The 284,073-nt window shown below is 45.0% G+C and overlaps 8 protein-coding genes, 3 long non-coding RNA genes and 1 other non-coding gene across 20 annotated transcripts; 7 read left to right on the plus strand and 5 right to left on the minus strand.

Annotated features, from left to right (window-relative positions):
• Nucleotides 1–7,865: 7,865 nt before the first annotated feature.
• On the minus strand, nucleotides 7,866–15,182 carry CUNH17orf67 (chromosome unknown C17orf67 homolog). The gene is made up of 4 exons (XM_071451259.1): nucleotides 13,458–15,182; nucleotides 12,657–12,757; nucleotides 9,340–9,479; nucleotides 7,866–8,332 (listed from the first exon to the last, which is right to left on the minus strand). The coding sequence occupies exons 1-3, from the start codon at nucleotides 13,510–13,512 to the stop codon at nucleotides 9,363–9,365; spliced, it is 273 nt and encodes a 90-aa protein (XP_071307360.1). The 5' UTR covers nucleotides 13,513–15,182; the 3' UTR covers nucleotides 7,866–8,332; nucleotides 9,340–9,362.
• Nucleotides 15,183–15,275: 93 nt separating this feature from the next.
• DGKE (diacylglycerol kinase epsilon) lies at nucleotides 15,276–30,906 on the plus strand. Of its 2 annotated transcripts, XR_011683041.1 has the most exons (12): nucleotides 15,276–16,141; nucleotides 17,713–17,872; nucleotides 18,359–18,478; nucleotides 19,440–19,583; nucleotides 21,326–21,483; nucleotides 21,774–21,825; nucleotides 21,974–22,087; nucleotides 22,593–22,664; nucleotides 23,173–23,300; nucleotides 24,190–24,301; nucleotides 24,460–24,546; nucleotides 24,826–24,937. XR_011683041.1 is itself a non-coding variant. In XM_071451256.1 (11 exons), the coding sequence occupies exons 1-11, from the start codon at nucleotides 15,696–15,698 to the stop codon at nucleotides 24,982–24,984; spliced, it is 1,665 nt and encodes a 554-aa protein (XP_071307357.1). In that variant the 5' UTR covers nucleotides 15,278–15,695; the 3' UTR covers nucleotides 24,985–30,906. The 2 variants fall into 2 exon arrangements, 1 of the variants encoding a protein (XP_071307357.1); XM_071451256.1 differs by lacking the exon at nucleotides 24,460–24,546 and having other exon boundaries at nucleotides 15,278–16,141; nucleotides 24,826–30,906.
• Nucleotides 30,907–32,962: 2,056 nt separating this feature from the next.
• Nucleotides 32,963–39,774, plus strand: LOC139601887 (meteorin-like protein). The gene is made up of 4 exons (XM_071451258.1): nucleotides 32,963–33,104; nucleotides 33,944–34,353; nucleotides 34,658–34,717; nucleotides 37,164–39,774. Exons 1-4 carry the CDS (start codon nucleotides 32,995–32,997, stop codon nucleotides 37,478–37,480), a joined length of 897 nt encoding a protein of 298 aa, XP_071307359.1. The 5' UTR covers nucleotides 32,963–32,994; the 3' UTR covers nucleotides 37,481–39,774.
• A 316-nt stretch (nucleotides 39,775–40,090) lies between these two features.
• Nucleotides 40,091–49,623, minus strand: TRIM25 (tripartite motif containing 25). Of its 2 annotated transcripts, XM_071451246.1 has the most exons (9): nucleotides 48,831–49,587; nucleotides 47,672–47,767; nucleotides 47,005–47,238; nucleotides 46,364–46,532; nucleotides 45,809–45,886; nucleotides 45,358–45,426; nucleotides 44,687–44,713; nucleotides 44,271–44,360; nucleotides 40,091–43,611 (listed from the first exon to the last, which is right to left on the minus strand). In XM_071451246.1, exons 1-9 carry the CDS (start codon nucleotides 49,461–49,463, stop codon nucleotides 43,079–43,081), a joined length of 1,929 nt encoding a protein of 642 aa, XP_071307347.1. In that variant the 5' UTR covers nucleotides 49,464–49,587; the 3' UTR covers nucleotides 40,091–43,078. The 2 variants fall into 2 exon arrangements, with proteins under 2 accessions (XP_071307347.1, XP_071307348.1); XM_071451247.1 differs by lacking the exon at nucleotides 45,358–45,426 and having other exon boundaries at nucleotides 48,831–49,623.
• LOC139601889 (uncharacterized) lies at nucleotides 48,518–58,059 on the plus strand. The gene is made up of 4 exons (XR_011683042.1): nucleotides 48,518–48,650; nucleotides 51,680–51,790; nucleotides 53,976–56,708; nucleotides 56,859–58,059. It is a non-coding gene; the product is annotated as an uncharacterized lncRNA (long non-coding RNA).
• Nucleotides 53,531–59,358, minus strand: COIL (coilin). The gene is made up of 7 exons (XM_071451255.1): nucleotides 59,077–59,358; nucleotides 56,919–58,089; nucleotides 56,520–56,606; nucleotides 55,923–55,970; nucleotides 55,220–55,295; nucleotides 54,395–54,483; nucleotides 53,531–53,892 (listed from the first exon to the last, which is right to left on the minus strand). The coding sequence occupies exons 1-7, from the start codon at nucleotides 59,328–59,330 to the stop codon at nucleotides 53,797–53,799; spliced, it is 1,821 nt and encodes a 606-aa protein (XP_071307356.1). The 5' UTR covers nucleotides 59,331–59,358; the 3' UTR covers nucleotides 53,531–53,796.
• SCPEP1 (serine carboxypeptidase 1) lies at nucleotides 59,329–69,621 on the plus strand. The gene is made up of 13 exons (XM_071451257.1): nucleotides 59,329–59,482; nucleotides 60,411–60,556; nucleotides 61,403–61,492; nucleotides 62,188–62,343; nucleotides 62,805–62,879; nucleotides 63,083–63,155; nucleotides 64,078–64,115; nucleotides 64,319–64,447; nucleotides 65,883–65,967; nucleotides 66,734–66,847; nucleotides 67,474–67,611; nucleotides 68,916–69,079; nucleotides 69,191–69,621. Exons 1-13 carry the CDS (start codon nucleotides 59,329–59,331, stop codon nucleotides 69,254–69,256), a joined length of 1,428 nt encoding a protein of 475 aa, XP_071307358.1. The 3' UTR covers nucleotides 69,257–69,621.
• Nucleotides 69,622–70,513: 892 nt separating this feature from the next.
• Nucleotides 70,514–79,578, minus strand: LOC139601891 (uncharacterized). The gene is made up of 3 exons (XR_011683043.1): nucleotides 79,447–79,578; nucleotides 78,065–78,320; nucleotides 70,514–75,459 (listed from the first exon to the last, which is right to left on the minus strand). It is a non-coding gene; the product is annotated as an uncharacterized lncRNA (long non-coding RNA).
• Nucleotides 79,509–200,742, plus strand: RAB11FIP4 (RAB11 family interacting protein 4). Of its 6 annotated transcripts, XM_071451248.1 has the most exons (15): nucleotides 79,509–79,652; nucleotides 117,243–117,330; nucleotides 126,791–126,879; nucleotides 180,123–180,346; nucleotides 183,572–183,763; nucleotides 185,282–185,416; nucleotides 186,836–186,871; nucleotides 187,766–187,865; nucleotides 188,272–188,375; nucleotides 188,905–189,045; nucleotides 189,583–189,664; nucleotides 189,925–190,062; nucleotides 190,513–190,671; nucleotides 191,002–191,145; nucleotides 192,957–200,742. In XM_071451248.1, the coding sequence occupies exons 1-15, from the start codon at nucleotides 79,509–79,511 to the stop codon at nucleotides 193,071–193,073; spliced, it is 1,893 nt and encodes a 630-aa protein (XP_071307349.1). In that variant the 3' UTR covers nucleotides 193,074–200,742. The 6 variants fall into 6 exon arrangements, with proteins under 6 accessions (XP_071307349.1, XP_071307350.1, XP_071307351.1 ...); XM_071451249.1 differs by lacking the exon at nucleotides 183,572–183,763; XM_071451250.1 differs by lacking the exons at nucleotides 183,572–183,763; nucleotides 185,282–185,416.
• LOC139602020 (keratin-associated protein 4-4-like) lies at nucleotides 145,296–174,715 on the minus strand. The gene is made up of 3 exons (XM_071451481.1): nucleotides 174,711–174,715; nucleotides 168,525–168,822; nucleotides 145,296–145,715 (listed from the first exon to the last, which is right to left on the minus strand). Exons 1-3 carry the CDS (start codon nucleotides 174,713–174,715, stop codon nucleotides 145,296–145,298), a joined length of 723 nt encoding a protein of 240 aa, XP_071307582.1.
• Nucleotides 200,743–205,803: 5,061 nt separating the features above from the next.
• On the plus strand, nucleotides 205,804–205,875 carry TRNAT-CGU (transfer RNA threonine (anticodon CGU)). The gene has a single exon. It is a non-coding gene; the product is annotated as a tRNA-Thr (tRNA).
• An 11,267-nt stretch (nucleotides 205,876–217,142) lies between these two features.
• On the plus strand, nucleotides 217,143–234,823 carry LOC139601972 (uncharacterized). 2 transcript variants are annotated; one of them, XR_011683078.1, is made up of 2 exons: nucleotides 217,143–217,410; nucleotides 232,892–234,823. It is a non-coding gene; the product is annotated as an uncharacterized lncRNA (long non-coding RNA). The 2 variants fall into 2 exon arrangements; XR_011683077.1 differs by lacking the exon at nucleotides 217,143–217,410 and adding an exon at nucleotides 219,998–221,100.
• Nucleotides 234,824–284,073: the final 49,250 nt, after the last annotated feature.

Below are 284,073 nucleotides of genomic sequence, written 5' to 3' on the forward strand. Positions count from 1 at the left end.
ATGCACAGTTTCTTAAGATAATCTTGTATTTTTGCAACCATTAAATCTTCAGGTTTAGAGTGAGCTTCTATTGAAAGTGTGGCTCTTAGTAAATAATAACACACAGTTACAGAGTTAAATGCAAACTCTTAAGCAGAATTAAGCTACTTTATTTAAAGATTTCCTCAGAGCATGCAGTCCATTATTCCACCCCAAAAATTGTAGGACAGTCAAGGTGATGAATTTATTGCTCTTAAGTGCCCCACCCTAATACCAATCAATTTGGGCAAAGGCTGCATTGTCCATGTGATAGAGACCAGGAGGTGAAGTTTGCAGGCAATAAACTCTGCTCATGAGGCAAATGAAGTGAACAATGTCTGAGTGATAACATTATGCTAAATGCTGATCTCCCTGATTTTCTGTAACCACCACAGCTCCTTTCAACATCCATCAGCTCTGTCACCACAGGGTGGACACAACCATTGCAGCCCAACTTTAGTGAGTTTGTCTGCATAAGATCCACAACACTGTATGGGGAGGTGTTTGCACTCTGTGTGCCATGGGAGTTGAGTTTTGACAGGGAACACTAGGTACTTCTGTAACTGGATTCCAAAAATAAAAGGAAGCTACCAAAAAGTGCATAGGCTAATAAAAACTTGGCATCTTTTGTAGTCCTTCTTGACTGTATCCATCTCCTGCAGGATAGAGATAGCAGATGAGCACAGCTGAAAACAAATGAGACTCATGTGTGGGAATAAATTGGGGCAACAGTTAAGGAAAAAGTGACCTTGCTGTCTTTTCATATATTTTCTTGTCTTGTTTAATTTAAGGAGTTATGTTCTAAAGAAGCACGTTTTGGTGTTTCTGTGATCCCTGAGCTTCTCTCTGTGTGCTGGTGATTTACTGTGTGCAGCCCAGAGCTGGAATCCACTTTTCCCTCTGTTCAGGCAAATCCTTCTGGGCACACATGTGTCCATAAACCTGCTTGTGTGGGAGTGTGGCTTGTGATTCAGCAGCAAAGATGTTGATCCACATGGAGCAGAATTTAAAGTTTGGGAATAAATTAGCTAGGTGGCTTGAACATTTGTCATCCCTGGTAATCAGGAAATAGATGGGCAAGTGAATTGATGGAAGTAGCATCCTCCTAGCCCTTGGCAGCCATGGATTTCAGACTGTGCAGGATGATTCCTTTCCTAAGCAGGGCTGAAGATGTTTCAGCAGTCTCAGGGTGTAAATCACGCTGCAGACCTCAGTTAGCCCAGTCAGTTCATCATCCATGCCCTGGGGATGGATCCCAGCCAGAGTTACAGCAATGCCCTCTGTTCAGGGCACTCTGAAATCCACTGTCAGAGCAGTTGGTTTGAGGGAAATTCCTCTTTGTTCCTGGGTGGATGAGCTGCCCTGAGCTCCTCTGGGGTGAGTCAGCCCTAGATGCTGCTGGAATGATGAATTCAGAGGCTGGTCAGGGGCAGAGCTAAATGAGACAACCACAATATTCACCCTCAGACACAGCAGTAGCAGTGGGTAAGAAAGCTTTAACCTCCCTGGGCAGTTTGGGCACAGCTGCTGAGGAGGATGTGCAGCTGACAAAAGCAGCCTGAACTGCACAGAATTATCCTCAGTTCACCAAAGCTGGTGAGGTGACCTGAGCAGGTTCAACTCCCACTGAAAGCCTGGGGTGAGAAAAGGAAGACTTGTGACTGCAGAGGTCATGGTCTCATCCATGAGCAATTCTTCCCTGAGTCTGGGCTGGAAAGCTGTAGCTGGTGCAATCACACAGATGAGTTCTGTAAGCACACACCAATAAATAAATAAATGGGCTTCTTATCAGCTGGAGGGATTTTGGTCTTTGACTCTATTTTTGTGATTGTTCACTTGGCTGAAACTCATTGCATCAAAGTGTCTCTTAAGAAAAGCTTTTAGCCCCAAAGTCATATTAATATTTAAACTGTTGTTCTCGAGCAGTGCAACAGCTGTGTGATGTGAAATATAGACATTTTTCTGTCTTTCCCTGAGCAGCTCTAAAGTATCAAATGGTAAATGAAGAAGGGGAAATTTTTTTTCTGCTATGACCCTTATATAAAATACCAAATACTAACAACTCACCCCCAACCCTCCTCTGGTGCTACAGATTTGATATTAGCAAAACTTTGTGTATCACTGAAATGCACTCAAATATTGAGGACTTAAAAATAAATTACTCTGGGCAGAAAATGTTCCTGAAAACCCTAATTTCTGCAGTTGGAATGATGAAATGCAGTTCAGATCCATCCACTGTTGAAACCTAAGCTACATTTCTATAATTTAGAGCACATTAAAATATTCATAAATATATATGCATGTAAAAATAAATATAGACACAGATCCACTTCATTTATTTGTTTTGCTTTTGCATATAAATGAGCCTAAAATCATGGTTTTCACAACTGGGAAATGAATAAATGTATTTGCATAGTTGGCAGGGCTGAGTGAAGGCACAGCTATGGCTCTACCATGAGGCTCCTGCTCAGACTTGAACCTGGCCCACCTGAGAATGGCCAGTAAATGTCAGAATTGGGAAGAACAAGATGTCACATGCCTTGGAACTGCTCCTCCCTAAAGACATAGAATCTGCTGTACACAATTTGTATTTCAAGTTTTTCTTCATACCCAGCAGAGTAGAACCACATTTTCTAAGTGAAAAATGAAATTCTGGTTCCTTCATGGGACTCTAGGAGATGACCAGTAGTAGTTCAGCCTTGATCCATCCCTGCTTCCAGGAAGAATTTGCTCTGTGAACATAACATTTGAAAAAGATGTATTTTATCTCTTTTAAGTCATTGTAGTTGCATTTTTAGCAAGGTGAGGAATCAACATACCCTACTCTGAGTAGGGCTCTGACAGGCTGGGATGGTCCATGAATGGTGACTACATCTGCAGCCTCAGAGAAGATGTTCAGCAGCAGGGAACTAAGAAATTAAGGAGTAAATTTTATATAGGTTGGCCTCAGATGCATTGTCATTTCCCAGTAAATTAAAGAGTCTTCCACTGGACCTTTAAATTTATTGTCCCAGCATTATTCTATGATTGCAGAAACAGCCTGACCCTGTTTTGCTGGAGTGTTCCAGTCCCTACAGGGGAGAGCCCAGTGCTGCTCCTGTGTGGACCATGGCACCAATAAATTGAGCACAAACCCCTTTTTGTGGCTTTTCCTGGGGCTGCCACTTAGTGTTGCTCTTTCTTTTTCACTGTTTTTTTCCCCAGAACCTTAATCAAAGTATTTGCCAGGGACAAAAAAAAAAAAAAAAAAAGTGTTCTGCTAATTACTTGTGTGCTTATAAACCACATTTTGGTAATAGAAGCACAGGAGTTTATTACTGATGCTGGGAGTAATCCCATAGAGGGCATGGGAAGCAGATAGAAGTATATCCTGCACTGATATTGAGCTCTGTTGTATCTGACAGGAGAAGTGCTGGGAATCTGACATTCCAGTTCATTTTGAGGACTGGTCTCAGTTTTATGGACACTACAGGAACATTTTCAGAGTCACACCAAAGGTTCTTAGCAAATCTCTAAGCCAGGTACATTCTGAACATCTGAAGCACTTTGCTGAATTCATTTCTTGAAATCATTCAGTAGTTGCTGTTTATTCTGACAAATACAAAATACAAAATGAAGCAATGTTCTGCCTCACTTTGGTCTCAGATCTCCTGTGTTTAAGGCTGGCTCACTCAATTTAATAAATGTATGTGCATGATGCTTGTGTTATATAGAAAGATGCCCAAATGGATCTTTAGATCCAAATTTCCCCAAATGTGGAAAAAACAAATGCACTTCAACTGATCATCTCTTACTGAAAAAAAACAAATTATGAAGATGACCTTGATATTTGGAATAACATTAATGCTCCAAACTTTTGGTTTCATGCTGAGCTGAAACTGGCCCTGCTGCTTTGATAGAATAAGGAGAATTTTATTAACTCAGAGTTCACTGAACATTTTCTGCTTTTTACTGTTTTTTATTTTAGTGCACATCTCTACCCCCAGACCTGAAAAAGGATTAAAATGCCAGATAGGAGACAGATCACTCAGCATTTCTAATCACACATCAGAAATCTCAAGACACATAGTTCTCACAAGATTTTCTACTCTTTGTAGACCATAAAAGGCTCAGATAACCTTCTAAAATCCACTCTGATCTCTTTAGTCATTAAAAAATAGGTTCTCACTGAGAATCTAAAGTAGGCTCCTACTGCAGTGATCACATTCAATCAATCCAATTTCACTCCACTGCTTCAGAAATTATTTATGCATTCATTCACTGGGAGCAATAGAAGTCTTCATTCAAAACAATATTCTGACAATTGAAACAGAAAAAAAAAAAAAGAAAAAAAAAGCCCTGGAGTACTGCAGGGAAACATTTCCAACATTTCCATACACATTATATCATCATTTCAGATGGTTCTAGGCATTTTCTTTATAACTCTTTTTCATATTCATGTTTCAGTAATGTTCCAGAGCAGCTGTCCTGTCATTGTGAGTGGGAGAATGTGCTCACCTGCTCAGCCTCCCTGAGAAGCAGACAAAGACTGAATCATCTAAACTGCAAATTGTTAGATTTAGTTTTGCATTTTTCATTACCTTCATCACTGTGAAAGTGAATTTCAAATAAAGCAAGGGACTGACTTGCTTTCAGGGAGCTTTCTGGAAATTCCTGTCTTGGTAAATAAGAACTTCTGGTGCATGTTTTCCTGCAAGGTAAGTCTGGTAGAAAGAGCCAATTAGTTGAACTGCCAAAGTGCTTAGTGGCATTAGTGTAACTACTTCATGTCCTATTTATCTGTCTGTGATAAAATCTTTTGGCCTTGCTGAAAAAGTTGATGCTTTCAAAAATCCCAGCCTTTGCCTTTTTTCAATGAATTCTTGTGTATTTAAAATTAGAGCAGATGTTATGTATCTGCTTTTTATAGAGAGACACTACATTTCTGGCCCTGGGCACAGTCTGCCTTTTCAGTACACTTTGTACAGCACCTAACAGATAGCTCCCTATGCTGCTAAAGATAATAAATGTAGGAAGATAATGTCATGCCTTGAAGAGTGATGCTTTTACCAATTGATCAGTCTGCAGCTTAATTTGGGGAAAGTGAACATGGATGAAATTATCTACTCTGAGAGGGAACAGCTTCTGCAAATACACAAAATCTGTTAGCAAAAATTTTCTCTGTGTGGATGGCAGGCAGTAAAAACCCACAAACCACTACAATGTGCTTGTAGGAACTTTCAACCATTTCTTTCTGGCATAATGAAGCAGAACCACACCTACACCCACACTCAGAGCAGCCTGCAACCCAGAGGGGAAAATCAGCCATTTGCTGAAGGTCTTTATTTTATGGGATAGAGGTGACTTTTGATTTTGATCCATTGAGCTGGGCGTTTTAAGAAAAGGAGTGAAAAACAAGCAGCAGGATGAGGGGATGTGGTGCTCTCAGTGGGCTGGATCCTGGTTGAGTGCAGAAACAGTGGCATCTAGTGGGCAGCTGCTCAGCTCGGGAAAGGCACTGGGTGTAAAACAGGTCCATGACTGGAGCTTATGATCGTGTTTATCATGGATGGAAGATTTTCCCAGGTCTGTTTTAATCCCTCTCTTTAAAAGCATTTGGAAAACAACTATTTGTCCAGCTTTCCCACCTTGAGTATTCACCTTTCAGAATGCTTGTTCTTCTGCTTTGCAGGCATGTAGGAAAGTCCAGCATTTTCCCCCAAGATTTTAGACATGGAGAAAAACAAACCTGCAACTAATCCTTGAACACACTTGGTCTACTTCAGCTATAGAGAGGAATTCAAGCACAGCAGAGCTTTGAAGGAAAGATCTGTGTAGAGGAAGAGAAAAAAAAACCCTGAAGGACTCTGAAAAAAAGCTTAATTACATAATTCTGTAGCTATAACTAAGTATAATTATGCAGTGTTTTCTTTTTATGCTAATCATCTATAAGTTTTTTCACTGCTGAGTCACAATAAATGCTTGAGCTAATTTATTTATACCTGATCCTAAGATCCTGTTCTCTTGTTAGTTCACTGGATTCTGTGTAAAACACTGTGTATATTTTATAGACATACAGAAACACACAATAAGCAGGATGAGGGGTTGCTGCACCATGGCAATAGTTAAAAGCAGTCATATGCCTTCACTCTCTCTTCAGCTTTCAGTGTTTGCCAGTGATGAGCAAACTTATGAAAGTCTGCTGTGCTGTGCTGGCCTCCTCTTCTCTGGCTGCCTCTCCCATAGGCTGGAGGGTGTTTCTGTGTTTACTTGCAAAATTAATTTGTATGAAGGGATGACTTGGCTTCTTAAATCTGGCAGAAGAGATGAATGTCTTAAAAAGCAGTAACTTGGCTATGTTCTTCGTGATCACAGGATTCCAGGGGCACTCTTAGGCTTTAGTCTAGGTTTCTTTTATTGTTTTTAACTTCAACATTTTTAGTTCATTCTCCTTTCCTTCATACTTTTTTTCTCCCTTTATTCCCTATGTTTCAAACTTTCCTATATGGTGTCTGCTGCTTTTCTTGCCTTGAGGCACCAGGAGGTTCTTCAGTGGTCAGTTCCAGCCCAGGACAGAGGTGTAGATTGTAGAGAGATGGGTTTGGTTTGAACATGAGTGCAAATATGAGTTGGCTCCTTTTGCTATCAGCCTGACACCAGCATGGGCTAAAGGCTCTCAGCACGACACCATCATTCCTTCCCTTGTGAAGTGGGAGAGAATGTGGATCAGTGATCAGGAAGTACTTCACTTCTCTATGTTTCTAGTTTTCTCCTTGTTAATTAGATTTAATAATACTTTACTTTTGGTTGGAGGTCCCTACATGAGACCCTTTGGCCCTCATGTGGAAAAGCAAACTGCAAAGCAATGAACAATATTCCACATTTGCCTTAGGATTAGCTCAGTGTTACTGAGAAGAACTGAGCAGAACCTTCTGCTCAACCTTCCTGGTCACCTTCAAAATGACTGAGTACAACTAGGTGGGAGTTCTTTCATTTCAAAGAAGTACTTGAAAAACTACTTTCACAGGGTGACAGTTGACATAATTGTCATTAAATGAATTTTTCACTGTGCAAATAAAATAGAGCCAGGATTTCACCTAGTGACTTTAACTCAAAGAGATATGCAAATTTAGATCTCTGTATTGAGAGAGTTATGAATGAAGCACACAATAGCAGCCTGATTATACTTTTTCACACTCCCAGATTTAATCTATGATTTATCTTGGCACTAGGGGAAGGCAAGCCTTTGATGCTTTGAGATTTAAATTATTTCCTTGGAGTCATCTAGGAGAGCTGTTTTACTGGAAGAAAAGTGTACCAGAAAAACTGTTGATCTAGTCCAGCCTGTCAAGAGCTCTGTAGCACTAATTACCTTATAGCTATTCATTAAATTGTGTTTTATTTTGCTCCCAGTCCTCAGGCTTCAAGTGTGACTGCAGTGAGGAGCTCTGAAAGTTACTTTGCTCCATTTGTAACTAATTCTGTTGCCATTACAGATCACAGCAGTCATTTAAGAGCCATCAAGCAATTTTTTATGTTGTTTTGCAGGTATCATATGTTTCCCATCTGACTGTACAAGATATTCTTTTCCAAGAAAAAAGACTTCTATATAACTTATAAGTTATAAAGGCACACAGGCAGGAAAGGGCTGGCTGGATTGATTTGCCCCTCCTGGCAGAATTACAAGGGAAAAGGATAATTGTGCAAAGAAACTACACAATTGTTAGTCTGCACCATTGGGCTTCCCAGCTGCTGGTCCTACAAAGTCCTCTGATGTTGCCTTAGTACTTCACAAAACTGAGCCTCACTTCCAGTGAGTTTTGTGAGAATATAGTATGGGAGACTAAGGGAACAAAATCATCTGCAAATGAAATTTGAGTAAAGCTTTTATTATGAGACAATACATGAAATACTCATCAGGCAGTAGGAAATAGTGTTACATAAATGTTGTGTCTTCATGAAATATTGTTATTTAACCTAGAAAACTGTAATTAAAGATTTCCTCCAAAGCCCAGAAAGCTGGCCTTCTCTTCATGTTGCTATTCTGCAATTTTCTCTTGACCTCTCCCTCCAAGTTCCTTTTGCTTCAGACAGTCTAAACCTGTGCCCTTGCTAATAAGTTGCTCATACCTCAGAAACTGTGGAAACCCTCAATTCAGTTATTCATGCATGCAATCATTGCTGGTAGAAAATACATGGTGGTCCAGGCCACTCAGAGCTGGAAGTTCTGCTGTACCACGAGGATTGCAGAGAGGTTCTGCTCTACAGGGAGCACATGGAGCCAATGCAGGAATAAACTTGTCCTCTTTAATTGTGTATAAATCCATGTGGAGATCTGCAGAAAAAAGAACCCAGAATATCAAAATCCATGCTGACATGGGCCATACCAATGACATCTTAAGGACCTCAAATAATATAAACACTTTTCTAACATTAATTCTGCACAGTGGCCTGGGAGCAGCTGTTGGGAAGAATTCCTGTAGCTAAAGTGAGCCAGCTTTCAACTGTGTCTCAGCTGGAAGATTTTTTTTAAAACTGCCAACTTACCTCCTAAGGCTGAAGTTTGGGAATGTTATGTTTTCATTTTAAATGAGTTTCAGATCTTTGTCTCATTGTGGATTAACAGAGCCCCACTGAAGTCTACCACAATGTCCCAATTTTTAAAGGTATTCAGAGATGTACAAATAGATAAAAGAATTTTAAGCAGATGAACTTTCTATCTTTTGAAACAGATCAGCTGTGGCAGATACCATCTCTGTATTCTACTGCTTAAAACTTTTGAAATATGAAGCTAAATCTGCACCTCTTACATTAAAAAGTTAACTGGGAGCGATATAGCTCCACTTTTATACTGATGATTCAAACTTATCTCAGTTGACAAATTTCATGTCTGTTTAAGAAACCTCCTTGCAAGTCAGACTGCATCCTGAATATCTCCAGGACGACAAGTGAGTTTAATCCTGCCCCAGTCCCACTGAGAGCTAAGTGAACAAGTACGAGACTTAAACACAACAGTTGGAAAAAGAACACAGGCAGACAGGAGGGAAACAGGAGCAATCTGAAGCCACATTAATGAGAATGTTCTGCAGTCACCAGCTTACACCCACATAGCAGAGAAATGCATAACCAGAGTTTTATTAACAGAACAGAGTGACAGATTTGATGCCTGGGACACTTCTGTTCCCTGCCCCTGCTCAGCTGCCCAACACCTTTCAGCACAAGGTGCTTCCCCCAGCCTTTGGTTATTCCCCTCTCTCCCAATGTTTGGCTCTGCCTTTCATTATGGAGAAAAAAAGATGCACTGTAGAAGATATATATATATAAATATATATGTATATATACCAGTTGCAGGGTAGGCAATCCCATTAGATTGGGTGCACCAGATCCCTGTTGCAGTGTGGGAGGCAATGAGGATTCAGCCAATGTTCAAGAAATTGCTCTTCTGATCTCTGCTCCAAGCGCTGGAGGTGAAGCATATACTCCTATTTAAATAAAAGCAAAAGTAATTTAATTGTGTCATCACCCAATTCTAATGTCAGGCCAGGGACCCAGGATAATTTCACAGCTGATGGAAGAGCCATTAATTTATCCCTTAAAATAATCAAATATAGTGAAATGTGTTGCTGGTCAGCTTGCCCCAGCCTAGCAATATTTAGTGAATGACTTCATCTGCAGAACAGCAAAGGTGTTGAGCAAGAATTATACAACAATATTCATAAATTAGGAATTCTGTATACACATTTCTTATTTGCATATCAACACAGGAGCCTTTGTTGGGCCTGAGGGTACAAAGGATTCTCACAAACAGATTTGTTATAGCCCCTTTTGAAAACTGGTTCCTGCTGCTTAAAGAACATTAACCCCTTGCAGGATCATGTGGCAGGACTGAAGGGTTCTAGTAGGTAGCACACACTACCTACACATTTCCCAAGCCACAAGTTATTCTAGTGCTGCAGCTGGTTTATTTCCATTACTCTAAACATTTACAAATCTAAAAATAGTTGCAGCAATCAAATTTAAGCTCTTATCTATGCCAAATCTATATCTTATAAAGTTACAATGGCTTTATCAAACCCCATTTGTAATTCCTACAACAAAATCATTCTGGCTTTATTTTAAGCACAGGTTGTTCAATACCTTTTGTGCTCATAATATCAAAACAAGTTAAAATGTTTATATTTATTTTATTTATCACCAGTGCTGACTGGTGATAAATAAAATAATGTGAATTTTCTACACTAATTTATAGAGAGAGGCTTTGGTCTTAGCAGAAAATGTATTGAAATAAAGCAGGCTGTGTACCAAAAGCTTGACCTCCATCAGGGACAAAATTTACTTTTAAAAAGTCCCAGTCCCAGTGGCTCATAAGCTCTGTGAACACCAGATGCATTCATTGAAAATGATCCCCCATTGCTTTGCAGAGTGGGCACTGTTGGAATGGAAGCTGTAGCCTAAAGCCTTTGCACTGGCCAAGTGTTCCAGCATCAGGATCCTGCCTTTCACTGGGCTTCCTCTGCTCACAGCACCAGAGCCTTGGCACAGATCTCAGGGCAGAGATGCCTTAGGAACCGGCAGGGAACACAGCTGTGTGACTGACAGGATGCCACACTGTCAGAAGCAGCATCTCTGTCAAATTAAGTCTAAAACGTGCTGATAGCATAAATTACATTTTCTTTTAATAATCAAACAGGGCTGATCTTTCTGTCTGTAGCTGAACAGGTTCCTGACTCAAGTAGCACTGTGGAAGTCAAAGAGTGTCACAAAGAATTGCAAATTACATTCCCCAGCTCAGCATGATCTGGCCCAGTACAAACAGCTTTTGCTTACAACAGATGAACAGAGGTGGGTTCATCCCAGCATTCATTTCATTCTGCTACAAAGCATCCATACAAAATCAGTTTTTCTCCTTGAGTCCATGTGCACAAGCTGTGCCCAGGGATGCAGCAGCCATGCACCTTCATTCACATGGAAAATCTCCACATTCCACAGGGCAATGAGGGCTGGTTTTTTATCAGGAGTTTTTTCCTTTTCTACTGAAAACCTTGACATTTAGAAAGCAAAACAAATACTCTTATGTTTGGATTTTCTTACAGAGGGTCAGCTTTGCTTTCTAGACGAAAAACAAAAGAAAATAAATAAAAGAAGGTTGGAAATTCTCAGAAAGTGTCTGCTCCTAATCGTGGTAGGACAGAAAATGTCAAGGACAGAGCAGCAGAGTCAGAAATCCAACATTTCTTTAGCCCTGAATCCCTCCTCTCCCTACACAGAGTCATAGAATTCATAAGGATCACCACATCCAACTCCCTGCTCCTCACAGGACCAGCTAAAACTAAACCACAGATTAAAAGTTGCATGCATGCATGTAGCTTCTTGCCATACAGGAATTACCTCAATCCAACTGTTCTGCTGCTTCATTTATTCTGTATTCAACATTGTTATATTTACCACATAACCTTAATCATGGTGGTATATTAAGCATAAGCCCAGATGGGAGCTGTATTCCTGCTCATTTGCAAAAACTACAAGGCTTATTTAACAACTTAGAAACCAACCCAGTCCTGAGTGTTGTGGGCAGCAGTGCAGCCTTCTGGTTTTTGGCTGTGTTGTGCAATTTTCAGTGTACAGGGTTGTCAACAAGCATGAAGCAATATCTGGGACAGCTTTGGTTTGTTGTGTGTTCACCCAGTGTTGGGCAGGTGGATTCTTTTTGGCTGGTGTACATTACCCACTGGAAAGGGAAAAAACCAGAAGCTGTTTCTACAATCCTGCAAGGCACATAGTGCTCCTCATGTCCTGTGGAGTCCAGAAGTGTTCAGCACCTTGCTAAACTGAGCCCCCCGTGCTCCTCACGTGCACAATCCCCTGTGTGCTCCTGGCTTCTGTGGCTTTGCCTCTCCAGAACCATGTGATTTTAGCTCAGTTTATTTACTTTGGAAAGAAATAGGCAGTAGTTTTAAAATACCTTAAGTACCCTTGATGAGTGCAGGATTATGTGTTAGGTCTTGTCAAAGCAAGGAAAACAGAAGGCTCTTTAATTCTGTTACTTTTTCTTTTGTTGTAATAGGGTTTAGAAAGAAAGAAATGTAGATATTGCATGCAAGCCCAAAACAGTTGCATTAAGCCAGCAATGAAAAACTCTTCCAATATAATAAAAAACATCCTATCTGTAGCATCCATAAATAAGTCAATGAAAGAAAGTGATTTTTAAAGCTGGTTGAGAACTACCTCAGCCTCCACACTGACCACTGACACCTCCATCTCCTCTCTGCCTGCAGTGCAGAATGTACTGTAAGCAGAAGACCTTTCCTCTTACTTACTTCAGGCACAAGCTGATGAAATCCACATCTCTATAAATTAAAAGCCTTTTTCTTCTCAAAAATTTGATTGGTATTTTTGAACCATGATAAATAATCTCCTCATTTTGCAAGTGAACATTTCCTGAGCCATACTCAGCACTTACAGAATGTTTTTAACTGTAATTGAAAGAATTTAAAGGTTTTTTTAATATTTCATGGAAGAACTCAGCTGCTTTGAAGGGTGATATACATAACATAATGCCTGGAAGCAACAGAAATTTAATACTAAGCTCAAACGGTTTGGGGGTTTTGGTGTTGGGTTTTTTCAGTTAATGCAATTTAAGAGTAAATAACATAAATCACCCTCATTGGTTCATCAGGGAAACCAGCTTTTCTTGGTCTCTCTTCACGACGAGTCCTCAGCATCTGTTTGGCATCTTTTTCAGACAAAATTGGTGAAGTGTCTAAAGGCACACAGAACAGCAGAAATTAATTCTGAAATTATCAAAAAGTTAGTATTTTATCTATCAGTTGTGAAATAAAATGTCCCCAAACCTGATTTTTTTTCTATAAACAAAGTGTTCTTTCATTACAGCCCCTTCCCAGGGGATATTTCATTCCAAGAGATAGGAGTGGAATTTTAAACCATTTTTATACTTGTGTTTTCTCTTGTCCTACTAGTATGACGCAAAGGCCACATATTCACATGGTACTATAAAATGAGCAAATACAACAGCACCATCAAACCACTGGCATTAGTTGCTCTTACAACTCTTGGTTCTTTTCTGTGTTGCTTTATAGGATTTTTTTCAAAGTAATGAGTTAGATACATTGCAAAGAAGAGATTGCATTGAACATTTCACTTGCAGGACCTTTGTAAAATAATATTAAAATAGTAAGCAAGTAAAACTAAAACTTTGGGGTTTATAACAAATGACTACAGTGTGGTAATGCAGAGAGTTAAATATCAAATACAAAATCATGATTGTTAAAAATCAAATCATGGAAACCTGCAATATAAAAATATAAAAATGGTTGAGTGTTAAAATTAAATATATTAAAATATATGAAAAATTAATACTAAAATAGAAGGTTGACAAACTAATACTACTTATATGCTCTGCAGCTCTACACATATACAGGTTTGTTGATATAAACTCCTACCTGTAACAGTGGTCAGCAGGACCAAAAAGGAGACCAACACAAGAAACTTCTTCATTTTGATTCTGCTTTCTCTCAGTCTCTTCCAAAATGAGCAACCCTGACCGAGGCATCCTCCTATTTGAAGGAGCTACGTCAGACCCAAATGTTTGTTTGTGTTTTAATTTCAGTGATAGTACGATTCTGAGGACATCTGGTCTGAAGGTTTGAATTAGTCTATTATCTGCTCACACATTCTCTGCATAACTCTTTTTCCTGAGGGAAAGAAAATAGAAGGCCTTTTTTTCCACCTCAGGCTTCAGAGCTACACTGGATATTTTAAATAAACTTGTGAAAATAAAGTCTATCCCCTTATATTTAGCATGGCAAGCAAAGGTTTTTGGTGCCCAAGGTAAACTATTGTTTTTTAAAAGAAACAACTGCCCAGTACTGTTAATCTCAGAGGCAGCTGCAAAGGGGCCCCTTTCTCAAAGATTGTCTCTAACTTTGCTCCAGCAGAGAAGTACTTACTAATGGGGTTTAACTCTAGCAAAGCCAAATTATGACTGCTGAGAAAGACAGCAGAGTTTTCTATCAAATTAAGAGAACCAATAGAAATGAAAACCCACATAATTCTCCTCCTTTCAGGACAAGTTAGCAGAAAACAGGATTATAAAGCATATTAAGCATAGTGTTAAGTAAGGATGTAGGTTAGCAAATGTCACTGCAAACAGGTAGTTTTGGCTTTGAGAAATGTCTAGAGCTATTCTGGGCAGTGCCATGCTGAACACGTGGTACCAGCATCACCAATTTGTAGGGCATGAAATGCATCCCTTCAACTATAACATATAAAATAGATACTTTGAGTTCATCATTGGTCTTACATGAGGGAAGTGAGGAATTTCCCTGAAAATCTGAGTGTTGCCCAACTGTGCAGTATGTGCATTTTTCGGTGTTTTTTTAAAGATACCAAGACCCTAGAATCCAATCAATTTTGTATATGCTGTATGAATTTACATCATTGCTCACGATACTGTTTTGAAAGTGCAAAAACCTGTAGGTTCTAATGGCAGCCACTATTTTTAGAATTGCTCCAGGGAAACAAACATGTAATGACAGAATGAAATTATGAGGGGAAGGCATTTATGGTCGGGCAATAAAGCACAACCGTGGGACGGACAAATACAGCACGAAGGCACAACTTTGGGGGACCTCACTGCTGAACCTGAAATGTTGTAGTGAGGTGGGGATTGGGCTTTTCTGCTGGGCCGACTGAGGACCAGGGGAAATGGCCTCAATCTGAGACGGGGGAGATTCAGATTGAAGATTATCATCGTTTGGATTATCATCATCATCGTGGTCAGGCTTTGGGAAGGGCTGCCCAGGGAGGTGGCAGAGTCCCCATCGCTGGAGCTGCTCAGGAGGATCTGGACCTGGCGTGGGTGCTGTGGTTTAGTGTTACAGTGGCAGTGCCGGTCGGACCGGGTGACAGTAAAGGCCTCTTCCAACTCTGATGACTCCACCATTCTAGGGCAGAACGAAATTATGAGGGAAAACATTTATGGTTGGGCAATACAGGCACAAACACGGCGGTCACTCCGCCCCAAACCAGCGCGGCCTTCGCCTCGGGTCTGGGCCCGGCGAACTGGAGCTAGAGCCGGAGCCGGAGCCGGAGCCGAAACCGGAGCCGGAGCCGGAGCCGGAGCGGAGCCGCTCGGCCAGGCACTGTCGCGGCCGCTGAGCGCCGCTGGCGACATCCCTGCTGTCGCGACAGACGGAGGGCGGGCGGCGCCCGTGTCCTGGCAACGGCCCCGGGCCGTTTCCGCTTCCGCCGCCCCGCGCATCCCGCGGCGCCGCTCCGAGCCCGCCGAGCGCCCCGGCCCCGGCTCCGCCGGCAGCTCCCGGGCGGGCCGAGGGCCGGAGCTCGCTGTCCGCTCCGCCCCCTGTGTCCCGCGGAGGAGTCCGGGGCAGCGGCGAGGGGCGGCCGGGGCCGTGCGTTCGCGCCCTGCCGGCGCCGGGGACAGCGGCAGGAGGAGCCCGGGGACGGCCGGCGCTGCGCAAGGCCCGGGCGGGCGGCGGAGGAGCCCCGGCCGGAACGCTGCCGTCGGCCCGATGCGGCGCAGGTCGGTGCCGAGCCCTGAGGAGGGATTGGAACATGGTGCGTGAAGCTGCGCCCTGGCTCCCTGAGCGAAGGGGCCGTTCCGGGGCTCGCCCCGCCGCCTGCCCGGGAGGTGCGAGGGGTTAGGCCGGGGAGGCGCAGGGATGGAGGGCTCGGGCGATGCCTCCCCCGCCGGGGCCGACTGGCGCCTGGTCCTGTGGACCCTGTGCTCCGTGCTGCTGCCCGTGCTCATCACGGCGTGGTGCAGCTTCCAGCGGTCGCGGCGGCAGCTGCTGATCCGGGACATCTTCCGCAAGAGCAAGCACGACTGGCACTACACGGACCTGTTCGGGTCGCCCTCGTACTGCTGCGTGTGCGCCCAGCACATCCTGCGCGGTGCCTTCTGCAGCTGCTGCGGGCTGCGCGTCTGCGAGCCCTGCCTGAAGAAGGCGGACCGGCGCTTCCTCTGCAAGGAGATCATGATGAGGGGCACCGCCGGAGCCCCCAGCTCCATGCCGCACCACTGGATCAGGGGCAATGTCCCTCTCTGCAGCTGCTGCATGGTCTGCAAACAACAGTGCGGCACACAGCCCAAGCTCTGCGACTACAGGTACTGCAAGGCGGTCTGACAGTGTAGGAGCACTGCAGTGCCATGTCAGTGTTGTGTTTTCTACAGGGTTGTTGGGAGACCACACCCCAAAAGAGATCCTGCAGTAGTCAGATAAGATACTGTTAAAAAAAAAACAGCGTCAAATAACCTAAAATTAAAATAGATGCTTGTGAGTCATAGATTAAGAGTGTGGTGTTGTATCTCATATCCACTCGTTCTCTTAATTGCATTACTCCAGCTTGATGTGCAGGCTGCTGTATAATTACATACAAGAGCCTCTCAGTGTCCAAGGGAGTTTGTATTTATGGGGATGATATTAGGAAGTTTCTAATAAATTTGTTGGTTGTACAGTGGACAGCCTGAGAAGTTTGACTGGCACAGCTCACAGTTCAAAGAACCAAAGTGTGCATCTCAAAATTGGCATCTGCTCAGTGTAAGTAGAGCAAACAATGTTCTGTAGAGGTTTCAGGTTCATTTTTAAGGATGCTCAAAAAAGCTAAAGAGAAGTATTATAAGCTACTGCAATATATTGATAAAGATTGTGTTAAGAGTATTTTAAAAATACAATGAACCATTAAATGGACTTGCATTGTCATTAGTAAGGTTGCTTGCAAAGTTGTCAGTGCCAAAATGCAATGAAAGGTGCCCTGGTGTGTTACTTCAGCCTACTCAGAGGATCTTTTCAGCCTAGATTCTGCCAGCTTTTGCTTTGCTTCTATGTGATACTGTCAAACTGCTTGGGAAGTAAGCAGAATTACAGAGAAAAAGAGGAGATTATCAGAAACAAAACCTTGAGAGTGTGTGTAGGAGAGGGAAGGGCAGGAATTTGGAGGCAAATGGGAAAGGAAGGAAGAAGAGGAAAAGAGAGTCAGAGCATAGGCCAAGTGTCATTGATACTCTAGTTGTGTGTTGGATTAGTCAGGAGGACTCCAAAAATAGCTTTCCCAGCTGCTTAAATCAAGGCTTTGGATGTAGTAAATGAGGATTAACATTCTGCAGAGGCTGGAAGTGGATATTGCAGTATTTCCTCTTGTTCTAGTCTTGTTTTCCAGGACAGCTTTTAGAATAGGTCATAAATCAAAGCAGTTTTGCATAACTAAATCCCATCAGCCTTGTACAGTTCTGTGTAACCTTTTAGGTTTCAGGTTTGAAGGGGTATTATCAATCTCAAGGAATGCATTCATTCATTACTTGTCTCACTGTATTGAATTGAGCTCCAGTATTTTATCTGTGCTCTCTAAGATGCTGAGGGGTTCAGGTTCTTTTACAGGCTTTCAGTGTAACTGTTAATAGCACAAACAGGAGCATATTTATGGCACCTATTTTTTTAATTAAAAACAACTGAATTAATTTAAAACTGTTGGATTTTTTTCCCAGCAGAATTCAAATGCTTTCCTAGACCTGCAAGCACATGTAATTTTCTATAGCCAATACATAAGCTTCCAGGGAATGAAAATATTACTTATAATGGTGCACGTGAGCATAAATATTTTGATAAAAGTCTAAAATAAATGAGCAAAATCAATGTGCCTGTTTGAAGATTGTTTTCATGTGTTTTGGTCTCTTTTCAGGTGTTTGTGGTGTCAGTACACTGTGCATGATGAATGCATGGTGGATTGTTTGAGGACTGAGAATTGTACATTTGGAGAATTCAAAGACTTAATTATTCCACCCTACTATTTGTCTGCAATCAACCAGATGCGTAAAGAGAAAAGAACCAACTATGAAAAGGTAATGGCCTGCTGCTTCTTGGGTTTAGAATATACCAAAAAAACAACCAAATTAACCCACACACAGACCTTGAAATTTGAACTCAATACATTGTGACAGTAGCAACTGTCATGTAAATGTTTCAATATCTGTTAAGTACTTGCTGTGTTAATTCAGAGGTGTTTGTTATTTTACTAACGTGGTTGTTGAAATACAAGCAGATGTGGATTTGTCTACCTTACTTCCTTGAACTTTTGTGAGTTTTTTACTGCTTTGTTCATAGCATTCATTTGTGAGCATTTTACTGCTTTGTTCATAGCATTCATTGTCCTGAGCACTGCAGAATCTTCAGCCTTGATGTATCAGAAGTATTTGTGTTTTGTCTACTTCAGACTAACTGGTGACTTTCTCATTTCAGCCCTTGCAGGGGATGGGGCTCGGAGCAAGGCTGTAAACATTTTCAAATGTGCAGTATTTGTGTGACTGACTGGTTTTTACCTTTTGCAGGTGGTCCCTTACTGCAGTAAACACTGGATGCCAGTAATGGTGCTGGCCAATACTCGCAGTGGAAACAACATGGGTGAAATATTTCTAGGAGAATTTAAAATGCTGCTGAACCCCGTTCAGGTATTTACAGTGCAAAGCCACCATAACAAAACCAAGGTTTAGATCAGAATAGGTATCATCTTGTTTATACAATGGCAATAGGGTCATGTGGAAGATCAGTAAAGGAAACAAATTCATGCAGTTTGTTCTTTTAGCAAGGAAGAGCTTCACAGAGAGCAACAAAATGTGCAGAGGCTTCTCCCAGCCCCAAGTTTGTTAGGATTCTAATACCAGTCCATTTTTTTTGCTTATGGTAATGCATGCAGTAATTCAGTCAGAATTACTGCATGTATTACCATATTACCAATTCAGTGGTACCAAAAGTGTACCACTTTTGAAACAGTGTACACTTTTTAGAAAATGAACCATTTAAATCTTCTTTATATAGAAAACCTGTATTTGAATCTTCACTTTATGTGTGGAAATGTCAGTCTTGACAGTTTTGCTTTGTGTAGTTGCTTTCCCCTTAAAATCCCCTGGGATGGCTCAGGATGTTGCATAAGGCAGGCAGTTGTTCTTGGATTTCCTGGCTGCACCTTAATACTCTTCCTTTGAAGTTCAAAACCCAGCTGTAAAATACAGCCCAAGAGAAATCACTGTGTTTTTGTTTCCAATGCATCCCAATAAGGCTTTAAAGAATAAACCTCTTTGTGTGCTGAGTATTTTAAAATTACTTTTATCTGAAGTCTTTCATCTTTACAGAATTCATCTTCATGCTTCAAGATGCAGACTTTTCCAAGGGTTCTGTCAGCTCAGTTTATCAATGCCATTTAATCCTAGGGAGGCAGCTGGTGCTCTGTTGTGAATTTGGGAAACAAATCCTGCTCATGAACGTCAAGACAACTCATTTGCTAATGTAATATTGCAAATGGAGAATATTTGTTTTGCATTAGAGTTAACTTCTTGAAGTCATTTATCTGTGAGGCAAATCCTGAGTCCTGTTCTGTGAACCTACAGAATTCCTTATTTTCCTTTTTTCTAGGTTTTTGATCTCAGCAAAATTGCACCTGCTAAAGCTCTCCAGCTCTGCACTTGGCTGCCTTGCAATGCTGTCAGGGTTCTGGTCTGTGGTGGGGATGGCACAGTGGGCTGGGTCCTGGATGCAATTGATGAAATGAAGATAAAGGTATTGTGTTTTAAATTAAAAGGTGAAATGAGTTTTGATATTGCTAAAGTTCTACCTCTCATCTCTTACCTGCATTTATTGCTTTCATCTTCCTGCATAGGCTTACAGAGGAGTATTTGCATAATTGCTTATTCATATTGGGAAAGGGTGTGGGAAATGCATCTTGTTATTCCTTGTAGTTCAGGGAAATATGAACACTTTAGATTTTAAATTATATTGATAGTAGTTCTTTTCTGCAAAACATGGAGAGAACAAGCTGCTGGATATTTTCTGCATTGTTATTTCCTCTTTGTCTGAACAGATTTATATTGTCATAAATGGTATTGCTGATATTGGCTGGTGTGCTCTGACTGCTCCCTTCTCCCAGCACACTCAATCTTTTATAATAACCTCATCATTTTGCCAGCTATTCTGGTTATGTTGCCAGTGCATGAGTGAGTGCAGTCATTTGCTTCTGCTCCTTGTCATATGTTCTGAAGAGTCTGTCTGTCTGCAGCTTTGCCTATTAGCTGCAAGTAGAGGAGAAAAAAACAAACTCTGTTTACTGTGGATTTGAAATGGAAGATACTCTTGTTTATGGGATGCTCCTAAGAACTCCTGAGAAAATTAAGAATGTAAAATAATTTTAATAAGCTTTAGTGCTTTACCTAATAAACTTTTTCTCTAGTGCTGAAAGAGAAAAAGTTTTTATATCAAAGTTTTTTACTGCAGCTTTCTTGTTAATACATAAAATGTTGTAGCTGAAGGCCATTATTACAACTTCATGCATAGTCCAACAACCTCTTTGAGAATTATTGTGTGCTGATAAAGTAGAAATAAAGTAACTCTTAAGGTTAATGAATATGAGTATATGGTTGTGTGGTCCTGGGCACTTGATATATTGTCCCTCAGTGCTGATATAGTTGATGAAATCTGTGTTTTTCTTTGTCCTGTTCAAATTGAGTCATTGGTATTAGGTAAACTGTAGAGGTTTATCAGCAAAACCTTTTTCTTATCAGCAGTAGGTTATTTGCTCCCTTCATTTATCTTGACTCTCAAATACAGGTTGATACCTGGCTGATAACCTTTCTGGATAAAACAGTAACCAAAGTGCCAGTTTACTACAAGTGCTTTTCACAGCTGAATTGCAAAGGCCATAGTACAGCTGAAATAATTGTTCACCCTTCTGTGGTCAGGAGAGCCAAGGCCTTTGCTAAGGTGGCTGTTCTGAACAGCTCCTGTCACTGTGCTCTGCAGAGCTGATCTTCACCTGCTCCATCTGTGGGTGACAGCCTGGAACTGAGACACTGACTGTGCTCCTTTGAGTGTCTGTGTTTCTCTGTGTGGTTGAACACTGGTACTCTGTGCATCTGTTGTTTAGACCTAACCTCACTCAGTCTTGTAGGAGCATTTTGGTGTCTTGTTGCAGTTCACAGCCACGTATGTTACATCTCTCAGTGTTCATGTCACTTCCTAGATCCAAAGCATCATTCCTGGGAAGGAATACTCTGCTCAGTATTCATAATGTGTTGTTCCCATATTGTGTTTGTATCTCTTTCCTTCTCACAATGGTTTAACATTTCCTTCCTTTACCTTATGTCTGGGTAAGTAGCTCAATGTGCCACCTGCTCTGCCAGCCCCAGAGCTCTGCTCTGTGGAACAGGCTGCTGGGAAGGTGAATTGATCTAATCTGAGCATTGGGGATGGAAGGGAGACAATGAGTGCTGAAGCAGGAGCTAATCTGCAGTGGTTTTGTGTCCTAGGGGCAAGAACGATATATTCCACAAGTGGCAGTTTTACCTCTGGGAACAGGGAATGACCTGTCTAATACACTGGGCTGGGGTGCAGGTTATGCTGGAGAAGTCCCTGTAGAGCAGATCTTACGAAATGTCATGGAGGCAGATGGAGTCAAACTAGACAGGTAAGGAACAGTGAAAAGATAAAATGTACAGAACCAAACACTGCTGTAGCTCTACTGATGCTCCATTGCAGCAGTTTCTTTACATAAACACAAGTATTGCCAGAAGGAGCTACAACCTAACTGAGGTCTGAATTTAGTCTTTCAGTTGTTCTACAGGGTTTAACTCTTTATTAATTTAACTAAATGCGAGTGTTTTCCCTTAATCCCAGTATAGATAAGAGATTCCTAACTACAGCTTTGATACTGAGGACTGTCTGTCTCAAGTCTAAGTACCAACTGTTGTTTTTCAGATGGAAAGTTCAAGTAACAAACAAAGGATACTACAACTTAAGGAAACCAAAGGTATTGTTTGCAAGTATAATATGATTTCTGTTAAATACTGTATGTTGTCATTTTTTTGTTGTTTTTATCAACTTCCCATTAAGCACTCTGAATTTTAAACCCTAATAATGATTTTTAACAAGGCATAATTGGAAGTTCTGTCTTACAGGTATTCACAATGAACAACTACTTCTCTGTAGGACCTGATGCTCTTATGGCTTTGAATTTCCATGCCCATCGTGAGAAAACTCCCTCTCTGTTTTCCAGCAGAATCATCAATAAGGTGTGTTTGCTAAAGGGACATTTCCTCCTTGGAGTTGTTGGTTTGACTTCAGGCTATTTTTAGGTTCACATTCCTTTACCACTACATCTTTCTTGCCATTTTAAGAGTTTGAATTAACTTTTCTTAGGGAAAGGGATTCCATGGGTAAAACATGTTGGCAAGCCCACTCATGAGTGTTCTGCCTTGCCTCTGCTTGCTTACAAAATTTGCTGTTTGCTCAGTTTTTGCTCAGAATTTCTCATTTGCTTTGAAACCTCATAAATTAAGTGTTTATTCCCTTTTCATGTGGAAATCTAGTTTCTTATGCAAGTTGTAGCTCATCTCATGAGGAAGGTCTAGTTCAAGGATGTGCAAATATATTATGTGTATGTTTTAAATAAGGTTTGCACAGCCATAACTATACATAAATATTTCAAATAGTCTTCCTATGTATTATCTTTTTCTAACGATATTTTCTTTTCTCCCTGTTTTGTTTGGTTTTTTGGTTTTGTTTTGTTTTTTGTAGGCTGTTTATTTTTTTTATGGAACCAAAGACTGCTTAGTACAAGAATGTAAAGATCTTAACAAAAAGGTTGAGGTAAGTTTTTTAACTTGCTTATTCTCTGGACAGTCAGTGAAGTGTGAAAACTTATCTTGTGAAAAAAAAGGAGAGAAGCTTTGCTCTTACCATATTTGCACTTAATGATATTTGTGTGAGGGTGGCTATGGCCTTGGAGTATTTTTGTGTTCCTTTGCTATCTGCAGCTTACTTCATGGAATTCATGTCTTTGGGCTTACTGCAAATTCCTGACTTTTTTCCTGGCCTTGACTCAGTTCTTTGAGTGCAAGCACTGATATTCAGCTGTAATTTGCCATAGCACTAGAGGCTTACATAAGCAAGAGTTCCTTTTTTTCTTTTCTCTACTAATAGAAATTTACTATCTGATTTCTTAATTATTTTTTTTAAATATGGAAAGAAAACACATTTTCTTGGTGCAGGGCCAATTTTTCTTTAACTGGAAACCTATTAAATGCATAAAGTGAGTAAGTTCTATTGAAGTACTGAATTTGATCCACAGTAATTAACTTCTGCTTGTCTTTTAAAGCTAGAGTTGGATGGTGAGAGGATTGAGTTGCCCAATTTGGAAGGCATCATTGTGCTGAATATTGGATACTGGGGAGGTGGCTGCAGGCTCTGGGAAGGAATGGGGGATGAACCTTATCCTTTGGCAAGGTACAGAGGGCATTTTTTGCTTTGTTTTTTCCTTTAACAGTTCTTGCAGTATAAGAAATTCCCTCAGCAGACTGTGCTTTAGTAGCCAGGCTTGTCTGCAGGCTGCAAGGGTTCCTTGGGACAGGCTATCTCACATTTGTTTATTTTCCTTGAATTGGAGACTTAGGGGGTTTTAAGACTATCTCAAAATGTCTGGCATGACAGACAGCAGAAGCATTGGAGAGAGAGGCTATTAACAATAAAGTGAGCCTTCAAAAAGTAGAAGATAGATCCATTTCAGAATCTAAGATACCACATCTCATTAGAGGTTAAAATGGAAAGTAAAAACAAAACATGTCCAAAATTTTGACTCCCGTGTTGGGAGCAATACCAAAGAGAAAAAAAATTCAAACATTAATTATTCCCTGTTGTGACTTCATTCTTCAGAAGGCATTTATATAAATATACCCATAGTTTTGTTACAAGGCTTACAATCCTGAATTTTTAAAAAATACTTGGGCAAGGTCCTTTACCCAGATCTAGAAATTTAAGCCATTAAAAGATTTTTCTTTTAATGGATATCTGAGTGAAAAGACAGAAAATTGTACAAGTTTATGGAAGACAAATCCACTGTGAGCCTTAAATGTGCACAATAAGCTGTGGAAAGTCAAACATCCATGATTTCCAGAGGCCAGCTCGGGTGTGCTGACTGGTGAATTAGCTCCATAGCTGTTTGATGGCTTTCTTTGCTGCTCAGTGGGATTTGTGCTCCAGCACAAAATCATAAATGTATTGGTAGCACAACATTTGTCTTCTCTCTGGGAATAGCAGTAAGAGGACGTAATATTTGGGCATATGTGCTGGAGCTCATCAGCATCACTGAAAGAAGTCTCATTTTTTTATTTCATAGACATGATGATGGACTTCTGGAAGTTGTTGGTGTTCATGGTTCTTTCCACTGTGCCCAGATCCAGGTGAAACTGGCAAATCCTGTTCGCCTAGGGCAGGCACACACAGTGAGGGTAAGTGCTGCTTAGGCACCTCTTCTCCTAAATTTTTTTTAATACACAATACAGAATCTCAAGCACTCAACTGCTTGAATCAGATCTGAAGTTGCAGTTTGCAGTTGAGATGGATATTTCTCTTGCTTAGTAAAAATTTATTATGTCATAATACAAAGACCTTTGTCGCTGTGGTTGGTGGCCTGTGAGTGCCACCTACAGTTTCTCACTGGCCAGGCTGTGAATGTGTATTGCAGTTGTAAAAGGTGATTTCAGCCCCTTTGAACTGCTGTGGTTGTGTTGCTGTGTTTGGTGGCAGCTGTGGTTGTGTTGCTGTGTTTGGTGGCAGTTGTTCTGATTGCTGTGGTTGTGTTGCTGTGTTTGGTGGCAGCTGTGGTTGTGTTGCTGTGTTTGATGGCAGTTGTTCTGATTGCTGTGGATGTGTTGCTGTGTTTGATGGCAGTTGTTCTGATTGCTGTGGATGTGTTGCTGTGTTTGGTGGCAGCTGTTTTGATTGCTGTGGTTGTGTTGTTGTTTGGTACCAGCTGATCCTGAAGAGCTCCAAGATGCCGATGCAGGTGGATGGGGAGCCCTGGGCACAGGGGCCCTGCACTGTCACCATCACTCACAAGACCCATGCTCTGATGTTGTACCACTCTGGGGAGCAGACAGATGATGATGATGCCTCCAGCCTGTCAGAGTGACACCAGGGCAGGGAGCAGCTGGATCGAGACCTGGAGATTTTGTGGAATTGGGATTTGACGTGCGGCAGCGAGGAACTTCAGCTCATTAAAACACCGATGTCTGATCTGGACTGAGGTTTATCAACTAAGGTTCATACCTGTGAATGAACTAGAGCTGAGGAAAAAGCCATGCTTCTGCACTCATGGAAACTTTCACAGCTGAATTATCACAACTGGTTTGCTTTTAGCTTGGTGGGGATGCCCTCCAGCCTTTCCAGCTGTGGCATGCTCCTCTCATGGCTGGAAAGGGATGGATGCTGCAGCCCTTCCTTGCTGTGCAGTCAGGTCTCTGCACATACACAGCACGGTGTTTCAGAGAGATGTTTCATACCCTTGGAAAGGGGAACAGCTGGGGGTTTGACCTGCTTCCACCTGCCCCAGAGCAGAAAACCAGACCAAGCAGAATATGGGTTGATGTTCTGACAGCAGCCTGCTCCTGGCTGCCATCTCTGCTTGGGAGCAAGAGCAGTAACTCTGTGCACCTGCTCATGCAGTGCATTTCTGATAAGCTTCACTGGGAGAGCAGAGGATCTGGGAGCTCTGGGGAAGGTACTCAGCAAGAAAATTGCTTTTGGACCAAAGGTTTCTGGAAATGTTACTTAGGAAATGTCTTTTTTCAGTGGCTTTGTAAGCCAAAGAGTACCCTGAGGTCTTGAGTCCCCAACATACAATTCAAAATACTTGTACCATGAATTGCACTGAATGATCCTGTGACTTGACTTTGCTTCAGTTCAGTGAGAGACTAATTCTAGTTTTTGCAAATAGCAACATCATAGTTTTTGGGCAGGCTTTTTGGAGGAAAACTTGGACAAAGGAGCATCTTTTTTAGCTGTTTAGAGAGAAGGGTTTTAAAGAAATTACGATGATTGTCAAATGTGGGGTATTTTTTAAAAACTGGTTGAAGAAGGTGGCTCATAATTACCTGAGAATGACCAGTAGTAAGTCAGTCTGTTAACTTCCAATTGTAAGTGTGGAGGTTGAGAGCTAAGTTTGCAGAGGTGACTTTCATGTGTAGGATTTGATTGTGGAAAAAAGCATGGAAGCATTTGTTTTCTGACTGGCTCTTAGGTGGTAAGAGATGCCTTGTTGGTTACCCTCATTTCCCTTCTGGATATAAAGTGGGGGAAAAGATGAGTGGTTGATCCTGGTAGTGGAGGCTCAGAACACCTACAAGAGTACACAGGGACTGTCAGGCATGTCTGAAGCTTCTCAGGTTAAAAGCTTCTCAGGTGAAAACATCTTCATGGTTAACAAAAGTAAAAGATCTTATTCCTGTTCTTTTTGTTGTAAGAATTTTAAGCCTGCAGCAAGTAAGAACTGAGTTGAGGTTTAAAATATCTCACTGAGTAAATTCAGTTTAGTTACTGAAGATGCTCTTCCAAGCAGGAAGAGAATTTATCCTGTGTAAGCCAAGATTATAAGAAGGTGAAGGCTTTGGTCTGAACTTTGAATGTTGCTGCTTTTGTCATGATCCCCCAGTTTTTAATTTTTTTTCTTTATGCTGACTGAAAATGAGACCATTGGGTAGAGTAGGCTGTGTTTCTAGGTTTTTTAAAATGAAACCATTTTTCAAAAACCTGTAAAATGATGTTTGCATTAACAGTGAATGATCTATTTATATTTTAAAATAATTTATTGAAACTTGGCAAAGTCAGTATTTTTAAAACCTTCAACTGTAATCCTCTTTGGAAAGCATTTTTAACTTGATGGTATTCCTTGTAGAAAGTGTATGTACTAGAACTTCAATACTACTGATTCTCAGTGAATTTATAGCAGTCTGAAAATGTGATTAGAGTGTAATGAACTGTAAAGCAGAAGCCATTTGTAAATTCCATATTCATTAGCCTTACATGCATAACTTTAATTATTTTATTGTATGTAAATATAGATGAAAAATAATAGTAAAATATATGTAAAAAGTGTTTAAAATATCCTAAGTATGCTATGCTAGATGAATCCATTACCTTGGGTTTTTTTAGTTTTGAGCTTTAATTTGTATTAGCTTCAAAAATCTTACCAGTTAAGTTATTATTTTTTTAATTACTTGTAACCATCAGCACCCTAAAAGTATTTAAGTTCTATGCTGTAGTTCTTATGTAACTGTTGTTTACAAACAAATGAGGAATCTGTGGAAAAGCAGGGTATGTGCTCTAAAAAGCAGTATTTGAAATATCACCACTGGCTACTTTAAACTGTACATAATGCAGTTTAGATTTCCCTGAAGTTGATCAGATGATTATTCAAATTGGTTTGAATAATCAATTTGAATAATATTGGTTTGTAGCCCAAGAACCTTGAACTGTTGAAAAACTTCACTCTTTTGACTCCTGACATCTAGAAAAGAAATAATTGATGCCAAGGTTGGAAGTCTCCCTGTGTTCCCACAGGTGAATGGGCTTCTCCACCTGTGCCCCAGTGGGGCTGTTTGTGTCCCTCCCACTGCAGCTTGCCATGAGTCCAGCCCAACATGTGTGAAACCCTCTGGGAGAGGTAAATCCATCATTCCTGCTGGAGAAACAAAGTGAAAGCAGCATCTAACTGGGTGCTTGTTTGGGACAACCCCTGCTAAATGGTCTTGGTTTTGGAGGTGAAGAAGTTTATGTCTCACCAATGGACTGTAAGTGATGATGGCAGCAAATGTGGCCCTGGGGAAGCCTCCTGTGAAATTGTACTTATGTTTAGAGAACATTATGTAAGGCTGAAGTGTCCATTGTGACTCTGTAGCTGTCATTTATGTGGCAAAAAAAGGTCTTGTAAAACCTTTATATAGTTAGCCCTGGAGTCTGTGGGAAGCCTTGCTGTTTCCAGCTGTTTTTTGGTTTCAATGTTTCCTCCTTTCTGGTGTGTTGCAAATTGGGTTAAAGCCTGTTTGGAATGACTTTGATGGAGCTGTTTCCAGTTTTAGCCCCAGTTTGGCCTCAGCAATGGGCTCCCAGATTGTCTGGCAGCAGGAATGGACTTGGCTGATTTGTACCAGAGCTGGAGCTGCCCAGTGTGCATTGTCAATGTAAAGTGCTCCATGCTTTTTAAATGTTGTAGGTGCATAGAGCACCATTTCAAGCAGCTCCTCCATCCAAGGAGTTACTCCTTGTAGGTTGGAGCCCTGGAAATCCCCACACTATTCTCTCTCTGGGAGAGGGGACTCTGCAGCTGGAGCTCCTGTCCTGCACTGAAGAGTTTCCCCTTACCCTGTTAATCATAAACATTGGGAAAATAGAGAAAACAATATTTCAAAAAGCCAAATAACAAACTGTTTCTTCTGCCAGTCTGTATATTATTGCTTTGTGTAAAATGTACAGGGTAAACAGTAACACTGATTGTCAAGCACTTCAAAGTGAGTTCACGAAGTTTATTTTTAAATTGTATTGCTGCATCCAGTAGGAAGTTTGGTCAGTTTCTGATAATTTTCTTTAATATAGGTTCTCTGTCCTGTGACAGGCAATAGAAAAAGCATAAATCTGCATGGAGAGCCTTTCTGTAGGTCAGCTCCTTGCCTGGCTCACAGTTCACAGTTCACTCATGTTGAGAGGATGTGCTGGGTATTTTTATGTGCACAGAACCTCCTGTCAAAGGCTTTGTCAGACAGGAAAATTGGAATGGCTTCACACAGCTGTTCTTGGCCCAGTGACCCACCTGGCTGGCTTTTCCAGTCACCATCACCACCAGGACTCCAAAGGTTCCCCAATACCCCTGGCCTGTATTGAAAGTACAATCTTTGTTCTCATTGCTGCTGGGGAGGAACATCCCTTTTCTCCACAGGTTCTGAGAACTGATCCTTAAAGGGTTTGGTTTCAGTCTGGCCAATTCCTTCTGGTTCTGTGCTACATTGCACTGAAGCTTTTACAGTGTGTGCTACTGTATCTCACTGGTTAAATAAAAAGCTCTGCACCTTTAGCTGTGATCAGCACAATAGCATCAGTGTTAGAGTAGTTACTGGTTTTTACCTGGCAACAAATGCTTTTGGTAGAGCAGCACTGTAACCCAGTTAGTGTCTGGGGAAGAGCAGGACACTTAAAAATCTGCATATGTTCGAACTGTACTGACTACTAGCAGTTTTATTCCTTTTGGAAAATAAAAAAAAAAAAAAAAGTCTTCAGTTGGAATTAAATTAGACTGTCTTCAAAAATACGAGGATGTAACTGATTCTTTTGAATGTCAACCACTTAATTTAAAATGCTGGTTTCTTCTGAGAAATGAGAGGTACTTCTTGAACACAGGGTGAGACAGCAGAGACCACTTCTTCCTGTGGTAATTAAGTGAATGGAGAGAATTTACACATTCTTTATTTCAGCAGTGTTGAAGCCAAGTTCTAAAGCACGATTTTATCATCTAAAAGCGCTGAATACCCAATTCAGGCTTTGGGCATCTCAGGGAGATACTTCAAGCTGGAATAAAGCCACATGCCTTGACTAAACCTAGTTATGTTGTGCAGACTGACCTTGGCTAAGGATCTGGCCCTTAACTGTTCAAAAGTATGAATGTGCTCAAAACTGTACTCTAATACTGCCCTGTGTCCTGTGCTGTGTGCCCCTGATGCTGTATGTAATTAATTCTTTGCATTGTTTAATTTGCAACTTGTTTGTAGGTTTCAGCATAAAAATTGTATGTGAGTTTATTGCATTCTGTACCTTCAAGGTTTACATCCTTCAAAAGCCATTTTGTCTGCTACAAACTGCTGTAATCCTTTGAATACCTCCAGCCATCTCCTCTTTCTAGGATTTTTGTAGTTAAACAGAATGGATTTTTATTTTTGTAGCTTGTAACTTCAGTATGTATAGTAGTTGTTTAGTAAGTAGTGATCAGAATACTGTAAAATGTTGCTTTTAAGAGCTGTATCTTTTAATTAGTAATTACTCCTCACAAGAAAATGTCAGCATGTTAACAGTTTAAAAAATATATATACTTTAGCTACACATGCTGTGATGCTGCCACATGGGATTTATATTGAATGTTTGTCTATATGTTCTAAAGTGGCACTAAACAAGGAAAATATGAGCCTCAAGTGCAAGAAATAGCTCACAAAATAGAATTCATAACATTTTAGGCAGTTTTCAAGTGAGAAAGGTGTCAGTTGGGATTCAGTATTTTTTATTTCCCACAGAGCAGTAAGGAGTGATCAGTGGACTCTTGGCAGATCAGTTGTTTCCCTGTGGTGTAGTTTGAGATGTGTATTTAGTGCCCAAACGTGAGCAGACACTGACTCCACCATTCCTGCCCCTCAGAGAGCAAAACCCCAGAGCAACCCCACAGCTCGCAGCTGTACAGGATGTAAGGTCTTGCTTGCCATGAAAAAAACTGTTAGCATGATCTTGGACCTCCAGAATAAAAGTTTAAATCAAAATTTGCAAATTTTTCCTTGCCATCAAGCCATGTTTTCAAACCTCAGACTGGTTTTCCTTTGGTTTTGAAGAGAGGCAGGCTGAAATGGAAGGGTAAGGAGGTAATCCTGTAAAAGTCGTTGTTAGAAAAGCAGAGATGTCTAGTTTTATTTGCTGCAGAAGCACAGTGAGTGTGCTTTTGTCTCATACAAATTTGTCATGGTTGGTGCAGTGGTTACATGGGCACAATGTGTGATTTGGGCCAGGTTCTGCCTGAGATGCTGCAGCTTCAGTGGAGCCCCAGAACTGCCCCTCTGTGGTTACTGCACATTAACACGGGGAAACTGAGAGCTTCAGTTGGTTGTACCATGGCCTCTCTCTGTGACTTACACTCCATAAAATTCTCTATACAGAAACATCTGCTCCATATTCTTCATAATTTGTAAATACAGATTTTTCCCAGCACTGGCTCTGTTACTGAATTTCCTAATGCATCTGTTTGTCTCGTTATTTGTACTGTATTTCTCTGTAGATTTAAGGGCGTGGATTAAAGTATTTAAACTCAGCTTTTCCTTTTCCTCGCTATGCATAAAAATAAATGTGAGTCTTCAACTGTGCAACAGCCCTGGGATGAGGATTACTGCCTGACTCTGGGAGGGCTGCAGCTGGATGAGCTTAGGTATTTTGAGAACTAAGTTGTATTTTGTTGAACTCTGTGGCCGTGCTACTGCCCGAAATTCCTGCTGCAAAATTTGAGTCTCTCAAACCTCAATATATGGGAAAAATTCTAGACAGCATGGTAATGTCATCTGGAGGTAAAACTAACACTGGTAACCTGCAAGAATCTCTCAGCAGCTGTTTGTCTGCTCCTGGTTCATTCTTCTCCACCTTGGGGAGGAGCTGAAGTTGTGTGGATTTTCAATAGGTGTGAAAAATGGTTTGAATTCCCAGGCTTCAACAGTAATGTGAAGTGTCCATATTCTGCCTTCTCACCTCTGGTGCCACTGATTTGGGGATCTTAAAACAGCTTCTAATGCTGCACAGTATTTACTCGAAGAGGGGAAGGAGCCCTCCAAATGCCTTAGCTGTGATGAGCAGTTTCAAGAACGAGGAGATGTTTTGGTATCAGTAGAAACTGGAGATGGGGCAGGAGGTGCTGCTGAGAGCAAATCAGCAAAACTCCCACGGGGCTTTCCCCAGCGAGGGGAAACGCTGCTGCCGGGGACGTTCAGGGATCAAGTGGCTCAATGCTTTCCCCTGATGGCAGCAGATGGGTTCGTTTGGGCCTTTGGAAGTGAATAAATCCTCCTGTGGGGCCACTTTATCATAGTGTCAGTTCCCTCCCCAAGTCCTCTCCTCTGTTCCCTGGTCTCATTTGCACAAAAGAGAGAAGGGCTCTGGCCTCTCAGCTCTTGTATTATGCCACAATCAAACCTTTTAAAGACTATTTGTGTGTTGTTTCCCATTCAGGATGGGGTCAGAGCATAGATATTCAGCAGGTTTTTTCTTAGATGAGTAAGACAATAGTTTCACAGAGCTTTCAGGATCACTGGCACTAATGCTAATAACCATCAAGGTTTGATGCATCTTTAAATGTTTTTAGAATTGCTAGAGCTATGCAGAGCACCCACTTGAGCCAAATTTTAGCCAAAAATTGTGCAAGGAGTCATAGCACAGGTATGTGTGGGGAAGAACACGGGACATTAGCAAAGTGCAAGTCAAGACTGAGATTGTTTCTTTTTTTGATAATAACAGTAAAAATTCAAAGTTTTTGTGAATGAACAGTAAAGTGGGTCGAAGTAGGATTCAAGGAGTCTGGTATCAGCCACTTGAGGACTAAAGCTCTGGTTTCAGGGTATCTCCTCTAACAAATTTATTTCCCTCTTCGGGAAAATCCCTCCTTGCAGAAGGGCTGCAGGCAGCCCCTGCCTGTGCATCTGTGGGCAATGTGAGAACGCGCTGGTAACCGCAAGGGAACAGATGGCCGGAGGGTCCCGGTGACCGCGGGCGCTGCGTGCGAACAATGCCCTGCGGATCCCGGGATGTGCCCCCCAGCCGTGCCGAGCGCCATTGTCCCCGCCCGGCCGCGAAATCCCGATTCCACGCTTAGGAGCTGCAGAAAAGAGCCTCGCTCTCCCAGACCTGCAAAAGAGCATCTCCCCATGTCGTTCATTGAAAATATGGAAAGGGCAATGCATATAGAAATCTAATTATTGGCAGGCACAGCCCGGCTTTTAGCATGATAATCGTGGGCCCCGGAGCTTTCTTGTGCACGGACCCCTGAAAGATAATCATGAAAGCAGAAGTTAAAACTATTGAATTTTCATCATTCATTCAAAATTCGCTTTGATTATGTTGACACGATTTTTGTTTGTTCCTACACCGCGATGAGTAACTGTTATTAATCACTTCTAAATATTTCAGAGACAAAGGGGGGCTGCCCGGCCGGGGCGATGGGGACAGCGGTGGGCAGAGGGAAGGGTGACGGCGGGGTGTCCCTGCTGTCCGCAGCGCTGGGGGGCTCTCCCCGCGGGGAGGGGGAAGGGGGAAGGGGTCGGTGCCAGGCGCGGCCGCCGCCCCCCGACCCCCAGCCCACCCCTTTCCCTCCCGCCGCCCTTAAAGCCCGGCCCGCGCCCGGCCGAGCCGCCGGCCCATGGCCACGGAGCGGGGCTCGCCCGGGCTGCCGGCCCTGCTGCTGCCGCTGCTGCTGCTGGCAGGGGGATCCCGGCCGGGCAGCGCCGACCGCTGCAGCTGGAGGGGCAGGTGGGTGAGCACGGCCGGGCCCGGGGGCTGCGGGAACCGGGATCGCGAGGAGGGAGCGGCCGCGTCCCACGGCGCTGGCTGCGGTGCCGCCGTGCTGCTGGGTTTACTTCAGTCACCGGCAGGGAAATAGGCCACAAATGTTCTCGATATTCTCAAATATTACATCCTTTCCCACTGTCTTTTGTTGCCTTTTTACTTTTCTTTTAACTAATTATGCTGGTAGGGATTTGACTTTCATAAGTGACCTCAGCAAAAGTAACTGTTCTGAAGGCAGTGGAGTTGCACAGGCTTGAGCGAGAGCTCGGGAACAGGGCCAATGTTTATCAAAAACATTGTCTTGATGAGTTTATATTGGAAATATTAAAAGTAATTCTAGAAAGTAGATCTTTAAACCAAATTTTTCAGGCATAACATTGCTGTGCAGCTCCTGCTGCAAGTCAGTGGCTCTCACCCCCATCCATGCACTTGCAGGTGGGTTTTTCTGGACAGCTGAGCAGTGGCCAGTCATACCACAAGGAAAAGTTTTGAGCTATTTAGCAGTGAGAAATTGCCCTCTGACATTTCTCTGGGTACTGCAGACATTCAAGCATGGATTTGGTGAAAGGGAGTGAGGCTCCTTCCCATGCACCCAGCTGTGAGCATTCCCTGTCCTCTATGGCTCCTGTGTGGTGCTGCAGTTCAGATCCGAGGGGTGGGAGAGAAGGTACCCAGTCCAGCCGGAGGAAACCAATTTAAGGATCATTAGGAGAGTTAGGAATAAGACCTGGATGTCCAGATGGTGCGTGGTGCAGTGGCTTCTCCCCTCCCCTCCCCGTTACTGACAGTGCTGTTTCCTGCAGTGGTTTGGGCCGGGAGCCCCGTTCCCGTGCTGTGGAGCAGGTTCACCTGCGCTGCACCGAGGGCTCCCTGGAGTGGATGTACCCGGCCCGAGCCCTGCGTGTGCTGCTGGAGCCCAACGTGGCCGGTGCCCAGCACACCACGCTCTGCATCAAACCCTCCAGCGACTTCCAGGGCGCCAGCATCTACGTGGAACGTGCTGGGCAGCTGCACCTGGTGGTGGGCGAGGCAGAGGGGCCTCGGCCCCGCCACGTGTCCTGCTTCAGTGCCCAGAGCCCGCAGCGAGTGGCCCTGTTCCTGCAGGCCAGCCCGCACAGGGACATCAGCCGCCGCACCGCCAGCTTCCAGTACGAGCTGCTGGGCAAGCAGAGCATGGCCGGCCCCGACTTCAAAAAGATGGCCCTGGCTGAAGGTAAAAGAACAGGGGCTCCACTGCCGGGCAGATCTAAGGTGGCAGCTGGTGCCCACTGAGCTGGTGCATGCCTGGATGCCTGGTGACAGAGGCTGCTCTGGCATTGCCGAGGAGGCCCTTCTGCCCCGCAGTGCCCTCGCTGAGAACATCCTCTGCGCCTATTGCTTTGCTGTAGTGTATTTGTTTGCATCTGATCAGAGTGCTCTTCAAGGTGGTTGTTCTGCCCCATTTCCCCTCTGAATTCACCAGTCCTTTTGCAATTGGATGTACTAGAGTGTTACAGTAACTGCTCTGTGTTTTCCAGCTATGTGCCGTCCTTGTGACAACATGGAACTCCTTATGGCCATCTGCAGCAGTGATTTTGGTAAGCTGACTAAAGGGGAGTCATTCTGCCTTTAATTGATATTGATTATTTGGATTTATTTGCTGTTTTTCTTAAAATAACATGGCTGTGCTCTCTGATCTGGGAAAGAAACTGTGGAAAAGAATATGAATGGGGGGACACCAAGTGAAACCCAGAAGGGAGAAGCTTTGCTGCCAAGGTCCTAATTTCCTGCAGGCAGAAAGGTTATGAACTAAAACTGAACTGTGAGTATTGCTCACAGGTGTAGCTGAGTCACGTGTGTAGATGTACACTCAGGTTGAACATGTTTGGTGTGGTCATTTTTATTCCCTCTGTCTGTATTTTTTTTTTATCCCAGTTATGAATCTGCCTTCTCTCTCCCCTCAGTTTGACACTCCCCAGTTTTTCATTGTAGAGGCAGTAAGTTGTTTGCAACTTAGCTAAAGATTTCATGTGATTTAAACTTTCTTCCAGTGACATCCTGGTTAGGTTTCATCCCTTATGAGAGAACAGCACAGTTATTAGTTCATAAGAAAAGAAATAATAAGATACAGTCATCTGATAATACATTAAAAAATTTCCATTTTTCTCACTAATGCAATAGATTTTTTTTTTCAATTGTAATTTGTTCATTTTATTGCCACATTTTTCCACATGCAGATTTGTACCTCTTTGATTAGCTCAAATAGCTAAAGCTGTAGAGTTACCTCTCCACATAGCCACAATTCCATTGCTGTAAATGTACCTGAATAAAGACATAAAACTACAAACTCTGTATTCAACATTTAAAAACCTCACCAAATCACTGCTTTCCCACCAGGGCTCACCATACTTTAAAGCTTTTAAAATCAGGCACCAGCATCACAGTGCAAATACAAAACCAGTGCAGAGCATGCTTCCTTAAGAGTGTTCCACATCTGGTAATTTTTATTCTTCTGAACTAACTGGTGCTATCCAGCCCCTTTTCTGTCCTGGAGGAAGGAAGGACTGGTAATTTTTATTCTTCTTCTGAACTAAGCGGTGCCATCCAGCCCTGTTGGGGTTGTTGTCTGTCCTGGAGGAAGGCGCGGTTCCCAAGCCAGCGCTGTCCCCAGTGCAGACTGACAGATGTGGGGGCCCGGGCACACAAAGGGGACACTCACACTCACAGCAGCCACAGCCCAGAAGGAACAGCCCTTTGAACTGACTCTGTTTATGGCCTGACTTCCTTGCCCTGCCGCTCACAAATCGCTCTCATCAGCTGTTTTGATTAGAGAAAATAGCTGCTAATGAAAGTGTAAACGACACTGCAGTGAATGGGGCTTTATGGTTGTCCTGAGCACGGGGGTCTGCAGCCACTGCCCCCCGAGTGCAGGAGCAGCCTGGAGCACCAGGAACAAGGGCATTATAGCTTGTCAATAGACTTGACTGCATCTGATTAAAAATGGTCACACAAAGAGGAAGACAGAGAGCAGAGACATCTGTTACACAAAATTCTGGATTCCCTTGGAAATCTAAATGAATGAGGAAGTTCTTGAAAATTTCTGAGATAAGGTTTTTCTGCATCTTGGATTGTTGAGTTTTCTGTAGAAGAGTGAAAGAGTTTAGTGGCAGGAGGGTGGTTTTGTAACCTCTCAAATGGTGAATGTTTCTGAGCCTTCATGGATGTGGGATTGAAATTAATTAGTAGAAGAAGAATTGATGGTTGTGGAAAATGGGGGCAGTGACAATGATAAAGGTGGCTTCAGGACAACAAACACCTGTGAGATGGGATGCTTCATTCTCCATATGATGGATGCAAAGAATGCTTTCAAACAGAGGCAATGGCTTCTTATGCTTTCATTCCAGCTAGAATCCTTCTGGGAGAAGAAGGTACATGTATGCAAAGTGATTTTTAAATAAGGCTTCAAATAAGGTCACTTTAAGAGTTTTAGTGTTGTTCATCATCTCCCAAAGTGTCTTTTGGTGGATGGATGACATTGTCTTTTGAGAGGGAAAAATCCCACTAAATGTTTAAATTAAAAACATTTAACAAGCTCTCATTTTTTTCTGGCCAAATAATATTTTGATTCTTCTTGGATCAGCCTCTGTTAGTGCTGTGAAAGGAAAAGCTCCAGAGTCCCCTGGAGTCAGGCAGGAGGCATCTGTGGTAGTCATAGTTTTGGAACACAGACTGAAAAAAATTAATCCCTGAGCTGACCTCTTGTCATGTGCTTTTTTATCCTCCACTACTTTGCATTATCAAGCTTTTTTCCCTGGTGTAGCTGGTTTGAGCAGTCATAAAGCACAATTCCAAGGATGTAGCAGAGCTGCACAGGGATCCCCTGGGCAAAGGATGCAATGTAAGCTCAGAAATGTGTCCATGTGCAGGTGGTGGTGTCAAAACTGCCCAGCAAAGCTGCTCTCAGTTCTTTCATTCCATGAGTTCATAGCACCTGCACTGTTCTCCTGCTGCTCCATAACCACCTCCTGTCTCCTTCACATCCAGTGGTAAAAGGATCCATCCGAGGTGTCTCCCACGACTCAGAGAACCACATGTCCCAGGTGGATGTCAGAGCCCAGAAGGTCTACAGGCAGAAAAACCAGATTTTCCAGCAGGAGGAGGGGAGTGGGGAGTGGCGAGGCCCCATCCGAACCCTCCTGCAGTGCCAGGTGAAGAAGGGAGGGGGCGATTTCCTCTTCACTGGCAATGAACACTTTGGGGAAGCCTGGCTGGGCTGTGCCCCTCGGCTCAAGGATTTCGTGCTGGTTTACCAGGCTGCCAGAGAAAGGGGAGCCAACCCCTGTGAGTTTGAGCTCAACTGACATGAGAGACACTGAGAGCTGAAAAACATCAGCCAAATCTTTGGGTACTGAATCTGGAGCAGAGTTAAAACCAAGGACTAAAGTTAACAATTCCATCCAAACTGGGACCTGGAGGATTTCCTGAAGATAATGGCTCTGTGAGCCCTGTGAACTGACTTTTTAAATTCACATTCATTTCTCTTTCATCATTTCATTACATTCATCATTACATTTTCTTTGCCTCACAAAATAACTCTGGATTTTGGAAAGAGTCTGTTGGGGAAGGTTAGAAAGCAGCCTGTGCTCAGTACTAGAAAAGTCTCTCTAACATCTCTTGCTCTATGTAAATGTTATGTGCTTTTTCTCTAGGTATTTTTCTCCCCTCCCCATTCTCTGCTTGATTTCTCTTCCTTTAAAGGCAAATGTGAAAACCCTCTCTAACCTGGGAGGAAAAAACTACCTCTAAAGCAAAAAAAGCCCTTTCTTCACCAAGAATTACTTGATTTTTAAAATGGAATGTAGGTGCTGTAAAAAGTGCATGTTCTTTTCTGACATTGAAAAAATTAGGGAGTTTAATACCAGCACAAACAAAATGCAACTAAGTTGCCTCCTTAAAGTTCTGTTGAACTAATTTAGGATCAAGAATTGCTCATGATGATATTTTCACCTAAATTATCTGCCTCTTTTCAATTAGCTTTTATTATTTGATTGGTGACTCCTCCCACCCTCCCTTAGTGCTTTAGCCAGACTCACACAATTGCCTGTATTTTATGTAAATGGAATTGCTACACCGTAAAATGATATACAAATGTGTCTACCACACAGAAGCCAATAAATGGTGTGAATAAACCCATTATTCCCATGTAATGGCAGCTGATTGCAGCCTGGGCAACACGGGGCTGACAGATGTGAGGGCCTGGAGAAAACTGAATGAGGAGAACTCTGACAGGCCACAATTAATTGACTTTTAGAATGACTCCTCTTTTCCACAGTTCTACTTGGCTGAGCAAGATTCACAAATTGCTGTCTTGAACTTTTTTATGGGACAAAATAGCTGCCAATGAAAGTCTAAATGACATGAGCTTTGAATGGAAGTCATACAATGACCACACTGTGACACGTTTTTAACTGACTGATTATTTGAGAAGTAGCAGCCACTTAATTGGGAGGGAATTAGGAAAGGGGGGAAGAGATGGGAAGGAGTCAGAGGCCTGGGTACAGAAATATAAATTGTTAAACACTTACCAAGACAATTTTACTAAAATGGGGAATGTCTTGATAAACATTTTTACATATATTCACAGAGAGTTTGATTTTGAGTCTAAGTTGGTTGTTCTTTTTTGCTGTGAAAAAGTATTCACAAAGCTAAATCAGGAGCAAATGCCATTAGCAAGGAAGAAAACAGACCTTGTGTGAATATGATCATGCTGACTTCCCTGGGGCCTCAGTACTGCTCAGGCCTCTGGCTGTAGTCATAGTCAAGCTTACACAGGCTTAAAATATCTCTTTATCTGTCTTTGGAAACTGAGGCAAAGTTCTGGCAGACTTAATTGACCTCCTGGTCCCAGGGACAGCACGGGACAAGTAGTGAAGATGAGGATTTTCCCCCCCTTGGTTTCTGTAGTACCTATCACACTGCTCAACACTGTGAGTCTGCAAACTCTTCAGAGATTTCCTTCCCCAAAACCTTCCTCAGCCCAACTCCCTTGGAGAACTTGAGGTGGAAATGTTCAACTTGCTCCATGGATGCTTTGTTTGGGCTGATTTTTAAATCTGTTGAGGCACCAGAGCAGCTCCCTGATGAATTGTTTTGCACTGACCATGTGGGGAGGCAGCAGCTTGCAATTTCACTGGGTGAAATCATCAGGAATCATCACTTCTTGCTGCTTCCAGGTGTAAGTTAGGCTGGCAGATGCTGGATCTCCCCCAAGGCTTTTTAGAGCAATTCCACACTGTGTCTTTAATTGCCCAACTTCCTCCAGCTGATGACCATGGTTGTGCATGGCTGCCTCCTGACACAGACATATTTTATGAAAAATCCTTTTGCCAGGATCTTTTCTCCTGAGAAGCTGGGAAGCTTCAGCTTCTCCATGTTTTGCTGCCTTGGAATGTGATTTGGAGAATTGTTTACCCAGCATGTGAAATTGTTCATACTTGATGAACAATGACAGCCACCTGTGTCGAGGCTGGGAGTAGTCACAAGATTTTATTATCATTCCATTCCTTTCCTTTCTAGCCTTCTGAAGAAATACTTTCTTCTATTCTTTAGTATAGTTTTAATATATCGTTTTCTTTTAATATATCATAAAATAATAAATCAGCCTTCTGAAACATGGAGTCAAGATTCTCATCTCTTCCCTTGTCCTGGGCCCCCTGTGAACACCACCACAGTCTCCAGTTTTGTTTCCTGGGAAGGATGATCTCCTCATTCCCAGTGAGGAGGCAGTGTCACTGATCCTGGGTGTGGGAAGGAGGCAGTTCAGGACCAGTCCAGAGGACACCACAGCTCTGCCTGCCCCTTCCCCAACTCCCCACAGCCCAGTGAGTGATGCCCTAGAAGAGCCTTTGTTGTGTCTTCACTTCTGCCTCCCTCCCTGCTTCCACCCTGAGCAGAGAACAAAACATCCAGAGTTAGGGTTTACTGTGAGTTTTTATTGAATTCAAGCCATCACCAAACCACCATCCAGCCCCTGGAGTGGGCACAGGGACCAGGTGGCACAAAGCCCATGGTGGTGGCCCTGCCTGTGTGTGGCTGGCACAGCTACAAACAATAACACATCTTATACAGACTGAAGTACAGGGCTGATATATCAGTATAATCAACAGGTTTATAACTGCTTATCTTTTTCTAAGTACACTGCTTTACTGATGCCTTTAATTGAAGAAAAGATTAAACATTCATTTATTTTCATTCAGCAACTGTTTTTCTGATTTACTCTAATTTGTATATTAAAATGCAAATCAATGCACATTCTCATGATGTTAACACCACAATTAGTTCTTTTTCTAGACTAAGTTGCTTTCATTTTAATACTAAAAATAGAATTACAATTAAAATATGTGCTCCTATAAATGCCTTATTTAAAACCAGTGCAGCTCTTACAGGTAGTGCCCAAGTAAAACCACTTCAGTTGTGTTGAAAAGGCTTTAAAATGATCATTTATCATGCAGTAACTAGTATTTCTCCTAAACACACTAATATTTATTATTAGTTATTAAAGTTATATCACACTAATGTTCCAAAATATGCAAGAGACCTGAAGCTAACCAAAAGATTTCTCAGATGCCCAGAGATTGGTCCCAGTAATGCCAAGGTCCCCATTTCCATCCCCATATGGATCATTCACTCAAGAGCTGGACTCAGGGATCCTTGTGAATCCCTTCCAACTCAGAACATTCTGTGATTCTGTGAATTCCAAATTAACAGAACTTCACTCTATGACTTCTAGTCATTCATAGCACAAAAGAAAGAGAACAGAGGATCAGGGGCCCAGCAGAAGGCTTGTTTCACTGCCTGGCAATGCAGGACACCTCATGTGTTCCACATGCTTGGTCCTGCACCAGTGTCCCATGCCAAGGATCCCACTCTGTCCAACAAGGCAGAATAGAAGCTGCTCTTGACTTTGTCTGGGTGTCCCTCCAGACCATGGCCACAGACTCAGAGGCCAGCACTGACACCTCTTTGAAGTCAAGAAGCAGGGAACAGAGGATGGGGACTTTCTCCACTGCACAGACTGCTGGAGCACGTTTTTGCCCACAACCAAGGGACAGAGAACTCCTTCAGCACCCTGCTGAGTGCATCTGCAGCCCTGGGCACAGCCAAGGAGCAAAAGGATTTCTCAGAGGCAACTGCTCTTATCTTTCACTGCTGAAAAACTGGAAGGGCAGAAAACCCAGTTTGTCACCCATTCCTGGCTCCCAGCAGGACACAGCCTCCTTCCTTCTGCACCTTTTGCAGCATTCTGCTCAGGCTGGGAGTTTTAGTGCTGACTGTGCTTTGGAAAGGGGGAGACCCTTCAGAGAGCAGAACTGCTCCATAGACAGCCATGGCACTTTCACATCCACCATCCAATCCATATCCTATTCTGACCAAAAAATTGGAAGAAATGAGACTTGTGCTATCCTTGACAAAGTACTAAGAGTTTACAAACCAAGTAAAAATAGACACCAAGCCTGAACTCCTGAAAGCCTCTCTCCAAAGCACTTTGGCTAATGTGGAGTGTAGTCACAGAGGTTCTTTTAAGCCTTCTAACAATTCCCTGCCAAACTGCCAGCAGTGGCTTTGTGTTCTATTTCACCAAGTCCTGTAAGGGCAGTTTTAGAAATCCAAGTCCAGGAAGGCTCTCGTGTGAGCTTCCCATGGGCCACAAGAAATAAAAGCTGGCACAAAAGTCCAGAGGCAGCAACAAGGTACAGGCCCTATGAGATCCAAACACCTTGATTGCCTACAGACTGTTTTAAAGTTGTAAGAAAGAAGTACAGATTTCTCTGTACCTGGTGAGAACTTCTGAAGACATACCACACCCCAAAGAACACCAGGAGAATTAAAAATCCATCCTAGGTAGAATGGATGTATACTCTCCTTTGTTCTAATTGCCTGTATGTCAGAAGACTCACCCTGTCTGCCCATAGGCTTCATGCAGAGAGGAACCAGCAGAGAGGAACCATTTTCCAAGTACTTGCACTCTGTCTTGAGACTCCTCAAACTGGAGTCCCAAAAACATGCAAGAAATCCAGTTTCTACCACCTGAACAACAAAAGATACACCAGCAGAGAATATCCCACCTCATAAAGAGGAAAACCATTAGAACAGGAGAACCTGAGAGCAGGAATGCACCCTCTGAACTCCTCAGCACACACAAAAACCCAGCACTGAAGAGCCTTCAGCGTAAAGATGTGAGGCATGTTTTGCGTCAGAAGGTGACACAGAATGCTTCATCCCACAATCTTCACCACAGGATGCACACCACTGCTCTGCAGGATGTCTTCCTGACAACTCTCTGCTGTATCCCCAGTGTCTGGGCTGATGCCATTTGTTTCCTGGTGATTCTAATACCATTTATTCCCATCAATTCTAGAAGTCTCTGCAGTTCCATTCTGATGAGATTTGTCATAGTGGCTTTTATATCTTACAGCCTGAACTTAGGGATTTCAACAGCTCTTTCTGTAGCATCTGGTGGAGTCCTACACTGAGAACACCTGTATGGACAACAGTCTGTGCACAGGCCAAAAGGCAACAGTGAGACCTCCCTCAAAGCTTGAATTTGTCAAGGAATTCTTCCTGTTTCTTTCTCAAAGGGGTCATTGTTACCCATGAACACATTAATGCTGTTGCTCCTTTACAGGAAACCACAGAAGCCACAGGCGCCACTGAAGACATTTAACAAGGATTTGCATCATAACTTTGATTTCAGGGCAATCAAGACCTTTGCAAACCCTTGTAGTTTGTACCATCACCAACATTTTGCTAAATCACTATCTAAAGGCTTTAGCAATTCAGACCAAAGAATTGGCAGATTTTCTAAACTGCTTAAAAGAGATGATAATTTTGCTGTCAAATAATCAATCTTTGAGACAGATTATCTCTGCTGTAAATTAACTAAACTGAGATACCAGACCTTATTCTTTCATGTGACACAGAGAGAGAACAGCATCACTGGAGAACAGCCAGAAGGCTGGGTACAAGGCTTCAGTGAACTGGGCTTTGAATTTATAGATCAGGTTATTCTTCTCCCCCACTGCCATGAAAATCAGAAAGCCCCCATCGCAGTGGAGCAGCACCCCGATCTTGGTAGCCTTTGTGTTGGGCAGGATCTTTTCCACGTCGTTGTGCCAGGAGGACAATCTGGAGTTGAGCCACTCGATGCACCAGGACTTGCTGTTCCTGCCCAGGCGGCTCTGGGGGCCCTGGCGCTCCATGCTGCCGTAGCAGACGCCGAGGCCGCAGAAGCTGCTCTGCTGCAGCTCCACCTCCCAGTAGTGGATGCCCCTCTTGAAGCACTGGAAGCCCAGCACCTGGCGGTAATCGGTGAAGCGCTGAGGGTGGTGCCTGTGGCCTGGGAAGGTGTCTGAGATGGACATCCTGGTGTAGTTCTCAGCCAGAACCATGGTGGTGTGGGCCGTGTTGTAATCCAGGGTGATGTTGGCAGCATCTGCAATGACAAGAGTCACTCGGAGGTGCTGAAGAACAAAGCACTTCTGTTTATCCTGTCCCACCTCAGCACTTGCTGCCATGTGTATCTGCCAGCTCTGCTCTCCTCCTCAGCACAGCCAGCTCTTAGGGCCACAGTGCAAACTGCTGGGTTCAACTGCAGCTCGATGTCACACAACAGGCAAATGGAGGGAGAGTTTTCTTCCTTCCTGCAGCCTCACAGGATCCCTTTATCACCCAAGCACCCCAAAAAAGGCAATGGCTGATCTGGCAGCAAAAGGTATGCCATGTTGTATAGCATCTTAACAAGCCATCATGGGCTCACATGAAAGCCTGCATTTTATTTTAAAACAATCCAGTGCATTACAATGTGTTTCCAGGCTACCCTAACGCTGTCTTTTTGGGGGAAACCAAGATCCTTACTTAAAAAACTTCATTTATCTTCATAAAGATTCACAGGTGCTGAAGATTAATTTGATTCATCCAGCAAAAGAACCTCCTGCCCCTCTTTTTCTCCAGAAATTTCCTTCATTTGTAACAATCTATTAAGCTAACAAAACCCCTCAGATGTAATTTTGTCAGGACAATAGAGAGGACACATAGCACCAGTACGACAAGAGCAAGGTTCATCTTTAAGAAGTGCAATGTTGGGTGTCTTACACTGCAAGAGCTCCTCTCTGGGTTTCTTCAGGAAGCTGTCAATCAGCACTTTAGCAGCAGCAGCTGGGGCAGTTGGTGTGGTGGGTGGTGCTGTGTCAACAGAAGAACAGAGAGTTTGGCCAGCTGGGAAGAGCCCTCACATGTTTAACACCCCATCAGACACTCAGGCTGGAGCTGATCTGGTTTAGCCTCCTGCTCCATGCATGGTTAACTTCAATATTAGCCCATGCTGTTCACTGTCATGTCAAGTTTTAAAAATCCCACTCTCTGGACAGCTTCTCTCAGTGTTTGATTGCTCCCACATTGGCCCAGCAAGAGCTGAACTTTTGTTCAATACACAAACACTAAAGACCATCTTATCATTTTAAGAGCAGTCAATGAAAATTATAATACACATGATGAAAGTTTGGACTCACCAACTTTAGCAGCTTTCTTTTTCTCTTCTGAAGGGGGAAAAAGAAAAAAGTAAACTGTGAGTACTACTGGGAGGCAAAAGCCACTGGTAAGACTGTGTCAGCTGTAATACCATCACCATGGCTCTCCTGAAACTGCAGCAGTACAGAGAGTCCAGCAGGCTGAAGCCATGTACAAATACCCTCACACTGGAAAGCTGCACATCAAGCACAACCTTCCATTTGCTTCCTATTTCACAGGGTCATAAGCCTGGAAGGAGCTTGATCTCCCCTCCAGGAGCAGTGTGTCCAGGCACGTGGAATGCTCCTGTTCCCGTGAGGAACACTGACTATTCCTTTCCTCTTTACCACAGAGCTTTCAGTGCAGCAACAGGAGCTGCAGCTCCATTGCAGTCCTGCTTCCCCAGCACACCCCCTGACTGCCCCACACCCAGCACTTGGACCATGTGACAAGAGCTCCCTGGAAGTAACAGAAGCTGCTTCTTAACACTTACATTTATGTCAAAAAGAAAACATGGAAGATCATCCAAACAGGCTACAGTGCCCATTAATTCTGGTATCTGGACAAAACAGAACTTAAAGGCCCCAGTATAACCTGCCACAAAGACCAACACCCCAGCCCTAGACTGGAGGCAGCAAAATGTTTGAGTAAGGCTCCTTTAATCCCCACTTACTGGTGGTATCTGTCTCCCCCTGTGAAGTGTTTTGAGCTGGGGGAACAGTTTTCTCTTTGAGGGTCTGGACTGTGAGGAAGGAAGAAAAAAACCAGAACATGAACAGATCCTAAGCAGAACTCAATACATACAAATCTATCAAACAAACCAAAAGGTGTTTGGCACAAATTAAAAAAAAAACTGCACCAACAAGAGGGTGGAGAGGCTCTGCTTTGCTTTACAGCCCACACTGACACCACTACAGCTGATGCAGCCATGTACCTGTGCAGTTCACCTGTCCAGCTCACAAGGCATGCATCCCCAAATATCCCAAAGCACCCTCCCTTCCCTGTGCCAAGGTGCAGCTCATCACTGCATCACCACCACAGCAAACAGCTCTTGGGTAACTGCCTCAACTCCTATTTAACAGTGAGGCCATAGCTGGGACAGGATGGTGTTCTATAGCACTTACCTGGTCCGCGAGGCTTTTTTCCAACAGCGGCTTTGCTTGGATGAGCTGCTGAAGGGATCTGAATTTTCGCAGGTTTTGCTGCAATGGTGATAATTTACATTATGGTTTGTATGGTCAGGAACACTCATGCATTAGTGAGGACATTTTTCCATCTTATCCATCTTTCCTGCCTTATGGCAGGTGGAGTCCTGCCACTCTAAAGCCTTTCCAAGCTGCCTCAAATCCACATCCTAACCACATCCAACCCTGCTACATAGTTACACCATAAATTACTCCAAGGAAGAAAGGCTGAGCTGTACCAGAAGGGTGTAATATCATGATACTCATCAGCTTATCCAAGTACAGATAATAGTGAAGAAACACTGGCACGTTTTGTCTTCCAATTTAGCCCAGACTGTGATGTTTTTGTGTGGAAATGGAGCACTGCAGAGATTGGAAGACACAATTTATATTAAGCAACTGTATTTGTTGCACTCTTTTAAAAAATTGTATTTGGATTGGAGAGGAAAGATCCCTCATTTCAGCTCAAAGCAAAAGTAGAAAATGCCAATTTACCCAGTGACATGGTATCTTCTTTTTTCTCCCGACTCTGAATTATTGAAACTTTCACTATGTCTTTGAGGGTAATGGCAGACTGGTAAGTGGAATGCATCACATTTTGGTCCATTTCAACTACAGGAACAAAAGCCTCTTTTGTTGATGTTCGTTGCAGTGCTGTTGCTCTCTGAAACGGCAAATGAGAGACCACCTTGTGTAGCACACAGAGAAAAATACAACCAACTTACTTTAAATGGGATGCAGTTTGTGCATTCATCTCAAATTCAAGGGAACAAAGGCCACAGTCAGACACAGCTCATGGCAAAATTCCAGCAGCAGCTCAGACACCTTAATTCCCACTGGTAACCAATGACCAGGTCCCAGGACAGAGCTGCCACACCTCACAGAAGTGACTCCTGCACAGTGACCCCTCTGCCTGTGGCAGAGGCTGTGGCTGAACTGGGACAGTTACCAGACACCCCTTCAGCATTCTTTCACTGATATTTGTGTACTTTTCAGGACATCCTTTGATAGCAGGTTCTTGCACACCACTGCATTTCCATTTGACTGGAAGTCTCTGGAGAGCAAGGCCACAGCAGGTTTTTGTCATTCTGCATACTAGAATGAAGAATTGGATTCACACTTAAATGACACATTACCTTCAAAAAGAGAATATCATCACTTTCAGTCAGTGCCATCTCAATCTGATCTTTCAGAGACTGAATTTCGTTCTTCTTATTTCCCAGAACACTGTAAATATAATCAAACTTATTCCAAACTCTCTTTTCTTCCTCTGTAATTGCTTTCATGATCTCATTTTCTCTTTCTTCAATTACAGCTTTAACTTCTGAAAACTCATTTCTGATCAATTCCTTCTTTCTTGAAGCTGTCTCCTGGGGCAGACAAGAGCAGATAGGCACTGATTTCAAAAGAACAGTTTATAAACAAAATACTCTTAAGTGCTACCAAATGAAAGCCTCTGAGAAACGTGGGCTTCTTTTCCTTGAAACAAGCAGGAGAAGAGCTGTCGATTTCTATGTGGTTTAGAAAGCAAATTCCTTCACTCAGAAGGAATGGAGCCCATTCTCAGCGTCACCCTCACGCGAGGGTGTAAAACCTTGAGCAGTGCCAGGTTCACTCCCATCTCCCACAGAGCTGCCTGGCCCTGCCAAAACTCCTCTTTTCTGTTTCTTCCTAGTAACACCTTCTCCTGCCAATGCAGCCTCAGCACCACAGCCCTTGTCACAAGGGTACAATGACCAACACCATGCAGTGGCCAGCGGGTGCCAGGCAACCTGAGAGCACTCTGAGCAGTTCCCCACTTACAGCAGATTGGCTCTGTTTTGTTTTCACCGTGCTCATTGCCCGGGCAGTTCTTTCACTCTGGTTATGCAGCTCCGCAAGTTTTTTCTTCAGCAGTGACTGCAACAGGAGAGACCAGAAAGCATTTCAGAGAAGCAGTTGTCATGTCTGCTCTCAGATTTAAATACTCTTGTAAGCATTTATTACTCTCAGCTTAAAACCTACCTTCCCTTGAACCTTAGGGGGTGTAAAAGTATCATCCTGCACATGTGTGGCTTGTGGCACCCACACCCTCCCCACCTCTCCCAAGAGCAGGATACCATTGCAGACACTCCCTTCGTAAAGGACCCGCTGCTTTCATCAGCACAGCAGTTCCCATGCTAAGAATAAATGTTACATTAGCTCTCAGGTTGGACTTCCAGCACTAAATTGATGCTACTGCTCACCCCACTCCTTTTGAGAACGTTCTCCCTCAGATGTGATTTACCTGTTCCTTTAGTTGAAGATTCTGCTAAGCTCAGTCAGGGCTAAGTTCTGCAGCTAAGCTGTGTACACACCCACTGAACAGATGGGAGTTTGACCACCTAAACCTTTTCAGCATACTTTACTCATGCACACTGATTTTCAGCTGTGCTGGAAAATTTGAAGGCCAGGCTCCCTTCCCTTCTACTCTGTGAACCTCCTTCTGTCTTTCATCTACACACTTGAGGTCTAGGATAGCTTTATAATTCTTCTTAAGTACATCTGCAGCGGCCTGTCGGCCCCTCAGGCAGTGCCAAGCCCTGGCAGGGAGCAGGGCAGCAGAGGAGGCTCAGAGTTCTGGGTGACGCCACAGAATATGGGAGGCCTCACTGCTGAGCCCAGCCCAGCCCAGCCCAGCCCAGTCAATGCAGCTCCCTGACAGCGCCTTCCCAGACCCCTGCTCTTGAGCAACATCTTGGAGAGACGAGGAAAACGCGAGGAATGGCTCTGGGGACGTGCCTGAGCACGTGTTGGAGGGCAGGTAACTGTTCACCAATGCCAGACACGAGATTTACAATCGACGGCTTGTTCCGGCCTCCTCCCCGCACTCCAGAGCGGCTCCCCCGGCACCGAGGGAGCCAAGGGGCGCCCCGGGGTGCCCTTGGGAGGGGGTTCCAGCGCCGGGGGCCATCGGCCACCCCCGCCCAGCCCGGCTGCTCACCTGGGCAGAGGCTTTTGCCTGCTCCAAGGGGCTGGTGGGGCACAGCTTGTGCCCGAGCAGGCAGAGGGAGCAGATGCAGACGCCGTGCTTGCCGCAGAAGAACTCGAAGAGCCTGTTGTGCTGGGGGCACTTGCGCAGCTGCAGGTCGCGCACGGTCGGGCAGAGCTGGTGGTCGCGGAAGGCGGGGCTGTCGCGGTGCGGCCGCAGGTGCTCGGCGCAGAAGGACGCGGTGCAGGTCAGGCAGGTCTGCACGGCCGGCGCCTCCCGGCAGCTGTCGCAGAACACGGGGGGCTCCTCCGCCCAGCACCCCCCCGCCTCCCCATCCCCATCCCCATCCCCATCCTCATTCTCCTCCTCTTCCTCGCCCTTGGCCCCGGAGCGGCCCTGGAGCTGCTCCACCACCCGGCACAGCACCGTGTTCTTCTGCAGCTGCGGGCGGCCCGCGAAGGTGGCCCGGCACTGCGGGCAGCTGAAGCCCCCCGTGAGGCCGGCCCAGGTGAGCTCCAGGCAGGAGGCGCAGAAGTTGTGCCCGCAGGGCACCGTCACGGGGCTGCTGAAGAGGCAGAGGCAGATGGAGCAGGTGAGCTCCTCCTCCAGCCCCGACAGGCCCGGCTCCGACTCCAGCGCCGCCATCGCCCCGTCCGCAGCTGCCCCAAGGACCGAAAGAAACCAGGGTTCGGAGAAACGAAACTATGGCTGGGGCTTTCCGGAAAATTACGTGTCCGATCCCCGCCCCGACGGGAGGGGCGGCAGCCGGGGGACGAACCCTGAGGCGCCCGCCCATGTGGGAGCCGGGCAGCCCCGGGATGCGGGGGCTCTGCCCTGCGGAACGGGACCCGCGGGGCTGCGGCCGGGCCGGGGGCTCCGAGCCGGGGTCGGGGCTGCGTCACCCGGCGGTGCCCGGAGGCCTCGGGGTCGGTTCCGGGGGCGTTTGGGTGCGGTGGCACCCGCGCTGCCCGCCCCGCTCCCCGCCGGGGCGGCCCAAGAGAACTCGGGACAGCCCAGCGCTGTCCGCCCGGGGCTCAGGCAGGGTGTGAACCCCAAATCCCCCCGAGCACCGCCCCAGCTGCTCCGAGCTGAGGGTAACCTGGATGCTGGAGATTCTACGGACTCATTGGGTTTGAAAGGACTTTAAAAATAATCTGTTTGCAAAAGCTGATGCCAGTGCAATGTTTTTAAAGCACACAGATTACTGCTTTGTGATTGTGGAAACCGTCTTAACAGAAGATGCTTCCTCAAATTTCTTTTTCTCAGTCTAACTGTTCAATAATCACTGTTTCTAACGGGAACATTGATGCTGAATAGCAACATGGCAAGTACTCCTGTCTCAACTAACTTGACTGCAAATTGTTCCACTGATCTCTTCCTCTTCTGCCCTGTCTGCGGGTGTCCCAGGGACTTTCTTGGCGCCCTCTGTATTTCTCCACCCATGCTGGCAGCAGGGATAAAAGGAGCAGCCTGGCACAAAGTCTGTGGCCCTGCAATAATTTGAACAGAACCTGATGGGCTGCAGCAGAAGCAGCCGTGTGCTCTCAACTCTTGTCCACTGGGCAAAGAACACTTTGTGGGGAGAACTGCTGAGGTTCCCTTTAATGTCATTTAAAAGTATTAGCAGGCAATCTTGTTGGTGTTAGTCCTTGGGGACTTCCAAGAATGTTCAGGAGTTACACAGAATCACAGAATTAACTTGGTTGAAAAAGACCTTTAAGATCATCCAGTCCAAGCTATGACCTAAACTAACATCTCCTCATCAACTAAACCATGGCACTGACTGTCACATCCAGTTTGGTTTTTAAACTACAGGGATGGTGATTCCACCACCTCCCTGGGCAGACGATTCGAGTGCCCAACCACTCTTTCAGTGAAGAATTTCTTTCTAACATCTAACCAAAACTTGCCTTGGCACAGCTTAGGATTGTGTCCTCTCATTCTGTCAGTGCTGCCTGGGAGCCCAGCCCCACGTGGCCACAGCCACCTTTTAGGGGGTTGTAGAGAGTGATAAGGTCTCCCCTGAGTCTCCTTTTCTCCAGGCTGAGCACCCTCAGCTCCCTCAGTGGTTCCTCACAGGGTTTGTGTTCCCTCTCCAGCCTCATTGCCCCCTTTGGACATGTTCAAGCATCTCAGCGTCCTCCCCAAACTGAGGGCCCAGAACTGGACACAGCACTCGAGGTGTGCCCTCACCAGTGCTGACTACAGGGGAAGAACGACTTCCCTGGTCCTGCTGGCCACTGTTCCTGCTCCAGGCCAGGGGCTGTTGGCCTTTTTGGCCATCTGGGCATACTGCTAGCTCATGTTCATGCTCACTGTATAAAGCACTCAAAAGAATCAATGTTGGGTGGTCTGTTACAAGGGAAATCTGCTCCTAGCCAGTTCTTTTGGACTATTAAATTAAATCTGGAGAATCACTGTAAAGTTATGTTGCACAGAAAACATGAACTTGTACCTACATCAGTTATCCCTCCAGCCTTTTAACACTCCTTCAGGATAAGCTGCAGAGGGGTTGTGTGTCACAGGGCTCTGAGTCACTGCTCAGTAACAGGTGCAGGTGCAGAAAGGACAATGGAGGCATTTGGGGCTGCAGGGCTGTGACAGGAGCAAAAGTTCAGGGATCAGCTCTGTCATGTGCTGGAGGGTGGAGGAGTTTCTAGGAGATGGGCATGGTGCCACAGGTTTACAGCGTGGTTGGGATGTGCTGAGCAGGACTTTGTAACTGCTGTCAGAGGAAATGCAAACACCTGACAGGGGGTGGCTGACAGTGACTGCAAAGGAATGCTCTTGGAGAGCTGTGCTGTGCATGAGATGGGACAAAAGAGCAGCTCTTAATGTCTGCATTTTTTATTTTTCCATAGGTGAACGAACACCCTGGGCTTATCCAGACTAAGTAAGTCATCTTTCAAAGACTCAGCACCTTCACTGTATTTTCTGTGGCACTCAAGTGGTATCAACTGATATAGACAAAGGTATGCAAATAAAAAGGGTAAATATAAACTCTCGCAATTGCAGCTTCTGCTTCCAGAGCATAGCACAGTTTAGAGCTCAGATGAGCAATTTAAGTTCTACATTGTCATAGAGGGCTTGAAATTCTGGTTTGGAGGAAGCCCAACCCCTCCTGTTGTCTATCAGACAATAAAGTTTTAACATAAAAAAATTACTGCTACCATTTAAATAGCTACTTAAGTTATTACTCACTTTTGCTTGCAAATACTTGAGAACTTCCTGTGGTTCTGAACTAAATGTAACCCTTTGCCCAGACACTGCATATTCAAAGTGCCCCACAGAGCCCAAGCAGGGCTTTGGAAGCACAGTGGGATAAATTGTACCTCCCATTCCTGCCCCCAGCAAAGGGGCTGGTGAGAGATGGGAGAGCCTCAGGGAGCAGGAAGGCAGCAGTGAGGGTTTGTTCAGCATTTCACCACCTCCTTGTGGGATTTATGTGCACATTGTCCCATTCTGGATTCCTCAGAGCAGGACCTGGATGGGACAGGGAGGGCTCTTGGCAGTTCCCTTGGGCTGCCTGCCCTTGGTCTGATTTGAATTGAGCAGTGAAGCAGTAGCTTCATGCAAACTTAGTAACAATGGGTAAATAAAACTCAAGATTTTACCTTCAAAATACCCTTTCTCAGGGGTGTATTTGTTTTCAAGCATCACCTGTTTGGCACAGCCAGAGTGACTCTCCATCCATTTAATTCATGCCAAAAATGCACAGTAGGCAATGGAACAAGAGGTACTGTGAAACACTTGCATTTAGCTTTTGCAACTTCCTAAGAATCAACAAGTAACAATTTCCCTTAGGAAAACAATCCTTCCATTAATCCCCAGTGTCTGAGCATGACTGTGCTCATGTCTGGCATCTTTTCATCCAGACTGCAAGAACAGCCACACAAATCTAACTGAACTTTTCTCTAAAGAAAAAAATCCTAGCATGAATTAATGGTATCTGAAGTGAACCACAAAACACAAACTCCTTTTACTTGTATAAAAACGATTCCTTCACAAACAAGATATTTTAGTAGGGCTGATGCAAAAATCAGTACTTTAATGGATTCATGCACTAGGTCAGAGTACATGACAGCTAAACCTTAATGGACAAATTTTCAGGTGTTTGTTTGTATCTAGGGTTTGTTTTCTCCCATGTCTTCTCTGTAGGAGTTAACTACCTAGCACAGGGATTATCTGAAAGTGTAAGACTTGCCAAGGCTCCAGAGGTACAAGGTGCCCCCTCAATGCTAATAATTACTAGAGCTGTCAGTGCAGTGCCTTGCCAGCACCTGTTGACCCATTCTGCTGCTGGAAAGGGAAGAAGAAAGGCAGCACAGAAACTTCAGCACTTTAGGGCAAGAGGGTTTGCTCTAAAACCAACAACAAAGGCTTTCAGAGCCTACATGGATTAACACAGTGGGACACAATTGTCCCAGGGGTTCATGTTATATTTCACTGGTTCTAGGAAAAGTTGACAGTTACCAGTGCTATTTATCTGCCTCAAAACTACAGAAGCTTGAAATCCACATGCTTTTCTGGATATGTTTAGGTGAACTCTTTAAATAACTGCAAAGTCACAGCATTTGTATCCTGTGGCAGCAGCAGAGGGACAGTTCTGCACAGCAACAATATTTATAATAATTTTTTAAATGAAAGTGACCTCTGGCAGTTATACAGCTTAGCCAAACCCAGACATTTAAACAGTTACTCACAGTACAGGGTTGTGTTTTATCTTTTAATCAAACCATTCCAGTTCTGCAGCTTGCTACAGTAGGATATAAATATTCAAACCCAACAGAACAATATTAGACTTCCTGTAATAAACAAAGTTTTCATGTATTACATAAAAACATAGCCTAAGGGAAAAAACTGTTTTTCTTTTGGCCTACTTCTTTTTAAGACAGTAACATCCACCAGTGCACCTACCACCCTCAGAACCAGAAGGCAGCATTTCACAGAACAGATCTGTACAATTGTTCACATCTTTTCACATCCTAGATGTTCCATTTTCAAGGCTGGATCCATTAACTGGAGGCTCCACAATCAGTCTTGGCTCTATCAGTGCATCCCAGCTTTCAGTTATCTGAAAACAAACCACAGGCAGCACTTGGCAGGTGCCAGCAGCACCAGCAGGCACAATTTCTGTGCTGTTATGCTTTTGCCTAGACCTGAACAACAGAACCACTGAACTGAGGTCACAGCCCCTCCTGTGAGTCACTGATCCCACTGGTGAACCTCAACCTGCCTGATGTCCTGGGTACGGAAAGGTGCAGGTAAGAACAACAGTGATGAAAGGAAAAGCTGGTGAGAAAGGATCTTTATGAGACATGATGTTGTTTATTAGCCAAAACAAGAACTTAGATGAGTGGCTGTGACCCCAGTTAACTGAGTACCACACAAGAACTGATAATTATGATGTAAACACGCATGTTCTTGCTAGAAAGAAACAATGGGTTTTGCTTCCATTGATTCAAATCAGATGCATGATTACAAAGGGAATGTCCCTGAGGTGAGGAAAGGCAGGAAGCAGGGCAGGTGCCAGCCCTGCAGAGCTGGTGGCAGGACTCAGAGCAGGCCCCACGTACCTTGGTGTCCTGAGGCACGGCGTACTCGATCAGCTCCACTCCATCTGCAGACTGGTACACCAGGTCGAACTTCCCTGGCTCCTTAGCAACTGGAAAACCAAACAAACAGCTCAACCAGCTACAAACCAAAGGAACTTTAAATGTCTACCACAAAAGCCGATGAAAACCAGTTTGGTTTTGGGATTTGTTTTGGGGTGTTTTTGTGCTCAGTGTCCAGGTTCATAATTGTAACCAAAAATCTCGAGGAAAAATTGAGTACTACACACCAAAATTAAGGTAATTATCTGACTACTCACATGAGAAAGTCAACAAATATATGTTGCTGAAATTTGACAAAAATGCTCATATGACAATTCATTAATTCTGGCTTACATGGCAACTGCAGGATACACAGTTTGACAAACATTAATCATTTCAGGTCTCAGGAACTGCACCTTGTCATTACAGGGACTCACTTCCACACCCACTGAAGATACACCATTATCACCTCACACTTTCTCTCTAAAATAATAATATATTTTCTTCCTTTCTGAAATAATTTCTTTCAGAAAATGAAACCACAGTAGAGGTGAGTTACTGACCACTCAAACTGACTGAAAAAATTATTTTGTAAATACCCATGAGCATCTTTCAGCTCAACTAGCAAGGGTTAGAGCTTCTCAATGTAAATAGACATTTTGGGGAAGGAATGAGGAGGGGAGGGGTGTGTTGAGAATGATCCCAATGAAATTTGGAATACTCCTGAAAGATTAAATGTTCCTTAGACTTCTGGTTTTCCAGGTGACAGCACATGACAACAAGCCCTTGGTGTCCCTAGGTACGTACATTGTCCTGCTGATGTTGAAAGGATCTCCAGTTCAATCTGCTTTTTTTCATCATTCCAACTGATTATTTTTGCCTCCTTCACAAAGCAACAAGAAAGGAATCAGGTAAGACACACTTCAGCACTGGATAACAATTCCATATTTACAACCAGTGCACTACTTGATTGCTGCCAGAGGAAATAAGTGTATTTGACCATCACATTTTCTAGTCTCCATGTATAAAATCTGCAAAGAATTAACGTTCAGCAATCTGTAACTACTGGCATCAATAAACCAAAGTTACTCATTGTCACTAACTTTGCAGTTTAAATCAGTACTTACCCAGAGACCAAGTTATTTGAAGTAGCAACAAAATTTTACTTGCAAGAGTTTTAAGAGTAACTTAACTTCAAATAGCACTAGACTCAAATACAGCTACATTTTTCTACTTGAGGGCCTGCATTTTTTGTCATCTCTAAAATATTAATGGTTATTAATAATCCTTGTAGTTGGTGGTTGTTTGGTTTTGTTTTTTTTAATAACAGCTACACTTCTAAAATTTTGAATTAGTTTTGGCTTCTAGAGTTTTGATTTTTACTGCTGCACCAGGAATAGCCTATGGAGTGAACTGGATGCAAGGAAAAACACTGCACAGCATCAAAATATTTAAGCCATACCTCACCTATCATAGTTCTGTGAATGAAGGGAGGAAAGAAAACCAGTACCTTATAGTCTGAAATTTCAGGACTGTAATTTTCATTTAGTTCCAGGCGCTGTTGAAAGAAATACAAGTAACAAATTGTAACTTTTTCCAATCTTTGATGATTCCACCTACATCCAGACACAGTTTCCTCAGCAACAGAAAAGTGCAAGAGCCAAGTCTCCTACTCCTGGAACCCAGAGCCAGTCATGGTCCCAGGTAGACTTCCAGGACTTGCTGCTCCAAAGGATTTATGTTCAGGTCAGGTTGTGTGAGGAGATCAGGGAGATGGATCCCAGTCTCCTCAGCTGCAGAGATTTAATTTTCATTTACTTTTTTATTTTGCAGTGCAGTGTAATTATTTGTATGGTAAGATTTGCAATAACATTTACATGGAAAATTACACTACAATGACAGCAGAGACAGCATTTCTTGTGTTCTACAAATACAGAAAGTCTAAAGAAATGCACTTAACTTCTGTGTTTGCTCCAAACTTTGTCAAAAATCAAAGCCAGGCTTTACAACAAGTTAATTTTTTAGAGAAACTGTTAGGTCAGAAACTTAAGAGTGGCCCAAATGAAGCAATTTAAACCTACTAACATTCATCATTTCCAGAGTTTACCTTAAAGGCAATTCTTTCTCCCACTTGGGGTGGAGCAGCTAGAAGAGGTAACACACTATAGTCTCTCTTGGGAAACTCCACAGGATTCTGTGAAACAAAGAGAAACCCACTGATTAAATTCCTCTATCAGTGAAAACAGAAGACAATGTTCATGCTGTTTGGATTGCAAGAATCACTGAGAAGACCAAGGTACATGTTTTGTTTTTAGATATAGAATACAATACAATTATTGTTTCACAAACACGTCCTCAGGCTGACAAATGGAATTGCAGTAAATAAAAGATCAGCCTTCATCCCACTAATCTATTTCTGCTATTATGAATTACTCTCATCCTGTAGGTTCTTTGTACAGTTCAAGCTGCCAAAGAAAGGTGACCTCTGCCTGTGTCAGCCACTCACCTGGACAAGGACAGAAGTGTTTGTCGCAGCTTCATTTAACTGCCTCTGTTTCTGGCCTTCACTGCTGTAGTTATAGAAGAAGCCAGGGTTTGCTCCTCTCCCATGGCCCCTCATCATCCCACGAAACCCACGGCCCCTAGGGCCTCTCCAGAAGTTATCCTCTCCTGTTCCACGCCCCCTTCCACGGCTCGGGCTGGCAAAGGATCCTTGGACACTGGCTGGCAACTGTCTAGTGCAGTTCCTTACTATGGAATTACCCAGTCCAGCACCTGCTGCAGATTTTTTAATGACCAGTGTTTCTGAATCTGAACTATCAGAGTCTGAAGAGGAGCTCTGTGCTTTGGGAGCCTTGGTGCTGGCTTTTACAGCCACCACGTGGTTTGGCACTGATTTTTCCTTTGCAGCGCTGTCTTGTGCTGGTGTCACCTTCTCATCGTCTGTACTCGAGTCAGAATCTGAACTAGAAGACAGGGATTTTTTAGCATTTTTACTAATTGCAGTCTTAGTCTTTTCAGTGTTAGACTTAACAGTCACTTTATCAGTTTTCACATCAGATTCTGAAGCAGCTTGGGATTTGTCTTTGGGAAGTGTCACCACTACAGGTTTATGGGAAGATTTATTTTCCTTCACATTTAATTCACTGCTGTCACTGTCAGACGATGTGCTGGAGGAATCTGAAGTTCCCACCCTCTTTTTCCTGGACTGTGTTGTGATCTTTTTGGTGCTATTTTTACCAGAATTTAGAGAAAAGCTCTCATTTGCCCCTTCTAAAGCCATCTTTGCTGCAGCAACCTTTGTCTGCTTTTCATCCTTCTTTTTTGTTGCCAACTGCTTCTCCCTCTCTGTTTTTTTCATCTTTTTAGAATGGGAAGTAGAGCTCTCTTCCTTACCTTCTGCGAGTTTATTTCTTCCCCTAACTTCTTCCTTTCTTTTTCTTTTCGTATACCTTTTCTGAGAGTCCCAAGTATCTACAGAGGTCTCTTCCCTACAGGAGGAATACTCAAGGTTATGCTTCTCCTTTTTCTTTTTCCTTTTATGCTTGCCTTCATTCCTAGACAATTCTTCCTCATCCTCCTTGTGTCTGTGCCTTTTTTTGTCTTCTTTTGTTGTGTAAATAAAGCCATCATCTATCTCTTCATAATCATCTGCAACTATCTCTTCCAATTTTACTCTGTTAAAAAAACAAACAAACAAAAACAACCGTTCAGCAGAATGAGCACTTTCCCCCACATGTGAGCAGCTTAGGCAAGTTCCCCTAGTGTGAAGATGCTCCAGCTCTTCCCTGGACAGTCCATAACCTTCCCCTGCTCTCCTTCCATCTTCGGGAACATTTCCAATGGCTTGGCTCCCTCCATCCTTTTGGACATGCTGGGGTGTCTCAGGTGCTGGCACTCAGTGCCTGTGGGCGCCCGGCTCCTGCTCCACTGCCCAGGAAGGAACGGCTCAGACCCCAGGGAAGCCCCATCCCCATCCCACCAAAACCACGTGGAGATTCACAGAATCCCAGGACTGGTCAGGAAGGGACCACAGTGGGGTCATCTGGTCCCACCTCGCTGCCTAAGCAGGGTCATCCCAGAGCACAGGGCACAGGGTTGTGTCCACTGGAACACTGGAATATCCCCAGTGAGGGAAACTCCACATGCTCTCTGTCCCAGCGTGCGGGCCCTGCACCTCATGGTCAGGTGGACTTTCCTGGGCATCAGTTCCTGCCCGCTGCCTTTTGTCCCACGGCTCGGCACCACCGGGCAGAACCTGGTCCCGCCTTGGCACCGCCTTTAGCTACTGATGGACACTGATGGTGTGCGTGTGACTGACCCCCGAGCCCGCTGTCCCGGTCCTGCTGTCCTGATCCCGGTCCGGATCCCGCTGTCCCTATACCGCTCCCACTGTCCCTATCCTGGTCCCTGTCCCGGTCCCGCTGTCCCTATAACGGTCCCACTGTCCCTATCCTGGTCTCGGTCCGGATCCCGCTGTCCCGATCCCCATCCCGCCGTCCCAGTCCTGGTCCCGCTGTCCCGGTCCCACTGTCCCCGTCCCGCTGTCCCGGTCCCACTGTCCCCATCCCGCTGTTCCGGTTCCCATCCCGCTGTCCCGCTGTCCCCATCCCGCTGTCCCGGTTCCCATCCCGCTGTCCCCATCCCGCTGTCCCGGTCCGTACCGCAGCGAGTCGTTGTCCCGCACAAGGCGCGCGCTCTCGGCGGGCGGCAGCAGCGCCCCCTCGAGGAAGAGGCTGAGGCGGGCACGGCGGCTGAAGCCGAAGCGATGGCGGATGAGGCTGAGCAGGTCGGTGACGAGCCGCGCCTGGCCCGGCTCCAGCAGCAGCCAGCACAGCGCGCAGCCCGGGCTGGCCGGCGGAGGGTGGTCGAACACCAGCCGCAGCCGCACCGGGCCGCCGCCGCCGGCCGCCATCATGGAGGAGGAGGAGGAAGGGGCGGAGGAGGCGGGCGCGGGGGGCGGCGCCTCAGGGCGGGCCGGGTCGGCCGGTCCCGTGACCGCGGGAGCTGAGGGAGCGATGGGGCTGCTCCGGGCCGTGACCGCGCTCTCCGTGCTGCTGCTGGCGGCAGGTACGGGCCGGGCTGGGCGGGACGGAAGCGGGGCCGGGGCCTCCGGGCAAAGCGCTCCTGTGTCCCGCTGCCGTGCAGGGCAGGGCCCGGGCTGAGCCGCGCGAAATTCCGCTTGCTGGGGTGGCGGTCGGGAGGGACGGAGAGGGTAGCGGCAGTCCCGGGGGAGCAGCGAAGCCTGGCCACCGTGGCTTGGAAAAGCCTTATTGCTCCCGCTCCAGTGCGCTGCTGCCTTCTGCCCTGATCCCTGAAATTAGCGGATGGAGTGTCAAAGGTCGGTTCCGTGTCCGAGATTGACAGTAGACTAACTGCGTTAGGTGACCGGACTTTACTGACTTAAATTATATTTTGGAGTCCTTTAGAAGTGACCCTCTATGTGTCTGCATCTGCTCTCTCTGGGGACTGAAGCGGAGCGGTCCCCGCAACCCCCGGCTCACAGTGCTGGGATGAGTTGGGTGCTCGGGTCATGGCGCCAATAACTCAAAGGCTGCGGGTTCGATCCCCGCCCGGGCCGTTCACTAAACGGTTGGATCGGTCTTTTTAGGTCCATTCCAGCTCAATATTCTGTGATCTTTGTCGACATTGCAGCTGGTTATGGGAGTTATTTCACTGGGGCTGTGCTTTCAGCCCAGGCCTTGAAAACACTTCAAGAACAAATTATTCCAGCGATGGGGCTGTTATTCCGGCGGCAGCTCTAACGCCAGGCTCTGATAAGGCAGCACTTAATTACACACTTCATTCATTGACAATAACTCACCTGTGGGTGGGGGTGTAGGTATAGGCAGGTTCCTTATAGTAATTTCTTTTCATAGTAGTAGCACTTCTAATTATCACACCCAAGATTGAAATGTAATGTTTTGGAGCAATTCTGGTGGAAAGTCCAAAGCTGAGCCTTGTTACCTAGCTGATTGTTATTGTTATTCCCCTCAAGGTGTAGTTCTGAGGCAGCCCCAGGAGTCCAAAGAGGTGTGGGGATATGTGGAGGTTCGGAGCAAGGCCCACATGTTCTGGTGGCTCTACTATGCAGACAACCCAACCAAAGACTTCACAGAGTTGCCTCTTGTCTTGTGGCTTCAGGTAAGGTTTGGTGAGAGACAACTAAGCAATAATTCTTTCCATCTCTGCCTGGTTCAGTCTGATATCTGATATTGTGCAGTTCTAAAGAAACAGAATTCAAAACTGCCTGGTTCTAAATGCCTCGCCTTGTGAATGAGGAGTTGGGGTTGGGAAAAAATAAGGGTGATTTCATTCTGCAGTTGTGGGGTGTCCTCAAGTGCCTGCCTTCCATCAAGTTTGATTGCAATAACAGAGGTTGTTCTTATCTCTTATGCAACAGTAGTGATTTTTGTGCATTGTAATTTCACAGCTCCTTTCCTGGAGAGTCTGACGTCTAGACAATGTTCAGGGAGAGAGAGTAAATAAAATAATCAGAGATTGAGGATGAAACAATCCGAGTTTGATAAAAGTGGTGGCGTGTTGTCCACAGTACATTTCAGAAGTTAATGCTGAATAGAATCACTTGAGGAGTTGTTCTAATTCTTTCTGGGTTATTAATCAGTGTGAAATCCACAAGCTGTATACATGCTGATTAAGCTAATGACTTGCAAAGCTCCAGTTAGCAGATAGTTGACTTTTGCACTCCATATTTGGGGAATAAGGTTTTCAAACTGTGCTCACATAGCTCACCAGAAGCTCTCACAAGTGGGTGACTGCTTCTCTGTTGAATTCTTGCTTTCAGAGATGGTGTTTGTGTGCATAGCCCAAGACCATGAGGAACAGAGCCTGCTCTGCAAATTAACTTGTAGTGAAAAAGCCATTTCTAAAAATTTACAATCTGTCTGGCTGGCTTGTATTTTTCTTCCATCTGTCATATCTATGCCATGCTGTCTTTTAACATCTGTGTCATTTGATATTTCCCTGCAGGGAGGTCCAGGATCTTCAGGCTGTGGGTATGGGAACTTTGAAGAGATTGGTCCATTAGACAAAGAAATGAAACCAAGAAATACAACCTGGGTACAGTAGAGTTCAGCTTCTAACTACTAATTACAAATGTTTGTTTGCTTATATAAGCAGATGATCACTACACAAAAAACCACAGAACAATTTTTCATTTAAAGTTCAGTAGAACTATAATATTTCAAGTTAAAATATTGTGGTTATTAAATTAGCTCAGAGGAATAGCCTTGTTTAGAACTGAGGGGTAGACATTAATTTAATTTAATGAAGTATTCCATGGAACTGTGAAATGCAGATGTCTGGGAAGCAGAGAGGAGGGAAATTGTAGAAAGTGTTCTTTCAGATCACAGCTTCATTGTGTGCAGTCACAGAGCTTTTTCTGGGTGGCTGGCAGTGTAAAACCTATGGCTTATAATTACAGGTCCAGTATGTCCTTCAAGAGAAAACAAATTACAGCTGCCTGTGAAGGTGGAAGTTTAATTAGAGCAATATATTTGTGCTTGAGTTACTAATAGTCTGAAGTACTCTGGAGTTCCCCTAGGTGACCTGCCTCTGGATCACTGGGAGTTTTTGGGTGTATTTCTCATTACAAATTGGGCAAATTGAAGGACTTTATGTTGCACCTAATTTTTCTGCAAGTATTTTCAGGTCCAGGGATTTGCTGGCTCAGTTAATCATTTGTGCCATCAAAACGAAGTTTTTTTGCTGGTGCTGAACTGAGGTTTATACAAACCTTCTTTCTGCTTCTACAGTTGCAGGCAGCCAGTGTCTTGTTTGTGGATAATCCTGTGGGCACTGGATTCAGTTATGTGGATGATTGTAGCTTGTTTGCCCAAAACCTTACCACAGTAGTTTCTGATATGATGGTTTTTCTTGGAGAATTCTTCAAGTGTAGAACAGAATTCCAGGTAAGTTAATTGAATTCTTGTTTATTGTTGTGTTTTTCTCTGCTTTTCAATATAATGCAAAAAGAATTAGGGAACAGACTTCCACATAAGCAGTGTTTTGCTGCTAGGTAGTGTGTGGTGCAGGTAAAACTGCTGTCTCTTATTTTCCACATTTCAGAGTTGGATCTTGATTTTGGGGTTAGTTAAATAAGCATTGGGGTGGATCATTGTCTGTTGAGTGATCTGAGCAGCATGTATAGGATCACAGCTACTTACAGTTCCAAAATGCTTCAGAACCAACCCCAGCAAACCACCAGGATGTTATGGAAACCTAATGTACAGCTTAAAATAAGAAAAACATTAAATGTTTGATGATGAGAGGTGAACAGCCAGTGCCTGGGTCCTGTGGGATGTGGGAGATGGTTGGAGACATCTTCTGCCCTCCACGCAATGAGTTTCTTGTGTGGTTTTTCTCTCCCCAGACCATCCCATTCTACATATTTTCTGAATCTTATGGAGGTAAAATGGCTGCTGGGGTTGCTTTAGAGCTGCACAAGGTAAGTACTTAGAGGATACAGTTCACTTTTCACTTCAAAATGGGGGTTCTACAAGTACTTTTATTTTCTGGAATACACTGTCCCTATTGCCTAATTCACAGAGCTACTTACTTTTTTCACTTAATGAAAACTAATTCTAGAGTCATGAATAGCTAAAATTTAATTCTTGGTGTTTTGTTTTGTTTTTCCTCTTATTCATGAAGGCTGTTCAGAAAGGGACCATAAAGTGCAATTTTATGGGAACTGCTCTTGGAGACTCATGGATTTCTCCTTTGGGTATGTTTAAATTCCTCAAACTGTGGATGATTTGTTGTTGTTTTGTTTTTGTTGGGTGTTGGAATCATTGCATGAGTGCCTGAAGTCAAAAAGGCCATCCCTGCCTTAAGTGAATTAACTCTCCAGTGAGTCTGGTAAATCAAAAATAAATACTGCAGCCTTGCAAGTCTTCTTGTGACTGAAGAATCTCTCTTTAGAATGTATCTAGATTAGGAAAAGTCAGAGAGCAAGATCAGCGAGGAGCACACTTGCGTCTGAAGTGGAGGGATGGTAAAATGTCCCTACACATCTCCATGGCCTCTGAGGTGCTTTGTAAGAGTCCTGTGCTGAAATGTGACCACCAAGTGATTCACAAGGCTGCAAGTGAGATTTGTGTCTGGTGGAGGATAAAAAGCAAATTAAAGGGCTCTTGCTTGGTCCTTCAGTGCTATAGGCAGGGGCAGGCTTCACAGATTCTCTGCAGCACAGAACAGCACCAAGCAAACTCTTATCTGTCTGCCATCAGCTGATCCTTCAGAATTTACAAACAAAGTTGTTATGAAACAGATTTGGTTTATAACTCAGTTTTTCCCTTGTGACTTTTCAAACAGATCAGTTTAGATAATTCCCATCCCTTGTTAGACCTCTGGCAATGTGCTGCAGTGCTGGGGGGGGGGAACATTTTGGTAGAAACATGTTGGTTGCTTTAAATAAATTTCACTGGTTAACTCATAGGGGGTTAATAATGTTGCAGGATTTTAAAGAACCTGCTCTGTGATACATAACCTTAGGGTTAAACAGAGCTTACTGATTCATTTTTACTGATTAATTAATCTCCATTTATTTTTCTCATAAATATTGTTGCCCCAGTGAAGGAGAAGTTAAATCTTACATCAACGATTGATTGTCAGTTTGATGTTTGAAATCTGTTCTGTTTGTTTAGACTCTGTGCTGTCCTGGGGGCCCTACCTTTACAGCACTGTAAGTACCTTCTTAAACTCTTGGTCCTCACCTGATCCCTTGTGCTGCCATACAGTACAAATGGATGTTGAATTTTAAGATTGGATGTTGAATTTTAAGATTACCTCTTGGCCTGAATAAAACCTCGAAAGCATGGAGGCTGTTAGCAATAAGTGGATGTGGGGTTGTAATTGAAGCTCTCCTTCTTTGTGTTTGTCTTCCAGTCTCTCCTTGATGATAATGGTCTAGCAGAGGTGACTGCTGTTGCCAAAGAAATAATGGATGCAATAAATAAAAATCAATATGGGCTGGCTACTGAGCTCTGGGGCAAGGCTGAAGGTGTCATTGAAGAGGTGAGATCTTTGACTAACATTAAGAACTAACTGCTGCCTGGGGAGGCACACGATTTCCAGTTATCCTTTCTATGAGTGCTGAGCTGGCATGAATTCTTCAACCCTCTGCCCAGTCATTTTTGCCAGGATTTGTTGTATCACAGTGCTGATATAAAGGAGTGTTTGCTATGACCTGCTTGGAGAGTGACAGAGAAAGTGGGCAGGACAGCCCTTGTGGTCTTCCAGAATTGCACTGAGGTTTCAGCATACAACTAGTCTTCCTGATTCCACAGTTTCCATTTAAATAAACTATATCTCCTGGAAAGCTTTGAATATTGAAACCTGCATCCACCAAGACACAAACTTGAAGTTAAGCACACATCTCTATTTGAAGAACTACAATAGGTGGACAGGATGGAAAGGAATCTCGAGTTATGGTCTGTTACTGTTGGTCACTGCATCTTGTTACTTAGAAAGTTCCCGCATAAAAGACTGGTAAAGTTTTGCTTTGGTTTCGCCTTAAAAGGTTGCTCCAAAATCTCATTCTATGTTACATGTACTAAAGAATGAGATGTAAGGCTCTGGCTTCCTTGGACAGAAAGGCTAATCTGGAGCCACTTTTTGGTCTTTTGGTTTGTTTTTTTCTTTTCTGTGATTCATAACTGACAGTGCCTTGCATATAGTTGGTTTCACTTCTTGCTGTTCAGAATGAACTTTTGGTTCCTGTTTTACTTTTCAAATCTACTTGGCTTCCCCTCTCAGTTGTGATGGTGCTGGCAGGTGAAGGCACTGCAGTTTTTGTGCAGTTGTTGTGAACTGATTTCTGACCTAAGCATCGGAACTTTAAAAACTTAAAAATCAAGTGAAGCAGGTCTTCAAGAATCTGGAGTAACTTCTCTAATGGCAACAGTGCTCACGTTTGTCCTTGGGTGCAGGCAGCCTCTGTCAGCTGCATCAGAGCTGCCAGTCTGCAGTGCCTGGGCACATCCAGCTGTCAGCAGCTCCAGGACAGGGGTGGCTCATACCCAGCACCACATGTTCGAGGAAGCTTTTAGATTTTGGAGGACTGTAGGTTGGAAGGATGTTGAGCAAGAGCAGCACCACACCAGACCTGGCAGAAGGGACTGTCTAAAAGCATCATCTGGCATTGCAGCTCTGTGCCATGAGTAATGCAGGGTAAGACTTCCTGTAGCTTCACATCTGCTTCAGAGGGCAAATAGCATCTCTGGCACAACCCATGTGTGAACAACACAGGCTTGAGGAATCTCTTTCCCATTTCTCAAAGCAAATGTAGAACTGAAGTTTTTCCACAAGTATCTTCCTGGTGTGCAGGTAAAGTGACAGGTCACAGGGTCCTTTATTTAGGATTTACTTTTTTTTTTCTTTTCAGGAAAGGCTGTTCTATGTCTCTGAGAAATGTTTTTATTAGGTTACTGAAATTATCTTGTGTTTTCAGAACACAGACAATGTGAACTTTTATAACATCTTGACTAAGGAGGTTCCAGAAGTGAAATCAGATGAACAACAAAATCTCCATCTCAGTAAGTTGTATTTAAATACTTGAACTTCTGAGGCCCTGTGTTTCCATTCTCATACTTTCAGCTCTGACAGTGGAAGGAGTCTCAGTGTAGCACATCCTTAAAATGGATGTTGATATTCTCTCGAGCAGAACTTGTTTGCTGTTGCATAAGTAGGGACAGATAGGAATGTGGAACAACCCTATAGATGACACCTCCACCTATACATCCTGCACAAATTACAGCAAGGAAGCAGTCAGTATAATTGCAACATTGTTTCATGACCTTTTAAGTTACTTCCTCTTACTGTCTTTCATTTCTGTCTTTAAGACAGGACACCAAAGTGTCTCATCAGTAGAAACAGTCAGATTAAATTCTTGCTCTGTGATTTTTGTGCATCAATGTGAAAAACACACGTGTAGAACTTCTTTCAAACTTTTTTTCTGTTGGCTTCATAAGGGAAGGTGAAATAAACTCCTGAAAGTAAAACATTGCAGCTCAAAAATAATTGGTCTGTTGAGAAGAGCCAAGTGGTTAAAGCAGAAGCTGATGCCCAGAAAAAGTGCAGTCTTAGCTAAAAGTAGGAATGGATGGGTTCTTCCTGTATCATCCTGTCCTAAATAAGGCTTGACTTCAGTGGTTTCTAGTAAAAGTAAGCAAATCTCTCTCTGTGGTGCTGCAATTTCATTAGAAAAGGGTTTGTTGGCCATGATTGACACTGAAGATTGTTATCTGTGCAGGATGGTGTGTTCAGTGTGCCACTGATCAAAGCCTGTTCGCCTTTTTTCAGTGCGGCTTTACCAGCGCCATGTCAGAAAAATGCATCAGAGCAGCCTCGATGAGCTGATGAATGGGCCCATCAGAAAGAAGCTGATGATCATTCCTGACTGTGTGAAGTGGGGAGGTACTTTCCTGTCTGCTCACCTGATGAGTTCATTACCACTGTTTTACAGTATTGCATCCTGTAGGAGAATACTCTGTCAGCTGGTCACATTCAGTTGTCGTTGTCCATGGGGCTAAGGAGGGGGTTTGTTCTCAGAAATGAAGATGTTGTGGGGCAGGCCTATGGGAGCAGATGTGGTTCCGATTCTGCTGCTTGTATCTATCCTTAGCCAAGTAACTAAAAATACAGGGGGAGGGAGGAAGATCCTCTGTATTTCAGGAACTGGTTTCTGTCTCTCATGCAGTCTTGCTGAAACTCCTGTCAGTTTTTCTGTGCCAGAAGTCTGGTATCATATAATGATGCATCTTATGGAGGAGGGGGTGTAAAACAGGCTTAAAAGGCTGATGTCAGCACTCTGTGTGTGTAAATAGGAGCCAGAAATTACAGCACTGTCTGTGAGCTCCAGTGGGAGCACAGCTGCTGTCTGCTCCTCCTGCTCCTCAGACTGATAAATCACTGCCACTTTTGGCTAGGATTGTTTTTTGTGCAGCTGTGAACTCCATTTTAAAGCCTTTAACCCCTGCTTCTGTCCCAGCTTGGGGATACATCCTTCATCACTTAAAATTTGTCTTTCTGGTTCCAACCAGGTCAGTCCAAACAGGTCTTTGAGAACATGGCTGAGGACTTCATGAAACCTGTCATCGATATTGTTGATCAGCTTTTGGCAGCCAATATCAGTGTTACAGTCTATAATGGGCAGCTGGACCTCATTGTTGACACCATGGGTGAGGAACCTTTTCACTGGGGCTGGAAGTAGAACATGTGATGAGTAGAATGTAGAGCTGTCAGTATATTGGTACCCAGATTTCTCCAATCTCCTGTGCAAATCTCTTATCTAACTAGCAGTGTTTAAATACTACAGTCATAAATGAGCAGCACTTAGGATATTTTGCTTATATCCCTCTGAGAGAGGCAAATCCTTTACCTCCATTATACTGTTGAGAAATGGATCTGCCGCATCAGTAATTGTTTGTTTCAGTGAAGCTAATAATTCACTTAATCCTCCTGGATAAGCACGTAGATGTGTATGTGTGTATGCTCATTCAGAGGCAAAGAATGCTGGTAATTAATGAGGGAGGGTGCAGTGGAAGGGTGATCACACCTGCTCTCAGTGTAGGCTCCTGCACACCTTGGGCTTTGTTTGCTGCTTGCAAGATGCTGCTTTGGTCCAGGGGCAGTTTGGGAGCCAGGCCAAGTGCTGCTGAAATGCCTCCCAAGGCTGCTGTGCTCCCTTCTGCTGGTCTCTTCTCACTGAGTTAAAGAATCTGCAGTCACAGACTCCACAAACACCCTCCTATGCTGTGAAAGGCTTTACTCCTTGTATGTCCCTGTCCACTTAGATATTCAGATGGCCTTCATGAACAGCACAGCAATCAATAAATCCAGGAAGCATGGTATTTAGGCTGTCAAAACAGATTAGCAGTTAGTGATGCTCCAGTTTATCACATTTTCATCTAAAATTGAGCTGTAGTTAACATGTAAATTCTTCCAGTAGTTCACAGGTAGGCTAAAGCTTTGAACCCCTTGGAGTCCTAGAATTGATCTTGTTGCTGTCTTGACCTCCACCTTCTCTAGCAGCACCTGAAACAGAAAGCCTTTTCAGTCTCCTCTCAATGTGTCCAACAAACAGAGAAACAATGCCCCTTCTGATTTCCAGAAGGGGGACTTGGTATGGCTGATCCCTCTCCATGGCAGGACATTCAAGGTGTTTGAGGTGCAAAGTGAAATATGTTGGAATTTCTAGGGCTGCAGAGCCTCCAAGAAGCACATGTTCAACTTGTGCAATCCTAAATCCATTTCATACACACCTTCACTGTTTACTTATTCCCTTCTCCTCTCCATTGGTTTGTTTCAATTTGTCCTGAATTTTCCTAGGCATAAGAAAATTTGTGTTAGGATCTGAACACACAGACTCTGTGCTAACTCTGCTGTACTGGTATCCAGTTCAGGGGGTGTCCAGCTGAACTGGACTCCCAAGCTGCTGTGGAACCAAGTATTGGTAATCAATGCTGTCTCTTATTTCCAACAGGCCAGGAGGCATGGATCCGGAAGCTGAAGTGGCCTGATTTGGAGCAGTTCAGCCAGAAAAGGTGGAAGGCACTCTATGTGTCTCCAGAATCCACTGAGACTGCTGCTTTCCACAAGGCCTATAAGAACTTTGCTTTCTTCTGGATTCTCAAGGCTGGGCACATGGTAAATAATAAAGTCCTTGGGGTGGAATCAGCAAGAAGGCTGAAGATATGTGTGTAGCTGCTGTTTCCTTCCTCATAGCAGCTGCTTATCCTGTGCTTTTCTCTGTGCTAGGTACCAGCTGACCAAGGAGAGATGGCTCTCAAAATGCTCAGGATGGTGACTCAGCAGCAGCACTAGGGAGGGGAGGTCATCTGGTCTGGCTTCCTGTCCAGCAGCAAGGCTCTGCAGGAGTGTCAATCTGGATCCTAAGCCAAAGGAGGCGCAGTGGCTGTTTGGGCACACAGCCTCCCCCATCTTGCTGATACTGTGCACAAGTGCTTGTGGAAAGATTTTTTTTTTTTTCTTGAATGAGTTATTGCTTTTGAATTTTTAAGCTGTGATTTGCTGCCTTAACATTGTTCATAAATGACTCTTCCAGAGGAAGTTCCCTGTCATAAAGAACAAGCCCTGAACCTTTGCCTTGGAAGGATTTTGTGCTCTTGCCCTTCCCTGAATGCTCCCTTGTCTGTTTGCACACCAAGAGTAAAACTGATTTGACTTGATTTGCTTTGTGTTCCTCTGGGAGAGCTGACCTGCTTCATGAGGCTGTGGAATGTTCCTTCCTTTGTCCCCAGGCTTGAGTCACCTGGCTGGATTCAAGATGAAGCCATGGAAATGCCAGGACAGAGGACCTGCCCTAGAGGAATCAGTCCATCTCATCTTGCTGAGGTGCCTGAATTAGGATCCAGGATTCTTCAGACTTCCTGTGCTATGGAGAGAGAAAAACATCCCACAGAGGAGGATTTGTCCCTTTTCATCTGACCATTGGTTTCTTGTTTCCATTCTTCTTTATGCCTACTGCTTAAACTTTGCCTTTATCCTCAACACCTGAAGCACATCCAGCAGGAATTCCTGCTTTTCTGTATCCTGAAGCAGAAGGCCTTTTAATACCCTCTTGTACCAAAGAGTCCCGACAGACAGAAGCTTCTTAAAACCTTCTGGGTTTAGCCAGAAGGAAAGGAGCATTATTTGAGCAATAACAGCATAGTTCTGAAATATTATAGGAGTGTTTGAAAGAAGGATATACAAAATTTTGATCCATGTCTTTTGGAGATTTTTTAAGTCTTGCAGAGACCTATTATTTTGAAACATTTTTTTTTTTTAATACATAGTCAAGAAGAGACTGGTCAGACATTTGACTTTTGCTATGGAACATGAAGTAGTTGTTTTTTATTGGTGTCTGATAGGAGGCACAACAGCTCCTTCCAGCTGTCAGAAACTCACTCCAGCCACTGAAACTGTCATGAAATACCTGATAGCATTGTCTTAGCAAGAACTGAGGCACTGTCCTGGTTTAGGGCAAATTTGTGAGGAAACTCCAACAGGGGTCCCTCTAGAAAGCAGATTCAAGCCCTTCCCTCTGCTGGTTTGGGAAAAGATTTCCTTGGAGAAGAGTGGGGGAAAAACTGTTTATTTAACAAGCAAAGTATTCACAAGCATAAAAAATGAGTAATATTAAACAATAAAACCTCTCTCTGTTCTGAAGAGATGGCAAATTCAGGAAGTCCTTGTCGTGGGGTGTGGCTTGGCTTGCTCAGTCTCTTACAGGTCCCTCTGGTGCTGGAAAAGGCTGTGACCCAGGCCCAGGTGGGCCACAGGTGTGAGCTCCCAGGGTTGCCTGGGTTTTCAGTCCAGAGCAGGTTTGAACAGTTCCAAGAAAAAAAAAATAACACACGGTCCAGGGAACTTCACTGCCTCAGCTAGCTAAAAAAATAAAAGTAACTAAAAAGCAAAGGAGAGCTCCCTCCTGCTGTCCGTGCTGCAGACAACACAGTTCAGCAGAAAAAAATGCTGAAGCTCTCTGTGTTTTGAAAACAACCACCTCAGACATTTCACTGCTTCTCCTTCTCCCCCCACTTCACTCTCAGATCTAGTTTTAAAGGTGCAAAAGTTTTCTGGGCTGAATAGACAAATGGGGATGCAATTCAGCATCATAAAGTAACCCTAGGGCAGGCCCAGGGCTGTGTGAGCACACGTGCAGTCACCCAGCAACTGCACTATTGGAACCTAATAATTGCTTTCCTTTTTCATGTTCCCTTCTTGTATTCTTGAGACCTTCAGCAATGCAGATCCAGATTTGTTTTTTGAAATACTTTTTTCAATAAGTAGGTCTAATTCATCTCTCTTCAGCATCACATTGATTTCACTGCTTGAAAAGGACATTATTTTCTGCTTTGGGTTTTAGGTGAGCAAGAGGAGGTTGCTACCAGTGTGTAAATTTGCATATCTGCATTCTTTGTATATTTTAAAATAATTTTCCTAGCAAATCAGTATGTTTTTGCCTGAGTAATGTGCTGGTTTGGACTGGGATAGAGTTAATTTTCTTCCTAGTAGGTAGTATAGGCTATGTTTTGGATTTGTGCTGGAGGTTGTTGATAACACAACTGTGTTCTAGTTGTGGCTGAGCAGTTCTGACAAGGCCTTTTCTGCCCTCACCAGACCCCACCAGTGAGAGGCCTTTTGGGAGCACAAGGAGGTGGAGGGGACACAGCCAGGACAGCTGACCCAAGGGGTGTCCCAGGCCAGGGGTGTCGTGCTCAGCTGGGGGAGAAGGAGGAAGGGGGGACACTGGGGGTGATGCTGTTTGTCTTCCCAAGTGACTGCATGTGCTGGAGCCCTGCTTCCTTGGAGACAGCTGCACACCTGCCTGCCCCTGGGAATGGGGAATGAACTCCTTTTGATTTCCTTGTTGCCTATCAAACTGTCCTTATTTCAACACATGAGTTTTCTCACTTTTACCCTTCAGTCTCTTCCCCCATCTGTCTCAGGGGGAAAGTGTGCAGCTCTGTGGTGTTTGTTTGCTGCTTGGAGTTAGACCATGACAGCAGTTTGATTGGTCCTCAGTCCTGGTATATACAACATTCTGCATTAATCCTAAATACTGTAGGGCCTGAGAGAGGAAAGTAACTGAGAAGGTGATCTCTTCAGAAAGCAGCATTTAGTGCTGTTCTCACCTCTTGTTATCAAATGGAACATTGATTCATTTGCCATGGGCTGGTGCTCATTCACAGGCTCGAGGCATCTGTTCCTTTTCCTGCTTTGTTTTAGCTTCAGCAGGTTTTTCTGTTGGCAGAGACAGCTTGTGATGAAAAAAGATGGTGTCAAGAAGGCTGGTGGTAACGATTTGTTGGTTTTAGGGGCCATGCCAAATCTAAATGTGCTAGAATAAAAACACTTGCCTATGGAGACAAGGGTTCATTTAAATGCAAACAACAAAGCAGCAATCCATTAGCATCAAGGAAAATTTGTTTTACTCCAGTAAAGGCTTTGTCATGGGTATGTCACAGCTCTAGATCCTCACAAAGGTAGGTCACCTGCCCAGCAGATGCTGTAAAAAATCAGTTGCTTTGAAAGGAGTTCAGGTCCTGCTGTGTATCTGATTGGCAGTGACATCATTTGTCCACTTTGAATTCATGCACTGTGCCTTTCCAGATAAGAGCAGTCACTTGACAAATCCATTAGAATGATTCATTCTAAATATTAATAAGATATTTTACAGATGCTGGATCAGTCTGAAGAAAACAGCCCAGTGTTTGTATTTCATCCTCTGCAGCTGCAGGGTCTGATTGCATAGGTAGCCTGACAGCCACTGACTTATTTTGCTCACCATCAGTTTAAGTTAATTTTCACAGAAAGAGATCTCTGTTAAAAATCAGTAATTCAGCATGCTGCTTCAGCATGAACAGGTGTGGCTTTCTGTAACAATCTACCTTCTCCAAGTCAGAGAAAGAAACTTAAGAGTTTCTTTCAAAGCCACAACAAAAGAAGAATGTCTGTGTACTGAAGCAAGATGGAAATCTTGGTGCACTTCTTCGTTGTCATGTTGTGTCTGTTATCCTGTAAATATTCCTATGTATGGCAGCACAATTTTTATGTGTCACTTCTGAACTCTGAGACATATTCATGATTTTCCAGAAGGGATTCAAGAATGGAGTAGCAATTTATCTGGCCCACAAACGGATGCAGAAACAGTAAGAACTTCAATAGAGCAGAGTTCACCTTCACAAAGTTTCTCTGAACCTGGTTTTAGCATTTGCTGTATGATAGATTTGATAGTTAAGGAGTAGTTACAGGTCCTGTGGAGGAACAAATGAACCATTTGGTCATTGCTTGGAGAGGATTTCTTTCCTTTGTGGTGGGTGATTGAGGGAACGAACCATGTTGAAGGAGAAGGGGTGTGTTAGCATGAACAGCCTAATGCAGCAGTTTTCAACCAGTCACCTAAAACATTGCCAAGGAAAGCAAAGCATCCTTACATATTTTATGTATTGGCCATTACTCTTCACTGTGTTTAAGTTATTCAGTGGCAAGCATTAGCAGAATTGATTAGTGAAATAACTATAGCAATGGTCTAAACCAGCTGGGAACACTGCTAAGCCATGTCCCACCCATAGGGGACTTCAGAACTTCCAGCATTGTCTGAAATGCTCCTAAATTGTAATCTTCAGGACATGCCTTTTTTTATTCACTCCTCCTAACCTACTTGAGGCTGGAAAATAAGGCACTATAAGGGCACAGCACTGTGTCTCAGAAGACCAAAAACATACAGATTCCAGCTAATGTGTCAGGCTCTGCTGTTCAGTATTTCCATCTCATTATTGCACAATTCTGGATGCAATGTACACTTGTGGTAAGGCAAGCTTTAGGATGTAGGACTTGTCCAAATTTCACTTGGATGTCACATTGGCAAACACAAGGACAGATTCACAGGGGACTTGAAAAAAACAAGGCCAGAGTGACTGTACAGCAGAGGCAAACATCACACTTCTACTGAAGCTGGTTCAAATCCAAGAACTCATTCCTCTTCTCCCCTAGTTTTTATCCTCCAGTTTCAACACTAACAATTATAGGCAGATTCTGTTCTGAGTAGGGCTGTATCAGTTTTTAAATGCTGTGAATCCTCTAAGAGACAGCTGGAATCATTCCATCTGCAAGCTGTAGTGCCTAGACTTGACAATGCCTACCAGTCATTTCTGAAGGCAGCTATAAAGGTATAAAGTTCATCTATAAAGGTATAAAGGTGCTAGAACCAGCCTGGTTAAGCTGCTTTTCTATTGCTTCTCTGGTCCTGAAGTGTCCCTTTTAGGGCTGTTTCTCTACAAGCTGTTTGCAGAGTGTCTTTGAACCAGACTCAGCCCCACTTGGCCTGTGGATGGTCACAGCAATAAAGATTCTGCACCTACATTCTCCTGAATAAATTTGTTCTGTCCTTTATCTTCCATGATCAGCCAGCTTGGACTCATCTCCCTCCATCTGTTTGGAGACAACACAAGTGATGACTGACATTAGTATCAGTATGGTATACCATGTTCTAATTTTATTATTCTCTCCCATTTCTCCTTGCTGAATACAGCAATATCTGGGAATAAAATTCCTGTAGTCAGCTCTACTAAAACTGCAGATGGGATGTATGCATTCAGATGTGTATAGTCCATCTTGGATAGGACAAAATAAACAAAGTTGTAGAAACTTAATTTGAAGCACTAAAAGATGACTTTCAAGTTTATATATGTTGTGTTATGGGTGAGTTAGGCTGAAAAAATACATTGGCTGGTGCATCCTCTGTTACAGCTGCTAGATTATTTTCTAGATTATTCTCTTTTTTTAGAATTATTTTTTGATTTTTTTTTAACTAGAGGGAAGGAAAAGAGTAAAAAAAAGTCTTTGGGAATCTGGGGCTTGGGTCTATTAATGTGATTTCCTTGTTAGAGCCAGAGAGGAATGTCTGTGTGTCACCTAACAGCCCAATTTGGGGTAGAAGTTGAAAGGAGCATGACTGCTGCTACTACACTGGGTCTGCTTTTCACAGAGTTTTCCTGGAGCTTTAAACATTTTCTTGCTTTCAAGAGGTTGCCAGATGCAATTGTATGTTATAATCGGAGGGAAATGTAAGCTTGCCCAATTACTTGGAGCTGGTCAGAGACAAGTGGGCAGGTGCTGTCCTTTTCCTGAGGCAGCAGGCAGGTTTCTGGAACGTACCAAGAGAGGCTTGGCCCCAGGGCACCTGGAGGACTGTGGGATGTGGAGGAAGGAGAAATCTTGTCCATTCACCTCGGCTTTATGTATGATTCTTCTTGCCAGCCTCGGCAGGTTGGGGTGGTGACAGACGTGCAGTGGAGTGGCCGGCCACCCGGTGGAGTCAGGAGACCTCGGAATGCCAGGGGGACACGCTGGCCTTGGCATCTGCAGCCCTGCTGCTGTCCCTGGGAACACCGGGGAATATTCCTTTGATCCTGTGAATTCCCAGTGGAATCGGCTTTATGGGAACCTCGACATGGGACTGTTGATTTTAGCTGTAACTTCGGGAGAACAGGTAGTTTGGTCTTTGTGCGGTATGTGTGCTGTAAGAAGAAACAAGTAAGGCATTAATGGGTTTGCATTTAGTGCAGTTACTCTCTAGCTGGGCTCCTCTGACAGAGTTTTGCTCATGCCTAATTCATAATCTGGTAAGAATGCTGTTGAAATCACGCAAGAGCATTCATATTGTGTAAAATTAAACCAGTAAAACTTTTACAAGGTGAGGTCCTATAGCATCAAGAAAATTTCAAAGGAAGATCCTTGTTTATACAAACTTTTCTCCAAAATTTTTAAGTTTCATTCTTGCTGCTTAACTTTTTATAATAAAAAAAATTAGATTTGAGGAAAGGCAGTAAAAAAAATCAAGTATCTTGCTTCTGTTCCAAACTTAATTAAGCTAGTCTGAGAAAACTCCATTACCTCTTAAGTATTTTTAAGTTCTCAGGGGCAAGAGTATTAATAAGCTGATTATTTCTGCCTGTTACCTGTTGTTTGTGACATTTAAAGAGAATGTCCAATTGATAAAGTACATATATTATCTGCGGTTAACCAGAGCAGTTAATGGGAAACAGTAAGACTATGAGAAGCCAAATATTCAAGGAGGGATATATTGTGTGTACTATAAAGAGAAATTGTACTATGAAGCTGTTGTTAGGGGCTGGTCTCTGGATGTGGCTGGAACACAACCAGAATTGTAGATAGGGCCATCAGCCCTGGGGAGTGCCCTCCTTAGACAGTGTTTCTGACACCAGATTACAATTTGCTATGTGAGTGGAACTGACATTGATGGAAAAGCAACTGATTGTAAAGAAATCCTGCAAATGACAGCCATGGCCTGTGGTATGCAATGAAATATTTCCTCTTGAGCTATTTGTTCTTAGCATGCAAATATGGTAGCACCACCACTAGTCATATTTCAAGTTCTAGAAGGAAACTAGAGTGGCAGTATGTAAAATATTTATTTCACATAGTTCATGAGTCAAATGGAGAAGTTGCCAATTATCTCTGATTAAACAGGTAGTTAGATATACCAATAGGGAAAATAGCCCACTGGTGCACGTCCTACCTAGAAATGGAGAAGCAGGGATGAGCAAGGAGCAATGCCAGCTCCACCACTGGAAATAAAAAACAACCTCCTGGATTCAGCCCTAAAAACTCCACCTTGGCAGAGCAAGCGGGTGGCAAGTGTTTGGTTCACTGTCCTGATTTCAGTCCCCATGGGACACCCCCAGTTTTAAGATCACAGACCCTTACTGACAGCATCTCTCATCCCAATTCTCCCGTGTTCAGTGCTATCAAATCATCTCCCAGCTGTCAGATATTTGCTCCACATATTCAGCTGTCTGCAATGACAGCTTCTACAACCTTTCCAGCTCTCTTATCAGCTTCATTCCAGTGTTTGCTGTCACTCAGGCTGTCTGTGGCAGTCCCTGGACTTCAGCACTAATTCCCCAAACCACAGTGTCTAAACCCAAATCTTTGTCCCCTGAATCCACCCATTCCAAGTTAGTGCAAGATTGACCCAGATTTTAATGATGACAGTTTTGACTGTTGCCCCTTACTTGGGTATCTAGACCAAGTTCCTTCATCTTCCAGCAGAAGGTAAAGGAGAGTCAGTGGAAATTATCTGGATTACATGAAATTGAGCACAACCCCTCTGAGGCGTGGGAACTCTTCCTCTGGTCACGACAGACAGGAATATTCCTTTTTTAAAATGTTTTCCTACCACAATATCTATTGTGACTCCACTTCCCAGTCTGGGCACAGCTGCCCACCTGCACACAGGGAGGGGAGTCAGAGCAAGGAGTCACTGAGACAATCAGCAAATGAGGTGGGACAGTGACACTGATGTGCTCTGAGCCTTTGAAGGGGTTGAACTGACTTCAGAGCAGTTAGACTAACAGGAGCTGATTCCTGGTGTCTTCCCACAACTCCAAGGGCTACCAGCTCACAGATTTTTGAATAGGTGTCCCCAAGGTGTGCTGAGCTCAATCCCCATAAAACCTGAAGGGTTCAAGGGTCTCAAGATAAAAGCTAAACATCCCACATCTCAAGAATCCTGCACTAACTAGACAGCTTCAGAGAAGATTGCTGATCAAATATTCTGCTTCCCTTTTTCCTTTCACATCTCCTCATACCTCTTCAGAAATTCTTTGCTTCCCAAGGTTCATATCTGATCTCTGCACTTTGATTTTTTTCCCCCCAGACTGAAAAGACCATTTAGTACATCAGTGAGGGAAAGGAGAACTCTTCTGTGATTTTTTTTTTTTTTTTTTTTTTTTTTTTTTTTAAATAAAGGAAGATCAAAGTGGCAGAGGCTCTGGAACCAGCTGCTTATCTCTCTGAGGGTGGATATGTGGGGAATTGTATTGCTGTCACTGTGTTGTTGATTGACAACTGATTTGCAGGCTACAGGGCTGCCAAGCCAGCTTCTTTCCAAACCTTGAATTTGCACATAAAAGTGATGAGAGACTCATGCTCAAAGAAATAAAACTTCCTGAGAACACACTGGTTTCTACAAAAGAGATAAATTTGAGCAGATTGCTCTAATCATGGAATTTTCAGGGTTGTTAAGGGCCATATGGACCTCTCCTACTGCAAGAAGCAAATGAATGGATACTGTCTCACTTCAAAACCTGCTGCACTTACATGGTCATTTTAGTTGGACAGCTTTATCAATCACCAACAGGACGTCACTCAGTGATTGATGGTCACCTGCACTCAGCATCTACAGCAGGAAAGGAGTGCTGGCAGAGGCACTGAGTACCTGAGCCTGATCTCCTGAGCTCCTTCCTCCCCAGGAGCTGGACTCATCATGCCTGGTCTGAGTGCAGAAACCAGAACCATCCCAATCTCCCCTCTGGCAGCTCACAGCTGTGGGCTTCAAACGCAGCCCAAAACACTCCTGAGAGAAAGAAAAGAGGCAGAGCAGAGAGGTCAAATTAAAACCCAGCCATGGAGCACAGCAGTTGCAGGCGGCTTTAATGAGGAATCCTGCAAAGACAGGGACCTCCTTTCGTTCCCGCTCTGTCTGATTAGAGCGGGGGTGGGCAGTGGCAGTGCCCAGCCAAGCGGGGATCCCTCCCCGGCTCTGCCTGCTCGCTTGAGCGCAGCGGAACGCGGGGAGCGCCGCTTGTCCTGCCTTGCCTTAATTGCCCCTTAACTCTCTACACTCGGCTTTCCCCCTCTACCCTGGAACTATTCAGACCAGGCTTTTTCTAAGTAAATAAATATTGCAGTGTGACTGGTGTTTTATTTGGGGTGTCGGACTGAGGTATGGAGCAGTGAAGGGGCTGCAAACGGGTCCGTGCGCTGCCGCAGAGCCCGGGGGATGCCAGGCCGGCTGCGTCCCGGGCTGCTGCTGTCCTGTGCACCCTGCCTCGCTCGCTGCCCGTTCCCCGCAGCTTCCCTGCCATCGCTGCTATTCCCGTCCCGCTGTCCCCCTGGTCCCGCTGTCCCCCTGGTCCCGCTGTCCCCCTGGTCCCGCTGTCCCCCCTTTCTCTGTCACCCCGGTCCCGCTGTCCCCAGTCTCCCTATCCACGGTCCCCTATCCCCGGTCCCGCTGTCCCCGGTCCCGCTGTCCCCCCTTTCTCTGTCCCCCGGTCCCGCTGTCCCCCCGCTCTCCGTGTCCCCGGTCTCGCTGTCCCCCCTTTCTCTGTCACCCCGGTCCCGCTGTCCCCCCGCTCTCCGTGTCCCCGGTCCCGCTGTCCCCCCGGTCCCGCTGTCCCCCCGCTCTCCGTGTCCCCGGTCCCCCTGTCCCCGGTCCCGCTGTTCCCCCGTCTCTGTGTCCCCGTCCCGCCTGGCCCTGCCAGGGCCTCCCTGCTGCCCGCGGCGCCCCCTGGCGGCGGCCGCGCCTCCCTCAGCGCCATCCTCCAGCTCTGCCCTATTGTTCTCCCGCCCGTCGCTCGCTCGCTCCCTCCCTCCGCCGGGGCTCGCGTCCTCCCTCCGCTCTCCTCCATCCCTCCCTCCATCCCTTCCTCCTCCTTCTCGCCGTCGCTCCCGCCCCGCTCCCCGGAGCTGATGTCACGCACCCGCTGAAGGCGCGGGCGATCATGGCTGCTGCGGCCGCGGCCGTGCCGCCGGCCTCCAGCTAATGCCCGCGATGGAGCCGGCCAGCCTGCTGCGGTTCCTGCGGAAGCTCAAGGAGGTTTTCGATGTGTGCGATGAGGATGCGGACGGGTTCATCCGAGTGGAGCACTTCGTGGCCCTGGGGCTGCAGTTCGGCCAGGGGGATGAGGTGAGTGCGGCGACTCCCGGCCCCCGCGCAACTTTCACCTGCTGTGTGTGGCCAGACCCCGCCCGGGCCGCCCGTCACCCGCCTGTCCTCACCGCGCTCCCCGTCCCTTCGGGAGCCCCAGGTTCGTGCCGCGGGGCAGCCCGGTCCCGCTCCTTTCGGGGTGGCTCGGGCTCCCTCTCCGTTTCTCGGGGGTGCCAGAGCCCTCTCCTTGGCGGCCTGGAGCCCCCCGCCCTCAGGGCCATCAGCCGCCTTCCCCCTTTCCCGTGGAGCCCTCCCCAAAACCAGCCCGGCTCCCTCTTTCCCCAGGAGCATCCCCCATCCCTCGGGGCAGCCTTAGACCCCTCGGGTACAGCGGCCGGTCGCGGCTCCTTTCGAGGGCTGTTTTTATTCCGGGTTTTGTCCGTCCTGGTTGAGCTGAGCTCGGTGGGGCACTGGGAGCGGAGCCGGTGCGGTGCCGGCAGTGTCTGGGTAGTCAGGGAAGCACCTGTGCAGGAACCGCAAGCCTCCCGGGCATGGGCTGGGAGCGAGGGCTCCGTTCATCCCTGCCTCCCCCAGCCCTTCGGTGACACTGCGTAAATCTGGAGTCGCGCCACCGGTCTCGGCAGAGCGTTGCGTCAGTGGGACCGGTGTAAATCGTGACATCAGTGGAGATGGGAGTGGGATTCGGGCCAGAGGCAGTGAGGGCAACGCCATGCGCTGGTTGGAGACAGTTCCCTTCAGTGATTCAATCAAGGGCTGCAGCTCCAGCGAAATGAACCAGCAAGAAACGCTTTCCTAGGAGAGCTCTTGGGATGTTACACTTTACTGTTCAATTCCATCCTCTTGGGATGTTACACTTTACTGCTCAATTCCATCCTCTTGGGATGTTACACTTTACTGCTCAATTCCATCCTCTTGGGATGTTACACTTTACTGTTCAATGCTTCGCGGTGCGCCCCAGCAACTTGGGGTGCCCGGGAGGAGGAGTGAAGTTGGGACTATGATGAGGTTCAGAAAACCAGTGTCAAACAACCTTTTAGAGTACAATAAAACAAATTAATGTGAGGAGCTAATAAAACAGCAATTTATAGAGGCATGCCAAAGAGGAAGCAAAGCCAGAGTAAATTCAAGTAATTGTTGGAGCAAATCTCTTATTTCTAGCTTGCCACTCATAATGAAACACAGCTTGTGAATTAAATCAGGAAATCAGGAGACAGAAGGCTTATTACTTACAGATAGTCACAGGTCTTAAACATTTTCTTAATGAGAAGCTGCAGTTTGTGGTTTTAACTAGCAAAATAAGGAGAAATGAGTAATTGTAACAAATTTTATTCATTTTGGATTTATGTGTCTCTTGTATAATTTTATATAAACTAATAGAAGTATTTTAAAATCCTTATTGCCAGATAAACTGCATCCAAATTGCTTTTTTGCACTGCTGTGTTTATTTGGAGGCAGATCAGGGGCTTTCTTGTGCAGCACTGAGGAAGGCTGACAAAATTCCACTGGCTGTTCTGCAGCAGGATGACACTGATGGTCATAAGAATTCTTTTTGGTTTTAGAAATCTTTCAGGTTGTGAGAGTGGAGTGGGTTCTGTAAGATGTGACAGGGGGTTCAGGTGATGATCTCATAAGCTCAGAGTGAATTGGAATATATTAGTAGAAAAATATTTAAATGGAGAGAAAGAGAAAACTGGAAATCCCAGTAAAGACAGGGCTAGGAAAGTACCAGTTGTCAGTGATAGTTTCAGGATGGGCTGCCTTGCTGGCCAGGCACAGGAGAGAGTGCCAGTGCTGAGAAATGCTTGCTTTGTATTTCTTTCAGTTGTAACTGGCAGTGTTTGATAAGATATTTGTAAAACTGGGACAGAAAAATCTTATCTACATATCATACTTCTTTATTTATCAGTGTTATATTATAACTTGTTCTGGTTTACATCCCCGTGCTGGGTGTAGTTGGTGTTGGAAGTCCCCTGACTTCAAAGGAGCAGCTGAGTAAATGGGATTTGTAAATCACCCAAAGAGGTTTGCTAGTGAAATACAGAATCAATTTTCCAAGTGCAGATTTACTCCAGAGCAACCAGTGGAGGTGAAGGACTGTAGTTTAAAGGCTTGTTGAAGGTGAACTTTTTGTGTGATGAATCACAGTTGATATTTGGAGATGGTGAGAATCCACTCTCCCAAGGAACACAGTGCTTTCTACCTTGCATCTGCAGGAACATCACATGTTCTGTGTGGAAATGCATCTCATTAAATTAAACTGAGGAGACTTAGGGAGCAGTTCTCTTTAACACATTAGAACATATTTACTGTCAATGTATTTTTGATTATGCTAAACTTCTTGGGCCTCATCCATCTGGGCTCCCTTTACATTCAAAAGAAATCTTTCCATGAGCATCAGTGAAAGATTGATTTGCCCTCATGTGCAATGAAATATAAACAGCATATTATTCTCTTTATAGAGTTCATCTGGCCACAAGAAGGGTCCTATTTTGTAGCACTGTGTACTGAGTAATTCTGATACTTACCAACAGTAGCCTGGGGTCATGTTTATGAAATGAGAGAGTATCTATGAAGGCCACACAGATATCCATCTCTTCTCTACCTCCTCAGAGCCACCATTATCCAAAGTTTGCAGTCTACAAATTCTTAATACTAACTTTAGTAGGGTTTGTTGGGCATTTAGCCTTTTGTGGTTTTTTTCGTCTTCTTTCTGTTTTCTTTTTCTTTCTTGTGTGTGGTGTGTAGTCAACATGCTGAATTTTATTATTCCTGAAAGATAACAACTCTCTGAAAACTGCCCCAAGGCAAAATCGTTGCAGCAAGGCAGCAGCTTTCCCTTCAAGCAAAGCACTCCTTACCTGCACAGTCAAAATAATAAACTGTACTGTTTCTGGTTAACTTTTTCTATTTTATTTTAATAGGCTTTTGAAATCTCTGCTTCTAATAGGTTCTAGCAAGTTTGCTTGCAAGCTTTTACTTTGCCCTGCAAAGCGTGTGGTTCAACTAGAGGAAAAAAGGATTTGGTTGCATTGATTTGGCAGAGCCAGGAACAGAACCAGGTGTCCAAATTCCTGAATTTACAGCAGACCTGACTGGCTGTCAAGCACTGCTTGCATATACACACAGTTGTGGAACTCGCACCTTTAGGCAGTTGAGCATTCTGGCCTCTGCTCATCCCATCTGACTGTGGGCATTTTCTTTAACTGAGTCTCCATCAATCTTTCTCGGTGGACACTGATGAGCAGTTGAACGCTCAGAGGCTGTAACAGGACCAAAGGATGAAATAAATCCCTCAGAGATGCTTCTTTGTCTCCAGGACAACAGAAATTCCTAGCTGAGACTTTTGGTTCTGTGCTTGGGTCTGACTTTCCTCGTGAATGGGGCGTTTGCCGTTTGTGTAGAAATCTGAAGAAAGGCACCAAGGGCTGTTTCCAAAGCTACTTGACTGGATGGCATGTGCTCACTAGCTAAAGAAACACTTCACATAACACTGAGAAATGCCAAGAGTCGCTCACCATCTGGTTCCCTTTCACTGGAAAAGAGTTGCAGTACAGCCAAGTGTCTGGGAGCATTGTGAGTGACACGTTCAGCAAGCCCCAGTTCTGGCAGAGGATTGTGTGAATGTGTATTTCAGGGTAGTGCCAGTTGATGTTTCATTATGCCAGATTCTCCTTAAACTCCACACTCAGTTTTCAGCAACAAGTGAAGTAAGCTGAGCGTGTTGACAACTTTTTTCTGAGGCAGGTAAACGCCTTTTGGAGGTGCAAACCATGCAGGTGCTCACACAGTCATCTTTGTCATGGTGAGATCTGCTCATCGACTTGAGCAGCGTCACAATTGAAAGGGAGCTTCAGCAGCTAATAAAATGTATAGGCCAATATCAATTACTCACATGAGTGGACAGTAACTCACTTAGACAATGGTTTACTAGTGGTGTAGAACAGAAATAGCTAAAAATGAGTTCACATATTTCTCATGAAGAGATGAAAATTTCTGGCCAAAAAAAACTGCTATAGGAAAATGTTTGTTGCTAATTTCAGTCATCAGCCCCAGTCAGGGCTGAAATTAAAGGCATCAACCTCAAGTGCTGCCCCAGCAGTGGATTGTGGCTGTGGCTGAGTTTAATGGCACTCCTGGATCTTCCTTTTGACTTGCTTTCAGATGTGTCCCAGGAGCTGAGGCTGTGGTACTCCAAACAGCCCTTCTGCTCTCACTCCAGAAGTAGCTTCTCCTGTAATTCAGGACTGTGATTTCACTGCCTGACAATCTAGAATCTTTCTGAGCAGTCTGGGTGAATTTCAGGCTCCTGGCTGTAGTGTCGCAGCTCAGAGTTGCACCCAGAAATTAAAGGAACCAAAATTCCTGTCAGTGTGCACCATGACAGAATAGCTCATATCTTCTTGGTAATATGAGTCTGCAGCCATGAGAAAAAGAGAAAAAAGAGACTTTGGCAGTGAAACATGGAAACAAAAGGGTGTTATCAAGGGATACTGCCATTCTTATAAGGGCATACTTTTTCTTTGCTTTTCCTGGAAATAATTATTGAAAGAAAAAATAAAATATTTGCCTAGACAGCATCAAGGATACAAAGAGCAGTCCCATGTGACAGTGTTTTCTAGGCAGCAGAAAGGCTGCTATGCATTCAGATTCCTTAAAACTATTTGCTAATGATCCAGATATTTAATGTAATTCACAATGGAAAAAATAGAGTCCTGAAGTGAAACAGTGGGGTACTCAGTTTATGGGTTAGTAAAGGTACAGCACTGTAGCCTCCCTAATTCAATATGAACTAGCAGTGAATATGTTTAAAATAGCCTTTTGAAAAATGCTGAAACTAAGCATGTATTTCTGAAGAGCTGACATAAAGCAAGCTTGGTATTTAGTGTTAATGAAACGTTTGCCAAAGCACTGTGGTGCAGAGAGGAGCTGTGGGTTTGCTGTGCACTCATGAGTTTAATTCGTTATGTAATGTTTGCATTTCAAAGGTGAGAGCTCTGAGGGGTAAGAACTGATGCATGTACAGCTAAGAATTGATTATTGCTGTGTTTTGCAATACAAGTCAGTGATCTGAAACAGTAAATTCTTAATGCCTGAAGGAAAGGCAATCAATTTTGATAGCAATTCTTGATATTTAAATGACTGTATTTTATCACTACCACAGTGTTTGCATTTAGCACAGGTATAGTGATATTGTGTTGACATATCATTAAATGCAAAAGTAAAAAATGCATGAATGAAGCATAGAAGACAGTACAGTATAGAAAGTAGCATATGTAAGTGGTGTGTTAAAACATTTAGCTGCCATAGAGGGCCAGATATTTTCTATGCAAATTTTTCTCCCTCCATCCTGATTCAGTCCATGCTGTTAAGTTGTAAAATTGATGTTCTTTGTCTGTGTTATGCCTTCATGTTCTCCAGAAATTTGCTCTTGCAAATCCTATGGAGGATTTTGGATTTCTTACATGTATTGATTTTCTTCCTCTAATATGATTAAGCTCTGAAAAGCAAATTAAACAAAATTGCTGGAAGGGAGGGTAAGTCTTGGAGGGAGAAAAAGCCACTGCCATCCACTATTGGTGGGGGTGATCCCCAATACAGAAATTTTTTTGGCTTCAAAATTACATTGTTACCTGCAGTTTAGCATAATTGTCTCATACTCAACAGCAGTGCTTTTGTAGCAATGAAGTGGAAACAAGTAAAAGGCCTTATAATGTTTAATGTTTTTATTCTCTGTGCAGTTGACATTATAGTTTCCTATTAATTTTACCTGATTTTAATGCTGATAGTCACAAACATTTTAAAATCCTTGATCTGATTTTTGCATCAGTCTGTTTGCTCAGGAGTTCTAGCTATTCTTAAAATATGCAGGATTGGGGAACACACGTGATCTCAGACCCAGATCCTGGCACAGGCTGCTGAGTAAACCCATCCCTGAACGTGGTTAACTCAGTGCAGGCTGTGATTAAGCACATGAATGATAAAAGAGAGTGTCAGACACAATCACTACTACTCCAACATATGGTTTTACACCAGCAGTGTGAGGGTAAACCAAGCACTGTATGATACCCTTTTACTCAAGATACAATTGAAGGGCCTCACTTGGAGAGATTGCAGGTGTTTCTGTAGTTGTATGTTCTGGTTTCAGGTTTTGTGTGCAGTTAAAATCATAAATAATAGCAGGTCTCCTTCCTAAGCCTTGAATCCATTTCAGTTCTGAAGGATGTTCAGCCTCAGAATGAGAGACAGGACTGAGCTGTGGGGTCAAAATACAACAAGGGAAACAGGGTCAATGCACAGGGCACAAAATGCAGGAAAAATTGCAGTGTGCTCCTGGGATTTTAAAGCTGCGTTCACAGTTTAGTTTGGGTGAAGCATTGTGGTCTTGGGGGGTCAAGTGAAAAGCTTAGAAACAGGTGAGACTTTTCTCTGTTAGGATTCCTGACATTAGGAAGAAGGGTACTGGAATGGTGTGCTCTGAAATACAGAGGATATTGGCCTGGTGAAATGAGGGGTGTTTCTGAATGATCTACATTTCAGAACTTATATATGTGTTTTTTCAAGTATTTCATAACATCACATATGCATTGTCAAACTTGGTTTTTTCTCCTTTGGGGGACATTCTGGTGGTTCCATCACCTCCAGATGAGCTGATTCTCCCTGATGGGATCCAGATGGCTTCTGGAATATGGGATATTATTTTCCAGTGGCACTTCTGTTGTTATGATAAAATATCCAAACAAACATGCAAACAGCTTTGTCCATGTGTTTGCATGGTATTAATAGATTTGAAAAACTGTCCTAAAATATTGGTGACTGCTAGTTTAGTAGTGAGTGACTATATGGGCAGTTTTAAGCCTAATATAGGATGTGTATGTTGGGATATGTTCTAAGGCCACTTTTCTCAGTGTTTTAACCTACAGGGAACAGGAGAAACCTGTAGGAGAATTTTGCTGCACACTTTATGCAGATCCTTTAACAATTGCTTTATGAGTCTGGCACATTATTTTTGCCTTAAAGAGGTAGGACTGTAATTAACTTCACCTTTTGGGGTTTCTTATAAGTATGCTATCTTGATGGATTTCATTTGAAGCTAGCTTTTTATTGACGAAATTTAAATCAGAATATTTGGCAAACAACAAATGAAAATGCTTCAAAACATAAAATTTTGCTCAACACAAAGCATTTTTCTCTTTTCTTCTGAGAAACATGAAAAAGAATAAATGGGTTTGATTTCCTTTACTTGGTAAGAAAGCTGAAAAATCAATTTTTTACCAAGTTATGTATTGAGCAAGTGCAGAGACTTTCTGGATGTTGGAGGAAGGGACAGTATGTTGTTCAGTTCTCTGCCTAATGGAGTTGTGTTCAGGCTGCAGTTGTCCAGAGCTGTGGGGAAAATAAAGCAACAGGTAAAGCAAAACCATGAATAACACCAAGCCATGTAAGAGACTAGACAATATAATCTGCATGAAAAGAAAATCAGTGAGTTTGTGCAGGAAGTAGGAACAGCTTTAAAGTGTGCTACAAGAGAATTTAGGATTATGGTCCATGAATGTTTATTTGGCTATGATTCATTTATTGCAGCCAGATATGGGGGAAACTTGTGAATTTTCGCCTCCAGCCTGAAGAGTGAATTGTGTCTTTCATTCCTCAGTTCTCTCTGGGATTGCTTGAAAATAAAGAATTGAGGAGTGCTTTGGGACACATCTTCAAAGGAGCTTTGATAATGTCAGTTTTGCTTTTCCTGCTGAGCAATTACAAGGCCTGGAAGTTTCCACTGAGGAGAACTGCATCTTGCCTCCTCACCTGGGAATTGAGTGCTCTTTGCCAAACACAAACTGCTCTGCACAGTCGGCCGCATTTCACTGGGAAGTGCTGTGATATTTGCTTCCAATCAGACAGTCAAATGTGGCTTGTTTAGAGAGAGAGTGAAATTGGTATGAGCAGTCTGCTGATGACAGCTGTCATTTGGGAAGGTCTAAATTTGAAGGTCAGTGCATCTGTATCTGCCAGTGTGACTTTGGGGGTGGCAGATTATGATCTTTATCAATAATCTACCACCTCTCTTGTGTCCTGTAGTCACCTTGACTGGTGACTCTGCTGGTACTGGAGAGGATTTCTGGACATCTTTCAGCAGGATTGGAAGCTTGGGCCCTAACCAAGCTCACAATGTCTTTCCAATGGCTGAAAAGACAATTTGCTATGTACTGAGAATTTGGCACAGGTCAGGTTACTGTTGTGGTGCAAATGCTGGCAGATTCAGATCATTTGTTTCTTGATTTAGATAGTCACCCAGGTAACCTCTGGAAAAGGTCAAATATTCACAAATTACTTGCATTTTGCCAGAGGTTGTGGCACAGATTGCTTTTTCTGTGTGTGTAAGCCCAGGTGATTTCTCTTACTATATTTTTCTTGTACTCTTGGCCTCACTACTGCCAACTGCACTTCTTTTCAGAGAAATATTTTTTTTTCCCCTGTGGCATTCTAAATATGTTTTCAGAAGCCTGACAACCCTGGTGTGTGGCAGCATCCTCATGGTACTCCTGTCTTGTTCTCCCTGAGTGGGTGGTGGGGGTTGGTGATGCTCTGTATCAGCTGTTTCTTTGGGGTGGGCACTGAATATTCGGTGCATTGGCACAGCAGGACCAAACTGCTGCTCTCAGTCTGCTGCCTGGGGCCACAGAATGGTTTGAGGAGGAGGGCACCAGGCAGCAGGGAAATTTAATGCAGGAGGATGGATGGTGCCTCAAGGGAGGTATCATGAACAGACTGCAATCCCCACTGTCACTCTGCAGCATCACAGCCCTGCTTGGCCACTGCTTCTGCTGGAGACTCTCTAAAGTAATGTGATGTTCTGGCCTCACTGTGTTATTCTCTGGATTTATTCCTTCCTTCTTCAGGGACAGCTTCAATTCTGGGCTCACCATGGCGTTTTGGTGGGTGCTCCTGTTTAAGTGAGGGTCATTGTTAAACTCTGGTTGTGTTACAGCAAAGTAGCACCTGTTTGGAAGGGAAGGGAGCTTTGGAGGGATTGGTCTAAGTGGTCGTAAACACAAATGATTTACACAACATTTCAGGTGAAAAGCTTGCTTGATTGAGTGGGTGGCATAATGTGGCTATAAATTACCTTTGGGTTTATTGCAGTTGGCTGCTGCAGCGGGTCTTTAGCAATACATTCTGTTTGGTGGCACTGCTCCTAATTCAGTGCCTGAAACTGCTTGCGTTTTGTAGATGTTGCACTATTCTATAGAGCTGCTTCCCTGGATTTGTGGTACAGGGTGAAGAGAGTAGGAGGGTAGTAGACTCCTCCCATGGCAAGAAATGGCTGATGTCTCTATTTTAGGGAAGAAGTGTAAAGAGGCACATTTCAAATACCTTTTTACAGGGGAAAGGGTTGCCATGGATAACAGCTGTGAAACATTAACATCACACCACACCTGCCACCCCCTGCCCTGTTTGACTTTGTTCTGGAAGGACCATGAGCATCCGATTTATCTTCCAGACCTCTGGATGGCAGAGGATGGCTGAAGAGACACAGGCAGTTACTCCTGTTGGCTTCCAGAGATGTTTTCTGAGCCCACAGGCACACAGGGCTGAGCGCCCTCTGCAGAGCAAAGCTGCGGAGCCGGCCTTTTGGGAGCGGGGATTTTGGATACAGAGGCGTGGTCTCAGTCCTTTGAAGTGCCAGTGAAGTGGAACCTCGCTGAGCTGGTACCTCCCTTCCCTTTTACACTGTGTAACTGCTTTACAGCTCACAGTGCCTTAGAAGGTTCATTCATCGAATAACACGTGTGCCAGTCACAGAAGGTATTTCTTTAATTAACCAAATACTATTTCGACTTTAATTTCTCTTCTTTTTCCCCTGTGTTCCCTCTCCCACTCTTGCTGCTGATAGAAACATTCCCATTTTACAATCAGTCTGTTAATCATCACTTCTGCTTAACTTTGGTGAACCTGCTGTCAGTTGCACTGTGCCACCATCAGCTCCAACCTGTGGTTTCCCTAAATCAGCTGGGCAGAAGGATCTCGTTGGGAAGGGGGAAGAAGGATGTTCCCTCTAAAGGATTGCAAACTTATGGACAGCAGTGAATGAATGCAAAGGAAATAACTGGTGAAGTGCACCCTGTGAAACAGGGTGTCACTGTTTGAGGGAGTACCTGTGTGTATCATAATACCCACAAGCAAGAATTGATTTCTAGGAGTAAACTGCCAGCCTGCAATGGAAATGGATTTTAAGACCCAAAGCATGTGCTCAGTGCACACTGTAATTAGATTGTGATTGCAATTTCAGCACAGCACTGAACTTCAACCTTTTAAAAACTCCATCTTTCTTCAGAAGCTTATGGGGTTATCTATGATATCAGCAATGGACTCAAGGAATATCACAGCTATCAAATGGGGAGGAAAGGAGAGGCTGTCAAAAGATTAAATTTTGACAGCATATTAAATGTTACCCCCTACACTGTATTTAATGACTCTCTAGTTCTTCTAAAAATCAGTGGCTCCAAAATACTCCAGTCATTTTTGATAATGTGATTTTATTTCCCCAAGTACAGCACAGACTTAGTAAAATTTTGCTTTGGCCCTAGGAAAAGACTCAGGAGGTGCTAGACACAATAACTCATTGCTCTCCACAGAGCAATTTTCCCCTCTGTCAGAACTGGCTGTTGTGCTTTCTGTTATTAATGAGGGAGTTATAGTTCTCTTTAGGAGAGGTTTCCATGTTATCTGCACTTCAGAGACTCTTACTAAAGAGCTGATGTGATTCCCATGAAGATTTTGTGCTTTTTCTGTTAAATGGGTCACTCCATGCCAGATAACATGAGCAATGTCTGCACTATTTCTTGGGACCAGCAAGGAAAGCAGGCTCAGTACAGGCTGTGTGTCAGCACTGCTTGAAAGGAAAACCCCGCACAATTTTAAAATATTCATCTTTGCTCAACTAATATGACCAAAATAAAATAATAAAATAGACGGGGGTTTTTTGGTGCCAGATTAATAGATTTAGGCCACAGACTGTAAATGAGTGTGACTCAGCTGTGTGAATAAATCAGTTCACTTGATTGTGGGATGAATTTACACTTTCAAAGCTTTTAATAGGTAATGAATATTCAGGGTCTACCACATGGTAAGAGAACTGAAAAAAAGGCTTAGATTCCAGCAGGCCTGGCTCTCAGTCAGCAAGTGTTACAAAAAGAGTGTCTTGGGGTGGTAGAGAGCAGTGCTGCTCTCATCCCTGCTTTTTTTCCTCTTTGCTGTTGCTAATAGGAATGCAACAGTGTGATACACCAAACATGCAACTGGTGGCTTTAGAAGACAGGTTTTACCATGCTGTATTGATGCTCAGGACTTGTCCTGTTATCACCATTTGTGGACATCAGATGGAGTTGAAGGGGTGTTGATGGGGATTTGAGATCTCCCAGCAGCCTGTAGAGCAGTCTGGGAGCAGTTGCTCACCCCAGCCCTGTAGGCAGGGAGGCAGCACCAGGCTCCATTTTAATTTAGGGTAAAAGGCTCAAATCTGAGCAGTTACAGGAAGTGTTTGGTGGAGCACTTACCAACTAAGTTCATGCTGAAGAAAGTGGCTCCCCTGGGTTCTTCTGAAGAGACACGAGGTTTGAGGTAGTAAAACCCTGTTTCAGGGAGAGTCATGGCACTGATTTGCACTGCAGAGCCCGTGCTCACGTAGGAACAGACAAGAAATGCATGACTTTCCTGGGCCCTCTTGAGAAACTCAGCATCCTGTAATAATTCCTATTTTCTTAGTTTTTTTAATACTATTCACAAGAGTGGTGGGGAAGGGAAATAAAGCTGCTGGTGCAAAGTTACCCGAGTTAAGAATAGCCTACAACGTGACTATCAAGTGTTTTGCATTCGATATTTTTGCTTGCAGTAGAGATTTCTTGCCAGAGCTCTTTGTGGAATTAGTTTGAAAATCTGAGTTCGAGGTAGCTGGATAAGAAAAAAGGATTTGGCAGTTCTGTGAAAATCTTTAATCAAAAAGGGTCTATCCATCACCTCAGCAAAGTTCTCCTGGGCACAGCCTTTCACTGCTTTGCATGTGCCAAGACTGAATCACAGCTGATGACGAAGCGGGAGAGGTGACAGGGCTGATCTGGAACGTGTCTGGTGTAGGTGTGGTGTGTGTTAACCTGCACAGGAACTTGGTGTATGGACAGCCCTGGGGATGGTCAACACTTCCTGAAGTGGGGAAAAAGGAGGAACGCATTTCTTACCAAAGCTGAGCTTATGATCCATGTGCAACCAGGACCTTCTGGTGTTCCACTGAAATTACAGCATGCAGAGTTTGTGATGCTGACAAGCTTGATAAACTTCCTTACTTCTGCTGAAAATTGATCAACTCAAAGACAACCAAATAAAACAAAATAAAAGGTGTCAGGTTTCTGAAAGGCAGGGGAAAATCTTAAAAACAGCATTATTGCAAGGAAGTTTGGTATAACCTGCACAGCTTCTCCTCTGCCTGAGTGTAGCCAGGCACTGATGGATAGTCTGAAACACGTGACAGTGTTTATACCATTGGTAAAGACAATGAAGGAGAGGAAAAACCAGGGCTCAGCTGTGCCAAGCACTGAGATGGGTGCTCCTAGGGATGTTAGTAGGGTGTGAGTGTGTTAAGATAAAAGCATTGGTGGTTTCTGTTGAATAGGAGCAGGGTTGAGTACAAGGCTCAAATTGAATGCATATAGCTGTGATTTGTTGAATTTAAACCATATTTCTTTCTCCTCAAAAAGTCCTTTATGATTTGGGGCATCCATTTTAACAGGATTGACTGGAAATTAATCTGAAAGCATGAGGGACGTAAAAACTGACAGTTTTCTGGGTTTTAACCATCTATAGAATTCTGTAGCAAAAGTACAGTTCATTCTTGACTTCTAAAAGCAGAGTAAAAATCTGCCATTTCCATTCACTACCACCGGTTTTCTTCAATAAGGTGCTTAATTTATTGTTTGATTCTGTTATCTGTAAGAGCTAAGCAGTGGAAGAAGCTACTGAGAGTAGGTGTAAAATGTTTAAGATACTTGAGTTGAATGCCTGGGTATTACTGAATCGGTCCTATCAGTCAATATTAAGCTATAGCATATAGCATATGATGTCTCATCATATTCCTGATGAGACAAGGGCCACATCTTTGAGAGACAGCTCTAAGGGCATAGCAAACAGAAAATGGAGAACCAGGAAGTTTTTTTGACAGACAGAGGGTTTGAACCTGCAGCATTCTGAACTGGCAGTTGAGCTTTGTGGTTGTGCTGAATTGGGGCTAAAGTGCTCAGCATTCTTGCAAGGTGGGAGTCTGAATAGCAGAGCAGGACTGGGAAGGAAAGGAGCTTGCTGATCAAGATGTTCCAAGGTGCATCTTCAAGACAGGTCTGAGTAAACACTTTGAGATAATGCTGTCAGACTAGATGATAACAAAAATATTCTGACAACCTACATAGTCTGGAAGAGAACACTGTCTGTTCCTTTGCAGTGATTTCTGATTAAACTGGAGACTCTGGTTGCCAACAACCCTCTGCTAGCCACTGTGACTCAAGCCATTGACTCTTGTTGGGCATAATATATTCCAATGTTTAAATAAAATCATGTGAATTATAAGAATCATCTTTTTATTTGGAAAATTTAACTGCTATAACACTTTATTAAAGCTCTCTGAGCTCTACCTGAGGCACAGACAGCAGTGAGAAAGCTCACATACACATGCCACAAAATAAAATGCTAAAGAGAAGGTTTTTGATATAGGTGCCCTCCATCTATACTTTGCAATTGTATCTGACCTTTTAAAATAACCCAGTTGCAGAAAACATGCTGGAATACATCACACCTAAGATGATCTTCAAATACACTTCCTGGCTTCCAGAGAGCCCTGCTGTTTGCAGTGAAGAGCAATCACATTAGTCAGAGTAGCTGAGAAACAGGAAATGATATTCAGGAAAATCTCCAGGTGTACAGATTGTGTGCACTACCTATGCAGTACAGTCTGCATCTTGGGTAAGCTGTGCATTGGGAACAAAAGGATTTATGCCAGTCCATGAAGCCGATTTACAGTAGGAGGATTAACAATAAATAAACAGGTTCCTCCTCACTAGGGAAGGTCTGTCAACACATTGTGACAGTTTGGTGCATTAGTGAGCACAGCAGACCTCATGTGAAAGTGTCACATCTGTCAGGAAATTGGCCAAATTACTCATAATTCTCAGGGCTCTTGTTGTCTCTAAATGGCTTTTTCCTTATGTGAATTTTCCCCATCCCATCTTCTTCCTAAATCAAAGGTGGGGTGTTGTCAGAAGCTAACACCTGAAATGTGGCATCTCACTTTCTCCTGGTGTAAAAAGACTGAATGTGCATTGATGAAGTTGACATAAGTTGCTTTTCCATTTCATTCTCTGCCATGAGTGTTCATGACCAGAGCTTGACCACCTGCCTGGAAACCAATCTGTAAAGTTAGAGAAAGATGCTGTGGTCATCTGCCAAAGTGTAGGTGGAGCTCCTCTGACTTTAGGAGGGTTCCCTGTGTCCACAGAGGATGGCCAGAGCAGAGAGGAATCTATTTGTCACAAATGCCTTGAAGAGAATGGGAAGAGGGTCAGCTATGTATTTAGAAGAGCATCCTTTACCAAGGACCATGGTTAGGACAGAGCTAAAAATAGATGCAAGGAAAATGAAGAAGTGTCAGAATCATTGAGACAGAGTGGAAGAGAATAAAGTACCTCTCCTGGTGCGTGTTCAGTATGTTTAAATTGTGCTTGGATTTTAAAATTATGGGACAGACTCAGCAAACAATCAGTCCTGGCACTTTCAAATCAACTAAAGGGCACTCAACAGAAATGTTAATGGATGAGCTGTAGTGAATGCAGAAGGGAGAAGGATGGAAATAGTCTCAAAGGATATCATCAGATTTCTCTGCATTGCTAAATGCAAAAGACTAAAGAGCAGTGGCTGAACACTGTGACCACTGCACTTACTGTACATCCTTCTGCAGTGTTTACTTTTTCTTACCAGTGACAGCTGTGATCTGGAACCTCTACTGACTGCTTAAAGACAGATCTTGTTCTTGCTCAGGAAGAACAAAAACTTATACCTAGTTCAAGTCTGCATCTTTACAGACAGGGTTGCTGTGTCTGTGGCAGTGAAGGAAGGTAGTACAGTTCTGATTGTATGCAAGATTCATAATTTTGCCTGAACTGGGCTTAGCCAAACCTGGACCTTTGAATTAAAAGTTTTCAATGCAAGCAGAGCACTTGTTTAAGTGTTTTCCATGTCTTTGTCCTTGTGGTAAGATTGATCTTTTCAAACAAAGACAAAGGTGTTTCATCTTAGACTGACTATCTTTGGTCTTTGCTGCTGGAAACCCCAGAAGTCTCATGCTCTGTTTTTTACTGGCATGAAAGAGATAACAAGAGGGAGAACCTATGTGTCCTCTGTCACTCTTAAAAACACTGGAACATGAACAAAAGAAAACAGAGGCTTTAGTGAGCTAGTGGAAAACCACCTAGAAAAAAATAAGAATTTCTTCTTTCCTGTGAATTCTCTTTAGGAATTTTATTCCTTTGATTGAAGAACATTTCAAGGGTCTAACTCTGTTCTCCATTACTTCAGCATTGGTATAACTGAGCATTAATCAAATGCTGATTGATGGAACAGACCTGTAATGGTTCTCCTACAGAAACAGCAGCTGTTCCAGTCTATACTTTAAAATCAGGAGCCCTATTCCCAAAGCAGTTAAGTAGCATTTATGCAGAAGAAACAAGGAAGTGATTAATAAATGCTATTTTAAATATTTACAGGTCTGTCTTGCTTCTTAGAGATGTGGTATGAACAGCTGTTGTGGAAAAACTGCCCAATCTCTCTGCCTGACCAGGATTTTCCCTATTTTTGTGCACAGGATGCAGGCACAGGGGTAGATGCCTGACTGCAGTGCTGTGCAGCAGTCCTTACCCATCCAGCTCCAGCCCCACAGCCCTGCACAGGGTAAAGCTGTGTCTGTGTCAGTCATCCTTTGGAGGCCTGCAGTGATCCCTGTTGTCTTGGTCACATCCTGGCCTGCCTCCTCCCTAACTGGGAGCTTTACTTCACTCACACTCTGGCTTTTCTGGCTGCACATGAAAACAGCAGCTCCTGGGGATTTCTTCCCAGCTATGGGCAGAGTGGTTCCTGCCATTGTTTGTGATCTCCATCCCTTGCTACTACCCAGGGCTTAGGGCTCTGTGCCAGGGCTGGGAGGCTGATGGACTCCCATCACTTCTGACAGACCTTTCCCATGCACATTGCAGCTCCCTGGCTGCTCACAGGCTTCTAGACTTGAATATTATGGTATGCTTCTCAGCCCTGCAGTGGGGAGTGGGGATGCTGGTGGGATCAGCTCTAGTGGTGGATGAGCAGGAGCAGAAACATCTCAATAAGGGACATGGCAGGCAGGCTCTCTCAGTATTCAGACTGCATCAGCAATCCAGTGCTTTAGAAATACACAGCACTTTCAAAGCTCTATTTGTAAGATTTTTCCACTTCTGAGAGTAAATACTTTAGATTAGTTCCATGATTTTAGTGTCACTGATCCCTGTTTGTGATTGACTTCAGCAGCTCATCCTTAAAGTGTTTTCCCTCATTCCAAATCTTTATTGGTGAGTCATTTGCACAGGGTTTGCTGCTGCCTTTTTTCTGCTGTTGGAATTTGAGCTCACTGGCTGTGTGTTGTGTGCTGGATGGTGATTTCTTTGGCATATTTCCTTTCTTCTTTTGGCAGGTCCTAAGTTTATTCCATTATCTTTATGAAGTGAACAACGCCAAGCAGAATTTCCAGTGACTTTCACTTTTATTAAATTAGTGCTTTATCTTGACATTGTCTAGTGTGTAAATCTTGCCCTTTTGAAGACCAGGAGCAGTTGATGTATGATGGTTTTGGCCCTGGCTGCAGACACCTCTCTGCTCAGCAATTGGTGTGTGACACAAGCTTATTTCTGGGGTGGGCAGGTGGAACCACTGTTGCAGTTTACTGAGAGTATCTGGTAAAGTGTTCTGTTCAATAGTAATGGAGAATGTGATGTTTTATTGCTGCCACATGATAGCATGTGAATATTCACACACATTCAGCACTCTGAATCCTCCATTCTCCTCGATTTCTTACACTGCACCCTTCATTACTTGCTCTAAACAGGCCATGAGTTTGCAATATCCTGTGCCTCTGCTTCCCTCTCTTAATTCCAAAAGCTGTAAAGGACAAACTCCACACATATGGGCTCAGTGCTGAGCCCATATTCAAGGCTTGCACTGAGCAGTCCAGACACTGCCTATGGATGTTGGTCTAATGTTTTGGATAAATATGGAGCATTAGTCTGCCATGCAGTGTGATACTCTGGAGAGCACTAAGTGACATCTAAGCCCAAGGGGACTTTTTAGGAGCCCATGAAATGACAGCATAGATCTGATCAGCTGAAGCAGCAGAGATTGTGTTTGTTATATCAAATAAGACAGATTATGCTCATTGTACACCATAGTGAGGTGAGGTTAAATGAAATTCTGTAATGCCAGCATGTCTGACTGCAGGATTCCAAGCTTTTCTGTGTGCTTGAAAGTGTCTCTTGTGAATGGGGTGCTGCAAAGCTGTAAGCCTGACTGGACCATGCACATGTTGGATATGGGAGAAGCAGTTTACCTGCAAGGCTTGGGCTGAAGTGTGTGCAAATGGCATCCACAGAGCAGGACACAGAGCTGCAGCACTAACCACAGTCTGAGGCTGTGGGATAACAACTGATTTTCCATCCAAATCAATGACAGTGCAGTGAAGGACTGAGACTAGTACTGAGGTAAAAATGGCTGGAGCCATTCCCAGGCTTGAACTGAGAGCAGAGTTTTGTCGTGTGTTTGCTGGGAGAAAGAGGAGCCTCCAAGCCCTCTCACTCATGCAGTGCCCTTGCTAGAGCAGAACAAGTTAATTGTACATCTGACACAGCAGGAGCTTACTGGGTGTCTTTCAGATGAGTTGACAACTGATAATTATATGAGAGCTACAGGCTGTCTGTCCTCTCTTACTTTCAGTAGGGGAAAGCAGCACAAGGAATGCAAGAAAACCTTTGATTATACAGAAGGAAGTAGGATTTGTTCTTGTTGTTGCTTGCTCATATCATCTCCAGCCAATATTAATTCTTACAGCTGGATAGTTGCACAGTGTTGGGCGTGTTGCTGTTGTGTTCCAGATCTTACTCTAGTGGGTGGCTGGGGAAGATCTGCACATCTAGGCAAACTTCTGTCTCTGGTTTTAGCTCTCAGGACACACTTCCAGTTTGCAAGAGCAGAATTTGGGATGCAGCACATCCCAAATGTGCCAGCTTTAGTGGGATCTCATGCCTAATCTCCTGCTCTCACCGTATCTGCCCATCTCTCAGCAGTAACCCAAAGTCAATGTCAGAGATAAAATAAAAGTTGTTGAAAGTGTTAGATGAAATCTGGGTGTTATGTCTCCTTGCAAATTGTTCCCAGGTACTGGATAAGCTTAGCTCTGTGACTGAATGAAATGGGCTGTGTGTGCTGGGACATAAACCTGCACAAACAATTACAGTGCTTTCACTGCTATTTCCAGCACCAGCTATGCAGCACCAGTTGTGCAAGAATTGGAACATGCTGTAGTCAAATGAGAATGGGATTGGGAAGGGGGGAAGAACAATATTTCTTCCAGCTTGCCATAAACTTGTGATGGGATGCTGTGACTCAAATCTGAGCCCTGGAATAGTCCTGCAGAGGAGGAAACCTTACATACAGGAACAGGATTTTGGTTTGGCTTGGTGGTCTGTTCTGGGGAACCAGAGGATTTTTTGGGTTTAATTGTTCCAATTTTACAGCTCCTATAAGAGAGCTCAAACCACCCAGGCTGGGGATTAAATGCCTATTACTGAATTAGAGCTCTGTGTGTTTGATTTAGCATTAGGGTGATGTCCTACATCAGTTCACTGACAACTAAATTTTGTCCTACATCAGAGCTCTCTTTTGGCTGATTTGAGAATTTGACAATTTCTGGCTTATCCTCAGACTTAAAAAATCCCTTCTTGCATGTCTTATGTATGAATTTGGGCCATGTTTAGATTCTAGAAATGGTGTGCAGGGCTGCTCACAGAGCAGGACTGGAACCAGGTGTTCCTTGGGCACTGGGAGCTGCTGCCCAATCTGTCAGCCAGGCCAAAGAAACATTTTCCTCCTCATGCTTCTGTCCCTCTCCCTGCATTGGTTATTTTTAGAATCTCTCCACCTCTGCATGTCAGTTGTGGAGCTATGTTGCAGTAGATTAGAGCAGAGGCCAAGTAGGTTCAAACCAGCTAGGCTTGGTGTTTCTAATGGTTTTTATATATTATATAACACTGGTTGTATACATGGTTTTTATATAGATGTTTGCTTCTTTTCATATGTCCATGCTATATGCCAGCTCCCCACTGGAGCATTGCTCCAGTGCCTGAAGTGGAATAACATTCTGTTTTTCAGAAATGAGATTCCTTCACATAAGACTTATTTCAAGAAGAAATCTATGGATACAGAAGCATTCACTTGGTCTCTTAGAGTTCTTGGAGTGCTGTAATTGGCACAAGTACTTGCTTTAATGTGTCCAAAGCTGTGTATGCACACAGGTTTGGGGTCATTGCTGTGTGTCTGAGTGTCTCAGTGTGTACTTACTGTCACTGTTCTGGGATTTGGGAGTGGACACAAAAAGAAACTGATGACCTTTCCATGTCCAAAACTGAATCTGTGGCTGAGTTGGTAATTTAACCCAGGTCTGCTCAAAGCTGAGCTACTCTTTCAAGAGCTGAGACTTATTTTGTATGGAAGGTGGTGCTGGGGTGAGTTTTGCATACCATCCAGACCATTTCAGCAGAGAATTAGCCTTACTAATTACTTGCCCTCCTTCCTTAATTGAGTATTTACTTAATATCTGACCCCTTTTAACATACTCAAACAGTCTGAAATGACTTTCCCAAGGAGTTCAGTCCTCAGCACTTTATTCAGGCAGAATTATCTTTATACCAGTTATGCTCACTCTGGAACAGGGCCAGCACCTCCTGCTCAGGCTAAACCAGGGCCTTTCAGACAAGGCACAGTTTTTTTTCATACTTGCCATTAGATGCTTTAAAAGCACCTGGAGAGTTTTGCTTTCAGTGAGGACAAGAGCAGAATCCAGTAAAAGATAAAAAATCTGTTTTTGTAAAAGATGGAAGTTTGTTGTAAGTTCAGCAGGGACTAGAGAAAACCACATGAAAACTGTACAGAAAACACTGTCTGGAGATATTTTTCCAGTGTCACAGACTGAATAATCTTGGAGCACTGCTGCATGGACACTTGCTTGGTGCAGAGTGCAGATGAGATCTGACTGCACTTTGTGTCACTGTGTTTTTAGAACAGGAAATCCCTCTCCTCTTCCCACTTTTATTTTCCATCCATTTGCTCTTAAAGCTTCAGAGTCTCACCTTCTCTCCAGAGGCAGCTTTGTGGCATTATGGGCTTGAGTCATGCTTCTTGTCTCTGGTGTGAGAAGGTGCTGGTGTTTGAATGAAAAAGAAGGACCCTGGGGTAGTAAATGCCTCAGCTGTGTTTGCAAACTTCCACAGGTGAGCAGTCAGTGGATGCAGCTTAAAGTACCAAGTACAACAGAAAAATAGTGATTTTTTTGAGAATAGCATTGTATTACATTCTTCTTTGAGCAGATAATTTATTCAAGGGGTGACAGATTGTCTTGTCTGTCTGAGGCACTAGCCTGCAACCCAGATTTAGCTGTGGTTTCCACAGATTCTCTTTGCTGTCAATATGCAGTGTATCCAAGCATAAAATGAGCCATCAGACCACAGCTCAGGTTCTGTCTTAAGTTGGAATGGCCAGGGTGAGAAACCTTGAAAAGCCTTTGGCTGCACCTGATTCACAGGTCCTCTTAAAGGCTTTGGTCTGCAAAGCTTTAATTCAGCACTCTGTATTAGCACTGAGTTTATATCTTTATTAAATGTTCAGCAGGATATGAATAGCCTGCATAGCAAGTGTCTTTTGGAGCAAGTGGAGGGTTTCCTGTTTGAATCAGGCAAGAAGTTGATCCTGGAATACAAGCACAGAAAAATGTTTCAGAACCAGATGAGAAAGGCTAGAGATAACTCTGAAAGATCAAGAATGAAAAATTACTTAGAGATGTAGTGCAGAAAGGAAATGTCCTAGAGAAAGAGTATTCCATGTTATATGTAAAGTTTTTTCCACTGCCAAGAGAAACAACAGAAAATGGTGAACAGAGAAAAGATTTTCCAGGAGTCTGACACTTGCAGTTTGCAGCTTTTCTCTGCATACACTTCTGACAGAGCTCCAAAAAGCTGCTGATCTCTATCAAATCCCATGGCAAGTCTCACTTCTCTTGCTGATTGCTGCTGCTTGTGAGAAGTTTGACCAGGGATGAGAAGCCTTGCTGGTCATTGTCGTCTCCTCGCTGCCAGTTCTGCACCCTGGCCAGGAGGTGCTGGGGTCAGTGGAAAGGATCCTGGGCACTTCTCTGAGCTTTGGCCCCACACCACAGTTGGCTCAGGGTTACACCTGTGTTCCAGTGACTCTGTCCTGGCTGTTGGCCTCTCATCATGTCTCAGGACTCAGGGCTGTCCCTGAAACATGTCCTGTCTGCTGTGGAACCCCTCAGCAAGGTGGGCAAGGCTCAGTGGGGATCTCAGCCCACAGGAGGTTTGGCCACCTGACACCAAAACACCAAAACACCAAAACACTGGTGAGGTGGGCAGCACCTGCTTTGTTTCAGCCAATGCCAACCTCCCCAGTGAGCTCCTGTGCAGCTTTAGGCTGAGGTCTATTATTGAAGGCTGTCAGAGTAAAACTCTGCAGCTTCCCCTGAGCTCAGCACTTGCTGTTCATCTTCCCATGTCCTTTGTACACCCACATTCCATAAAATTGACAGCAACAAGGACAGAAACATCACCTCCTGATATTTCATCCCTTTGTATGAGTGTTGCCTTCTGTTTCCTTGGCAGACTGACCTCTGGCTGGAGCTGATGCTGCCATTCCCTGGTGCACCATTCAATAGGTACTATGCTTTTGTTTAGATTCTTTTGTTTAACTATTATTATTTATTCATTTTCATCCCAGACAAAGCATGTGCAGCCTTTATAAGGCCTTGCCATTGTTATCTGCAAGTGCAGCAGTAATTCAGTTATTGTACCTTTCCCTAATTCTCACCAGTGCAGCGGCATAAATACACAGTGAGCAGAGAGACACACGGTGAGAGCCAGAAGCAATTTAACCACAAGAGTTTATCATCAAGAGGCAAAGCACCCTGGAGCAGGGAAATTGCCTCCTCTGCCAGCTCACAGCCTGACTGTTGGCCAAATACACGATGCCCTTTTTTTTTTTCACTGACAAAATATTCCTTTTTGTGGAGGCTTGGTGCTTTCCCTGATCTCACTGCTGGATGCAAACTACATGAAAGAGCTGTTCTGTGCTCTTCAGAGAGACATGGAACCCCCCTGTAGGCTCCATTCAATAAGAGACCAAGGATATCTTCACAGAGTTGGGCAGGCTCTGGTTTGGTTGCAGTGTCTTGAGAGGCATTTGCAAGGCAGGTGGACCTGGTGCTCTTGAAAGGGACCACCTATTCCTATTTCCTGTTACAGTGAAGAGAAAAAACATTTTGTAAACTCTGGGCAAGAAGTAATGTATTCTGTTCTGTGGCTCTTCACCACATCAGAGTCTGCAAAGCAATGGAAGTGATGAATTCCTGTGATGAATTCCCCACATGAGACATGTGGAAAGTGATCCTTTGTAGGCAGGTTTGGAACAAGAGTCTGTACCAGCATTTCTGAACTATATCATGATAGACAGCCCAAACCCAAGAGTGCACTGGCCAAAAACCCACAGCTGCTGAGACCAGCAGGTGTGTAAATTCAAAGCTCTCCTTGTTTGTAATCCTCAAGACTTCACATTTGCACTGATCCTGCCAAATGAGGCTTTACAGACCTGGCTATGAAGAGATTTGTTCTGGACCAGTGAAGGTGGAGGATGTGCTGTGCTATACGGAGTCCTGACTGCTGGACCATTTCTGAGTTATGGTGCCTGCTGGGAAGTGACATCCACCTGGATAAAGTCAAAGTATTGGTCTGAGACAAATCTGATTTAAGTCCACATCATAATGATGCCTTCCAGCATCTCTTCAATAAGGGGGTAAGTGTTGTTTGCCAAGGTTTAGAAATTTATTGCAAAAGCACTTTTAGAGTTAAAAATCTCCCAGTGGTTTTGGTGATTTATGGCCAGATTTTATGGCCATTAAGTTCTTCTAGCATGACTTTCATTGTATAATACAGTACAAGTGGTTCCTGCGTCAGGTTCTTGCTTCTGGCTTTGCTCAAGGTCAGGTTTAGAATGGTGCTAAGGGAATTGTTAGCCTCTCCTGTCAATTCCCCTGCCTTGTGAGCCCTTTCCTGTGAACTTTTGATGATGTGATGGTTCTTTGGCTGCCTCACTACCTCGATACCCACCTCACTGCCTCTCTGTGTGGGCAGGGCTTGGTCATTTAATAAAAATGCATCAACCTTTGTTTGTGAGAAATGTGAATGCACACCTGGAAGGAGCAGCAAGGACGAGCTGCCATCAGGTGTAACATTTCACTGTAACTCAGCTTAGGTGTGTGTATTGGAATGGCAAGTGCCCTGTTCCAGTCACATTCATCCAGGTGGCTCCCAGAGCATGACAAAGCATCTTCAGGACCACTTCCACCTTCTCCATCCTTGGCAGGCTGTGCAGCTCCAGCCCACTGCAGTCACACAGGGACCTGCAGAGCTGTCCAGCTGAGGGGGACATGGTGCCATCCAGCTAGGACATTGTGTTTGTCTCTGGTCCATCCCAGAGTCACTGCTGGCAGGGTGCCCATCTCCACAATAGCTGTAACCTTGCCCACGAGGTTGTTATTCCTAATTGTACAGGAATTGCATGGATCCTGTCCAAACCAGGAGGATTAAGAGCTATGGGAGCTGTTGGCTCTTCAGGGTGAGCAGGGTGTGGTTTGCAGTGGGGAGGGAACATCTCTGCTGCTGCTGAGGCTCCTGCATTTTGTTTGGCACCAGCTCATTTTTCCTCAGCATTTCCCCCTATGCACTGACCGAGCTGCAGCCCTGAGGTTCACCTCCTCCTGCAGGCAGACTCTTCATAGAGAGATTTTAAGAAAACATGGACAAAAAGGCACCTGGTCCATGAGCACATTAGGCAGACTCAGTCCATCAGCCCTCTCTGTGGGGAGCCCTCCAGGCTGAGACCACAGTCAGCAGTGGCAGAGAGACAGATGTAAAAATGTCACTTCAACTGAAGATGGTTACAAACCATGAAACTGCTTTAGTCCATGGTGAGGAAACCTCACCATGCCCAGTGAGAATTCCTTTGTTGAACTGGTCCAGTGAAAGGTGCTCTCAGAAGGCTCCTTTTGATGTAAGCTCTCAGCATTCCACATCATGTTTCATACATGTGCCTTTGCTACAGAGCTTTGCTGAGCCTTATCACTGAAGGGTAAACTACATCCTTGTTACTGTACCAGGTATGTTCTGAGCAGGTAACACACAGCAGAGACTGGAACAGCACAAAAACCTGTGTTTTTTTGGGGGGCTGGTACATGTTCAGCTATTAGCAGTGAACTGGCTTCTCCTATCCAGCACTGCAGTGAAATGCAGCTGGATGAGGGCCTTGCAGCATAGATCTATTGTGATTTCTGCATGCTCTCACCTCTTGATTGTAACTCCTACAAGGCACCTTTATATTGGAGGAAAATAGATGCAAGCACAGTTTTGGCAGGCTGGGAGAAGGCAGCAGCAGCAGAAGCTCTGAGTATTTGAGAGAAGTTGCACTGTGAAAGGTCTGGCAAACACACAGTAATCAGTTTTTACCTATTTAGGGATTTCACAGGCAATCAATAAATTGTGAAGGGTGTTTAAACTGGTAACTGAAATGAAGGAGAGCCTGTGAACTGAAAGAACAAGACTGGGGTCAAAGTTCCTTCTCTGACTTTTAAAGGGACTCAGCTAGTATAGAAATAGTATTTTACTCTATATGTTGTACCTGGAATTGTGGTGAGGTGCAATGGGAAGGATAAACCAGATGCTCCAAAGCAGAGCTGCACATAATCTGATTGGGGTTTGTAGGGGATGTTCTTCACCAGAGATAATAATTTGAGGTCCAGTGACCATTTGTTACCTTATTTCTAGGGTCCATCTAGGAGAAGCTCTCCTTAAACAGTGCCTGTTTGTTTTTACACTGAAAGGTTGGTTGGTTTTGCTTTCCAAGCAATTCATTTTCACTGTCTGTGACCCTGTGGTGACATGTTGTCATAATAACTACAGGGAACATAGATTCGCTGGAAAAATCAAAATGACAATTTTTTGGTCAGGCTGTTTGGTTTGATTTTAATGTAGGAAAAAATGAATTCACATACTGATACACAAAGCATCAACAGATATCAAAAATAAATTAGCATATACCACTGGGAGATGATAAATATACACATGTTGACAGAGAAGGCAAGCTACATCCCTACTAAAAGGCAGTTGGAAAAGGCAGCTGTAGAAATGAGCTAGATCAAAACAGTAACTTCTTAAAAGGCTTTAGAAGGAAACAATTTCACAGAACAGGAATAGCCCTGTGAACCTCTGTGCTGTACATACAGGCATGAACAGTCCAGTGCCACACACCTGCACAGAAATGCCTCTCCAGTGACTCTTATCCTGAGTGACAGCTGGACTGGGAACAGTGACCTGCTTACCTGAGCCTGAGAGATGTGATTTTCCAGCTGATGGAAGTCACCACATCATTACCTAAATCACTTTTTCAAAATCTGCCTTTTCCTACTTAGTCCCCAGGCCCAGCACACTTTGCAGTCCATCTGTTTCTGGATAAGAAAAGGTGAAATCACGTGTCAGTTGAGAAAATTACCTTTGTGTCAGATACTATCTTTCCAATAGTGTGTGCAGTGAGCCAGGAATGCTGGGTCCAGTCCCTCATGGAGCTTCTTACAATACCAAGACTAACTGATAGCAGATTCATTGGGCACACTGCTGAAACACAAAAGTACAATCCCATTGTAGCTGTTCACCTTCATCTCTTTTTGGGATTTTTCTATTGCATTTTGGATCTTTCTTCCATTCAGCCTTGTAACCATTTAGAAGTACTAATGTTGACCAGGCTGTGATGGCTAATGAGGATGCACAGTGCAGGCAGTCCTGTACCATGAGGAACCCTTGTACAGCTTCTAAGGCTGTAAGGAGAATTCCTTTTCTGTGCATTCAGGCTTTGTATTTCTGACCGTTTCCACACAAAAATGCTGGCTGATTATCATTCCCTCTAATGGCTTTCCCCGGTGTAGATCAAAGAGCAGTGTGGATTTCTTTGTGTGATTTTATACAAAGTTTCCTCCACTGCAGTTTGAGTGACACATTTCTCCACAGGGGGATTGCTCATGGCATGGGAACGTGAGGGCTGCGGTGGCTCCTGGGCTGTTGCATTGCCTGGAGCCGGCAGCTGCAGCAAGGCACGGGGGAATTAGGAAAGATTAACAGGGTGTGAGTGCTCTGCTCAGGGCTCTGGCTGCTTGTGCGAGCTGGGCGGGAAGGGCTCCCTGCTCCCCTCAGCCCCGGGTAGTTCTGCTGTTGGTTGGGGGGTTCAACACTGACAGTCCGGACTGTGCTCATCCCTGGCTGTCACTGCCTGCTCATCCTGCTTCCCTGCTCTTAACGTCACAGCTGCTGCTCAAACCTGTTCAAACCAATTCCAGACTTGGTAATTATCCCACCACAATGAGTGGCACTTACTGCTCATTTCCTTCTCTGGTCCTCGGGGAAGGACGGGAAGGACATTATCTCCCAGCCACACTTTTCTAAAGGTTAAGATCTTTCCCTTCAGCTAAGTGGAATATTGTTCCTTTAATCATACCTTTCTACCTGATGTTTGTCATCTTAACTAATGTGTGTCTCCCTGAGCTGGATTCGTCCCATCCTCATTCCTCCCATATTCATTTTTGTGTCAAAGCATTAATTTGCCATGAAATTTCTTTCATTCAGTTTAATCTTATGACTGCTGCTCAGGCTTTTTCATTTGAGATCAGATCTCAAGGCCTACATTTTGTGCTCTATATCTGTGAGCATGCCAAAAGCCAGCCACATTCCCTTTAAACAGTTCAAAACTGATTTCAGGAGACCAGGCTGAGACACCTGAGGATGCCCAAATTATGCTGCTCTGGGTGGGCCTCTGGCTGGCTCTCAGACCAAAATCTAAATTCTTTCTGAAAGCAGATGTGTGTGAAGCATAGCTCTGTGTGCTGGTTGTATGTTGTTATAAATGATCAAATCGAGAGCCAAATTTATAAGAAAACTTAGCAATGATTTATTAGATTTTCAGCAAAACAGAGTTTCGATCAGAGAAAAAAAAACAAAAAACAAAACAAAAAACAAAACACCACAGCCTCGGGCAGCGTCGAACCCGGGATCGGCGCTGGGTGAACCTGGATCCGACCCGACCAAGTGTCAGGGTTTCCCCGTGGGTTCACCCCGAGTGCTTCTCGCAGCGAGCTTATATCCAGTTTATTCTGCTTGAGGCAGGGATGGCCGAATGTTCCTTTGTGTCCCTTCACATGCAGAACCGGGGCCTTACATGTGCGGGGTAGACAAAAGTCCGGTTGCAGGTGTCCGGACGATGTCAGAGCACTCAGGAGAAGTCAGTATTCACGTGTAACAGGGTGGCGCTGGTAGTAGATGCCATCTCCGATGAGCAGATCACACTTGAGTGGCCCGGGCGTTCCAGGGAAGTCAGTGGTCATGGCCCAGGGAGGTTCCATTCATATGTTTACAGGCTTGATATTATCTTAACATTGTCCGGGAACCAATTGAATAAAAATAAGGCTCTGCTCCCGGCAGGGGTGGTCAGAGACATAGCTTGGATTTTACAATATTTTATACATAAATAGCATGAATTATCTCTACCATGTACTACATATATTATTGGGTTAGCTTTGTGTGTTAAGGAGAGAATATAATAATAAAGCACACAGTCAAGAGAAGTGGCTGTCTGAAGTGTAACACTTGCTTTGTAACTTTGAGGCTAGAAATCCAGCCTTGTGAGAATTTGCTGACTAAACTGGGTGATACAGTATCTTGTGAGTGCGGTTGCACTTAGTCCTGTTCTTGACCTGGAAATCAGAGATGAACGAGTGAAGTGCCATCGCAGGGCTGGCACAAAAGTGCCTTGTTCTGATTTGTGTCAGCCATGAAGTCTGGAGCCACTGCCTGGATTTCAGCACTGGCTTTTGGCTCTGGTTTGATGAATTTTCTGAAGCTCCTGTTTGACTCTGAACGCTGTGTATCCCTGGCCCTGATGCCTGAACTGCTCCCTATAACAACCTACCTGACTTGCTCTCCCCACCCTCTCCAGCTCCTTCCTGCTAGCCTTTGGTATTTAGTTTGTTCTTTGCAAACCATAACACCTCAATTAAATTGCAGATGTGTCAGCAAGGAAGGCACCAAGAAAGTGTTTTCTGGCACTACGGGCCCCACCTCTCTCCCCAGTTTTACTACTACAAAACACGATCATTATTCTGAGAGTAGATCCTGCTTGGCTGATGTCTCACAACTGAAAGCCATGAAAAACATTATTCTGTGTAAGTTCCCTTTATGTACTGATGAGAACGATCACACACCCTACAAGCTGCAGAGAGGAAGAATATTTTCACTGAAAATCAATCCATGCTGCAGCACTTGTAGATAAGCCCTGATGATATGGAAACATTTTCCTGCTCCTTGTTTAAAGGAAAATATGCTGCACCCACATGACCAATTGCCTCATGTATCTCTTGTGATCTGACTATTTTCTGCTGTATTTGACTTATGCTAATGGGGACGATAATGGGCTGCGCCTCGTTTCAGCTTGTCACAGCTTTTGCTAGCAGCCTTATTTTCCCAGGCAGCCTTGGCTTCAGTTCTGCTAACTGTGGAGGAGAAGGTGTTAATGTAGCTCTGCTTATTTTAGCAAGTGAGTGAATCAGTGGTTTTAGGAAAACAGTTCAACACATTAACCCTTTGTTTCCAGAACAATACAAAAAAATCACTGTGGAGTGAACAGATGGCTCGGCATATTTTTAGCCTTGCTCTCTGTTCCCATGGTATTCCAGACTGTGTGGGATTCCCCATAGACTGTTGTAAGATTGGTGGGCCCAGCCAAATGTCTTGTTTTGCAACACAGCATCAGAAGGAAGGAGGGAAACGGAATCCCGTTTAAATCAGCTGTTTAAATAACTAAATGAAAGGTTCTCGGTTCTCACATATCCATAGATTGTGGGGGAGACTGGAGAGAGAGGTTGGTCTTACGATTCTGGCACTTGCTCATTGTCAGCTGCTACATTGCATTAAGAGGGATGAAATAAACGTGAATTATTTTTCTAGGGCTGTTGTGTGTATAAAAAATTTATACATCCAGAGGTATAGATTGGCAGAGGAAAAGCTCACCAGGATTTTGCTGGTTTCTGGCTTGAAGATAAAATGGGGGAGGGTAGTTTTTGTAGCTGTGAACTGTCTCTTTGGGATGTGTACTCTGAGGAAGTTCTGAAACTTCTTAATTTGAGGCAATGATCCTTTCTCAAGTGAGGTCAGATTCAGAGCTATTCACATGCACTCTTGTTTCAAACTTCATTGGTGATTCTTTGTGGCTGTAAAACGTTTTGTTGTGTTAAGTAAGAGGTTAACCAGGAAGATGTATGGTGTGAGAGAAGGGGTTCCATAAGAGTAATGACTTTTGGATCTCAGCTATGGTTAGACATTCTAACTGGAAGGATGATACCTAGAAAATTGTGGTATGTATGGCAAGAATTGTATTTGTTGTTATCCCAAATTAGGTTTGTGTCATCGTGTGTTAAAGACTGCAAGTGATTTCTCATTCTGGAACAGAAATCAGAGCATCAATTTTCCTAACACTGCCTGTATTTCTGTTATACGCATTTATTGAGTTCATGGAGTATTATGTTCTCTTAATAGCTCATTTGCATATTAGAATGTTTTGAACAAGTCCATTCCTAATGTGTTCTCTCAGCAGTACTGTGTGGCTACTCTTTTCCCATCAGAAGATTAAAAAATGCTATTAGCATAACAAAATGCTGAAAACGAGATGATGACAAGGGTCTGCCCAGTGGGGCAGATTTCATTGCAGCAGAGCACAGTTTAGAAATACCTGTGTGTTGTGTCAGATCATGCCTGCCTGCTCCATTGTCCAGTTGAGGAGGTGTATTCAGAGATGACAGACACCAGCCCCTGAGCAAGTGAGACAGGGTAAGAAACCCCACAAGCTACAGCATGGCCCAGCTCCAGGCAGCTTCCACTGCTGCCTGCAGCATCACTGCCTTTATGGGGCACTCTGAGTGTGGGGTCAGTATTGCCATCACCACTTTAAAGAAGGGGAAGCCAAGGCAGATGAAATACTTTGCTGGTAGCATCATGCTACTGGAAGATTTGCTGTTCTGCCCTGTGTGCCACAGCCCCATGGTCACTGGATGCCAGCCCCAAGGCCACTGGATGCTGGGCCCACAGCCACTGGGTGCCAGCCACACAGCCACTGGATGCCAGCCCCAAGGCCACTGGATGCTGGGCCCATGGCCACTGGATGCTGGGCCCATGGCCACTGGATGCCAGCCCCACAGCCACTGGGTGCCAGCCCCACAGCCACTGGGTGCCAGCCCCAATGCCACTGGATGCCAGCCCCAATGCCACTGGATGCCAGCCCCAAGGCCACTGGATGCTGGGCCCATGGCCACTGGGTGCCAGCCCCAATGCCACTGGATGCCAGCCCCATGGCCACTGGGTGCCAGCCCCAATGCCACTGGATGCCAGCCCCAAGGCCACTGGGTGCGCTGTCCTTCCCCACAACAGGGATCTCCCAGTCAGGATAAGCCCGCCTGCCCCGGGGGCTGTGGTATGGATCCTACAGCTCCTCCAGAAGATGAGAGGAGGCTGTTCCTGCCCTGCTCTGCTCCCTGTCCCTGTGTGCAGTGCTCAGCAGGTTGGAGCTGTGTGTCCCTGCCTTGGGGAAGGGCAGCAGCTGCCCTGCCGTGTGCGCCGCAGCTCCGCAGCCACTCCCGCCTCAGTGGCTCTGCTGTGCTCGCCATCTGTCACCCACCTGAGCCCAGGTGCTTGTGCTTGCACAGAGCATTCATAACACATCAGCACTGGAAGCTTCCTTTGCCTCTGAATGCACTCAGCCACCTGCAGTGCTTCTGGAGCCACCTCTTTCTTTCTGTGCCTTTGTGATTCACGGATACATTTCACATCCTCCACACGGTGGATATTTTCTCCATCTGGATAACTGGTGGATATTTTTCTCCCCTTGGACTGAGGCCCCATGGACTCAGATCTTATTTGAAAGATGCAATTCCATGTGTTATGCTAAACCCAGGGAAGACAAGTGAATGGACTCCCTTGGATTTGATTAGACCTTTTGCATTGCAGCCATTAGTAAATGATGGATTTGACAGATTTAGGAATTTGCTCAAAGTTGAGGCCAAGATTACTCAACAGATTTGCTTATGTCATTTAGGACACAGTCCCAAGATCTGCCTTCTAGCTGGTAAATTGGGTGTGCACAGTTAAAGCAGAAACTGAAACAATCCTTTCTATTTACAGACAGCTCACAGAGAAGCCAACTTTCAGGCTTGAAGCCCGCAGATAAAGGGGCAATGAGTGATGCTTGAAATCAAAATTCAAAGCAAATTCAAAGCCATTGTTTCCAGCAGTGATGTATGTCCCTGCATGCTTTGGGATCAGACAGCAGCTGATGGAAATTCATGATGCTGTTTGCAGTGGCATGAATTATTTACGATGCACAGTCTGCCAGGACTGAGTGGGCTGGCACTTTGTTGGACTCATGACTCTGAAATGCTGTCCCTCCACTCCTTCCATGTGTGACTGGGAACATGGTCCTGTGTGCTGTAGGGTCAGGCTCAGGGAGAGCATCAGCTCATGTGACATCCTGAAATGATGACAGCTCAGATTGTAACCCACTTATTCTAGCCTAGATAAATTTTATAGGTATGTCTCACCTTCTCAAAAGGCCTCAAATGAGGGACTCTGGTTGCTTTTTATAGTTCCAGACCCTTCCTAATTTATAGTTCTGGTGGGTAAACAATGGTGCTGATAAAACAATTGTCCTTTGCTTTTAACTGGAGTCTGTTCAGTTTTATTTTGCAGATAATGGTTCTTTGTGTTTCCCTCTGCTACAATCTTTTTGAACCTGTAGTTCCCTGCTTGCAGAAATCTTTATACATAGTAACAAATCATCACTTGATTTCCCTTTTGCCAAATTAAACAGACGAAAATTCCCTTTTTTTGGTTGCATGAGATGTTTTAATTGTACGTCAGTTCTCTGCAACACGTCTGTGTATTCAGCATCTCATATGGCAGTGGGTACCACAATTGTGTAAGTGCTAGTTTCTCCAATGCAATGTAAAATAATTTCCCTCTTGTGTTGCTTCCTTGAAATGCCACAATATCAGAGAGAAAAATCTCATTACTTTCCCCTCCATCTATAAATCCCATCTCATCAAAGACAGCCCTTCTGACTGAAGAGCTCCAACATCTGGGACCACATCAGTGCCAAGAACACCTGAACCCAGGGGCTGGTGAAAAGAACAGGGGTGGCTCTCACACATGGGGTGGTCTCATTGCCCAGCCCTGCAGCCAGAGCAGCATTTCCAACTGTCCAGTGTAAACTCACACCCTTTCCAATATGGGAAAGGCCAGTCTGTTGAAACCAGGGCAAGTGCAGTTCTGCTGCTCCTTTTATAAATCATGTGGGAAGCTCTCTAATTCCACCCTGCGGCATTTACATGTTTAATCTCCTTTAGCTGTTTTTTTTGAGGTTTCTCACAAATGCTGCTGCCTCAGGAGATGCTGCCCAAATGTCACTGCCACAGCACAGCCTGACCTTTTCCTGCAAATGCTTGTGTTGCCTTTGTCACAGCTCCCAGGTGCTCCCTGCTTGCACTTCAGGGTGAGACGTGCTCACAGACTCCTGCAGTATGAAGGCAAATTACTGAGACAAGTTGTTTATATCAAATGGCATCTTCTGGCTGTGATTTGGATCCTGCTGCAAGATTTCTGTGGATAGAGCTGGTGTGGGGTCCCTCTGAACTCAATTACTTCTAAATCTTACAAATGTTTTTTGTGTTAACAAAATCTCTTCCTTTTTGAAGAAAATTAAGTGAGGTCAATAGAGGTCTGAGTTTCTTCTTGCCTGAAAATGGAAGCAGGATTCAGTTCCAGACAGAAAATCTTTGCTGGAAAAAGTACTGATGCTGTCTTGGCAGCTTCAGTACAAGAGCTGGCCAGGGCTCTGGAGAGGGTTCTTGGCTATTCCGTGCAGGTGCCCCTGTATTGAACTCACTTGCAAGAAAAGATCAGTTTCAAGAAATATCTTCTGATGACTGTCAGTAATTTGTTCTCTTTTCTCCCCTTCCTCCACTCTCTCTGCTATAAACCTCCTTTCCATTCTGCTTCTTCAAGTGTTCCCAGCCTCTTATTGTGTGTCAGAAAGCAGCACGGGGCAAACACCCCCTTGCAGGGCAGTCAGGATGGCTGGGACACCCAAGGGACAGGAGGCAGCACCTTGTTTGTTACAGTGGAGAAACATGTTTGCATTGAAAGGATAATCACCCATTCATCCCGGCCAGTTAAACAATAGGGACAGAGGTTTGCTTTTCTCCAGTTGTTTCCCAAAGAAAAATGATTTATTTCTTCTCTCTTATATTTATGTCTTCTCTCTGACTATTGGATGTCTGCTGAAGAGTTCATTAGAGGCACCCTTGCAGCTGCCAAAAGAACCAGCTGGATTATTGAGCCTGCAGCTCATTTTTTCTGCCTTTGTTCACTTCCTACAGTGAAGAACTAGTTTGCAATCCTTGTTTGTGCTGTCTATCCCACATGGTGGGGGACTGCTCTGTGCAGAGAGTGTCTGTCCCCAGCCCAAAACACTGCCCCATCTCATTGTGATGACTTCTGATGTTAAACTCTGGAGCACACCGTGCTCCCTGTGCTGCCTGTAGGTCCCACAACAATCACACACTAATTTCACACTGAATTTTGGCAGCAGTTGGTTTTGTGGTCCTGTGTCCCTTGCCAGAGGATCAGCAAAGCCCAGCAGAGCCCAGAGATGGGGGGCCCAGGAGTCTGAGTGTGCCCAGGACTGGCCCATGCTGCGTGTCCCACCTGGGCTGTGCCACCTGTTCCATTACCAAGGACAGAGCTGCTGTCCCTCATTCCCTGGCAGGGGCTGTGCACTCCCCCAGTCCAGGGGGTTTTTGATTGCAAAAAATGTTTCAGTGTCCCCCAGCCTGCCAGGCAGGCTGACAAATCCATGAGGTTCCCAAGGCAATGAATAAATAAAACAACTTTTGATTCACTGTGGGGAGCCAGCCCTTTCTGAGAAGGAGGAAAGGACTTTATTTCTTTACAAAGTGAAGCAGAAGGGTGGTTTATGCAGTGTGGACACCAGAGAAGATTTAGGGGTAGCTGTAGTTTATTTGGCCACAGATTGAAATTTAACTTAAAGCAATGCCTTCAGTCTGGAATTAATGAGGAAGAGCTTCTTGCCTTATTCCAGAAAGCTATTGGTAAAAAAGCATGATCAATGCACTGCAGGCTCTTGAAAACTGTGTGCAAATATGCAGAGATTTATGTACCAAATATGTGTGTATATTAATGCACAAACCCTGTGCAAGTATCCACCCAAACAGAGTCCCTGGTGATCAAAATCCTTTTATCCCCTGACCTGCGATGGGAGCTGTGTTTATTCCTGGCTGAAGATGTGAGCACTGCTGGCATTAATTCCATCAGGCTGTTCTGTAAATTCTTTGTCATCTCCTGCACTGATGTCAGTTATTTGCATTGTAATACCCAACTGAAAACCTGCAAATTAGATTTAGGGGAAACTGGACACTGAAGCACTTTGCTTAGGTGATAATTTCATTTACTCTTAAGACATTGCTTAGACCTAAATGTGAACATATCCTCTGTTCCTCCATAATACACACTCCCAGGCATACAACATCTCATTTCATCTGATTTTAAAAGTGTAATTTTAAATGTCTGAGCAGCTAGTGGACAAAAATTATTGGATCAACTTTGAGAAATAAACTTAAAGTGCCAGATTCACTGGGAACACCCAGTGACACCACTTGTTATAGCACAATATTAAATAGACTAGAGGCTTCCCAGCTGGCTGCAGGAATCTGTGCATTAAAATTTAAAACACAATTGTTGTTTGTGAAGGTGACAGGGATAACACCAAGCTGTATTTTCCATATCAAGCATGTCTCTACTTAATTGGTTTCAGTCAGGATTTTCAGCTAGTCTGGGGTGCATTAACCACGCACTGTGGTTTCTGGTGAAGCAGCTTTTTTTTTTTGGAAACACAGATGTGTGTTCTGATGCTCTAAATTAGTGGGGTTACAGTAATTCCTTGTGATGCTGCCAGGGTGGAAATTTGATCATGAGTCACACCATAGTTGACATTTGGGCTCTGCTGCCCAGCTGGCAGGACTGGAGCTCTGGAAGCCTTCTGCAATATGAAAGTTTTCAGAAAATGTCTAACTTGTTGTGGGCTCTGAACTCATCATATAGCTCCTTACTTGCCCTGCCTATACAAGCTCGTTTTTTATTTTCCCTAGGAAAATGAGAGGGGAAAGGATTTAATGTCAGGATCAAATTGTGCATTTCTCATTCAGTATAGAATTTTGCAAATGAGTAAAATTTTTTTCATTTTTTTCATCCAGATTTGCATGTTCTAAATGAGCCCTTTGGCTTATCATGGCAGTTATTGGTACAGAGGGAATTTATAGGCTCTGAGAAGTGCCTGTAAGAAGAAGTGTCATGCGCACACATGAGTGAATTATCTGCAGGGCTTTGGGAAGCTGCTGGGGTTTTGCTAGCACGTGGGAAAAAACCACACCAGAAAATTGAGAAACTAGGTCATCTGGATTCATTTGCTGCGTCTTTGCAGCTGGGCTTTTGTTGCTGCTCAGACTGACATATCTGAGCTCACACAGACTGTGCTGCAGCAGGATTCTGTGCCCTCCTCCATGCCTGCTGTCCCTGCACTCAGCTTGTTCAAACTCCTCAGTGTCTAGAGGGCCCAGCCAAGGGCAGGGCTTTGTGGAGCTGCCTGTGAGCTCTTAGGAGCAGTAAGAGGCTGCCTCTGCCTCAGTGAGGGTCCCTGCAAGGTGCTACAGGGACAGGCACTGGCACACAAGGGGATGTACACAAGCTCCAGCAGAGTGGTTGTCAAAAAGAGCAGCCAGCTGTGGGTCCAGGTGTGCACTCACCTCCCTGGACTGGTCTGCTGCTCACTTTATTCTTCTTTGGCTGCTTGTTCCTCCATTCCTTTTTTTTTCAAGACAGCACAAGAGCCTCTCCAGTCTAGGCTGCTTTTCTTCCTCTATCCCAAAACCTTCCTGAAAAATTTGCCAGATCATTTTTGGGGCAAGTACTAATTTGGTGACTGTGTTTAAATTCAGTATAATCTCATTCTATTGGTGAATAATGATCAGAAAGACTAAACTGTGAAGCTGAGATTATAAGGAGTAAGTACATTGCTTTTTTGCACAGGGTACTGTGATGGTGTTCACAGGAGTCTTAGGATGAGGGAAGAGACGAGGATCTGACTCCATGTTTCAGAAGGCTTGATTTATTATTTTATGATATATTTTATATTAAAACGATACTAAAAGAATAGAAGAAAGAATTTCATCTGAAGGCTGGCTAAGAATAGAAAAAGAAGGAATGAATAAAAAAGGCTTGTGTCTCAGAGAATCCAAGCCAGCTGACTGTGATTGGCCATTAATTAGAAACAACCACATGAGACCAATCCTAGATCCACCTGTTGCATTCCACAGCAGCAGATAACCATTGGTTACAATTTGTTCCTGAGGCTTTTCAGCTTCTCAGGAGAAAAAAAATCCTAAGGAAAGGATTTTTCATAAAATGTCTCTGTGACAGTGTACTAGGCACAACCATCCTCTCATCACATTAATATATTTTCGTACTGTTAATTTTCCTGTACAAAAATTTTATTCTCTGCCATGTCAAGGAAGTTTGGTTTCATTCCAAGTGCCCAATGGGTTTTCTCTCCTATTATCCAGATTATTTAGGAAATGAGACTGCTATGGGCTGTGCACATCTTGGTCTGTCCTTTCCCTGTCCCTGAGAACTTGTGATAGAGGGGTGGAGAATCACTAAGCTTTTAAATTCCTCTGAGCTGAATGCATGGCAAGAGCTCCCAGAGAAGAGATTCTGTTACCACCCTCCTCTATGGTGAGAGGATAAGTCACAGATTCTCTCCTTATTAAGCTCTTGAGATCCCCATAAGACAGGATTGATGTGTCCCAGCTGAAAAAGTTTTGGTCAACACCAAGGTCATATAAGACATGATTTCTCCTTGCAGAACCATTTATTGGCTGGTTCAAGTGAACAGTGTGAGTATTCTTCAACTTGAAGGCTTTAGTAGAAGATACAGACTGTATCAGAGCAACAGACAATACGCCAAGCTCAACACATATTTTATCATCTTTTATTTTAGGTGGAAAAACTGGCAAAGTACTTGGACCCGAATGATTTGGGAAGAATCAATTTTAAGGACTTCTGTCACGGAGTTTTTGCTATCAAAGGTATGTGCATATTTCTTAAAAATAATCCTGTTCAGTTCCACTAATGTTTCTCTGGTTGCAGAAAATGTAATGATCAAAGACATCCTCTCTTTTAACTCTGGTTATTCGTAGTGACAGTAGAGCAGCTCTGGGAACAGAGCCAGGATATTGTTCCTTTTTGTGCATCTCATCATGCATTAATGGTGAGCAATGCTAGAGTTTCTGCATCCATAGGCGCTTGGACATTGGTTTACTGCTAATTTTTATCAGACTAAATGTGTTGTGGTTTAAAGACAAATACAGCAGAATAAAGAGTAGCTTTGTAGTTAACCGACAGGGCCCAGGTTTGATACTTCCAGATTCTGATCTGGTGCTGCCACTGATTTACCTCAGGGAATTAGGGAGCCCTTGGGCTTTCAGTTCTCTACTAGGAAATTTAAGACTGTTAAATTCCTCTTGAGGTATCTGAAAGGTATAATTAATTCATGTTGCTAGGGTACTTGGGGTCATGTATTGGAAGGAAATAAGTTAATTACAAGTTGGTGATGCAAACCCTGAAGATTAAGATCGGGTGGATCCAACCACCTCCTTTCCAAGGAAACAGTCCTTGACATTGTTATGCTTCAGAGCTTAGCCTAAAGGCAACAAAAAAAAAACAGTGAGGGGGGACTTCAGTTGATTTGCTGCTGATTGCTTTTCTAACTTTCCATAGTGAAATAATCCATCTTTTCTGGACACGTGGTGTGTCCTTTCTAAAGTGTTGCAGTGATGTCACAGCCCAGAGGCTTCACTTCAGGGACAGGGTGAATGTCACAGTGATCGTGGTGTGGTTCCAGGAGAAGCTGGGCAGTCTGCTATGATGAGATTATTACGAAGATATAACGATGCAAAAACGTAAAACCACAGTACTTTTAATTAAAGTTTGTGGCAGCCAAAGACAGTGTATAATTAGGTAAAATTACAGTGAGAAGCTGCTCTCATCAATATTTTTGGAGACACCATCCAAGGTGACACCAGTGTGTGAAGAGAAGGCAAGAGAAAGCCCAGGAAGAAAGCTATTCCGTTTGTGCCCAGACCCTAAAGTCTCTGCTTGGGGTTTTCCTTGAGCAGAAAATGCTGTAGCAAACTTGAGTTCTAGTTTAAGACACAAGCTCTGTAAATCATCTGGTGGCTTCTGTAATTCACAGTCTAAAGATTCCACAAATGCACAAAATATGATCAGGAAGGGATAGAAATGACCCAGAACATCTCTTCTGTGGTAACTGTCCCCTTGTCCATGTACCCTCAGTGATGGAGTGGGCAGCTGCATCTCCTTTACTGTGGGGACAGCATGAGAATATTGAGTTATCAGGAATGAGGCCTTGGGGGTTTTCATCCCTGCTCACCTTGTGGAAACTAATTCTTGTGTTCATATCCTAAGGTTTAATCCTGCAAAGATGTGACCAGGACAAACTGGTGTACTTTGCACTCCAGGTTTATGAGCAGCTTAAAGCCCAGGTGTGGAGCATGTAGGGTCCAGATCATTTGTGTGATGGTTGTTAGGATGTAGCTGTGAACAGATGCAGAGAAATCACCCAGTTCTGCAGCATCACCTAGAGCTGCCTTAGCACATCATTAGCATTTCAACACTTACACAGACTCAGTGCTAAGTGTTTATCATCCAAGCAGCAGCAGCTGTATCTATTTCTGATAAGACACTGTGCTGCATGTTTTCACAGCATTTCTTTAGAAAAACTGCTTCTATTGCTCACTTCACAGCATGGAAATTTTATTCATCTTTGGCTACCTGCCATATTTTCCTTAAAAATTAAATTGGTTATGTTAAAGTTCAGAAAGGGCATGTCTGCCTTTCAGAATGGAAAGCCTCCACCATGTTGTTTTAGTGCAGCCACATCCCAAGGGGAGTAGCAGGCTTATTATCTAACAAAAGCAATTTGTCTTGGCAGCAACAGATTATAAATATGATTCTTTGACATCTCAGCCTATTACAATTGCTTGGGGCAGTCAGATTAATAGAGCAAAATGAGATGCTACTATAAATCCACTGGGGTTTTCAGTAATAGAGTATGAAGTTATGCTATTCTTAGCAATGGAAGCCAAATGTTTAAATTCAAGCTTTACAATCCTAATGCCTTACTATATTTCTTATTTATGAGATTTCAAATTAATTTGTCTTAAAGATGCTTGCCTTTATAGTATGGTGATGAAATTGTTTGCTGCACATAGGTGATATAGTGTCAAGGTTTTTTAGTGGTTCAGTGCCTTGAATTTATTTAAATCATGAGGTTTCAGACATCTAAGAGCAACAGATTCAAATCAGAGTTGACCTCTGATGATGTTGGTTTGAGTATTTCATATCCAGGGTTGAATTTCTGTGAAAAGCTAAATACTGGAACTTGAAAAAATCCCAAACATCTAAGTCTTTAATGCTCTGTAACTGGTTGATAGAGAAACTCCAATCCCTGGATCTAAAATCTGCAGCTTGGCCTCTCTCCTCCATAAACCAGGGCATTGTTTTGTCTTGCATGGTACACATGAGAAGGGTTGTGTTCCTCTACAAATGGACATCAAGTCCATTGTTGGACTTGTTTCCTCCTGGAGCTGCATAAACCTCATGACACATGGGTCATGTATCTCTGCAGCAGCTGCTGGGACTGTCAGGTGGAAAACAGTTCATTTCCTCCAGCTGGTGAGTAGCAGGAGCTGTGGGTAAGGATGAGAAATCTCACTGACAGTAGGACCTTGGGAAGTGGTGGAGAAGATTTGTGTAAATGGAGGTCAGTATTCTGGAGGGCTGAAGGTGCTGGAGCTCCTTCCCACTTTGTCTCTGGGGTGGAATACTGGACAGGTATGGTGCTTGCTATTTATGGAAAGCTTTGCTTTTTCTGCTGGTCTTTTGTGGATTAAAGGACTTTGCCTCAGCATCTGTGCTGAGTCCCTGCTGTCCAGGCTGCATTCCCCATGCAATTAGGCTTTGCCAGAGCCAGGGATAGGCTTGCCATCAAATTTAAAGCTTTGCAGCAATTTCATTGGAATGCCAGAGTGTGAAGGTTTTACTTGTGCTCAAGCTGCCCTCTCTATCTGCTGCCTGCAGGGCTTTAATAACTGTCTGCCTGTAGAGCAATTGCCATGAAATAACACCTGTAGCCTCTTACCTAAGTGCTTTGTGGCACTGCTCAGAGACACTGAGAGCAGCCAGAATATCACTCAAAGGCTGAATTCCCATTAATTTCAGCAGGGTCAGCATGAGAACCATTACTGTTTGCTCAGCAGAGCCAATGAGTGTTTTTGCTGCTCTGAATTTATATTGTACTGATCCAGTAAATATTTTCTGCCACTTGTAATACTTAAAAGCTTGAGTGGAGCTGTTAATTCCCTGTGCTCTGCAGGCTGGTGGGTTCCACAGTCAGATATGTTTGCAGGACCAGGCTCTAATTGAGTCTGACCTGTTCCTTGTATTCTAAGATTTCTGTTGTCTTTCCAATAATCTCTTTACTTTGATATTCTGGTTAAAAGTACCCAAACCCTGACTAATAAAGGGGGAGCTCCCCCTACTGCCCTCGGTGTTACAGCTCACCGTGATAAGAGGGTACTGTATGAACACGGATTAATACAGAATTAAAATACAAAGGCAGATATATTTTGACTTTATAGCTTATTTTAACCAAGAAAACAGTGCTGGCTGCTGTGCAGTGTTTGGAGGGTCATGGCTTTTATAAACGGGAGAGACTGAGCCACGTCAGCACAGAGCATTTCTGCATTTCTGAATCTCTGTGCTTTAGCAGAGTCACTGTTCTTTTCAGATGAAATCATACAGCCTGTTGTCTCCTGGAGCAAGGGAGTCTTTCCTTCATGTTGTAGAAGTTTTAAGGACATTTTAGTTATGCTTGGTTATGGAATTTGAAAATGGAGAGTTGTAGGATCTCCTTCGTATTCATTAACAGCATGGAAGAAGCACAGCTGTGAATTTATACACTTCCCCACCCACAGCAATAGCAACCTTTGAATCTTCAAAAAAGTAACACAGACCATTATGTGCCTTCAAAAATCCATCTCTGTGCTTCCCTAGATCCTGAAGCATCTAATTACTGCAGTTGGTTGGAAAGCTTCTAGAAGCAAGCTTATATATAAGCACCTAAAAGTTAAAAAGTAGATATGTTTCTCTGTGAGTTCCTAGCACTTTTTAATGAAAATTTCAGGAGTACAAATTTACCCAATGTTTCAAAGAAATGTTCCAAAAGGGATATTGGCTGTTCTGCTAGCTCAGACTATGGCAGGTTATTTGGACTGTGAAATAATACGAAAATAATAGAGTATGAAATTTGATGGTGTTTTTTCATAACAAAATTTTCCAAAGCAGAATATTTGTGGCCTTCTGTTTCACTGGAGATTTTTTTTTTTCTTAATAGCTTTTATAGTTTCATTCAGATGCTCCAAGCAAATGTCTTTCTCACAAAACCAGTGTCAAGTTTTGGCCATCTCCTTCAACTAATTATAAAATCTAATTTGCAGTCCCATAGCTGAGAAAAGTGTTGTGCCAGCTGTGCCCTGAAGATCCAGCACGGACTAAGAGATGGGTGTGTTGCAGTCATGTAAAAGGGAGTTTATTTGCCCATAATATCTAGGACCAGGACAGCTGCACCAGCATGGGAATTTCAGTAAAGCACATCAGAAAAGCCCAAAGTCTACATGAACCCATTTAGGTTTGTAGCTGTAGATCTCAAACTTCAATGAGGCTGTAACTGGAGCTGATCTGATGGATCTATCTGTTCTGGTAAGAATAACTTACTGACAGGGGTGGTGCTTGGGATGGCTCAGGGACAAGGACTGTCAGTGAATGTGAAGAGCTGAGCTCTCCTGGAATTAATTACTTGTGGCTGCTCAATGAACTGAAATTGGCTACTCCTGAAAGAACTTGAGAGTTTTCGAAGACTTCACTAAATACACTCTGAAACCATAAATGAGTCTAATACACCACTAAAGATCCAAGGGCAGATAAAGTGAAAAGCTCTTGCTGTTAGGAAAAATGCCAGAAACCAACTACATTCAATTAGGTAACCAGATTTGATTTCCTATAGCATTAAAATTGCTTAATTGCCTGTGAAAATTGTCTGATGTGTTATGGGTTAAATCTCCTTCTTGGAGCATTTGCAGGAAAGAGCTTTGCTAAAATTGAGTTTATTTGTGGCCAGAATGTCTGTTTGCAAATTGAATTTTTGTTAGGGTGGGAAAACCATTTATAAATAAAACTGATTGTAAATTCCTAAAATTATCTCATAAGGGATATCATGTCTAGTACCTGAGTGAACTGAAAAAGTTAAAGGTTCATGTCTTCCCCTTCAGTGACTTGTAAATTACTTTCATCCTCTTTGCTTAGGACTGGAGATGACCCTGTTCTGGCCAAATGAATTGTGTTTGCTTTTTCATTTGTAGTATTAGGATAAATATTTTAAACTCAGATAATTTTGTCAGACCAGGCTAGAGAGTGACTCAGTGCTTTGTTAAACTAGAGCTCATACACATCCACGTTTCAAAGAGTCTCTTGAGTGGACAGAGAAGCTGCTTCTGTGCTGGCTCATCAGGTGTTTTTAGCCAGGAAGGAAATTTCGGCAGCTTCTGGCCACTCCCATTTTGTGATCTGATTGTTCAGTCCTTTTTTCAGACACAAGCTTGCTGCGAGTCTGTGTCACAGTGATTTACTCTGAGCACAGCCTTTCACACTGTTTCCCCATAAAGGGCAGCCTTCAGTGGAGCTGCAGCAGTGGCTGCACAAGGACCTGGAGCTATTCCTGCCTTACTCTTTCCTCTCTTTGCTTCCTCACTGTTATTGCAGTGCAGATAGATCTTCTTGCCAAGTGCTGCCCAGAAATGTAGATGAAATTTTCCCAACTGCAGCAAAGGAAAGAGAACATTGAGCACATTAATATCTTAAGATACAAGTAGACATCCAAATGAAATATCTCTAATCAGCCATGTAAGTGGCTTTCAGTTCTACCTTTTCCAGGAAAATGAATTTATAGCAATAATAGGACATCTCTAGTGCAAGAGGCCCTTAAAGTAGCCAGGAATTATTCCTTTGCTTCATTGCAATGGGTTATTTTTGGACAGATTCTAGCCTTGGGTGCACACTGCTGCACAGCTTGAAATATCCACCATGGCAGTTCTGCAGACCTCAGCACGTGGGGTTCTGCTCAGGAGTGGTTCTGCTAGCAAAGAACAAATCTTTGTCCAGTACCTTCCTATTTCCATATTGAGATTTGCCAGAGCAAACCTTGATTTGTTGGTTTTTTCTATCTGGACTGTGGCACACTAATTTAGCTCACTGCACTTCCCAGGCTGTGTTCTAGTAAGAACATGTCCTGGGTAATAAGAGCACACATGGCACAGCATTGGAGACACTCCAGTGTTCTCTCTTTATGTTACACCTTTGTGTAACCCTGTGGACTACCTGAAAATTTCAAATTATATTTAGATGAGGGGAGCAAAAGGTGAGATTGTATTGGCACTGTTGCAGAAAAACACTGAATAAGAAAGCTGATTCATCACATGTGTGATGTGCATCACCTTCCTGGTGAGAAGGGGTGGTCCAAGGAAAAGACCTTCAGCATCAGTCCCCTTCCAGAGGGAAGAGATTCCAATTTGAGTCCCCACAGGGAAGAGGAGAACAGAGAACTTACTCTTAAAACTCAGTTCTTAACAGGGATAAAAAAGTGGCACAATCTTGAGATTCTTGAAACCACTGGATATTTTTTCATTGATTTGCTGGATGTTGGAACAGGTTCAGATGTCTGCAAGGTAGTGGTGATGTGGTTTAGGAATCTCAGAGGAAAATGGTCTCTAAGCATTTCCTTCTCTTCTTCCCTTTTTAATGGAATATAATGACATGCAGATCTTCCAGGAGGATGAAGAGAGCCAGGCTGTGAGGCCAGCTTGCATGCAGAGCAGGGCACAGGGGATACTGCCTGCTGCACACCCAGACACCTCCCCACTAAAAACTCACCTTGGCAGAAGGAGACTGGCTCAGATGAACTTACACCCTGAATCTGCCAGCACCAATGGAAACTTGGCCTGTGACTACAATAAAAGCAAGATTTGGCTTTGTTTTCCATTTTTAGCTATGGAGTTTGGTAATCAAATTGGATCAAATGGCTGCTGATGTTCTGGAAATGGATTTGGGGCTTGGCCAGGTTCTGGATCAGGCTGTAAAAGCCTGGGTCAGGTGCTCTGGTGAAGAAGTGGTGAGGGCTGCACTGAGTCAAAGGAGGCAATGCTTTTCTCCCCAGTGTTTTTACTGAATAAATGACAGGCCAAGAGCTATCATGAAGTGGTTCTCCCTAATGGACAAGGGAAATGAAAGAATGTGTTCAGGAGAGGAGACACAGAAGATTCTGCATTTCAGACCCTGGAGATCTGGGAGCTGTTTGTGACTCTAGCTCTAACAGACCAGTCTGGCTGGCCTTTTGAAAGGAGGCAAGGTAGAAACATTTCTCACACTCTTGTTTTGGGCAGTTAAATCCTTATTTGAAGATCCACAACTTTTGTGACTTTTCCCCACGAAAAAAAAAAAAAAGAAAATTGGAAGAGCACTGTTGTGAGCACAACTGTATTAGGAAAGTAAAGCTTGGAATTATGGTGTAAACTATTGTTGTTGAGAAATTTTAGAACACTGTAAACATGCTCTGTTCATTACACTAACCTGCATCCATTACTGTGTAGCACTTGGGTATTTATTTCCTTTTTTGCTGGAGGTAATTCACTTTAAGGAGTGGTTGCTCCATCTCATGCAGAGACCTTTTAGCAAAGCAGTTCATACGTGTGATGAGTCTCACAGTGGGTGCTGGCACAAGGCAGTTTGATGAGCAATAAGCTTTAATTGTTAATGTCAAAAGGTAGAAAAAATAAATTGAATTTTCCTCTGTGAGAGGACTAGCAAATAACCTTAGGCAAGCACAGAGCACTTTAAGCTAAAACCAAGAGGAAGAAAAGGATTATGGCTGGGTGGGAAATGTGACTGTTACAGGTAGGGCAAGTTGTATAGAAAGATGCTCTCTCCAGGCAAACAAGTTTAACATCTTTCCTCTGTCAGTCAGTAGATTATGTTTTTGATTGTTAATCCCAGATAAACTCCTCTTTGGGAAGTGACCCTACCACACATTCTTGCCCACTCACTTCTCCAGCAAAGTGGGTATTTAAGAGCTTCATTTATCCTCATTTATCTGCCAGTACCACCTGAGACTCTCACTTTGCTGCAGAAGCTGAAAAAGGGAAACAAGTCTTGCTGCCTTTGTTCATGTGACATTTCTGAAATCCTAGTGATGTCTCCATCCAGCAGGTGCTGCCTCAACATGTACCTGTGTGTGGCAGACAGGGACAGCACAGTGATCCCCCTGTTAGGCTTTTCCATCTGGTAATTTTTTCTGGTTTCTAAAGTACTCCTTTCCTTTGCAAGGGACCCCTCTCCATAACCACAACATGTCTTCATCCCTACAGATGTTGTTCCTTCATGCAAAACCAGGAGAAAAGGTCAGCTAATGGTATAAACCTGTTCAGTTCACACTTCCTTCCATCCCCCTGTTTCCTCTGGCTCACCTGCTTTGGGATCCATGTGTAATGTCACAGCCAAATATATTGTATTAGTGCTGGGATGGAAGGGAGGAATAACTGCTGGGCAATTGCAGCTTCCAAGTAGGATAGTGCACAGCAATGCTGAGAAGGTTTCACACAGCCTGGGCCCAAGGCTGTGAGCTGGGTGCTCTGAAATAACCTGGCCTGACATTACTGCCTTCTGCAGCTCACCCTGCCAAGTGGAGTCACTGGTAATCAATGAGGAACAAGGCATCTGGTGATTTCAGTGTTTCTATATTTGTCTCAGGTTTTCAGATGAGATAAAGACTGAGGGAAATACAGACATTGATTTTTCCAGCTCTTAATGTGGTTGTTAACAAAAGCAAACACACAAGCTTCAAGTCTCTGGTTGCAGTGCATAGATACTTGCTTGTGAAACACTCTGTGACAGAGGTTTTTTTTGAAGGGGGATTTGTGACACTTAGGCATTGTCCCTTTGTCATTTTGACCAGAGAGAATTAGAAGCAGCTCCACCTGACACTGATGTGCAGTAGTTGATAGCTCATGCCAAGCCTGCAAATCCAGTGTTTGACTCCAGAGCCTGGGTTTGGTTAGAGGTGGGTTGGTACCCCACAGGGTAGTTTACTGAGCCAAGCCATGCTCAGCTTTCAGTTTCATTGCAGGCTAGTGTATCCATGCTGAGATAATTGCACTTTTCAAGTTCCACACCTTAAATGTGCGCTGGGCAGAACTCTGAAGTCAGAGTTGTGTAACATCTATTTAAATAAATCCCAAAGCAGCCTTCCAAGGTTTTGTGCATACAGACTGGCTAGAAACCAGTGTTTCTTCCTCCATTGTCCATGTAATGGAAGATAAGCTCTTGGCCTGACCATTTTGTCTTGTTTCTCTTTGCCAGGCTGCGAAGAGTTACTAAAAGATGTCCTGTCTCCTGAAAACTCAGAGCCCCAGCACTACCAGCCACAATATGTTGATTACTATTACCAGGTAAGAGAAGCACTGTTTCTGTCTCATGTTAGTGGGCTGAGGAAGCCTCTGGAGTGATGTGTAGCTGGATCCTTGCAAATATTGCTGTTTTACTTGGCCTATTGACTCTTCCTTCCTAGGTTCATGGCTGTCAGCAAGCCATCCATACTGTTTAACTGCATTTAACACGGGTTAACTGGTGGGAAAGTATTTAGCATTTAGGTAATGTTCCTCTTACAAGCCTCAGTATTCACCTGGCTGTGAAGGGAGATCCCTGTACAAGCTCCCTGGCACCTCACAAGTGGAAAACACTGGTTTGTATCTAATTTAATCAGTCAAACTTTGTAGGTGAACAAGTCCTTAGGGACCTTCTGCAGATAATAAACAGGGCGTCAGCAGCTGTTGGGAAGCAGAAACAATACACCATTGGAAATCTTTGCTAGTGTTTTGGCTGGTGGGTATAGCATATTTTTAAACCATTAAAGGTCCTCATTTTTATCCTGAATTTGCCAGTGTCTTTGGTCTAAGAAATAGAGCACTGCTAAGTTTTCCTTTTAGCATCTCTTTGTCCCTTCTTCACTTTGGTTTTAATCACCTCCACCCATGTAAAGATTAAAGGTGCAGTGAGCATCATGCATTCAGAGAAGGATTGTGTGTCAGTGGTCTTACAGACTGCAAATGATACAGAAATCAACAGGAAAAGCATTTTACCTTCACAGGTAGTGAAGTGTGAGGACAATTCTCATGTGTTGATGAAGGATGTGATAAGTGTGCTGGTGAGCTGCAGTTGGTTTCACTGTCCATACAAAAAATACAGAGACGTTTCCTGCACCTCAGTGCCCATCACCACTCTGCTTGTTTCTAAACCCCTGGTTTTTGTACCTGATGACACAGATACCCACCAGGCTGTTGCTTGGTTACCTTAATAGATGCCATAACCCAAACTCCTTGGTTTGCAGTAGCTGATAAAGGCTACAAAATGCAAACAGGATCTGCACAGTCAATGTTCCCCTGTTGCTACGCAGATGTGTCAGGCTGGTTCTGACACTCTTAGAATGCAGGTGACAGTTGGGTCTGTATTCCTTAGAGATTTCACATCTGCTGTCATGCAAAGATGTGCTGGGGGGAGCTCTTGAAGACAAACTGCAGAACTCTGCAAACTGCACCTCTTCTGCCATCCATCCTCCAGGAGAGCCTGAGGGTTGGAATTGCAGTTGCTAATCCTGGTAACAGCTGCTGAGTTTCCCATTTGAGTGCTGGATTTGTGCCTCTGGAGAGGGAGGGGGCAGAGGGTGACCCTCCCTGTTCAGAAAGAGCTGATCTGACCCTGCTGTGCTGGAAGCCTTGCTGGTCACTCCTGATGTCCACCAGCCCCCTGGATGGTCCCTGCAGGGGGTGGCATCACTGCAGTGGGGTCCTGCAGCAGTGTTTGTCCACTTTAATAGACACAGTGTGGGATTTGTGCAGCCTGGGAGCAGAACCAGGTCCTTCCACACCTGCCCAGGCCAGGTGAGCTGTCGCGGTGGGGAGAGAACAGGGAATGGTGTGCACTGTTGTACATCCCACACTTATCCCACAGCTCTTCTGCACCACTGCTCTCCAGAGGGGCTGGTTCCATCTCCCATCTCCAGGTTCTCCAGGTGCAGTTTGGAAACTGTTCGCTAGATGTCAGCTAAAGACTGGGAAAGGGCGTGAGCAGCCTCTGCTCCCGCCTCGAGGATCCTCTGCTGTGGCAGGAAGTTGGAATTTTCCAGCTGATGAAGCAGAGGAGAACTGAGGGTCAGTAGATTTGAGGCTGTCACCGTTCATGGTGTTTGTTCCCCGTTCCCAAAGAAGAACATATGGCAAACACATACACTGTCCTTGCATCCCCCAGACCTTCATGAGTGTGAATTCTTGGTGCTGTAATCAAGTTTGTGGGCAGCTCCCATTGGCACAAATGTAGTGGCCTGTCTAATCTGATTTTCAGCCCAGTATGCCCTTTGCATGTCTCTAATTCTCAGGTGCCCTCAAATTCCCAGGCAGGAGAAGGACACAACTGCTATGATGGTACAAATAGATACTTTAAAAGGGAATGCATCTTTTTTATTCCACCCAAGGGGCTGGAATAAAAAGGCAGGTAGTTACACAAAGGCAAATACTGAGCTGGTTCATTGTTATGCTGTCTCTGCACTGATCACTTGAAAGGAAGTTTCCCCTGTCCTCTGCTTTCACTTTTGCTTCCCCTCCCAAGAGCCCCCTCCCTGTACTGTAGCTTTCTGAAGCCCAAAGGCAGCAAACTGAGGAGGTAAAGGTAATTCCAAGAGGTGGGATGAAGTGACAGGAGCCACTGTGAAGTGCTGAACTGGTCCAGCTGTTTGCATATGTTGAGTCAAATGGGGAAGAAGAAACTGCCAAGCCTCCAGCCTTTAATTAAAATCAACTGAGTGCAATTAATTTAAAGGGATACATAAAACCCCTTGATAACAGGAGCTTGGGGCATTTCATTTGACATTTTTTAAATGGTCTGATTTAACTTTTTGTTTTTCTTCAGTGTAAACAAAGAGCAAAAGCCAACAAGCTTTTAATGTCTGAAAACTTTGTCAAAAAAAATAAAGGCAGGAAAAAAAATCCTATTGTGTATGCAATTCAAAATGTAAGGGCCATTCCATGGAAGTTTTTTAATGGCCTGTATTGGGAGGCTGATACTGCAGGCAAATGGTGAGCTCTGCTGTTGAGCTCAAGGCTGTTAAGGTGTGATAGGCAGAACATAAAGAGTGGAACTTTTATGGGTTACTAGAGGATGTCCCACTGACTTCCATCAGCATTGATTCAGGCTGCAGACTGTGTTTTCTCTTTGGACCAGAGACAGCTGGTCCAAAGAAACTTAGGAGGATGGGATTGCAGTTAGGAATGGCAGTTCTAGAGCCCTTCAGCTTTGGGACATAGAAATAAACCTTTTCTCTCTGTCTGTGAGTTGAGTCTGTTGATTTGGTTAAAGTCTGAATTGTGCTCCATTTGAGGCACTGCTTCAGTCAAGTGCTGTTCATTAGTATAATTTCTGTCTCTCACAGCCTTTAGAGAGGTAATAGAAATATTCAGAATTTGCCAGAAGCCAATTTGTCAATCCCAAATTCCTTTCCCAGTGTTTGCTGCTATGGCCTCAACTCTTGTTGTGGCTTCAGTTTGAAGGGAGACAAAAGTCTCCCTAGTCCAGTTTGCTTTGTGGCAGGCATCTAGTAGCACTTCAGAGCCCTTGGATAGCCTTTTGGAGATGGTAACCAACACAAAATCCACAGCTGAAGCCTGTGTGTGAAAAGGCAGGCCCAGATTGAGCCAGCTCAAACAAAGCAGAGTGCCTGTGTCTCAAATTTCCAAATGGCTGGCTCGGAGCCTTCCCGGGCACGCAGCCAGCCGGGAGCACTGGCCACAGGACTCACAGGGAGCTGGGCTGGCTGCATCTGCAGCTCTCTGGCCAAGGTTTGCACTGCAGGCCCTGAGAAGCACTGGTGTGGGTCTAGGTGCTCTTCTGTCTAAACACCTAAGTTTAGGGAAATGGGAATCAGAACAGGAGCTCCTTTGTCAGCTCTTCACCTGGTGGATTTTGGCTGTTCAGATTTGAAGGGAGCCTGAATCTAGACCACCCCAACAGGTGACAGAACAGGGGGCTGAGTGACAGATCTTGGAGCCTCTCACCATCAGCTAGCAGGGCACTTCTGAGTGCTCCTTGTGAAGGGACAGGCTGTTTTTACATGTCAGTTGTTGCCTTTTCATCTGGAATCAATGGCCAGAAGCCATATGTGCAAACCCAGTGGAAGAGCATGTTGTAAGGAACAATAATGGCAGGGTCCTTGTTTCAATCAAAGCTGTTTGTTTCTTATTATTTGTTGCTGTATTGAGTTGCTACATACCTTTTTTTTTTTTCTGTTCCCATCTGTAAATAAGAGTGAGTTTGTCTCTTCCCAAAGTACAGGATGATCGCTGCATATCAAAGGATGAGCTGTCTTTTCAGTCCTCTGTGTGTTCCCCTGCCTGCCAAGTGATTAATTACACTGTATGAACAGCAGAAAAATTGTTGAAACATGACAAATAAATTGTGTTTGCCTCTGGGATGGAGCTGGGACTGCTGGCTGATCTGCTGCTTTGAAAATATTTTCAGTAGCAATTAGGAGTCCCTCACCAGCTTCTGAATAAAGTTTTTTCCCCCACTAGCTGCTTGAGGATATCTCCAGACACCTGTGTCAGAGCAGAGGGGACCTTATGAAGACACTGTGATACAAATGGGTTTTTCACTAGGCTGTGGAAGAAGGTAGCAGGAGGGCTGAAACCAGAATATTTTGAATTTCAATCTCATATATTCTGTGTTTAGAAACAATGACTCCACCATGACCATCAAGTTGCCAGTGTTTTTGGAGAGAATAACTGACCTCATTTGTTAGAAGGTTTTTCTTGATAATGTTTTTCCTAACATCAAACACAAGTGTTTCCAATCTTAATGTGAAATCCACCTTTCCTTCCACCTTCTGTGGAATAGTGGAGACACTCCTATCTTAACAAAAAAGCACACAAGGGTCAAGGTGGAAATGCCTTTTCAAGCAATGGCCAAGAGAAGAAGCCAGTCAGTGTGGTAAGGACAAGCAGTATTAAACACATCAAACTGAAGCTTTTTTCCCCTCTTTCTTATCATCCTCCAGTTTTCTGCACCACCCACACACTCTCAGTCCCTGTTGGCTCCCATTGTGTTTTCAGCCCTGCAGATGCTCAGTGTCTGTGTGTGAGGATTCCCCTCCCTGTGCTCAGGACCTGGGGTGTTTCTGCCCCCCTGGGATCACACAGTGCATGTTTGCAAGTTGCTCCCCTTGCCAAGCTGCTGGGGGGCTCCTGTGTCCTGCTGCCCCTATGGGACCTGGTACATCCAGAGGTCTGTGTTAGATCTAGTGCTCCTAAATCTGCCAGGTTCTCCTTCCCCTCAGCTCCTGCTGCATCCCCTGGGAAATAAATATGTTCAGCATCTCCAGAGATGGCCTTTTGAGAGGCCCAGCCTCAGGATTGATCCCAGCCCCAGCTGAAATTGGTAGAAATGCTTCTTAGACCCTGGCAGGTGTTAGATCAACCTCTGGGCTTGTTCCCAAGGTCGTTGACTGAATCCTTTCTGGAGGGGTAAGGTGGGAGAAAAGCTTCCTAATACAGCCATACAGCTATAGAGAGAAAGAAGTGCCTGTTCCTGGGCAGGATTTGACACAGGCAGTGTGCACTGTCTGCCCCAGTGAGAAGTTTATTGTAACCTCTGCAGGCAGTACTCTAAGCAATTCATTTATCCTATTTTTTTTTTGAGCATCAAAAAGCAACATTAACTACAGCTGCTGAGAAACCCCCAGTGAGCAATTACCCAGAGCAGTGAAGAGCATGGTGTGCCACCATTTGGCATTCATTTACAGGGAAATTGCCTGCTTTCACCTGGTGATATTCTGAATTTTATTTTTTAGGTTTGTGCATACATGCAAAAATAACTGTCCTTGGTCAAAACACCTGCATAAAAATAACCTGCCTCTCTGGCTGCTCAAGCTGATTCTGAAATGTTGCCCTGAAGAACTGCTGTACTGAGAATGAGCAGTTCTGCACTTGGGGCAAGGCAGGCACCTTTCAACAAAATAAATGCCAACTCCTCCAAACACAACCATAAATGAGATTGAAGATTATTTTCTTTTTTTAAAACCAGCTTGAATTTTTGATTTGGTGGAACATCACACACTGACATTTTTAAAGGGGAAATTACTTCGCCCCTGACTCATTTTTGCTCAGTTGTGGTATAAAATACACATAAAGTAACTCAAAAGAAATAACACACTCTGGTCTGGTCAAAAATAATTATTCTCTTTCTCAAAATGTATTTTGGGTTTTCTTTAGAGAGAAATCTGAGTTTTTGACTTTCTCATCCTGGGCTAGGTCAACAAAAATACTCTGAGATCTTAGAGCCTGTAGGCTGGAGAAATCTTTTCCTGTGAAGTTCTTGGCACAGCACCCCAAATGCAGCCCCAGTGTCTGAGGCCAGCAGGGCTGGGCAGAGAAGGCACAGCCCTCAGAATGGAGTGTCTCAGTGCAAAGTGTTGATTCAGGTAGGGCCCTGTGAGAATCCAGCATCTGGGCTGAATCTGTGACAGTGCTTTTGTACAAATTCTGCCAGTTAGCTGGTTTAAATTTTAAGCACCTGCTCTTGCAGGTGAACCACTGTAATAGAAGCATAAATCAGTGAGGGGCCAAAGATTGTTTGCTTCCCCACAGGGTTGTGTCTGAGTTAAATTTTACTGTTTCTTAGGGCTAAATTTGGCTGGGTGGTTTGAGACAGGGGGAAGTGTGGTTCAGACGTCACAGCTGTGACTCGGCTCCAACTGGAGCATCCTTCCAGGCATCCACAGCAAAGTCATTCTGTACACTTATTGTTATCTATAGATCTCTTTTTTTTTTTTTTTTTTTGAGTATTTCTTTTCTGTGACCCAGGTAGAGTTTTGTATAGCATTCAGAGCTTTACCATTTTGAAGCCTGTCACCCCTCTCTTTGGCAGAACCACTTAATAGACATTTTCTGTCTCAACCTGAATTTTCTTTCTGAGTCATTATCTTCAACCTTTTAATCTGCTGATTTTCTGACAGAGCACAGTTTTGGGGGTGTTTTTTCTGAAATTGTCAGTTGCCATGGCAAAATATTCCTCCCATCCTTGGATAAACCAATTTAGGCTGTGGCACAGTCTTTAGGTAGAAGCTGTGAAATGACTGAAAGCTAAAAGTTGGTCTCTTTTATTGAGGAGGTCTCATCCCTATTGATTTAGTCCTTCAGGTAAATATGGCTTTGTGGTTTTGTGCCTTTTTCCTTTTGTTTGATGCGCTGAAAATCTGTCCAATTTGTGGTGTGTCCTGAGTACAGCATTCTTAGCAACAAAAGCAAAGAAATATTATGGCAGCACTTGCCTTGCTTTGTGTTCCTGTGAAAGAAATGCAACTGCTTGGTCAGAGGGTGGTGAGCAACTCCTGCCTGATACACAAATACAAAATATCTGTAATAAAAGTAGCTCTATGAGGGCACGGCCCAGAGCATTCACTGGCTTTCTTGACACTTGCTTGACAAGGAAACCTTTGTCCTCCACTCTATAAATTGACACTGGTTCTTTCTTACTTGTTTACTTGTTTTGTTGGTTTTTTTTTTAATTTCTTATTCTACTTTGTATCATTTCTCCTTGCTGCTTGGGGAAATTTCTGCTTCATTTATGGAAGATTGTGGGACAATGCACAGTTGTCTTCTTCTTGGAATATTTACAGTGATAAGGCTGTGAAATTGAAGTATATGAGGTTTTTTTTAGTAAATAACATTGGTTTAAATTAGTTGTATTTTTTTATTTGTTTGTGGGTTTGGTTATTGGTTTTTTTCAGAACAAGAAATTTCTATGTAAATGTGTAAAAGCTGGATGATAAAACCAAGATTCCAGGTTACTATGAAACTGTAAAGAGAAAGTCAACCACAGAGGGATGTTCTAACTGATAAAACCAGCAAAATACCTCATTGCTCAAGCAAACAAAAAGGATCTGACTGCTTCTTTTCTCCCTTTGAATTTCTCTGACAAACCTGAGAGCAGTGTCATTTTTTGAAAGTAGCTTCTGTCATTTTTCAAAACAATAGCTGCACATACTGCTAGAAACTTTCCCACTAAAATAAAAACATTCTTCCATGGGTGAAATCTTACAGGAGTCATTTCTGTCACACAGCTGTTGCTGTGCTGAGACAGTGTTTCAGGGTTCATTATTCCAGTAGCCTCAAGAATTGCCACCAAAGTGACCCAGACAGTTCATGAAATTGCCCAATTCTTTTCCCAGTTAGGAAAGCTCCAGGACACCTTTCCCACGTCCTTTGTCTGTCACGTCAGTCCCAGCTCTTGCCACATCCAAAGTCCCCACAAAAGCACGTGGTCTTTGTCCTGCTCTCTCAGGTGTCCCCAGGTTCTCCTGGCATGGCTGTGACCTGGTCCTGCTGTGGGATCTGCCACAGCAAAGTGTCACACAAGTGCCACCATGGCAATGTCCTGCATCAGAGGCAGCAGAACTGTTTAAAATTAAACCAGTACTCAGCTGGGCTGATAGAGCTAAAATGAGATCTTGATTATCCTATCTGTTTTTAGAAACTGGAGAAGAATCAAAAGGTAATTTTTTTTTAATTTTTTTTTTTTTTACATGCTGCGGTGTAGAATGTCTTTGTCTGGGTGGAGGCAGCTTTGCCAGCACTGTCACACATCTGGGCTCAGAGAAACAATTTGTGACTGAACAGGAAGAAAAAGTAGGCCAGCCTACAAGAGAGTATCTAGGAATTACTCCTGAGGGATTTGTGCTACACTGCCTCCAGCAGCTGAAATAACAGCATGAAATTGCGATTAAAAATTAAGAAGAGATACGGGCTATTTGACCTTCTTTCAGTCAGGGACACAGAGGCCTTGCTAGGATGGGAATCACTGAAATGCAGCTTCTGTTGAGCAATTATGTGCCAGCAAGAGGCTGCTGAGGTTCATCCTAAGCTCCATGGAACAGGGAGATCATTTCTTTCCTTGCAGAACCAGTTTCAGCGCTGGTTAAAGTGGAGAGAAGCTGTCCTTGCTCCAACAGCTACAGGTGAGAAATAGGAAAGAAACTGTCAATTGTTACATTTTCTGAGTTTACAGAAAGCTAGGCAGGATTAATTAGGCCCCTGAGAGGCTGTGTTCATTAGGATTTAATTTGCCAAACTTGCTATTTGGCTCACCTTTTTACCCAGGCTGTTAGTGTAAATGCCCAGCTGACTCCAGCATCAGCTGGGGAACAGACCCTGAGGCAGAGCAGCCTGTTGGGGTGGATGTGTACCCTGATCCCAGGCTTGTTTTGGAACTGGGTTATGATAAGCTGCTGGAAAATGTAAGTTGGAATAATAACAATAATATAACCATGGCAGTGTTGACACAGAGCTGACGCAAATGCTGATGAGTATTTTGGGCTGACAGTGTAAATCTGGTGGCTCAGTCTGGACCACCAGGGCTAGGAAGGGTTTGGAAAGGGAATGCACAACGCAGAAAAGGCATATCAAAAAGAGTGATTCCTTGGAGCTTGTGCCAGCCTGTGCAAATAAGCCTGTGATAACAAAGTGTTTGACTTTGCAAGAGGTTTTGATTTGTCCTGAGCTGTGGAGCCTGAGAGTCGGTGAGGAGACAGCCCTGGTGTGAATCCTGCTCCTTTGTTACCTCTGGGCATCAATCTCTGCTCACTCCACAGATTGTCTGGGGAAGAGGCTTTCTCAGTGTGTGTTTGTGCAATGCCACTAGAGCCAAGCAGGATGATGACTGGAGGAGAGAAAGTTTGCAGGCTCTGCACCCTTTAATAGGTACAGCAAATACATAAATATGGTATAAATACATCATAGAGTTTTGGCTACCCATTTGTATAGAATAGTGCAATATTTAGGTAAATTGTCTTGCCCACAGTAGAAATTTATTCATAGCGCTCTAACAAAGCCTGACATCATTTAAAATGGGGAGAGCTTCTCAACTGACTTGACTGTGCTGCCACCTTCTTCAACTGACAGAGAGGATGTTTGTCTTATTTTGGTGACAGAATAACGGACAGAACCTTGTGTATTTTTGTATATTCTCTGCAAGAAGTTTCCTATATCTGTAACTGTTCTGCATTTATTACTGCCATATGCATGTTGAAAAAAGTATTGGTGTTTGTTGCTTCAGTGAGTTCTTAATCATTGTGTCCTTGAAGTCTAATGCCATTGGGGAACATTTCTGTGGGTAACTGGGGCATGTGTCTTTCATCAGGAGATGGACATATGGTTACAATGCCCCGAGGCACAATCATGGAAAGGTCTAGTGCATGCAAGGTGGGAACCTGTCCAGAATGGAGAGGGGAGCCATGAAGAACTGTTTGTCAGATTCTTAGATGATAAAAATCAATTTAAGAACATAAGAGAAACAAGTCTGTGTTCCTGCTGAGCTGGTTGTGAGTTTTTTTCCCACCTTGTAAGCTTTGGAGACTGTTACAGTAGGAGCTTTACCCATATATATCCCTCCTTCCAACTCTTACAGCTCCACCTTTGGCAGGGTTCTCTTTGGGTTTTCAGAGTTTCAGAATTTAAAATGGCTTGTCACTCCTCAGAATATTTCACAAACTAGTTATTATTGTGAAAAAGTGAGGAGACCTGAATAATGAATGAAGTCAGTATTTCACTGCACCTCTGAGATCTGATTTTTATGGAAATCAGTAATGCAGAATATTTTATGAGACTAATAGATAAATATTGCCTTTCACAGATATTTGTTTTCCTCTGAACTGTTCAGCACGAGGATCAACAACCATCCCACTATGAATCACACTTTGCAGGGTTATCTGCCTGTGGGAGCTGCCACAGGTTTGTCACCTGGGAAGTTGTTAGTCAAGTGGCAGGGTAAATCATCAGCTTTCTCCTTACACTGTGTTTTGAAACTGCACTTAAATGTTTCTGTTTGTCTCACTGCCAAGCAATAGTGAGATATTATGGGGAATTATAAAAGGGAGTTTTGTGCAGTAAATTCAGAGTTCAACTGTTCTCTACTACAATTCCTTGCCTATAAAAGGACTCTGAGGAAGCCTTCTCAGATTACTGCACCCTGAGAAAATACTGCCATCAGGAGACATCCTGTGTCATGGTGTGGCTCTCATATCAAAGGGGAAGGAGTTTGTGCTCAGATACTGCAGAAGGTGCCCTGCCAAGAGTGACTGATACCCTGCTGATTTACAAAGAAAAGTTTTAGCAGTGAAATGTACTGAATAACACAGCCCCATGTGCTTTGTGAGGCAAGGTCCTAGGGCTGGGGAATGTCCTGGAGCACTTTCTCTACAGTTATTGAAGGTCACTAAATTTCCCCCATAAACAAAATCATCAGATGCTTCCTGACTTAGAGCCAGGGCATTACTTGCTGTACTGTTGAGGGACATGCTTTTCCTCTAGCTTGTGTCTAGTCTTACTAGATCAAAAACCTTCACAGGAAGAGACAGACTCTCTTGATTGTATTTTTATAGTGCCTGTCTTGTGTTCCTTTGCCTCTCTCCTGGGAGAACAGGATCACTTCATTTTAGAAGGAAGACATTGGAAAGGGAAGAAAGCAGCACTAGTAGGAGTATTTCAAGATTTACTGAGTGGTCATATTTAGTTTGACTTAGATACTTGCATTGTGCATGGACTCACCTTCCTATGCAAGGTCTTCTTTCCTGTGGGGGAACTGATACCCAAGAGAGGAAGGACTCTCCTGAATAAGCTCCCAGGGGTTCAGACTGGGTAAGGACATCCCCTCTCACCTCTGTTAGCATGGCTCTCTGGGGCTGGCATGGCAGGTCTGCTTGGGGAGGCACCACGTCCCACTTCCAGGAGGCTGGGGCTGCTCTGGCACCCCTGAGGCTTCCATGAGAGCCCCTGGGTAACAAGAACCACGTGGAGCCCACACCTTCCTGCTTCCTGAGGCACTTCACATCTGTAACTGCTTCTTGGATGACTCAGGGGCTCTCAGAGTTTCCCCTGTGCTGACAGCTCACTGCCTCAATTCTCATGGCATCCCAACACTTCCACACTGAATGTGATTAATTAGAAGGGAGAGGTGAGTGTCAAGGGCAGGGATCAGTGTTTAAGAGCAGTTCAGTGTTTTAATTTGAGCAGATTATGGAAATAGAATGTGAAAGGTAACTAGAGATATTTTGCTCCCTGCTGAAATGGTAAAGAAAGGTCATACTTAGCACAGGGAGGGCCCTTTCCATGACCTGTTCTTTACAGCACATGGGGCACTGCAGGCCCTTGGCTGGACTCAGCCCACAGCCATGGGGTGTCTTGGTTTTCAGTGGATGATTCCAGTCTGCACTGTAGGTCATGGTGCAGGTGCTGGCTGGGAATCTTCTTCATTAGCTTCATTTCCCTCTAATATTGTATATTCAGAAGTATCTGTGCAGCACCAGGCCATTGACAATACTGCTGATTACTTCACATCACTATTTAATTAGGATGAAAGACACGGAATGAGCAAGCGGAGATTTTACACTTGGGAAAGAAATTGATTTATGGAACAATCAGACTGTTAGCTCCAGCAGACTTTTCTTTAAAAAAGTCACTTTGGGATTGATTTAAATCAGGGAATTTGTACAAAATTATTCTTCTCAGCCTGTGATTGCAGAGACCCAACAATGGGGCAGAAGTGGATCCTCTGCTGCGTTCTGTACTGTACCTCAGGAGTGAGGAGCTCAAGCCTGGACTTAGCAATGCCTCAGTGGGACCCCATTGAAAGGCCTTGCCTGGGCCATACCTGTTCAGTCACAGAGCTCTGCTGTTGCTATAGCAAGGAATTTCTGTCCTTTGGTCAGTGTAGAATCACCTGGGAGTTAAAACTGATCTAATCTAAAGGCAGCTAGGGGATGTACCTAGGTGCTGCCCTTCCTCATGCCTTGTAAAAATGCAAATACCACCCAAAAGGTGCAAATCAGTCTGAAAGGTCTGGATAGTGTTAATATTGTTACAGCCTTGCCCACACTCGTGAGCTTTGTTGGGCAGCTGTACATTTCTGCTGAAGCTGGGAGTTTTCCCTGAGGCATCCTGAAATAAATGTATGAATTGAAGGTGTCTTGCTTCCTACAGCAGATCTGCACCTGCTGTTCCCTGCTCCAGGCTCAGCCCAGCACACCCAGTCTGGCATCATCACACCCTGCTCTTGCCAGGCTGCCAGCAGCCATGTGAAGGCCTTGCTGTCTGACACCAAATGTCTCCCAGTTCCTGTTCACAGTGAGACTGAACAGGGGTTATGTTTTTCCTGGGATATCTGTGTTTGTCGAGGAAACTTCGTTCTGCTGATATTTATAGTCTTAGTGCCTGTGAAGGGACCATAACAGAAACAAAAGGCTGTTCTGTCATTCTCTCAGGCTGCTGCAGCACTTGTTGCCCCAGAGTTCCTGTGGGGAGCTGGAGGTTTGGCTGAGCTATAGCTGGGTTGCTTTTTCTTCCAATTTCTGTAGCTAGAAAAGGGAGTATTTCTGTGACCAGGGCAGAGAAGTTGATACAAATACTTGGCTAATGAACATTTGTCAGCCAAGAAAAATTAATTCTACCTTCACTGCTAATGAAAGGTGTATTTGGAGGGACTCTAATGCTAAACACAGGACCAGGAGAGAAAACAGCTGAATTCATTTTCTTATTACTACAAACCTCCCATGATTTTTGGGACGGGCAGCTGAACCATGCCCTCCATATACCATGCTGTCCTCCCTATCAGTAAAATAAGGATAAAACGATAAGTTCTGACTGTCTGGATGGCAAGCTGGCTGGCAGGGCACATTCACATGACTGTAGTTGCCAGCTGTACTGAGCAGAGTAGCCCCCTCCTCTTATCTCTTGTCCAGCTCCAGAGAACTGTCATGGAATTAACATGTGCTGCCCCAAGTCTGGGAACAGCAGCCACATCCCTCAGCAAACAACTCCAAAAGGGCTTGACAGTTAAATAATTGCCTCTGCTGCCTGGCTTTTAAGAAATTAAGTGAAACTTAAACGGGAGTTCTGCAAAGTTTGATAGTCCTTCCACTTTGGCAGTCCTTCCACTGCCATCATTCATGGTGGGTGTTCAAGCTTCCAGTCTAATGGGGATTTTTGGAGGCATCAACTCAGAAAAAATGTCAACAGCACCACAGGTCAGACAAGGACATATTATTATTCACCTTTGAAAACACAGCCAGACTTCACATCTCAGCCCAGCATGCAGCAATCATTAGTCACCCTGCATAATCCCCTTGACCTATTTTTTTTTTCCTTTCACAGTGGTCACATTTGAAAATATTGTCTAGAGCTGGTTGGGCCCACACAAGGTTGTTAATTGGGACTGTCTAGCTGAGGGGTGACACAGAGGCCAAGTTCAGCACAGTGTGCTCAGCACCCTGGTGGTGATGCTGAGGGCTCCCAGGGAGGTGGTGGCTGGGAGGCCTTGTGTCACCAGTGTGCACAGGGACATTATTCCTGATGTTCCAAAGGGGCTGGTTCTGAAGCACCTTGGTGCTTTGTTTTATCTGGAATTAAGAATTTGCCAGGAGCTGCCCCAGCAGGAGAGTTGGAATGTGAGAAGTGCTAATGACATTTACTTACAGGAGTGGGGAGACCCCAGCTGGAACAATGGAACAGCCAGGAAAAGCTGCCCACACACCTCCATCCCAGAGAGCTGGGTGGGCATGGCCTTAGTCATTGGGGGATTTTAAAGGGGTTGCCATCCTTCTTGTTTCCCCTGAAGGCCGGTGCCAAAGCTGAGGGAAGCAGCACAATTCCCAATGCACTGGGGCTATCACTCATTATCATCTCACAGCAGCTGCTTTCCCTTATCCTGCAGAGACAACTGTGGGGTGGCCCTACACGGGTGGAGAGATGTGGAAATGCTCTGCAAGCTTGGTACAGAGGCTTGTAACTTCAGAGAGATTTATTCCACCTCCCATATATCAGTTAAATTCCTGGAGGCTGAGGCCAGATTTATGTAGATGAAGGAATTAGCATAAAAACTATTTACAATACTTATTCCATTATTATACTATCAAAGTGCTTCACAGGCTCTAATAAATTCCTGTTGCAGCTTCTCTGGGAGCTAGAAAATTGTTATTCATCCAAGTCTGAAGATAAATTGAGCTGTTCAGGGATAAGGCCCCGGTCGGTGGCAGAGTCAGATTGGTTTCCAGATAAGCCAGGTGCCTGCATACCACTGAGGTCACAGAAGATTCCATCATCGTGAGGACAGGTACCTGGGGCTCAGCTAGTGCCCTGTCTGCTTTTCTATCTGAGCATCTATAACAGCAGTACTTCTGTGCATGTAGGTGGAATTTGATACTGAATTTCAAAGGCTAATAATTTTCCAGAGTGCTTTTCCTTGTTCCTCTGTCTGCAGAGCCTTCCCAAATGAAAGGCAGAGCAAAGCAGGGCTCCTTTGCCTCAGCCAGGGAAAGGATCAAAGCCCAGGATGGTGCTGAAGGCACATGCCTGTCTTGCTTACCTGCACTAGTCTATGAAGCTGCTGGTCCAGGGAGATTGCTAGGTGTCAAATCTACTTTAAAAAACTGCACAAGGGTGGCATTATAAGTTTGCTGCACCGTTGTACAAAAGGCATGTTCAGTTGATTAGGTCAGGCTGTGTTTTGCTGGAAGCAGCCAGTTTTGGAAATCTTGCTTCTCCCTATCACATCAGCCTTCCTGCCTTTCCCTGATGTCTCAGGAGCCACAGGTGAGTGTGCTGTTTATCCTCCAGTCCCTACAGGCATTTTTAAAATTTACAAGGCTGAAAAAAATTTGCAATGCTAAAATTTGGAGCTGATGGTCTTGAAGCATGGTGCCTACACTGCCAAACAGAGGTGATCAGAAATTGCTTCTCTCCTGCTGGAAGGCTGCACTTGATGTCAGGAGTGGTGCATGGAGTGCATTTGAGGTATGGTGCAGGTGTCTTTGTGAAGCTGTTTCCTTGTCTGTTTTTGACCTCCTGTCACAGGACAGAGCTGTGTCAGTCTGTCCTGATTATTCCTACCTTTATTAAAGCCCTGGGTGCTGAGTGTTACTGCCTGTGCTCTTGTGCTGTGCATTCAGGGATTTAGGGCAGAAGTGCTTCATGTTGCCATCATCATCTTGTAAGGAGCAAAGAACAAATGTGCTGCATTCCCTAGATCCAGGATAATCATATCTGACAGCATACTAATTAATCATCTCACAATCAGGTAATTCTTTCCCATGTAGCTGTCTAATTACTGTTTAGTAGCCCAGACTTCACTGTGCAAATAACTCATATTTTCAAGCAGGGGTTTCAAGGAGAGGAGCACGGTGGGCCATGACTCCTGGTGTAACTCCTTCATCTTCTTTGAAATACTCCTGGGATAAATTTGGTCTGTCAAATCTTTTAGTCTACTGAACCACAGAGCAGCCCTAATTGTTACCATATTGGCCACAAGGAAAGAGTGTGCCCAGCTCCACTGCTCAGTGCAATGGGCTGAGCTGCTGATAATGTGCTCACAGTGCATCCATATGTTGGCTCCCCAGGAGCTCTTCCTAACCTAGCAGATTATAAGATAATAAGCTTGAGCCATACTTTGGGGATCAATATACGGGATGCTCTTAAAAGATGGGGTTGTATATTAGAGTGTGCTGAATGTCACCATGATAGAGATTTACTTGTAAACCAGGGAAGACAGCAAAGATAAAAATTACAATTGCTTAACATGTATAGCTTGAAATTGCTTTTTGTCTTTGCCTCCAGCTCATTCCCTTCTGGTTTAGTTGGGTTTCCCAGTGTTTGTGATGTGTCCTGACTCTGTGTGTGCATGCATGAATCCAAATTCTATCCAGCCAAAAATTTAGACTCATTCAAAAAATTTAACCACACTTGGAAGAGCAGCAGAAACTTTACAATATTAATCTTTGGTGTGTCATAAAAAGAGCCTTTTTTATGGGTTTCATTAAAGCAAGACAGACCTTCATCCGTGGGACTTCTCCAGTGCAAAAATGGTTTCATACTTCAGCACTATTCCCATATGTGAAAGAAATCAGTGAAAGCTGATGCAAGGCAGTTTCCAAATTGCAGAGCTGCCTCTTGGGCTGGAAACATTATTTAGGTGTGTGTGGTTTGGGTTGTTGCTAGCTATATCCCATAATATCTGTGTCAACACTATAAAACTAATCCCTAAGACATCAGTGTCCAGCTTGAACAACATATGTACACCTACCTTGATGTTGGCTGTGGACCCACTGATAATTTAATATCTCCCATTTTTTCAAAGCTCTGTGACCCTAACAAAGAGGTGACTTCATGTCCTGGTATCAGGTTTACCCCAGTCATATTGCAGCAATTTTCTCATGTTTTTTATTGCTCAGTTGTACACAACTGTCTCTGTATTTGCTGCATGGTTACGCCTTCAATGTCCAGATCATCAGACCTTTGCCCAAACCAGCCTGAGAATGGCCTTGCAAACATTCTGAGGAGCTGAAGTGTGTTTGATTTTCCTTGGCTTATTTGCTTTCCATTATGTGTCTTCATGGTGATAAAAAGTGCTGCTGCCAACCTCAGGAGTGCTCCAGCTCTGCTGTGTGGAACACACAAAAGGAGGAATGATCTGCAGGCTGTGCTCCCAAAAACTGCCTCGTGGAGCTTCTCCCCAGCGGAGCCAAGAGGAGGGAAATGTCGACCACATAAATAGCAGGGGCTCTCCAAGAACGTGTGCTGAAATAAAAGCAGCTAAAAATAGTCTCTAGGACTAAATGTGAATCATCTGGAGAGCAACTCACAAAATTTTCTGCAGGAAAATCCTGAAAGGAGGAAGCCATGCTTTCAGAAGCAATCATGCAAGCTGGAAACAAATAAAGTCTTCCTATGAAAAACTGCAACTTCCAACATGTGCTCTTGGAGACAGCTCACACCCTGCCCTGGGTCTGGCTTCTCCAGTTGTGCTGGGGCTCAGTCTCATTCTTACTGGTGCAGCTTTTGGTTAAGTCTCCCAAGGACTGGGATATTTTTTTTCCCAGATTTTGATCCTAAAGAACCGGAACTCCAGCAAGTGGAATCAGGCTTTTTTACAACAGCCAGTCCACAGAATTTCTCTCTCCTCCAGGCAGTTTGCAGGTGCCAGAACCATGGGAAGGTGGTAAAACTTCTTAAAAAATAGTGGGTTTGGTTGCACCCCTTCTTCCAGTGCAAATGCTTATCCCCACTGGCTTCTCTCAGCCATTCATTTGTCCCTCTTTGCCTGTTGTAATCTGCTGCTGGGCTTTACCAGAGCTATTTCCAATGCAACGCTTTTAATCCGAAATTGAAAAGTCTTTGTTCACTGGGGCCTCAGTGTCGTGTGGTGAATATCTTAGATGCAGAGAGGGATCAAGGTGGCTTCTTAGTTACCATTAGTTAACACAACCCATTGTGGCTGATTTAATTGCCATTTATCCATGTCTTTGTGTGCCCTGCTCGGAACTGGAAATAAGGCAGAGGATAAGTAGCCATAAATAGCCGCGGTTCTGCTGTGGCACCAGGAGAAAGCTCAGCCATAGAGCAGCCCTGGTGTGCTCTGACAGGCATTGAGGAGCGGCTGAAGCCTTTCTGCAGGACAATGCTGGGCCACAAAAGCAGCATTAGGGCCTGCAGCATTGGGGCCAGCAGCAGTAGGGCCAGCAGCATTGGGGCCAGCAGCATTGGGGCCAGCAGCATTGGGGCCTGCAGCATTGGGGCCAGCAGCATTGGGGCCAGCAGCAGTAGGGCCAGCAGCATTGGGGCCTGCAGCATTAGGGCCAGCAGCAGTAGGGCCTGCAGCATTGGGGCCTGCAGCATTGGGGCCAGCAGCATTGGGGCCAGCAGCATTGGGGCCTGCAGAATTGGGGCCTGCAGCATTGGGGCCAGCAGCATTGGGGCCAGCAGCATTGGGGCCAGCAGCATTAGGGCCAGCAGCATTGGGGCCAGCAGCAGTAGGGCCAGCAGCATTGGGGCCTGCAGCATTGGGGCCTGCAGCATTGGGGCCAGCAGCATTGGGGCCTGCAGCATTGGGGCCAGCAGCAGTAGGGCCAGCAGCAGTAGGGCCAGCAGCATTGGGGCCTGCAGCATTGGGGCCTGCAGCATTGGGGCCTGCAGCAGTAGGGCCTGCAGCATTGGGGCCTGCAGCATTGGGGCCTGCAGCATTGGGGCCTGCAGCATTGGGGCCAGCAGCATTGGGGCCTGCAGCAGTAGGGCCTGCAGCATTGGGGCCTGCAGCATTGGGGCCTGCAGCAGTAGGGCCAGCAGCATTGGGGCCTGCAGCAGTAGGGCCAGCAGCATTGGGGCCTGCAGCATTGGGGCCTGCAGCAGTAGGGCCAGCAGCCCTGGCCAGGCAGGAAAAGCTGATTGCAGAGGGATCCCCAGCAGAGCCCCTGGGACAGGACAGCGCTGCCATGGCCACGCTGCTGTGCCAGAAGCGGGCACTGAGCTGGCACAGGGCAGTGGAGGAGCCCTGGACACACAGACACTGCACCTGTTAAAAACGAGAGCAGACCCCCGGTACTAAAGTGATTTCATCATTTATTATAAGAAAAAGAAAGGCCTAAGGCAAGGGGGCCCGGGCCGAGCAGGAGCGTTCCCGTCGAGGATGCTGCAGCGCTGGCGCTGGGGCTGCTCAGCAGCCATGTCCCAGATGGAGCAGCACAAATTCAGTGGGTCAGAAGCCCCTTTTTATCCTGTTTTTTTGTCCCTTTGGATTGGTTTCTTTTTGGATCCTTCATGTGCGTGAAGGTTGAAGGCGCTTGACTGGCCCATTACAGTTGTGTCCTGGCTGGCTCGTTTCGCTTGGTGCACTTTACTGAGGTGTAATATGGTACATTGAGTACCTTTTACAATATAATAACCAAACTAACAGTACATGCTTAATGATCTATCAACTATTTTACAGCAGTTTCTAACCTATTTTTAACACACCCGCACCTCTGCTCTGCCAGCTGGGTGTGTTTCTTCTCTGTGTGTCTTGCAACTTCTCTTTTTGCATTGGCATTTCTGGCTGAGATGCTGGATGTGTCAAATTCAATGGTAAAGCTGTTTCCTCTCAAAGTTGAAATGTCCATAAAATGCTGATTTTGACAACATTTTGGCTCGGGAAAAAGGAAATTATTTGTGAATTTCAGAGTTTCTCATTTTGATGTCTTTCAAGAGTAGAAGCTTCAGTTTTTCATTTTAACTTGATTTTTGTTTAATCCTTAAGAATACTTCAAGAAATTGGTTGGCACTAGTCTTTACAAAATTCTTCTAGTGAGAACTTTCATATTTTCCTTTAATTCTTTTCAGGAGTATCAAAATTTCTCTTTCAGAATTCCTATTTTCAGCCTGAGGCTTGTGAAAGACAGGGCAGCTACCCAACAAAGCAATCTAGGAATATAATGGGAACGATATTTCATGAGAAATTGTTCTTTTCCATTCAGGAGAAGAATGACTAATGTGTAGTGCTTTTCTACTAGCTGTTAACAATGCATTTCGTTTTTCCTGACGTGTTTAGAAGAATGCGACAAGAGCCCCGAGGCATCTTCTAACAAAGAAACGTATCACTTGGCGTTTTTACAGCGAGCTGAGGCTTTTCTGGGTTACACCCGTCAAAGTGAAGTGGTGGGTGTACCTTCCATTACCCACCAGAAAGGAAACAGAAGGAAACAGTCTGATAAAGCCATAGTTTTATTAAGCAAATATTCCTATGTAAGGTCAAGACATTGCTGCCTGCTGAATTTATTCCAGACTTCAGGCCTGCTTTTTAAAAAGCTTTAAGTATGAAGAGATAAGGAGTTAATTTACCTTTTCAGAATTAGACCTTCTTAGACCTTCTGAAAAATTCATGGAAATTGTGAATGGAAGAGATACATTTTTAAACATGCTTGGTTTATTTAAGTGTAATATTTGCCAGTCTTTGCTGTGATGTGTGGAGCCCTCCCCTCTCAGTTCATACCCCAGGACATCCTAACTGCTGGAAAACTGTCTTCACCCTCTGCCCTGAACCCTTGGCTCTGTATTCTTAAATGTTCCAGGCATCAGGCCCAGCTGTGCAGTGGTTTGACCTAGAAACAGAGCCTTGCCTGCCTGAGAGTGATGTGCCTTCAGCATCTGTGTGCAAAGAGCATGAGCTGTCTCAGGTGCCTCGCTCCCCGGGGTGTCCAGAAGTAGCTCCATTAACAGATGATCATCCTTTTGGCAGAACTATTCACGCTTAATCTCTTTTGGGCTGAGTGATGAAGCTGGTTGGAGGCAGAGCACTCCAGGGCTCAGTGTAAATGCAGTGCCAGGAGCTGGCAGAAGAGCAGTTTATTCTTCTTCCAGAATGTGTCTGGGCGTACAGTGAAGTATAAAAACTCAGATGCAAAACCAGAGTTACCTTCCCGTGGTACTTTCTTGACCACTCTCCTTTTCAACCCTATTATTTGAAGTCAGGAACTGAGGCCCTTCTGGGAGGGGACATTTAACCGGTTTACTCCAACCATATTACACGTGGTCTTGTACAAGGAGTTCATTTTAAGTTACTTACACACCCATAATGGTAACTGTAGGAAGAAAGAAGAGGATTAAAGTATATCCTCCCTGAAAACTTAAATATTGGGAATATTTGATATTTTCCACTTTGAGCAACCCCTGTCAGCAAAATTCACCATTCAAAAATTTCCATTGTTGCAGAAATCTGAATTACAGATGTTGGTCTAGTTTATGATTAAATTATAGAAAAGGGCAGGAAGTGTGTTTTCTATACCATTAAAATTTGAAAGATACTGAAAAATGTTGCCTACCCTAACTCAAGAAGTAATTTTCAGGCCTGTTTGTGAGCAATAGGGAAAAAAAGAAAAAAACATGTCAGATCAGTCATACTGATAATTATAAAATGCTTTGATCTGACTTCCATAATGTAAACATTCTTATTGTAGTTGACTCACCGGTAGAAACACATACTAATGTTGAACAAGGAAGCTGGAGTGCATTTAGGATCAGCTGTAACACTGGAAAATGAGATTTTTAAATGTCTGTTCACCTCTTCTGGTTTTGCACAGGCTTCCATGAGCTCTGTGAGCCTTTTCCATCTCAGCCACCACTAAGATACGGAATAGCCATTAACACAACTAACACATTATGAAGGGACAACAAATTCAAAAGGATGAGAGCCCAAAATACTCCTGTAATACTCTGGGTATTACAGACCACCTGTAATACTGATTTGAGAGGTAGCAGAGAGGTCATATTTTGTTCAGATAGACAAGTTTGGTTTCTGCTGCACTTTTGACTTCTGTCTTCCTCTTATCTGACTATTTCTTGCTCTCTGAAACTTCACACATTTTGTATTTTGGACTGTGATATCTTTGAGAAAAACCTTGGCACCACAAGAGCCGAGTGTCCAGGACCTGTTGCCATAATGCAAAAGTTTAATTCTGTGTTTCTGCAGCAGTTGATTTTATGAATTCCATGTTTCCATCAAGAATCATTTACCTGCAGATCATGACATTTTGGCATAGCAGATTTTTACAGTTGTTCAGAAATAGCTGATTCAACTGCAGATTTTAGCATCAAACCTGGGGGCAGACTTCAATCCTGACATTGTTTCCGAGATCTTGGAGCAGCTCAAAGCAGGGGGGTGAGGCAGAAAGTTTATTTATTTCAAAAAAAAAGTAACATCGTTTTTAACATGTTACAATTCCAGATAGAAAATGTTTCGCTAATAAGCCGTATTTCAAACTGATGAGAGCACTTAATAGGAGTTTATCTTTACCTGAGTTAAAGCAAACGCTGCTATTCCCAGCCCTGTGTGATGCCCGTGGCCGTGCTGAAAGGAGCATTTGATTAGGAATGCCTCGGCCAGGGCCAATCTGGGAGCTTTGGAGTCTGCCCCGGGAGCCTTGGCAACGATACACAGGAGAGCCCGCAGCAGCACAGCTCAGCACAGAGCGCGTCCCGGCTCTGCCTTCACATCCCGCGTGTGCAAGGCGGGAGAGAAACTTTGCTGCTGCCGAGACGGGCTTCAGAGACACTGCACTCCCCGTAGAGACTTTCACAGGCACTCTCAGTAAGTACAATTTTAAATTAAGGAATGGTTTTTTCCCTCTGAAGTCATCTTTGTTAAGCGTGCTGTAGTTCAGGGATAAAAATCAGGCTAAAACCCGCAGTTAAAATATACAGCAGCCTCCTTTCAGTTAGTGTGGAACTGCTTTAACCAGCCATTCACTGAGTGCTGTGGGACTGAAGGAGCCGGGTCTTAGAAAACCTTAGAGACTGGGAAAGCAGAGCCTGACCCTTCCCCCTTTGTCAGCCTGTTGTTTTCAGGGTGAGCCCGTGGCATTGTGTGTGCAGTGGTACCTACAGCAGAGCAGGGACAGCCCCAGGCTCTGCTCATCTCCCCCTGCACGGCTGATGCAACAGGAGCCCTGCAGTGCACAGGAGCCATTCCCATCCTTGGGCACTGGAGGCAGAGACTGTGATGAAGAGGCTGGAAGAGAAAAACTGAGCTGAGCTGTTCCCTGGTTTCTAAGGTGTCTATTTTCTTAGGCAGAACTGGAATGTATTGTGAGGTTTCATTCTCACCAAGCTTTTCTGCTTTCTGAAATGTCTGTGTTTGCTTTTAGTGGAGTATGAACTGATTGTGGAAAACCTGGAGATTTATCCCAAATCAGAGGAGAGGATATGATTGTGGTTGTATGGCTGGTTTAGGATAGGGGTGTCTGCATCCATCTCTGGCCTCTGTCACAGGCTCAGTGTGGCCTCAGGGAAGGAGCTGCTCTCCCTGAGCACTGAGTGAGCCCACACAGAGCCTTTCTCCCTGGCATGTGATGTCCCTGCGTGGGCTGCACTGGTGTGGGTGGGCATGACTGCTGCTGGTGCTCATGGCAACCTCTCCCTGTGCCTGTGATGCAAACAGCAGTGGCTCAGGGATGTCTGCACTCCTGGTTGAAGCATTTTGGGGCACAGCTGTGCACAGACAGTGGCACATCCTGTGAGGTTGCATGTTCCTATGAGGTACATGTAGGGTAGAGCTGTGGCACTCACAGCACAGCACAGGGCTGGGCTGGCCCAGCTCCCTGCAGTGGTACCTGTACTGCTCTGGGGAAAGGCCAGGGCAGTGGCACAGCTCCTCATATGCAGTTCTCTCACAGCTCAGCTGCCTAAAGCTGGATCATGAGGAGCACAACTCCCATCAGTGCTGGGTGGTAACTCAGGCTGCTGCCAGGAGCTGGGTGTGTCTGCTTGTCCTTCAGCCAGGGACAGGGACCCTCTGTGCCACCCACCCCAAAACAGCAGCACTTTGCAGCAGCTCCTGGTGTGGGGATGAAGCAGATCAGTCACAGAGTGCAGTGAGTGAAGGACTCAGACCTGATCCTTTGGGAATAGTGAATACTGCAGTGAGAGGAAGGGGAGTCATGACTCGATTTATCGATGCTTTTTGATCAGGCAGTTGTACAAATGCTTTCTGTGGGGAGAACTGAGTTTAAAGGAACTTAGTTCAAAGACTTCACACATCTGATGCTCAGGCCAAATCCCTGTAGCTTTGGTTCCCTGTTGGAATGAGTGTGTAGTTCAAGTGCAGGCTGTCATACTTGACTGGCAGCCAGATGAGGCTGCTGCACCTCATCAGCTCTCCTTGGCCCAGAGCTGCTCACAGCAGTGTCTGTGGGAAGCCAGCTGCAACAGAGCCAGGGACCTCTTGGGCTGAGAGGTGACAAGGATTTGGCTGGCCCCGCTCTTCTCCACTTCTAGTAGCACATGGGAGATACCAGAACCTTGCCATTTAAATCAGCAGAGCTCACTGAAATCAGCACTGGGACTGTGCACCCTAATTAACAGTCTGGCCTATCATTTCTTCAGAAAGAATCTGACAGCCCTGCTGAGTGAGAAGTGTGTCCTGTGCTCCCTTGGTGCTTGGGGTGGTGTGTAGTCTCCTTGGGTGTAGTCTGCTGTTGATTAGATGGTTTGGGGTTTCCTCTTGCCTTGGAAAAGGCCGAGCACTCCACAGCAGTATCCATATGGATATTTCTGATTACTCCCCTGCAGCCTCATGTGATGGCCTCAAGGGTTTAGTGTAGCTTTGGCTGAGCCTGCTCCTGCAGAGAACTCCTTTGTGTCACCCAAGTAACCTGTGCACATGAGCTGTGCTCTGTCTGGCTCAGAGGTGCCAGTTTGCCTCTGAACTGTGCTTCTGCCATGGCTGATGGGGAATTATTGGGGGAAAGATGCAGAATAGATCACATCCTTATCATGTTGTGGCCCAGTTCACTGTAATACTTGTTCCCTACAAGGCTGCTTAGGGATACCTAACCCATTTTTTCCCTTTGGAGAAAAATGTGGTCTTTTCATAGCAGAAACCAGCATGGATATTAGTTAATTCCAGATCCCAACATATTGTGGTGTTTCCTGTCTGTTTCCCTCATTCATCTCAGTGTGTAAAATGTGAGGAGACTTTCCATGAGTGAGGAGCAAGTCTCTTTCATCTGTGCCTCCCTCCTCCCTCATGGAGTGTTAGTGTGTGTTAAATAAAGCATCAGGCTTGGTCAGCTCCAGCTTGGACTCATCTCCTGAGTATTAAGGACTCTCTGTCTCTCTCACTTTAATCTTCCCTCTGCTTTCTTTCTGTTCCTTCCTCTATTTTTCAGCAACAGTGCCACCTAATTAGGTCATGGATTGTTTCATACTCAGAAGCTTTCAGGAGGTTTTCCAGTAGCTGTGAGTTTTGTTATTCAAGGCACTGGTTCTGCTTGCCCAGCTTTCCTGCTTTGTGCCTCTATTAGCTGCTCCTAACGCTGAAATATTTCTCATTCACATGGCTGCAGCAGTAAAAGCCTTGTTAGTTCCATAACAAGCTGCTACTGACTCCTCAGGGAACTCCCCAAGAAACATTTTACTCTGAGATCAGTCTGCTTTTCCGCATTCCCTACTGTTTTATTAATAAGGATATTTTCCTGAGAAGGAGATTCTCACAGAAAGTTGCCTGCAGCTACACTGGCTGCTCCTCCCTGGAGCCCAGATAATGCCTCCTGCTTGCTCAAGATGTCAGGATCCCCATCAGGGTAACAACACACGCGTTGCTGCTTTCAGGGCAAGCAGGGGTCAGCAGCATGTCGAGACATTCCTGGGAGTGTGGCCTTTAGCTCGTGTGAAACAGACCTAATCCAAGGTGGGGCTGGCCCCAAATTTTCTTGCATCCAGATTCAAGGACTCATTTACCATGAGGTGTTACTTTTCCCCACAAACAAAGTTCAGTTAAGCCTTAAGGAGTAATTCCAAAGGATGTGCTGGTCAGTATAATCAAGAGTGGCAGAATTGGATTTTTTATATCTGTAACCAAAATCTAGGAAACACTCGATACATCCAAATCAATCTGCAGCCAGAAGTCTGTGACAGAATGAGCTGTGACCAGATGCAGCCCTTATAAGTGGTATTTGTAGCAAATTGCTACCTCCTTCCTCAAAACAAAATACCATTTTTCTCCTGTTCTCTAATCCTAGATTTTAAAGCTTTTTTCTTATGGTCCTAAATTATGGTTGTGAATTATGGTATCCCCAAATATTCTTAATAGCTGTATTAATACTCAGGAAAAAAAAAACCAAAAACCAACAACACAAACAGATGAAAGAAGGGCTGATAACTCAGAAGGATTGAAAAGATTTCTACTTTTCTTCCGAGTTAATTGAGAGCAAAGGCTGTTGCCCCTTTACTGCACAAATTTCAATTAGGCTGACAGCAGAGCTGGTCACAGAAGGCTGAATCTGGCCTGTAACAATTTGTCAAGGAAAATCTTTCCTGTTTCAATCATTGAACCTTATTAAATCAATTTCATACAATGTTTTAGTCATTGGCTTTCATTCATGCCCAACTAAAGCTTTTTTATAGCAAGCAGTGACAACAAAGTTTGCATGCTAGCAATAACAAGACTGGCTTTGCCTGGTCACATGTGGCATAAGAGACTGTCCAGAAATTTTCATCCTGTTGTCTGCTGGGTGAAAAGAGGGGCAGGAGGTGCTTCCAGCTCCTTCTCCAAGCAAGGTACCCGTGCATCCAGGTGAGATGGGGGTGTCCAAGTTTTTAGCCTGAGTCCTAAGTGTTTCACTCAGGATGTTTTGTAACACTTTTCAACGTGAAGATCACATATGGCTGTGGAGGGACCACCTTGGCTGGCTTTTTTTCCTGTGATATTTTTTGACATTGCTTGCTAAATGTGGCTTAGCAAAAGAGTGGAGAGTGATGAAAGATGGGAGTTGGACAAGAAAACTACATATAAAGTAAAGGAAGTTAGAACTGGAGGGCAGATTTTGGGGCAGTTAGGATCTGAGCACCAGGTCTGAGCACCACTCCTGTCTCCAGAAATCTCATAAGGTAGGTTATTCAGTAAACTTTCTGGACTAGTAGATAACATCTCTTTTGCAGTGCACTTCTGCTCAAATTTGTATCCACGGTTTGTTGTGTCACCTCTGATTTCTTTTGAGATTCACTTCTCATTCCTTAATCATGTCAAGCACTTAAACCCAGAGGGAATTTGGAGTAAGTCAAGAGTTTTGAGCTGAGTCTCTCCTGCTGTCTGAAGCTGAAATGAGCCAGCCTCAAGAGCTCCTTGAGATATCCTTTTTGAACAGGATGTCCTGTCAGGTTTACATCGAAATTACAACTGCCTTGATAATTTTATTTTTCTCCTTCATCCCTCTGTCGTAACACATGAGAAATCAGGGATGCAGACTGACCTCCTGGAGGAAAAGGCATGCTGCCAGGGAAGTAGGTCTCAGGTCTTTATAGAAGGAAGTGTCACATTACCAGCTGATTAAAGCCGTCTGGCAGAGCCTAAAGCACAAAGCATCGAAGCAGTAATCCAATAACTGTCCTGAGAGGAGCCTGTGTAGCCTTTGGGGTGTTCCCAGGTGAGTCCCTGCAGTGTCTGCAGCCTCAAAGGACAATCCCCTGGGTCTTGTGCATTCCTCTGAGTTTGGGCGTTTGCACTTTGCAGAAGGGATTGAGGGAAGGAAGGCTCACACAGCTCAGGGCTGCTCAGGTGATAGAAAGGCTGATGGCTCTGCCTGGGGTATCTTTAGCTCCAGCCACACAGGCAGCCTAAGAAGCCCAGCAAACTGCAGCTGGGTAGTGAATTGGTGTTCACAGCTCAGCACATGAGATGAGGAGCCAGGCCCCATGGAGGCTGTGGCTCTTCTCACCCTCTCTCCTGGGTGCCTCTGCCTACCCTTTGTGGTGTGGGCTCCTGGAGAGGCTGTGTCACATCCGTGTGAATGCCTTGAATACTTTGAGGTTTTGAAGTGGCATTAAATGTCTGTATTCAGGCAGCTGAAGGCAATATTCAGTCACTCTGGACACCAGGTAGGAGTTACTGATGGTGCTGATCCATCCCTGGGCTGTCAGTGCTGCCTCTGCCTGCCTGGGGCTGAGCCAGCAGGAAGGAAACAGGGAGCAGACACTCCCCATCAGGGATAACTGACAGCATGGGGCCTGTGCAGACACTGCAATTATTTCCTTCATTTTCCTTTTTCCTGGTTTTAAGATGTGTGATTGCCATAGGGGTGACCACCTACTGTTGTACTGTGATTTGAGAAAGCCTTTGAACTTGTTTCTCTTGAGCTTTGGTCACCCAGATGTAAAACAGAAGCAATTAAAACACGGGAGAAGTGAAAAGACCTGGAGGATGGATCTGGATCTGGTCAGAGCCAGCTCTGCAAAGGGGGTGGAAGAGAAGGAGGGCAGGTTTATCTCTGGGGTGAAGGGCACTTTTCCCCCAAGACTTGCATGAAGCCTTAAACCACACCTGCAGCATCCATGCTGTTTGCAGGCAGAGCAGTTGTGTCTGCAGGACAGGTACAAATGCAAACTCCTGGCAGAGCTGCCACTCAGCCATGTATCTGAAGCATTTACTTTGTATCAGTTGCTACCTACAAGTGCATGAAAGTGCCAAAATGCAGAATTTATTCTCTGTGAGCCTGGAAGATAGAACTTTTTCCTGGCAAGGAGGGGCTGGCAGCATTTGGGAAGGTGTAGGAGCAGAGCAGTCTGGTAGGACACACTTCCTGTCCTGTCCCCTTTTAAGCTTGGTGGATGAAGGGCACCAGAAATTTCCAAATTGTGTCCTGGCCCTGGGAAGCCTTGGCCTGCCTGGAGGCACTCAGGGGATCAACACTGTCCCCAGGCAGGGCACAACAGCACCTAACAGGGAGATGAAAGCAGCAGAGATGTTCATGAAGTGTAGCTGGGACCCTGAATGAGGGTTTTGAGGGCTAATGCCAAATGTATCTTTGTTGAAATAAAGGTTTGCTACTGATGTCAGTGGCTTTCAGACCAGGCTTGGGCAAAAGTGCTGGTGCTCACTGAGTCATTGTGGGCTGCCTTTATCTGGTGGCCAGCTTCTTTTAGCATAGTTGGATGTCAAAAAAACACATTGCTTTTCCCAGGAGCAGCAGCTGGAATATTGGTTTCAGCTGGAGAACTCTGTGATGGACTTTATTCAGGGCTTGGGGAGACTTCCAGTTTTGATATTAATAGTGATTTAATGATAAAATGGCAGCATGACTTGGGAAGGAGAGACAATTGATCCAGTGAGGCAGCCTCACAAACAGCTGTGTCCAGTCTGCTGGGGAGCCAGAGCACTGCTGTTGCTCCAGGTTGCTGCCCAGGGCTCAGCCATTTGTCTGAGCACCAGTGAACAAAAGCAGAGATGAAGAAGGAAATGCATCCTCTCTTCCACAGCAGAAAATTAATTGTGAAATATTCTCGCCCCACCCTTGCCCATTACTCAGGGAGGAGGGAAGGAGTGGAGCCAAATATTTGAGGAAAATGTTTCCAGGATGGGGGTAGTTCCAGTCCTGTGCAGTATCCATCCTAGCAGGGCACTGCACTGAGTCCTGGGGGTGGCATTGCAAGAATGGGGAAAGAAGCATCCAAGTCCTGACTTTATCACTTTTCTTGTCTGAGCTTGGAGAAGTCACTTGAGAATAGTTTTAGGGCTGGAGACCATCTAGGCTGTATTCTGCTGTTCAGCAAAGCCTGTATTTCTTTGAGCTTTTATCACACAAATATGGAAGAGAAGCAAATAAAGGGTGCGAAGTAGGTGTCTGACCACCTTTAAAGGCACAGCCTCTCTCTGTCAGATTGCAGTGAAATGGCAGCAGCCACTCTTTCTTTTCATGCAGGTGTTAGGAAATTACACTGGTGGTATCCCAGCTGTGTTGCCTGGAACTTTCTTCCTTGTTCCATGTCTGCCCTGCAGCACATGACAGCACCTCCAAAAGGCCAGTGAGTGAGAAAAGCTTCTCCTGGGCCATCTGGGGAAATGAGTGCGGCTGTTTGTTCACATTGCAGGTGAGCAGCATTGAGCCACCTGTGCAGGCTCCCTCTGCAATAACCCCAGGTTTCCTCATGTTTTTTCTGGTGCTCTCTATCTAAAAATGACCCTCTATTGGAATTAACTTGTGACATGTAGAAACTATTGCAATGATCCCAGAAGAAACCACAAACTCGAGATGAGAGTTTCTCACTGCTTCCAGTTAAACACACACAATGGGTCCATTTTACATCAGCTGGCATTTGTCAAACTTATCAGTTTATGGTTACCACAGTGTTCTTTTGGGAACCATTAACACTGTGTGTGTCACCCAGGGAAAAGGCCACAGGAATCCAACTCAAAATATTTGCATTGCTTGCAGCCAGGCTTCACAGCGTGGCAAGGGCAGTTCATGGTGCTGGATTTTGGAGGTGTTGGTGTAGCTGTGCCCCAGGTATTGAGCTGGGAATTAAAGACACAGCAAGGGCAGAAGGTGACTGGGACTCTGTACATGTGCTGCTGAGGACAGATGGCTCACAGCCACCCCTTCCCTCCTCACTGCTGCTCAGTTTATACTCTGACAAATAAAAACAAAAGGACTTTATGAAAGACATTTGCATTTGTGATGTTTATAGTACAGAGCCTGTTCCTCCTACTTAACTGTATCATGAGTTAATCCATTCATTTCAGCTGCAAAGCCTGATGCTGAGTTGATTTACACTGGATAATTCCAGGTTAACTAAGCTACAGTCACTGAGCAATCCCAGTTATAAGAACATTCTTGAGTGCTGGGAGAGAAATCAGACAAGGTGGAAGCACAGGCACACCTGGCAGGCAGGCAGAGCAGTGTGAGTGTTTACAGACCTTACTGTGAAACAGGGAGGTGAGGCTGGAAAGAGCTCATGATTGTGTGCTGTGTATTCAGGCTTACAGGTGGGGTTTGTGTGAAAGAGGAAAGTTTGACAAAAAGTGCTGATGAAGACCAGGCGCCTGTCCCAGTACAGACTAAAAATACATTGCATTTGTCATTGTGAACATTTGCACTTATTAATAGCCAATATTAAAAAAGCTTTCTGAGTCCATCTGTTAAAGTGTCTGGCTCAGGCAATGTATGTTCAGGGTAAGTTTTTGAAAATTCCTGCCTTGGGAAAGATTTTTTGCTGACTTTAAAATGTTAACAGCATTTTTCTGAAATTTGATAAAAATGTTTTACTTACTCAGGTTTATAAATCATAATCAAATTCTCACTGTAGCACCACTGTATTGAGCAGTGGCTGAGGAGTATTGAGGTCAGAACTGGATATGAGTGATCCAGCCTTATGTTGGCATGGTCAGGACTGTAGACACCCCTTATCAGTACATCAAGGACTTGGATAAAATAAAGACCATGCACCAGGTGAATGATTAGTGATGGTGGTTTTGGGTAGCCACTTAAGACAGGATAGCACATGGATACAAGATTTACGTGCTGGGAAATCTGTAAGAAAAAAGGCCCTTACATTTTCCAGCCTGATACAGGACATCACCGTTGTGGGATATAAATCTAGAAGATATAAACAATTATCTCCATGTGAGTGCTGGCTCAGTGTGGAAATGAAGGGGCTGAACAGTTCCACACTGAGCCAGAGGGAATCTCTTCATGTGACCCCTCCATCCCTTGCAGGGGGACACCTCCTGCAACTTTGGCCTGGAGGAGCCTCGTGTGGTGCTAAAGCTGCCATCCCTTGTGTTGTTCCAGGCAGCAAGTGCATTTCAGGGTGAGCATCCCCTATCAGTGGTTCCCATGCTAGTGACTGGTTTGTCCTGGTGACTGACAGCTGTGATAATGAGGTTATTGTGAGGAGGCAATCAGTGCACAGAAATGTTTTTATGTCTTATGGTCTGGGATCTTGGGGGTTTTTGTGCCCTGAGAGGCTCCAGCTGGCTGGGCCAGAGCAAAGGGCAGAAAATGGAGTGACTGTACAAGAAGAATCCTTGTTGCTTTCTCATCTGCATTAGGTGTTAGTTTGTCAAAGTCATTGTAGGGCTGTTTGCTGTAGTATCAAGACAGAGTTTTCTAAGCATTATTATGTACCTTTGAAGTAAAAATACCTGGGGAGCAAGGCAAGTCCATTAGTCCCTATAAACAACTGGTGGTTCACAGATGCTCCATTTCTAGGTAAATCCCCTCTGCTGCTCACTCTCTCAATGCTCATTGAACTCTGTTGACTTAACTCCAGGTTTTTACACAGCTGGCTTATCTCTGTACAGTGCTGTGCCCCTGGGAGCCTCAAATCTGGGTCTTGGCTTAGACCAGAGCAAAATACTGAGTGATCTGACTGGATCTGGCTGGGCAAGGGTGGCGTGGAGGAAGAGGGTGTTCTTCTGCTTGCAAGATTTGATGAAAATTTAACTTTTCTCTTTTATTCTGTGGTTTTTGTCTCACTGGAGTTGTGGAAGCTTTTGCCAAAGCACCACTTTCACCATGCAAAAATCTTGTTTCCTTTCTCCCCACTGAACTTCTGCCTATTATATATCTGTGAGTTGCAAAAAAGAGCCTCAAACCAGCAGTGGCCACAACAGCTCCTGTCTCTCAGGGACAAGATTAAAATCCACCAAAATGAGATGTCATGGAAAGCATTGAGTTGCCATTCTCTGGTGCCACAGAAAATTGACTTCCTGTGTCTTGCTGCAGTGCAGAGCCCATGGAAGTACCTGGCTTGCTGGATTTCAGTGTGAATGGAGATGGGTGGTGAATAGGATCCACAAATCACAAAGCTAAAGGAATGTGCTAGGGATGGCCCAGGCTGGAAATTGGATCATTTTGATGTCTGTACTGAATTGTTAAGGCTAGAATTCATGTTCCAGATGATAAGACTGTCCCTGTGTAGCTTTTAAATCAGAATCTGTATGTTTCTTACTGAGATTGGACTTCCCTTGGTAATATCCAACCATGCCTCTGAAATGCTTTGTAGGCAATACTTATAGGAAGTAGTGGGGGTTTTCCATCTGCATGTTAATATTTTAGTGGTTGCTATTTTTTAGCCATATCCAAGAATGAGAATTCTGTTTGTGGATGGAACTGGCGATTGAGCCCATTCCTGACATTCTGCATGATCCAAGATCCTAAACACAAAAGTAATCCTGAACCAGGCATGTATGAATTTGCTGCAGCTGCAGCTCAGACTGAAATGATTTTATGAGCATTACTTACTGAAACAGGTTTAGCCTGACAGTCCAGCTCCCTGCTCACACTGTGGCAGTGTCTCTCCATCAGAGGGAACTGGAAACATCTGGTTCCTTATTTGGTGAAGCAAAGAGCCAAAAGTGAAAGAAAAGGGGTGCAGCAGCCGAGCGCCACAATGTCACTGAAGTGCAGAGCCACAGAACCAGCGCAGTTCCCGTCTCTCTTGTATCCATGGAGACCCCAGGAGTGCAGGGGCTGGGGGCTGTGACACTGCTGTCACCACGTGCCCACAGGTGACAGGAAGATGAAGCTCAGCTGGCAGGGAGGGCCCTGCAGGAGTCACAGGTCCCTGTGAGACAGCAGAGCCCAGGCAGAGCCACACCCTGACCTGGTGGAAATGGCCAAACACAGCAAACAGTTCAGCTCCTGCACTTTGCAACCTTCTCATCCCTCTGACAAACAACTCTCCACTCAGCCTGGATGGAGAGGCCACAGCTGTCAGTGCCAGGGGCTGAGCCAAGGCCACCTCATGCCCATGAGTGTTTTTTCCCTGGTGACACTGGTGTACTGGTGGCACTGGGATAGATGACCAGCTGCTTCAGGAGTCCCATTACTAGGTATGTGCTACATGAAGATGGTGCTGGATTGATAAGACAGAAAAGATTAATGGTCTCAGATGCAATTTTCCAAACAAACAAAACTTTGATCTGCAATGTAATTTAGATTATCTAAATCCGACACAGTCTGGGGCCTGAGATGTATCAGGATTCTCAACTAAAAAGCATTTCCTGTGGCACAGTTGGTGTCTTTCAGGCATAGCAAATGAAAAACATTTTCTTTTAACTTCCATGTCCCTCTTCTCCCCAGGTTTTGTTGTCTTTCCTAACCTTATTCATCTGCTAAAAAACAGGGCTGGAGACAGGAGCTTGTATTGGGCAGACCTGTGAGCACTTGTGAGGCCTTCTGTGAAAGAGATCATGAGGTGAAGCAGAAACTAATGCCTATGTTGCATTAAAAGTCAACATTTTGACAGAGAAGTTTTCTTTTGAGTAGAAAACTGTCCATTTGAGGGCAGAAAAGGAAGGATCAAACATCCTGCAAGCTGTGATCTATCATCATATGGTGCATGGTCAAGTTATCAGTCTAAACACTGTCCTGGTTTGCAAATCTCCATAAGCACAGATGTGCTTTGGGCACAGTGGGCTCATTGTCCCAAGAAAAATTGAAGGGAGCTCTTGAATGATGTCTTATTATAGAAATGTTGCTGCTAAAAGCAAATTCTCCCAGAGAGTAAGTGCAGATTGTTTCTGTTATTGATTGCCACGGTCTCTCTGCTTCATTGAGACCACATGGCCCACTTTGTTTTTGTAGCTGTCTTTTATTAAAACTGACAAAGAGGTATCAGCATTTAAAAAGATGAGCCTTGAGAGTCCCCTGGGCGGCATTTTCATGCTGTAAAGTGATACTGGCACATTTGATCCACAGATGCTTTTAACACAGTGATAAAACAAAACCTTTCCTTCCCAGGGTGGTCTTCTACACTACACAGCTTTCTGGTTTTTCCATGCTCAATGGGCCAAGAAGTGGAGAGAACCTGCAATTCCTCCTATCTTAAACTGTGCTCTCAGGATCTGGTCCTGTGTTCTAAGCTGCTGAGGACATCCCTGTGTGTTTATTTTTTTAAGTATACTCTGCTGCTTCGTCAAAGGCTCATAACGCATTTTACATTCACATGGGTTGTCTGAACTGGTCTTTAGTGTTCCTGAGACTGGTGGTCAGAAAGTTTTCATCCTTCTTCCTGGTAACCAACATTTACAATCCCTAATCCTCTCCTGTTCTTGTACCTGACTTTCTAAGAAGCCAGTCAGAGTTTTATTTGAACACACAAACCTTGTTTGTTTTCATTTTTTTGGCATTATATTTGAAGGTATCTAAAAAAATTTAGATCTGAGACATTTCATACTAGGACCTATCATGAATGGAAATGTTTGACCTCAATCTGTCTGTGCAGCAGCTCCTGATCTGTAAAATGGGAATACCATCTTCTCTCATTTTGAAGAGACTTTATGAAGATAAATTAATCGTTGCAGAGCACTCAGATGTCAGAGTGATGAACACCACAGAAAAGCTTAGGGGGGAAATAAATAGTTCTGTCTGCAGAGCAGGCTGTTAGTAGTAGCCATAAATAAGACATGAAGCTGCACTTTGATCAAGAGACTAAAGCAGATATTGAATAGTTGCTGATAAGCCAAGCACCAGCCAGCCAGGGTCCTGAACACTTCCAGACCAGTGGGAAGTAGTGTGTAACTGTGTGATTAAAGAGATGTGGTAATGCAAAGGAGCAATAGGACCAAAGTGAAGTTGCACCCATGAGCTCAGTGCAGGTTTGTTCTTGCTTTTGGATGTTCTGTTCTGCAGCCTTGCTGTGTGCCATGAGAGAAATACTAGCCCCTGGTGAGCATGAATTATTCTTATCCTGGCCAACTGATTCTTTTTCTTTTCCTTTCCTCTGCTAACCAGTTGTGTTACACAGAGAAGGGACTAAAAGCTTAAAAACATGTCGTGAGAACATACTCAGAACTGAAACTTCCAAAAAGTTCTTCTGGCAGCAGCCTGTCTTCTACAGATCATGCAAAGCATAATCCAGCAGATTCCTGTGTCAGAAGGGCTGTCAGAACCCCCTGCTCCATCTGCAGCCCCAGGCTCACCTGAGCCCTGGCCACTTGCTTGCTTGGCTAGGAAAAAAGCACTGAAGCCTCCTCTCCCTACAGCCACAGTGGAGAGAGGTAAGTAAATGTGATTCCATCTTTCTGGTGCAATATGGAGCTGCTTGCCTCCACTTTGGTTTAAGCTCTGAGGTGGCTGAGGAATGCTCACACTTCCCTTTCCTTTCTATGCTCTTGTCAGCAAAGTGAATGTGTCCAAACCTTCCAGAGCCCTCCCAGCCCATTTCTAAAGGACAGGCTACATATTTTTCACTTGAATTTGCTCATGTAGCCTGTTTTGTTTTATTTATTACTGATCATTTTGACAAAGGTTAAATAGAATAGATTTTGTGTCTGGCATATTTTTGTAATGCTTTTGACAAAGGTGCTTTAATCATGGATTCACAGCTACAATTCTGAGATGCCTTCAGAGCTTGACATGAAAAACCTAATGGTACAGTTGCACTGATGAGTGGGATGTGTATCCTGTGCCATCATCTGGCCTTTGCACTCACAGCTCTTGACTACTTGTCCCTCATGAGGGATTTTGGAGAGGAACACAGAAAATCCCTCCAAACGCCTCATTAAGCAGCCAAAGTATATAAACTACTGATGGCAGGCAGAGAGGTTACAAGTAGCTCATCTCTGGAGAGAGCAGTGGGTGAGTCTCCTGAAATGTCTTCATGCTGTAATTGCATGTCCCAGAGTCGGGCCCAAGTTCATTACAGGCCCAAGGAATGGGTGCTCGTGGCCCTCAGCCTGTCCTGCCTTTGGTGCTCTCACCTTGCACCGAGACGAGCCCTGTGCTCAGGCAGAGCTGTTTGATGTGCCTGGCTCCTCCTGGGGGCAGGACACGAGCAAGCTCTCTGCTCTGGGGGTCATGGGGAGAGCAGACCCCTGTGGTGCAGAGTTTCAATTGCTGCCTCCTTAATTACTAAAATAAGCCTCTCTGCAAGCACTTGGGGTTTTGTTTTTTGGGAGTGGGACCAGGGGTTGAGCTATGCCTGCTGCACCCAGAGCAGTGTTCCCCTGCAGCTGTAGTTTGGAGTTGACCTCCTTACCCTGTTCAGGGATGAAGGGATGGGGAGGGCAGGGAAGAAACTGCAGAAAGTTCTGGAAAGGCTCTGCCAGCTGTAAATGCAGCCTGTTTCTGCCTCTTCTGCAGTCTTCAGCTCCCGTGCTCTGCACTTGTCCTGTGTTCATCCTATCTCAGCCTCCTCCTGACTTCCCCTTAAATCATGAGAACAAGTTGTAGTTGGGAGCAAGTTCATTCTGTCCTCTTTTCCCTACCTCAAATATCTTTGCCTTTGTTGTGATTGCAAGGTCTTTGGGGCAGGGATTGTACACTCCCTCTGTTTTGGCAGAAACTGCCTTAATTAGGGATTGTTCTTGGTTTGTTCTGTCATAATAAAAGGGATTCATAATAATACTGCAGTAACTCATGCCAGTCTTACTGCATTTCCTTCAAAGGAAGCACTCCAAAATAAGATGAGAGTAGATGAGATGAAGATCAGACCAGCTGTAATTACAAGTCTGAGATATCTCATTTTGGAGCAGAGCAGTTACACACAGTAGTAACTTGGCTAGCTCTTATTGTAGGGGAAAAACCTACACAAAAGGTATTTTTACGTAAGTCTCTGTAAAATAGCCACCAATATTCTTCGGAGAGAGCATGATTAAAGGCTTTTGAAACATGATTGGAGTTGCCAGTTTTCATGAGATAATTAAGATGCAGGTTTGGTGTATATATATTCTGGTGATCTCATTACCTTCATTATTAATTAGTCTCTGTTCTTCACATTTCAGCTCCAGTTTCTTGTCATTAGGGTGACTCGCCTGTGAGCGATGCCTTAGTGAGATGCAGAGGAAGGATTCTGCCTCTGGAACAGCAGAGGAGGTGCCAGCCTTTGTTCAGAACTGCTCCAGAGAAACTGCAGTGCTTTGTACCAGATCAGCAGGTTTCCCTGCCATCAACCCTTTCAGTGATGTGCCCTGCTCGGTGTTTCCTGGCCAGGAGCCCCTGGTTTCACCCGGCACTCTGGGTGCTACTGGAAATCATAGAATCATAGAATGGTTTGTGGTGGAAGGGACCTTAAAGATCATCTCATTCCAGCTCCCTGCCGTGCCTCACCTCCTGCAAAGGGAAGGGAACAGCAGTGATTTTGATTTAGGCTCTCAGTGAATATATCTCAGTGATATACTCAGCAATCTTCTTCTAATCACCCAAATAATGAATATTTTCCTCAGATTTTCTCTGGCCTGCTTCTGCAAGCACCTTTTTCAGGATGTATAGTGTTGGTTTGGGAGATCTGTGGGATCTCACAGTGCCAAGCATCCTTTTGCCAATCTCTTTTCTTTCCTGTGGTAATGAGGATAAAATTTACTCTCCATTGACAGCTACTTGTCACCATGCTCAAACCCTGGACAGGATTCAGCACAGGTACTTTGCTTAATACAAGTGGCATATGGAGGGTGGGACTTAGGAAAAAACAAGATGAATTAAGGTGGAACCTGAGTGTGAAGGGATGCCCTGAGTGCAGCAGTTATGGCACTGGATGAGTGTAGGCATTGAAGGGCTTTCCTCTGAAAGGCAACAAGTCTGCTGCTGATGGGGTCACAAATACTGTGCTCAGGAGGGTCTCAGTGTGCAGAGCCTGCTCGTGCAACCACACACAAATCCTGGAGTGTATTTCAGTGTCTCTGGTCATCTGAGCAGTCACTAACCTGCACAAATTCCTCAGCTGCCTGAAATCATGACAGGAGAATAGATTCCAGTCTCAAATGGGAGAAATGCATCACACGAGCTCTCCTTCCGTGGCGCTGACTCAGTTGAGCTGCAGCTGCACCAAGCGGAAGCTGCTGTCCCGGCAGACACGCAGACACCCTTCCTCTGCACCCCTGCTGCTCTTAGGCATGAAGCACTTAAAGGCCTGTGGCACTCCCAAAATTAATCCTCATTCCTTCAAGAGAAGCCAGTGATGGTCACCTGCCCAACCTCAGCCATGACAGTGTGCTCTGCTTTTCCCTTTGTAAGAAACAAATCTTAAATCAAATTAAACAGAAAATTATCACTTTACCATGAAATGTGTAAAAATAAGGGGTTTGTCTCAATGGAGATCAAAGGCAGCTTATAACAATCTCTACTTAATCAGGCTTAGCTTTAATGAAGTGAGAAATAAACCTGTATTATAGCTAGGGTTATTACTTAATAAAGATTTTATACAGTCGCTCCTTAATGAGGAGTGATTGTCTAAGGTCCATACATTTTCCAGGACTTTTATGAGAAATGCATCTATCAATGAGAGATTTGTGCCTTCTCAATTATTACTGTATAATAAATATCAAAGCCCTGGGTAGCAAACTGAGTAGGGTGTTCAGCAGGTGTACCACACAGTTGTGCATATGTTCTTAACATTTCTATTACAATATTCATTTTAATTATTGCTGCTTTATCTTTTTAATGCTTATTTTATGTTTTTCTCATCACAAGCTGTTGAAAGTAGATCTGTGTTGGGTAATGGTTCTGTAATTGTCAGGTTTCATAATGTGCATAGTAGTGCCTGATCTGTGTAACAATACTAACACTTCTGACTTGCATCTTTCAGGAAACAATTACAAAATGTACCATGCAGGTACTTACTTCATGTGTGATTGTTGTTTATTCTGCAGTGAGCCCCTGACATACAACTGTCTCTCCCAAATTAAATACTGAAAGGAAAAGCAGATTTTAGAAGTGTCCTATTTAAAAAGCAGTGAAGTTGTCTGTCCCTGAATCTGTCTTGTAGAAATTGCTTTGCCATTGATTTAGATCAATGATAGGAGGATGTTGGGGAGAGTTTTTGATTCGTGTTGCACTGTTCATGATCAGCTTCTCAGCTTCCTGGGAGAGCCCCCGAACAGGAAGGGTCTGGGGTCCCACTGCCACCTCAGGGAGCCCAGGGTCGTCAGGGTCCCCATGTGCAGGGACCTGCCCCGAGTCCCTGCGAGTCCCAGTGACCTCCTTGCACACGTGGGGACGGCAGTCTGTGCTGGCTGAAGCTGCACTTGGCTTTCATCTCTTGCTGTTACACTTTGTTACACTAAACCTCAGGCATCCCCCACCCTTCCAAAACTTCTGTGCTCAGCAGAGATGGAATTCTTTTCATTTTCTTTCAATGAACTGCAAAAAGGGTCAAGTTCAGTGAATTGCTTTAAGCATTGCATATATATAAGAATTGGGGCTGATTAATTTCTTTCTCTTCTTTTCCTTTTGAACAGCAGTGTTTACACTTAGGAGTCACTGGCTGTGATGAAAATGAGGGTAGGTTCAGGGAATACATGGGCCATGAGATGTTACACTGGTAGATGGGTCTATGTCTGCCTGCTCTGCTCTGTTTTCTGAGAATTTCCTTATCCCTTGCTTCAAGTAACGTTTGGGCCTCTCTGGAAAGTGCCTTGTCTTTGGACACAATAAAGTCCAAAATATTTTAGAAGTATAAAGTACTTGAGTGATCTTTCAGTGATTTACATTTCCAGCATCTTTGTAATTCCATGTGTGAACACTGTTTCAGAAGTACACCCCAAAGAGCTTTGCCCCTTCAGAAATACCTGGAGGTGACATTAAAGACAGGCTTTGGAATATGGCCAGGTCAAATGGCAGAGTAATGGCTAGGGATTCTTTCCTTTTCCGAGATTTTCAGTGCCATTGCAGTTGGAAGGGAGGTGTTTGTTTGCTGGCTGAATCTGCAGGATGGTGTTTCCTTCCACGTGTGACACAGCAGTGAAAACTGTGACAGTCAATAAGGGCAGGGTTTGGCTCCCAGATAGAAATTTTATGGAAAAATGTTTTTTTTTTGTATTCCCCTTTCTGCCTTGTAGTTTCTTTCTTTCTTTCTTTCTTTCTTTCTTTCATTCTTTCTTTCTTTCTTTCTTTCTTTCTTTCTTTCTTTCTTTCTTTCTTTCTTTCTTTTCTTTTCTTTCTTTCCTTCTTTCTTTCTTTCTTTCTTTCTTTCTTTCTTTCTTTCTTTCTTTCTTTCTTTCTTTCTTTCTTTCTTTTCTTTTCTTTTCTTTCTTTTCTTTCTTTTCTTTTTCTTCCTTTCCTTTTCCTTTATTAGAACATACAGCACAGTAAACAGCTCTTACGAGGTGTTGCGAAAAAGGAAGTTACACAGCTTCCAAGAAGTAAAGTGAATATAAAATAACCAAGTCAGTGTGACTGTTCTCAGTCTTTTTGTTTTGCTTCTCATTATCTTGTAACTAAAGGGATTAAAATCAAGGACAAAACAGGCATCACTTCCTAACAGGATCTGTTTTGCTTTGAGCACACTGAGAGTGCTTTAGGCTGTCACCATCGCAGGGAGGCCGTACGTACGCGTGTTCAGTTGTGACTGTTGTAGGAATGGGGGTAACCGGGCAGGTGAGGCTGTCCCCTGTGAACCCTGATGTCCCTAGAGATTGTCCCTGCCTGGGGACCTGACAGCCCTCAGCGCCTGCTACTGCAATCCTTTCACTTATGAAGTATCAGAAATCCAAAATCAGTCTGTAAAAATTCTTCTGTTCCATCTCAGATGTGTTCCTGCACACTCACCACCTGCAGGAAGATTGTCAATAACCCTGGGGTGGGGAGGCCCTGTCAACCTGGCCTTGAACACTTGTGGATGGGGCGTCCACAGCTTCTCTGGGCAAGCTGTACCATTTACACACACATATAATTATATAACCCCATATAAATTACATATAAATATGTAAATATATAAATAATATATATATAATTACATCAATTTTTATTATATATGTTATACAAAGTTATATAATATATCATTATATAATATAGAGAGAATTAATCGGGTTTTAATCGGGTTTTAAGCCACATTTCATTCCTCAGGAACCCTCTGCATCTTCCCCTCTCACCAGCAATTGCGCATAATTTTAATTACAGATAATTTTGAGCAATACCGCATTATTTTTGAGCAAAACCGAGTGACTACGACTAAACCCAGGAGCGGGGTCGGGCGCGCGTCACTCACACCCAGCGGAGCACAACACGGAGCCGCACACAGCCCGTGCTGCGGGGCCCTTCCCGCCGCTGTCCATCCGCCCACGGCCGGACCCGCGGCGGTGGCGGTGGCGGCTCTCGGGTCCCCGAGGCCCGGCCCGGCCCCTCCGCGTCGCCCGGCAACGGCGGGGCGGGGAGGCTCCAATGCCGCCCGCCCTCTCTGCGGGCGGGGACGGGGCGTGGGGACGGCAGCGACCTCCCGGCGCCGAGCCAGGTACGGGCAGCCCGGCAGGAGGAGGAGGAGGAGAAGGCGGGAAGCGGCCGGTGGCTCCTGCGGGGTGAGGAGGAAGTTTGCGCCGGGGTTCTGGGGGTTTTCCACGCCGCAGCTCCGGCGCGGGCTCTCGCTTTCCCCTACGGGGAACCCGCGCCGGGGCTGCGGCGTGAGGAGAGGGGGATCCGTGAGGGAAGGGGGATCCGTGAGGCCGCTCTGCTCCGCTGGGGATCCAGAAGCGAGGGGGAAAAGCATCGCTGGGGGTTTTGGTGCGGTATCGGCGTTCTCGTGAAATGCATGAAATTGCAGGTGGAGCGAAACCTGCTGGGTTTTTTTCTTGTTTGCTGAAGGAGGGGATTTTCGCTCCGGAGTTGTGTGTGCTAGAAGGTTGGGCTCGCTATGGAAGTGAGCGGGTCCTGGGGATGTTGTTACACGGGAAAATCTAAAAACGTCTGTGTCTGTCAGCAGCTGTGTGGGGTGAAATGGGGATGTAGGGGAAGAAGCAGATGTCTTCCTGCATAGCTGAGCCTCTTACAGCTCTCAGCTCTGTAACCTGGAGGTGCCCAAATACCTGGGATTTAAACCTTTAAAAGGGGAAGAGGAGGAAAACCGAGTACTTTTTAAGGATGAATGCAAGCAGGGGGCTTGCTCTGTAATTATTTTCTGTGGCGCTGGCAATGTGTTTGGATTGCCATTACTTATTGTTGAATGTTTTTAATACCCAAATGTGGTTCTGAATGCATTTGCTGGCTCTGGGATGCTAGTGACATAGGCAGAAAAATATGATTTGTGGTTGGTGTGTGGCTGTCACGACAGCCTGTGCTGGAACTACAGATGCTGCCTGTAGCCCCGGTGTGGGACCAGCCCTGCCCTGGTGCGGTGGGTGAGGTGGCTCTGCCCCCGATGGGCCTGTGCGAGGTGCGTTTGGCAGCATTTGAAAGCAGCTCACAGCAGAGATCTTGTAGATGTGAGCAGTTCCTGGCCTGGAGTTCGTCGTGTCCCTGAAATGGAGAAGGGCAATTGTGCTTTTCTGTTAGGCAGAAGTGACGTGTGGTTAGAGATCCCAGGGCAGGCAGGCGCCCTCATTGCTGTGTGCTGTGCTGATTTTGAGGTGGAATTTTAATGTTGCTGCTTGGGTAGTAGCAGTATTTTCATTGCTTGTGGCAGATTTTTAAGGTTGGTGGCTTTGGGGGCATAGAGAATTATTTATTCTCATGGTATTCGGCTGATTTATCTACTGTGGGTAAGGAGGAGGCACAGATGGGAGAAAACTTCTGAAATGGGTTCAGAATAGACTCCCTAAATGTGAACTCAATGGTACCCGTATCCAGTATATTATATTATTACCTATATACCAGTATTATTTGTGATTATTTTGATCCCTTTTGCTATGTTATCATAACTACTTCTGTTGAAAATAGTTTTATTCTATTCAGATGACATGTGAATGGGAGGATTGCTCCAGTGATGGGACTGGATTGCCCTTTCCCAACAGAAGTTATTTTTCTGCCTGTGATCCCTCTGGTTTTTGGAGGAGGTGGGGAATGACTTGGTGTCACCACCAAATATGTGCAGAAGGAGGGTGGAATTTCTATTGGGTGTTTGTTTGCCCAAACTGAGAGGAGCGTGAGCCGTACCCAACGCAAGATGTGGCAGCCTCCAAGCAGTTTTAAAACCATTTGTAATGGGTTTCTTTTAAGTTTGTTATTTGAAGAATTACTGCACACAGCAGCAAATGTCCCAGAAGCCACCTGATGTGCAGATGTTTCTCAGCTGTGGTTGTCTTGAGAGGGCTCTTACCACCAGGGTAGTTGGGGAATCTTTGCCATGTGCAAAACAAAACACTTCCCGTGCCAGAATAGCAGGGATAATGGAATTGCTTTGCTCCAGTTATTGATTAACCAGTACTGTTACATTTGTCGAGCATAGCTTGATCTTAACTTTTTCTTTAGAATAGTGTTTTAGTGAAACACTTTAAGGAAAACTATTTAATAGTTTATTAATTTTATAAATTTATAAAACTATAAATAGTTTATTAATTTTAATAGTGTATGAATTTCTTAAATATTTAATAACTAGGTTATTAAACTAATCATAGGTTGTTTCTGAATTAGCCATTATCCAAATATTAATATCTTCAAATGCTCACCATGTTTATGTAGCTGACCCTTAGAATTCTGAAATGCAGCATAATAATGTCACTCCTTTTGTACTTTCTTGAGTCATTTAGGTTGATTGCTGCACCAAACACAGGACAGGCTCTGTAAGTGCTTCCTGACAGCACAGAACAGTGCTTTGGGCACTGTGTTGCAGCTAATACTGAATACTGCTGGTTAGTAGTAGGGGGTCTCTGCATATGACTCTGCTTTGAACTGTGTTTTCAGTTTGCAGCCTAATCTTATAAAGGATTTCTTCTTAGTTCCCATCTGCTTTGTCTGTGCAGGTTCAAAGGTATCTACAGCCTATGTGTATTGACTGTGTAAATAAAAAAAAACCCAGCTTATTGACCAAGCCAGGGTCTATGATCAGTGGGTTCTTAGTTTGTGTTTGTCCTGTGTGGAGCTCGATGATGTGCGTGGCAGCCCTTCTGCAATTAAGTGCTTTAACTTCACTGTAGAAACTGAAAAAAAGGGGAAAAAAACCTGGAAAACAAGGACTTTTTCACTGAGAAAAGGAGCAGGTATGTGAGAGACTTTGTTTAAAAATAAATAAAATGTCTTTTATAAATAGATGGGCAGACTAATTTTTTTTTTTTTAATTCAGCACTTGGAATCTTCGCTGGGTAAAGGCTGCAATTCCAGTTATTCCTGCAGCAGAAATGCCTTAACCTGTGGTTTGCCCAGCCACCAGCTGAAGAGCAGCCAAGGTCCTGCAGCTCCTTTCTTCTCCTAATGAGGAGCTCTTCAGAGCTACTTCGGTATTTCTTAAACATGAAGTAAATTACCTTTTAGGCTTGTCTACATTCAGAGTGACCAATGAGCTCTGGGAAGTGTTTCTGTATAAACTACAGCAAAGCCACATCCTTAATGCTTTCCCTCTGCTTGCCAACATAAACTACTCCTCATCAGGCATGGCTGGACTTCTTACTGTGGTGGAGAAAGTCGAGATGTTTCTCTACCTCTTGGGGTCTGAAATTGCTCCCATTTCCCAAGCATCCCTCCCTGCTGGAGACTGCAGTGTAATCTAACCCGGGTGGGTGGCAAGACAGAAGTATGAGTTGTGAGACAAAAATCTTTTTTTTTTCTTTCTTTAAATGGCTATATTTCCTTGTGTTTGCTGGAGACCAGACTTGCAGTAGTATAGAAAATAAATGCAAAAATTATAGTTTCCAAATTCCTTGGTGGAAGGGAGTTTGACCAGTGTTTCTGTGAATAATTAGCTTAGACACAGGCAGAACTGTTCCTGCCTGGGACAGCTTCTTCCTGTTCTTCACGCTGTTTGTGCCTAATGGTGCTGTGGAGGTCCCAGGAGGTGCCGCCTCCTCCTCCTCCTCCTCCTCCTCCTCCTCCTCCTCGCCCAGGGGCTGGGGCAGCACTCAGTCAGCTCAGGGAGCTCTTCCCCGATGTGCCTGCAGCACCCACAGGCAAGTGTGATGCAAGGGTTTTGTTATTTATTGAGGCCCCGCCGGGTGACCTTGAGGCTGGTTAAGGAAAACATGTTGGGTGTGAGCTCAGCTGTCCCCCGAGCAGCCACCACCGCTGGCAAAGAGCATCTTGTAACTTGGAGCTGAATAATTAGGGGTCTGAGCTGAGAAGTGAGTGCTGAACTGTGCCTCAGGCATAAGGACATTTTTTTGAAGGCAGTCTCCAGCTCTTTGTCAGCATAGGTGTTCGCTGGTACCATTGCTTCAAAGTAACACAATCTGACCATTCCTGTGACCCTTGGTCTTAGGACTGGTCTGTACTGGGGGGTCTTTGGGGTGCCTTTGACCATGAGCTGCAGCTCTGTGTTTCTCTGTGAGGAATGCTGTGACATCTGGCCAGGGCACCCAGGACACAACCCAGGGCACAGTTTTGCCACCAAGTGTTGCTGCCAAAGGAATGGTGAATGCTGCTGCCCCCAGTGTGCCAGAGCTGCCCTCATGCCCTGCTGGCAGGTTCAGCAGGGGCTGAGCCACAGACCCAGGCAGCAAACCCTGCTGAGAGTTTGACATTTTCTGTCCTCCCTCCCTGATACTGCCGTTCTGACTTTAAAAATAGAATGAGATTGTCTCATCTCAAGGCAAAGGCTTCTCAAGAGGGTTCATTATGTCACATGTATTATCTGCTCTGCAGATCTTTTTAGGCAAATATGAGATTTTTTTTTTTAAGTTGTATACCAGCTTTTATAAACCAATGTCTGCAGCACTCCCACACACAGCACGAAGGTGATGCTGAGTTTCCCACAGCTCATTTTACATACAGCTGCCTGAGCAGGGTGCCCTGTCCAGGAGGAGGGGGTGGCAGGGGGTACCTGCTGTGGGCTGTCCCAGCAGTTCACTCTGTGGGAAGAGCTGTGTTACCACTCTGAGGAGCTCTGGCAGCTTGCACAGTCACAAGCATTTCGCTCTAGAAATGTTACCAGAGACTTTTCAAGTAGTTAGATCTCGTTTCTGCTCTTACTGGAGTGGGCAGTGGAAACTTGGAAGTTTCCTGTGTCATGTTTGTGGTGTGTCAGCTTGTTGCCACTTCACACCACTTTTTCTAGATATGTGAAAGAAAAAGGAAACTGTCTTGCAGTTCAGAGGTACAAGTACCTTAAGCAATGCTGGAACAAAGTGCCAAACGATGTGGTGGGTTTAAATCTGAACTCTGGTTTATGTGCTGGCCCCGTCCATGCTGAAGGTAATGCAGTCTTCTTCCTAACACTGCAAATTAGGATGTTTTTTTCATCGGCAAAGGGATTCTCCTTGCTTTGATGACCCTCCATTGATGGCTGATGAGTGCATGATAGTCCAGTAGTGGGGAGCAGCCCAGGGAGTGATGGGACACAACTTCAAAGTAAAAGGAAGAGCTTTCTATTTTTTTACTTTCTTTAGAGGATCAAATTAGCAGTCTGCTAAAGCCCTTTAATGTTAAAACTTCCAGAGCATAAACAATGACCTGTGAAAAGGAGTGCTTGGATCTGGACCCTGCATATGATGAAGTCTGGCATCTCCATTATGGCCAATTAAAGTGACAGCAGAGTGTAAACACTCCTGACTCCTTCTCCTGGCTGCACATGGCCTTTCTCTTCTGCCTTGGAAGAGGCACGATGTCACTTAGAACTTCCCAGCCAGAGCACAGAGCAGCCTTTCAGAACCTCTGTGCCCTCTCCTCGGGTGGTTCAGCAGGAACAGCCCAGAAGCTGAAGCTTGGTCTTCCAGTCAGAACCTGTTGTCCTTGAATTGCACAATTGTACGAGAGACAGATGTTATCCTGCAGAGGGAGGGAGGCTGGCAGTGCACTGCAGCACGGGCTTGCCCTCTCTCTGGGGCCCTTCACTGCCTTTCCAGGATGCTGTCCAGCACTCAATCCAAGAGCTGGATTTTAGGAATAATCTTGCCCCTAGAAGTTCCTTCCAATACTCACAACAATGTGTGAAGCTTTGCCTTAAAGAGAGCTTCAAATATTAGATTTGAGTAACTAAACAATCTCAGGAAGCTGTTCTGTTGACCAAACTAACTTTTGGCCCTAAATACCTTCATATTTGAACAGCTTAGTAGAATATTAGTGCTCTGCATGCTGATCTTGAACTTGGAGAGATTTTATATTCCCAGTTATACGAGGAGGCTGGGTGTTCTTCCATGTGCTGCAGCCTGGGATGGAAGTGGTTTCTGTGACTTCCTCCCTCCCCCATCAGCCTACCTGTGAGCAGCCTGCCCTCCCCTGTGCACAGGCACAGCAAACTGGGTGAGAGAGAGAGAGAAAGAGGTGGGCGAGAGCCAGATGTGGGCAGGAGGGAGCCAGCCGTGGGTGAGAGTCACTCACGTCATGGACACGGAGGCACATGGGTGGTCTCACTTAGCGCTCCTACATTTTCCTCTTCTGTCTCTTCCTCGTCTCTCCTGTTCCCGTCAGATCAAAGGGCAGATCAGCACCTCCCCACCTCTGCCTGACAACTGAAAAGGAAAAGAAATACGCTGGGGAAAACCTGTGCTTTAAAATATGTAGCCCACTTGGTGTAAATATGCAAATGTTTGTAGAGGAGTGGCTGTTTCTAAAACACATTAGGGAGAAATGCTTCACACCCTTCTTTGTCAGTCAGTAATTAAGAGAATACTTCCCTTCCAATGCAGTGGCTGCTTAAATAAAGATGAGAGAGCCTGGATTTTTTCTTATGATGGAGTGCAACAGTGACTTTCATCTGAGACCAAGCCTGGCACACCTCCACATGGTACCTCTTCCAGTTGTGGTGAGGTGACTTTTCCTGTGCTTTTGCTGGGAAGAAAGTGACTGTGGGGAAGGTGCAGGGGGCTCAGGCAGATTCACACAGCAGATTCAGCTTGTCAGAGGGGTCAGAGACATGGTCCTGGTGAAGGAAAGGCCATGGCTCGTCTGCATGTGGTATTTCTTGTTTCTGGTCGTGTGTGATGGGTCCAGCTCTTCCTATTCAGATTGCAGAGTGGTGGGATACTTGGATCCTCTTTTCTTCTCTGTCTCCTCTGGCATACTGTGAGGCTGTCTAAATGTCAGGGGTACTGGTGATTTGGCTGTGATGGGAGTGAATTTTAACGAGGCTTGCTCTTCAGCATGAATGTATTAATGTAGGCATGTCATGTAGCCTGTCTGTCAGCCAAGTTTCTAGCTTTCAGCTGCTTTATATGCATATTTTGGGGATTGCTTCCAACCTGGGAAAGCCCAGTCGGGTCACTGCAGGGCAAGGCAGAGCTGTATTCCCATACCCACCTAATGCTGACACTGCTTTCCTGCCCCACAAGGATCAGAAGGAATCCATGGGAATCGCTGTCTTCTGGCTCCTGCTTCTGTTTGGGGTGGCTGTTGCAAAGGCAGGCTGGGCTTACTCATCTGCCTTCAATGCAGCCACACAAAGCCTCTTTCGAGGAAGGGAATTCATTAGTTTCTGTGAAGTGGCCTTGGATCTGTGGGCAGCAGGTGCTCCTATAGAGCAAACTGTTGCTGAATATTCAACAGTTGCTATACAAGCGTCTGGCCGGCTGCCTGTGAAGCACTTGGAGTTATCTTGAGCATCCGATTGGATAAAGTGCAAACCACTTAGGGCTTTTAAAGATACCCGCAGCTATGTTGTGTTGGTGGTGTTTTAACTTTCAGGGTTGGGTTTCTTTTTATGAGAATCTTCCAAGATGATAAGCAGCAGCTTTATCTCTTTTGATTCAGCCAACAAAGAAGGGAGCTGCCTAGGAGAATGACAACCCCAGTGATTCATATTCAAGTCGTCAGAACCTCATTCTCTTGGCTGGTTTCTGCTAATGACATGTGCACTGGAAACAAATGACTCAGGCTAGAAGTGTCTATTCATCTTTAAACTTCTTAAACTCTCCTTAATCTCAAGTTAGCTCTCTTGAGGCTACCTGAATAACACTTGTTCTTGCCAGCCTCTAATTTGGTACATGAAATACTGTAGATATCTAAACTATGAAGGAATAATCTGAGAGGCTAATGTGTGCAATCAGCCTTTTTTTTCACTTTAATTTCCTTAGGTGTGGTTTGTAAGCAGTTTTCACTAGATGTCATCATTGGAAGTACAGTTCTGTGAGAAACCATGATCACTGAACAATTACAGCTTCAAATAACTTACAGCTTTACTCAGTAAGGTGTGGATGCCTGTATATTGTTTACCAGTGACAAGACCTGATTCTGTTGTCTTGTAATAGCTTACTTAAACCTGTATAAGTTGTTTTAAAGATGCTTTGTCTGTGTTCTCCTACTCATTATTTATGCTACAGAAGGAAAAGTTTTAATTCAATGTGTGATTGTGACAGTTGCACTGGAGGCTGGTTTCACCCAGGGAGCTGAAGAGACACCAGAGTGGTGTTACCTGAGTTCCACGCTTTCCAGGATCTGCACGAGGGGTCCCCATGTGCCAGGAATGTTGTATTATCAGGGGGCAGGGATTCCACAACCCTGAGCTCTCAAAGCTCAGTGGTACAGCGTGTGGTTCTGCCCACAGGGAATAGACTGGAGCACGGTGGGCTGATCCTGGCTGCTGTGCATCCCCTGGAATCGTGTTAGCACCCATTGGAGGTGGACCTTGAGCACCTAAAAGTGGGAATTGACAGCTACTGCAGCTGAGCCTCCTGCTCCTGGCACGGTCATTCGTGGTGCTGCTGGCTTTGGAAGGACTGAGGTCTTCAGTGAGTGATTTGGCTGCCAGTTGCTCAGGGAGCAGCTGAGATGTGCTTCCTAAACATCCACTTTGTTTGCATCGGCAGTGGGTCGGGCCAGGTTTGTGAAGAGGTGCCGTGGCAACCTGGGGTGTGGCATCTGCTCCTCCTCTGAGGGGGAGCAGCTGAGGGGGAGCTCCTCCAAGGAGCTGGGCTGGGCCCTGTTCTCCATTTATCCAGTCCCCATCAGTTCCTGAGCTCCCACTGCTCGAGGGTGGGATCAACAGAAGGGAGGGCCTGCTTCCAGAAGGGGTTCCAAGTCTGGCAGTGAGGCATTTCAGGAGCTGCAAAGCAGGTGTGGAGGCTTATGATGGACCATTGCCTCCAAAGCCTCATTTCTTTTATTCTTCCTTTTTCTTTCTCTTTTCTATAGATAGATAGATATAGATATAAATATACACACACATTTATATACACATATGCATTTTTTTTTTCCCCAGGAGGCTTTAAAGTGCAGGAATAGAGGAATAACACTTTAGAAAAGAATCTGTGGCACTGAGCAGGCTGGGGACAGTGGAGTGTGTGCTGTAGGTGTAGATCAGCTCTCCCATACAAGTAAGCTGTGAAGGTTGCCAGAATGGGACAAAGTGAGCCCTCAGCCCATAGAGATGACACTGCACATTTAATTGCTAATGGACTCTTCAGAGAGCACCTCAGCTGCTATTATTAGAACAAGCCAATGTGTGGTGTTACCTACAGGGAGCAAAAAGGGAGTCTTTCGTGATCTTCTTGACCTTTACTTTCTTGTGTTAATTTGTTTAATACCGGAGAGATTTTCCTGCTGTAAAAACTTGCTTAAGCAGAGACTTCTCCAAGATCTCTGAAAAAGAGGTGCTTATTGGGAGCTTCAGGGATCCACTGTGTACTGCTTGCCCCTCTCTTTCCCTCCTGGATCAGACTTTTACCAGCTGGTGCAATTCCATAATAGCAGTCAGGCTTTATTGCATTAAATTTGCTAAGAAAATAATGTCTGTGCCTGTGGGGCTCAGCGTGGGGGAGGAAACTTCGGGCAAATGTTAGATAAATAAACACTTCTGAGTACTTCTGAAACATTGTAATTGCTCTTTGCAATCTTTGCTTTTTCAACACCTACTAAAAAGGATTTACTGCTATTTGTAGCTCCCAAGGTAATTTGCAAAGAGCAGCAGTGGCGTTGTCCCTGCTGGCTTTGGGAGGGTGCAGGTCAGGTGTGCTGAAGAACCCGGGGCTAAGGCAGGGCAGGTTCCAGGGCTGGTGTCTGACCTGCCAGACCCGGGCTGGCTGGGGATGAGGGGCTGGGGCTCAGAACTGTAAATCTGATTGCACGAGGCAGCGTGGCTTCAATAAGTACTGTGTGGTATAGACCAAGGATAAATCCTTTGGGACACCTCTTGAAGCAATACCTCAGGAAAGTTTCAGGCATAATAAACCTGACACAGAAAAGTGGGAAAAGGCTTTTTTAATAGTGCCAGGTGTTTCACTGCCAGTGCTTGTTAATCTGAAAGGCTTGTTGAAAGCTCAGCTAGAAAAGCATCCAGGTGTCTGCTCTGAGAGTGTACCTGGAGTTTCAAACACAGCAGGCAGTGCTGTCCTTTTCCCTGCTGGGGTATTCATTAGTTAATGAGATTTGAGCAGGTGGGGTTGTTTGGAATTTCTTCAGCCTCCATATGCTAGGAGATTTCAGAGTTATATAAATTGGTATTTCAGGAAAAAGGTGGATGGTGAGACCTGCATTTCTAACAGGAGTTTCTGCAAATCTTGAAAAGCTGCAGCTGCTGCCTGACTCTTTTCCTGTTGAAGTGGAAAAGACAATCGGTGTCATCAACACAGAACATCACTGGTTCTGTAAAAGTGGGTTTGAGCCTCCTTGGCTCCAGCAGAAGAGTGTCCAAAGGCTGTGGGGATGGACTTGGAGCTGAGTGGTGTCACTGGGCCAGTGTCAAATGTGCTCACCAGCAGGGCAGGGAGTGCTGGTGGTAGTGGCAGTGCCTTGGGATTCCTGGCTGGGATGACAGTTGTGCCTAAACACGAGGTATATCCATGAATGAAATGCTCCATTCCTTGTGCCAATGAACTCAGCTCTAAAAGCTTCACTTGATAGCAGTAGCTCAATGGTCAGGCTGCCTGTGGAGCTTCCAGATGAGCTTTGGAGTAGAGCTCTGAGTCAGGACTTGCTCTGTAGCTCTGAGTTATTTGTGTCATGCTGGATGGGAATTGTCAAAGCTGCATTGTGTGGCTGCTTATCAAAGGATAGAGTAAAATCTTAGCCTTTATTTTTTCAATTAAGAATTTTTATTTGTGCCTCAGGGACAAGCAAATAGAACCCAGCTTGTCTTGGCTATTCTTAGTATTTGTGGGGCAGGAAGGGGAGGGAGAGGGCAAACAGCAAGAGCAAGGAGCTGCAGTAATGAGAATGATGTCTTATTTTAGTTGATGCTTAATCAAGACGTGTGGCTCCAGGAAGCAGGAAGAGATGATTTTGCCCTTTTTTTTCTGCTCTCATATATCTTTGATTATCACCAAGACCTCCTCTAAACAATTTAATGCCTTTAATTAATTTTTCATCTTACAAATTTTTGTCCATCCTCAAAGACAGGGTAAACTGATAAGCAGATCAGGGCTAATCTGATTTGCTTTCATTTAATCTGTAATATTAATTAGAGGACTAACTCTTGGTGACTAATATATTGCCATCTCTCAAAAGATGCCTAAATTTTTTATAAAACTTTGAGGATATTTATTACTTCAAGTGCATTTTATTACATATTATTTAATGTGGTGAATTAGGGTAAAACTGACTGCATTTTAGAGCTGGGTGTTGTATCCTTCTCTCCTGTGAAGTCAGAGGCAGTACATGAGCCCCTCTGGAAGGTACAGGCTACTTTATTGGCTTGCAGGAGCCGGCTTTGTAAAGAAGGTCAGCTTTTTGTTTCATGGCTTTTATTCAGTATCATTCTTGCTTACCAGGGCATCCAGAGACTGTCTTGTTGCTTCTCCTGTGTCTGCTGAACTGCCTTCAGGGTTGATCTGCACTGACTCCTGATTTTCCTTGTGCCAGGGCGGTGAAATCCAGGACTGCGCCTACTTGGACAGCGAAAGCACCTACAGCGAGTCAGAGCTGTTTCCTGATGAGGAGGGGATGACTCTGGCCCAGCAGGAGGTTCACCATGAGTCTGACATGGACAGTGCCATCGAGAGCGCCCAGAGCTCCGAGGCCTCGGACGTGTGTCGGAGCGAGGACAAGGACGGCGGGCTCGGTGGCCTCTTCCTGCCCGGGGACAAGTGAGTGGTGCCAGGGGGGAAGGAGCCTTTATGTGGCTAATCCCTCCTGGGGGAGGCTGAGGATGGCTGATGGATTTAGAAACTTAACATCCGTTTACAGCATAAGGGGGATGGAGGTCCAGGTCCTCTAAATGGCTTAGATAGTCTTGGTCCTGGCTCCTTCTGGCACGTTCTGTGAGCACTCACAGGACTTGCATGTTGTGTGTTGAAGTCAAAGCATTGGGTCTCCCCAGAACAGATCACTGCAATAACATCCCCCAAAACATAGATTCTTCTCTGCTGCCATAAGCTTTATATGCTGGAATTAAAACAATACTTTCTGCAAAGCAGTTCAGTATTGGGAATACTGCTGCAGTCTTTTGTACATCTAGTTGTGTGCCTGGTATTGTGGGCTCTGCTGATTTGCTTTGCTACTTCATGTACCAAGTTAATTCTTTGTGTTTCTAATTTTCCATAACCTTTATTGTGCAACAGTAAATTGTGTTTAACACGGGGTGTCCTGGCATATGTGTGTGTAACCATAGTTTGCTGTTAACACCAGTGTCTCTGTAACCCTAACTTGACTCTTCCCAGGTGTGTACCTGGGAGTGCTGGTTAAAGATGGTTGTGGGGGAAAAGAACCTAATTTGGCTTAATCCTGCTTTGAATTGAATTAATGTAGTCACCACCAGACAGAGCTCAGCTGGGCTTGCTTTGTAAGCCTCTGCCTTGTCTTCCCTATTTTGGGCCTGTCATCTTGATTTGTGCTTCTTGAGCTTTGTTTGTTGCTAAGGCAGCCTTTCTTCTCTCTCCTGGGCCTCCTCGGGTGCTCCCTGCGCTGCCTCATTCCTGCCCTCCTCCTGAATTTCTCAGCTAGCTGAGTTTTGGCCTTCTCCCATCTGCCCAAGCAACCTCAGAGACTTTATCAAGATAATTACAGTTTCCATCAGCTCTTTATCAAGCTTGTCTCCTCTGCTTGCCATTCCCAGTTCTCCAAAGCCCCATCCTTCTGGTGACTGACTTTTTCCCATGCTGTATTTGAAATGTTTTTCTTCTCAGCTTTGCCAGTCAGGCTCTTGTGAAGAGGGTGGCAAGGCATTGTGCCTCCTGTACCCTCCTTCTAGGCCAGGCAGGAGCTACCAAGAGCTACTCTGCTCAGATAGACCTTGATTTATCCTCTGAGACCTCCTCAGCTTTGGTAAATCTGTTGGGGAGAAAAAACATGAGAAGCTTCATGCATTTGTGTTAAAAGAGGAAATAGAGCTATTTACTTTGGGCAATAGAGAGATTTACTTTGCTGCTTGCTGAAGAAGCAGGTGGGTTGCTATCAGGTGTATCAGGCCTCCGAAATCTTGCTCTGGAGAAGAACAGGAGATTACCTTTGAAAACAAACAAACAAAAAAACCCCAAAAAAAAAAAAAAAAGCCCCAAACACTTGAAAGTTCCCTTCAGAAAGTGTTAGAATGAGGAAAATCAGTCACTTCCTCTAATGCTGGAGGAAGTGTTACAAGGAGCTTCTTCCCAAACTCACTTGGTGTAACTGCAGTTGAGATGCAAACAGCAGTAGGATTGTAGGATCTCCCAAAAACTTACCAATACACAGTATGTCTGTGGCACACTTCATGAATAAATGTTAGTGTGATATGTTGAGCTTCTCACTAATCCCTCAGCCAAGGAGCCTTGTTAGATAAGTTTCATCTATTTCTTGTATGAGTATTCCTATCTTTATCCTTCAATAGTGTGCCTGGCTTGACTTGCCCTAATTTCTGTTAATGTGAGTTAGATAAATGAGTTGCAGGTTATAAATGGATCTCATCAAAACAGGAGAAACAAAAGAGCATACATCTGAAATGTTGGCAGGCTTCCTCTTCTACTAATTGCTTTTGGAGGGAAGGGATATGCAAATGACGCTTGCACCATCCACCAAAGGAACACTGGTGCATCTCTTGTTTACAGCTCAAAGTGGAGTATTACAGGAAGAGGACTCTCCCTGTAGAGAGGTTGAGAGGCTCAAGGTAGACTCAGAAGAAGTTTAGGGGGAAATATTGTTGAGCTGCTGGAGAACAATGTCACCTGGGAGCTGCTGTCCCATGGCTCAGCTGGTGGAGCTGGAGATACAAGCACCGTGCGCTGAAGCAGAGGGAGAGAAAATCTTAACCTGATCTGCATAAAGTGCCAGCAGATTCCATTAGTGCTTGGTCTGTACTGCAGAGGCTTTGGATTCTGCTGGAGAGGGAACAGCTGGGCAATGCCAGGGCCTCACAATTGAGCGTCCATTTCAGGTTTTCCAGGTGCGTTTTCTGGAGGGAGAAGTTTGTAAGAACTTTTTTGTGAATTTACTGGCTTGTCTGACTGCCTCATCAAGGTGGGAGCTGAGTAAACCTGTGTAAAACACCTGCACTCTGCAGGTGCACTGCACAGGGCAGTCTGGAGTCTGGGCAGGCGAACCCTGTGCACCCTCTGCAGCCACCTTGCTCTGTTTTATTAGATTTGATGCGCTCAAAACTGCTCTGCCAGCTGCTTTCCTGTGGTGCCTGACTCTGCTGATCTGTTTATGTGCTCTCTTTCTCTGAAGTCACAGGGTCCTGCCACTCCCTACCCATTTAACATCATTTTAGGTACTTTTCTGGTAGTTAGACAGCCTTTTCTTGTGGTCCATATATCCTCTGCAAGACAGAATTTGTCCTGATGGAAGGAGGGGCAGGAACCCAGCCTCCATTAGTCACATCAGTAGCTTTAGTGACTCTGGTAAGTGGTGAGCAGAGGTTTCTTTCTGACCACACAGAGGAGAGTGGCTGAAATTCCTGGGGTGTGGGAGAGGGTATATCTGGATTACTGGGAAACTCTCTATTATGGAATAAAGTGACAGCCTCTGTCTTATACATGTTCCTCTCACTATCCCATGCATTTCAGAGCTGTCTGCATGGTTCCTGCATTCAGAGCAGAAATCCCCATGTGGTCTTCACATGGACGTGGTGGCTGAGGATCATCAAAGTGTGCTCTTTAAAGCAAAATGGTTTGTGTTGATCCAAACTTGTCACATAGGGACCTTGTTCATAGATTCTCATGCTCTTGTCTCTCAAGGCACTCTGTCAGCTGCACATCAGGTACATTGAGCACTTCAGGGCTTTAGCACAGAAGTGGGTTACAGCTTCAAAGAGGGGACAGCCTGTGAAGGTGGAAGTTCCATATGAGGTGAGGTGCTATCAAAGTCGGCCTTCGAGATGTTTTGACCTCTTGTTTCAGGTCAAGTCCTCACAACCCTTCTGCAGCATCTGACCTCTCCACTTATTCCACCGCCTCCCTGATCAGTAATGAAGAACAGTTTGAAGACTATGGGGAAGGAGATGATGTGGATTTTACTCCCAGTAGCCCATGTCCTGATGATGAGACCAGAACCAACGCCTACTCTGACCTTGGCTCATCTGTATCTTCCAGGTTGCTCCTTATTCATTAACAAACAATTTTTCATTTTTATTCTTCTCTGACCATAGCAGAGTTTACACTGGTTAGGTAGACTTACCTTATAAGCAAAATATGATGAGTTCATTTCCTGCCTTTTAATTGACAGACTGCATGAAATAATAAGAGCTATAGCAAATATGTTGTTTCTGGTAACCTCTGTTGGGTTCTGTTGAAATAAATGGTCTATTTCACTTGTAGAGATTTCTTTCTATTGCAGACAATAATTCCACAGTTCAGGGCTAGTATTGGAAGGGATTTGCTGCAAGGAAAACCAACTTCACATTATGTACCCACTCTGGTATAGTGAAGACTTACAAGAGAGAGCTGTTTCTGTTTAGCATTCTGATACTACAAATCCTTAGCACTAATCTGTGAGGGGAACTGCTGCAATATGTTCAGGGGGTTATTTGAAACAAGCATCCTATTGACTCGGAATGTCTTGGGAAACATAAGCAAGGAGCTGCTGTCTGTTAGGTGCTACAAATCCACAGCAGTGCCCTTGCCTCCTGCATGTATCCTCGGTCTCTGCAGCTCTTACATCTTGTGGCCAAGGCAGGTCCAGATTGTGCAGTCCTTCCCCCAGGCAAGGGAATGGGTGAGCAGGGCTGGGAAGAGCTGAAGGAAGATTCTCTAGGATTAGTCTGCTTGGATCAATAGCACACGGAGGTCTTGTCTTCATTGCTGACACAGGACAAGCTCACTGCATCCTTCTGTTCTGCATGCAGCCCCCCTGTGCTCCCCGTGTTTGCAGCATTTCTGCAATCCTGCCTGGCCATGTCTCTCATGCATGCAGAGCCAGACCCCTCTCCACTGCCCCTTCATGGTGATGGCTCCTGTCTTTCATCCCCTCTTTCCTCAGGTTTATGCAGCACTTTCCATTCTCATTCCTGGGGCTCAGTGCACATCATGCCATGATTGCTGTCTTTTATTTGAGTTTATTTTCTCTTTATCATGCCAAGAGGTACTGCTATCTCCTCTATAGACCTGGGTCCACTTCTCCCTTCCTCCTCATTCTAGGGTTCCTATCATCCTACCATCTGAGGGGGTTCATGTGACTTCCTACCAGACCACTCTGTTTTTCATCTTCCTGCCTTTCTTTTGGAGAGAAGACTCTTCAGGTTGCATGCCAGGCTCTAGTGGGAAGATGGGCAAGATGAGAGGGGGACATTGCTGAGGTTGAATATACTCACGTAGCTCCCTTTGCTATGTGCATCACAGTGGACCACATGTACCTTTTGCTTTTCTTTTGGTCACCCAAACTGATTCTTTCCACTGCCACCCAGAGACATCCACATCCTCTGGAAGGCCTCAGCTCAGACTGGTGGACTTGCCCTAAGAGTAGCACTGGCCATCATCAGCTCTGACATAGATGACTGTGGTTAGAGATGGTTCTTCAAGTCCCTCATCTGTGATTCTGACACACAGACACAAGGAAAACCTGTTGTGGGTTGGTTACTACAGCCAGTAACATCTCTCCTTTCCTGCAAACAGTGCTGGCCAAACCCCCCGAAAAATGAGACATGTTTATAACAGCGAGTTACTGGATGTTTACTGCTCACAGTGCTGCAAAAAGATAAATCTCCTCAACGATTTGGAAGCCAGGCTGAAAAACTTGAAAGCAAACAGGTAAGCAGCCCATTGCACTGCTTTTGGCAATGCCCCCTTGACATGGGACTGGCTTATAGCAGGAGGAGAGGGAGAGCAAGCCCTCTCCCTTCTGTATCCCATTTCATCTTACACGTGCGTTGTTCTTACAAAACAGTAAGAAATTTAGACTTGGATATTTAGCCCAAACCAAAATGCTGTTCTTCATCAGCTCTTAAATATTTTTTCTGATTTAAGGTGCAGACATCATTGCTAAACTCAAATATTTTAACCAATGAGCTCTTTGATTGCAGAGTGAGAGTGATATTTCAAGGAATTTTTCCCAGGAAGTGGGATCTGCTGTGCTGCTTAGTGCAGATCTACAGTTAGCTCCTGCTTTCTCCAGGTGGGAAGGAGGGATCTCCAGATCCTTGGCTAATGCACATAACCTTACATACACCTCTCCTAAAGCTACTGGTCAGCAGAGGTACTTGGCTTCTCTGGGATTTTTTTTGTGATGTCAACAGAACTTGGAAAAAATGATAAATCCTGTGGCAGAAGTTATTTTTAGAGTTCTTTGCAATTTCAGCCTTTTCCTTACATTTCTCTCTCTGCCACTCGATCACTCTTAAGCTGTGCTGAGCACTTAAAAAGTGCTTCTAACAATCACCTAGAGTTTTTGAAGGGAATTATTTGGTGGGATTTTAGCTCCCCCTAGAACTGGATGCGAGTCCTGCCTGTCAGTGTAATCCCTGGGATGCAGCACTGCCCTGCTGCTCTTCACTGTGCACAGCAGGGTGGAACCTGCCATGAACAATGTTCCTGCCCTGCAAGGGTCTGCCAACATCCAGACCACGGCCAGCCAGGGCTTTGGGAATTTTCTGAGGGAGGCTGGATATGCCTGACCAAGAGCTGTGTCTGTGCACACAGAGCTATGACATCCTCTTACCAAGAGATGCAGCAGGATATTTTTGATCTGGTTCCAGTGCTGTCTGCAGCAAAGGGGTCTTCATTTAGATAGCACCAGTCTCTGGCTGCACAAGGGAACTGTAAAAATAGAAAGACCTCACTTCCTGTGCTGAACTGGGAAGCATTATGGGGAAGGATAAACTAACTGTTCATAAAATCATCTAAAAACTGGAAATCCAGAATAAATGTCCATCACTAACTTGGTGTCCCTTTGTGGTGTTTCTAATGTTAGTTTCGCTCTGATTTACACTGACAAATCTCTGCTACATGTAACAGTATCTACAAATTGACTTATTAATGATCACAGTAATTTGTGGCTTCACTCATCTTTGTGTTCTTAGTAATTGCAGCTTTTGATTCAGTTGTTAAAGAATATTGTTCACAGAATCATCTTTTGAGTAGGCTAAAAAAGTCCATTATATTTCATTGTGCAATTGAAATTGAAGCAAATAAGTGTTAAATTCCTATATCATTCCTTCTGTATCCATGTAGCCCTAACAGGAAAATATCAAGCACAGCGTTTGGAAGGTAAGAATCTTCAAGTTTTGTATGAATATTTGCGGAATCAGCCATAACAATTCCATAAGTGGGAGTGGGAGACAAAAGTAGGAATAATTTTAGAAAAACAAAAATGTACCAAAATAAGTTTTTAAGGGAAGGGGCCTGTGTTTGGGTATGAATGTTGCCCCTGTTACTTTTGGAACAGGCCCCTGAACTGGAAACAGCTCTGTTAAAAATATAGATAGTTTTTGCTTCCTTTTCTGCCAAATGTATTCCTTTGTACTGCTATTTTATCAGTCCAGCTGCTGCTTCTTTAACCCTCATAATGTGGGCATTGCTGCTGTTGCCAAAATATGGAGGAAAGCAAGAGCAGCCCTTTAAAAAGGACATACAGAATTATCATCTTCCTTTGACTGAGTGAACCAGCCCTGGTCTGGGGAGGGCTGTAAGGTTCAAAGACATTTTAGATAATCTCCAGTGTTGCATATTCTGACACTATTCTGCAGTGGGAACTGCTTGATATTTCTTTTTTTCTGTTTTTTTTAAGTTCTTACGGTATGAAATTTTCTAGCTTAACTGTACCAACCAATGTGCAGTGGTGACCTTATTTTAAATTTGTAATAAGGCAAATACAATTCAGTGCATAGTGTGAATAAGACTTAAGTATTTTTAAAACTATGTTAATGCTGGTGGCAGATCCTATCAAAAGCAACAAAGAACTCATTCCATAGAACTAATGTCATTGACTGTGCTCAGTATGACTTCATTTCGCTACCAGTCTCTTGTAAGGCTTGGGCTTAAACAGTTGTAATTGTAACTGAAATGATTGCACAGATTTTACCATGGGTGTTCAAAGTCTGAAGCCAGACTCTTTGTCCTCCTTCCTCATCAAGCAAAGTAATGATCCTTCTGATCTTTCAGACAACTCTTCCACAACAGTAACTTCAGCAGCAGTAATGGCAGCACAGAAGACTTGTTCAGAGACAGTATAGACTCCTGTGATAATGATATCACTGAAAAGGTGAGAATCTCTGTGCCCTGTGAGTAATGTACCCAGCCAAATCCTGCTGCAGCCCAGCATCAGGGGATCAAGATCTTGCTCAGAATTACCCATGACCTGAAGTAGCTTATTTCAAAATGTCCTTCATGTTCCATTACTATTACAACTTTTCAGGCTTAATGCAAGAATTGAGCAAGCACAGCTCTAGGCATTGTGTTAGGACTTCTTTATGGTGTATTTGCAGTGATCACCTTCAAGGAACATGCAGGGTCTGGAGAACTCAGAATTGAGGAGCTTAATTTTGCTGCTGGCTTTGCAGAGAAATATGTCCCCTTTTAAAATGGTAGAGTAGCTAAATGCCAGTTAGAACAGTGAGGGAGTGTTTGAAGAGAGACTCAAACTCAATCTGTTTTGCTTGTCCTTCCAGGTCACCTACCTAGAGAAGAAGGTGACAGAACTGGAGAACGATAGCCTGACAAATGGTGACCTGAAGAGCAAACTGAAACAAGAGAACACCCAGCTGGTTCACAGGTAACAAAGCACAGAGCCAGGTCTCTTCAGCACAAATATTCCTTCCCCACAACCAGCACAGTTGTGGGGAAGGAATATTTCTACCTCTAGAGTATGGCCAAGTCTTCTTCCTTAATGCTGACATATGAAATAAGGCTTCATCTGAGAAGTCCAGGTGGAATAGGGCTGCCTTGCTGAATTTTCAGCAAGAAGAGGCCTGCAGACAAATGTTTTTGACAGAGATGTTACTGACTTGTACAGAGAAAATGCTTCTGCTGTAAGAGAGGTTACCCCTGAAGGTTGGGGTTTTTTCCTTCCTTGTAGCAAGAGTAGAAGGCTGGGTCTTCGTCCCAGCTTCATGAGACTGAAAGAATACTAGATGAACTGATGCTACTTAATTCTGTGTTTATTGGTAAATATGAGAGATACTGGGAGATGTTAAATGCCAAAATAGATGGTGAATTAGAATGAAACAAGGAGTAGGCAGGAAAGAGAGAGGCAATGAATTTGCTTCTGAAGCTGTTACTGAAATGAGATCTGATTTCCTTAGAGTTCATGAACTAGAGGAATTATTGAAAGACCAAGAAACATCAGCAGAACAGACTCTGGAAGAAGAGATAAAGAGACACAGAGAAGCTTACAGCAAGTATGAAAAAGAGAAAGGCACTGAAATTGAACTGCTAAATACAAGGTAACAAACATCTTGGTACTGCCCTGAACAGGGCAAAAGGTCTTCTTTTCTTCGTTTTTACTTTGCTTGTAAATGTAGGCTGTTCACCAGCAACAGTGCACAGATGGTGGCACGTTTGCAGCTCTGAAGAGTAGCTCTGCAGTCACATGTCTAATGCCCAAAAGCTTGGAGGATGCTTTACATTAATGCTTTAATCCACATGGCCCATGTAGACAGCTTAACTGGATATTTGGCACACTTTCAAGGAGGGAATTGTGATGAGTTCTAGCAAATGTTTGTGCCTGCGTTTGTTTTTTCCAAATTAGATTTCTTCAGCTACCTGTTGTTAGGAGCACAAGAACCTGAGGGTCAGGGTAGCATTTTGGGCCTTAGAACTGAACAAGCAAAAATGCATGTTAAGAAGTGCTATGATTAGAAAGATTTTCTCTATTTGGCCTTTCTATCAAGTTCAAGTGAGATGGCTTTTTAGAGCACACTATTGTAGATGTCTACCTTCTTGAAGAGGTATTTGCTGTAAGACTTTTGTTATTAACACAGGGTTCAGCAACTGGAAGAAGAAAATGGTGATCTGAAAAGCACTGTCACACGGCTGAAATCCCAAACAGAGAGATTGGATGAGGTAACAAAACTCCTGAGTCCTCAAGCAATTTAACAGCAGTTTATGTAAGAGCAAACTCTTGCAGTGCTTGGCCCAGCTTCTTAAATTTTCCTTCCATAAACCAAATTATTGATGGAATTGGAACATTGGTCACCTGTAGGGGCAGGAACATCCTGAGACACAAGGCAGTTTATGGCCAGCTGTGTCTGTAGGTTCCTGTTGTGAAGCTGAGCTGTGTCCTGCTCTTGCCATCCTGTTCTGAAGTTCCCTGTTGGTTCCAGGAGAGGCAGCGCATGTCAGACAGGCTGGAGGACACGAGTCTGCGACTGAAGGATGAGATGGATTTGTACAAGAGGATGATGGACAAGCTGCGGCAGAACAGGCTGGAATTCAACAAGGAGAGGGAAGCCACACAGGAGGTAAGTGTGAAGAGGGATGTAAGACCAGGCAGTCTCATATCACCTGCATGGAAGCCCTGGGGAGAAGGAATGGGCAGGATGAGCACTGAGAGCACCATATCCAGTGAAGCTGTTGCTGGATTGTGTTTCTGTGGGAAAGGTGCCCACAGAGCAATGAATGCTGCAAGAATACTTAAGAAGTGCCAATCCCTGACCCAAAGGGCCTACAGCTCTTGGAGAACTGTGTGCCCTAACATTTCCCTCTGTTTGTAAGGGAACTTATGCATGAAGCTTAGCAATCACAGCCATTGCCAGCTCTGGGGCAGTTTAGGGGACCTGTGCTTGCAAAGGAAGAGGAAGAGGCTGTAGTAGGACTGGCCTCAGCCAGGCTCAGGGAGTGCTTTTGCTGGAGTACAGAGGGGGCTGTTTGCAGGGAGGGCTGCACAGACAGGGCCTGTTTGCTGCCCACAGCTCATCGAAGACCTGCGGAAGGAGCTGGAGCACCTGCAGCTGTACAAGCTGGAATGTGAGCGTCCTGGACGTGGCAGAAGCTCTTCCTCCAGCCTGAGTGAATTCAATGCCAAAACCAGAGAGGTGGAAATGGAGCATGAAATAAAACGGCTGAAGCAGGTGAGCAGGGAAGGGCCTCTCAATCCACATCAAATGCACAGGAATACCTTGAAAAATGCAAGCCCAAGCACTCTGCCTTTAGATTTTGTCCCCCCCTTTCTCACACAAGCACAAGAGCCTCATTGCATCTGTGCAGGACTTCTTTGCACTGGTGATATAAATTATGCCCCAGGAAAACTCAGGCAGGGAGGCCTTGTCACTGGAGGTGAGAGTTGCTGTCAGCTGCAGCCTCACTGTATGTCATCCAAGCTACCTGTGATGTTAAAATATTTTTTTAATGAAACCTTGTAAAAATAACTTAAAAAACAATGTCTTTTCATCCTTAAATAGGAGAATCAGAAACTTCGTGACCAAAATGATGATCTGAATGGACAGATTCTAAGCCTCAGTCTTTATGAAGCTAAAAACCTCTTTGCAACGCAAACAAAGGCCCAGTCACTGGCTGCTGAAATCGATTCTGCATCGAGAGATGAGGTAATGTGCTTTTCTAATCAGGTACTACTTCCAAATATGCAATTTTCAATGTAATTAACTGTCAAGGTTGAACTCTCTGAAGCTGACAAATGAACGACAGAAAATTTTGCTCTGCTAAGAGTTCAAGGGTGTTAGAAGATTGCCTTAAATCTCACACTGTTTTGGTATCCTTATAACTCTCCCATTTTTCTGTCAAAAAAAATTGAATTATTAAGATCTCAGTGAACTGTTTTGCAGTTCTAACATTTTGTATCTTGCAGAGTAATGTGAGAGTATGACATTAATTTCATACAAAAATGGTCATTGCTAGTTAGTTTAATTTTTACTTTCTGTTCTAGATTTAGTTCATGTTACTTCACTAACAAGCTCTTACTTATATATTTGAGCTATATATTCCCTGTAGCAGAGCTGAATTCTTGGAGAAAGTAACTTCTGTGCAAATAATAGCTTGGTAATGCTTTGAAAAATATTCTGGGGAACCCATTTGTATGTGGGCTGAGTGCAGCTGGTGAAGCTTCCTCTGAGCTCCAGGACAGATTGTGAGATCAGGACAATGGATACATGAGAGCTCCCAGGGAAGAAGACAGGTTAGTGGTGAAGGAGATCAAAGGAATTGTTTGTCCTTGATTCTCTATCTCTTCCAGACAGAACTTCCCATTTCTTCATCAAGAAAAGTTGTGAGACAGAAAAGTCCTTTTTACCCAGTCTGTACTGGACTGACCTGTCAGCCTTAGCTCCTGGGCAGGCCCTTGAAGTGAAGGCCCTTGAATTACATATTTGAGAACTTAATTTCTTTCTGAACCAGAGCACTGTGAAAAAAGGTTGTTTACTTGGAGAGCTGTAATTAGGTAAAAGCAAACTGGCTTTTGCTATTGTCAAGAAAAATCTAACTTTGTCCCTTTCAATCTCGTGGCTCTGGCTCCTGTGGGGAGTATCCAGCACTCCCCCTTTAAAGGAGGAAAGTGCCTGAAAGCTGTGGCCCAGACTCAGCAAAACCTCACAGACCTGCATAAACTGTTCCCCTTGTGCCATTCTCCTGTATGATCAGAACAAAGGTAACAATCTGCAGATTCAGGGTGGGACTTCTGTGAAGTCTTATGAAAATGGACAGGCAAATAACATGAGCTTTAGGAGGATCTGGAGCTCTGACATGCCTTGGCAGTTTTTTCAGTTTGGCATTAAACATTCAGAGATGAAAAGCAAACCAGTCTTCATCTTTAGAGAGGTTGAGGGGCCTTTTGCAGCCCAAAAATCTGGTGAAACACATGTATTTAATACAGAATATTGAGTAGCAAGTGGGTTGTTCTTGTGGAGTATGTAGTGGTTGTTTTGGGGATTTTTTTGAGAGAGAGTATGCACATCTCTCAAAGAAATCCAGAGGAGTTCCAGAGGAAGCACATATTTTTCCTGGTGCAAAACACTGAAATATTTGTTCGGTTCAGCAGTCTTTCATGCAAACACCTTTAGATTTCAGTAGTAATGAAAAAAATTGAGTATCATGAAGCTCTTGCTCTGAGATGAAGCAGTGGTATGGATGCAGGATGGTTTGGCACGTTAGATGGGGAACTTGTTTCAAACGACCTGCCAGAAGATCCCTGGAGATGACTGTTCACCACTTTCTTTGATAGCAGATCTGTAACATACAGAATTGTTTCTAGTACAGATACAGGGAGGAGCTGGAGTTAGAAAACCTGTCACAAAAGGAATTGGTGATCCTGAGCAGGCACTGGTCTCTCACCTGTCTCAATTTCAGGCTGTTACATAAAGTACTGAGAATATTTCAGGAGTAACTTGGAAATGTTGTGTTTTAGCTCATGGAAGCCCTCAAAGAACAGGAAGAGATAAATTACAGATTGCGACAGTATATGGACAAGATAATTTTGGCAATCCTGGACCACAATCCATCTATCTTGGAAATAAAGAATTGAAGAGAATATGAGAAGGAAAAGCAGCAACTGCCTGATATTTCTGCACATGCCACTGGATCTAAGCAGCACTCTGATACTGTAAATGAATCTATAAATGATATAATACACACTAGGTGTGAGTGTGGGTGCGTGGGTGTGTTTATATGATGTTTGGTACACTGTTATTTGTCATTGAATTGGCTTGGTTAGACTTTCTCCATGCACTTTCAATATCTGTGATGAGATGGATACTGTATATTAATGTAATAACAATATAACTGGATCATGCTGTTTTAGATACTGGACAAAATGACTCTACCTCTAGTTGTAAAGGTAAAAATAGACAATGGAAACATATGGATGTGGCCCTAACTTTAGGAGCAAGAATTGTTTTCTTTGTTCTTCCAGGAATTTGGGTACCACAAACCAATTTACATACCCAGGTTCAGTTCCTGACTGGTGCTGACTGTAGTTTCCTATTTGATTTAGTTTTAGTACTTAAACCACACATCAGATTAAAAAAAAAAAAAACCAAAACAAAAAAAACAAACAAACAAAAAACCCCACAAAAACACAACAAAAACCCACAAAATTTGGGAAAATACACAAAGTAAATGGGAAGGAAAGGAAGATACTGCAGAATTTTTGCTATTTATAAAAAATCACCATCCATTTGTTTGCCACTGTCAGCACAAAGTGTTTTTCATGTAAGATCACTTTGGAACTTGCTTTCGGATGCTCTGAGCCTGCTCTCTAGTGTGTGTGCATGTGTGTTTTTTTATGTCAGGGTCCCTGTAGCATTGAGGCAAAGATGTTTCAAATCTGTTCCCCTATTTTCAGGGGTATATTATGGGCCATTAAAATGAATTCTGGGATTCTGCCCCTTTCCCTCACCCTGCTTTTAAAGATTTCACTGAAGGAACACATTCCAGTTCTTACCAAAAAAAAAGAAACAGAACAAGAAAATATTTGCATGAAATATCTCACCTTAGGGGGAGGAGGAGGACCAGCCCTCCACATGATGTGCTGAGTTGCTTTCTCACCCCAGACAGCTGCACTCCTTTGAGAATGGCATTTTCTGGGCAGGCTGTGCAGAGGAACAGCTGCTTCCTGGCACAGCAGTGGAGGACAGTCTGGGACAGAGTGGCTTCTACCTATAGGACAGGAAAAAGAAAAAGAGCTTCATCTTGCAGGAGTTGCCAGGCCAGACTGAGCACACACATGCATATCTAAAGCTCTGAGTAGGGAGTACATCCCAGTTTAGATGAGCAGTTGTGCAGGTGCTTGACTTTAGGTGTGTGCTGCATCTGCTCATGGACGTCAGTGGGACAGAACATTAAGCTTTAAAGTTGAGTGTATGCTTAAATGCTGCCTTAAATAGGGATGACTTCAACATGTGCCTGTGTTCTCCAGAGCTGGATCTATACTGTAGGGCTAGGACATTTTTAATTAATAATGTAGCTTATATAAGGAGCTTATGGAATTGTTTGGGTAGTTGAATGCTAAAAACAAATTTTATTCCATGCACTTTTTTTTTTAAAGTAAAACTTTCACACGTTTGATTCACACCAACTGGCACAGAAAAAATTAGCCAGAGTATTTGGCTTTCCCCAGTGCATAGAGATGTTTCCTCTATTAAATACACTCCCCAGGAGAATGTTACAGTAGCAATGACTGTGCTTTTCTGTGTATTTCTTGCTGTTGGCAGTGTCTTGCCCCTAGTATTCTCTTGATGTATCTTGGTGTGTATATGTGATGCATTTTTCCTGAATTTGAATACATAAAACTGTATTCAGTTCGGGATGTAAATATATATAATTTTTTTTCTGCAATCTCTGTGCTCTTGCCTTCAGTGATGTGTTACTGGAGTGATGGGAAGCAGGGGGCGTGCTGAAATCAGGCTTTCTTGAAGGCAAGAAAATAAAAACAGTTTGTTTCTATGTATCTGCATAGGCAGGTGTAAAGTAATGGAAAGAGAGAGGAACCAGAGGAATGACTGAGACACAACACCCCAGTGTACACAGGTGTGCAGTGCTCTGGGAGAAATGGGACAGTCTGGTTCAGTCTGCCATGTCACAGGGCTGGGTTCCTGAGGCTCTGGGGTAATCTGGAGGAAAGGATTTAAAGACCACTCCTTTGCCACCTGGGAATGGTGTAAGATGTAACACTGCAGCAGCTTCTGTTTGTTTAGAAGTAGGTGGAACCCCATGGAAACCCCACACATCCACCTTTCCCACCTGCTGCTGCTTCTGGATGTGCTGCCCAGAAGGTGGGAGAGAAGCAGTTCAGCCAGCTCGGTGCTTCCTGCCTGCAGGACTCCTCACTTGCACTTTGGTGATGGCATTTCCCTCTGCCTGGTGCTGTTTGTGGGTTCTGCCAGAGACTTCACTCTTTGTAGGCCACAGAGAACTCTTCCCCAGTGTCAGGGGGCTGTTGCAAACTTGCTGTGACCAGCAGGGCTGGGTGACCCAGCAGCCCTGATTCTGGAGCTGTGTTGCACTGCTGTCCTGCTCTCATGCAGAGCATTTCAGTTAGAGTGAAGCTCTTGCAGCTTAGGCTGGTGACTGAATGTTTTCCCCTAATTATTTTTAAGTAAGCTGGACTTGGCTTCAAAATTTCAGTAATGTAAAACCCAGTCCCATTAGGGTGGAAGTGTTGAGGACTGTTGCACTGAAAGCAAAGCCCATGGACTTGAACAGAAGACATTATTATAGTGAGAGCCAAGTTTTTGTGCAGATAATTATATGTAGGAGGTGAACAGTCACTAGTAGTGACATGTAGTCACCAAATCTGGCTGATATCCCAAAAGGAATGCTCTAGCCAAGGGTACTCAGCAGTGGAAATTTCTTAAATCTTGCAGGACTTCTTGTTCAGTTCTGTACCCAGCTGTGTAAGTATTTAGAAACTCTTCCTTGCTCCAGTGTTTGCATTTGAAGAGATGTCTTACCACCATGTTGGTGGTGTTTGTAGCTGTGTTTTATTGTGTAAAGGAGGTATCCTTCTGCTCCTGTGGGGCCCTCAGTGTGGTACTGCCATCTGTTACTGTGGAAATCATATCCAGATACTTACTATGTTTGACAAATAATGTGAGTTGGAGGTGGGAGAGGATTTCACTGGCAAATATATTTTCCTCTAAGGTATCCACCTCTAAAAATACTAATTAGCAATTGCATTCTTAGACTGAGTAAGTACAGACATTAGAGCAACTCATCTTGCAGCTCAAGCCCTGGAGAACCCTTTTATCCCAGAAAAGAAGTCATTGTGTTTTATGACAGGCAGGTAATTTGGTAATAAAGGATCACTTGGTGGCTCACTGGGGCAGGGAGAAGAGTAATCTGATACCAGTGTTGCAGAGAGTGCATATTTTGATAAGTGTCAGACAGACACTGGCAGAACAGACAGGAGATGTTACAAATGGGGAGACACTAACTCTGCTGTCTGTTCTCTGATAAATTTCTTACTTCTTTGCTGTGGACATCCTTTGTATTCCCAGGCTGGCCAGGAACGTACAGCCTGCCTCTGTTAGTGTTACTGTTGGTGGAACAAGGGCCTCCCTTCCCTGGGTAACTCACTTCAGACACAGAAATGTGCTGTCATCTCTCTAGCAATACACAGATGCAGTAAACACTCCTGTGTCAAACCCATGGTTCTCTTTAACCCTTGGGGGTGCAAACATAATCCCAGGTATTGTATCTTGACCTTAGATTCTGAAAAGCTAAATGATATTCTGGTCAAACCTGTTGCAAACCACTACAGGTATTTCTGGACAGTGGAAAATAAGACTGGCTTTTGGCTAGAAGCTGCCCTTGGTCAGGCTAATCCCACGCAAGGTACTGCAGAAAAATTACCTCTTTCAAAACTTGCACTTAAAGAGTACCTGAAATGCAGTCTCTCAAGATTTTTCTGGTGTTGGCTGCTTCCCTCCAGACTTCAGTCTTCAGCTGCTGCCTAGTTCTGATTTCAGAATGATGCTGATTCAAAACTGCTTTGACATCAAAAGAAAATTTTTCAGCATTTTGAATAGCTTCTATTTAAGACTGAAGCTGTTAAAGAATTTTTCTTGAAGTGCAACATTGATGAATTGTAACTATCCCATCTATTTTTAAGGAATTTTAAATATGCAAATATGTAGGAAGTTTCAAAGAAACCCAGCATCCAATGAACTTTTGTTGCCAACTTTCCTTTCACGGTCTTTGGGAAAAATTCAGATATTTCTCAGCCAGCTCTGTAGGGAGTTGAACACAGCATTATTAATTCTCAAAGATGTGTATCAACAAATATTTTGCTGTCTGAGTGCAGCAATGCTCCATTTACTTTGGTAGAACTGCATTGCTCTCCAGAGAGGATCTAGGGCAGTATTTAGGCTCCCTAATCTGGTTTGTAAATGAGGGCTTGGAAGCTGATATATAAACACATATTGTGGGCTGCTACATGAGGCACTGCTCACTGGTCTGTGCATCACAGTTCCTGTGACATGTGATGAGCCTAAGAACTAGAATTTACAAATAAAAGAATGCTTTTTTTACATTCTTTAATGGCAGTGGTTTTCTCTTAAAACAAATGCTGTATGGTGTGATCTGAAGGATTTTTTTCCAAGGAAGGAAGGAAGTAGCAGCTGATCAAACACTTGCCAAATCAGTGGCTTGGCTTATACTGATTTAAGTGAAAACTTGACTCAGACTTTAACTGAGCAGCTCCTGGTGTAAGCAGCAATGCTCATATTCTTGTCAAGTCATTTGTTACTCAAGAAACATTGCCAAAAAGTCATGACTGGTTGGTTTTAAAGGACATAGTACCACAGTTCTGACATTTTGTTCCTTTGCATTTCAGTATTTTTGAATTCAAAATATTGGTCCTAGGAGCAATTTGTTGGTAAATCATGCATGGGTTTCTAGTTAATGAAACTCTGCATGTAGCTTTAGAGTTTGATGAAGATTGCAGTCAGTGTTGGGTCTGAATCCTGTCATTCTGCATAATGCACTGGGAATTGGTCTGATGTGCAAGAGAGTTGTTTCTTTCTGGGTCTCTTCCTCAGCGTTCTGTTGACATTTCCATTCTTGGTCTTGTCCCCATCAGGTGTCTGTGTGCCTTGGGGCAGCACTTTCAGCAGATGGGAGGGACAAATTCAATATTCTTGGCTTTAGTGTGGCTTTAGCTACCAAGGCAAGAATTTCAGTCCTGTCTTTATACCAGGCCAGTCCTGTCCTTGCCTTTTTTTGTGGTTGTGAAAACTGGTTGTGTCCCGTGTACATGACAAAACTGTAGCTGGTTCTCATGATATACAGGCAGGTGAGGTGAGTAAAGCTGAAGGTGATCCAGGTGAGGGATCCCTGGGATGTGCCTCGGTTCTGTGCAGGTGTCCCACTGCACACTCTGGAGGCTCAGGCCTGCAGCTCAGCGAGGCCAGCACATCACAGAGGTGACAGCAGCAGCCCCTGAGGATCTGCAGGCAGAATCTGCAGGCAGGGCCACGCTACCCCAGTTTGCCACAGTGTGGAGCCAGCTGCCAGGGCTCTGCTGTTCTCTGCACCCCGGGCTTCAGCCTGCTGGCTTCAGTCTGCAGCTTTTGTTCAACTGCAAAAGCAGTACCTGGTCAAACATACTGTTAGAGAGATCTGGTTTTACTTGACTTTAAACCTAATGAAAACATTAACAAACATGGGCTTCTGCAGTGTAATTTGGACACCTAGCCCTGGAATGGAGGTGCTGTGAGTGGAGTGGCTGTGACACCTGAGCTGTCAGCTTGGCTGTCACTGCTCTGGGCACAGTGACACCCTGGAAACCCCTCAGAGCTGCTGTGCCCCAGTGAGGGGTGGCAGGTGACTGTTCTGGGGGACACATCTGTGCAGGGGTCAGGGGGCTGCAGACACTCCTCCTCCCAGTGATGAACTCGCACTCCCCAGCATCAGCCCTGATTTATTTAGCACCTTATCCATAGCTAAATTATTCTGGCTTTGGAGAAAGGACATCAGAAGGAGAACCAAGAATTTAGTATCCTGTGAACACTTCAGTACACTACAGGGCAGTAAATGTTGCACTGATATATATTTAAATGCCGAGACATTTTCAGAATTACTGTAAAATCAGTTGTGAGAGCCATTTGTTTTTCTCTGTTGCACAGACTAGTCACTTTTTTTGCATGGTTACATATTTTAGTACTTGTGCCTTTTACTTCTCTGTTGTGAGGATACATTTTATTTTCACATTTTATCATCTGGTTTTGGACACTTTTTATATACACTTCTTTAATCATCTGGTTTCTTGTAATGTACATGTGTATATATAAAATAGATCAGATTTGTATTCATGTGCCTCTGAGATGTAAAAAATATTCATTTTGTACAGGTTTTTTTAGAAGCACTAGGTCATGGTCTAAATTACGTAGCAAATGAAATTTAACATAATTAGCAGTTCTTTGTCTTCTTTTAGGAATGTTGTGTCAGGTGGTTGGTCTCTTGTAAGGCAATGTCACACACACTCTGCAGATTTATTGTTTTAGTATTGTTTTGAGACCAATTCTATCCACTTGTTGGCTTAAGTTAATTCAAAATAATAAAACACTTAATTAAATGTTACAGTCCTGACTTGGTGATTATAGTTTTTATTTCCATTAAAGCAAATTTGCTTCCTTTTATACTTGAAATGGGCACCAGACCAAAACCTCATTTGAACACATTGCCCATTTCAGGTTAACTTCCATTCTGGGATTATTTTTGTGGGATCAGGCAAGTGATTTACTTTGACCATTGAAATAGAAAAAGAAATAGCATTACCAATTGATAGACTCTCCATCTTAGAGTGCCTAAAATGTTTTAGTTACTCCTTGTCTTCCCTGCCTGGCTTCTGTGGCAGCATTTCCTAAGGACAGACCCTGGGTCTGCATTCCTCTTGCAGATGTGAGAGACTGGGTGTCTTGCTCTTCACATTTTGGCAGATGCTGAACAAACTCCTTCCCTTGGGGTTTGTAGCACAGCATTCTCCCACAGCATTTGGGAAGCTGTGTAGATGCATTGTGAACCTGGACATCTGTAACTGGCAGCGAGGGCCCTGGTCCTAGAAGTGTCCTTCCCTCCCTCCAACCTCTTCTTGAGCTGGTGGTTTCATTTCTGGAGTGTTGACCCTGCTCATCTGACGAGATCCTCAAATTGTTCCCTCTCTCAAACCTTGTTGTTTATCAATACCCCACTCACCAGCCCCCAGACAGTGAGATAATAAACTGTGGTAAGTCTCGAGGAAAAAATCATCAATATCCCCTAAATCTTTCAAAAACCAAAGTTTTTATCTATAAAAGAATATGTTCCATTCTCACAGAGCAATTTTTTTTTTACTGAATTTGACACCCATTTCACAGAAAAAAAGCTGCCTTAGAAGCAAGGAGGTGGTTTGTTTTTTTTTTATTTCAAAGGCTGCTTGGTATGAAAATGAGCAAAGTTCACTTGCTCCATTGTTACTGAAAAAAAGCAGCCAGCAAAAGTGGCATATGACTATTTTTAATCTCATTCTGTAATTTATAACATCAGTGAAGTGATGTCAGTACTGTTGCAATGTGCCATTACACTATTTTCTCTGTATTTTCTTGAAATACTTTTTGGGGACAATAAAGCTGTCCTTGCTGATGTGGATCCTTCAGGTAGCTGTTATGTACAATCAGATGTGTAAATAAATTATTTGCTTTCCCTGCATGACTAAAGCATTGTCTGTGGTGGGTGGCTCTCCTTACCTCAATGTCTCTCCTTACCTTCCTCCCTGCTCCACCTCTATTTCTGTGCTTCATTTAAAGAAAGATTGCCCAGTTCTGTTCTCACCTGCCCAAACACCAGCTTCATTCACTTTGCATAAGTTACACAGATGGCACCAGGGAAGATGTTTGCTCAGTACATGCCTTACCTGACATCCACAGTTGTGGAAACCCAAGCTTCACAGGACCAACCCATTAATGTTTCCACCAACAGTGCTGCCCTTCTCAATTGATGGGAGCTCCAGCTGGGAGCTGTTTGCAGCTTTTTTATGTGACTTAAATACAATTATTTACTGACCCACAGTAGCTAATGAGCACTCACTCCCTGAGGAGCAGTGAGCTGTTTGTGGGGAGGGCACAGCCTGGAGCTGTGTCCTGGGGGAGCCGGGGCCGGGGCAGCCTGGCCTGGCATGGCCAGCAGTGCCCACCCCAGGGCACGTGCTGAGGGGACTTTCACACCTCAGCCAAAGGCAGCAGCTTCCCCGGGAGAGTCCTGAGGGAAAACTCTGCCATGGGCGGCCCCTGGAGAGGCCGAGGCTCCTGGGGGGGCCATCCTGGGAGCAGCACCGCAGGCTTTGTCCCTTCATGAGGGACCGGGACAGTGCTGGGACACCTCTGGCTGTGACTGGGAGCCAGGACCTGTCACAGGTGCCAGCTGTACAGACCAGGGGACCCTCAGCCTGATGTGGGCTCAGGCCAGGACTCCCCACGTCCCGAGCAGGCGGAACAGGCTCTGCGTGAGGTGCGATGGTGGAGGACACACCCAGGGCCTGCTCGACCCACACTCTGAGGTAATTTTTTCTTTTAATCTTCAGTTTGAGCCATCAGATCTGCTGGCTTCTTCTCTGGGCTTTATTTTAATGCTGGAGTCAAAAGAATGACAAGTGAGGAGCAGCTTAGGTTCCAGGCTGCTTTTTGCAAGATCTGTGTGGAGGGGGGGAGTGCGCCATGGGCAGGTCCCTGTGGGCAGCCAGTCCTGAGCTGGTGTCTGTGGGCACATTGCCCAACAGAGGGGTCCAGTGCTCTGGGAAAATGCTGCTGGTAGAGGGGCAGACACTGTCAGCCCAGAGAAATGCTGGATGCTTCTTACTCGGGAAAAATGGAGCCTTTTTGTTATGTGCTGGGGACACTCCAGGGTGAGGTGTCCCCTCAAGCAGCCCAGCGCAGTTCCTTGCCCTGTCCTAGCTGCCCAGCAGCATCTCGGATGAAACCACCAGGGCCGGCCTGGGAATGTCAGCAAAGCCCACCCTGACATAGCCACGGCGTGCAGGTGGATCAGGGATGTGTTTCCACAGGGGTTTCGTGGGTTTGAGTTTGACTCCTGAGAAGCTGCTGCTCCCACCCCCAGCCTGCACCTCCAGTGCCACCTCGTGTCCTTGGGCTAACAAAATGTGACCATTTTGCACTTGTGTGAAAGATAGTGAAGGTAGCCAGGGAACCAAGCCTATGGCATGTTATTTAAAATACAAAGCAGAGTTTAAGGTGGTAAGATCTCTGCCTCCAGCTGGGCTTGGGGCAAGGCAGAAGAGGAAAGGGAGTTTTGAAAAGACTTCACTAGTCAGTTCAAGCCTTGCAGGGCAAATTTTTTCCTTTCAAAAACATTTTGATGGTCTTCAAGTGATTATACTCTACCAAACAGCTTTCATTTGACTGACAATAGTCTCTAAATGTAGTATATGTCTTTTAGAGTATCATCCCATGAGGCTGTGAGGTAGCTTTTCTCACAGTGGGCACAGATATTTGGGGACTATTTGGGGAATGAGAGCAAAGATACTGTATGAATAATCCATGGAGCAATGTACCCATGTGTTATCTTCTCAGGCTCCCTGTTCCCAGATTCCTCCCAGCAATGAGATGTTGGATATTCAGATTTATAACAGCAGGCTCAAAGAAAGCTCCCTACTGTGTATGCTAAACGACTTCACCAGAGAGACAGGGAGCAGTTTTGTTCCCAAATCTCAGCACCTCAGTCTAATGTGCTGTGCTACTGACCTACTTGCACAGCAGTTACTTGCTAGTACACGAGAAAGACACAGTGGGAAAGCAAATCACGTGTTACTCTGGGGGCAGGAATCATCCCCACCTTGTACCACAAAGTCTGTAATAGTTTCTAGCAAGTTTTGCTGTTCTCACTGGGCTGGTGAGACACAAGACCCTTCGGTCATTTTGCAGTCAGGAATTAAAGCTCAGAACTCCTGGGAGGTGATTGTTGCCTTGCTCTGATCGTCGGGGGGGAAAAGTGGGTTTGGAGGCAGACAGAGGCTAACTGGGGTGGTAGCAGAGTTGGAAAGAGATTGCAAGAGAATTGGGGAGTGACAAGGAGGACTGTCACAAAGAGGAAATACATCTCATGGGAGCACCAAGGGAGTACATCAGCCAGCTCCTGTAGTCTGGCAGCAGGCTCTGATCTGCTCAGGTTGTCTTGGCTGACACATTTTCTTCAGCATTACAGTCTCAAGGCCCTGACTTTGATGTTTTGCCTTGCTCTGTTCACTGTTCGTGATGGCCCGTGTTTCAATGTTGTCTTGAATCTCTGATGGCAGACTGGGATCTGGGGTGTGTCACTCCACCCTAAATGCCTTTTGACACATGCAGTGCAGCAGGGACTCTCGTGGCTTGCGTAACTCAGGATGAAATTTGTCCTGAGAGCCAACTGCTTTTTGGATGCATATGACCAGTAAATTGAAGACTGTCCCAGATATATAACTAGAACTATTTGGGTTATTGGTGATTTTTAAATGACTTTGCAATGATCATATGTCAACATGTCCTCTGGGATGGTGCTTAAATCTGAATTTCCATCACACTGGGACCTTTGTGCCTTAGCAGATGAGGATGCAGTTTGTATTTTGATGTGATAGTGTGTAACAGGGGTTATGACTCAAGTACAAACCGTTGCTGAAAAGACAGAGGAGTTGGGCTGTGGCACCAGCAGAGGTGATGGAACTCAGCTGCTGAAAGGCTGTGCTTGTCTCTCCCTGCTGTACTGGAGAAAATTGCTGGCTCTCTTTTGTGAAGCACTGTCTCTCTTGGCCATCCTGTGCTTTTCTTAACGTGCTCAGGCCTTTATTTGAAACCTGAGCTGTCACTGGGCAGAGATGCTCTCAGCCCTTTAGGAATCCTCTGGTCAGCCTGAGCACTTGTCCCACCTGACAGAGCAATAACCCTGCCCAAGCCTGTCCCTTAGCTCTGGCTGTGCACAGCAGGGAATGAGGGGATGCCCTGAAGAAAAGCAGCAGCAGCAGCAGAGGGGTTTGCTTTCATTCTAGGAAATATTGTGTAAATCTGGATTAAAGGTGCAGCCCTGAAGCCCCTTCTCAGTGGCCCCATTGCAAGGAGCAGCAGGGCCGGGCCATGGGCACAGCAGAGCTTCCCTGCAGCAGAAAACAGTCAGGCTCTTCCCATCACTCTGCCAGAGCAGAGGAGGGAGGAGGAGCCTTGCCAGGGCTGTCCTGTGCTCAGGAATCTTTCACTGCCCTGAAATGCAAAGTCCAGGGCCAGAGGGTGCAAAACATCTGCAAGTTCTGCAACCTCAGCAGCTCCTGCCACCCTGCTGTTTTCAGGATCTGAATATCTCTGGAACCCTGACTTCCCAAATGACTGTAGCCTCAAAAAGTAAACCTTACTTTTTTTGGATAGGCTTGTTGCAGTATTAATTTGAAGACCTAAAAATGGGACCCTCAGGAAAGCAACTGTTTCTCTTTGGAATGAGTTGATCAGGCCTCATGTGGTTGGTTTATTCGAGCAAGGAGCACACTGTGAATACAGGATGCATCCCTGTAATAAAGGTTGTGTAACTCATCTGATTCAGCAGAGAGTGGGGCCTGGTTACAAATTCATAAAGTGAAAATAGTGATTTTACTATGTCAGATTGGTTCTAACTGTGCCTGGATTTTTTTGCTTTTTGTTTGTTTGGTTTGGCTTGTAGTTTTCAGGAGGAGTATGTAAGCCAAAAAAATACCAGATTACTTTCTGCTGCCCAACATTGGTTCAAAATTAGAAACCAGGATGAAAAATTTCAATGCAAAGCTAAATAATAGTTCAAAACCACAACCTTCAAATTCTTCCCTCCTGCCCTATAGCTAGTGATAAAAACGAGAGCTGATTCATTTCTTGAGCTTTAACCAAGTGTTAGCCATAAGACTAAATATTTGGTAGCTGGAAACCCAAAGGAGGAAATATTAATAATCCAGTATTGTATTTATGATTTATGCTATTATGATTTGACTATGTAAACAGAACATAATGGGTTTGAAATAAAATGTGAAAATTCAGCTTGAATATCAGGAAACATAGACTGCCTGATACTGTCCCAAGGGAAGGGGTGGAAACGCCGCTGTTTGGCTCTCAGGGAGGAGGCGGTGGCAGTGCCGGAACGGAGCCGCGCCGTGCCGGGACAGTCCCCGCCGTGCCCGGGCAGCTGTGTCCCACCGGGCCGGTGCCGCCGGGCTGGCTCCTGCCCCGGGGGATCCTCCCCGGCCCCAAACCGGGAGTAGGGCCCGGAACACCGAGCGGCAGCGCCGGAGGTGTGTGCGAGCTTGGCAGGACTTTCCTCGTTCCGAACAGCGGCTGTTTGTCTCCCGAGGCAGCTCTGTGATTTCGCAGTGATGCTCCGCGTTCCTCTGCCGTGAGAAACACCGGGAGGAAGGAAAGCAAAGCTTCACCGGGGATTCCGCGGTGTCGGAGCAGCGGCGCTCGGGGACACGGCGGGGGTGGCGGCAGCGGGAAGGGCTTTCCGAGGAGCGCCGCCGCAGCGACACGGGGCAGGGGATGCCGAGCTCTGCAGGCGGGCCAGGGCCCGCCCGCGCTCCCGTTCCCGGCGCTCCGCCCCGCGCCCGCACGTGCCCGCGGGAGCCCCCGCACGGCGCGGCCGCCCCGCTCCGCCCCGGTCCCACCGCCCCGGGCCGCCCTCCCGGCCCGGCCTGTCCCGTCCCGTCCCGTCCCGTCCCCGCCGGCCCGGCCGCGCCGCTCGCTGCCTTCCACTGGCGGCGCGCGGGTGCAGCCAGCCCGTCGGGCGCGGTGGCCAAGTGGTAAGGCGTCGGTCTCGTAAACCGAAGATCGCGGGTTCGAACCCCGTCCGTGCCTGCCGAGGCAGCGCGGTGCGCTGGCAGCCCCGCCGCGGGGAGGCCGCGGACGCCGCCTCGTTTGCGGCTTATTTTTGCTGTCAGTGTCGGGTGATCCGGCCCCGGATCCCCGCGAGGAAGCTCCGGATCTACGGGGGGAGTTCCACCGTGCGGCCGGCCGGGTGTCCCCGAGTCCCGCGTGTCTGTGCTGCAAAGCAGGGCGGGAGCCTGCGGGTGGCACCGGGCAGCCCGTGGCTGAGCAGTCCCGGGAGCCCCCGTGTCACCCCCAGCACCCCAGATCCTTGCAGACACTTCTCGGCGTTTTGCCTCAGGACCTGTGTCCTGGACTGGTGAATCACAGCTAAAACAAAGCAGATGTTTGCGCTGTGATGCTGCAGGGCAGGTGTTAGGAGAGCTCGGTGTGAGGAGTCCTCCTGCTGGTGCTTTCTCTGTACGTGCTGGGTTTGATTCACTTCTCACAGATAGACAGGCTGAATCCTGGAATAAGGAAGTGCTTAGTGCAGTTCAAATCATGCGATCGGTAAGGTTGGACAAGCCCTGTAAGATCATCGAGTCCAGCCATTAACCCAGCACTGCCATGTTCACCCCTATACCGTGTCCTCAACTGCCACATCCACAACTTTTAACCCTTTCAGAGATGGTGATTCCACCACTTCTCAGGGCAGCCTGTCCTAATGTCTGACCACCCTTTCCATGAGATTGTACCATTTATACCAGAATTTACCCTAATTGCTTGGTTCCTGATCAGTCTGTGCAAAGCATGACACATGTGCAAGGGCGTTTCTGCTGCCTCTGTAGAACATCACTTTGGTTATTGCTGCTTTCAGAGAGCTTGAAATATGTAAAGAGTAGAGTTATTGTATTGCAAAATCAGCAATAGCCAGATATCTGGGCAGAGCAGAGGAGCCTCTTCGAAACAACTTGCTGCTTCCTTTGATGCTTAAGAAAAAGCTGGTTCTGCTGTTTCCCGTGCCACACTTGGCCAGGACCTGACTGGGCAGGAGGCTGTCTGCCTTTCTCAGCAGGGACTGGAAGTGTGTGTGCATGAGGTGTTTGGGGAGGTCTGTACAAAATTGTTGTGCAGGATGTTATTAGCAAGCCACAAAACAAGCTGTAGTGTGTTTTGATATAAAGGCAGGAAATGCAGTTTAGAACTTGTTTAGAAAAATGCAGACACTATTTTACTTGCAAAATAGAGTGCTGTCAAATCCCATCACCTTTGTTGGAGGTTTTTGAGGACGAAAGTTCCAGCTTTGAAACACCCTCTTTTGATTTATTTTTTTTCCCCCCTACATCATTTCACAGCGGAATGTCAAACCAAAATGTTTCTACCGGTTCAAAAGCCATCTTGCTGCTTTTGCAGAGATTTTCAGAATTCTGTGGGTTTGTTTCTGGTCGAAACCAGTTGTGAAACTGAGGTTCTCCCTGGAGCAGGTTTCCCATCCTGTAAAGTCGAGCAGTCAGGTCCTGCCCAAACGTGTGCCACGAACCCAGGACTGTGAACCAGGTATTTTAATAAAGCTCTGGCATCGCTGTTCTCTGTGGCCATAACACATCCAGGCAGCTCACCAGTTGCTTAACTTCAGTCTCTGCAGAACTGGAATATTCCCTTCTAGCTCCCAGGTGTCTGTGAGGAAGGTCCTGCAGAGGCTCCTGCTGAATTCCCAGGGAGAGGCCCATGGGAAAGCCTTGGCCCAGGATTGCTGTTGTGCATCTTCACTTCTGGAACAACACCACAGCAGGATCCTTTCTGTTCAGGGACAGGCAGTTCTGTGTGGGCCATCCTGCCCTTGTTGCTGTCTCCAGGGCAGGGTTGTGTTGGGCAGGTCACGTATTTGCTCACCTCCCAAATTCCCACCCCCTCTTCTCACTCAGGCAATAAATTTGATTTTGGCTTTAATTAGTAGCTAAAGTCCTGAAGTGCCAGCCAATGAACTTTAATCAAGGCATTTATGATTTGATCATAGCTGTGCTGGGGATGGGCTTGGCTTAGGGTTTTTTGGTGGGTTGAGGAAAGGGTTGTTTATTTTGGACACAAGTCCTGACTGAAAACAAAATTTTTTAGGTGGCCCTTTTGAGTTGCTTTAACATCTTTGATTTTTTTTTTCCAGAAAATACTGAACTGCCTTTCTCTGAATACAACACCTCTATGAAATGAGGAGCTATTAAATGAGGATTAAAATGAGGCCCCTGTTAATTACCTAATAAAACCATATTACAATTAAAGTACTTAAAAGATGTGTTACTGCTGGAAATCTTGGCCACATTTAAAAACAGAATTCCCTGTCCTCTCTTGCTTGACAAACCAGTTATTCAGAATCCAGACATTTTCCTGACTGCTTTAAAATAAGTATAAAAATTAATCAATTTTAACAGTATTTCTTGTAAACTTTCAGTTTTAGCAGTATTTCTGAGTTATGTATTTTTAAGAGGCTGACAGAAAATGTTTGCTTTTTAAAGGTAAGATGTGAATGGGCACTGAAAGTAATGGGGTTTGTTTGGATTATATGAACATTTTCAGCACTTTGCAACTCTTCTGAGTGTCTGTTGCATCCTCCCTTGGGTCAAACTTCAGCAACCGAAGACAGGGTGTTAGGAACATGGCAGGAGCTGTGTCTGGGTCAGAAATAGCACTGAGATCATTGGAAAGCCTTGCTTGGACCTTGCTGAGTGGAGCCAGGCAGGGGGATTGGCCCAAAAGCTGGGCAGACCCTCTTCTCCCATTAATAATGTGTTGGATTGATTTCCCACCTCTCTGCTTTTTGGGTTATCCTTCCATGGGATGGCTGTCACCTTAAAAAACAAACAAACAAAAACAAACAAACAAAAACAACAAAACAAAACAATAAAGCAAAACACAAAAAAAACCCAGGGGGGAGGGAGAAGAGAGAGGAAAAAAACCCAGCCACCCAAGCCCTGAAACCTTGACCTTGGAAAGAAAAGGCCTGTGCTGGGTTGTGCAAACAGAGCGTGGTGTGCCAGGGGTGAGCAGGCTGAGCCAGCTGGGCCATGGGCTGGCACAGTTGCCTTCCCATTGTGGGGGGCTGTCCCTGCAGCCCAGACCCCTCTTTGTAAGGAGAACAGCACAACCAGGGTGGGAGGATGCTCCATGTGCTGAGTCCAAAACCTCAACAACATTTCCTGCAAGTTGGACAACTAAACACACAAAGGGTTTTATAAAGCTGCCAGTGCCAGTGAGACCACCCCAGACTGGGCAGGAAGCAGTGAGCTCAGATGAGGCACAGAACAGTATTTGCAGTATTTGCAGCATTGTCTGAGTCCCAAATATATGGCAGAGTAAATTAACCCATGAGTAAATAAACCCCAAACTGTGGAAATCTTCACATGGCTACAGGAATGTGATTCTCATTTCTATTATGCCTGGAATTTAATGGACTGCTGAAGTTTGACCAAAAGGCATTTCTTGTGTCAAAATGAAAAATTACAGATCAAAAGGGTGACTTTGCAGACAAACATATCGATCTAAAGCCTGGGTGACACAGACTTCCTGGAAGAGAGCCCAGAAGCATGTCTGTGTTTAAAGTCAAATGGCTGTAGCCTTTTACCACTGATGAATAAAAAATGTTTTTGTCTGCATGCTGAAAGCTCCAGCAGAAACAGAAATTACTCGATTTGTTCTGCCAGAGGAGCAGGTACGTGTGTGTGAATAGTAATCCTTTGAATGCTGCAGAATTCAGTAATTTTAAAAATGACAGTGAGATAGGAAATAAGAATTATTTTTTCCCCTTGAAAACTCTGTTTATGTCACTGTAGGAAAGACAGAGTGAGAATCCTTATTCTGTGTTCAAGGGACAGAGCTACTGGTGTCCTCTTCTCCAGAAGTGTGAGGGGAGCAGTTGGGAAGCTCCCCTGTGAGGAACCCAGTTGTACTTTTGCTTTACTACAGGAGTAGCAGCTCTTACACAGGTCCCCAAGGTTGCTATTGTCATCTGTAATTTGATTAATGGACAGGTCAAGGTGTTCCTACCTGACCAGGAAGGATGGAGGGCCCAGCACAGCAATGCTGCTGCTCCTCTGAGAGCCCGGGGTGCCAGTGGGAATGACAGCTGCAGGATTTTGTGAATGAGCTCCGAGGGCACCCACGAGAGTGAGTGGGAGTCCTCAGTGCTGGTGTAGGGCAGAGCAGTGCTCAGCTTCCCCAGAGAACCTGTGAAACAGATTTTAGATTAAGAAAGTGGTGCTGAATGGCAGCTACTGCTTCTGGGGAACCCAGAAAATGCCAGCTGACACTCCAGGCAGTGTGTCTCAAATGACCTGCAATTATGCAGGGAAGGAGGAGCAAGATGGATGGATGGGAGATTACTAATCCCTTCTTTGCAGCCTGTTTAACCTCAGCAGCACAGGGCCTGCTGCTCACAGAAGCCCTGCTCTTCTCCCTGACTCCCTCTCAGGCACTTTCTTATGTTCCTGGCTGTAAAATATATGAAAAAAAATTAGAAAGAGTATCAGAGCCTAGGCCTGGAAGGTTTGTGTGCAGGGTTCTCTTTATCTGTATACATGCTTGCCTTTACCACTGAAGGAAGTTCACTGTAGTGAGCAAGCTGTTGCAGGATGAAGAGCAGTAACATGAGCATAGCTTTTATTGTGATGATCTTTCTGTAAATTGGGAAAAAAAAAATCTATTTGAGCTGATGAAATGATATGTTTGTAAATGCAGTGCCATGGGAGCAGAGTCAGGTGTTGGATTAATATAGCAATAGGACAAGAGGAAATGGCCTCAAGTTGCACCAGGGAGGGCTTAGGTTGGATAGTAGAAAAAATTTCTTCACCCAAAGGATGCCAAGCCTTGGAAAGAGCTGCCCAGGGAAATGTTTGAGTCACCCTCCCTGAAGGGATTTAAAAGATGTGTTGCTTAGGGACATGGCTTAGTGGGGCACTAACAGTGCTGGGTTAATGTTGGACTCTGAAAGGTCTTTTCCAACCTAAGCAATTCTCTGAATCTCATGGAGAGGAATTGCCTTTGCACTCTGCACAGTGCAGCTGCACAGGCCTGGTGATTACAGTGACAAAGCCAGGCTCAGAGGCCAGCCTGAGATCCCAGGTCAGTGCAAAAGCTTCAGCAACAAACAGGATGAGACAAAGGGCACACACTGAAGCACAGGAGGTTCCATTCGAAATTAAGGGAAGAGTTTTCCAGGTGAGCAGGACTGATGTTGGAATAGGTTGTGCAGTCTCCATCCTTGGAGAAATTCAAAAGCCATCCAGACACAGCCCTGGGCAGCCTTCTCTAGGTGACCCTGCTTGAGCAGGTGGTGGGACCAGGTGACCTCCAGAGGTTCAGCCTCAGCTACTCTGTAAAACTTCTTTGCCTCTAAAGTTTTACTGTTTGCTGTGGCTGAAGGACACGGGGCCAAACCATCCCCTGCACTAAGAGGAGTGGCTCCCTCAGAGGGTGCTCTCTGGGGCTCTGCCTTGCCAGCTCATTTGTGGCAGTGGTGCTTCAAACTAGTGCTGAGTAGGTACAATCACCCAAGTTAAAGAATTTAAACTGTATATGAATTCAAGGCAAGGACAGCCTAATATAGAATGTGATGTTTACTGTCTTTGAAGAAGCTGTAATAAACTTGGACAGGAAGCTTAAGCAAGAGATGGAGCAATCAGCTGGCCTTGCAAGTATGTCAGAGGGTCTTTGGGAGCCTGAATCTTGTCTGTGTTATTGCTGGGCATTGTGGCTATCAATTGAACCCAGATGGTTACAAGAGTTCAGTGGTGTGCAGTTTGCACTGTCACAGCCTTATTGGGACTGTGAGGATTATGCATCTGGATCAGGGGAATCCCTGTTACTAATTTCACAGGGATTGTACCCAAGTTTGAGCACTGATTTCATTAAAGGAAAAGGAAAGTGGTAGGTGTGTGAGGCCTTACTGGTGACTCTGGGTTTAAAGCCTCATTTCATATGTCCAGAGTATAGATAGGAGGACTCATACTGTGGCAGCATCTTTAATTTTAGGGAAGCATCTTGTAGAGTCCTGTGATCACTGTCCCCTCTCAGCAGTCACTGCAATGCCTCAGTGCCTGTGCAAGACCTGCACAGTGAGAAATGAGCTCCAAGCCTGAGCCTGGTCCCTTTGAGACTTGCTTGGGCTGAATTCCTGCCTCCTGTCCTTTCATCACTCTGGGCCCAACTGACAGAGTACTTGTGAGCTACCAAATATAGAATGTGCACAGCCTATTTCACAACTGGAACTTGCAAATGCTGGAGTGGATTTCATGGACTGAAGCCCCCCAGGGAGGGAGCATTACAGTAAATAATGTTAGTGCATTTGTTTAATCCCTGGGGATTGTGGAACGTAGGATTAAAGTGGGCTAAGGGGATTTCCCCATTGACAGCTGCTCCACAGTGCACAAACACACACATACCCAATTTTTTTTTATGTAACTTGTTCAGGCCCAAAGAATTTAAACTGCATATGGCACTGACCGTTATTTCCACATCTGGTTACACATATCTGTCTCCCCCAGTAATTGTCTTTAATAGACACAATTGGGGATGAGGTATTGTCCTAAGAAGAGACAGAGCTCAGTGTTTGAACAGGAAACCATTATTTCTGAGCTTAATCAGAGCTCATTAGTTCTGTGATTTTCTCCTTTCTCCAATATATGCACACATGCTTTAAATATGAAGGCCCAATTTTTGGTAGGGCATTCCTCTTGTATGCATGATTTGCCAGAGGTTCTTTGGACAGGCAGAGCCTTGGCCAGTGAGCAGAGAACCAGAGCATGTCTGGGCAGTGACTGGGGGCTGCAGCTCACTGGTGTTACATGGGTGCTCTGAGGTGAACCACCAGGTTCTAGGAAGGATCACAGAGGAGGGACTGCAGTTTCCTATGCATCCTTAATGAGCCTGGCTGCTTGGTGTTCCTGCACAGGTACATGGGATCAGGCCAGCTCCTTGCAGTACATCGTATTTGCACATTTCTGAACGTCTAATCACAAACTTGCTATTCCTACTGTTCTGGCTAAAAAACCCCAACCAAACAAACAAAAAAAGATGTGGAGAGAGAGAGATCTGACCCTTGTCTCTGGCATGGATTCATATTCGTGGGTGAAGACCAGAATTTCATCCTGTGCCATCAGTGGATTTCAACTGTTCCTATTGTTACACTGTGCTCAAGTTTAATGTCTTTGACAATCCACTCTCTTTCTCAACAAGGTCAGATGCCAAAATACCAAGCTGTTGGCTACAAGCCGTTCTTGCTCACATGCTGCTTAGTACCACACACAGGAGTTAACAAATCAGTTAATCTCCACTGGCAGAGAAAGGTACTGCATAGGCACAGGCAGGATTGAGAAACACAGACTCAGATTAGTGCATGTATTCATTCAACTGGACCAAGCACCATCCACAGGGTCCATGTCCCACTCAGCAGCAGGCAGGGCACTCTCCCATCCACAGAAGATCCCTCCTGACTTTGGAAGTTTCACACCTGGCTTCCATTTTTCCATTTTGTGAACACCTTTAAAGAAGCTACTCCATCTGGTTTGTGGTTCTTGTGAAAATGTTGGGTTTTTTCCCAAAGAGGGCTATTTTCAGAAGTGACAGAATATGTTGTTCCATAGTTATTGTTCTGGGCTATTGCTGGTCAAACGTTATTAATATATTAACCTTTTGCCTGCCAAACAGCTTGAAAGAAACTGGTTATGTTTATTTTTAGAATTGTGTAAGTTGTGATGCTTTATAACTTGATATGCTTGTGATTACATCTGAACTCTATGCAGACCTAATCCTCTTCCCAGCTCCCATCCAGGCAGGGGTGTACTCATGCATTCCCTGTACAGGGATTCTGCACACCAGGAAGGGCAGCCAGCAGGTATTTGTGAGAGGAGATGAAGTCCTAAGACCCGACCTTCTCAGGTGTGGAAGTACCTGCTGCCAGGTGAAGGCTTGCCTGAAATATGCCTTATCCTGTGACTGCCACAGGGCTGCCAGGGGCATCAGTGGGAATGGGCTGCCAGCAGCTGAGCACGTCCCATGGGATCAGGCTCTCTGCAAAAGAGCTCCTGCTGGGCAAAACTGTTGTGTGAAAGTCTCGCTCTGCTCTCGTGAAAATTAAGTGGCGCTTCACATCAGTACTAGTGGGGGCCAGGTCAAGACAAGAGGCAACATGCTTTGAGGCTGCTGAAAATAGCAAATTAAGCAGTTGGTCAGGACATCAGAGAAGCAATGTGCCATCAGCTCAATTAGGGAGGAACTCCATTCCCTGGCTCATGCTCTTCCTTCCATACACATAGGTATCTTTTTTTTGCTGTGAATTTGTTGTTCTCAGAATTATTCTGTGGTGTTTCAAGCAGCTACATGATTGAGACCAAGAAAAAAGTATAAAAAAAAAATTTAAAATGAGAGTGAAGTGGGCAGATGTAACTTGCATCCTGTAAGAGTAGCAGTCTCTTATTTCCTAAAAGCTGATGAGGCCTTTTCTTGTTCAACCCAAGGGATTTCTACAGCATCTATTCCCTTCACCAGAGAAAAGGTTAGTGTCTTTTACACCTTTTTGGGAAGTCTTAATTTCTACTGTACTCTCTAGGCATCATTTCTGCAGAACCCTTCCAGATGGTCAAGAAATTCTTTCTTTTTCTACCTTCTGCCAGAATGTCTTATTTTCAAAAGGCTCATAGAGCTCTGTCCCTCTTCCGACCTTTTCGCCCATGGCCCATGATTCACTTTGCATTCTACTATCAGTTTTAAACAACATGTTCCTTGGCTCTACATATTCATCAGGCCTCTAGCCAAGGAACAAGTTCTTCTGTGTTGAGGATGGTTTCACAGTGTTGATCGAGAGCAGTTCTGTGGCAGATCAGTTCAAGTTCTCTCTCTGGCATTCTATCCACACAGGCCAGGGAGAGTCACTTGCCACATCCATAACGATGCATACACAGGGCTGCCTTGTCTTCAGTATAGATACAGGAAAAAAATGCAGTGTAGATGGCAGAGAGGTGCATTGGGTGCTGAACCCAAAGATTTAAAAGATGAGGCCTCTGGCTGTTAGCTTTGATTTTTTTCATGCATGAACACACAATTATTTAATGCATGAACACACAATTATTTAATGCATGAACACAAAATTACCACATGCATGAAGGCACAATAATGTCATGCATGAGCACACAATTATTTAATGCATGAGTACACAATTATTTAATGCATGAACACACAATTACCTCATGCATGAGCACATAATTACCTCATGCATGAGCACATAATTACGTCACACATAACACACAATTACGTCACACATGAGCACACAATTACATAATTCATGAGCACACAAGTCACCCAAAAGAAGCCAAAACCTTTTCAGGTCCATGTGGCATTTTCTTAAAACATATTTACAACTGAGTGTAGTGTAAAGAAACTACACAATTTATCAGGGTACAGCTATGCTTTGTGCCCAGATTATCTCGGTCGTAGAGGTGTACTCACCCAGCTTTACTGGAGATGTAAATGAAGAGACTTGGCACACATGGAAGGGCAGGGTATGTCCTCTGACATACCTGTGATACACACAAGGTGTCCATGCCCACTTCAAGGTGTGCAGGGGAAGGCTGGACATACAGGGAGCAGTGCAGGGAGACATGTGGGGAGATACCCATAGAGCACCGCAGGAAGATGTACGGGAGATGTGCAGGGAGCAGTGTAGGGAGATGCTGGCTGCGAGCAGCCTCGGTGCGTGCGGGGTGCGGAGCGATGCCGGGGTGGCCGCAAGGTTTGGCCGTAGGGTTTGTCCACAAGGTCTGTCCGCAGGGTCTGTCCGCGGGGTCTGTCCGCAGGGTCTGTCCGCAGGGTCTGTCCGCGGGGTCTGTCGGCAGGGTTTGTCCACAAGGTCTGTCCGCAGGGTCTGTCCGCAGGATCTGTCCGCGGGGTCTGTCCGCAGGGTTTGTCCCCCCGGGCCCGGCTCGACCCCTGCTCCGCGCAGCGCCGGGAGCGGCCGGCAGGGGGCGCGCCGCCCCCTCGGTGCGCGGGGCCGCGGGGCTGCCCCGGCGGGAGGAGCGCGGGGAAGGGCGGGAGCGGCCGGGGCTGCGCGGGGCGCGGCGGCCGCTCCGGACCGCGGAGCCACCGCCTGCCCTGTGCGGGGCCGGCCGTGCCGGCGCGGTGTCGCGGAGGGCAGCGGGTGGGGAGGGCAGCCCGGGAGAGCTGCCGAAGCCGCCGGGCCGGGCTGCGGCGGGAGCTGCCCGGCGCAGGGGTGGGGACTGGCCGCTTCCTTAAACGGCGCGGGACCAGCGGAGCGAGCCCGCACCGCCCCGGTGCGCCGGGCCGCGCCAGCCCTCCCGGGACGCGGCCGCAACACGTGGAGCGAACTTTTGAGGGACGCGTGTCTTCGCCGGACGGGAGCCCCGCCGCCTGGGACCGCAACGCTGCACGGAGCAGCTCGTCTCTCTCCGGTTTGATGGCTTTGGGTGTTGGATTTTGGCTTTTTTTTTTTTTTTTTTCTTCTGCTTTTGGGTGGTTTTGGTATTTTTCCCCTCTTTCCCCTACTTCTCTGGTGCTCTTGTGTCGGGACACTTCAATCTCGCTGGGGCAAACGCCGCGTTTGAAAAGCCAAGAGAAATGTTGCAACGTCCCTTGTGGCAACGCATTTTATTTATTTATTTTTATTTTTTGCCTTTTGCAAGGGCAAAGAGGAAGGGTAGGAAAAAACCCACCGTGATCAATACTGGCTTAAATACCCATCTGCGAGCCCCTGGGCTGCGGGAGGCAGGAGCGGGGAGCGCGGCCGCCCGCCCGCCGCCGCTCCCCGCTCAGCTGTAGCTCAGCCCGAGCCCTTCCCGTGCGGATTCCCGAGGACCTGCGGCTCTGGGCGGGGAGGCGGCGGCGGGGGCCCACGAGCCCCTTTCCCGTGCCCCCCCGCCCCTACTCAGAGCAGGTAACGGAGGGGGCTCGGGATTTTCTGTCCGTGTGGTGTTTTCGCTCTCGCCTCTCTGCGCACGAAGTTCCCGCAGGAGCGGGAGCGGGATCAGCGGTGCCGAGTCACGATGGGCGTCGGGGCCCGGCCCGAGGTGCGGGACCGGCTCCGGGAGCCGGGACCGGGACTGCTCTCAAGTTCGGGGAGGGGCGGCGCGGATCGCTGCCTTTCTCGGCCGGGGGAATGATCCCGCTCCGGCGGGTCCCCGGTGGCCTCGGGGCGGGGGCTCTGCGCTGGCGGTGAGCACCGGCCAGAAAAAGGGGTTCAGTTAAAGATAGCGGTGAGTAGTGGTCGCCTGCGCCTGATGGGCGAGCTGAGGGCTGGGTCTTTGCGGGCGAGATGAGAGGTTCATGTCTTCAACTGGCCTACAAAGTCCCAGTTCTCGGCTCCCGGGACCTGCCGGGCGCGCAGCGGGCGAAGACGGAGCGCGGCGGCGCCGCTGGCGCTGCCCGGGGCCGCTCGGGCGGGACGCGGGGCCCGGCCCGGGCGGGTCGGTCCGGGGGCTCGGCGGGCGCTGCTCGGGCGGCCCTCGGGGACCGCGGCTTGCCCGGCGCTGGCGCCGGCGGGTGCCCGGCTCGCCGCGGGGAGAGGACAGAGCTGGTTCTCCGCGAACCGTAAGTGCATTTTGTATTCTTCTGCCTCGGAAAGGGCCTTAAGCGTGCGCGTCCTACCGGTGCTGGCGGCCATCCCCGCGGCTTCGCGGCGGTCCGGACCGGCTGTGCCCGGCCCTGCCTTGGCGGAGCGAGCGCTCGGTTTCGCTCCCGCAGGACCATGTGCATCCTTCCCTCCGCTTTCGCTTTCTCAAAACACATCTGTTCTCTTTTTTTTTTTTTCCTTTTTTTCCCCCCCTTTTTTTTAGTTTGGTTTTTTTTTTTTTTTTTTTTTTTAGTAAATCTAGTCACATCCATACGGAGCAGCCGGGCTACCGGAAATTCTCTTACTCACCTAAGCGTTTTTACCACCCAGCATTCCGGAGTTCCTTATTATTTGTCGGATTTCGATTCGGCACACTGCACGTCTGCAGACACTGGTTTGTGCTCCTTCTTTGGGCACGGTGTATATACAGCTCCGGGTGTGTATATTACTCTTGGCTTGTATAGCGTCGTATTTATAACTTCTATGCCCTTCTGTGTTATGTTACATTGGATTTTAAGTTCTTAGAACTATTTTGAGGGTCCTCATAATTTTTTGATTTATGTAGAGATGTTTTTTACTTCTCTCTTGTAAAAAGTCAATGATATTGACCTCTATTAAAGAAAAAGGCCAAGTGGCAACAGTATTCTCATGGCTAAGGTCTATAAAAGCAAATGGAAAATTAAAATCTTCCTGTGTGTTTTTTTGAGCCGCTTAGAATTTAATTTTCTCTCTGATGTAGCATTGTAGGAGTCTACATTCTGTATATGTGTACACAGACTCACACAACTTTTATGCTCTTTTCCCATGAAATTTTTACGAACAAACTCAGTTTTCAGCACAATTTTTTGTAGCCATTGCCCATGAAAAATAAGCGTTATTTCTTTCACAGTTGGGAGAAATTTACAAATGCCGTTATAGACCTCTGCATAATTTTTTCTCCTTCAGCCCTTTATATACAAACACTTGTGTGCAGCACACTAATGTGTATTAATAGCTATTGCTCTGACACAGCTCCTGACACAGGTCAGGACATACAGACCTTGATGGATCAGAATTATCTCCTATGTGTGGTCCCTCAGGTGCTTCTTTTGACTCGGGGGACACTGGATGCAGTCAGGTCTTACTTGGGCCTGTTCTCTTCATGAACCTATTCTGGTTGGGAGCTTTCTTTGAAACCAAAATTTCAAGAAAACTTTTTGCACGTTTCTTTCCCCCATATGCCTGTTTTTCCAAAGAACCCAGTCCAGTGGCCACAAAAAGGAGAAGTATCTGAAAGTAAGGAGTAAAAGCAAAGATAGTGTTACCCGTTTAGGAGAGAAGCCCTTGGAGCCCGCTCTGCCGGCCCGTTTGCAGCCGTATTCCCCCTGCAGATCTGTAGCCCTTAACAAAATGAATCTGCAGTGAAATCACAGAAATCTGATTCTAATCATCCGCCCTGGAACAAGCCGGCGCTGCAAGAAGACGAGCATAGTGTAAAAATACTTGAGGCACGCGGAGCCGTATCATTAACATTAAAACCTGATGGTGTGAAAGGGGGACGGGGAGCAGATTCCTGAGCCTCCTCAGCCCACTCCTTCCAACTTGTGCAACTTGTTAGTTATCTCTGGCAAGCAGTGATTTTTGTGGAGGTTGGTTGTGTTGCTAGTTGGGCTCCTGGACTTGCTGGTGGGCTAAAGTGAAGTTTTCCCTTTCATACCAGAGTTTCTTAACTCTGTTCTTTGTTAAGAAGGGTAGATAGCCGAGTTTAGCTTTTGTCAGGTTTAACATAATTTGGATTATTTTTTTTCCCAGCAACAATTAGTTTCTTCCTGGCTTTAAGTAGTTCTGGCAAGTTTTGTATGCCTGAAACCTATTTTGGAGCACTATACAGCATAATTTGAATTACTACCTTTTCATTTGAGTGTACCAGTCAAGATTCCATGGAAGCCTGTCTTCTGTAGAAAGTGAGTGCTCAGCATTTTACAGTCACCAAGGCTTGTTAAATGTGTACCTTTGAGCTTCCAACTCCCTAGTCACTTTTAGAGTGTTTTTTTCTTAATGGCATTTGCCAAGGTGAAAGGACACATTTTTTAAGCAATATTCATCTGTTTGCACTAGTGTGGATATAGTTGTCTATAGCTGCGAGGACTCTGTGGACAGACTGGTTGGTACTAGGAGTGTGGGTTTTTCTCCATTCATCTGCATTATTAGGATTATTTAGATCATAGCCACACACACTGCATTGACAGGCACTTGCCAACTTCTGTCTGTGCCCCAAAGAACATACAGTACAATGCAGATGTACTTCTCAGCATCTGGTTTACACTGTGGAGTTTAAACATTCTCTCTGAATTAATGTTCAGGCTGGAAGGGAACATTCCCTCATGCCCCAAGTGACTTTTTGTGGGTCAAATTACCAAGTAAAAATATTTTATTTTTAAATAATATTGCTCTGAAGGCTGGGTTGGGGGTAGACCATGGTTTAGCACTTTCCAAATTCTAAAGAAGATGGTTCAAGCTTCTGCTGCAAGTTGTGGACAAGCTCTTAAATTATTGTTTTAGCTCTGAGGCTTTCATAATGTTCTGTGCTCTCTGGGATGCAGATTCAATTATTCCCCCCTCCCCGGTTAATAATGGGGCTTTGTTTTATTTTCACTTATAAACTTTATGCCTCTCTTTCTGTGTTATGCTAATCTTTCTGTGTGTACAAATATGCTTCCTTTGTCAGTCAGACTTGGCAATACTTAGGCCACACTAAACTAGTTCTGGGCAGTACAGTGAGGCTTTCTATTTATCAGGGCCTTTCCGGGGAAGTTTATTACACTGTAGGGGTGACATTTTCAGCCTTCTGAAAGAGTTGGTAAATATTTGGCAGGTTTTACTCCTTCAGCAAAAAAAAAAGGGCCATATTTTATCTGTGATAAGGCCTGAAAGAAAACTATCTAGGCATTAAGGTTTGAGTTGTCAGGCAGAAGGGTGGGGTTCGTGCAGGATATTCTTTGAATTGCCCTGAGTGAAGTCAAATGTTTGCCTGCAATTTAAGAACCACTGTTCTTCTATGTTTGCAAATAGAGACCTTCGAGCCAGGGCTGTATTTTAAGTTGCAGGAGGGCACAGAGCAGAGCAAGCCTGTGATGTCTGGGTTACAGGTATGTGTGATCAGGGACAGGTTGGAGTCAGATCGTGCCTGGGATCTGCTCTGTTGTTCAGTACAGACCTTTCCCAGAGTGCTGGACACGCTTGTGTTAGAGCCTTGCACCCGTGGAGAGGGCTGAGCCCCCCAGGAGTGGAGCAGTGAGTGTGTGCCCAGCTTGCAGGCGCTTTGCCCTCCGCTCTTGGCTCCATCTGCAGATGGCAAATGCTGAGCTTGGGCTGTGCTCCATGCCAGCTCCTGCTCCAGGCCAGCTCCTGCTCCAGGCCAGCTCTTCAGCACTCAGAGGCAAACAGACAGGGAGGGGAATATGCTGCTCCTTCCCACTGCTGGCCTACTTGAGAAAATCCTTCCAGCTCCTGCTGATTTCATCACTTCCCCTCCTGAGGACCCAAAAGTGCCAGGTCCCAGAGGGGAGTGGAAGAGGGGAGGAGAGCCTGGAAGAGGCTGCAGGGATGGCTGGTGCTGGCCCACAGGTGGGGACACAGCTCTGAGGTGTTGGCTCCTTGCCACAGTCCGAGTGACAACCCTGTCAAAGGTAAATTGGTGGCACCTGCATGACTCTCCCAAAGCACTTTGCTGTCTCCTTTTGCCAGTGTGATCCTTGCTTGGTAGAGGGGTTTCTCTTGGGCTTGATTGGTCTGGGGGAGCAAGTGAGAAGAAGGAGGGTCTATATGATGGTACTGCCGGGAGGGTTACAAATGCTCAGATCCCAAAGAGGGGAGTGTCTGATGGCTGGGGTAGGAAAACCCTTCCTTGCTGAAGGCAGAATACCTCTGTCAGATCCCATTGCCAGCCTGGGCGTTTGTGTGAACCTTGGTGTGAGCCAGCAGCAGTGTGGAAAAGAAATCATGTGGCTGCAGACTGAAGAAAATGAGCCAGGGTGATGCTGGTCTGGGGACAGCTTCCCCTTCCCAACTCATGGGCTTTGGATTCATGGCATATTTCTTTAGCACTGAAGAATCAAAGTATTTCCAAGACATTGCTCAGTAGATTTGATTTTGGATAAACTTCCTGAATTTTATTTGGATCTCGGTGGCCTGTCAGTTTATGAGGCTAAGGCTGTTGGGTTTTCCCTTCTATGGCAGCAGGCAATAGGCCTTTGTTCTTTGTGTCCTTTCACGGTGTCCCTGATGTCCACATGGGTGGATGTTGTGCCCACATTTGCAGGATTTCAGTATTTTCCCAATACAGATTTGTTAGTGACACCATTTATAGGTCCAGGGCTGGAGTTGTCCTAGATCATACCTGATACAGATGTCATTCTTCATCATCATCATCATCAGTAGTAGTAGTAGTAGTAGTAGTAGTATTTTAAATACAAAGCATCCCACCTGACCAAGGCTTTGGAGTCCTGCTCAGGCAGTTACTGTGCAGGACTCAGGTGTCAGCCCATGGAGCAATGCCCACTGCTCCAGGTGGGATTTTGAGGAGCAAACATCACCTGAACAGTCCAATCTGCTGAATGGATCAGTCCTGGATGGCTGGAGGCACGGCAGGATCTTTTCCCATCCTTTTGCTGGTGAAATCCAATGAAAGAAAATAGTGGCGTTCCAGTTCTTGCAACTGGTTTGAATCTCTATAAATGCACTTCACTTTTTTTTTTTCTTTTCCTGTTCCAAGTATGGAATTTCCTCAAACTATAAAATTTGAAAGCAGATTTGATTCAACAAAATCTCTCTGCATGATAACTTTTGAAGTATGGTGATTAACTCAATTTAAAACACTTTAATTCAATCAGCAGGCTGTAGGAACTAATTTACAGTGGCCCAAAGGCCTGCTAAAATTAGTCATGGTTTTATGTTTTTGGGAAAAAAACTCTTTAGGGGTGGCTCTGTTGTTACAAAGAACAGGACTTTTGAGTATATGACTGTTGGTAGGGTTAAATTCAAATATGCAAGTGCAGTAGTTTGAGGAATAAATTCCAGAAGCTGTTCAAGGCTCAGCTGCATTACAGAGCAACGATCAGGTTGGGTTAGGCAGAACTGCCATGGACTGAAACATCTGGAATAATATCACATTTCCCCAAAGTGGAATTTTCTTTAAGAGCAGCAGCAATTGCTGATATTTGAGAGGGTGGAGCCAGCAGTAACCTACAAATGGCTGGAAAATGAATTAAGAATTTATAGAGTGAAATATTGAGACTTTGTCAGGAATCATGATTTTGATTATGATCTCTTGTTTAAAGCATCAGCTAATTCTGAGAACTGGGGCTTTCCAGGCTGTGGGGATTGGCTGGGCAGTTTCTGCCGCAGCCAGAACTCGGCAACTTGGCACTTGGCTTTTTAGTCTTTTGATGAATTCCAGTGAAACAAGTTGTGGCAAACTGATTTGGAGCCTTTGGAGCCAGAATATGCATGAAAAATCTTGTATGAAATGAGAGATTGTTTCGTAAAGAATTTGAATGTAGTTCAGCTAAAATATGCTTGATTTAAAACTGTAAATGATATTTTGATTTTTTAAAGAAAGATAAAGGTTTCTTCAATTCCTGCATTATGGGTGTATTTTACTCTTGAAGGATACTATAAAGGACTTGAAGTCTCAGTTGCATATTAAAGTACTTTTTATTAAAAAATCTGCTTTGACTACAGAGATATTTTGTATGATTGTGACTTCATCTGTTAGTTTGGAAGGAAATATTTCTGGAGAAGAAAAACATTTCCATGCAAATAACAAGAACAAGAAACAGAAAGGTGCTTAATCACAAGTGAGCTCACCCATTTTAATTTACCTTGGACCATAGCACCAAAAAAAAATCATTTGGAAAATAAACCCTAATCAGATATTTACAGTATCCATTTTTCCATCTTGTGGATTATTCAGCACTGCAGTTAATTGTTTACATCAAGCTTTCAGTACATTAAGAATGTGTGCTGCTGTACACACCCCAAAACCAGCCTGAATCCACATTTTAGAAGCAACTTAAGTGAAGGGAGGTTTTAAACAATTTCACTGAACAATAAAATTCAACTGAGTAACTTAAGCCGAATTTCTTAAATCTGAGTCAGTAAAGAGCTCCCAAAATGTCGTGCACAATAGATTGTAACAAAGGAGCAGAACTTCCCCGAATCTTTGCACAGTGTTTGTTACTGCAACTCAAAGTGCTACTTTGAGATTAGAATTACTTTACTCCAAGTCCCAGCCTAAATTTAGCTCCAGGATTCACATACTGCACTCGCTTCATTGGAAGAGTTTGGTTTTCTTGCAGCATATTTGAGCTAGTTTTGCATCTCCTTGGGGAATAAATTACAGCCTGAATGAGAACATTCACACGTATTTATGGCATTAATGCTCTGTGCAGTCGGAGGGGCTGTGTGCAGGCAGCCTTTAAAACTAATGCTACCTCTAGCCCCCTTCCAGGGCTTCATTTAATTTTTGTATCGATGGCCATCAAGGGCAGTGAGAAACAATGAAACATTTTTTCTTCTGACAGTGTTTCTTTGCAAACACAGCAATAAGTTTCTCACTTTAGAATTTCTATCAGAGTGAAGTCTTCCCCCCCCACAGCCCAGCCCCACTTAACTGCACTTGTATAGCGAGTTGTTTCACATGCCCCAAATAAAAATGCAATAAATCCAGAGTAAGAAAAATGCTTATGAGCCAGTTTAAGGTGTTATGTAATACTAGTTACATAAAGTTTTGGATGTCTTTTTACTTTTATGGTATTATTGCCTTCAAAAAGAACACAAACGGCAATTTAATTTCAAAACATTTGATAGTAGTTTTGTCTTAAAATACATGAATTTGGCTTGTAGATGTGGCTACATCATGGAATGAATTTACAGCTCTCCAAAGAAACAGCAGGTGTGCCCAGTGCTAAATAAAACATCTCCTGTAAGCCAGCAGAGATCTCCTGATCTGCACCAGCCCAGGATTTATCCCGTGCTCTAATTTTGGTGACGGGTGATGTTTTCAGACAAACAGTCACGAGCACGCTATCATTCTATAGCACTGTGCTCAGAACTGCTGGGAAATTCTGATACTTTCAAACCTTCTATAACTTTGAAGTATGTTTTCCAAACAGACCTATTTTATAACTGGTCAGCTATCAGTATTACATCAATGCCAAATTACAGTCAGTTGTTTGCAGGCAGCAATCAGGGTTTCAGTGCTTAAAAATACATCTAAAGAGGCTGTTGCAAAACACAGTATGAGCTGTGCTGTAGGGTGGTGTGGATGGGATTATAATCCATGAAGCTCTGACCTGGTGGGCTGCAAACATGAGGATTTCTTTTAAAGCTGTGGTCAGGACCTTGTGTTAGCTGTGCCTCTCCTGCCTGTGGCCTGTGCAGTGCACAGGAGGTGAATGGAATCAGTCACAGGCTGAGCTCTTCCTCTCCTGCCTCCTGTCCTGCCTGAGTGAATTCACACCTGAAAGGAGACACTTCAGTGAAAGAAATGTAGTACATCCCAATACGGCCTCCAGAAATAGTCTCCCACCTGAATGATTTCCACAGCAACCAAAGATTTTACTTTTAATGAAATTTGCTATTACTTCACTATTCCAGGCACAGCTTTGAATGTAAGCAGCGCTGCTGAGCTATTACCTGACAGCCAGAAGCCTCTTGTTCATTAAAAGTATTTTTAAAGGGATAGAATTTCCCCTTTTGCCAAGCATTTCTTGTGCCCCCTGCAGTACTGGAGGGCAGTCATGAACCTGGACGCTCACAGAGCATTAACTGGTAACATCTTATTCTCACTGAAGTATCTCATTAGAAGTATCTGGCAAAATGATTCCTCATTCACCCAATATGGAGTTCAGTTGACTTCATCAGTCTAAACCGTGGGTCCTTGGTCTGGACTTCCCCTCAAGGCAGAGGAAAGGGGGAGATGGCTCCAGGGTCAGGGTGTCTCACTGAGTGAGTTCATACTTGAGGCTGGGAGACAGCTCTTACCTCACTAATCAGGAAGTTTGTACAATCAGTTTTGAGTCACACATGTGGAGGCTCCCCAGCCACCGATGCAAATGGAAAGGTTTTAACCACATATTTCAGTTAACTCTTAGATTTGCTTGATGGCTTTGGTATAAGAGATCTAAAACTTGTAGATGAGAAGCTCACTGATGGTTGGGCACTGAACACCCACAGGCACCAGCACCAGGGTGTGCCTGCAGCACCCAGCTGTTCTGAATGTTGCTGTGACTTTCTTTCAGTCTCCATGGCAAGTGAATTTGGTTTCTTTAACCTATTCTTATGGCTCTGAACTAATAGCAATTTTAAGGACACCTAGCTCAGCTTCATGTTGCCAAATCCTGTCTAGTTTAATTAATGTCATTCAGCAAATGAGGGGGGTTGTCCTGTGACTTGCTGCTGTAAGGAGCTTCTGTATATATAGAGTTGGACCCCAAAACCAGTGGGCATTCTCCACAGTAACCAGTGGTTGTGAACCTGTGCCTGGCAACCTCCTCCCTTTGAAAAAACCATTTCAGAGTTACCCATAAGAAGTAATGCTGAAATGAGAGGGAAAAGTAATGTAAATTTCTCCACACATGCAGCACTAAGTCTGGGATCCCTACGAATGTAAACTTCATTTTCTGTGCAAGATTTTACTGCATTTAGTACCAAAAAAAAAAAAAAAGGGTTTAAGCTAACAACAAAAACCAACCTCTTAAGCAGAGAGCAATATAGTTTAACAGCCTGAGGTCAATGTATTAGTGCTTCGAGATGAGTGAGTGCACCTGGGCTTGGCCAGCTGTCTCTCTGGGAGCTGTGGGGTTTTTTCTCTTCTCTGTTGTGCCCCAGTATCCAAAATAGACACTTTTCATGAATGTGCTGGCAAGGAACAGCATGTGATGGGATTAGTGATGAGGCAAAGCCAAAACACTTATCAATTATTGTATCTGTTTACTTCCTCAAAGAAGGCTCCCTTCAGAGGCACGTGCCTCCTCGCTTGTAACCAAACCCTCTGTGCTCTCCCTCGCTTGTTGAAAATTGATTTGCACATGCTTTGCTCCAGTGGAAGTCTCTTGGCTTGTCCCTGTGAAATGTCACTGCTGGTGGGTGTAGCTGGGCGTGGGTGTTCCCTGCCCTTGGGATGCTGGCACTGCACACGGGTCACACGCCTGCCTCGAGGAGTGGCTCTGTCCAGTCCATCCAGGCTCCCCGAGTGCCACTAAAAGGGCACTTGTGTCTTTAAAGAAAAAAAGTGGAGCTTTCAGGTCCCAGTCTTGTCTACTTGCTCCTCCCCAGCGAATGGACACAATTTGACCTTCCTATATTGTTTTGAACTAGGAATAAGCCTTTGCTGAAAAGGTGGAAAAGCGCAGTGAAAAAAATTCCCAGGATCATGTAAGCTGTGGCTAATGAAATGTGGATTTACGTGACCACCCATAGCTGATGCACATTTTATGCTTGACTTCTTCCATGCGATGACTCCACTGCTAGCAGGGGCAATAGTTTCAATTATATGCTCCACATTTTTTTTAGGGCTTTGTACACTGCCCAGACATAAGGGAACTAATCCACAAAGTGTGCAAATGAAATGAATCTAAGTTCTTACCTGAAGCAGTATCCAGGCAAAGTAAAAAACTAAACCAAATGCTTTTTAAAAGCTTGAAAATGACAATAATTAGCTCATGTTTTAATGCTAATACATTCTGACCATGTATGTAGTATTGTAATGCTCATAATCGGTGCCAAAATGGGGAGAATAACCCAAATTTGTAATTTTTTAAAAAGTCAGAAACTGGACTTTGTGTGAATTCTTTGGAGTGTATGAGCACAGGAGTATTCTTACATTCTTTCCACTTATTTGACCTCAAAGAACTGGTAAATGGAGAGCACCAGAACAGCTGATAGATCTACTTCAAGCTCCAGGTCAGTAGCATGCTTAAGCACATGCTTAACTTAAAGCATACAATTAATCACATCCCTTGTCCACAGAGTAATTAAACTTGTGCTTATGTTCTTTGTACAGCACAGTACCTGCCTGCAGGCGTTCTCTGAATAATACTGTGCCTGAGAAAGTGGTGAATCAGAAAGTGATTTTTGGCTGGAGTTTGAAAGTGAACTTAAAAGAGTGAGTTAGGCACCCAGAACTTGTTAGATTTGAATAGCTATGGAAAAGCTGGTCTTGTCAGCAAAGCCAAGTAGCAAGGTGTGGCCATTTACTTTATGGTAATGTCTCAGTTTTGTTTAAAGTGAAATGATTTTAAAAACCCTTTTGCTTGGTAATTCTCTGCTGCTCTCCTGTAACTCTTTGCTTCCCTCAGTGCTGGGCAGAGGCCAGGCGGGGCAGCCTCTTGCTGGCAGCTTCTCTGTTAACTCACTGGTCAGGATTGAGGTGGGTTGAGCACTGGGGGCCAGCACTTGCAGGTCGAGGCCAACAGCGTGGCTGCTTTTCCTGTCATTGACCAATCTGGGCAGGGCTCTGTGGGAACACACTCCTCTGGAGCCAGCAGGCACTGCTGGTCATTATCCATGCCCCCATAGCCCTCTCCAGTGCTCCAGCACTGCTGGGGCCAGAGCCTTGGCTTACAGCTGCACTACTGAACCCCCCAGCTGATGGTACTGAGCATGGTCCTGGGCAGAACTGTGACCTGGGACTCCTCCAGCCAGTCCTGGACATTGTCTGAAACTCAGCATGAGCCATGCACCATTTTCAGGAGGCTGTTCTGATGTGTCCCCTTTCCCCCCTTCTTTTGGAGACTTTGACAAGACAGCAGTGGCCAGACTGGGCTGGCTGGCCATGCCCTGGTTAATCTGCTAGGAATCGTGGAGCCTCTTCCAGCCACAGCTCCTCCCCTGGCATTTGTCTCCTACTGCTCTACTGTTCTCCCTTCCTGTCCCTGTCCTGGTGCCAGCCAGTTTGATGTGTCAGCCATCACAGCAGCGAGCTCCCACCTGAGCTGCTCTGGGTGGGGGATTTGACCAGGCAGCACTTCCATCTTCTTTGCCAGCCTGAGCCAGGTCATGGTCTCTTGCCCCTTGAGTGTAATGTGGCAGCCTCTAGTAGCTTGTTGATTACTAATTGTTTTATTTTTTATACTTAAAGTCAGCTGCTTTAATCTGCTTGTTCTCCAAGGCTCTGTGTACAAATGCTAGTGAGGTCACTATGCTGAGGCAAACCAGGGCAGCATCAAAAGCTCCTCTTTGAAACATTGGTGCCTGGGTATCTGAATGGTGGGAGGCTTGTTTGCAAAGCAGCCTCTATGGAAAGTCTTCGTAATGTGTTTGATTATCCAACCTTGCCATTTTCAAAGGGACCCAGTTAAGATGAACAGAGCCTGGATGTACCATCTCCCAAAAATAACTCTGGCTTTCCAGCTCCTCTGCTGATGTTGGGAGTGGGAGAAAAAAAGGTGATGCTCCAAAATTGGGATTGTAAAGAGAGGAGATGGCAAATGCACTTGGTCAAACCCATCTCTTGTCAGCCCTGGATGAGCACCCTGGAGGATGGCTGCTCTTCCAGTAGTGCTCCAGTGTTCTGCCCTTTCAGGTCCCAGGCAGCTTCCCCTGGGCACTCTCCCAGCCAGGAGCTCAGCTGGGCAACTCTGCTGGAGACAGTGACAATGGGGACATGGCCTGTCCCTTGGCAAAGTGAGACACTTCCTGAATTCCCCTAATGTGTGTATTTTTAATTTTTTGTGGGTGAGGGAGAGGGGCAGAACTGGTCAGGATGGATCACAGTTCTCACTCTGCATTTCTTTTGTGCTGTACAGTTAATACAGTTAATACTTTCTTGGGGACTGCTCCTGTAATTTTCAAGATGGTGGTCAGCCTGATCTTGGTTTTGAGAGAAAAATCAGAGCCACCCCTTGTTTCAGAAAGCAAACCCTACATGTAATGGTTTCTGGAAGTTTTGCCAGCGTTTCTCCAAAGCAGATCAATAATTCCAGGGCCATGCTGATATGGGCTGCTCTCTTGGTGTAGTGCCCACTGGCTCATGCACCTCGAGTCAGCTCCAGGTTTGGGAAGTGTACAGTCCCAGAGTCCTCAGAGCCTTGGTGTCCTTTCAGCTGCTCTGGAGGCAGCCCTTCGTCTCTTCCAAGCTACATGGATCCAGCACTGCTGCCATCTAAAGCCGGAGGCTGAAGCTCTTGTCCGGGCACAGCAGGATCGGCAGCTGCTGGTTAAAAGGCTCAGATCTCTCCTGTGAGTGGGTGTTACTCACTTGGTAATACCAGTCCATTCCAGCTGAGGATCTGTCCCTTTGTTTTGTGTATGGGACAATTTGTTTTCAATTTTTGTTTCTGAAAGGAAACTGTCAAGACAAAATTCACACTTAAAAAAATTAAGGGAAACAGCCTTTTGTCCGTTTCTAACAATCCCCTTCCATGAATAAAGCTGGAAGAATTCTAGAAACTGCAATAATTTTCTACCTTCACTTTGGTTTTGTTCTGCTCTTGCATTTTCTAAGTTTCAGATACAGCACAACAAAAATAATTTGAGTTAACATCAATGTAACCTAGAGATGTGTGCTTTGATCATCAGAATCTGATTGTGCTTTATCTGGAAGTGGGACGGGGGCAGCAGGGAGCCAAGAGCAGCTTAGGCAATATTCACTCTTCTTGTAGTGCACAGCCTGGCGCTGGCTTTGCAATCCAAGAGGGAACATGCAAAACCTCTGTGGAGGGTGTGCCCTTCAGCACATAGCCATCCTCACTCAATTCTGCCCATGACCCAATGCCAGTCAAATAAAACTGGGAGTGAGACAGCCTGCCCAGGCTGCAACAACTCCAGTTACTGCATTTCTGTGCCCTGGGTCTGCTCTGCCTGCTGGGGCAGGGTCCTGGCTGCTGGGGAGGTTGTGCTCTCCCTGGGGCAGGGGCTCATCAGATTTTCTTCCATAGTGGTACAGCAGCCAGTGCTGCAGGGACCTGGTCCTGCCTGGGGCTCCCCTCAACTAGAAAGATTTGTTTATTGTCAATCCAAGGAGAAGAAAATAAAACAAAAAAACTTTCGAAAAGAATAAAAACATGCATCTCATTTTCATTTTAGTCCTAAAAACTACTTGATGCTCATTCCAAAAATGAATGAAGCAGCCAGGAGTGCTGCTTTCAGTGTGGGACTGCTGATGCTCTGACTCATGCTCTGCTTCTGGTGGGCTCTTTTATACTTCATTTAGGACACCAACATCATTAGCATTTAGAGGGCTGCTGCCTTTTTAAATTATTATTATTGTCACATTGCTGTTGTAACTTTCTCAAAGATGCAAGTAATATTTGGATCCAATCATGGCTCATGTTTTATTACCAAATCAGGACACAAGGTTTGCTTTCAGTTGACTTACAGAAGAAATTGTAATGAAAATAAGGTGTGGCTCTGTAGTTCTGAGAGGGTCTCCAGGGTTTTTGGATGCCAGGTTGTCTGTTACCATGGAGTGTCATCCCATGTGGGATGGGTGAGGATATTTTTCTTGTGTTGCACAGGGCTGGGACCTTTTTCTACAAGGGGAAGGGAAAGAAGAAAAGCCCTGAGAGTGCTGAGAGGTTCCCTGCTTTGACACAAACTCTCCTGGAAGTCCTTGAGCATGTCATAAAGTCTTCTCAAGGGCAACAGCTTGCAGGGATGCTTGCAAGCCCATTATGGGATGGGGCCCACCCCAGCTCTCTACAGGCAGAATTCATGGGGAAAGAACAGAGCAGAATTGTGGGAATCTGCCTGTAGTTGCTGTTGAGTCCACTGCCATCAAAATACTGATCAATTGAAATGAAAATGTTACTCCTTGCCCTAAGAACATGCAAGGCTGGGCTGGGATTTCCATGAGGACTTTTGAATGAGGGTTGAAAATTCCCAGCCAAATACTTAGCCCCCTTTTAGGTGGAAATGTATAGATCTTCTTCAGATATTACTCTATCTGAAAGTTGTTAAGAAATCAGAAATAATTCCCTAAAATTCTCAGCTTTTTAAATAAATTAAAGGCAACTGCTGCTGCAGATGGATGTGAACTTTCCTGCTGGGACCTGAGTGCTGCAAGTCCCCAGGGGAGCTCCAAGTGCCCCTGGGGTTGCAGGGTATGACCCAGTGTGACATGTGTGGGGCCAGTCAGCCCTGGGGTCTCCACTTCCCCTGGCCAAAGACCACTGCTCACATGGGTGCCGGAACAAGGAGAACCCACAGGACGGGGTAATCCTGCCCTGCACGGTGTTCAGGGCTGCCTGCAGCGAGCTGTGCCAGGCTCTGTTCGGTGGCATCCCTGCGAGTGACAGACGAGCCATCTGGCATGCTGCTGCAACTCAGCCTGGCGTTCACTTAGGAGGAGCCTGCAGCGATGGCAAAGCAGTCGCACTCCTTCCCCTGCCATGGGCTGGTGCTGGGGCTGGGGCACTTCTGGGCACATCAGCAGAGCCATGTGTGCCACGCTGGAGAGAACGGACCCTGTCAGACCCTGCCCTCCTGGGGACCGACTGAGCGGCAGCAAGAAAAATGAGGGACTTTCAGGGGCAGCTGTGTTTTACTAACCCAGTCATAATGCCCCTAAAAATCCTTATTGTTCTTGCAATAGTCAACTGTGGCACAGGGAGGCCTGGAAGGAGAGCTCGAGGCAGGAAGGAGGGCAGGCAGGTCGGAGCAGGGTCAGGCTGGGGACAGGGTTACTGTTGGAGCAGAACTACAAGGACGTGGAGTTGTGACCTGTGGTGTGGAGCATGTGCTTCTTATGATGCTCAGGGCATGAGAACTGGAGCACAAAGATGGAGAAATTAAACAAGCCGAGTGCTTTTGCTCCCTGTTGTGTCTGTCTGACATTTCCCCCCCACCAGAAATAAATGCAAGAAGAGAGATGCACCCCAAGCCCACAGAAAGAGCCCTTACCCAAACCACTCCTCCCCTCCCAAATCTGTTTTACTCTTCTTTCAGCAAACTCATTGCAGGTCTCTGGTCATCCACAGCATCTTTCTCTGAGCTTTATTCCTGCTCTCATATCTCAGATCAGACCATGATGAAGTAATTGCGTGCAAAGAAGCAATTTGTTAAACAGAACCTAATATTCAATTATTTGCTGTCTTTATGCATTCTAATACTTTATTTGCATTTCTGAGAGCTTCTGTATGCTGAGTAAAAGTTTTTATTTTCATTGAACTCTGCAGCAATGTTCAAAGCTTTTATCCTTTAATAATTCTAGGGGTATGGATACACAAATTAATGGCTCCCTGGCCCCACAGCAGCAGCAGTCCTTTCACATTGTCTCTGTGGATTACTTATTCATTACCTTTCTGAAAAGGCTTTGTTTACGGCTTTTAGCATTTTTATCAATTAATTGATATGATTATCAATTAATTCTGCTTTATATGCCCATGCCAATAGATTAGGAGTGCATGCTTTTTTTTTTTTAACTGGGTTTTATGGCTCTGGAGCAAGATTTACTCATTTGTTATTTGTCATTCTCAGGAGCATTTCAACTGCTTTTCTTAAAGCTGAATTCTTTATAAAGGAGAAGTGACTAGAAACCCTGAGCTGAGCCCCAGGTCTGGCTTAACTTTGTAAGGCACACTGACACACTGAGGCTGCTCCACTTAAGGTATGGTATGAACCAGGAGCTGATCCCGTGGCTGTGGAATGAGTGTTCACATGGAGTCATCCTGCTGTAGCTACTGCAGCTGCTGTGTAAGCAAGTCCTAAAGGACAAGCCTTGTTCCAGTGACAGTGTGACAGATAAGACACACAATGGGCACAAGGAAGGCGCCGCTGTCAATGAAGGATGGATTCTGTTCAGCCCGCAGGGAATAAGGAACCTGAGCTGCTCAAGGCCCACAGAACTGTCCAGGAGTGTCCTTTGTGCCAGCTGATTCCAGGAATGTGACACTTTTGGAACGGTTTGTGTCAGGACTTCCTGCTTTGACACCTGTGATTTCTGAGACTGCCTCATCATAGGAAACCCCAGATCTGCTGCTCCTCTCCACAAGGACTTCTGTATCCAGCAACTCTCGTGTCTTCTTTGGATATTGAAACAAGAGGAAAGGGCTTGAATGTTTCCTTGGCAAGATGGGTGGATGGAATTAATTTAATCTGTTCTGATTCTGACACCTACAAGTCAACTGACCCAATCACCTCTTCTGCTAACAGACTGCAAAGCAACACTCTACTACTGTGGAATATCCTTTGTGATGAAAACAGGAGGATCGGGAATGGGGGTTTGTGACTTTTTTGGATGAGTTTCTGTTACAATTTTTATCTTTAGTATTAACACTTAAAATAAGGATATTTATATGTTAAAATAAACACATTTTTTGCCCTGAAATACTGGAATATGCCTCCCCAGCCTCTTCCTACCTCAGCTCTGCTACTGTGAAGAGAAGCCAACCATGGATTTTAAGGTCAGAAGGACAAGTCAGAACTTCTAAGAGAGGATGTGCACAGAACAACTCCTGTAGTTCATCCTGCAGCCCAGACCCTGATGAATGGATCTTTTTCTTATGTGCTGTGAGAACTCTGCCTATAGAAATGTCCGAGAAGCTGTTCCAGGGCTTTATAACCTTGTATCTTGTTCCTTGTGGCAAGCTGCAAGTTGCCTGCTTATCCTGGCCTCTGTGGACAAAACCCTCCATGTGTGTGACTGCATGTGGGAAATAGGAGAGCACTGTGGTTTGGTGCTGGTTTTGTCAGAGCTGTTCCCAGAGCAGCTCCCCCAGGTGCCACACTGCCTGTCAGAGAGGAGGGCTGCTGCAGCAGAGCTCTGTAGGGTCACTCAGTGTGTGGCCAGGGGCTCACATGCAGGATCCCTTGTGCACATCCTGCAGTGGGATCCAGCCCTGCTGGTCCCTCTTTAGCACTTGAGGACATTGTCAGCAAACCAAAGTGCATTTCTTAGTGCCCACACAAAGCCACTAAGACTTCAAGAATGAATCTGTCTAGATGGAATTTTCTTTCTTTTTAAAGTTCAGTGCCACTTAACACCTCCAATTTAGCTTGGAAAAAAAGCAGAAATACCTAAAATAAAGGTGTTTTGAAAAGTACATGCAGGCAATCATGGGGTTTTTTCAGACTCAGTCTCAGGTGATACCCTGAGCTTCTACTGCTGTTAAGCACTGCCCCAGACTTCCTTCAAGTTGCCATCCCCAGTCTGTTCCAAGCATCATGAACATGAAAATAGATCCTGTTGAAATAAAACACCCTGGTCCTCACATGAACACAATTTTTTCTCTGAAAAAAGGTAATAGGAGATGAACTAAGCCTGAGCCACTACTGATGCTGCTTTGCCCATCCTTGGAAGGCGCAGAGCATCTGGATTGGTGACTGCCCACAAAGAACTGCCCCGAGGCAGCACAGAGCAAAGGGTGCAGGGTGAGATCCCAACAGGGAAAAGGGGGGAAAAAAAAGAAATTTCTCTTCAAGTACAGGTAATTCTGTTAATGCCTACAAGGAGTCTCTCACTGCAGGGGATGCTTGCTGAAATGCCTTGCACTGTTGTCAGCTGCTCCCAGTGCACAGCTCCTGTCCAGAACAGTTTAATGTGCTACGTTCAATCAAACAGAAATTGTATGTCAGACACATACATGGAGTAAAAGCAGAGCAGGAAATACATTTTGCAGACAAATTTATTGTTTTCTTTTATTGAAGCCCTGTGGTACTTTGCTGTAGTTTCTGATGAATAAATAGCTGCTTCACAGGGGAAATACACTTATTTAGGCAAACTTTTGTCATAGTTTAAACATTTGATTTTCAGCAAGACTGAATAAATCCAAGCTTTCAAGGAACCTTTAGCTTTAGCAGGTGGTTATTGGGCTTTGTCTTTTCAATTGTACCAGAATTGGCCACGTTTCACCAAGAGAGCATTTGCTGGAATTGGTGGGAAAGAAACTACAACTTCTCCAGTGGGATGGCTGGGCCAACCTTCACACAAACTGGACCCTGTTCTGGTGCCCAGTTTGTAATTGCCTTGCTACTTTTTAAAGAGAAAAGCCAAAACAATACCCCAGCAAAGTGAGCTGACATCCCTGGGTCCCAATTTCAGAGCACAAATGTATCAGCTGATCTAGAACAGCGTGACTGTGCCTTTCTCTGTCACATCAAGTTTGAAAAATTTGTTATGTCATTGGAGCAGGATTTGTCTTCTTAACCTGGAAGCCCAACAGACAGAAAGTCCTCTTGTTACTGAGCTTGATGCTGCTTTATATGCAGCTTTTAGGAAAAAAGAAAAGAAAAAGAAAAAGTATGTGCTGTTTCTTTAATACTAAGGATACAAGAAAAACAGTTGTGGTGTCCCAAGTAGAGAATTGTCGGGTCTAATGATTTAAATCCCACATTATGATTGTGAGGAGTCCTCTTTGCTATTTGTTCTGGTGTCATGGGCCCATGACCTGGCTCAGTGTGACAAACACTGAAGGGGTCCCTGATGATTAGTGTACCTGCAAAATGTTCCTTATATTTTTAAGTTGATATTCCTGTAAACTTCACTTTTTCTTTCTGTCTGTAAACTCAGACTGGTTCTTTAAGCTCATTAGCAACACCCTCATAGACAAAAAATGCAGAGAAACTCAGAGTTGTAGCAACCCAGTTTGTAAATGAGGGTGCCAGTAAGCCCTTGGAGCTGGGCAGGATGCATTTAGTCTGCACTCAAAGGAAGGCACCCCCAGACCCCTCAGGCTGCTCATCTGCCTCATGAGAGAAGCTGAGCAGTACAAGGACTCTCTGCTGCTCTTCTGAACCTGTGGAAGAGCAATTTGTTTGCTCAACAATTTGCTCTTTTTTAAAGGAAAAATTAAAGTCTTACTGGTTTCTACAGCCTACCCTTTACAAATATACCCCCAGTTCGTCCACTTCTGACGATTCATTCACTTCTCCAACAACAGACTGACATCCTGAGTAGTGCCTGCATATACAAGAGGCATTTTCAGTCATTACAGAATAAAGTGGAACCGGGAAGGACTAAAGATCCAGTAGGACCCAGTGACATTTCCAGGGTGCCATTGCACAGGACAGGTTGGTACCACACTCAGACCACTGCCCCATTACAGCATATTCTGATATTTATGTCTGGTGCCATGGATCTTATGCTATGTGTAGTACCAAGTGGTTTTTGCTCCATGACAGGTGAGAAGCAAATCTATGGATCCCAGTGTGTGGATTTCCAAGCAGTTACAGCTTGCACTTAACTGGGGGAAAGGAAGCCAAAAGAAATCATGTGCATTGGAATCAAATACCATTTTTAGGAGTGTGTATTTCAACAGTGATTAAAATAGCCAGGGGCCAAGGCACACTCATGATTAATGGTCTCTGTGAGCTGAGGGCATGTCCCACAGCCTCAGGCCCTCCTGAGAGACACCCGTGAGGAGCAGGAACTGCTTGGTTAGGCTTTATCTTCCTTCATTGTGTGGATCAGCTTTATCATGTGGCTTGAATTACTCTCTCCTGTTTCTGGAGCCTGTGCTGTGTGTGAGCAGCTCCAGCCCAGCCTGAAGCAGTGGCACATCCCTGCATCCCATTCCCATGGGGCCAGCATGGAAGGCACTTCCTGAGCTCTGCCTGGCACAGCTGAGCTGGTGCTACACTTGGAACAAGACCAACCAAATGATTATTTTAAAGCCACCCATTTTTTCTGACTCTGTTCTCATTCACATTTTGTGACTTTGCTACTTCCTGAACCCCTGTATGTCCCTCTGGCCAGTTGTAGCCAAACCACTGAGCAGTGACTTCCCCAGCGGGTATAGACAATTTCATGAGGGACAAACCTGTGAGACACATGAAGGTGAGCTTGGAGGCCCTCACTGTACCCTGTCCCTGTTACAGGACACAGCTGGGTACCTCAGGACTGCTCAGCCCTGCTCAGTGAGGCTCCCTGGCCAGTCTCAGTGGGATATGGCAGCAGGGCTGGCACTCTCCAGTTCTCTGATTATTTGATGCCAGATGAGAAGCTCCCCAGGGCTCTCAGATCTCCTGGAGCAGTTGTGAGTCTCTCTGAGGGTGCTGGGGAGGGCTGAAACACACAGAGGAGATGAGCTGGGGGCTGCTCCACGCTCCACCCTCACTCCCTGTGTGGCAAAAAGCACAGGCTTAACCTCTGCATGCCTCCCACCCCGGCTGAGCCAGAGACCGAACTCTCTCTGCCTCAGTGGGTTTCTGCAGCACTTAATTGATTTGTGCTGCTAAACAGCCCTGCAGTAAATGAGTACAAGGTGTTAAAGAAGGATGAGTTAGTGGGAAAGATCCAGCTGAAACAAAGCTTAGATAGAAACCATGTGTGTGCTGCGAGAGCACTCTCACCCCGTTCCCAGTGCCCGGCCCTGCACGGGGTGATTAATACTTTACAGAAACCCTGGCTTGTTTTCAGGCCTCTGGCTTGTCCTGGAGCATCCTTACAGCCCAACTGTCCAGTGGGTATTGCTGCTGCAGAGCCCAACCAAGCAGCCCAGTGGCACCAAGGAATGCAGCTGCCCTGTTCCAGCCGCATGCAGACACCACTGCTTTGCCCATTAAGGACGTCTTTTCCCGCATAGAGACAACAATACAAGGCAGTGCTGTAAGAAAACTTGAAAAAGACATAAGTGAGGAATTTCTGGGAATTCCTCAGGTTTTTTTACCAGCTGCAGATGAGGGTGAAAACTTTTGGTTACAAAAATATTATAGCTTATGCTGTTAAATAAATCATCATTTGTCAACAGGTAGCTGAATTATGTCCAAGTCCACTGGCAGAGCTAGAACTGATTTTGTTCCCAATGCTATTGTATAGTTAACAGCTGGCAGCAAACTGGCAGTGAGGGCTGTGCTGGGCTGATAAATAACCCAACCAGCCTCACAACAGAAGTGTCTCATGGAGCAACTGCAGCTCTGGCTGGAATGTGTGGAGTAACCCTTGTTAACAATCTATGCACAGGCAGAGAACTGCCTGATGAAAAGGTACTAGAAAAATGTTATTTAAATTTAACACAGATTTCCTAGGGTTATCAAAAGAACAAACCAGGTTTTAGGTCTAAGAATACCGAATCACAGCAGCAAACCAGCAAATGTTAGCATTTCTCACTGAAACCAAGTCTGGTAATAATGAGTGAAATGTCCCAACCAGTTCTAAGATACGAAAGGCAAGCCAGAAAACCAACAGAGAGAAATATTTCTGTATTTGTTTCACAGCCCCCAAATTCTGCTGGAGAATTTTCCACTCTTCCAGATGTTTTCTGAGGGAGGGAGGGGGAGAGAGAGATGGTCTGATTTCAAATGCTGTGTTGCTTCTAAGCCAATGAGACCACTCTGTACCACCTGGGAGAAGGCAAGGTGACAAGTGACAATGCCCCATGAGGCTCATACAGTGATGTATCACTGCCCTGTGTTCTGTACTTAACACTGCTCTGATTTTGTCTTTGCTTTGCAGGCATTTTATTTTTATCATGGGTAAGACCAGGAATGTGTGTCTCTGAGAGAGAATGAGCATGGGGCTACAAGCTTCATCTCAGTGCAAATAATATTTTGGCAGGAAATCTACAGGAGATTAAATTAGGGGCCTAATGACTGAATATTAAATATTTCAAGTTTTGAGTTCCTTTAAATAAGCAGCTACAGAAAAAGGAGAAGTCTGACAAAATTAGCAGGTCCAAAAGCACTAGAGGAATCCACTAAGGATGGCTTGTTTTTTTGGTGCAAATTTAAAAAGACTTTTTATTATTATTTTTATTAGTAGCTGTATATGTCAACATGCTATTTCCTCAATGCGTTTTGAGTCCAGATTAGCCAAAGTTTTAGGTATTGGCAGACTTGCTACAATGGAAGGGAAATGCCAATGGCATAACTTTAAACATGATCCAATCCCTGATGATTCATTGGATGTGTTAAAATTTCCTTTGAGACCATGTAAGTAATGCAGGGACTGGAGTGCAGAGTGCCTGTGACTCAGCTCTCTGAGGCAGCGGGAGGATGTCAGAATTACTCACTGGGACAGGAGGAATCTCATTTATCTATTTATAGGCAAGGCTGAGATGAGCTTGAACCATTAAAGAGCTGAGTTTGCCAGTTCCCATAGGGGAGGAGGAGGAAAGGACCTCACTTTAGCTGTTGAAATCAAAGCTTCCTTATTTTCCCCTATTTCCAAAGCTGGTGACTGGCCAGTTATGCTTTCTCCTGCTCACACAAATAGCACAGGGCTCCTCCTCCTTGTTAGAGGCCAGTGCCCACTTTGCCAAAATCCTGTCTGCTGCACGTTTCTAGGAACACAGGGCTCAGCATTACTGAGCCAGTCTCCCACTATCACAATCAATTACATCATATCATGCTTTTTGGCAGCCTATTCCAACACTTCATCTTAAATTTCCAGCCCTAATATCAATTGTTCTTGTGCCAGCATCGTAATTTAGTTTAAACAATTCTCTTTTTTTCTCTGATCTTTACCTATCAGATGTATTTACCAAAAACAATCCTATCTGCTCTAGTCTTTGTTTTGAGAAACTAAACAAATGAAGCTCTTCTAGTCTCCTCTTGTTCTAAACCCTCTGATCATCCTTAATGCCCTTCTCTGTACCTGCTAATCTTCCTTGAACATGAGTGAACCTGTATCTTCTAGGACTGTGTTTGCCTTTCCATATCAGATTGGTGGCTCACAGTTATCCCTCAGAGCAAGTAATTCTCTCTATGTGTTTTTTTTTAACCACCCTGCTTTTGTCCTTTTCAAGTGAGTAATGTGATATTCTAGTGATTAATTTTTAACTGCCTGTCTTTATACTTTGTCTATTCTATCTCAAATTCTGTCATTAAGTTATTGCTGATTGATGTTCTGATCCTTCTTTGGATTAGCAAAGCCCATGTCCTCAGCAAATTTCTTTCTGACATTCCTACAGCTGTGCCAGAGTCATTAACAAAATAAGCAGGACTGGCTCAAGACTGACCCTTGAGGAGTTCCACTCTCTGTCCAGCTTTTCTGCTTCCCACAGAGCTCCCTGTCCTTGGCTTTAGCAGTTCTGCATTTGCCATCCACACTAATCCCCATCTTCTCAACTTCAACTACTAATTTCCCATGTGGTGTAATATCAGATTCTTGACTCATGTCTGGATAGAGTATATCACCTGTATTTCATTTGTCTTGGAAAAAAAAAATCAGTCATCAAAGAGAAATATGAGGTTATGCTGAGCTCCTTTAATGTGCCAGTTCTTTCCAAATCCTGAGGTGGAAATCTGCCAGGGCACCTTGATCTGAGCACATGGAATTCTTTAAGCTTTTCCTTCCGTCTTACATGTGATAATTTTCATTCCCTTAAGTATGTTCCTACTAGAAATCCCATCTTTGCCCCATTGTCCAATATGATAATCTCTACTGAAAATGTAGGTAAAGTGGTTTTAATTGATTTTGGACCATATGTAGACTAGTCTAATCTCAATCCCACTCTCCCTATATAATGACCATGTTTTTCCTCTTCTCCTCTTCTGTATTTATCTACTGAAACCTTCTACCATCTGCTTAATTTCCTTTTCAAAATCTGGTTCACAACTTTACTTTTCACATTTCTCATTCTACCCTTATATTTTCTGACCTCAGCAAATTAAAACGGGAGGACTGAAGCAAATAGTGGCTCCAGTCTTGCCCCAACACTCTTCTCTGATGCCACACTCCTGGCAAAGGTGAAAGAGTAGCTCATAAAGCAGGTCCAGAACTGCTGGACTGCACATGCCCTTGGTGATGGGCTCCAAAGGCAGGTGCTCATTCCCTGCAGTGGTTCCCCTACAGATCTCTAATTTCAGTCCCTGGCTGCACCTGAACCAAACACCCCATTGCTGCTCAGACCTTCTGCCCATCTCTTGTCTGCTCTCACCAAACTCCTGCATGTGTTTGGGGCTGGTTTTGGAGTGTTTCCCTTCAGGGTTTGTCCTCTTGCATGTTCCAGCTAGTTTTGGAATCCAGTTCCCATCACATTCAACTCCTCAACTCTTCAGTGCAATTGATTCCACTCCTTTGTTCCCTTAATTTCTCAACGTTTGTCCTTTGAGAGATGAATACTGTGTGACTGTGTGTGACTACAGACAGTGCTGGAGATTCAGCCCTAATGAGGTACCCTTAAAAACTCTTAACCAGAGTCTTCACAGGCTCTGGATGACTCAAGAGCTCAGTGCTTTAGAGACCGTGAAAGAACTTCACTTGCCTTTCTTGTGTGAGACACTGTAACCTCTCTCAGGATGAACCAGCATTTTCATTTTATAGACAACTGAGACATAAAGATCACATTTCAGAACATACTGCAATCTATGAGGAATTAGTAAAGTGCCTGAGGTGAAGTTCAAAGCCTCCTAACCCCACTGAGATTGCTGCAGCAGCCAGACCTTGCTCACCTGAAAATGAGGTGGCTGTGCCAAGCTATTCACTTTGAATTCTGTCTGGTTCTTGAAGAAAGCAAAGCTCACCCAGACCCTGAATTGACCTGCTCCAGACATGCAGCCAGGACAAGCAGCAGAGGCTTAGCTTAAACTGGCTGTACAGGGCCTGTTCTAGAAAAGAGGAAACCAACACTCAAAACACATCATAAAAATGTACTGGTCATCCAAACCCCTTTAAAAATCACTGTCATGTAGGGTATGTGTACTCAGAGTGGGACTTGAATCTCAGCAGAGGGTCACCCACCCACTCACTGACTTTCCCCACTGCCATGAGAATCACTCCAGGATCCTGCCTGTGACTTGACCTTGCTTTCCCTGTTTCTGAGTTGCAGAATGGCAGCAGCACAGCCCTCGCTTCCCAAAACAGCATGAGAGACCTACCACAGCACTAAGGCCATGCTGCTGTCCCAAAAAGATGGAAGACGGATGGAAGCTCTTCCATTGGCAAACTGAAACATGTTCCATTCCCGGAGAAGAGATGAAATGGCAGAGCAAAGCAAATTTCTCTCCTCTCCACTAATATACTGTAAATACTCTGGAGGAGGAGAAAAGCTGTGCCCCACTCCCAGAGCATGTCTGCCTCAAATTCACAGTGCTCTGCTGGGCACCTACTGACCTTGGCAGTGTCACAGGACTAGTGTTTGTCTAAAAAAGTAACCTCCTTGTGAACAGGCTCTTTGCTTTGGGAAACACAAAGCAGTCTTGTCTTCCAAGTGTCCAAGCCTTCTTTTCATGTCTGTTTAGTCCTTCAGTAGCATTTATTTTTGGCCCTGAGAAAAAAACACAACTCCACATTAAAGGGATGGTGTCCAGTTAAACCCACAGGCTGCACCACCCTTTGCTCCCCCCTTGCAGGGGAAGGCAGTGGAGGAGACCAACAAAAAACAAGAGGAAAGTCTATCAGCTGTTGGGCACAAAACTGCTTTTGCTTTCTAGTGAAAAGGAGCAGAGCATCCTCAGCAGCACAGAGCAACTGGCCAAACAGGCCAGAGCCTGGATGCCTGAGGCTTTTGAGTAACAGTAATAACAACTCCAGAGGCTACATTTCCATTTGTCTTCATTTCCAAAAGCCTTTCCAGCTGAGATAGCTCAGAGCAGGGAGACACCAATGCTCCACATTGTTGTCTTGAGTTTGTGGTGGGTCTAACTCTGGCAGTGCCAGACTTCAGCACATCACCTATAAATGATACAAATCAGAAAGACACCCTTTCATGCTGCCCCTCAGTGCCCAGAGCCCTGCCAGCCCCTCAGGACAAGGCTGCCCTGCTCATGCTGTGTGAGGAGCTGAGGAGGGGGCTGCAGGCACATGTCCACCCTGTTCCAGGTAAGTGCTAAGCCAAAGTGCTCAGGCTTCCAGTGGATGATGCTCACCTGCTTAACTCCATACAGGAGAGGTATTCCCAGACCCAGTGCCAGCTTTGTCACCTCCAGCAGAGTCTCATGACTGTGTGTGGCCCGAGGCAGCTGAAGAAGGGCTATCTAAGGGCTCACAAAGCTGAAGCCTGAGGCACAAAGTTCAAGGCAGAGGTTCTGTATGGAGAGTGTGTGTGGTCAGGACCTGCATTCCTTGGGGGAGAGGCAGAGGAGAGCAGGACTGCCTCAGGAGCTCTCCTGATGGGATCTGCAAGAGGAAATAAGCTCATTTTGGCCACAAACTATGTTTTGGGCCACCCATCATCATTCAGCATCCCAGGTCAGGGAGCTGTGCTCCCTGCCCATAGCACAGTGACTGAGCTGGGCCCCGGGACAGTCACTAAAGCACTCTGCTCTCAAGCTCCCACAGGACAGCGACCACAGCCCTGCTCCCTGAAATCATGGGACTCTGGCCACAGTCCTGATTCCTCTCCCTTCTACATCAATACCTTATCTCTTACATCCACAGACTTCAGTGACTGGAGCCGTCAGGCCATGGATGTCCATAAGGGCATGGCTGGGCCCAAAGAAATGGAGGACAGAAGCTGCAATCCATGTCTGCCTCACACTGGGCGAGGTAGGGGAATATTAACAACGCATCACTCGGAGTAAGTGCTCCTGGCTGACCTTGGCAAGGGGCACTTTGAGAAGGATAAAACTGCATTTTCATTCCTGAGAATCCTCCTCCAGTAATAAGATGTTCCCCATGGGATGCTGGTAGCACATTGGTATTGTCTGCAGAGTAGCTGGGGGCTCGGGGCTGACATTGCTAAACCATACACACAAACCACCTCTGAATGTCATCAGTCCAGACCCAAGATTTACAAACACACAGACAGTCACAGGTAGGCTGTCCTCCAATTAGTCTGGGAATCTAAAAAAAAGAAAACAACACCAACCCAAACCCCTCAGTAATTTTGTATTCTTTCCTTTGCATATAAAACATCATTAAAATAATTAGTAAAACAGATGCATTGTATCAGTAACTGACAAATTAAGAATTCAGTCATGGTTGTTCAGAAACCCACTGCCTCCTTGCAGTACCAATAATGATTATTTATAGCCTGCTCTGCAAGGAAAGCAATCCAGAAAAACAGAATGATTATAATGTAATGCACTCATCCCCAGGGAGAAGTCTGGTGCAAGTTGCAGCCGACATCTCACACCATTTCCTTGTCTTGAATTTTAAACTTTATTGTAAGTACTGTTTGTGTATTTTGCAGAGAATGTCTCAGTTCCTCTATAACAAGTACTCATTTTATTCCTGCTGAATTTCATTGAACTTATTCCTGTTATGAGAGGCAGATCCATATTACTGCTTTATAGAGCAATCTCTAAGCTGCCTATTCACAAGAATGCACAGCCTGGCAAAAGAATGAGCTGAGGGAATGAGCTGGGTGGCAGATGAGCTATTACTCTCCATATCACCATAGCATCTGGAGCAGTTACACGCAGCACTAACACGGGCTATGAGAAATTCTCTGCTCTCAAAAAGAGCTAACAAAGAAAATACACAGAGGGTGGGAGGTATGGAAGAGCCATAGAAAAGAGAAGGAGCTGCACAATGTCACATTGCCAGCAACTGAGAAGAGCAGGAGCCCTGTCTCAGCCCCCTCCAGCTTCATGCTGCCTTTGCTCATTTTTGATTCTGCATTTGGATATGATGCATCTTTAACTGGAAGTTCAATTCAGAAAAAGAAAGTAATTTTTTTCTTATTTGCTAAGAAAACTGCCTTTCTGCTGGTTGTGCAAACAAATTCTTTCCCATGATTAATACCTGTCTCCTGTGCTAAAGACATCAGTCTCTGCATGGATCAAATCTTAATGAAGCAAAGCTCTCTTCTCAGAAAAGAACATTTCCCATTTTTCTTCTGCAAGCATTCCTCCTCACAATTTCCCTTGTTTAGCCATATGATAATTTTATGATGCACTCCCAACATAACTCACAGTACTTCTCATTATTGTGTGCCACAAGTGTTTACAGAGCCATTTTTGTGGCAGATACCAGCCTTTAGACATTCCACATTTCCTGTTTCGCTGGAGCCAATCACTCACTGTTCACTACTGAGATGCAAGTCCCTAATTAATTTATACACAACAAAGCACTTCAGTCATTGCAATGAAAGCGAAATGGAGAGCAGACCATTAGCAAATATTGGCTATCAAGCAAGGAGAAATTATTTCCTTTTCATGTTTCCATCAATATTAAGATTGATTCATCATCTTGCAAAAAACCCCTCCCCCAATACCAAACTGCCTTTAGACTTTTCCACCAATTCTGGATGGGATACCTGTGCCAGTTTTGTTTTCTCTCACATCAAGGAAACCTCTCTGATATGCTGAGAAGAACTGGGGACTTCACAGGGGACTTCACAGGGGACTTCACAACTGGTTCAACCCTACTCATATTCTCTTTATAGAATCAGAGCATAATAGCCTGGTTTAAAAAAAAAATCAAGATTAAATTCAATATATTCTGAAGGAGTGAAAATTCCTAGCAACAGCTGAAAGAGAAGTGGAATCTATAAATGCCTCTTTCATCTTTATCAAATTACTATTCAGTGCAGTTACATTTATTAATAACAACATCCCTGAAACCACATTGTGAAAATCCATTAGCAAGAAATGCTTTAAAATGCTCAACAGGCTGTAACAGGTGATATATCAAAAGTTAAAAAAATTAAATACTATGAGCAGAGTGGGCATTTTCATGGGCCATGGAGCTTGGCAGGGGAACATTATGGTATGATCAGAAATGGACATAACTTTTTAATTCTATAATCTCCATTAGGAAGGGCACAGGCAAGCTAAGAGTGTTTTCTAACTTTTCCTTCAAAGTCGTCACCTGTGGCATTTGCTACACTCTGAGGTACCAGACTGCTCTGAATCAGGTTTGGAGAGGAACCTGTGAGAGCAGATCACTGCTCCCAGAGGAAACATCCTCTGACTGTCCCAAACCCTGACAAGAAGACCCCTCTAAGAAATTTAATTGTCCCCATGAGGGTCTGACCAGGGGGGCAATCACTGCATTGTTTTCTCCTTCAGCACACCCTGCACTGGCCCTGGAAATTCTCCTACTCCTCTCCTGTATTTCTTTACTTGTCCTTTTAAACACAGTTGAAATGTCAATCACTGCTGAGCAATCACTGTGAAAGAACTGGATATTGACTCTAAATTCAGGTGGAGGATTCTGTCCTTATTTTCCTGCAAAAAAATTGCCATTCCTGGCTTTGGTGCACACCCCACAACACAGAAGGCTCACTCGGGTCCCAGGGGATGATTCCAGAGGGACAGACTGAGAGTCCTTCTCTCGCTGCTTCCAGCTTGGAGCAGAGAACAATAATGGCACAGAGAGCTCCACTGTCCCCAGCCGTGACTGCGGCCATCGCAGCTCCCGCTGCACCAGCCAAGGAGCTGCGTGATGACATTTTCTTTGTTGCTGCAGAAGGCAAAGCCTGAGTCAGGGATTACAGGGAAAGGTGAGGGGGAAGGGGCAGGAGATGCAGCCACAGCTGTGGAGGGAGTGAAACAGCAGCTCTGGGGTCTCCATGCACTTTCTGGGCTGCGCAGGGGGTTGCTGTGGGGGGTTTTGGCTGACCTGCAGATAGATCAGGTTCCCCTTCCAGGTTTGATCATTCCCTAAATCCATAAAGAGATGCCTGATGCAGGTCAGATTGTTTCTCAGGCAGATACACACAATGCAGCCCACTTCCCTCCGGAGTGAAAAGCTCTTTGCACATCTAAGCTGTAGGTTTAATTTGCCCCAGCTGACAGACCTGAGTCACACACCAGCCACCCTCGTGTTCACTTGTCCCCCTGGGGCCTTCCACTTAGGAGCACAAAGCAGTGGCAGAACAAATTTGTGGCAGAATGCATCTTCTGTAATCGCACACGAGCCAACTTGTTAGATCATTTTCTGTCCCAGCTGAAATTGCAGCTCCGTGATTGCTTGTGATTGAGCAGAACTAAAAACCACATAATTACACAGGCCAAGGCACAGATATGGGCAGCTACAGATGCTGGTGCTTAGCTGGGGAAATGCAGCACATGGTGGGGAAAAGTTGGAAATGATGTGTACATTCCACCTCATCCCCACTGCAGAGCTTTTGGCCTTCAACTTGTGCAGAGCAAAAGGCTGGAATTTCTCAGGTGTAATGACAGATTGTGTGGCACAAAACATCAGAAACTGTCAGTGCTTGAGCTGGTGGGTTCAGCTCGCCCAGCCAGATGAAAGCAGTCTGGACTAACACTGGTGAGACAATACTTGGCATCTCCCAGGCACATCATTCTTGGCTGTAACATCCCCCTCCTGGTTCATGTTCTGTTTTCTCTGCTGTTGACCTCCAGTGATGGAAGAAAGGGGTTGGACAGGGAGATGAAAAGGAGAAGGCAGTGGATGGCTCTGGGAACAGAAGAGAGGCCTGAAGGAATGGGAAAGAGAAGGAACAGCTGTGGGGCTGGGAGGGAAATGGAGACAGGGAATGAAACAGATATGCTTCCCCTTTGGGATGGTGGGCCGAGCCAGTGTGAACAAACCAGGGTTAATGTGAAAGGGAGGAAACCAGAGAAGAGAAAAAAGATGGAACAAGGGAGATCACATAGAACAACAGGAAACAGCACTAAGAGGACAGAGAAGAAGGCTGGGACATGTTGGGGAAAAGCAAACAGTGAAAAAAAATTCAGGAATATTATGCAAAAGACAGAGAGAATTAGAAAAAAGTCCTATGAAAATGCCAGCAACCCAGCTGCTGAAACTCCTGTACACTTACGTCAACATCACACCACAGATCAGCACCAGGGGAGGAGGTTTGGGGCTGATTTTTAATTTCATGGAAAGGTTTTCAGTGATGCAGGACATGAACTTCAGCTCCCACTGAAGTCAGAGTGGTTCAGAGGTGCTTACAGCCACAAGAACACAAGACCCAGCATGATAAAGCCCAGGAGATGGGAAGCTACATGACAACGTTGAGAACTACCAGCCTTTACCTTGCCCAGCTCCCACCTCCAGACCCAGGGTGATAAGGACCAGCACATGCAGGGAGGGAGCCCGGGGCAGGGACACTGCCCAGCCCTGCCCTGCACCACAGCAGCCATTTGCCCCCTTGTCCCCATGAGCAGTGAAGTCCTTCATTTACATGTCTAAGCTTGAGTAGGGGTAAGAGGCATCCTCTTTGCTGCTTGAAGTGAAATGTTTGGCTTGTTGGCACAGCTTGTTTAATTTGGCTGTTAGTGCTTGGTCAGTGTTATTAGAGAAAGCAATAAAAACACATTAGATACAAGGAGCTACATTAAAACAACATGGAGTTTGCAATGCAAACCAAAAAAAGCAGGAGGGCTGAGTATGGAGACAGCCATTCCCTCCTTCAATCATCCTCGTCTTCTCCCTAAATATGGAGAGTGTTATGGTGGTGGAGTGGAGGGCCCAGGGGTCACCATTCATCTGGGAAATGTCAGATCTGTATCCAAGTCTGGCTCCTTCCCCCAGTGCCACGGTGGCTACTGAGGTCACAAGTGGGGGCAGATATTTCACTCTGATGCAAGATGAGAATTCAAAAGCTCCCAAACTGAGCTCCCAAAACTGTAACTTCTGCCAGAGTTTTGCTTCAGTGCAATCTCCCCAGAGGCAACTGGTGTCCATCCTCAGCCATATCTCTCTCCCATCTACATAAACCATCATTAAAGTGCACCTAAAGTGTTCTTCCTCTCCACACATCGCTGCTGAGCTGCTTCCAGACTCAGTTCTTACACTTGCCATGTTTTTCTATTGTTTTCTTGTGACCATATAATAAGGGGCAGGTCCCCCCACCACAGAGAGGGACTGGGGGATGTCAGAGGGACACACATCACCTGTCCTGGCTGGTGCTCACTGCTTGAGCCCAGCTTTTGCAGCTCCATCAGATTTCTTAGGTTCTGCTCCAGCCTTGAGATTTTAATTGCATTTTATTAACTGATCTGAGCCACAGCTGTGTCCCCACATTTCTGCTGCACCATGAAAACCACAACTGCGTGTTACATCTGGGACAAGGGTGAGGTGATTGTTGTTAAGCCTGGGATTCCTAAGGAAACAGGTATTGACTCTGTGTGTGTCTGTGTGTCTGAGTAGTTCTAGAACAGCATCAGACAATTTCAACAAAACAAAGGAGAGGATCTCTCAAAGCTCTGAAGCTCCCAGAGGTGACTGGAGAGGACAGCTGGAGGATACAGACACCATTAGCATTCCCTGAGGAAAAGGCATTGGTGAGTGCTCCCTTCACAGCAGACAGGAGACAGCACATGGCTGAAAGGTGCTCATTAGACCTGCTGATAGGGAAATTACTCCTTATTAATCTCAGTGTGCCTGAACACCTTCTCTTGCCACTCCTATGGGGGCTGGACCCTGCACAGTTGTTACATTCACAGCTTTCCCCACTCACCTGCCCTTCATCCTGAGGCCCAAATTTCAGGGGAAGGGGGTCCCTATGTACTCCTGCAAAATAGCAACAAAGGCAGCAGGGAGAGGATCCAGGTGCAAAATGTTGGAACTGCAGTGCTGCCCCTCAGCACATCCATTGTTCCTGCCCAGGAGCAGCTCTGAGAACGTGGTGGAAGTTACAGACCTGGATCACTGGCTTGAGCAATGTCCCTTCGAGGGCATTCACTCCCCTATGCCATGAAATGACAAGTTATTATTTAACAGCAGACCTCACAGGGAGGAATGTTTTTCTGTATTCATGGCCTCTAACAAGCATAGCAATTGTTTACTGTACTCTGAGCAACCCAACAGTAGCTATAATGTAATAATTATAGAGAATCCTTCCTAAAAATGTATTTCCAATGCATCAGCATAAATTCAGCTGGCAATGAACACATGAGTTCAGCCCAGCTTCAGAATCAGATCATGCACTACATTTTGTGCAGCTGTGCAAGGACTCTGGTGTGGAGCTCTGGAGCCAATGCCTTGCAGTGATGGAGGGAAGGACAAGAAGCAGCATAGAAGCAGACAGAAGAGCCACAGGTTCTTTTCTCTGTGGTCAATGACAACAGAAAACACCAGGACAATTTTCAATCTGGATAAACTGAGGGTTTGGAAGTCATAACACCATTTTTTAATCTGGGTGCTGACTTGCTGGTCTCTGGTTTTAGAGGTTCAGTCTGAGTCCAGGCTGCACCAGCGTTTTTCACAGAGGTGATTCATTACTATTATTTTATTTCATCCCCACACACTAGAAGAGCATCTAGAGGACCCTGCAAGCTCCTTGGAGGATCCTTCCTTGAGCTCAATATTACTGAACTCCAGCTCATGCTACTGTGCCTCCACTTCCTCACCTGCGAATAAGGCCAAGACAGAAACCCCTCAACCTAGGGGTCTGTTCAGGTTTTGAAAACAATTCTAGCACCTTGAAAGAAGGTGTCCCTAGAAACCCAGTCTGCAATTTATTGCTTCTATTAAAAAGTGTGTGTTTCAGAATCCACAATCTGTTTACACCTCTTACAGATATCTCTCTAAAAAGAGCTGGGCTCTGGTAGCTCACGGATTTGGCACAGCTCGTTGAACAAGCAGGCTCACCAACCTTCCACGACACACAGCACTTCTGTGTAACTTTGCAGGCTGTGTTTGACTTGTCTGAACTTGAACAGTCACCACTGATTGATTGGCTTCTAAAAATACCCACCCGCCATGTTTCGAAGTCTGGAGAGCTCTTGTTGATTTTGATGGAGACTTTCTTGCTGGTCAGAGGCTGAGACAGACATCTGACACCAGGCTCTGCTCCTGCCTCCTGCCCTGGGAGGGACCAGCAGAGACACCAGGCCTGCTCCACACACTGACAGCTCTCAGCTCTGGGGCAGGATGAAAGCAGCCCTACACGTCTCTTCTCTTCCTGCATCCCCATTTCCAGGCTCCCCCTGCAGCTGTTGGGACTCAGTGGGATGATCTGCAGCCACCAGGAGCTGGAAGTGTCCCCACAGTGAGGGGAGAGCTTCCAGAGGCAGCCACTGCCAGCAGAAGGCATGGCAGCACACCCTGGCAAGAAATGCAGACCTGGTCACTGTCACAACAGCCACCAGGAGAAAAGCCAGGCTGCCACCTCCAGTGGAGGCAGTGGATGTCCTGTTGGTCTGTAACCTGCCACTGATGGCACTTGTGTCCCAGATTCATCATCAAGCCAGCTCTCAGAGAGAGCTCCATCAGAGGATAAAAGCTACTTTGGGCTCTCTGGGAGACCACAGCTAGACTGTTCCTATGCAGTACCAGGCTGATAGAGGAAATGAATGTTATCCTGGGAGCATGTGGGATTGGAGATGATCACTGCAGCCACACCCCACTTTCACAGCTCCACATTCAATCTCTTTTGTGCACAGATTACAAAATGGGACCTGGCTCTGCTGCCCCAATCCAAGGCCTTGCAGAACCCATTGTTCCAAGAGTCAGAGCCATCCCTGTTTTCATCTTAAGTGTATTGTATGACAGTTTATTCTATCAGCCAAGATTTTCCTTCCTTTTATATAATATTTTTCCTCTGCAGCAGCTACAGAAAGCAGTGCCCTCACTCCAGCTCTCCTGCACAGAATGACCCACACCCCTTTGGCTTTTCCTTGCAAGCACCACTCACTGTCTCAGTCACCTTCTAAATTCCTCTCTGGATTTATTCTTCCCAAAGATGGATGATGAGAACTGTCCATGGCTTTTCAGATGAAAGTTCAGCTGTTCCTTGTACAGTGGCAGGAGCGGTTCCTCATCTTTTCTGGAAACAGTTTGCCCGATAAACCCTATGATCTCATTTGGCTTTTGTGTTCAGTTTTAAAAGGGGTATAAAGCAGGCTCTCCACTATTTCACTTCATTTTATTTTAGTGTTTGTTATCTGGAAAGAAGAGGGTAGTTAAACTGCCTTTTTAATTAAATTCCTTTAAATCTTTGAAAACAATAAAGAAAGAAAGATAGCAAACAAAGTAAGACAGAAGAATTACCATGTGTATGACCAGTGGTATTTTTTCCCGTAACACATTTATATATAAATCTCTTTTCCAAAAACTTGCAACATTTCTCAGTCGCTCAGTCTGTCTCCTGGGTAACTTGACACCTCACAAGAGGAGCCTTGTGCCTCTGCTCTTTAGTGGGACATGAATCTTAGGAACTCTGTTGAAATTCTCCTCTAAATAAAGAGTATCCCTAGTTTCTGGAAGGTGAGAAGAGCTTGGGGTATTGCATCCTTCTTCCTTTGCTTCTCTCCATCTTCACAGAGCTCATGAAAAAGGCTCTGAGCAGCAGTAACTTCATTAAACCATGGTCCCTTTGGGCACACAGACTCTTTCTGTAGGTCTGGGAAAAGCTCCTAAGAATTTACATGAGCAAGGAGACAGTAAATAGGCTTAGGTTTGCTATAAAAAGGTTCAAATCTGCAGTGTCAAATGTTTAGAGCTCCATAAATTAAAAATAAAGTTGAAAAGCCATGGCTTAGCTGAAACAACCTGACAAAGGTCCTCTGCTGTCAGCACAGCATCTACAGGATGAAATCTCACACTTGCACTGGAAGTGTCAGAAGCTCAGACCCTGCCATTCAATTAAATCCTGGTGCAATAGTTCTGACCACAATGAAGACATCTGAGTGCAGAGCTGCATCCTGCTGCACCCTGCTGCCTCCTCCTGCATCCTGCTGCATCCTGCTGCACCCTGCTGCACCCTGCTGCATCCTCGGGCATCCTCCTGCATCCTGCTGCATCCTGCTGCATCCTGCTGCATCCTGCTGCACCCTGCTGCCTCCTCCTGCATCCTGCTGCATCCTGCTGCACCCTGCTGCACCCTGCTGCATCCTCGGGCATCCTGCTGCATCCTCCTGCATCCTGCTACATCCTGCTGCCTCCTCCTGCATCCTGCTGCACCCTGCTGCCTCCTCCTGCATCCTGCTGCATCCTCCTGCAACCTCCTGCATCCTCCTGCATCCTGCTGCATCCTGCTGCCTCCTCCTGCATCCTCCTGCAACCTCCTGCATCCTGCTACATCCTGCTGCATCCTCCTGCATCCTGCTGCATCCTCCTGCAACCTCCTGCATCCTCCTGCATCCTCCTGCATCCTGCTGCCTCCTCCTGCCTCCTGCTGCATCCTGCTGCATCCTGCTGCATCCTCTGTCTCAGTGTGCAGGAACCATCAGTCCCAAGAGATCAGGGCAGTTGGAAGCACAAATGTGACCAAGTTGCTTATCTGCCATTGCTCCAGCTGGCCACAAGTAGCACAGAGGGGATGTAAAACACTGTAGGTTTGACTCATAGGGCAGTCTAAAATCCCATGATATTAAGTCTGGAATGTGTTTTCCATTTTCACTGGAACTGGGGAATCAGGAAGGTGCTGAAGTGCAGGTTGCTCTGTGGGACATCTGTACTGCAGCAGCACCTCAGAGCTCCCTCCAAAACCAGATCTTTGTCTCTAAAACCAGACCTTTGTGGCAGCTGCTGCTGCTTTTAATGTACATTCAGCCCTTTTAAAGTAAAGATTTCAGAAATGTAGGACTGCGTACTGAGGGCTACTTCACTGTCTACCAAATGGCTCTCAAACATTGCTTGCTGCTTGCCCTTCAGTAATAGCTACTTTAGGCACGTTTTTTTACAACTTGCCTGATTCCTTTTTCATTAATTGCTGTTATATGCTTTTTTTTTTTAATAAGGAGACAATGCTTTCTGTGTCTCCTTCCTCAGACACTATTGCTTTCCCAGGGATCTCTCAAACACCAAGGCCAGAAACCAAGTTCAGTTATTGTAGGTGGAAGTTAACCTAAAACTGGTGACTTGTCAATTTTAGTAGTTTTAATTTCCCACTGTCTGCTTGCTTTACACATACATAAAACTTTCAAATAATATGCCTTCTCTCTCTCCCCACAGAGAAAACCACTGTGTTTCCCTGTCCTCCACAGAGTATGTGACCTCTAGCTGCTCTCCTTGCTTATCAAGTCAAGGAATTCATTCAGCTCCTCAGCAGCTCCAACCACTGACTCTCCATTCACATCCCTCTAAAGGCCCCACCAGCTCCTTGATCAGTTTAGAGAGATTTATACTTGTGTGCCCCTTCATATCCTTCCTCCTCAGGCTTTGATTTACCATTGTGGCTTCCTTATCACTCTGTAGCACTTCCTACATGTTTGTCTTTATAGCTCCTTGTTTTCCCTCTTTGAAATCACCCCCGAGTTGGTTTCCTTAATGGCAGTGGGAAAAATTCATCTGTCAGAGAGGCCTTTGCAAGGAGCTGTGCAAACCTGAGCTCCTGAGGAATGCAAATGGCATTCTGCTCCTCACGCTGGCCCTGAGCACAGGAAGAACTTTCAACCTATATCAAACTTCCTTGGGCAGTTCTCAGACCCTTGCCTGCTTTTACATTTCCTGTGCATTCTCTGAAGAAAAGCTTTGTGCCCTCCACAAGGCATGAGGAAATATGACCTTTTTCACCTGCTTTCTCAGTGCCCCCTCTCAAAGAGCCACTCCAGCCCAGCATCACTTTCTCTAGCACAGACAGCTCCACAGCTGCACAATTTTGCTCTTCATTTTTTTCCCCCCTCCTGGGTTTTGTGATCTATTCATTACACAGTTTGTGTTACCCCATTAAAAAACCATGACTAATGGGAAAATGCAGGGTTGTGCTGGAAAGGACAGTGGCTGGGGTGACCACCACCCTGAGGATCCCCATTAGGGCCTCTTGGGGTCTCAGGTGAACTGATCTGGATGAGAATGATGGATCAAAGGGAGCCACAGCCCCCTCAGTGCTCAGCTGCTCCTTGGCTGGACCCAAGGTTCGAGCTCCTGATCTTTTAACTCAGCCTTTGAAGTTACTTTTTTCACATTCATTCTCCTGCTCCTAAATATTCCCCTCTGCAGGGATTAAAGCTGGTTGTAAAATATCTCACAAATGTTTATGATCACTATTACACCTGTTCCTAGAAGAATTTCACAGTCAATTGAGTCACATTATTCTTTTCATATTGGCCTTTCCTGCCCTGGTATCCAGATTTCCTAATCACATGAACCAAGGGAGAGCCTTGGCAGGTTATGAATTCAGAGCATTCTTTAAAGTGTTTTAAACTCAAATCCTCACCAAATGCAGACATGCAAGCCAGGCAGATAATGAGATGTCTTCAACCAGCTGAACTGCAAAAAAAAAAGAGGGAATGTTTCCTGTAAACATTGCCTCTAAAGCACTGGGATGTGTATGGCCAAGAACTCAAGCCAGCTGCTATAATTTCTAGATCAATTTTATCCAAATAAAGGCATTCCTACTCTACATTGCACAGCTTTGATCCTTTAGGGAGGAATTCCAGTTACCAGTGTGAGTTCATACTGATCTGGATACAACCAATACTCTAGCATGCAAGGGGCTGGGCAGAAAAGCAGGGGAAAAAAATTAAGCTTTCTTTGGCATTTATTCAGCCTGAATTTCCCAACAGAAAAACAAAAGCTCAGCACTTATGGGTGAAATTCCCCCATGACAGGGTAAGGTTTGTCTTTCAAAGAGGAGCTAAGGCAGGCACAGTCAGGCCATTTGGAGTCAGACTATACAAAATCTAGCTAGAAGAAGGAATAGGAAATAGAGCTTTTGAGAGTCCTCCACTCCCATCAAAATCACCTGGAAATCCCAGGTGCTGTAAAGAGAGGAGAGTCTCCATTTGTAAAATATTCCTGGCCAGAGTTCAAGCTTCACTGTGATCACTCACTGCCAATCAACTTTCAGCCCCTTTTCTCCTGTAACCTACTTCAGCTGTTAGCACCAAGCAGCAATAAAACCATATCCATGTTCACTCAGAAATCACATTGAAATGCCTTCATGCAAAGGGAGAAGTTTCACATCCTACACATCAGATTTCACGTGGGAACAACTTTCAGACTTCCAGCATAGAATAATTTTTCCAGTAGGAAAAATCAAGTCCTATAGTAAAGGCTGATCTAATAATTATATTCACAAGGAATATATTCACATATATATATATTTTTTTTTTTCAAGGAATATATTCACATCTCTGAATGTCCATGAAATTGTCACAGAGATACCACAGCTATATCCTCCTCTAGTTCTGAGGAAAATCTTATCTCATCCACTGAGATACAGTAACTTCCAGCAGAGTGTTCAATAGTTATAGCTCTGTCCTAAAAGTCTAATTGCACAACACAGTAAAAATAGATGCAACACGAGCACTCACAAAAATGTACTGCAATGTCAAACAGCTCTGCCAAAAAAACACAATGGCAGGCCTTGGTCCTGCAAAGCCCCACATGCAGTCACGCTGCTTTTTCACACATTTGGAATAGCTTTGCTAAAATCCATGCAGCTATCCATAACAGGCAAGGCCTTTTGCAGGACCAGGGGACTGCTTTACTTGTTCCACTGGTGGAAAATTAGATCTGTTCACTCCTATATAACCTCTTTCAAACAGTATTGAATTACCTACAAGTTACTAAAATTAGACTAACAAATAAATTACTTTGCAGCCGAGCTGATAAAATGTGACTGTTTACATATGATTTAATCCTAGAACTAAGATTAAAAACTACTTCAAACAGAGCCTTTATCCAGTATGTCACATAAAACTCTGTTTGGTTTCAGCAGAGCAGAGAATGACTTTAACAACCTTGTTAATCACAGATCAAGAATGGAAAAGGTCCTACTTGGCACCAGGTGTGCCATCCATAACAGCTGGGATGCAGGGGAGCTGCAGGATGACTGAGCTCCAGTGCCAAGGAGGAGCTCCAGGGCTGGAGCTGTGCCATGCTGGGAGCACAGGCACAGCCAGGCACAGCAGCTCCAGAGCAGCCCCTGGGGACAGAAGCTCCTGAGACCTCCCTCCTGGCCCCAGCTCTGCCTGAAGTCCTCTAAGCCTCTGGTGGATCCACTTGAAAAGTCAGCAACTATCCTTGGGAATCCAAAATTGCCTAAATCACTGGTTTCTGCCCTAATGAAGTCCCTTCCCCTTTTGTTGGTTTGTGTTTTGGATGAAACAAGGCACAAGACTGATGTTCCTCACCTTTCCCTTGGCAAGGGCACCATGTTAAGGTCCTTGTCTGTCTCTGGGGAAGCCCAGCACTCCAGAGGCACAGGCAGAGGCTGAGCACAGCCTTTGTTGGCACAGCCAGTGGAGCTCCTGCCCCCCTTCTTTCTGGAGCCCACAGGCACCTGGCACCAAGGCCAGGCTCAGGGACAGGCACCTGGGCACTTCTCATGGCAGCTGCCAGCATTTCACCTGGCCAACCCTGTACCTCACCTGACCAACCCTGTACCTCACTTGGCCATCCCTGTACCTCACCTGGCCAACCCTGTACCTCACCTGGCCATCCCTGTACCTCACCTGGCCAGCCCTGTACCTCACTTGGCCATCCCTGTACCTCACCTGACCATCCTTGTACCTCACCTGGCCAACCCTGTACCTCACCTGGCCATCCCTGTACCTCACCTGGCCATCCCTGTACCTCACCTGACCAACCCTGTACCTCACCTGGCCAACCCTGTACCTCACCTGGCCATCCCTGTACCTCACCTGGCCAACCCTGTACCTCACCTGGCCATCCCTGTACCTCACCTGGCCAGCCCTGTACCTCACTTGGCCATCCCTGTACCTCACCTGACCATCCTTGTACCTCACCTGGCCATCCCTGTACCTCACCTGGCCATCCCTGTACCTCACTTGGCCATCACTGTACCTCACCTGGCCATCCCTGTACCTCACCTGGCTGTGCCTGTACCTCACCTGGCCATCCCTGTACCTCACCTGGCCAGCCCTGTACCTCACCTGGCCATCCCTGTACCTCACCTGGCCATCCCTGTACCTCACTTGGCCATCCCTGTACCTCACCTGGCCATCCCTGTACCTCACCTGGCTGTGCCTGTACCTCACCTGGCCATGCCTGTACCTCACCTGGCTGTGCCTGTACCTCACCTGGCCATCCCTGTACCTCACCTGGCTGTGCCTGTACCTCACCTGGCTGTGCCTGTACCTCACCTGGCCATGCCTGTACCTTCTGCCCTCCCTCTGTCCAGGGGACTCCTCTGTGGTGCTCCACAGTACAGGTACAGGCACCCTACACTCTCCAGCTCTCCCCTCCAAGAGCATCTTTCTGCTGGGGTGGGCAATCAGCCCCTCTCAGGTTAGAGTGTGGTCCATGGCTGACTTGCAGGCACTATCATGGAACAGATGTGAGGTGGAAATGGGCTGGAGTGGGAAGAAAGTCCAGGCCCACAGGACCCCAAACCTCAAGTGAAGCCCTGCAAGGTCCTTTCCGCTCATCCAAGGCAGAATTCCAGCACCACAGGCTCTCCCAACCCCACCAAACCACACAGGGAGAAGAGAAAATCTGTTCCACATTAAAGATATCTAACAATCATTTTTAAGCACAACCACAAAGGCTTTGCATGAGCAGCCCTTCTCATATTTACCTCCCATGCAGTCCTAAGGTCCCCCAAAATGAACCAGAGACACTTTGCACATCAGAACAGTCTGGTTGCAACAGCTGCCCTGTGTATGAGCACTGGACAGGCTTTCCCACCAAAAACCCACTACAGATACTTTGCAAGCCCATCTTTTAGGTGTTAGCTCTTGTTCTGCAAAATCCAGGTCTATATGGGCAACACACAGCACACTGGGATGGCATCCAAGGATCCAGTGGGCATTGCCAGCCCCAGGTCTCCTCCAGCATGTGGAGTCAGCACAGCCAGCCTGACTGACCAGCTACAGGTGAATTATCTCCCAGCTGTTTGTTGTAGTCAAGACAGAAAATAAAGGGGGGACAGACATTTCTTTCCCCAAGATAATTTTAGGTGTTTGTCAAAAATCTCCCAAAGGTAAAAAGCAGAAGAAAAGATCTGGAATCCTCCCTTCTGCTGTGCAGTAGATAAGCTGTGATTCAGCAGGAAAGTCCTTCTGAGTTTTTCCTAGTTCCCATTACTGCAGTGCCCAAATATCCCATTGTGAAACAAAGTCTCCCCCAGCGAGGTGCAGTGCCAATGCACAAGAAACATCAGGGGTTTACAAAAGAGAAGAGCAACCCTGGCGCCTGATATTCTGGAAACGCTGTGCAGCCGACCTTTGGGAAGCAGTTCTGAAATCCCTCTCATCAAAACAGAGGCTCCTAAAATCACTTCTCATATTTTATAATGTTGGTCAGATCTCTGCCCTGACAGTTTAGCAGTGGAATTCAAGTTTATGATCTGTACTCCACAGCCTTTACTTGCTGCAATTTACTGCATGTTAAGGCCCCAGCAATTGCAGAGAGCACGCACAGAATTATCTTCCTGCTTATATTGCATGTGGTTTGCATTGTTCAGCTTTTATTGTGTGCTCCATGCCATTAATGCCTTGGGTTTCTATAGCATTTCCCAGGTGAAGGACTCAACAGTGTAGAAAGGTAAATGCAGCTGAAGAACACAGCCAAGTCTGGCAGAACCTCCCATTCTGTGACCATTTTGACAATTTCAAGTTGTCCTGTAAAGTGCTGAGTGGTGCCTTTCTGCTCCTGCAAGAAGCCTGTGCTCCTCTGCACACTGCTGCCAAGCTGGTGCAGGACCAGACTAGTTTATCCCTGCAGTTCCCCTGGGTAAGTGACTCTGAGCTCTCTGCCCTTTCCACAGTGCAGAGCCAGTGCCTGCACGCACCCATTTCCTTGGGAAGCTCTGCAAAAGGGCAAAGCTGAAAAATGCACTGCTGTGCAGCCAGCCCTGATCCAGCTCTTCCTCCCCTGCAGGTCCCAAGGGCTTTCCTAGCATGCTACCGTCAGTACCAGGAAAAAGGGAAATTCTCCTGAAGGTGTTTGGGAGCAGGACTAAGTGCGCTGAGTGACTTTTCTTTACACAGAGCTACCATGTGTTCAGATTCTCCTGGATAGTTCTTTTTTTCCTCATACAAATCATGCATAATAGAATTAGAAGACTTTATATGTTTGCTGAAAAGGTGGAATTTTCAAAGGGAAATAGAGATAAGCGACTGCTTGTCCAGGATTCCTGGCTATCCAGCAGCCAGTTTGAGAGTAGCACTTGCTGGACTTTTGGCATTCCTGGTTTTGTCACATATATAAGGATCAGGTGCACAACAGACACGTGGCCTGAAGATCTGAGCCTGCTCTGTGCTTCTACAACAACCCCAGTGTCTGAGATTACCCTGTGTGTGCAGATCAACTGCACAGAACACACACACAGGATGCTTCCTGCAAATGCTGCATTCATTGTGCCAATAGACAGATTTCTGCAAGGAAATATTTACCTCCACTTGGCTTTCAGCAAGTCTTCCTGTACCTCAGCCTGTCAGTGGGATGCTGTCATCAATCCACAAATCCTGCAAACGCCCAGGACAGATATAATTTCAGTTGAATCAAAAAGGTCACCCAAGAGCAGCACAATAACACAACCAACTCAATCACACGGGGTATTTGTCAGATCTTGTTCCTGTGTGTTCTTCTCAAATCTGACTCTCTTTAGATTCTGACTGAGCCATCACACTTCTGCCTGTGCCCCCAGTACTCAGACATATGTTCAGCTTTGGTTAAATTTGACTTCTTGTTGTGTTATGCAACTGAGTTTTACTCAGTGTTATCTTTTGATTGACTCTTCCACTATTCCCCTCCCAACAGATTTATCTGAGGCCAATGACAGCCAGCAAATACTCACTAGAACTCTTGTCTTTGGCAGCACATGCTGGCAGTAAGTGTTTTCAGGCAGTTTGAGAAGTGGGTGTCACTTACATTAGCTCACTCTAAAATCTTGACTCACCCTTCATGCACATAATCCCTCCTGCAAATTCTAGGCCATGGATTTTAATAGAGTTTCCAAAGTAGGTGTGAGGGCCACTGACTGTGCTAATTTAGTTCCTATTGATTTATCTTGTCTCCTTTCATGGCAGCAAATTGTGAATGCTTCCTTTGCTTCACTGGGTGTTTGCTCCCTGTGTGACAAGTCTCTAGCATTGATGGAATGTGTCAGTGAAAAGTGCCTTGATGTCTGTTTTCAGTATCACAGAGACAGAGCCATCATCCAGTGACAGTCCCACTTTGGCAGACCTGGCTCGTTCAGCCTCTGCCCATTTACCCAGAGAGGAAAGCTGGGCCCTGTGACATGAAGAGTCCATAATAACACACAAATAAAACTCCAGAAGACATTAAAGACACCTGTCTTTAGCACTGGAGCTCAGACTTGCTTTCAGTGCAGGGCAAAGAAGGGGAAGTCCATGGCACAGCAGTGCAATAGAGGAAAACTGATGCTTCATTAGTGTGAGCAAAGGCAGCTCCATCCAGCCTTTCATATGCCTGTTTAATTAGGGCTTGATCCAGGCCTGAGCCCTGAGAAAGGCCTGTGCTGCAGCTGCTTTTAGTTCTCACTCTTGATTTGAGTAGTAATCACATGTTTTTTGCAAATATAGCATGAAGCATTTCCTCTAGGGAAAAGGATATTTAGATGGAGCCTACAAAAACCATAATTTTTTCTCTTTCGTTATAATTATGTATTACATTAATGTTGTTTTTTAATGAACAAAACAAGTGACTTAATCTTTATAATTACACATTTGAAAAAAAGAAGTGTTACAAATGCCTTTTGCAGTGTGTTTCCCCTGCCTCCTGCACTGGGAATCCCAGCCTGTGCCTCTGAAAGAGAAATGCTGGGACTGGCAGTTGCCAACTCAAATCCACAAACTTCTGGTTGTGCCAGTTCGTGAATTACAGACCTGCTGTCTGCAAATGACTGGTTTTCAAAGCAAAGGCAGCCATCATTTCAAGGCTGAGAAAGAAATATATCATAAATCAGTGTATGTGGATTTTATTTATAAAGATCTAATTAAATTTTGTTCTGTATTTCCAATGTGCTGTTTACACACACAGTGTATATTTTTTCTTCCTCTTTTTGGCCATGAACATGAGCAATGTACCTTATAATTCTCTTCCTCCCTAATGTGCCTGTTTTTATGCTGGTAAAGTAACATCTTAGCCTATTGTAGCTTGTTACAGTGCACTGTAGAATTTTTATAGTATGTTACAGTCTGGTTTGGAGATCATCCAACCAAGCAATCTGCTTCCTTTTAAAAAATAACATAAAATACTGCATTTTTCATAATATGTATAAAGCCATGCAGAAATCCAAGCACGGAAAACAAACAGAGCATTGCCAACACCAAGCACTTAGCAGTCCTGTCCTAGGCCACAAAATCACAAGTTTGCCTTTCAAATCTTGAGATTTCAATGAAACATAATCTTGGGTTTCCTCTATTTGCCTTTCTTCCTTTTAAAACTTTCTGGTTGTTTTTAAGCTATTCTGTACAATCATAAAAGTTGTCAATTTACCTTCAGCTTTAAAAAATACTGAAATCATCACATAATTACAGGCTATGAAGAACCAGAACTTTGAAAAACAACTGTAACAAAATCTATGGTAAAACTGCAGAAGTTGGTGCCACTGCAGGCTGAAGTCAGTTCTACCTGGCATAGAACTGACACACCCTCATCCCTTTAAACCCTCTCTGGGATGCTCAGAGAGCTAAGCAGGAGCTAAGACTGCCCTAAACACATGCAGCAGTTGCTTGTCTCTACTTCCTTTTGAAAATTCAAAATTTTCAGCTTACTGTTGGGCAGGTTTTCTGCTACCAAACCAAACAGGGTTCCAGGCTGGAAAGGATATTTCAAAATAACTTGAAATGTTTAGTTCAACCTAAAATATAGTTTCTTTCAGCAGAGTTTTGAATACTTTTTTTCCCCAGAAAACACTGAAAAGACAGCATTATTGATCAATCCACATCAGGCACTGCTTCCCCCCAGTTGTTCTGCATAACTCTTAGTCAGAAGCTGCTGTTCTCACTGCTTTGTGCTGGTTCAGCATCCATGGAGAGGCATCCATGCCCTTCCTTAAGGACAGGCAAGTCTGGTGTCACTGAGAGCTGGACCAAACCCACCTGTGGCTGGGGCCCACCCAGGGATGCACAAGGGGTTCTGGTGCTGTTGTGGTTTTATACACAAGAATCACACAGAGTTCCCACACCTCTACAGGCACTTGTTACTGTGTTTGATAAAGGACAAAAGAAGCACCGTACCCTGTGCAGGGGCACTGCAGAACCACGGCTTGGGAAGGGCTGGGCTGCACTCCCATCCTCCACCTGCACCCAGATCCTTGAAGTTCACAAGATGGGCCTGCTCAGATTTCCCTGGTAAAACAAAAGCACTTCATTGTAGTCAGCAGGGCCAGACAAACAAGCATTAAATGACAGGTCATCTGTCTTCTGCAGCCCAGCCTCAGGCAGGACTCAGAGGGCCTTGCAGTAACAACCCAGGTGCCAAGCACCTCTCCTTGGCTCTGCCCTGTGCCTGGGGTCAGCACCTCGTCCTGGGCAGAGCAGGGCCCATTGCTCACTGCCCCAGGCTGTCCTGATTCCTGAGACACTCATGGATCTGCTCAGGAGTGGCCTTGGTGAGCCTTCACCAAAGCATCCGAAACCCAGACTGGGGAACTGGGAACTGATTTTACCATCCAGGGCCAAAAGCTCAAGGCCCAGTCCTGGAATGATGTGCTCAAGGAGCCCTGCCTTACATGAGCAGCCCCCACAGCTCAGGCAGGAGTGCCTGGTTCCACCATGGATCCATTTACAGATGATTTGTTCTGAAGTACACTAATTAGAGGGCATCTTTCACTGCAGAGCTGGTTGCCAGTAGAAGGATTGTGAGCTGCAGATCTGTTCTCAGTGTTGACATGTAAGGGTAGCATCGCTTCAGCAGTGATAGGAAGGTGTTGAAGGGATAAAGCCCACCCTCCCTGTAACTTCAGCCCTGGAATCACAGCAGGCCATGAGCCAGCCAGGCACTGATTTGCTGTGTTCCACAGCCCCAGCATTAACACTGAGCAAGTGCCTGTGGGATTGCAAAAACCTCACTCTGTGCTTGGCATGCTCATAGGTAAAAGGCAAACTTATGGGAAAGCTAAAAAACAAAATTCAGTTGGGGAAAGATACAGGCTCAGATCCATTTTATATGCCCAGTTCCTACTGACAATTCCCCTGGAGTTTGAAGGATACACATTGAACTGCAAACTCAGGGCCTCAATGCTGCTGTGGAGTGGCTCACACTGACCTCCCCAAGATCACACAGAGGGTGCACCAATGCAGGGAAAATCAGGCCTGCTCTGTCACCCTCTCCATCAAAGTACACAGGTGTGAGCCAGACCTGTTCACCTTGCTGAGAGAGACCCTGGGTTGGAGTGTAGCAGCATTAGTGGCCAAGCTCCCATGTCCACAGCATCACAGGAGACCCCAGGGTCTCATGGGACATGGTACCCTGTTCCCATCAGCCAACAAAGGCCTTTTGCTCTAGGAGAAAAAAGGAAATAAAAAAGTAGCATGGTTCTCTGTGAAATTCCATTGTTCCTTAAATGTCCCCTTACATCTACCTCAGGCCACGCTGTGAGTCAGTTGGACACATACAAAGGCTGTTTCGCAAGGCAGTGTGATGTGTGCCCAGATGTGATCAATCACACAGAGCAAATAACCCTCTCCAGCAACTGCCCAGATCCAGCAAGGGCAAATGTCACTCCTGTGCCAGTGGCAAGCCCACAAACCTTCACACCCACACAGGGCAGGCTCCTCACAGGACCGGTGAGAACAGGGCCTCGTGAACGTCATCCTAATGCCACATCCCCCAGCAGTGAGGGCACTGTGCAAGAATGATTTCTGCCCTGAAAAATGAATCAAATTCTGCCCAACTTTTAGGCCAAAGCAGCTCCCATGTCCATGGTGAGCTGTGAGGCTCCAGGAGTTGCCCTAACATCTACCTGTGCTCACAGGGCACTCACAAAGTCATGACATTAATTTGTACATGGTTGTAAAATAGCATGAGAAGGCTGTGGGTTTGCTGGCACAGCCTGAGCTGTCACATAGGATGGAGAGAGGATAAGAGAACAGACTGGGAGACTGGGGTCAATATGAAGTGAAGAACTGTTCAGGAATGCCTTGCTGAAATAGCCCCTGAACTCTGTGAAGACTTTGCAAGGAGCACTGTAAACAGCTTTCTATTAGGTTTTGGCCCTCAGCTTGTAAGGGCAAACCCACAATTAAAACAGGCTGCAAAACCAGGGAAAATAGCAGCACAGAGTGCCACAAATCCCCTGAGAGGAGAAATTCTTCATCCACTGTCCAGGCAAACAGTGCAGATGTAATGTCAGAGGTTTCTGCAGCCTCTTCTGCAAGGTTTCCCCCTGGGTGTCCCAGACAGGAGGGCAGCTCTCCATGGGAGCCAGGCACAGGCAGGCTGGGGACAGCCTCCAGATGTGCCCAGAGACAGGCAGGGGGTGCCTTCCAGATCAACACTTGCTTCTACAAACTCCTCCTGTGCTGCATGAGCCAAGCCCAGGTCCCCATTGAGGGGGGGTGTCTTCAGGCGAGGCCTCAGATCTGAATGGGGTGGGTGAGACAAGATGTTCGACTTGTACCCTTGTAAACTCTGCTCTAAACAAAGGGGCAAAGCCATTAAGTAAGACAAAAGCAAATAAAAAATCTGGATGGTGAAAGAGCCTATGTGTGTGGAAAACATGGTATTGACCCAATAGGGCAGGGAGCAAAAACTGCAGCTAAAAATCACAGCTTGGGACAGCATGGTCTGAACCACAGCAACACATTTAGACCTCTGTGTCACAAAATCTCCTTTTCTCAAGGCAGTACCCAGCAATCTGGGCAGCAGGTTGTCCAGTAGCACAGGGTGTGAGGATGACAGGAGCAAACCCTCCCTGTGGAGGAGCCAAATGCTCCAGGAGCATTACCCATAGCACAAAGTGAGCGTCGGCACCCTCCACAAAGAGCTGTCTCGCTAATTGAGCAAGCCGAAGATTTTCTGGAGGGAAAACAAATGTATTTGCAGACAGGCTAAAACAATAAAGGAAAATTTAAAAGGCTGAACAAAGGGACTGCAAAGTCAGTGACAGACGTTAAAATCTCAGTAGCAGCTGCCTGCAAGTGGGCAGAGGGGTCTCGCTGCCCTGCCGGGGCAGCACCAGGCTCCAGAAATCTAAAAGATGTTTCACACAGCACTAAATTATCAAAGCCAGAATCTAGCATTCAGGAAAAAGGAGAAGCGCTGAAGCCGTGCAGTCTCCTTGGGGAGGAGCCAAACGCCACGGAAAGACGGAGGTGTCGGGGTCTGAGCCGGGAGGAGACGCTCGAGGGCACCTGGGACAGGAGGCGGCTGCGAAGGTCCCGGTGAGCCCGGCAGGGAGCAGGGAGCCCTGTCCCTCCCTTGGGAAGCTGGAAAGATTACACAGCTTCATCACAGAGCTTTTCCGAACATCAGACCTTTTATTCTTCCTATGGTTCAACTGTCTGAATCAGCTGTAAGGCTGCAGACCTACGGGCTGGGAATGTAAAATCCTGAATCCCTGGTGAGACTTTGTTGTCATCTTGAGGCAATGACCGGTCACGGGAGCACTGAAGATGGACACTCACCAGGAAATTCCCAGTGCTCCATTGTGCTTTGATACCCAAAGCTGCACTGAAGGAATTAGTCATCAAAAATGTGGCACAGCAAAATACACTTTTCCAGAAGAGACCCATCTATAAGTGGCCATTTTCTCCAACACGAAGCACAAGCCTTTGGCAGATATTTAAGGATGATTATACTGAGATTCTCATCTTCTAGGAAAATTAGGATTTTGCCTAAATTCATTTCTATTTCCTACTTCTAAGCCTGACTGTAAAGATGTGCTTCTATCCCTGCATTTCCTTTAGTGCCACAAGAGAGAGGTTTCCTCACAGCATTCACAGACAAAACTCTCCAAAGCACCATTAATGGAGCTGCTTTCCATGGCTGTGGAGAAGCTGGAGGGAGGTGGGTGCCTGGCCTCTGGGAGTGGAGTGAGCAGCCCCAGAACTGCTTGCCTCTGGAAGCAATTGCTTAATGCAGGAATCTGCCTAAATCCTGGTCTAACTGCTAAATTAGATGTTAATTATTGTGTTGATATTCTGTTCTCCCTAACTTTTGAAGTTGGAACTGCTGCCTGTTCCCTTGCTGCCAGTCCCATTGCTGCCTGTTTCATGCCATTTCTGCAGCACTGCTTGAGATGCTTCAGCCAAGGCAGGGGTTGGTGTGATTAATCCAGACCATCTCTTTTCACACACTGTGGGCCGAATTTGTGGGGTAAAATCCAGTCACTCCTTTGACATGACATATTTCATAGTCATGACTGAAAACTAATGGCTAAATAGGAAATAAGGAATTCTGGATTTACAGCAATGAGATGAAAAGAAAAGTTAGACTTTGTCTATCTTTGACAATTAATTGGGAGGAGTACAAGGTGTGAATTTAAAGCACTGTAGTTTTGACTGAATTGTTCCTCAAAGATACTCTTAGCTCTGAAATAAAACAGTAGAATTTAGGAATAAGTGTTCCAGAGTAGTATTGTGCTATTTTGCAGCTCTGGCGTAACAAGTTTAGCAGTGAAGATTTAGCAAGATGGTAATTTTATGCTTTACCTTCTGGTCATCAGAGAAATTCCCTTCCACCTTATTTTTTTCAAACCCAGTTGACTCCCTCTCCTGAAAAGTGTTTCTGTTTATAAATGTAGTGGGAAATTCTACAGGGCTCACCTGCACCACTTCCTTTCAGCATTAGCTTTTATTGCTTTTATTTAAAGTGGAAAAAAAAATCACACAGAAAAGAAAACCAAGCATTTGGAGGAGTATGGCAACAACGTTTTCCATACATGCTTTCCCCATGAGTCAGGGTCCATCCTGTGCACTGACACATCCTGCAGACTTGCTCTGACTCGTGGGGCAAAGCCATGGGTGTGCACAGCACAGGGAGACACCCAGAGAAAACAGAGGGAAAGTTCTGGATGCAGGAGTTGCCATAGGAGACCCAGTTTCCCAGGCATTTTCTCCCAGGATATCAGTGTGCTGGCTGCTCACTTTGCTCTGCACTGTGAAAACTGTGGAGGTGCTAGAAAACAGCTCTTTGGTGATGGGCTCAGGGTGTTTGGAAGAGCTCTGAGAGGCTGCAGTCACAATAAATACCCCTGTGCATCTCTCAGCTTCTGCTGAAACTGGGAAACTCAGGCTTGTCTAAGCCTGAGGAGTGATTCCAGCTGAGGTTCTGCACACAGAGCACATGGCTGCTCCCACAAAACACCACACCTGGACACATTTATCCTGGAATAAAATGTGACTTGATATTACCCACTTTACTCCCTTGGAGGGTTCAGTTGCACTGGCTTTAAAGAGGATTAGGGTAAGACAGAGCAACGCTCTATTTATTCCACAATGAGGTGTGCAGGAATACAGATGATGGAATGAGTCCATCCCTAAAATTAAACCTGGAAAAGCACACATTGAATTGCATATATTAATAACCAGTATGTATCATTTCAGTTCTCAAAGGACCAAATGGCCTCCTGATATGGACAACTCAGGTGACTATCTGTCAGCAAGACTTCCTCCCCAAAACATTGTTATCTAATCTGAAAGCTAGGCTGATATTTCAGTGGCTTGGACTGTGATTTATAGCCTGGTGTATGAGTCCAAACCTCCTGAATGATCTTAATTAAACTCTGAGGGTGAAAAATTAATCACCATAGTTATTTTATTATGCATGAACAGTAAAAAAATACTTCAAATTTACATAATGTCTAACAGAAAATTATTTTATAGTCACATAGAGACTCAGATTATTATTAATTATTTAACTTGCCCTTTTATCATTGTGGAGGAACAGGCAACATTTTGGCACCGAGTTTCTGGACAGTAAAAGGAAAAGGGTTGCTTTGGTATTTCTACCTTCTCCCACAGGTAGCCAGACTCCATACCTGCTCCAGTCCACTGCAATAATGCCCAGTGCCTGCTCCTCTTCCCAGAAAAACTTCTTTATCAGCACTCAGTCTCCAAAAATCATTTTCCCAGCAATATGTAACATCCACTGAATGTCACTAATAAATCTCCAAGCTGTCCCTGCATGTAAATGATTTGTTCTTGGTGCTGAGCAGGTTTCTATGTGCAGGTTTCTCAAACAGGCAGAACATGAGGGACAGGAGCTGCCCTGCAGATCCCTGCCCTGAAGGTGCTCTTGAACAAGCCCCACTTTGTGTCACCATCACATGCCCAGGGCTCAGCTTTACCTTTGGGATGTCTCTGACACAAACCCTGCTATATGAAGTTTTTTTCACCCCTTGGGTCTCTTCAAGGCCCCTGGGTGACAAACTGAGCCTCAAAGCAGCAGGATGGTAGCAGCTAAGCCCCTACCCTGCTGCTGGGGTGAAACAAGCTCTCTCCACTCTCTGTGTGTTGTACTGACTACTCTCTGAAGGGAAAGTTACCCAGGACATCCTCACAGATCTCTATGACCTCCTCAGCCTCTTGCAGTATCTGAGTTACTGAAGAACCAGGCTCCTCCTCTCAGGAGATGAACAAACTCCTCCTTGAGGTCCTGTCTGCCCTAAGAGGACTCAAGAAGAGACACAGCCATGGAAGATCTCCTCAGAAACCTCCCCCAGTCCTTCCCCCACGCTCCATCTGCAGGTATTTCCCAAGACACTCCCTGGATGGCTGTGCCAGGAGCAGGACGTGCGCTGGGCTGGCCCCTGCACACGGTGGGGACCATAAATCACAGAAGCACAGCGCGGGACGTGCCGTGGCACCCGCTGAGCACAGGGGAGCACACTGACAGGGCTGTCCACATATCAATGCATCAACCCAGAAGAGAGCCCCCAAGGTAAAGACAACAACCTGCTTTATCAAGTTATCACCTTAATGAGCCAAGATTGCAAATAATAGACAATCGTGTGGGCTAATGGCTTGATATGGAATGAGGTAAAACAGAATATCGACTGGTATGACCTCTGCAAAACACAGCAGACTATTTATACTGATATTCCTTAAGAATACCTATAAGCAATGTTGAAACTGAGAAAGTATCCCAAAAATCAGCTTCAGAAGTAAGTCAAGGAGTGCGTGGCAAACTCTTACGTGCTGCATTGCATTTGCAAGTTAATCTGGAAAATTATTACACCATGGGAGTCCTTACTATGAGTTTTGTCATTGGTGAGAAATTATTGCCTCACAACAATATCAGCAGAGATCAGCCTGGATGCTCCTCTGCAGCCCTGCTGAAGTGGCTCCCAGACCATGTGGGGTAACTCTTCACTCCCCACACTGAGGAGCCACAGGGGAGGACTGAGCTGCTGTGCTGCCCTGAGGTCCATTGACACACTCAGCAGGCACCCCCAGCTCTCAGAAAAGGAAACTGAGGCAGAGATTGATTCACAAAAGAGGTCAGAGATCATGCACAGGGACAGCAGCTTGGAGATTCCAGATTTTCTGGCCATCTGCAACCTCACCAACAGGATCACCACACAGAGGAGATTTCACTTACAAGTGCTGCTCCTGCTGGTCTTTAAGTCACCAAGGTGACAGCATGTCCTGACACCACCAGGGCCACCCTGCCAACCTCCCCTGCAGCTTTTCTAAGTAGAATGGGAAGTGGGAATGGAACACCATGGAGGAACTTAGACACAACTGAACCCCCTCATTTGGTAGCCCCAAAAGCCATGCCCCACCTCACAAGATGTCACATGCTTATGCCTAAGTGCCCCTGGATGAGGACTCAGAGGATGCTGAGGCTGCACTGGGCCTGTCCCAGAGGAGGGATGTCAGTGCAGTATATTTATACACCAGTCTTCAGAGAACAGCAATGCCCACTTGTCCTCAGATCTTTGTATGCCTGGGGAGAGGTTTCCAGTTACACACATTTATTGCAGGGTGACACCCAGAGATCTGATTTCTTGAGAGAGATAATGAAGTCCAGGACTTTCTGGCAAGGAGCAGAAATGTCAGTGTGACAAGCTGATCGCTTACTATCCATAACTTAATACATCCTGTGCGTGTTTGGGAGGATGTTTTTGATGAACTGGCAACCCAAATTAGCAAGGAACTTTTAGCATGTGCCTGGTCTTCTCATACATCAGGTATCAAGATTCACCTTGAATGGGAAGATCATTCCCTGAGCATGGCTCCATTTGCTCTGGCATGGCAATTTATGACTCCAAGGTGCTTGGAGGGATGAGTGGAGAGGGGAACGTCTGCAATTATTCAGGGAAAGCAGATGCTATCAGACAAGGCTGTACCACTGGCTCCTCTGAGCAGGGCAGCAGAGACAGCTCCCAGCATTGCCTCTTGGTGACCTGGACAAAAGATGGACAGCAATATCCTATTTTCCAAAAAGAAGAGGACAGTTTGGGAGTGATTTGGAATGCTGCCTGATCCCAGACAGTTAACTAAGTCCTTCTTTTGTAAATCCCTGTAAGAGTAGGAAGCCAGGTTGGTGATTTTTTGCTTCCAGCGAAACCAAGGACTCTGCAGGGGCATTGCAATAATGGAATTCAATCCTGCAATGGTGGACTTAAATATTGCAATGGTGGATCACAGAGGGAAGAAACAGGGTGGCTGACAGGAGTGTGGGCAGTATATAATTCAAAGTGCAGAGGAGGAGGACAGGTTTAGGCCTACAGCTTTGTTATCTCACTGCAGTCAGGTCCTGTTTACTAGACTGACAAACACAACAGCTTGAGAAGTGAAACTGTTTACTTGTAGTAAACTGCTGATGCTCACAGCTTTTGCTCCATGTGCCTCTCGTGTTGCTTTCCCACCCTTCCAAATATAATCTTCTGTGGCAGGCAAGATCTGGAAGGCTTTTAAGCAGGAGTCTCTTCCCAAAGGGCACCGTGCAGTGCAGTTTGGCCTTTACATATCACTGCCACTCAGGATATAGAAAGAAATTATCTTTCTGGAGATTAAATAGAAATTCATAGAAACTCAGAAACAGGCAGATTAATTGCTAGGAATAATATTACCAAACCTGTACACCATGTGCAGTGCATGGTTGTGCAGTGTGTTTATGTACACCAGTGTGTATCTTTACAGAGTAGGCTGAGTAGGTGTGTGTACATAAAATCTGCCCAGAATTTCACAATTTAAGTTAACTGGGGGGAGGGCAAAGAAGCCTGTGGGCAGGGAAGAGAAGGATGCATCCATTTCTTCTGTGAACTGGATGAATTGTTAGTCTGGGGAAGTCTCACTGAAGTGCCTGCCCAACCCATGAATCCAGTTCCTGATCCCTGTGGGAGCCATGGAAAGTCCAAAGCCATCCTTTCCTCTTTCTCCTCCCTATGTTATCTGTATGCAGATCTAGAGCTTCTATAGAAAAGGAAGCAAAAGAATTTCCAAGATCTAGCGAGAAAGAACAGGGCTCTGAAGACAGAAAAGGATGGATGTGACAGTAAAATCCACCCAGTAATTTACCAGTACAGAACAGGTACCCAGCTACTGCCAGGGCCCACGAGGCTGCCCATGGACTGAGAATGCTTTGAGAAAAGCAGCTGAACAAGGAGACATCGAGGTCTCAATAAAATATGTGCTCCTCACATGCAGTACCAAGTGAAGTGCTGGCCCACTGAAGTCCATGGGAGTTTTGTCACTGATTTAACTGGGGCCATAGTTCTACCCTGGTCCTTTATTTCTTCTGTTGATAATATTGTAAACAGCCTCACTAAGTTATAAAGTAGAAGCATGCCCAAGGCATCCTAGTGATGAGCTACATTGCTGTAGGTGGCAACTGAACTGTAAATAAAGCTGTCTTTGGACTTAGCCCACAACAATGTTTTTTCCTAACTAGAAATTCAGGCTTGATACAGAGCAGGGACAACACACTGACTCAAAAACCTCCCAGGGCAGACTGACACAGAAGACCAAGCTGATTCCAGGAACAGAAGTAACTGACCTCTCTATTTTAGAAAAGTCATTCTTTCACTGCAAAGCTCCAGCACATAAAATGTATATGAGGAGATCTGGAAAAAGAAAAAAAAAAAAAAAAGAAAAGAAAAACCAGCAAAGAAACCCAAGCAAAGTCTGAAAAAAGAACATGCCAGCTGACAGCCCTCTGGGCCTAGGGCTTTTAATTGCTCTCCATATAGATCTTGCTGGAGATGAGTTGGTTTGGTTTAGGAGTTGGTTCCTGAGCCCACACTTCCCAGATTACTGGGTTCTCCACCAACCTTTTAAATACCCAAAACTTTTACAGGGAAAGCACCAAATTGCGTACTATGCAAGGGAGAACTGAGGATAATAGGACTGATATAAAGCTAGGTCCACTTTCCTGCTCTCACTGACAATCTGGGTTTTCTTGTGTCAAATCCTTCTCTTGTCTTATTCTCCAAAGCAGAACTGTCAGGGCAGCCCAGCCTCTGGGTGCTTACCTGGGGAAGGGACAGAGAAAGTCACAGCTGCACTCAAAAGTCAGGCAACAGAAGGGGGAGAGGAACGGGTCCTTAGTTAAGGAAAGAATTTGCTTTTGAGCTTTAAACAACAATGTTAGTATGGCCACCATTTTGGCATTTCTAAAAGCTAGCAGAAACCCCTGCAGAATAATGAGGTTTGAGATGATTCCTGAAACGAGTTTTTCTCTGGTCTACATTACAAATCCATGCTTCTCTAGCCTGTGGCACTCAGCAGAGCAGTGCAGTGCCATGGGACAAGTCACCAGATGTCCTGCTGACCATGAATGTTCCTGGAGCTGTGTGAGCAAAGCCCTCAGCAGAATGCCAGCAGTACACAAACCTACACCTGAAAGACATACAGGTGTTTAGATCTCCTAATCTGAGCTCCAAATCTCACTCAGAGCCATCTTTGGTTCCTCGTGCATCTTTTGATCTAATCCTTGTCCTGACTTGTGTTGGTGATATTGCCACTGGCAACAGGCAAAGTCAGGAATGTAAGAACAAAGGAAGGTAGAACAGAGAGAGACCATTCAGGCCATAAAGCCCAACATCATGAAAAACTCATGAGCCTGAAACTTACCTGAATCTCTTACTTTGTCAAATAAAAGCTTTTACATCACCCTGTAAACAAACTAGTACAGATATTTTCAATTTGGTCAGTGAAACTCCATTTGGGTGGTATTTTACGTAAAAAAAATTAGAAATTGTATAAATGAGATCAAAATTATTTTGCTTATTTTCATCTTTCAGATTAACAGGAAACAATGTTATTGCTGGGTTGATACTGATTTAAGCTGGTGAGTATTGGAGTAGCTGACATCTCAAAGCCAAGCTTGAGATGATCAATTCTGCATGTGAGAGCTCCACTGATTTCCCTGGCCTTGCACTATGGCCCAGCCTGGGCAGATCAATCACACTCTGAACATTCCAAGTGGAGAGACAGCACTTAACTCCCCTGCACATGTCTGCTCATCAGGGCAGCACACAACAGAAATTCTGGCACTGATTGTCCAAGGGAAGATGAAACAAGAAAGGACCTACTCTCTCTCATCACTATGAGACTCAAGATGTTATAGAGACAGATCCCAGACATAGAGACAGATATCAGTAAAGCTTCATAAAAAACAACACCCAGTACTATTTACTGGGAACCCTGTTTTTTCAGTAGCATCACACATAAAATGCCTGCTCCTGTTCCCATCAAAATTAAAAGCAGGATTCCCACTGTCTGGCCTAAGGATCAGGCCCATTACATATGTTAAGAGTTAGATCAGCAGCTTGCAAAGTCTCTAAAGGGTTTTTATGATGCTGCCTAATTAATTCAGAAGCAAACAGATTATTTCTCAGGAGGTGAAAAGCAGGAATTATTTAAAAGCTGCCTTTAGGCAAACTACCAGGGAATAAGAAAAATGTAACTACTGGTTATGTCAGATTTCATTTTCCAGATCAAAATTCATTGTGTCAGCTCCTTTTCTTTGTTGTGATTCTTTAAAGATGTAATGAGAACCCTGTGTCTGTAGGAAAAGAAGGTGCTTTGCTGAGCCATGCAGCATCTTACTGCACTTTTCCCCACCTAATAAATATCTTCCAAATGGGAGTCTGTGAGTAAGGGCAAGAAAAAAGACAGAAGTGCTTTCCCCTCTTCTCCAGGTTGCCTCTTCATGGGACAGGAAAACTTTTCACACACTGAATTGTGCAATAGAAGGGGTATTATGGGTCAATTATTTAAGTGTTGCATGACTGTAACCCCTTATATTAACTTCTGCATAAAAGATTAAAAAAGGAACTCTTATCCAGAGGTCATGTCTTCTAAATATGTAAATACAGGTTTGAGGAGATAAAGTCCCACAGCAGGTCAGTGAAGGGCTAGGATTAACCACAGTCCCCTGTTTTTCCCAGCCTGCCTTCAGATTTGCAGTTGCTGTAGTTTGGGACAGATCTGCTGAGGCAATTGAAACTACATCTGCCCACATCAGGTCTGGCTTTGGCAACTGTTTTTAGAAATTCTGGCTGGAGCACCAGAAGACCAGAAAGGTACCAAACACCCAAGTCCTAAGGGAAGTCAATAAATTCAGCTCCCATTATCCCCCCTGAAACAACCCAGCTGAGAGGGAAAGTGATAGGAGAGCTACAGATACATCACACATTGGTAACTTAGAAAAGCTTACTTAGTGTAAGCTCTGTGTGTAAGAGGTTTGTGCTGCTTAATCCTGTCTAAACCTGCTAAGACACCGCTTTTTAATTCAAGGTTTGACAAAGGAGGGTGTTAAGCCCTGTCCTGCACAAAGAAGCAAATGAGGACCCTGTGAAAAGCACAGCAAGTCCAATGTGAGGCCAAAGTCAGCTTTGTGCCAGTCCCAGGCCTGTGGATGGGCAGGAGGGAGGATTGGCAGGCACAGCACAGCCTGGCTGGATCCTGCTGGAATCCGTGGAGGTGCTGTGGCTGACAGAAGGAGGTGGCTGCCCAGGGGACCCATAAATAGGTGCTGCATGTTAACTCCAACAGCTGCACGAACAAAACACAGTTTCAGGCATGAAGTAGCCAGATGACCAAGCAGAGAAAAAGCATTTGACAAAAAGTCTTCTCTACTTTGCAACATTTTCCTGCTTTGCCGCAGTAGCGCTGCAGAGGCTTTTCAAAACTGATTCATTCCACAGTGCCTGGAGGACGTGGGAATCATTCCTGTGCAACAGGACGAGCAAAGGCCTCTGCATTATTCACTCCCACTGCACTGGCAGCCTTGTTGGTTCTCTCCACACACACTGTGAATTTCACCCACAGCAATCAAAGCCCAGCTTCTGGAGCAAGGTGTGTCTTTGCAGCTCCCTGGCCATGGTCTGGCTTTCCAGGGAAGCTCTGCTTGGCTGGTTTTCCTCTTGGGGCAGGGGTTGTTACAGGGGGTTTTGAAGACCGTTAAATATTCAAACTTGGGCTTAGCCAGTGAGATTCAGAAAGCATCAATGTCTGAGCAGGCTGGCTCACCCTCCTGTTTTTCTGGGATGCCCTCCAGGTACCTGAGGACTGTAAAGCAGAGAAAAGAGGAGAGTCAATAATTCACGCTTTTACAGGACCGAATTTAGATAAGCCTGAGGAAACCAAGCCAGCCACGCACTCTGCTGGGGCTTAGCTGCTTCAGTCCTTAAATATTTTGTCTGATGGTTCCTTTGAATTCTAAAGGAAAATTAAGAAGCTTGCTGTTTTAAGAGGTTTTGTAAATCTCCTTCCTTTAATTCTCTTCATGTACTCTGTCTGGGTGTGTTCTCATTACAACTAGGAAAGACCTGAAGATCTTGTTTCCAGGTTCTTCAGTGTGGGGCAGATATTTGAATTCAAGTCATAAGAACGTGAACACAAAAGAACAAATGTTGAAGAATTTCCTTACTCACTAGTTTTCCCTAGTCTTGACTTACATCTTGATGACTCTACTGGCAATTTCTGTATTTTTTCACAACTACAGAGCCAAAACCATATTCGATGTGAATGTGCTGAAATTTACATTTCTTCAAAGAGTTGTCTCTATTTGATACAGTTGTTGTTTGGGCCTTAGATAGCCTTGAATAATTTCTGACTGCGGTGGGGTTTTGATCTCAAGTCTGTACAGCAAAGCAAGAACTGTGGCAGTAAAAGTGAGACTTACACTTCAGTCAGAACTGGCCAGGGACAAATGACTAAATCGTGTTGTGTAACTCACTGACCTCTCAAGAATACCTGAGACAAAATTCCTTTGCAAATATCACACAGATGAAGTGCGGTGCAGAACAGGGCAAGTCACTTTTTATGTGTCCTCCCAGGGAGTCTGGGGTGCAATGGTGAGACAGAGCAATAAAGAATATCATTGGGCCAGGTAGCTTCCAGTTCTTCTCTTTTCAAAAGAAGACAGAGACAAAATAATAAAAAAAAAAAAAGGAGGGGGAGAAAAGGAACAAACCTTTCAAACCTTTGCCTGCTGAGAGGAGACCCTCATTTAGTCATTATTGTGGGAGCCTTGCAGTCTAAAGGAGATTCGGACGAGGACATCTACTTACAATTATTTCATAGCCTTTGTAATGTTTGCAGCAAACTAATGCAAGCAAGGACTCATTTCTGTTAGTCAAGAAAGTGTTTATGTTGGCAGAAAATGCATCTTCCAAGCCTGCTAATGCAGCATTACAAAAGACAACAGTAGGTTACTCAAACTGAAGATCAAACCTGTTTACTTTGATGAAAGAAATAGTCTAAGGCACCAAAGGGTGCAGCAACAGCTGACAGGCCAAACACTGAGTCCAATTCCACAAACGCTTCCTCTTCTGAGGCCAAAAATCTAAATAACACAAATGATGGGAATATGCACAGCAGCTCTGTTATTTCTAGCTGTAGTTAGGAATAAAACCAATCAGGCCATTTGTCAAGGTGCAGCCATGCAAAACACAGGGGCTTTATCTTAAATGACACACATAAGTAACATTTCCATTGAAGTTTTTTGGTTGCTTTAGCCACAAACTGGCAGTCATCCTTGCTAAGCAGAAAATGGTTGGGTTTTAATAAGCTCTCCTGGGACTGCTGGACAGCAGGGACACTTCAAGACAGTTTATTACTATTTTCTCACTCTCAGTCTCCCTTGGGTGACTTCTGGCTTATCCATGCCAGGACAGAGACACTTGGGCTGCCTCCAGGCAGGACAGCTCGCTTCAGCAGAGCCTCTTCCTTTGTGTGAATGTGACCGTGCTGCTCTCAGCAGGCAGCCAGAGCGTCTCTGTCCCACATTCCTGACACTGGGACACCACTCCCATGCCGGGATGTGCACGGCACAGACAGCCAGGCACGTTGCACAGAGCCAGCTTGAATAGGAATTGCCGGCACCGAGCCAGAGCTAATAAGGCTGGCGAGACCTGAGCTGACTCCTGCAGTCATGAGTGCAGGGAGCCAGGTCAGAGCAGTGCTGTACCCTCCTGCAGCCAGCAGTGCTGGGAAACAGGCACAAAGAGGAGCTCAGATCCTGCCCAGGTCATTAGCACCAGCTTCTGCCATACAGACCTGCCTGGGTATTTTAGATTTCTCTTCCCAGTGCTCATATCACCTAATTTCTCTCTTTACCCGAACCGTCCTGGCCTCTAGCATGCAATGGAAAGTTGAGCGTGTTAGAAATTAATTTATAACAAAATTAAAATACCCCAGTGAGTTACAGCCAATCTGCAGTGCAACAGTTTTCAGATGGTCAGGCTATCACAACCATCTAGTCTGAGCCCCTGATTAACATGGGTCACAGAATTTCCTGTGGCCCGTTGGCAGGTTTAGCTCCAAGCATTATGAGTGAACACAGCACCAGCGTGGTTCTCCATCACCCATGTGGTGGCTTGGGCAGGGCAGCCAAGCAGGATGGGTCTTTTTAGGTAGACAGCACTGCTGTCTGCAGGACTCAGAGGTGCAGGAGGCTCCACAGCACTGGCATGTGCTGGGAGCTGCAGAAGCCTCCAAGAATGGGAGAACTCTTGCAGCTCCCGTTGGCAGGGGCAGGAATCACAGAGTCCTGCCCCCAGTTGTAAGGAAATCAAGTGGAGTTTTGCTTAAGTAAGGGCTGAGTCAGTCATGAGTCAGGATTCATGGACTTGGCCCAAAACACACATACATTTAAAAATAATTGCCTTGAGTGCTTGGATAAGTTTTCAGCAACATTAGGGAGATGTGAATAATTTTGGTCCAGTAGGAAGATCAAAGAATGCTGCAAATATCCCTGTTACCCAGCCTCATGGGCACTGTTCAGCCTAGCCACAGCAGCTCCTCGCTTCCCAGGGTGAGAACCTCAATGCATGGGTGTCAGAGAGTGAAATCATACCTACTCTTTGATGTATTTATATGGGTGGAGACTCCAGGTCATGCAGTGAAATGGAATTACTCACGCCCTTTTGTTCCCAAGGATTAAAGCCTTTATCTTCATATTCTCAGCAGGAATATCATGTTTTGGGAAGGGAACCCTAAGATCTATACCAGTTGTATGCTACTGTTCTTTTAAATATATATGATATGTGGTTAGCCTTCAGGACAGAATGGAGAGGCATCAGAGCAAACAAATGAACTAACAGTAAAGAGAGTGTGTGGCTGTGAAGAGCTGAGCACAGCCATTGGTACAGGGCTGATCTTCCTTTCCCTCACTCCCACAGAGCACTCATCACTTGTAATCATATGGGAAAACTGCACCAGCAAAAGAAGGCATTGTTAATATTCCTATGTTGATTCTTTTCTGCCTGTGATATCTTGCCCCAGCTTGAAGAGCCCCAGGCACATCTATTACACACATCCAATGGAGACAGTTCCTTATGGTTTGAAGGTAAGGAGGAGATCCATGAAAGCATTTGCCTGCTTGGTACCAAGTTCATACCCTAAATCATGAGCATGACCCCAACACGCAAAGTAACTTTAGGAAGAGGAATAATATCACAAGGGAACAGGTATCAGCTATTCTGTAATAATTATCTTTTTGCTTTCTCTACCCCCTTGGCAAATACAAAGTAAGCCAAAGTAGTTTTCCCCTGCCACAAAGAAAAGGGATAACTGCACTGCTGGGCAAGAGCATGAACAAGGCAATTGTGGTGAAGAACCTGACATGCAGGAACCTGTTACATTGTGGTAACTCACCTGTATGTCAGAGCCCTGAGCACGAGCAAGACTCAGAACCAGTGCAAATCATAAGTTGGAAACAGATAATACTAGGCAGGCAAAGCTGTAGAACCTCAGCACATCTGTCATGGATCATGCAGGCAAACCCTCGTGCTATGCACCGAAATCACGCTAAGCCATTTGGCACGGGGGTGATTATTTGCTTTGGTGACATCTCCTAGTGATCTACCTTGGCAAGCTAGAAGAGGTGTGAAACAGGACAGGTATTAGAACTTATTATCATTATTTGCCTTCAGCAGGTGCTGAGATCTTCACTCAGAGTGCTGAGAATTTCACTCAGAGTGCTGGGTGGTGACAGAGCACAGCAAGGAGCAGGCAGGATACAAAGGATACACAACTAATGACAGCAATGTCAATTCAGCTTCAGAACATCTTAAATGATGTGCCTCACAGTCACTTAGCAAATCAGATCTTGAACCACAGTTTCTATAAGACACCACTACACAGCAGTAATGGAGCAGTAAAAGAATAATTTCTTTTCATTCCTCAAGCCAGCTCTTAGGGGAGCATCCTGTATCCACTGGAAAAGAACATGATGCCTAATGCTCATGGTTTCAAGGCAAAGTGTAAATATGTCAAGGACACCCTGAAGCAAATACAGCAAATCCCAATTGAAGATCTAAATTTAAAAACCTGTTCCATAAGTTTATGATGCTATCTTTGGGTTGGGGGGGTTGGCTTTTATTTTAATTTCATTTTAAAAATTATTTTTATTTTTTAGCATTTGAGTAAGAGGGACACATGGTAAGGGCCAGAGCAAGTAGAGTAACAGCCAACAAGAGACTGGTGAGCAGCTGGGAATGATGAGGACAACATGCAGCAGCCACGCCACAGGCACTTCCCTCATACTCAGCATTTTACAGGCATATCTAAGAGGACTTCAATGGGGATTTCATGCTCTATTCCTTCACTGGACAACAAAATTGCACTCATCTGCCATCTGAACAGACACTGACTGTAGGCTCAGAAAAACACTTTCACACAGATCCCAACAAGAGCCTTTTCCTCATCATGCCATTCCTCGGGTAATCAATGACCCAGCTGACACTGTGAGAGGGCCAAGGACTTGCAAAAGACTAAAGCACATGTTTAAGACTGAGCATAAGAACAGTTTTACTGAAGTTAAGCACATTTATGAGTGATTTCATGGAGTTGGGCTGAACTCTGCAACTGCTCATCTTTCTTGCTGATTACATCTGCATCAATAGAGGGTGGTTATGAGAACAAGGATCAGCTGTGAGTTACATGGAAGGGAAAGGTGAAGAGAAATCAAGGAAGAAAGTTGGTTGCTAAGGAAAAATCAGGGTCTGAAGATAGACTTTTTGGCTTTTCCAGCAATTACAAAACCTCCCCAGTTCCCAGATGGGAGGGTTCAAGTGAGCTGCCTGTCATAGCTGTGACTCTAGTGTTCATAAAGGTCAGCCTGGCTACAGGAAAACATAGGCACAGCCAAATGCCAGGCATTTGTTTGGCTCCAAGAGTCACTTGCTGCTTTAAAACTGCAAATGAAATGCAGCACCAAGTTGAAGCACACCTGGACTTGAGCTTTTTCCAGCAGCACAGAGATGTGGGATGCTGGCTGGTGCCAGCAGTGCCTGTGGCTGGCAGAGGTGAGGCCAGGAAAGGGTCTGGGCTCCTCACTTCCCCCCAAACCTTGCCCAGCCTGCATCCTGCAGCAGCCTTGGGAACATCCATGAAGGCTCAGTGACTCCACAGTTTCATCTGTGGTGGAGGACAGGACAAGTTACTGAGCTGAGCTTTGTCACTGGGACGGGATAAGCAGGGGCAGGACTCACAGGACCAGGTTTTTATTTCTGGCCTGCTGGATGATTATGGATGAAAACTCAATTTCCCACTCTGTAAATTGGGATTAAGCATACTGGCTTTTGTAAAGGTCCATCAGATAGAGATATCTGTGTATTTAGAAGAGAGGTAGCACTGCTGTGCCTGGAATTTATTTACATGCTTTAAAGCACAACTGGCTTTTTCTCTGTGTGTGTGTGCTGTATCATGGTGCTGCTGCCTGCAGAAATCACCAGTTCAGTGAATCAACACTGTGTGTGTCAGGATCTGAACTACTGCATTGGTCAGTTATTGGAAGGATGATCAGACAGCAGCAGGAATTTCTTCTTCTTTGAGGGCAGGCAGCCAAAAGAGCATCATTTACCCAATAACACACAGACCCTGGGTATCCCAAGCCTTCCTCACAGGAAGCCCAGGGCTCTGCTCCAGCCTGTGTGTGCTGGGGTGGGCACAGCACTGGGCAGGGGGTACAGGTCACCCAGAGACACAGAGTCACAGAGGTCAGATCTGAGTGGCTGAGCCCAGGATATGGCCCCATTGCCCATGAGGGTGTCCAGGGCATCCACAAGTGGGTGAAGGCACTGAGCAGGTCCCCAGCTCTCACTGATGGGCATCTCAGTCCATTGTGTGCAGGTACTGTAGCAGTGAACTGAATAAATTTTTCCTCTCTTGATAGTATTAAAAACTTATTTCTGAGTAATTTTTATAAATCTTCACCAGCTACAGTGACCCTTCAGTCCCTTCACCCCCTCCTCTAGTCCCAGGGGCCAGGTCCATGAAGCTGAACCATGCACCTCCTCTGCAAGTCAGAGTGCCCAGAGTGCTGACAGCAGGACTGGAAATCACAGGCAGAATGCTCTGCTCCGTGGGGATGCTGGCTGCAGAAAGGAAACGATTCTGTTTTTTTCCAGCAATGCAAATATTCCTGACAGCTCCAGCCCCAGCATGTGCAAGAGCTGGGGTTAAGATGATCAGCTCTGTGATAAAGCTGGAGATGACCAGATATGCTTAAATTCAGCAGGCAGAGGCCCTGCTGTGGCTGTCCTGGGATCTGCACCAGGACTGGACCCACATCCCTGACACAGAGAGGGATTCCCAAAGTGAGTGGGGCTGGCCATGGTGTGCACAGCCCTGCTGCCAGCGCTGCCGTGTCCCATTGCTGAGCACCTCCGCGGGCACTGGCGCGGGGAGAGGCCACCCCTGCTGGGGAGCAGAGCAGGCTCGGGTGCCACCAGAGGGAGCAAAGCTGTAAAGCTGCCGGCTGGGCACGGAGGGAGCGCTCGGAAGCACCCGGGGACCCTCGGGCTGTGCTCAGCCCCTGCCTCTCCTGACACCGCTGGAAGGGCAGCACATGGCACTGCCATCACAGAATACAATTTCTACCAGAAAGGAAAAACAGAACAGGAATGAGCCATCAAAACCAATCAAGTAGCAAAAGTTGATCAGCATCTCTAGATTGCACAACTATGAATGTGTGTATGTATAAACATATATATTTATATAAAAAACACAAACATGTCTATAAAAAAATCTTCCATTATCCCTTAAGGCATTTGATTGTTTTGTTAATTCCCAGGATGTAATCTGTTTTGCATTAAGTGGGATGTTAAGCATCTAATTGTCAAGCGTTGATAAGCCATGGGAAATTTTATTATAAGATAGGCATCAGCTGAATGGAGATAAAACACATGAGACACTGAGGTGTGATTTCCAGGTGAGATCAGTGTATACCAGCACCAGGGCATGCCAGGGATGAGCTGCAGGAGTGCTACAGGTGGAAACAGCAGAATTGAGGACTTACAGATCAAAATCTGCTATTTCCAACTGTTCCCTGTTCCCAGCTGTGCATGGCACTGACAATTTGCACCTGGAATGATGACATCATTTGGAAAAGGCCCCAAATTTCATGCATTTCATGTAAAACCCATTATTTACACCTACAAGTACCAAAGCATCTAAAAATCCCATCAATTACCCATAAGTACCAGAGCAGAGACTGTAAACATGTTTTTCTGCCCCCTCTTATCTCTTCAAATGAGACCCAATTTACCGCTCGGCCCAGCCCCTTGCCGGCCAGCCCTGCCACGTGCAGTTCATGCCCTTGAAGGGAGGATCAGACACATTTTTCCAATTCAAACTGAGATTATAATCAGCCCATGTAATTGCTTGATCTTGTGATTGGCAGCTTTACGTTC

Source organism: Agelaius tricolor, unplaced genomic scaffold (genome assembly GCF_023055355.1).
Source record: "Agelaius tricolor isolate 1412-34295 unplaced genomic scaffold, bAgeTri1.0.p SCAF_32, whole genome shotgun sequence".
NCBI lineage: Eukaryota > Metazoa > Chordata > Aves > Passeriformes > Icteridae > Agelaius > Agelaius tricolor.

Bases quoted from the DNA above. Each gene is read 5' to 3' on its own strand.
- SCPEP1 (XM_071451257.1), top strand. From the start codon at position 59,329: ATGGAGGAGGAGGAGGAAGGGGCGGAGGAGGCGGGCGCGGGGGGCGGC. The intron at 59,483-60,410 runs GTACGGGCCGGG...ATTCCCCTCAAG, and splicing joins CGTGCTGCTGCTGGCGGCAG to GTGTAGTTCTGAGGCAGCCC. The intron at 61,493-62,187 runs GTACAGTAGAGT...CTGCTTCTACAG, and splicing joins AACCAAGAAATACAACCTGG to TTGCAGGCAGCCAGTGTCTT.
- TRIM25 (XM_071451246.1), bottom strand. From the start codon at position 49,463: ATGGCGGCGCTGGAGTCGGAGCCGGGCCTGTCGGGGCTGGAGGAGGAG. The intron at 44,714-45,357 runs GTAAGTGGGGAT...TTCCCCCTTCAG, and splicing joins GGGGGAGACAGATACCACCA to AAGAGAAAAAGAAAGCTGCT. The intron at 43,612-44,270 runs GTAAGACACCCA...TTGTCATTGCAG, and splicing joins CAGAGAGGAGCTCTTGCAGT to ATGCTGCCAACATCACCCTG.
- RAB11FIP4 (XM_071451248.1), top strand. From the start codon at position 79,509: ATGCCCGCGATGGAGCCGGCCAGCCTGCTGCGGTTCCTGCGGAAGCTC. The intron at 79,653-117,242 runs GTGAGTGCGGCG...CTTTTATTTTAG, and splicing joins AGTTCGGCCAGGGGGATGAG to GTGGAAAAACTGGCAAAGTA. The intron at 185,417-186,835 runs GTAAGCAGCCCA...GTATCCATGTAG, and splicing joins AAAAACTTGAAAGCAAACAG to CCCTAACAGGAAAATATCAA.
- COIL (XM_071451255.1), bottom strand. From the start codon at position 59,330: ATGATGGCGGCCGGCGGCGGCGGCCCGGTGCGGCTGCGGCTGGTGTTC. The intron at 55,296-55,922 runs GTACTGGTTTTC...TGCTTTGTGAAG, and splicing joins CTGAAATTTCAGACTATAAG to GAGGCAAAAATAATCAGTTG. The intron at 54,484-55,219 runs GTACGTACCTAG...TTGGTTTTCCAG, and splicing joins TTCAACATCAGCAGGACAAT to TTGCTAAGGAGCCAGGGAAG.
- LOC139602020 (XM_071451481.1), bottom strand. The intron at 145,716-168,524 runs GTGTGAGTGACG...CTGCCTGGCCAG, and splicing joins TCCGTGTTGTGCTCCGCTGG to GGCTGCTGGCCCTACTGCTG.
- LOC139601887 (XM_071451258.1), top strand. From the start codon at position 32,995: ATGGCCACGGAGCGGGGCTCGCCCGGGCTGCCGGCCCTGCTGCTGCCG. The intron at 33,105-33,943 runs GTGGGTGAGCAC...TGTTTCCTGCAG, and splicing joins CGCTGCAGCTGGAGGGGCAG to TGGTTTGGGCCGGGAGCCCC. The intron at 34,354-34,657 runs GTAAAAGAACAG...TGTGTTTTCCAG, and splicing joins AAAGATGGCCCTGGCTGAAG to CTATGTGCCGTCCTTGTGAC.
- CUNH17orf67 (XM_071451259.1), bottom strand. From the start codon at position 13,512: ATGAAGAAGTTTCTTGTGTTGGTCTCCTTTTTGGTCCTGCTGACCACT. The intron at 12,758-13,457 runs GTAGGAGTTTAT...GTGTGCCTTTAG, and splicing joins CCTGCTGACCACTGTTACAG to ACACTTCACCAATTTTGTCT. The intron at 9,480-12,656 runs GTGATTTATGTT...TTATTTAAATAG, and splicing joins TCCCTGATGAACCAATGAGG to GAGTATATGCTTCACCTCCA.
- DGKE (XM_071451256.1), top strand. From the start codon at position 15,696: ATGGAGGGCTCGGGCGATGCCTCCCCCGCCGGGGCCGACTGGCGCCTG. The intron at 17,873-18,358 runs GTAATGGCCTGC...TACCTTTTGCAG, and splicing joins AAAGAACCAACTATGAAAAG to GTGGTCCCTTACTGCAGTAA. The intron at 21,826-21,973 runs GTATTGTTTGCA...TCTGTCTTACAG, and splicing joins ACAACTTAAGGAAACCAAAG to GTATTCACAATGAACAACTA.